At 38.9% G+C, this 281,603-nt stretch overlaps 1 protein-coding gene and 1 pseudogene across 1 annotated transcript; both read left to right on the top strand.

Moving 5' to 3' along the window:
• Positions 1-95,309: 95,309 nt before the first annotated feature.
• On the top strand, positions 95,310-269,042 carry DGKK (diacylglycerol kinase kappa). Its single transcript, XM_042974625.1, has 28 exons — positions 95,310-95,948; positions 160,352-160,462; positions 162,170-162,250; positions 164,200-164,304; positions 197,800-197,935; positions 198,409-198,515; positions 198,841-198,963; positions 218,416-218,518; positions 226,232-226,415; positions 227,138-227,246; positions 228,021-228,160; positions 229,069-229,150; positions 231,318-231,409; positions 232,241-232,340; positions 248,216-248,435; positions 250,080-250,184; positions 250,623-250,719; positions 252,249-252,356; positions 256,934-257,030; positions 257,307-257,414; positions 258,052-258,165; positions 258,506-258,640; positions 259,794-259,954; positions 260,499-260,640; positions 262,571-262,657; positions 266,229-266,339; positions 267,708-267,832; positions 268,937-269,042. Exons 1-28 carry the CDS (start codon positions 95,310-95,312, stop codon positions 269,010-269,012), a joined length of 3,798 nt encoding a protein of 1,265 aa, XP_042830559.1. The 3' UTR covers positions 269,013-269,042.
• LOC102971722 lies at positions 122,842-123,302 on the top strand (annotated as a pseudogene).
• Positions 269,043-281,603: the final 12,561 nt, after the last annotated feature.

Raw genomic sequence — 281,603 nt, 5'->3', positions numbered from 1 at the left:
GTGTTCAACTCATGCAGTAACCTCTTTGACATCAGCGATAGCAACTTTTTTCTTTTCTTTTTTTTTTTTGGTGATTTATTTATTTATTTTTTAAATATATGAAATTTATTGTCAAATTGGTTTCCATACAACACCCAGTGCTCATCCCAAAAGATGCCCTCTTCAATACCCATCACCCACCCTCCCCTCCCTCCCACCCCCCATCAGCCGCAACTTTTTTCTAGATATGTCTCCTGAGCAAGGGAAACAAAAGCAAAATTATTGGGTCTACATAAAAATGAAAAGCTTCTTCACAGCAAAGGAAACAATCAACAAAACTAAAAGGTGGGGCACCTGGGTGGCTCCATCAGTTAAGCATCCGACTCTTGCTTTTTGCTCAGGTCATGATCTCACAGTTTGTGAGTTCAAGACCCATGTTGGGCTCTGAGCTGACAGCTCAGAGCCTGCTTGGGATTCTCTTTCTCCCTCTCTCTGTCGCTCCCTTGCTCACTTGCACACACACACTCTCTCTCTCTCCCTCTCTCTCTCAAAAATACTATTTAAAAAAACCCTAAAAGGCAACCTACAGAATGGGAAAATATATTTCCAAGTGACATATGCACTAAAGGGCTAGTATCCAAAATATATAAAGAATGTATAAAATTCAACATCCAGAAAAATTAATAATCCAATTAAAATGGGCAGAAGACATAAATAGATATTTTTCCAAAGAAGATATCCAGATGGCCAACAGACACATGAAAATATGCTCAACATCACTGATTATCAGGGAAATACAAATCAAACACAATGAAATATCACTTCACAACTGTAAGAATGGCTAAAATCAACAATACAAGAAACGAGGTGCTGGTGAGGATGTGGAGAAAGGGGAACCCAGTTGCACTGTTGGTGGGAATGCAAACTGATGCAGCCACTCTGGAAAACAATATGGAGGTTCCTCAAAAGTTAAAAATACAACTACCCTATGATCCAGCAATTGCACCAGTAGGTATTTACCCAAATATAAAAACACTAATTCAAAGGGATACATGCATCCCTATGTTTATAGCAGCATTATTTACAATGCCAAGATATTGAAGTATCCCAAGTATCCATTGATTGAAGAATGGATAAAGAAGTGATATATATATATATATATATACACTTTATGATATATATATGGTATACATATATAATGGATTATATACATATTATATATATAATTGTATGTATGTGTATATATATATATGTATATATATATATGTATATATATAAAATGGATTACTCAGCCATAAAAAAGAATGAAATCTTTCCATTTTCAATGATGAAGATGGAGCTAGAGTATATTATGCTAAGTGAAATAAGTCTGTCAGAGAAAGACAAATACAGTATGATTTTACTCATATGTGGAATTTAAAAAACAAAACAAGTGAGCCAAGGGGGGAAAAAAAGATAGCAGGAGGCAAACCAAAAACAGACTTTTTTATTTTAGAGAGGAAAAGAGAACACAAGTGGGGGAGAAGAGTAGAAGGAGAGAGAAAGAGGGGGGTGGGAGAATCTAAAGCAGGCTCCATGCTCAGCACAGAGCCTGATGCAGAGCTCGATCCCATGACCCTGTGATCATGACCTGAGCTGAAATCAAGAGTCAGATGCTCAATTGACTGAGCCATCCTGGTGCCCCTTAACAGATTCTTAACTATAGAGAACAAGCTGATGGTTATCAGAGAGGAAGTGGGTGGGGGTAGGAAAAATAGATGAGGAGGATTAAGGAGTGCACTCGCTGGGATGAGTACTAGGTGTTGTATGCAAGTGTTGAATCACTATACTGTACACCTGAAACTAATATAACACTGTATGTTAACTAACTATAATTATAATAAAAACTTTTTAAAAAGATAAAGCTTAGCATGAAAATAAAAAACAGGCATTAAAAAAAACCCACATGTACACAAATGCTCAAAGTGTCCTGTATATTAATGGAATTTAAATAAAAATTTAAAAAAATACAACTACCTTACAATCCAGTAACCACTGGATTGCGCTACCAAGCATTTACCCAAAGAATACAAGAACTAATTCAAAAGGATACATGCACCCCTATGTTTATAGAAGCATTAGCTACAATAGCCAAATTATGGAAGCAGCCCAATGTCCATTGACTAATGAATGGATAAAGAAGATGAGGTATATGTATATACAATGTATATACAATATGTATATACAATCCATAAAAAGGAATGAAATCTTGCCATTTGAAATGACATGGAAGGAACTAGAGAGTATAATGCTAAGCAAAATAAATCCATCAGCGAAAGATAAATACCATGTGACTTCATTCATATTTGGAATTTAAGAAACAAAACAAATGAGCCAAGGGAAAAAAGAGAGAGAGACAAATCAAGAAACATACTCTTAGAGGGGCGCCTGGGTGGCGCAGTCGGTTAAGCGTCCGGCTTCAGCCAGGTCACGATCTCACGGTCCGTGAGTTTGAGCCCCGCGTCGGGCTCTGGGCTGATGGCTCGGAGCCTGGAGCCTGTTTCCGATTCTGTGTCTCCCTCTCTCTCTGTGCCTCCCCCGTTCATGCTCTGTCTCTCTCTGTCCCAAAAATAAAATAAATGTTAAAAAAAAAAAAATTTTAATAAAAAAAAAAAAAAAAAGAAACATACTCTTAGAAAAAACTGAGGGTTACCAGTGGGGAGATGAGTGGGAGGATGGGTGAAATAGGTGATGGGGATTAAGGAGTGCACTTGTTGTGATGAGCACCGGGTGATGTATGGAAGGGTTGAATCACTATATTGTACACATGAAACTAATATAACACTGTATGTTAACTAACTGGAATTAACAATAAAAACTTTTTTAAAAAGATAAAGCTTAGTATGAAAAAAAAACAGGCATTAAAAAAAAACCCACATGTATACAAATGCTCAAACAGCATTTGGCTCATAAGAGCCAAAAAGTGGAAACAACCTAAATTTCCATCAACTGAGGAATGGATAAACTTTTGTCTAGCCATAAAGCAGAATGTTATTCAGCCATAAAAAGGGATGAATTACTGATGCTGCAACAGGGATAACCCCTGAAAACATGTTAAGTGAAGTAAGTCACCAAAGACCACATGTTGTATGATTCCACTGATATGAAGTGTCTAAAATTGGCAAATGTATAAAGACAGAAAGCAGGTTAATGGTTGCCAAGGGCTCAAGAGCTGGGGTGAATCAGCCGCGATTGCTAATGGGCATACAGTTTCTTTGGGGGATGATAAAAATATTCTAAAATTAGATTGTCATCACAATTGCCCAACTCTGTGAATGTACCATAAACCATTGACTTGTATACTTTAAATTGCTGAGCTGTATGATATATGGTTTCTCAGTAAAGGTGTTAAAAAAAAACCCTTTGTTTATTTTTCAGTCTCATTCCTCTTGACAAAGTCTGAACTGATGGTAAGCATGTAGTTCGTGCCTGAGTCCAAAGGGTACAATATTCACATCATTTGAATTTTGGGAGGGAGCCTGTCATAACTTTATTCCCCTTTCAGATCTGGCCGACCAAGCAAGACAATGAGTAAGAGTAGTCTCAACTCTGTCTCCTGACTTCAGCATGAATAATAGGGACAGGCCCTGTTGGGGAATAGGGACAATCTTTCTAGGCATGTAGTATGGTAGAGTGGTTAAGGACTTCAGTTCTTTAGGCAAATAAACCAGGTTTTAAATCTTGACTCCACCAACTTACTATGTCACCTTTATAAATTACTTGACCCTCTCAATCTTTGCTGTAAAAGGGACTAAAAAAGTACCACCTAAATTGTTATGAAGATTCAATGAGATAATCCATGTGAAACACTTAAAATAATGCCTTCCATAAAGTAGTCAATAAACATTAGCTGCTAGATTTATTATATGTATTGAGGTGAGATTAAAGCAAAATAATATAAGGAAAACTAAAGCACCCTCAACTTTGGAGCCAGATAGCTCTCTTAATATGACCTTGGGAAGTCACTTTATTTTAATTTTGTTTTTTAATGTTATTTATTTTTGAGAGAGAGAGAGAGAGTGTGTGTGAATGGGAAAGGGGTAGAGAAGGAGGGAGACACAGAATGCGAAGCAGTTTCCAGGCTCTACACTGACAGCAGAGACCCCAACACAGGGCTCAAACCCACACACCATGAGATCATGACCTGAGCTGATGTCAGACGCTTAATCGACTGAGCCACACAGGTGCCTCTGGAAAGTCACTTGATTTATCAAACCTTAGCTCCTATGTAATAATAAAGCTAATAATTATCCTCTAGGGAGGCAGGTTAAAACCTGCACTCTGGAATCCACACCACCTGGATTTGAATACTGGCCCCACCAATTACAAGTTGTGTGGCTTAGAGCATATTTCACTTCTGTGTGCCTTTGGTATCCTTTTCTGTCAATTGGAGGTGGCAAAAATACTTCCCTGGGTTGGTGTGAGGAATTATTGAGTTAATCCGTGTAAAGTACCTACATAGAGTAAGTACTCAATGAGTATTAACTATTATTATAAAGCCAAAATAGGAAACAAATGAGATCCTTAGTAAAGCTGGATATGTGGTAGGTTCTCAGTAAATGGTGATTCCCCTCATTGCCCATCCGTTCTGTGCACCAAGTCAAGATTTTGGGGGGCCTGCAGAGAAAATGTTTTAGAACAATGTCATCTACTAGTTGCCAGCAAGATGACCACCTATAGTTCCAAGAACAGTAGGGAAAGAACTATTTCACCTGTATATTACTTGGGCTTGAATTTGAGGGTGGTTTAAAGAAATCCTCTACTTTTCTCAAACCTCTTTAGATTTGGGGTCAAATTAAGTGTTATTGAATTCCTTACTTTTCACATAGCTTTACTTCCACTATTGGTAAAGTCTAAATATACAATTTTTAAAGTTCATTCATTCATTCATTTTTAGAGAGAGAAAGAGACAGAGCACACACACACACACACACACACACACACAAACACACAGGTAAGGGGCAGAGAGAGAGGGATAGAGAATCCCAAGCAGGCTCCACTCTGTCAGCACAGAGCTCAACATGGGGCTCAATCCCACGAACCAGGAGACCATGACCTGAGCCTAGATCACGAGTCAGCTTCTTACCCGTCTGACCCACCCAGGTGCCCCTAAATACACAACTTTTTAAACAAAAATTCTAATGTAATCTTTACAACAGCTCTGTGACTTTATGTAACAGCATTTTTCCTGTTTGTAAATTAAACAAAAGGGATATAAGTGTGTAATGTCATCCATTCATTTATTCAACTAATATTTCAGGTATTTTTTTTTTGCTCAGGGGATTCAGAAGTAATCAAAATAGGCAAAGTGCCCCACTTTCATGGGGCTTTTGTCCTAATGAAAGAGATTTAAACAATGACATAATATTTTATGTATAAAAATACACACACATATATAATCATTTTTTACCCTAGTACATCACAGCAAAACAGATTTTTCCTTGATTCCACAGCTATTAGCAAGAGGCTAAGTTTGTTATTGCAATAATTAAAATATTTTACATTAATTTTCAGCAGAGATATTCTGATTTTCTCACTAAATGGAATTTGTAATGGGATTTTTTTAATGTGTAGCAAAGTGATGGCAATCCCTTGTCACTGAAGAAGTTGGATTTAAAAATAACTTAAACAGAAAGGTTGAATTCCACTCTTGATAATGACAACCAACTTATATCACGTGGAAATCTTTCCTATTTTGTGCATGGTTCAAACATGGCCACAGGCTAAAGAGCTATGGCAAAAATTTCTCTCCAACTGGGCAATGTAAACCTTCAGAGACCACGCTCTATTTGTCAACTGTTTAAGTTTCTTAAATATGGCCCTTCATCCAGGAATTGCTCACTGCTGTTAACTGAGTAAAACCATATGGTTTTGAATTCCCATTTTCCTCCCAGCTACTGATTTTGTATCTAAACAAGAATAATTAATGGAATTCACTTCCTCAGGTGCTGAGTTGGTTGTGGTTTTTTTGCAGGGGAAATAATTTGAGAAAAGGTCATAAGTGAAAAATCTTTCCAACTTGAAAATGCATTAGGTTAAATGTGAATAAGTTAAAGTGCCTAAAAAATAACAATTTGTACCCTGATTTGTCCACATTTTTTAGTTCGATAAAAGCATAATAGCAGACCAAACCCATTAGTAGATGCATCAAATGATAACTTCTAATTGACAGAAAACTCCTATTTTGGCTAAGCTTAAACAGCTCCTGTTTAGAAGTTTCATAAATTACTATGTATTTAAATGCCTTTTTACAAATTGGAAAGCTTTAGTTTTCTCTTAGAAAAGTAGTGGTAAGAGTAAGGAGAAGCAGATAGAGGAGAATAAAGAAACTGGATAAATTAGGTAATGCTATGCATTTAGACTACAATTTTGGTCACTTTCCCAGACCCTGGTAGCTAATAAGTAAGCCTGTTGTGAGAATCACACAGTTACTAAAACCTTCTGTAAACAAATCCAGTTTTGACCAAACATAGCTTAAAAAATCTGAAAATGAAGAAAATCATGTGTCTTCTGGACCTTGCTGGAATGGCACTCAACACACATGCCTAGAACCATCTCTGCCCTCACTCTGAGACCTAGTGTCTCAATTGTATGAAGGGGATGCTTATGTGGTTATTAAAATGAAGAAGTAATATCCTTCTTGGCTCCAGGCTCTGAGCATAGCGTGCACATAACAACCCTCTCCAAACTTGGCCCCCAAATGGCGTCCAAGGCTAACTTCTTCTAATTGGCCTCGCTGCCCACAGGATAAAGCCCTGACTCCTTGCATACAAGACACTTTGTGATCTATCTCCTGTATACTCCTCCAGCTATGACTCTTGACACCTCCTCATACTCATCCTTAGCTCCAGCCAGTTCTCCAAATAATACCACACAGTCTCATCCCTCTGCTTTCACAGACATAAGTTCTTCTGCCTGAAAATCACTGCCCCAACTTCCCCCATTTAAGTAATTCCAGCTTGTGCTTTGGTGTCAACTAAGTCTTCACCTCCTTCAGAAATATCTTTTTATTATACTGATAACAGCATATGATATTTGGGTAAGATAAGTGTTTATGTTTTCTGTCTCTTTAGGCTATGGGTTTCTTGAGGGCAGAAACTAATTTACACCACTAGCACTTAGCCTAGTGGCTCATTGTAAACATTTCAGAAATATAGGGCAGTAATATTTTATGAGAGACATGCATTCATGACGCCTTTGCCGTGGGCTTCATATTCTGGATATACTTTATGCTAACTTTTCCTTCTTGACGCAATTGTTAAATGTTGGAATATCTTTTAAGATACCACAGGTGCCTGGCCTCACCCCACATAAAGCTGACTTTCAAATTTATATTTATAGTTTAGATCTTCTCTTAGTTTCCAAAGCTTTATAGCTATTTGGATGGCTCAATGACACTTAAACCCCGTGTGTCCAAAATGCAACATGTGATCTTTCCCTCCTGAACCTAATTCTTTCCAGTGTTCTTTATATTTCAGTGAATGATACCTCTACCCGGGCAGGTAGGAAAGCCAGGCATCTTAGAGTGATTCTACACATCCTCCTCTCTCACACTCCTCCCATATAGAATCCATCACCAAGTGCTATCAATTCTATTTCCTAAATATGTCTTAAATCTATTCACTTCTCTTTCCACAATTATTACCTTCTAAACTACAGCATTCACTATTTTCCCTATATCATCTCTTGCCCTCTATTGTCTATTCTTCATGCTGTAGCCAGGGTGAACTTGCCAAAATCTAAATATGACTATGTCACCCCTTTTCATGCTTAAATAATTTTAATAATTTCCAAAACCCTTTCCAATACTTATGAGGCTCTTAATGCTCCTATGTCTAAGGATGCATCGCTTCAGCGTCAGCCTCATTATCTGGCCTAATCTGCTTTATAGGCTCAGCTATGGCTTTCATTCCCCGCCCCCCCACAACCAAGTTATCAAGATATAATGGACATATAGCATTATGTAAGCTTAAGGTGTACAATGTGATGATTTGATACATTTATATATTGTGAAATGCTTACCACAATAAAGTAAGTCAACACATTCTTCACGTTACACATTTACCATTTTGTTGTTGCTATTGTTATGCTGAAAACATTAAAGCTCTGTTCTCATAGTAACTTTCAAGTATACAAAATAGTACTATCAACTAAAATCAATATGCTCTGCCTTGGATATCTGTAACTTGTTCATTTTACAACAGAATGTTTGTACCCTTTGAACAACATCTCCCCATTTCTTCAGCTTCCCATCCCTTGGCAGCTACCATTCCACTCTCTATTTCTATGAGTTTGATGGTTTTAGATTCCGCATATAAGTGGGATCGTACAGAATTTGTCTTTCTCTGACTTTCTTCATGTAGCATAATATCCTCAAGATCCATCCATTTTATTGCAAATGGAAATATTTTTCTTCTTTTTTTTTGGCTTAATAAGATTCATATCTTATCTACAGATATAACTCTATCATATTTTCTTTATCCATTGTATCCATAGTATCCATCAATGGACATTAGTTTGTTTCCATGTCTTGGCTATTGTAAATAATACTGTGGTGAACATGGGGGTGCATATATCATTTCAAGATGGTGTTTTCATTTCCGTTGGATATATACCTAGAAGTAGGATTGCTGGATCATATGGTAGTTCTACTTTTCATTTTTTGAAGATTCTCCATACTGCTTTTCATAATGGCCGCATCAATTTACATTCCCACCAACAATGCACTAAAGTTCCCTTTTCTCCACATCCTTGCCAACGTTTGTTATCTCCTGTCTTTTGGATAATAGCCTCTCTAACAGGTGTGAGATCATATCTCACTGTGGTCTTGATTTGCATTTCCCTCATGATTAGTGACATTGAGCACTTTTATTTATTTTTTTTTTTTAATTTTTTTTTCATCGTTTTTTATTTATTTTTGGGACAGAGAGAGACAGAGCATGAACGGGGGAGGGGCAGAGAGAGAGGGAGACACAGAATCGGAAACAGGCTCCAGGCTCCGAGCCATCAGCCCAGAGCCTGATGCGGGGCTCGAACTCACGGACCGCGAGATCGTGACCTGGCTGAAGTCGGACGCTTAACCGACTGCGCCATCCAGGCGCCCCGACATTGAGCACTTTTAAATGTACTTGCTGGACATTTGTATGTTATCTTTGGAGAACTGTCTATTCAAGCCCTCTGTCCATTTTTTAATCAGATTGTTTTTGGGCTATTGAGTGGTATGAGTTCCTTATATGTTTTGAATATTAATCCATTATCAGATATATGGTTTGCAGATATTTTCTCTCCCATTCCATAGGCTGCTTTTTCATTGTATTGATTATTTCTTGTGCTGTGCAGAAGATTTTAGTTTGCTACAGTCCCATTTGTTATTTTTTGCTTTTGTTGCCTTTGGTTTTGGTGTCAAATCTAAAAATATCACTGCCAAGACTGATGTCAAAGAGCTGACTGCCTGTGTTTTCTTCTACAAGCTTTATGGCTTTAGGCCTTATGTTTTAGTTCTTAAATCATTTCAAGTTAATTTTTATAAATGGTATAATATAGGGGTCCAATTTAATTTTTCTGCATGTGAATATCCAATTTTCCCAGCACTGTTTATGATTATTGATTATTCTGGGCTGCTGTGTCAAATATTAGTTGATCATATATCCATGGGATTATTTCTGGTCTCTTGATTCTGTTTCATTGGTCTATGTGTCTGTTTTTATGCCAATACCATACTATTTTGATATAGTAAGCTTTGTAATATAGTTTGAAATTAGGAAGTGTGATGGCTCCTCTAGCTTTGTTCTTTCTCAAGACTGCTTTGGCTATTTGGTCTCTTTTGTGACTCCATATGAATTCTAGGATTTTTTTTCTCTTTATGTGAAAAATGCCATTGGAATTTTGATAGGGGTTGCATTGAACCTATAGATCACTTTGAATAGTATGCATATTTTAACAATACTAAGTACACTGATCTGTGAACATGGAATGTCATTCCATCTATTTGCATCCCCTTCAATTTCTTTCATCAATGTCTTCAAGTTTTAGCATTTCCTGTAAGGCCTGTCTAGTGTGACAAACTGTAAGCTTTTGTTTTTTGAGAAAGTCTATCTTGCCTTCATTTCTGAAGGACAGCATTGCTGGCTAAATTACTGTTGGTTGGCAGTTTTTTCTTTCAGCACTTAATTTTTGCAAATGTTTATTATTTTGAGAGAGAAAGAGACAGAACAAGTGGAGAATTGGCAGAAAGAGAGGGAGAGGAAGAATCCCAAGCAGGCTCTGCACTGTCAGCAGAGCCCAATGTAGGGCTTGAATTCATGAACTGTGAGATCATGACCTGAACTGAAATCAAGAGTTGGACTCTTAACTGACTGAGCCACCCAGGCACCTCTCTTTCAGAATTTTAAATAGATCATATCACTTTCTCCCGGCTTGGAAAGTTTCTGCTGAGATAGTGTTATGGGGGTTCCCTTGTATGAGATTTTTTTCTCTTGCTGATTTTAAAATCTCTTATGTATTTAATTTTAGATAATTTTATTATAATATGTCTTAGAGAAGATTGATTTAGATTTAAATTATGGGGTGACCCATTAGCTTCATGAACTTGGATGCCCAAATGTTTCTTCGGGTTTGGGAAATTCTCAGCAATTATTTCTTTAAATAAACATTTTTCTTCTCTTCTTCTCAGACTCCAGTGATGCATAGATTATTTCCTTTAATGGTGTCCCAAAAGTCCTAGAGGCTTTTTTCATTCCTTTTCATCCTTTCTTATTTTTGCTCCTCTGACTGGATAATTTCAAATTATCTGCTTTCAAGCTCATTGATTCTTTCTTCTGATTGTTCCAGTCTGATGATGAAGCTCTCTATTAAATTCTTCAGTTCAGTCATTATATTATCAGCTTCAAATTTTCTGTTTGGTTCTTCCTTATGTTTTCTCTTATTGTTGTACTTCACATTTTGTTCTTGTATTGCTTCCTGATTTCATTGAATTGTTTACCTATGTTCTCTTGTACTCTCTGAGAATCTTAGAAAAATTATTTTGAATTCTTTGTCAGGCAATTCAAATATCTTCATTAAGCTGTTCTTTCTTCCCTTTTGGTGTGGTTATTCTCAGGTTTTTTGTTCCACTGTGTTGCTGACGTTTCTTAAGTGGACTTAGGTGGTCTCTCAGAGCTGTTTTTGTCCATGGACTGCTAGGTAATTTATTGATCTTTGTGGAAGGACAGAGGCTGGAGTCTCCTACTTCATTGTCTTGGTGACATCATTCCTGAGCTTTGGCTTTGATATTTATTTTTTTAAGATGAAATTTATTGTCAAATTGGTTTCCATACAACACCCAGTGCTCATCCCAACAGGTGCCCTCCTCAATGCCCACCACCCACTTTCCCCTCCCTCCCATCCCCCATCAACCCTCAGTTTATTCTCAGTCCTTTAGAGTCTCTTATGGTTTGGCTCCCTCCCTCTCTAACTTTTTTTTCCTTACCCTCCCCCATGGTCTTCTGTTAAGTTTCTCAGGATCCACATAAGAGTGAAAACATATGGTATCTGTCTTTCTCTGTATGACTTATTTCACTTAGCATAACCCTCTCCAGTTCCATCCACATTGCTACAAAAGGCCATATTTCATTCTTTCTCATTGCCAAGTAGTATTCCATTGTGTATATACCACAATTTCTTTATCCATTCATCAGTTGATGGACATTTAGGCTCTTTCCATAATTTGGCTATTGTTGAGAGTGCTGCTGTAAACATTAGGGTACAAGTACCCCTATGCATCAGCACTCCTGTATCCCTTGGGCAAATTCCTAACAGTGCTATTGCTGGGTCATAAGGTAGATCTATTTTTAATTTTTTGAGGAACCTCCACACTGTTTTCCAGAGTTGCTGCACCAGTTTGCATTCCCACCAACAGTGCAAGAGGGTGGCTTTGATATTTAAAGGCTGAATAGCCAAATATCATCTTCAACTTTGAATTACTTAGCTTTTGTTGCAGAAACAAATAACTCCTAGATTTCATTTTGTTACAACAAACATTTCCTGTTCATCTTATATGAGGGCTAATTGCTACATACAGCTTTGCTGAACTTGGTTGGGATCAGGTGGCTTCATGAATCTTTTCATTTAAGGACCCTAGCTAAAGTAACTGCCACTCTCTTGGGCACACTCTTTTCTTGTTGGAAAGTTAAAGCTCAAGGGATACAGAACCAAACCGTGAAATGATATTTAAAACACCTGCTTTGATGTTGGGGTATATTATGTCTACTATATTAGGTATATATTGCTATCTAACAAATTACCAAAAACAGTGCCTTACAACAACACATATTTATCATCTCACATTTGATATGATTAATGTCAAAGAGGTTACAGCCTGTGTTCTCTTCTAGGATTTTTATGGTTTCAGGTCTAACATTTATGTCTTTAATCCACTTTTAATTAATTTTTTGTTTGGTGTAAGAAAGTGGTCCAGTTGATTCTTAGCATAGCAATGACAATGATATGGACAAAGGAAGTCATTTGGATTTATTGTTAACATCTTAATATTCACATCAAATGTAGATAAGCATTCTAGAGGTAACATGCAAAGAGAATATCATCATATGCTATATGTGTTTTAATTCTATCAATCAGTTGAAGGATAAATGTGTATCTAGTATTGCTAAATAAAAACACATCAAAAATTAATGGTAATTATAAGAACTATTAATTTTATCTCCATGAAACTTAAAAGTATTAAAAACAGTTAAATAATAAAGTATATTGGTAGCTAATATAAATTTTGAGAGAAATTCTCACTAGATAACCTTAGGAAGAATACTATATCAATTTTGAGCCAGTATGTCTTTAATTTTCATAAACAAAGATCCAAGCATATTATAATTCTAAACTGTAGACTTACTTGAGATATTAATATTTATAACACTAAACAAAATAACCTTTAAATCTATATTTAACTTTTAGTTATTAATTTCATTATTCTTTAAAAAAAACTTATGTGGGAATTTTTCACATCTTATGACGATGGCTTAAAACCTGTAAGCCAACTTTGCCACCTCAAATTTTTCACGGAGAAAAATACACAAAATGGAGGTTAATGAAAGATTTCCAAGGGAAGTGATGATTCAGTTAAGACCCAAAGGAGTTGTCCAGGCAGAAGTGGAGTAAAGAACGTGGAGGAAGATCCCAGGTAGAAGGAGTGGCATATAAAAGAATGGGAAGGTGGAATACGTATCAGAGGAACTGAAGTGTTGCAAGGAAGGTGAATTAGCTTACAATGCTACCACAACTTAATAGTTAAAACAACACTCATTATCTCACAGTTTCTATGTGTCAAGAGTCAAGGCAAAGTTTGGGTGAGTTTTCTGTAAGGTTGCAATCAAGGTCATAATCATAACTGGGCTCTAATCTAAAGGGTCAACTAGGGAAGGATCCATTTCCACGCTCACTCAAGTTGTCAGAGTTCCTTTTCTTGTGGCTTTAGGAACCATGGCAGGTTGCTTCCTCCAGACCAGCAATGAAAAGAGAGAGAGACTCTAAAATAAGTTGGCTAGCAAGATGGAGTCTCACATAACATAATGTATTCACAGGAGTGACATCCCATCATCTTTGTCATCTTCTATTGGTTAGAAGCAAGCCACAGCTCCTGTTCATATTCAAGTGAAGGGGATTATACAGAGGTGTGAATACCAGGAGATGGGGATCGTAAGGGTCCACCTCAAAATCTGTCCATCACAGAGAGACATGGTCAAGCCAGGTCAGTGGTAGAGGTCCACCTAATCCACAATATGGCCAAATGCTGCTTCGACAGGTATCAAAATCAATATTCAGCCAAAGCTAAGACCAAATCCAAAAATCTTCATTATATATTAAAATTCTGGTATACAAAGATAAATTGGAAATTATATAAAAATATTAATCATAATAAAATTATTAAAATGTTAGTAATTTTTAAGTTTATCATTATAACCTGGGAACAAAATTTCCAAGCACTGTCACACTGCCTACCACACTATTGACCTTTTCTTCATAGCACTTTTACAGCTGCAATTTTACATTTATTTGTATGACTAGTTGATTAATGTTTGAGTCTTATGCTAGACTCTAATCTCCAGAAAAGCAAGAGCCTATGTCCAGTTTTGCTCATAGTAGTACATTCGGTGGAATAGTACTCTTAGTTCCTACATTCCCCTTGTACCCACTTACCCTCATCCCTCATGAGAAGGGAGACCGTTAACATCCTAAAAATGTATCAAAATTATTCTATCAAAGGTGATTAGTAAATAGCAAGAGAAGGGTTTATTAACAAAGAAATTCACTTTACAGTTTTTAAATAATAATTGTGCAAATTTGGAAGCAACCTAAATGTCCAACAGTAGGGGAATTGTTAATAATACCATGGTAAATCTAATCCACGCAGGAATAATGGATACCATTTCTTCCTCTACTACATAATTACCCTTCTCAGAGACACAGAATACAAAACAGACTGCTGACCAAGCAGTACAACCTGAATTTCCTAATAATAGTGTAGCAAAAACTTAATGCATTTTGGAGTTAAATAGATCTAGGTTCAAACTCTAATTTTACTAATCTTGGATGGTCAAATTGGGGTCTGCCTATCCTGAATGAGGTTTGTCTAAAGCAGTTTTCAAATTGTACTCCTTGAAGCAACAACAGCGGCATTCCCTGGGAACATGTTAGAAATGCAAGTTTTTGAGTTTTAACCCAGACTTACTGAATCAGGATCAATGGGGATTGGGTCCAACACTGTGTTTTACCAAGCCCTCTAGGTGATTCTGACGCACTCTCAAATATGAGACCCCAAATTCAAATAACATCTGTTTTACCCAAGTCCCATCTTGGTTATTTTGGTTTCCAACCACAAGGTGGCAACCTTTGCTTAAGTCCTCTGAGTTGACCAATGGTTACAATAAGTATATCTGGTCTAGTGACCTAAATGCAAGAAGTAGTAGGTAGTAATGTGATATAGGGATGTGAGAGAGAAGTGGGAAATGGGAGAGGAAGAAAAGAGATGGAATGAGAAATACGGCTGGAGGGGGCTTTATCGCTGCTTCGAACATAGCAAGTTTGCTAGGGTAAGGGAGTCGGAGTAGTGGTTCTGGGGGTACTGGTATCAGGTAGTTTACCATCTAACAATTCAGCTCATTCTGGGTACAAAACAATGTACACCAATGTTGGAGAGTTTATGGGCAACCAATCTCATCTATGATAATCCCTTATAATCCCCAGACACCACCCAAAGGCAAGCACCTCCCTGCATCATCACCTATCCTCTTCCTACCCTCCAATTCTAATCATGATTCCTTATTCAATTCTCTTCCTATTATTGACTTTCCAATTTTAAAACTTTTTCACAGTTCTCCCTGAAACCTTATTGCACAGTAAAGCAAGCTCAGCCCATGGATATATATAGAAATAGTGTTGTTGCTCCTCTTTATTGATCATTCCTTAACAGGGACCTGGTATTCCCCTGAAGATTCTCCTTTCCTTACTTCTCCCTCTAGGAAATTTGTTTATTTTTTATTATCCATAAATTATGAGAATTGGCAAAGAGTGTGGAGCATGGGAAAACCCAAAAACAGACGTCTCAAGAGAAGATAAAATGTTTCATCTCTGGCAGTGGGATCCATGCAGACATGTCATGAATCAGCACCTTAGCTTCTCAGTTCTGTTGAGTGTCCCAATTCTATTTCACTCCAGCCACTGTTACCCATGAAGACACAGTGGATATTTTCAACACCTAGAGGAAGTCCACATTGGAAATCTTTTTCGACCCATTTATCTTGTCTTCTTTCGTGCTTTCTATAGGATAGATGGAATTTTCTTCCTTTGGTTTAAAAGTTGCACATTATATCTTCTCCAATTCTGTCGGTTGCCTTTTAGTTTTGCTGATTGTTTCCTTCGCTGTGCAGAAGCTTTTTCTTTTGATGAGGTCCTAGTAGTTCATTTTTGCTTTTGTTTCCCTTGCCTCTGGAGACGTGTTGAGTAAGAAGTTGCTGTGGCCAAGATCAAAGAGGTTTTTGCCTGCTTTCTCCTCGAGGATTTTGATGGCTTCCTGTCTTACATTGAGGTCTTTCATCCATTTTGAGTTTATTTTTGGATATGGTGTAAGAAAGTGGTCCAGGTTCATTCTTCTGCATGTCGCTGTCCAGTTTTCCCAGCACCACTTGCTGAAGAGACTGTCTTTATTCCATTGGATATTGTTTCCTGCTTTGTCAAAGATTAGTTGGCCACATGTTTGTGGGTCCATTTCTGGGTTCTCTATTCTGTTCCATTGATCTGAGTGTGCATTCTTGTGCCAGTACCATACTGTCTTGATGATTACAACTTTGTAGTATAGCTTGAAGTCTGGGATTGTGAGGCCTCCTGCTTTGGTTTTCTTTTTCAATATTGCTTTGGATATTCGGGGTCTTTTATGGTTCCATACAAATTTTAGGATTGTTTGTTATAGCTCTGTGAATAATGCTGGTGTTACTATGATAGGGATTGCATTGAATATGTAGATTGCTTTGGGTAGTATCAACATTTTAACAATATTTGTTCTTCCTATCAAGGAGCATGGAATCTTTTTCCATTTTTTTGTGTCTTCTTCAATTTCTTTCATGAGCTTTCTATAGTTTTCAGTGTATAGATTTTTCACCTCTTTGGTTAGATTTATTCCTAGGTATTTTATGGTTTTTTTGTGCAGCTGTAAATGGGATCGATTCCTTGATTTCTCTTTCTGTTGCTTCATTGTTGGTATAAAGGAATGCAACCTATTTCTGTGCATTGATTTTATATCCTGCAACTTTGCTGAATTCATGAATCAGTTCTAGCAGTTTTTTGGTGGAATCTTTTGGGTCTTCCATATAGAGTATCATGTCATCTGCAAAGAGTGAAAGTTTGACCTTGTCCTGGCTGATTTGGATACCTTTTATTTCTTTGTGTTGTCTGAGTGCAGATTCTAAGACTTCCAATACTATGTTGAATAACAGTGGCGAGAGTGTACATCCCTGTCTCATTCCTGACCTTAGGGGAAAGCTCTCAGTTTTTCCCCATTGAGGTTGATATTAGCATTGGGTCTTTCATATATGGCTTTTATGATCCCCAGGTGTGATCCTTCTATCCCTACTTTCTTCAGGGTTTTTATCAAAAAAAGGAGGCTGTGTTTTGTCAAATGCTTTCTCTGCATCTATTGAGAGGATCATATGGTTCTTGTCCTTTCTTTTATTGATGTGATGAATCACGTTAGTTGTTTTGCGGATATTGAACCAGCCCTGCATACCAGGTATACATCCCACTTGGTCATGGTAAGTGACATATCAGATAAAGGGTTAGTATCCAAAATCTATAAAGAACTTATCAAACTCAAAACCCAAAAAACAAATAATCCAGTGAAGAAATGGGTGAAAGACATGAATAGACACTTCTCCAAGGAAAACATCCAGATGGCCAACCGACATATGAAAAAATGCTCAACATCACTCATCATCAGGGAAATACAAATCAAAACCACAATGAGATACCACCTTACACCTGTCATAATGGCTAACATTAACAACTCAGGCAACAACAGATGTTGGTGAGGATGCGGAGAAAGAGGATCTCTTTTGCATTGTTGGTGGGAATTCAAGCTGGTTCAGCCACTCTGGAAAACACTATGGAGGTTCCTCAAACAACTAAAAGTAGAACAACCCTACGATCCAGCAATTGCACTACTAGGCATTTATCCATGGGATACAGGTGTGCTGTTTCGAAGGGACACATGCACTCCCATGTTTATAGCAGCACTATCAACAATAGCCACAGTATGGAAAGAGCCCAAATGTCCATCGATGGATGAATGGATAAAGAAGATATGGTATATATATATAATGGAGTATTATTCGGCAATCAAAAAGAATGAAATCTTGCCATTTGCTACTATATGGATGGAAGTGGAGGGTATTATGCTAAGTGAAATTAGTCAGTCAAAGAAAGACAAACATCATATGACTTCACTCATATGAGGACTTTAAGAGACAAAACAGATGAACATAAGGGAAGGGAAACAAAAATAATATAAAAACAGAGAGGGGGACAAAAGAGACCCATAAATATGGAGAACAAACTGAGGGTTGCTGGAGGGGTTGTGGGAGGGGGGATGGGCTAAATGAGTAAGGGGCATTAAGGAATCTACTCCTGAAATCATTGTTTCACTATATGCTAACCAATTTGGATGTAAATTTTATTTTATTTTTTTTCAATATCTGAAGTTTATTGTCAAATTGGTTTCTATACAACAACCCAGTGCTCATCCCAAAAGGTGCCCTCCCCAATACCCATCAACCACCCCCACCTCCCTCCCACCCCCGATCAACCCTGAGTTTGTTCTCAGTTTTTAAGAGTCTCTTATGTTTTGGCTCTCTCCCTCTCTAACCTCTTTTTTTGGTCCCCTCCCCCATTGACTTCTGTTAAGTTTCTCAGGATCCACATAAGAGTGAAAACATATGGTATCTGTCTTTCTCTGTATGACTTATTTCACTAACATAACACTCCTTAACCTGCTCTTTTTTTTGATTTCCTGTTGTCCTCTTTATTTTTTTTAATATGAAAAGTATTGTCAAATTGGTTTCTATACAACACCCAGTGCTCATCTCAACAGGTACCCTCCTCAATACCACTCACCCACCCTCCCTTCCCTCCCACCCCCCATCAAACCTCAGTTTGTTCTGAGTTGTTAAGAGTCTCTTATGTTTTGGGTCCCACTCTCTCTAACCTCTTTTTTCTTTTTCTTTTCCTTCCCCTCCCCCATGGTCTTCTGTTAAGCTTCTCAGGATCCACATAGGAGTGAAAACATATGGTACCTGTCTTTCTCTCCCTATTTCACTTAGCATAACACTCTCCAGTTTCATCCACGTTTCTACAAAAGGCCATATTTCATTCTTTCTCATTGCCAAGTAGTATTCCATTGTATATATAAACCACAATTTCTTTATCCATTCGTCAATTGATGGACATTTAGGCTCTTTCCATAATTTGGCTATTGTTGAAAGTGCTGCTATAAACATTGGGGTAAAAGTGCCCCTATGCGTCAGCACTCCCTTGTATCCCTTGGGTAAATTCCTAGCAGTGCTATTGCTGGGTCATAGGGTAGATCTATTTTTCATTTTTTGAAGGACCTCCACACTGTTTTCCAGAGTGGCTGCACCAGTTTGCATTCCCACCAGCAGTGCAAGAGTCCAAATGGAGATTTAGCATCATCAGGATTGATATTTTTCAATATTTCTGTGGCATTGGATACCCCCATTTTTTAAATGAAATGTTTACGTGTGTGGCAAGGCAATACTCTACTCAATGTCCTGCTACCTTGCTCTTTATCTTTTCAGTAACCCTCCCCAGAACTAAAACCCTAAGCCCTGAAAACCACTAAACTATTCCCAATTTCTATGATACATGATTTCTATGACACACTTCAAACATTTTAAATAACTGGAATCATACAGTATGTAACTTGGGTGAATTGGCTTTTTTTTCATTCAACATGATTACCTGCTGGCTTTTTTTCTATTAATATATTTTTAAGTTTTATTTAGACTCTTTTTATAACTCTTATTTTTTTGCTGAGATTTTCTATTTTTGTCTTTTGTTTCTATCATGTTCATAATTGCTCACTGAAGCATTTTTATAATGGCTCCTTTAAAATCTTTGTCAGATAATTCCAACATGATTCATCTCAGTGTTGGCGTCATTTGATTGTCTTTTCTTCATTCGAGTTATTTTCCTGGTTCTTGGTATGACAGGTGATTTTTTAATGTATCCTGAATATTTTGGCTATTGTGTTAGGAAACTTTAGTTCTATATAAATCCTTTATTTTAGCAGGCAATCTCCTTGTTTAGGTTTAGCACATAGATCCTGGCCTACTTTTATGTGTTGTGGTTTCATCAACATTTTAATTTTTAGAGCCTTTGCTCTGCTTTGATCTGCTTAGGCTATCTGGTGCTTCTGGGGCTCCCACTGGTCTGTGCTGGTGGGCTGTGAAGGCAGAAGGTGTTTCCTCAGGCGAGGTTGCGTGGTGCCTCTAGGTGGGGAAAGGGAGTCTCCATGAGAGAACACGTTCTGCACTTGGTCACTTGTTGTGGCAGAATCCCTCCTCCCAGGGCAGCCTGGCCATTCTTGGGAGGAGGGGGAGAGAAGGGATTACTACACCATTGAACACAAAGAAACTTCCAGGATGGGTCATTTGTTCTGGAGGGATCCTACTTGCAGGACATTCCCTGGCTACCCAATGTCTCTCAGTGGAGAACAGGGAGTCTCAAGGACCACAGGAATAACGAGTTTCATTTCCATGATTTATAGTTGTACCTAGTAAGTAGGAGTAGGGAGAATGACTCTATTCCATCTTATTTGGACCAGAAGACCTCTATATTCCCTTTTATGTTACTTAAGATGTCTAAACATTGAACAAATCTCATGACTCTCCTAAATTGTATATAACATTTTAGAAAATACTGTTCTAGCTTTCCAATTAAGAAACTTAATATTATCTCCCAATTCTATAGCCAGCTGGATTATTCACCAATAAGTTAACTGAGAGACACTGAGGTTTTGCTCAATATTACCATTTAAAAAAAGAAAAAAAATTTTCTTGAGGTATAACACACAGAAAAGTGAAAGAATCTTAACACACCAGGAAATCATCACAAAATGAACATACTCAGATAGTATTTTGTTTGCTTAAAAAATTTGTCAGTGGGCAAGTTACCAAACCTTTCTGAGATTTAGTTTTTTCATCTGTCAAGTGGGAAAATTAATAGTACTACTTTCTATACATCTGTAAATCTATTCCACAAAAGTGTGAATATACTTAATGGTAGTGAACTGTACACTTAGAATGGTTAAGAAAGTAAATTTTATGTTATGTTTTTACCAAATTAAAAAAAAAACATATGGGAGGAGACAAAACAACTAAATTATAAAAAATACCAACAATGCCTCCAGACTCACAGTCTAGCAGAAATCACTAGAGCAAATTCCTAGCATATAGACCCTATGTCTTTAGCTCCTTTTTCCTCCCACATATTTGGGAAAATAGTTCTTCATGGTTTTTTACCTATAAAGAAAAAAAAAAGAAACGTGACACCCATTGCATCTTAAGTGTTGTGGAAAAAGCAAAGCATGGCTGCTCTAGTTGAACTCAAGGTAGCGTAGCAGCCCTGCCGTTTTCACTTGACTTTTCATCACACAGTCATCCTGTCATCAGGACTGTTGTGCAAATTAAGTGAAAATAAAATAGGTAAAAGTTCTGCTACATGGCAGATGTTCTTTAAAAGTTTGTTGATTTTGGGATGAGCGCTGGGTGTTGTATGGAAACCAATTTGACAGTAAACTTCATATATTTAAAAAAAAGGGAAAAAAAAAGTTTGTTGAATGTGGAGACAGAATGAGAGTAATACAGACCAGTTCATATTATAAACACATGCTGTTCTCTAAAGAGGAACCCAGGAAAGAACAAAGACCAGGACTTACTTTGTGTGCCAAGCACCATGAAAAGTGATTTATAAATGAGATATAACAGCTATTTATGAAAATCCCACAGCTAATATCATCCTCAATGGGGAAAAACTGAGAGCTTTCTCCCCTGAGATCAGGAACATGACAGGGATGTCCACTCTCACTGCTATTGTTTCACATAGTGTTGGAAGTGCCAGCATAAACAATCAGACAACAAAAGGAAATCAAAGGCATCAAAATTGGCAAAGATGAAGTCAAGCTTTCACTTTTTGCAGATGACATGATATTATACATGGAAAACCCGATAGACTCCACCAAAAGTCTGCTAGAACTGATACATGAATTCAGCAAAGTCGCAGGATACAAAATCATTGTACAGAAATCAGTTGCATTCTTATACACTAATAGTGAAGCAACAGAAAGACAAAGAAGACGATCCCATTCACAATTGCATCAAGAAGCATAAAATACCTACGAATAAACCTAACCAAAGATGTAAAAGATCTGTATGCTGAAAACTATAGAAAGCTTATGAAGGAAATTGAAAAAGATATAAAGAAATGGAAAAACATTCCGTGATCATGGATTGGAAGAATAAATATTGTTAACATGTCAATACTACTCAAAACAATCTACACATTCAATGCAATCCCAATCAAAATTGTACCAGCATTCTTCTCGAAGCTAGAACAAGCAATCCTAAAATTCATATGGACCCACAAAAGGCCCCGAATAGCCAAAGTAATTTTGAAGAAGAAGACCAAAGCAGGAGGCATCACAATCCCAGACTTTAGCCTCTATTACAAAGCTGTAATCCTCAAGACAGCATAGTATTGGCACAAAAAAACAGACACATAGACCAATGGAATAGAATAGAGGCTCATATAGCCAACTAATCTTTGACAAAGCAGAAAAGAGTATCCAATGGAAAAAAGACAGTGTCTTTAACAAATGGTGCTGGGAGAACTGGACAGCAACATGCAGAAGAATGAAACTAGACCACTTTCTTACACCATTCACAAAAATAAACTCAAAATGGATAAAGGACCTGAATGTGAGACAGGAAACCATCAAAATCCTAGAGGAGAAAGCAAGGGAAAACCTGTCTGACCTCAGCTGCAGCAGTCTATTACTTGACACATCCCCAAAGGCAAGAGAATTAAAAGCAAAAATGAACTATTGGGACCTCATGAAGATAAAAGCCTTCTGCACTGCAAAGGAAACAACAAATCTAAAAGGCAATTAATGGAATGGGAAAAGGTATTTAAAAGTGACATATCAGACAAAGGACTAGTATCCAAAATCTATAAAGAACTCACCAAACTCCACACCTGGAAAACAAATAATCCAGTGAAGAAATGGGCAGAAAACATGAATAGACACTCCTCTAAAGAAGACATCCAAATGGCAAACAGGCACATGAAAAGATGCTCAAAGTCGCTCCTCATCAGGGAAATACAAATCAAAACCACACTCAGATATCACCTCATGCCAGTCAGAGTGGCTAAAATGAACAAATCAGGAGACTATAGATGCTGGAGAGGATGTGGAGAAATGGAAACCCTCTTGCACTGTTGGTGGGAATGCAAACTGGTGCAGCCACTCTGGAAAACAGTGTGGAGGTTTCTCAAAAAATGAAAAATATATCTACCTTATGACCCAGCAATAGCACTGCTAGGAATTTACCCAAGGGATACAGGAGTGTTGATGCATAGGGGTACTTGTACCCTAATGTTTACAGCAGCACTCTCAACAATAGCCAAATTATGGAAAGAGCCTAAATGTCCATCAACTGATGAATGGATAAAGAAATTGTGGTTTATGTACACAATGGAATACTACTTGGCAATGAGAAAGAATGAAATATGGCCTTTTGTAGCAACGTGGATGGAACTGGAGAGTGTGATGCTAAGTGAAATAAGTCATATGGAGAAAGACTGATAACCATATGCTTTCACTCTTATGTGGATCCTGAGAAACTTAACAGAAGACCATGGGGGAGGGTAAGGAAAAAAAAGTTAGAGAGGGAAGTAGCCAAACCATAAGAGATTCTTAATACCTGAGAATAAACTGAGGGTTGATGGGGGGGTGGGATGGAGGGGAGGGTGGGCATTGAGGAGGGCACCTGTTGGGATGAGCACTGGGTGTTGTATGGAAAACAATTTGACAATAAATTTCATTTTAAAATAGATAGATAGATAGATATCACTTAACCTTCTACAGTTAATGCTAAGAAAGTAGTACTAGTAATTTTCCCACTTGACAGATGAAAAAACTAAAGCTCAGAAAGGTTAGGTAACTTGCCCACTGACACATAGCATAAGAAAGAAAGAAAAAGGAAGAAAGAAAGAAAGAAAGAAAGAAAGAAAGAAAGAAAGAAAGAAAGAAGCTGAACTAGGATTTGAGCGTCTAACTTCTACCTCCCTCAACCAACTATTAGACATTTATACCCTACTGTTTCTCACATCTATGCTTTGTTCCTAGTGTCAATTTGGCCCCCTCTTCCTCTCCCATTTACATGGCTAAGTCACCTCTTTTTGGAAATCTTCTCTGTCCATGTCTCCATAATCTGTGCACCCTTATAACTCCTACTTATTCCCTGTGCTTATTTATATTGAATTGTCAGTGTATATTTACTTTTATGTGAACTCTTTGAAGGCAAGAACCATTTCTCATTCATCTATATTGTGACTAACATGATTCCTGGTACATACTTGTTATCCAGAAAATGCTTGTTGAGTGAATAAATGATTGAGTGAATGAATGAATGATGCTAAGCAGTGTTTTTTCCTCTCCAACCATTCACCTCTCCTGTTCTGAATTTTAGAGACCTATTTTTGTGCCAATTGCCTTCACTGATTATTTGATTAATATTTTTCTTTGACTCAAGTCACTTGCAATATTTTAAATCAATTTAGTCTTGTTCTAAGCAATATTTGTGAAATTATGGCTTGTATGTATTGGAGATATACACATATATATACACATATTATATATGTGTAACATATAATAATATATGTATACATATATACGTACATATATATGTATGTATATAATAAATATACATACATATATATGTACATATGTATGAATATAATACTATATATTATGTATACAATGTATACATAATATATATAATGTATACAATAATATATATGTATGTATACATACATATGTACGTATATATGTATATAATAATATATGTATTAAGATAAATACATAACTATTGAAATAAAAACATTCATCTGTTTACCACCTAAATAGCCTTGTGAACCTCCAGTGGTATATATACCATACGTAAGGAAATAATTATCTAATGATACTGATGCTGTTGCATGAAGCCTGGATCTGATGGGCAGAGGAAGCAGGGAAGGGTGAATGGCAGTGGGATATCTTTGCGACAATTGCCACTAGGGTAGGTATTTGACTGAGACAGGAAGTCCCTAAACAGCAGCAGTTTCTCATGGTACTGCATGACCAGTCTCTGGAATATGGCATCCCAGACTTGAGCTCAGGATGCCTATGTGGTACAAGAGGCTCATCCCAAGCCACACCTGGCCCTATCACAATGCACCTGTTCTTTTAAAATTGAGTTTAACTCCAAGTCCAGAGTGCAAGCCTTTTCCTTGTGGTGCCCAGTGTGTGGTACTGAATGCAGGGCAGTGTAGCCTAGTGCTGGTTCTTAACTGGGTGACCTGGTGCATATTTTCTGAACTTAATTGTTCTCATCTGTAAAATGTTTTTTATATATACCTTTCATACAGTGGTTCTCAACCCTGGTTATACATTATGATTATTTGTGGATATTAAAAAAAAACTTCTGCTAGAAATTCTGATTTAATTGGTACAGTGAAGTCTACACACTGATATTGTTTTTCAAGTTCCCCGATGTGTAGCTAAGTTTGAGAATTACTGAGTTCATTGGAGAATTAAATGAAAGCATGTATAAAGCACCTGGTACACAATAAATACACAAGAAATGTAAGCTATTATTAATATTATCATCATTACTATTAGACTTATTCATTGGTTACCTTTTCTAGTTGCCATTCTGGTAACCTATCCACAACCTCTTACTCTCACAAGCCCACGCATCTCTGGCCCCAAAGACCAGGCCAGCTGTCTGAATCATGTTTGCTGATGATGGTTTTGAACATCATCCTTTACCCTCTTAGCAGAACCTCTGTGAAGAGTCCCTGACACTGGGACCACACATATTCCATACACCCTGGGTTGAAACCACTCATGGTCAGGTTTGTGGGTGATTGCGAATAAGCCCCCATGCCCTGTTTCCCTCTGTGGAATCTGAGATGCAGCGGGTGGCCATGGCAATCACAGGTTGCCTCTCTCCCCCTCCTTCTTATCCAGGGACATCAGGTTACAAGAGAACAAGCTGTTCTTGTCTTAGTAATGGGCTGGGGGAAGGGGAAGAGACCAGCTGTATGCATATGAGTTGCATATGAGCTGCATATGAACCTCAGGTGAGTTTGTTATTATGGAGGGTGTTTTGCTTTTTATTTATACCATCAGCTACTAAAGCTGGTTTTGAGCCCTTAGGCCTTCCTTAGAAGGCTGTTAATTTGGCTACTTGCTAATGATCGCTCTAAAAACACTAGCTAATATTTATTGAATGTAATGTACTGTCTTAAAGCACTTATATATGGGTGATCTTGTTTAATTTCCAAAGCAACCTTTGGAGACAGGGTCTATTTTTATTATCTTCATTTTTAAGGTAAGAAAACAAAGAGTCTGAGAAAGATAAAGTAACTTTTCTCAAAGTAGTAGGTAAAGGATCCTAAGAAATCTGGCTCCAGAGACTGCTTTATACCCAGATCTCTAGACTTTGTCATAGAGATGCAAAAGACCTGAGAAACCATCCATTCCAACCCTCTTATGTTATCAATGGGGGAAACTAAGACCCAGCTAAGGAAAGAAACACTTTTCTGAACCATGGGCATCTTTTAAGAAAATTCATTTAACAAATATTTATTGAGCACCTACTAATGCCAGGCCCTGTGCTAGGTGCTAGAAATATATAGTTAAAAAAAAAAACAACAAAAATTCTTACCCTAATCAATCTTATTTTGTAGGGAAGAGATGGATTATAAACAAATTAATAAAATAAACAGAGTATACTAAACGTCAATAAGTACTATAAGAAAAATAAAATAGATAAGAGAAAAAAAAGAGTATGGGGTAGCTGCAACATTAAATAGAGAAGTCAGGGAAGATCTCACTGAAAGGGCATTATTTTTACTAATATATGAATGTGAAGGAGTTAATTATTTAAGTACTTGGGGGAAGATTTTTTCCAGGTAGAGAAAACAGCTGGTACAGAGCCCCTGTGGCAGGGGCAAGTTTGGTATGTCCAAGGACAATCAAGGAAGCCAAGATGGCTAGAACAGAGTGAGTGCGAGGCAAAGTGAGTGAGTGTGACTCAATGTTATAGAGCAAAAGATAATGCAGGGGTTTGTAAGCCCCTATAAGGTCTTTGATTTTTACTCTGAATGAGATAGTAAGTCATTGGAGGATTTTGAGCAGGGTGATATAATCTGACTTGAGAAATAAAAACATTCCTCTGACTACTGTAAGAAAAACAGATGGTAGAGGGGCAATGGTAGAAAGAGGGGTATGAATACAGAGGCTATAATGAGTGAACAGTAGCTTAGAACAAAGTGGTAATAGTGAAAAGGCTAAAAAAGTGATCAATTTATGAGAAAATTTGGAGGTAGAAAATTACGCAGTTGTAAGGGAAGCACAGTTGTGAGGTATGAGAGAGAGAGGAGTCAAGAATGTCTGGTTCACACTCCTCTAGCACACTCTCTGTTGGGCCCAAGAATTGTTTTGACCAAGCAACCGCCATTAATTTTCATCCTCTCTTATTGTCCCAGTTTTAATTCAATTCCATGGATCCTCTAGGGAGATTACTACCCTCTAGGAAATCATGGGAAAGAGCTAAAGCCAGTAGAATCAAGTCACTATACTGAAGGTGAGGCAACTTGGCCTCGTGTGGCCTATCCTAACCTGCATTACCTGCCCCAGGACCACTGCAAGAAAGGAGAATATCCTGAAATTGGCAGCCAAACATGCTCATTTGCCTCCTGGGTCAGGCAGCCATTATGGCCTGGGCAGGAAATAGTGTGGCTCTCCTGGAATCTCTTGCAGATGGTTATCAGAGACCTACCTGAGAGTTACAGACAAAATCTCAGAGGAAAGAATTCACCCTACTTCAGTTATAGATCATCTTTAGGAAGTCCCTCAGATCCCTGTGGCAGACATTTAGAACCTAGAAAAGAGAAAATCTTTTGGTTTTCTATTTTAGGTGACAGCTGTACATTAAGATATTTGGAGACATGTGAAAAGTAAAAGGTTTTTCTTCTCCTCTCCCTGAGTTTTGGTCCTGACTACTAGGATTTACAGTTTCAAGATTCTTGAGAATAGGAGCTAATCCTAGTCATGTTTTCAATTGTGAACCTCTAACAATTGCATTTCCAAGAAGATATCAGGCAGATTAACAATTTCCTTAGCAAATCCAAAAACTAAAATGACATTTCATTAGAGAGGAAAGGAGGTGTACTAGCAAATGGGGAGAAGCCAGAGTCCTAGCAAGATGCCCAGACCATGTGTTTCACAATTATTCACTGCTATCTTCCCAGAACTGGACTGATATTGATAAAAGAGACTAAACAATGAAGACATCTCCAGAGTCTAGCAGTGACCAATGGACCAATATCAATAAGAGAGTTAAGATATAGCCTCCTTCCCTTCTATCTGTCCTCATCCCAATGGTAGCACCCCAAAGGGATCACTACCTCTTAGGAATGGTGAGCACACATGTGGAAAAATTACCCTAACTCAAGCCAACTGAAAATCACCAGCAACCCAAGGCTATAGAATTCCCAATTGTCCACAAGCTGTGAGGAGAAGAAATTATTATTTTTTTTATTTTTTTTATTTTTGAAAGAGAGAGCATGAGTGGGGGAGCAACCTGTTCCTCAAAGCAACCTTACAGAATGGCACTGACATACCCATTGGAAAGGTTAGGAAATGGAGGCCACCACTGATTTTGTCCTATGTCACACCTAGAAAACTTATCTGAGGATTAACACAACAATCTGCACAACCTGAACCACAGAATTCAGCAGGTATGTGGAGTGGAGAGGTGAACTTGGGGAGAGAGAAGCTGCGGAGGGCAGGGAGCCACTTTTGTGGGAAGAGAGAAGATGGATATGGGGGACGGAAAACGCGAAAAGCACCCCTCCCCAAAAGCAGCTAGAGAGAACATGGAAAGTTGGAAACAGCTGCAGGGACTAAACTAAAAAGGGAGAAAGGAGAAAGGAGAGGGTTTAAATTCCATTAAGACTGTAAACAAGGGGAGTGCAGAGTCTGCAACTCTGAAGCTCGATACCTGGCAGTGCTCTGGTGGGAAGGGCAAATCTCCATGAGCAGAGTGGGGCCTGGGAGGTTCTCAGACCACACAGGGAAAAGCCGTTCCACTGCTGGAAGGACATTTGGTAGAGATTGTTAAAGCCACCTGGTCCCAGCAGACCCCAGAGAACGACCACATTTGCTGGTGCTGGAACAAAGTCATTAAGGGTGAAGCCAGGTGCCAGATGCATGTTGTGATTTTCCATAATCCCTGAAACGCTGCTGCTACACTGTCTGGAGAACTTATTCTGGGGTGGGCTGGCACCTGGCTGCAGTCTCAGAGCTCTGGCAGCAGCAGGGTGCAGCAAGCATTTCTCGGTGCACCCAAAATTCGGCCATTGTTCGGCCATTGCTCGGTGAGACCCTCCCACAGAGGGGCAGAATGGGTCAAAGCCACAGTCCTTTGGAAGTAATGGGCTGGGAATAACAGCCACATCTGATACAAAACTTGGGAGAGAGGTACTGCCAGGGGCCTGGTCATGGAGAGTGAAAAAGCGGGGAGTGGACTAGATCTGAAGACAGAGGACGGGTGCGCAATTGCTGATCCAGAACAGACTGGGTAGCTAGGTGGCACCATTTTCACCATCCCGCGCATGTACATACGCACCTACGAGCACCACAACAATCCACCCTAGTAGGCTAGCAGCACCATCTAGTGGAGAGCGGAGCTGTTACACTGAGCCCCGCCCAACAGGGCCAACTTCACTCTTCAAGAACACAGGTCTCACTGCCGGCTTGCTTTATGGACTATAAAGAGAAACATAGACTGACTTCTAGGGGAAAACGAAGCAATTTCAGTCCTACTTCAATCTGTTAGCAGATTCAACTATTCAATTTACTTTCTTTCTTTTTTCTTTTTCCTATTTCTCTTTTACAATTCTTTTCTTTTTCTTGAATACAGAAAGAGAAAAAAATTTATTTTTATTTTCAATTTTTATTAAAAATATCTGTTTTTAATTTTTATTACTATATTTTTTACTTTTGTGTAAATTTTTTCAAATTCTACTTTACTTCCAAGATTTTATTTTAGTCCTTCAGTGTACTCACCTTTTCAAATTTTCAAACAATTTCCTTTTTTTCTTTCTTTTTCTTTTTTTCGTTTCTTTTCTTTTTCTTGAATGCAGAAAGAGAAAAACTTCATTTTTACTTTCAATTTCTATTAAAAATATTTTAATTTACTTTTTATTACTATATTTTTTGTTTTATGTAATTTTTTCAAATTATATTCTACTTCCATCATTTTATTTTAGTCTACTACAGTGTATTCACTTTTTCAAATTTTCAAACGATTTCTTTTTTTTCTTCTTTTCATTTCTTTTTCTTTTTTAAATCTTTTTTCTCTTTTTTGTTTCTTTTCTTTTTTCCTAAATACAGAAAATGAAAAAATTCATATTTATTTTTAATTTTTTATTATATTTTTCTTTAATTTTTTTCTACTATATTCTTTACTTTTGCATATATTTTCTCAAATTCTATTTTGCCCCATTATCTCATTTTAGTCTACCTCAGTATATTCATTTTTTCAAATTCTCAAACGATTTCCTTTTTTTTCTCACTCCCCTTTTTTTTTTCTCTAATCTGTAAAGCCACTTTCAACACCCAGACCAAAACACACCTAGGATCTAGCATCATCTATTCGATTTGTGTGTATGTGTGTGTGTGTGTGTGTGTGTTGAATTTTTAATTTTAATATTTTATTAGTTTCAATTTTTCTACCTCATTAATTCCTTTTCTCCCTTCAAAATTTCAAAACGAAGGAATTCACCCCAAAAGAAAGAGCAGGAAGAAATGACAGCCAGGGATTTAACCAACACAGATACAAGCAAGATGTCTGAACCAGAATTTAGAATCACGATAATAAGAATACTAGCTGAAGTCAAAATTAGATTAGAATCCCTTTCTGTGGAGATAAAAGAAGTAAAAACTAGTCAGGATGAAATTTTAAAAAATGCTATAATTGAGCTGCAATCACAGATGGATGCCACGGCAGCTAGGATGGATGAAGCAGAACAGAGAATCAGTGATATAGAGGACAAATTATTGAGAATAATGAAGCAGAAAAAAGAGGGAGATTAAGGCAAAAGAGCATGATTTAAGAATTAGAGAAATAAGTGACTCATTAAAAAGGAACAACATCAGAATTATAGGGGTCCCAGAAGAGGAAGAGAGAGAAATATGGGTAGAAGGGTTATGTGAGCAAATCATAGCGGAAAACATTCCTAACCTGGGGAAAGACACAGACATCAACATCCAGGAAGCACAGGGGACTCCCATTAGATTCAACAAAAACTGACCATCAACAAGGCATATCATAGTCAAATTCACAAAATACTCGGGCAAGGAGAGAATCATGAAAGAGGCATGGGAAAAGAAGCCCCTAACCTACAAGGGAAAACAGATCAGGTTTGCAGCAGACTCATCCACATAAACTTGGCAGACCAGAAAGGAGTAGCAAGATATATTCAGTGTGCTGAATAAGAAAAATATACCACCAAGAATTCTTTATCCAGCAAGGCTGTCATTCAAAACAGAAGGACAGATAAAAAAGTTTCCCAGACTAACAAAAATTAAAGGAGTTTGTGACCACTAAACCAGCCCTGCGAGAAACTTTAAGGAGGACTCTCTGAGGGGAGAAAAGATAATAAATAAATAAATAAATAAATAAATAAATAAATAAATACCAGAAGCAACAAAGATTAGAAAGGACCAGAGAACACCACCAGAAACTCCAACTCTACAAGCAACATAATGGCAATAAATTCATATCTTTCAGTAGCCACTCTAAATGTCAATGGACTCAATGCTCCAATCAAAAGACATAGGGTAACAGAATGGGTAAGAAAACAAGATCGATCTGTATGCTGTTTACAATAGACCCACTTTAGACCTAAAGACACCTTCAGATTGAAAGTAAGGGGATGGAGAACCATCTATCATGCTAATGGTCACCAAAAGAAAGCCAGAGTAGCCATACTTATATCAGACAATCTAGACTTTAACATAAAGACTGTAACAAGAGATGAAGAAGGGCATTATATCATAATCAAGGGGTCTCTCCACCAAGAAGACCTAACAATTGTAAACATTTATGCACCAAATGTGGAAACACCTAAATATATAAACCATTTAATCACAAATGTAAAGAAACTCATCAATAGTAATACCATAATAGTAGAGATTTCAACAACCCACTCACAGCAATGGACAGATCATCTAATCAAAAAATCAACAAGGAAACAATGGCTTTGAATGGCACACTGGACCAGGTAGACTTAACAGATATATTCAGAACATTTCATCCTAAAGCACCAGAATATACATTGTTCTCCAGTGCACATGGAACATTCTCCAGAATAGATCACATACTGGGACACAAATCATCCCTCAACAAGTACAAACAGATTGAGACCATACCAGGCATATTTTCAGACCACAACCCTGTAAAACTCAAAATCAACCACAAGAAACAAGTTGGAAAGATAACAAATACTTGCAGACTAAAGACCATCCTACTAAAGAATGAATGGGCTAACCAAGAAGTTAAAGAGGAAATTAAAAACTACATGAAAGCCAATGAAAATGATAACACCACAGCCCAAAACCTCTGGGATGCAGCAAAGGCAGTCACAAGAGGGAAGTATATACCAATCCAGACCTTCGTAAAGAAGGAAGAAAGGTTTCAGATACACAACTTAACCTTATGCCCTAAAGAGCTGAAAAAAGAACAGCAAATAAAACCCCAAACCAGCAGAAGCAGGAAATAATAAAGATTAGAGCAGAAATCAATGCTATTGAAACAAAACAAAACAAAAAAAAAAAAACAGTAGAACAGATCAATGAAACCAGAAGCTGGTTCTTTGAAAGAATTAACAAAATTGATAAACCACTAGCCAGTTTGATCAAAAAGAAAAAGGAAAGGACCCAAATAAATAAAATCAAGAATGAGAGGAGAGATCACAACCAACACAGCAGAAATAAAAACAATAATAAGAGAATGTTGTGAGCAATTTTATGCCAATTAAATGGGTAATCTGGAAGAAATGGACAAATTCCTAGAAACATATACACTACCAAAACTGAAACAGGAAGAAATAGAAAATTTGAACAGACCCATAACCAGTAAGGAAATCGAATTAGTAATCAAAAATGTCCCCAAAAAACAAGAGTCCAGGGCCAGATGGATTTCCAGGGGATTCTACCTAACATTTAAGGAAGAGTTAACACCTATTCTCTTGAAGATGTTCCAAAAAATAGAAACGGAAGGAAAACTTCCAAACTCTTTCTATGAGGCCAGCATTACCTGGATTCCAAAACCAGACACAGACCCCACTAAAAAGGAGAACTATAGACCAATTTCCCTGATGAACATGGATGCAAAAATCCTCAACAAGATATTAGCCAACCGGATCCAACAATACGTTAAAAAATATTATTCACCACGACCAAGAGGGATTTATACCTGGGATGCAGGGCTGGTTCAGTATCTGCAAAACAATTAACATGATTCTCCACATCAATAAAAGAAAAGACAAGAACGATATGATCCTCTCAATAGATGCAGAGAAAGCATTTGACAAAATACAGCATCCTTTCTTGAAAAAAACCCTCAAGAAAGTAGGGGTAGAAGGAGCATACCTCGAGTTCATAAAAGCCATATATGAATGACCCAACACTAATATCATCCTCAATGGGGAAAAACTGAGAGCTTTGCCCCTAAGGTCAGGAACAAGACATGGATGTCCACTCTTGCCACTGTTATTCCCCTTCATTTTTAAAAGATAGTTTTACTGTATATAATATTCTTGCTTGACAGTTTTTTTTTCTCCAGTCTAAAGATGCCATACCACTGCTTCCTACCTTCCATTGTTTCTGATGAGAAGCCACCTGTTAAATCTATTGTGTCCCCCTTGTACATAATATGATTTTTCACTTTCTGACTTCATGATTTTCACTTTGTCTTTCAACATTTTGATATGTCTGTGTGTGGCTCTCCTTGAATTTATTCTTGGAGTTCATTGAGTATCTTGGATGTGTAGATTAATAGTTTTCATCAATTCAGGAAATTTCAGTCCGTATTTCTTTAAATACTTTTATGCTCATTTCTATCTCTCCTCTCTTTCTGGTATTCCTGCGATACATATGTTGGTATACTTAATTATGTGCCGTATTTATCTGAATCCCTATCCCTATATTTTATTTTTTCCTTTCTGTTCAGATTGCCTAATCTTTATTAATCTCTCTTCAAATTCATTATTTTTTTTGCCATATCAAGCCTAGTTTTGAGTCCTTGTAGTAACTTTTTTCCATTTTGTTTACTGTACTTCTTATCTCCAGCAATTATATTTGGTTCTTTTTATAATTGTTCTCTCTTTATTGATTATTTAATAAGATATTGTGATCATAGCTTATGTTAATTCTTTAAGCAAAGTTTCCATTACTTATTTGAACATATTTGTAATAGCTGCTTTGAAGTCTTTGTCTACTAAGTTAGGATCTGTGCTCCCTTAAAGCAGTTTCTATTGTATTTTTTTCTGTATATGGGTCATAATTTTATGTTTCTTTTTACTTGTCTCAATTTTTTTGTTGTTGTTGAAATGGACGTTTTAGATAATATATTAAGACAACTCTGGTTACAGATTCTCCCTCTTTCTTCTAGGATTTTATTGGTTGGTTGGATGCTTGCTTGCTTGCTTATTTTGTGATTTGGCTGGACTATTTCAGTGAAGTCTATTTCCCCCTTGATGTAGAGTTTCTGTTGCTCCCCAGAGGATACAACCTTAGGCATGCACACAGTTTTCCTGATCATCATGCATGACCCTGGTTTTAGCCTGTCTCTCTTTGTGTCTTTCCTTGATGTACTTGTTAAAATTCTGTCTGGTATGCTTCTATTAGTATTATACCTAGCTGTTAGTCTCTATTAATTGTTAGCTGATTGCTCTTTTATTTTCAACCTTGCTCTGAAGCATAAATTGCTCCACAGTCTGATCCAATTGTGGTTGGGTTCTTCGACAGGGACACAGTATTACCAGTCTTTTATGCTTTCTCAGATCTGTCCTTAAGAAGAACCTCTGAGTTATAAATCAGGAGCTGGAGGTTAGGGTAGGAATGGGAAATGTAAAACCCATTATTCACTAGATGTCCTATCTAGATCTCTTTGTAGCAAGTGATGTGTGTATGCACATTTGCATGTACAGGAGGCATTGATACCACTCCCAGCTTCTGCCACTACTTACTATGGATCTTCTGCAGCTCATCAGTGGGAAGGATGGGATCTACAATGTTTTCTGGCTACTGATTCTCCCTGGAGTAGGTCTTATACTTTGGAAATTTTGGCAAGATGGAAGCTGCCACTAGACTGTAAAGTGCTTTGGAGCATTTCTCTCATAACACAATCACTGGACTGTTTTGTTCACCAGATGCCCTGCCTGGATCCTGCCTACATAGTGAGAGTTGAGGGGTGGAGAACAGGCACCTCCTGGCTACTGTCACCTACTCTATATAGGCCTTCTACATAACAGAGCTGTGGAAAACAGGACCTGATGATGTTTATCAACTGCCAAAAGCATACAAAATAGCTTTTCCATCCCAGGGGTCTGGGCAAATGGGATTTGCCACTTGACAGCTGAGCCTGATGAAATAGTTCTTCTGCATGGAAGAGCTGTCAGGGATGGCTGCAGTCTATAGCTCAAAGGCCATGTCTTCCTACTGTTTTTATTGAATCTCTAAACATTTTAAAAATAAATGTATCTCAACTTTATTAAGCCTGTTAATCAACTTCCAGAGATTTTGTTAATTTTGATCAGCTTACTAGATGTTTTTCTGTGAGAGTTTTCTTGAGCTTCTTACTTACCATTCTTGGAATTGGAACATCCTCCTTTTCCCTTTTATAGCCACTTTTGAATAATGAGTTATTTACACTCATTACTCATTACACTCATAGTCTCTCTACTCCTTCCTTTTATTCCTTTCTCAACCTATTGAAGTTTGGCTCCTGTCCCTACTATTCCCATGAGGTAAAACTCCTAATGACCTCTTATCTGCCAGTTCTAATTTTGTGAGAAACTCTGCAGAATTTGACATTGTGGACCAATCCCCTTTTGAAACTCTCAGTCTTGCTTTTCATGATGCCATTCTCTCCTGAGTGCCCTCCTACTTCTCAGACTATGCTTTGATATTCTATCTTTTAGACTCTTCTTTATCTACCTGCCTCTAAAATATTGGGTATTCTCAGACCTCCCTCTTTGTTGTTTCTTCCTCTATGAACTCTCCCTAGGTAATCAAATTCACCCTCTTGTTGAAGTGATATAAATATTAAAATGTCTTCCAAATTTACATCTAAGTAACTTTGCCTAGAACTTGATATTTGTGTATCCAAAAGCCTGCTGAAAATCTTCACACAGCTGTTTCTTGGGCTTTTCAAATTTACTATCTACAAACCAGGTCTTATCATCTATACCCCCTCAATCCTGTTCCTTCTTTCGTATTCTCATTTTCAATAGATTATGACAATTTCCACCTAACCCCCCAAAAGAGTAGCCTGTAAGTCATCCGTAGTTGCTCTCCCTTATTACCCTCCCAATTCAATCGGGTCACCAAGTCCTATTGATTTTATTCCCCGGCTATCTCTCAAATTCAACTTTTTATCTCTAGTCTTATTGCCCGTGCATTAATGTAGCAACCACCATGTCTGGCCTTGACCTAATGGTCTTCATGTTCTAGTCTAGATCCATCCCCTCCCCATCCTTTACATAGCACCCAGGATGATGTATTTATAACACACAAATGATGTTGTCATTACCTCTGTATAAACTTTATGACAGTTCCTCATCAGTAACAGAATATTATTCAAATTTCTTGTCTTGAAGGCCCTTCATGACCTGGTCCCTGACCACTTTTCTGTTTGCATTTTACCAATTTCTACCCTCCACCATATTTTCCCTCGTGTATTCAAAGCTACCCAGTACTGTTTTATTTTTTTTCAATATATGAAGTTTATTGTCAAATTGGTTTCCATACAACACCCAGTGCTCATCCCAAAAGGTGCCCTCCTCAATACCACTCACCCACCCTCCCCTCCCTCCCACCCCCCATCAACCCTCAGTTTGTTCTCAGTTTTTAAGAGTCTCTTATGCTTTGGCTCTCTCCCACTCTAACCTCTTTTTTTTTTTCCTTCCCCTCCCCCATGGGTTTCTGTTAAGTTTCTCAGGATCCACATAAGAGTGAAACCATATGGTATCTGTCTTTCTCTGTATGGCTTATTTCACTTAGCATCAAACTCTCCAGTTCCATCCATGTTGCTACAAAGGGCCATATTTCTTTCTTTCTCATTGCCATGTAGTACTCCATTGTGTATATAAACCACAATTTTTTTTATCCATTCATCAGTTGATGGACATTTAGGCTGTTTCCATAATTTGGCTATTGTTGAGAGTGCTGCTATAAACATTGGGGTACAAGTGCCCCTATGCATCAGTACTCCTGTATCCCTTGGGTAAATTCCTAGCAGTGCTATTGCTGGGTCATAGTGTAGGTCTATTTTTAATTTTCTGAGGAACCTCCACACTGCTCTCCAGAGCAGCTGCACCAATTTGCATTCCCACCAACAGGGCAAGAGGGTTCCCGTTTCTCCACATCCTCTCCAGCATCTATAGTCTCCTGATTTGTTCATTTTGGCCACTCTGACTGGCGTGAGGTGATATCTGAGTGTGGTTTTGATTTGTATTTCCCTGATGAGGAGCGACGTTGAGCATCTTTTCATGTGCCTGTTGGCCATCCGGATGTCTTCTTTAGAGAAGTGTCTATTCAAGTTTTCTGCCCATTTCTTCACTGGGTTATTTGTTTTTTGGGTGTGGAGTTTGGTGAGCTCTTTATAGATTTTGGATACTAGCCCTTTGTCCGATATGTCATTTGCAAATATCTTTTCCCATTCCGTTGGTTGCCTTTTAGTTTTGTTGGTTGTTTCCTTTGCTGTGCAGAAGCTTTTTATCTTCATAAGGTCCCAGTAATTCATTTTTGCTTTTAATTCCCTTGCCTTTGGGGATGTGTCGAGTAAGAGATTGCTACGGCTGAGGTCAGAGAGGTCTTTTCCTGCTTTCTCCTCTAGGGTTTTGATGGTTTCCTGTCTCACATTCAGGTCCTTTATCCATTTTGAGTTTATTTTTGTGAATGGTGTGAGAAAGTGGTCCAGTTTCAATCTTCTGCATGTTGCTGTCCAGTTCTCCCAGCACCATTTGTTAAAGAGACTGTCTTTTTTCCATTGGATATCTTTCCTGCTTTGTCAAAGATGAGTTGGCCATACGTGTGTGGGTCTAGTTCTGGGGTTTCTATTCTATTCCATTGGTCTATGTATCTGTTTTTGTGCCAATACCATGCTGTCTTGATGATGACAGCTTTGTACTAGAGGCTAAAGTCTGGGATTGTGATGCCTCCTGCTTTGGTCTTCTTCTTCAAAATTACTTTGGCTATTCGGGGCCTTTTGTGGGTCCATATGAATTTTAGGATTGCTTGTTCTAGTTTCGAGAAGAATGCTGGTGCAATTTGGATTGGGATTGCATTGCATATGTAGATAGCTTTGGGTGGTATTGACATTTTGACAATATTCTTCCAATCCATGAGCACAGAATGTTTTTCCATTTCTTTATATCTTCTTCAATTTCCTTCAAAAGCTTTCTATAGTTTTCAGCATACAGATCTTTTACATCTTTGGTTAGATTTATCCCTGGGTATTTTATGCTTCTTGGTGCAATTGTGAATGGGATCAGTTTCTTTATTTGTCTTTCTGTTGCTTCATTATTAGTGTATAAGAATGCAACTGATTTCTGTACATTGATTTTGTATCCTGCGACTTTGGTAAATGCATGTATCAGTTCTAGCAGACTTCTGGTGGAGTCTGTCGGATTTTCCATGTATAATATCATGTCATCTGCAAAAAGTGAAAGCTTGACTTCATCTTTGCCAATTTGGATGCCTTTGATTTCCTTTTGTTGTCTGATTGCTGATACTAGCACTTCCAACACTACGTTAAACAACAGCGGTGAGAGTGGACATCCCTGGCGTGTTTCTGATCTCAGGGAAAAAGCTCTCAGTTTTTCCCCATTGAGGATGATGTTAGCTGTGGGCTTTTCATAAATGGCTTTGATGATGTTTAAGTATGTTCCTTCTATTCCGAGTTTCTCGAGAGTTTTTATTAAGAAAGTTGCTGAATTTTGTCAAACGCCTTTTCTGCATTGATTGACAGGATCATATGGTTCTTATCTTTTCTTTTATTAATGTGATGTATCACATTGATTGATTTGCGAATGTTGAACCAGCCCTGCATCCCAGGAATGAATCCCACTTGATCATGGTGAATAATTCTTTTTATATGCTGTTGAATTTGATTTGCTAGTATCTTATTGAGAATTTTTGCATCCATATTCATCAGGGATATTGGCCTGTAGTTCTCTTTTTTTACTGGGTCTCTGTCTGGTTTAGGAATCAAAGTAATGCTGGCTTCATAGAATGAGTCTGGAAGTTTTCCTTCCCTTTCTATTTTTTGGAATAGCTTGAGAAGGATAGGTATTATCTCTGCTTTAAACGTCTGGTAGAACTCCCCTGGGAAGCCATCTGGTCCTGGACTCTTATTGTTGGGAGATTTTTGATGACTGATTCAATTTCTTCGCTGGTTATGGGTCTAATGTTTAAGCTTTCTATTTCTTATGATTGAGTTTTGGAAGCGTGTGGGTGTTTAGGAATTTGTCCATTTCTTCCAGGTTGTCCAATTTGTTGGCATATAATTTTTCATAGAATTCCCTGATAATTGCTTGTATCTCTGAGGGTTGGTTGTAATAATTCCATTTTCATTCATGATTTTATCTGTTTGGGTCATCTTCCTTTTCTTTTTGAGAAGCCTGGCTAGAGGTTTATCAATTTTATTTATTTTTTCAAAAAACCAACTCTTGGTTTTGTTGATCTGCTCTACCGTTTTTTTTAGATTCTATATTATTTACTTCTGCTCTGATCTTTATTATTTCTCTTCTTCTGCTGGGTTTAGGCTGTCTTTGTTCTGCTTGTATTTCCTTTAGGTGTGCTGTTAGATTTTGTATTTGGGATTTTTCTTGTTTCTTGAGATAGGTCTGGATTGCAATGTATTTTCCTCTCAGGACTGCCTTTGCTGCGTCCCAAAGCGTTTGGATTGTTGTATTTTCATTTTCATTTGTTTCCATATATTTTTTAATTTCTTCTCTAATTGCCTGGTTGACCCACTCATTCTTTAGTAGGGTGTTCTTTAACCTCCATGCTTTTGGAGGTTTTCCAGACTTTTTTCTGTGGTTGATTTCAAGGTTCATAGCATTGTGGTCTGAAAGTATGCATGGTATGATTTCAATTCTTGTATACTTATGAAGGGCTGTTTTGTGACCCAGTATGTGATCTATCTAGGAGAATGTTCCATGTGCACTCGAGAAGAAAGTATACTGTGTTGCTTTGGGATGCAGAGTTCTAAATAGATCTGTCAAGTCCATCTGATCCAATGTATCATTCAGGGCCCTTGTTTCTTTATTGACTGTGTGTCTAGATGATCTATCCATTTCTGTAAGTGGGGTGATAAAGTCCCCTGCAATGACCACATTCTTATCAATAAGGTTGCTTATGTTTATGAGTAATTGTTTTATATATCTGGGGGCTCCGGTATTCGGCGCATAGACATTTATAATTGTTAGCTCTTCCTGATGGATAGACCCTGTGATTATTATATAATGCCCTTCTTCATCTCTTGTTACAGCCTTTAATTGAAAGTCTAGTTTGTCTGATATAAGTATGGCTACTCCAGCTTTCTTTTGACTTCCAGTGGCATGATAAATAGTTCTCCATCCCCTCACTCTCAATATAAAGGTGTCCTCAGGTCTAAAATGAGTCTCTTGTAGACAGCAAATAGATGGGTCTTGTTTTTTTTATCCATTCTGATACCCTATGTCTTTTGGTTGGCGCATTTAGTCCATTTACATTCAGTGTTATTATAGAAAGATATGCGTTAGGTGTTTGCAGGGTGCAAGCAAGTTCCCTGGTAGGAACTGGCTCCCTTTGGGATTTTGGCTGGGGGATGGGCGAGGGAGATGACGCTGGCACGTGCCTTTGTTCCCCGTCAAGCTGAGATCTGTCATCCGGGGCTCAACAACTCTCCCTCCTGTTGTCCTCCAGCCCTCCCATTCTTGGAGCAGAGCTGTTAGCTTATAACCTTCCAGATGTCAAGTCCCTCTTACTGTCGGAACACACTCCTTCCGGCCCCTCCGCCTTTGCCAGCCAGACTCGTGGGCTCTGCTTGGCCAGCGGGCCGCCCCTCCGCCCCGGCTCCCTCCTGCCAGTCCATGGAGCCCGCACTGCCTCTCCGCCCTTCCTACCCTCTTCCGTGGGCCTCTCATCTGTGCTTGGCTCCAGAGACTCTGTTCTGCTAGTCTTCTGGTGGTTTTCTGGGTTATTTAGGCAGGTGTAGGTGGAATCTAAGTGATCAGCAGGACGCGCATTGAGCCCAGCATCCTCCTACGCCGCCATCTTCCCAGGATTTCCATGTCTTATTTATCTTTATAGTTCCAGTGTGCCTAGTAGCATAGTGCTTGGCAAGGAATAGGTATCATAAATATCTATATAATAAGAATCAGCTTCCAACTTAATCCACAATTTCATCTTGAAAATCAAACAGAAACAGACATGAATCATGTTTATGGATGAAACCTGGCAAGGTAGTGTGGCTTGATCATCAATTCCATTAGTCATTAGTGGCAGGGTGATGTCTGCATATTCTGGAACCTGAGATAAGCTTCTTTTTGTCTTTCTGTCTTTCTTTCATCACTCATTCATTCAACAAGCTATAATAGACGTAAAAGCATGCATACAGCGCTGAGGGAGCATAGAGAAAAGAACTAACTAGGGGGAGGGGTGGGCAGAGGGAGGGTGTTGGGGAAGGTTTCTCAGAGAAGGTGGCATAGCCCCATTCAGCAGCCACTGTAGTACCATTTCAATTAGTGGATGCATAATAAATGGCAATAATAATACCATTACCTAAATAAATAATGGAAATGGAATAGAGTTGGCAGAGATCACTTGATTTTAGAATTCTTAGTGAAAGCAAGTTAGAGAAAGGATCTTGAGGCTTAAGGGCATGGGATTTGCCAGGGCTTAAAGCATAGGTTCTTAGTAGGTAAAAGATGGGGGAATAAAAAAAGATTCCCCAGGTATTAAATGCCTCTTAGGTACCAGATGTTTGATATGTATTATTTCATTTAGTCCTCAAGTTATCATGTGAAAATGAGGTTTTCCTCCCAGTTTATGGTAACAATTCTGAGGACAGGAAGGTGAAGTGACTTATAAATGGTTAAGATCAGTTGCACTTGTTTTAGTGTTCTTTCATGAATATTGGTAACAAACTCTCATATAGAGTTTATTAATTACAAAACATGTTTTTTTAATTTTTAATGTGTATTTATTTCTGAGAGAGAGAGAGAGAGAGAGAGAACAGGGGAGGGACAGAGAGAGAGGGAGACACAGAATCTGAAGCAGACTCCAGGCTCTGAGCTGTCAGCACAGAGCCCAACACCGGGCTCCAACCCACAAAACTGTGAGATCATGACCTGGACTGAAGTTGGACGCTTAACCGACTAAGCCAATCAGGTGCCCCACAAAGCATGTTTCTTAGGATATTACGTTTATTAAATTATTTAATTCTCTCAATACTCCCAATGAGGTAGCCATTAATATTATCATATTATTTTACAGATAATGACGAGACACAAGGAAATTAAGCAATTTTCCCTAGATCATATAACAAAGAAAATGATGGAGCTAGAATTCAAACACAAGTCATCTATCTCTTAAACTATGTACATTAGACTGCTTCCATTATGTTAGGCCTGGTTAGCTAGAATGAGGTATTTGCCTTCCCAATTCTACCAGGCCATTAGCACAAATTCTTCCTGTGAAGGTGACTGATTAGGGGAGGTGTGATAGAAAGTAAGAAAAGAGATTTGGTGTCAACAGAAGAAATCAGCATTTCTTTCTATCTCTTTTCTTCCTCTGCTTTACCCCAAAGTCAGAGAGGTGGGTGTGTGGCAGCCTAGGGGCATAGAGGTCACAAACCACTTCCTCACCCCTGTCCCTGAGTCTAAAAGATCGGCAGAGTCAATCTTTTCAGAGATTCCCTATGACTAAACTTCTTCAACCTCATTTTACAGAATTCACAATGATTGGTGTTAGGGCATTAAATTTCTTCTCAGTTTACCCTGTTTACCACCCAGGATAAGTACCATGCCAAAGACAAATGCCACAGCTAACTCATGATGGGGGTGTCCCCTTTAAGGAAGTCTGAACTTAGTTAGATTCCTATTTCCTCTTTCTTAGGGGATAGAACACAGTCCAGGGGAGAGGAGGCATGACATTTTCTAGCTTTGAACTGCAGGGATCCAAAGTAAGGAGTGTAAGAATATTCTAGACCTGAGCAAGCCCCATGAGAACTTGCTGTCCTTCCAGCAACAAACTTGTTGATTTGTCCTGATATGGGCTGTCAAAATAAATGTTTCCTTTTACCCCTTACTGTCCAACTTACCTTTCACTTCACTTACTTTTTGTTGCCTTGTTTTTTGACAAAGTAGGTGACTATTATGTCAGCAACATTTGTCATGTCACTTTGGTGAATGAGTTTTAATAGTGTTGGTTTTAATGGATGGCCAAATAGAGCAGACAAGAATCTGGCCCAGACTCTGTCTCCTAAAGGCACTTCTATCTGACATGCCAATACCTCACTGCATGCCACCCAAAGACATTCAACTTAAGTTCCCCACATATTTGGAACTGAGTTTATCATGCCAGAGCCCCCTCTGAGCTGGCTGTGATACCTCTGCTTACATAAAGGCATATACTAATTGAATTGGGCACCCCCCCAGTCCTATCATGAATAAGAAATGAAGCGTATACTTGATCCCCCCCCCCCGCCCCAGTTTCCAATCTGCAAGACAGTACAGAGAGTGGTTTGTAACAAGCCAGAGAATTACCATTCTAAGTGTTTTCTGCAGCTTGACTTTATTACACCTTTAATTAAGTCAATGTTTTGGCACCCACCCCCAGTAGAGATGATAAAGGGTAGTTAGCTCAGAGGATGTCTGAGGGAATAAAGGGCTTCTCCAAACAGTAGACAGAGAAAAGTATTGGCTGAAACCAAGCCTGCAGCAACTGTTGTGGGAAAGAAAATAGGGAAAAGGGAGAGGTAGAGGAAGGGAAATAAGAGGCACATAGGGAAGTATGAGAGTGAGTGGAATACTGGATAGCCAAGACCAGAGAGAAGGTGAAGGATGCAACAGCTGATGATCTAGCCCCATAGTACAGAGCTGAGATATTTTGAAAGTTTTTTTTTCCTCTGGGAAATAACCAGATCAGTGAGCATATTAAGAACCTCATTGAGCATAACTGTGGCTACAGCTGCTGGACCTATGGAGTGGGGGAGGGCAAGAGACAAGCTTCTGGATGTGGGAATGACTTCAAGGGGTTGGGGAAGAAGGAGGATAGAGGATGGAAGGGAAAAAATGCAACAATATGTAGGAGAATAGGAAAAACATATTAAAGGTGGGACTCAAATTTTGACATTCTCTGTGCTGTTTAGTGTCAGAGTCTCATGGGAGAAGAAAGAATTGCACAATACTCAAGGTGAAAGGAAGACACGTGCAGAATCACTGAGGGGAAGAGAAAACATCAGTAAACCATTCAAATGATTTGTTGTCAGGATTAGATACCCAGTGATATAAGTAAATATTCACACAGAGACTGTGTGGTGGAAACATTAATAATTCATACATTGGGATGCTTCCTGAGGATGTATTTGCTCCTATTCAAATCTGAGGCGTGACAGAATTTGATGTAAGTTGGAGGCCCCAGGGACAGCTGCATATTGTGGGATTAGAAATAAAGCTTACAAAGGAGAGAATCAGATAAATTTTAGAACTAAGGAATCAGCTAACTGAATCCTCCCTTTGACAGATAAAACACTGTCGCACAGAAAGGAGAGGAATTTGCCCAGTGAATTACTATGGGATCTGGGCTTTTAGGCCAGGAACCTGTGCTCATCTCCATACAATTGGTCACTAGTGCCATCTGTATGAATCCAGAATTGAGGAGAATTGGGACAAAGAGACAATGGAACTAAATGCAATCCCTCACCCCACCCCCATCTCCAGGATTCACAAAGTAAATATATATTAAAATGGGTAATAAGAGAGAAAAATGCCTGTAAGAAAGGCTGGGCCATCATAGCAATAAAGAAATTGGCTCTTCATCTCATTATCTGAATTAATTAAATGGAAACAGCATCAAATAACTTGCAGCTAAAATGATGTTCTAGCATCATCTATAAGTTGAAAAGTACATTTTGAGATGCTTCTATGTATTCCATAGTATGTGAGGCTGTGAGAGATTAGTGAGGATTGATTCCTAATTTTATTTCTCAAAGGAGACTTCCATTTGGGTGGAGAAAACAGCTCTAGCAAATGAATTTGGCTACCAAAAGCCCCGAATTTTTCAGGTCAGTTCTCATTTAAAATATTCAGCTCCATGATTCCCTTTGTATATTCATAGTTGTAAATCAACATCTTAAACTACTTGGTTTAGAAATTTTGGTCACTCATTCATTTAACATACTTATTGGGTATCTACTGTGTGGCAAGCACTGCACAAGGTGCTAGTGATCCACTTATGAACAAAACACAGTTGTTGGCTTCATGGAGCTCACAGACTGTTGAGAGACACAGACAACTAACTACAGTTACGGTCATGGGATAGGGTTATTATGGAGTGAAACATACAGTACTATAGGAACATAGAGGAGGCGACAATATTATGCCTCCTGGAGACCGAAAAGACTTCTGAGAGGAGGTGATGGCTAGGGTAAGGATTGAAGGGCAAATAGGAATTAACAAAGCAAAAAGAGACAGTGAGGAAGGGGACAGAAAGATATTCCTGTCAAAGGAAATAGCATGTGCAAGGTCCCCAAAGCAAGAAAACAAAATATGGAAGTTATTTAATATCAACTATGTGTTAAATTGTGGGTTGCAAATATTAAGTATATTACAAGGTAAGAAAGGGAGGAAATTAAAGGCTTTTGTGGGGAATGATGAGAGGGAACAAAGTCTGGAAGAAAATCCAAATACTTAAAGTATGCAAATAAATTTTGACTTTAAAAAAAATGGAGAAAGAAGGATTCTGCAAAACTATTAGTCAGTGCATTTGATGTTAATCCAGCTCCACATTTCAAAATGTATTGTTAAAGGACTGGTTTAAAAACACATTGTTTTAAAAAAAGAAGGAAAAAACATAGCAGAACTCACCAAGTATTAGCGATGGCAGGCTATTTTTTTTTCCTATTTATGGGATTACTAACTCAGGGAAATGCTATAAGCAGGGCATGTCTGAGTGCCAGGCAGTCTCTCCTGATATTTTTTCCACAACTGAAGAAATGAGGCTGGATGATCGTAGAATTTGATGGATTTCCAACGGGGTGAATTACCATCCCCATGCATGCAAATGATAGGATATCAAATATGATGGAAAACAAATTAAGGAGCTACAAAAATCTTTTTTCTCAACCAGGTCATAAATGCTGTCTAACAAGAATGACCACATAATTTATCCAAATTGGGACACTTTGAAGTGACAGGGGTCATTTTTAACAATTATGTCAACAAACTATGCAAAATCAGGACTGTCCTGGGCAGACTAGGGTTTATGGTCCCTGATCTATATGTATTGAATGAATGAAATGAATGAGTGTACAGATGAATCTCCTCTAAGAACACCACTTCTCCTTAAATCCTTTTGAAGTGTGCCATAGTCACGTAACAGTATGACTGCAACAGCATAGTCATACAACAGTATCTCTAATTCTCCACTGTAGCTTTCAAAGAATTATTCCTCATGTAAAAATCCTCCTCTTCTGAGGTTCATATCTTCAGCACGTGGTCAGTACCATGTAAAAACCTCTTGGTCATTCTTTCACATTCATTTGAAGACTTCAGAATCCTAACCTCTCCTTTTCTCACATAAGCCTCCCTGTCACCCTTGGAGAGCTTCAGTAGTCACTAAAGCATTCAACCTTGTGCTCTCACAGTTTCTTTCTCTCTTTAATTCTGGTTAATTTCTCTTTTCTCCTTCAACTATAACCACACCTTGGACTTTTTTAGCACTTAGAACTACTCCATTTCTGAAACTTTGAACTCAAATATCCTACTGTCTAATTATACCTTCCTATCCTTCTAAGTCTCTCACTCCCTTACTCCTAGGACATCATTTTTTAAATCTAATTGAGATATTAAGTTACTTTCTTTAACCAGCATAGACCCCCCCCCCAAGCAATAACTTCACCTCTTCACTATCCTGTCTCTGCACTCCCTTTCCATCTTGTCCTTCCACTGCACTCTAATAACCAAACTCTTATGTGGGTCACCTGCCCTTTTTTCACCTATCTTAGGCAAAGTATGACTAGAAAAAAAAATCACACAAGCATGTGTATAACTACCAGTATAATATCTTGATGTCCAACTTTAACTTGATCTTCAAACAGTCAGATAATCCTCCTATGTGACCCTAATCAAGTTCCTTTCCCAATACACTCAGTGGCTATTTGAAATTTTCACCAAGCATCTCAAGTCCTCTACCCACCGTATTTCCCAACACATACAGTAGATGAGCTTGCCTCTTATTTCATTAAGAAAGCAGAGGTCATCAGGACACAAACTCTCCCAACTTTTTATTCCTGTACCGAGAAACTTCACTGGCAACTACCCTAACCTGATCCCGCATTCCTCAGAGGAAGAGGTGTCTCCTAATAAAGGTTTATTTCTCCATCTGTGCTCTTAATCTCACACTCTTCTTCCTCAAAAACCTTGATCCATTATCTTCTCTCTCTTTCTGTACCTTTTACATCTCCCTCTCTATTAAAATGGTCCTTTTGAAGGTCTCCAATGATTACTTGGACACAGTCATTTTTTTTTCAAAAGTGGTTTGACTTATTTTGAAACACTTTAATTCACAGTAAATGGCAAAGATATTTCAGGAGGGACCCCATGTATCCTTCACCCAGTTCCCCCCCAGTGGTTACAGTTTACTTAATACCAAATTAGAAAATTGACATTGGTACAGCATGTGTGAACAGTTTATTTATTTTAATTTTTTAATTTAATTTAATTTAATTTAATTTAATTTAAATTTTATTTATTTTTAATTTACATCCAAATTAGTTAGCTTATAGTGCAACAATGATTTCAGGAGTAGATTCCTTAATGCCCCTTACCCATTTAGCCCATCCCTCGTCCCACAACCCCTCCAGTAACCCTCTGTTTGTTCTCCATATTTAAGAGTCTCTTATGTTTTGTCCCCCTCTCTGTTTTTATATTATTTTTGTTTATATTATTTTGTTTCCCTCCCCTTATGTTCATCTGTTTTGTCTCTTAAAGTCCTCATATGAGTGAAGTCATATGATTTTTGTTTTTCTCTGACTGACTAATTTCGCTTAGCATAATACCTTCCAGTTCCATCCATATAGTTGCAAATGGCAAGTTTTCATTCTTTTTGATTGCCGAGTAATATTCCATTGTATATATATACCACATCTTTATCCATTCTTCTATTGATGGAAATTTGGGCTCTTTCCATACTTTGGCTATTGTTGATAGTGCTGCTATACACTTAGGGGTGCATATGTTCCTATGAAACTGCACACCTGTATCCCTTGGATAAATACCTAGTAGTGCAATTGCTGGTCATAGGGTACTTCTATTTTTAATTTTTTGAGGAAACTCTATAGTGTTTTCCACAATGACCGCACCAGTTTGCATTCCCACCAGCAGTGCAAAAGAGGCCCTCTTTCTCTGCATCCTTGCCAACATCTGTTGTTGCCTGAGTTGTTAATGTTAGCCATTCTGACAGGTGTGAGGTGATATCTCATTGTGGTCTTGATTTGTATTTCCCTGATGAGTGATGTTGAGCATTTTTTCATGTGTCAGTTGGTCATCTGGATGTCTTCTTTGGAGGTGTCTATTCATGTCTTTTGCCCATTTCTTCACTGGATTATTTGTTCTTTGGGTATTGATTTTGATAACTTCTTTATAGATTTTGGATACTAACCCTTTATCTGATATGTCATTTGCAAATATCTTCTCCCATTCTGTTGGTTGCCTTTTAGTTTTGCTGATTGTTTCCTTCACTGTGCAGAAGTTTTTTTATTTTGATGAGGTCCCAGTAGTTCATTTTTGCTTTTGTTTCCCTTGCCTCCAGAGACGTGTTGAGTAAGAAGTTGCTGTGGCCAAGATCAAAGAGGTTTTTGCCTGCTTTCTCCTCGAGGATTTTGATGGTTTCCTGTCTTATATTCAGGGCTTTCATCCATTTTGAGTTTATTTTTGTGTACAGCATAAAAAAGTGGTCCCGGTTCATTCCACTGCATGTCACTGTCCAGTTTTCCCAGCACCACTTGCTGAAGAGACTGTCTTTATTCCATTGGATATTCTTTCCTGCTTTGTCAAAGATTAGTTGGCCATACGTTTGTGGGTCCATTTCTGGGTTCTCTATTCTGTTCCATTGATCTGAATGTTCTTGTGCCAGTACCATACTGTCTTGATGATTACAGCTTTGTGGTATAGCTTGATGTCTGGGATTGTGATGCCTCCTGCTTTGGTTTTCTTTTTCAAGATCGCTTTGGCTATTCAGGGTCTTTTCTGGTTCCATACAAGTTTTATGATTTTTTGTTCTAGCTCTGTGAAGAATGCTGTTGTTATTTTGATAGGGACTGCATTGAATATGTAGATTGCATTGGGTAGTATCAACATTTTAACAATATTTGTTCTTCCTATCCAGGAGCAATGGAATATTTTTCCATTTTTTTGTGTCTTCTTCAATTTCTTTCATGAGCTTTCTATAGTTTTCAGTGTATAGATTTTTCATCTCTTTGGTTAGATTTATTCCTAGGTATTTTATTATTTTGGTGCAATTGTAAATGAGATCACTTCCTTGATTTCTCTTTCTGTTGCTTCATTGTTGGCGAATAAGAATGCTACCAATTTCTGTGCACTGATTTTATATCCTGCAACTTTGCTGAATTCATGAATCGGTTCTAGCAGTTTTCTGGTGGAATCGTTAGGGTTTTCCATATAGAGTATCATGTCATCTGCGAAGAGTAAAAGTTTGACCTCCTCCTGGCCGATTTGGATGCCTTTTATTTCTTTGTGTTGTCTGATTGCAGAGGCTGAGACTTCAAATACTATATTGAATAACAGAGGCAAGAGTGGACATCCTTGTCTTGTTCCTGACCTTAGGGGAAAAGCTCTCAGTTTTTCCCCATTGAGGATATTAGCATTGGGTTGTTCATATATGGCTTTTATGAACTCGGGTATGCTCCTTCTATCCCTACTTTCTTGAGGATTTTTATCAAGAAAGGATACTGTAATTTGTCAAATGCTTTCTCTACATCTATTGAGAGGATTATATGGTTCTTGTCCTTTCTTTTATTGATGTAATGGGTCATGTTAATTGTTTTGCAGATATTGAACCAGCCCTGCATCCCGGGTATAAATCCCACTTGTTTGTGGTGAATAATTTTTTTTAATGTATTGTTGGATCCAGTTGGCTAATATCTTGTTGAGGATTTTTGCATCCATGTTCATCAGGGAAATTGGTTTATAGTTCTCCTTTTTAGTGGGGTCTTTGTCTGGTTTTGGAATCCAGGTAATGCTGGCCTCATAGAAAGAGTTTGGAAGTTTTCCTTCCGTTTCTATTTTTTGGAACAGCTTTAAGAGAATAGAATGTTAACTCTTCCTTAAATGTTTGGTAGAATTCCCCTGGAAAGCCATCTGGCCCTGGACTCTTGTTTTTTGGGAGATTTTTGATTTTTAATTCGATTTCTTTACTGGTTATGAGATGTATGGACAGTTTATTGTGACTTAATCATATGTGTGGATTCCTGCCATAACCACTAGAATCAAGATATTGAACTATACAATCACCATAAGAATCTCATGCTACCCCTTTATAGTCCAACCTTCCCTCCTTATCCTCATTATCCCTAATTCCTGGTAAACACTGATTTGTTTTCCATCTATATAATTTTGTGATTTTGAGAATGTTATATAAATGGAATCATACAGTATGTGACTTTTTGAGATTGACTTTTTTCACTCAACATAATTCCTTTTAGATCCATCCAAATTGTTTTATGTATCAATAGCTCATTCATTTTTATTGCTAAATATTATTTCATCATATGAATATACCACAGTTTATCCACTCACTTGCGTATGACATTTTGGTTGTTTCCAGTTTGGGGCCATGAAAAACAAAGATTTTTTTTTATTAAATATAATTTATTGTCAAATTGGTTTCCATACAATACCCAGTGTTCATCCCAACAGATGCCCTCCTCAATGCCCATCACCCACTTTCCCCTCTCCCCCCCACCCCCTATCAATCCTCAGTTTGTTCTCAGTATTTAAGAATCTCCTATGGTTTGCCTCCCTCCCTCCCTGTAACTTTTTTCCCCTTCCCTTCCCCCAGGTCTTCTGTTAAGTTTCTCAGTATCCACATAAGAGTGAAAACATATGGTATCTGTCTTTCTCTGCCTGACTTATTTCACTTAGCATAATACCCTCCAGTTCCACCCACGTTGCTACAGATGGCCAGATTTCATTCTTTCTCATTGCCCAGTAGTATTGCATTGTATAAAGATAAAAACAAAGATTTTGAAAAACTATTCTCGAGCCTGTGCATTTCCATATATATTTTATAAAAAATATGTCTAATATCTAAAATCTTGCTGGGATTTTGTGGGTTTTTTTGTTTTGTTTTATTTTTTATTTATTTTTTCATTTATTTTTTAATGTATGAAATTTACTGTCAAATTGGTTTCCATACAACACCCAGTGCTCATCCCAAAAGGTGCCCTCCTCAATACCCATCACCCACCCTGCCCTCCCTCCCACCCCCCATCAACTCTCAGTTTGTTCTCAGTTTTTAACAGTCTCTTATGCTTTGGCTCTCTCCCACTCTAACCTCTTTTTTTTTCCTTCCCCTCCCCAATGGGTTTCTGTTACGTTTCTCAGGATCCACATAAGAGTGAAACCATATGGTATCTGTCTTTCTCTGTATGGTTTACTTCACTTAGCATCACACTCTCCAGTTCCATCCAGGTTGCTACAAAAGGCCATATTTCATTTTTTCTCATTGCCACATAGTATTCCATTGTGTATATAAACCACAATTTCTTTACCCATTCATCAGTTGATGGACATTTAGGCTCTTTCCATAATTTGGCTATTGTTGAGAGTGCTGCTATAAACATTGGGGTACAAGTGCCCCTATGCATCAGTACTCCTGTATCCCTTGGATAAATTCCTAGCAGTGCTATTGCTGGGTCATAGGGTAGGTCTATTTTTAATTTTCTGAGGAACCTCCACACTGCTTCCCACAGCGGCTGCACCAATTTGCATTCCCACCAACAGTGCAAGAGGGTTCCCGTTTCTCCACATCCTCTCCAGCATCTATAGTCTCCTGATTTCTTCATTTTGGCCACTCTGACTGGCGTGAGGTGATATCTGAGTGTGGTTTTGATTTGTATTTCCCTGATGAGGAGCGACATTGAACATCTTTTCATGTGCCTTTTGGCCATCCGGATGTCTTCTTTAGAGAAGTGTCTATTCATGTTTTCTGCCCATTTCTTCACTGGGTTATTTGTTTTTCGGGTGTGGAGTTTGGTGAGTTCTTTCTAGATTTTGGATACTAGCCCTTTGTCCGATATGTCATTTGCAAATATCTTTTCCCATTCCGTTGGTTGCCTTTTAGTTTTGTTGGTTCTTTCCTTTGGTGTGCAGAAGCTTTTTATCTTCATAAGGTCCCAGTAATTCACTTTTCCTTTTAATTCCCTTGCCTTTGGGGATGTGCTGAGTAAGAGATTGCTATGGCTGAGGTCAGAGAGGTCTTTTCCTGCTTTCTCCTCTAAGGTTTTGATGGTTTCCTGTCTCACATTCAGGTCCTTTATCCATTTTGAGTTTATTTTTGTGAATGGTGTGAGAAAGTGGTCTAGTTTCAACCTTCTGCATGTTGCTGTCCAGTTCTCCCAGCACCATTTGTTAAAGAGACTGTCTTTTTTCCATTGGATGTTCTTTCCTGCTTTGTCAAAGATGAGTTGGCCATACGTTTGTGGGTCTAGTTCTGGGGTTTCTATTCTATTCCATTGGTCTATGTGTCTGTTTTTATGCCAATACCATGCTGTCTTGATGATGACAGCTTTGTAGTAGAGGCTAAAGTCTGGGATTGTGATGCCTCCTGCTTTGGTCTTCTTCTTCAAAATTACTTTGGCTATTCGGGGCCTTTTGTGGTTCCATATGAATTTTAGGATGGCTTGTTCTAGTTTCGAGAAGAATGCTGGTGCAATTTTGATTGGGATTGCATTGAATGTGTAGACAGCTTTGGGTAGTATTGACATTTTGACAATATTTATTCTTCCAATCCATGAGCAGGGAATGTCTTTCCATTTCTTTATATCTTCTTCAATTACCTTCAAAAGCTTTCTATAGTTTTTAGCATACAGATCTTGTACCTCTTTGGTTAGATTTATCCCTAGGTATTTTATGCTTCTTGGTGCAATTGTGAATGGGATCAGTTTCTTTATTTGTCTTTCTGTTGCTTCATTGTTAGTGTATAAGAATGCAACTGATTTCTGTACATTGATTTTGTATCCTGCAACTTTGCTGAATTCATGTATGAGTTCTAGCAGACTTTTGGTGGAGTCTATCGGATTTTCCATGTATAATATCATGTCATCCGCAAAAAGCGAAAGCTTGACTTCATCTTTGCCAATTTGGATGCCTTTGATTTCCTTTTGTTGTCTGATTACTGATGCTAGCACTTCCAGCACTATGTTAAACAACAGCGGTGAGTGTGGGCATCCCTGTCGTGTTCCTGATCTCAGGGAAAAAGCTCTCAGTTTTTCCCCGTTGAGGATGATGTTAGCTGTGGGCTTTTCATAAATGCCTTTTATGATGTTTAAGTATGTTCCTTCTATCCCGACTTTCTCAAGGGTTTTTATTAAGAAAGGGTGCTGGATTTTGTCAAAGGCCTTTTCTGCATCGATTGACAGGATCATATGGTTCTTCTCTCTTTTTTTGTTAATGTGATGTATCACGTTGATCGATTTGCGAATGTTGAACCAGCCCGGCATCCCAGGAATGAATCCCACTTGACCATGGTGAATAATTCTTTTTATATGCTGTTGAATTCGATTTGCTAGTATCTTATTGAGAATTTTTGCATCCATATTCATCAGGGATATTGGCCTGTAGTTCTCTTTTTTTACTGGGTCTCTGTTTGGTTTAGGAATCAAAGTAATACGGGCTTCATAGAATGAGTCTGGAAGTTTTCCTTCCCTTTCTGTTTCTTGGAATAGCTTGAGAAGGATAGGTATTATCTCTGCTTTAAACGTCTGGTAGAACTCCCCTGGGAAGCCATCTGGTCCTGGACTCTTATTTGTTGGGAGATTTTTGATAACCGATTCGATTTCTTCGCTGGTTATGGGTCTGTTCAAGCTTTCTATTTCCTCCTGATTGAGTTTTGGAAGAGTGTGGGTGTTTAGGAATTTGTCCATTTCTTCCAGGTTGTCCAATTTGTTGGCATATAATTTTTCATAGTATTCCCTGATAATTGTTTGTATCTCTGAGGGATTGGTTGTAATAATTCCATTTTCATTCATGATTTTATCGATTTGGGTCATCTCCCTTTTCTTTTTGAGAAGCCTGGCTAGAGGTTTGTCAATTTTGTTTATTTTTTCAAAAAAACCAACTCTTGGTTTCGTTGATCTGCTCTACCGTTTTTTTAGATTCTATATGTTTATTTCTGCTCTGATCTTTATTATTTCTCTTCTTCTGCTGGGTTTAGGCTGCCTTTGCTGTTCTGCTTCTATTTCCTTTAGGTGTGCTGTTAGATTTTGTATTTGGGATTTTTCTTGTTTCTTGAGATAGGCCTGGATTGCAATGTATTTTCCTCTCAGGACTGCCTTCGCTGCGTCCCAAAGCGTTTGGATTGTTGTATTTTCATTTTCATTTGTTTCCATATATTTTTTAATTTCTTCTCTAATTGCCTGGTTGTCCCACTCATTCGTTAGTAGGGTGTTCTTTAACCTCCATGCTTTTGGAGGTTTTCCAGACTTTTTTCTGTGGTTGATTTCAAGCTTCATAGCATTGTGGTCTGAAAGTATGCATGGTATAATTTCAATTCTTGTAAACTTATGAAGGGCTGTTTTGTGACCCAGTATATGATCTATCTTGGAGAATGTTCCATGTGCACTCGAGAAGAAAGTATATTCTGTTGCTTTGGGATGCAGAGTTCTAAATAGATCTGTCAAGTCCATCTGATCCAATGTATCATTCAGGGCCCTTGTTTCTTTATTGACTGTGTGTCTAGATGATCTATCCATTTCTGTAAGTGGGGTGACAAAATCCCCTGCAATGACCACATTCTTATCAATAAGGTTGCTTATGTTTATGAGTAATTGTTTTATATATCTGGGGGCTCCGGTATTCGGCACATAGACATTTATAATTGTTAGCTCTTCCTGATGGAGAGACCCTGTAATTATTATATAATGCCCTTCTTCATCTCTTGTTACAGCCTTTAATTTAAAGTCTAGTTTGTCTGATATAAGTATGGCTACTCCAGCTTTCCTTTGGCTTCCAGTAGCATGATAAATAGTTCTCCATCCCCTCACTCTCAATCTAAAGGTGTCCTCAGATCTAAAATGAGTCTCTTGTAGACAGCAAATAGATGGGTCTTGTTTTTTTATCCATTCTGATACCCTATGTCTTTTGGTTGGCGCATTTAATCCATTTACATTCAGTGATATTATAGAAAGATACGGGTTTAGAGTCATTGTGATGTCTGTATGTTTTATGCTTGTAGCGATGTCTCTGGTACTTTGTCTCACAGGATCCCCCTTAGGATCTCTTGTAGGGCTGGTTTAGTGGTGACAAATTCCTTCAGTTTTTGTTTGTTTGGGAAGACCTTTATCTCTCCTTCTATTCTAAATGACAGACTTGCTGGATAAAGGATTCTCGGCTGCATATTTTTTCTGTTTAGCACACTGAAGATCTTGTGCCAAGCCTTTCTGGCCTGCCAAGTTTCAAAAGAGAGATCAGTCACGAGTCTTATAGGTCTCTCTTTATATGTGTGGGCACGTTTATCCCTTGCTGCTTTCAGAATTTTGTCTTTATCCTTGTATTTTGCCAGTTTCACTATGATATGTCGTGCAGAAGATCGATTCAAGTTACGTCTGAAGGGAGTTCTCTGTGCCTCTTGGATTTCAACGCCTTTTTCCTTCCCCAGTTCAGGGAAGTTCTCAGCTATAATTTCTTCAAGTACCCCTTCAGCACCTTTCCCTCTCTCTTCCTCCTCTGGGATACCAATTATGCATATATTATTTCTTTTTAGTGTATCACTTAGTTCTCTAATTTTCCCCTCATACTCCTGGATTTTTTTATCTCTCTTTCTCTCAGCTTCCTCTTTTTCCATAACTTTATCTTCTAGTTCACCTATTCTCTCCTCTGCCTCTTCAATCCGAGCCGTCGTCGTTTCCATTTTGTTTTGCATTTTGTTTAAAGCGTTTTTCAGCTCCTCGTGACTGTTCCTTAGTCCCTTGATCTCTGTGGCAAGAGATTCTCTGCTGTCCTCTATATTGTTTTCAAGCCCAGCGATTAATTTTATGAGTATTATTCTAAATTCACTTTCTGTTATATTATTTAAATCCTTTTTGAACAGTTCATTAGCTGTTGTTATTTCCTGGAGATTCTTCTGAGGGGAATTCTTCCGTTTGGTCATTTTGGATAGTCCCTGGAGTGGTAAGGACCTGCAGGGCACTTCCCCTGTGCTGTGGTGTGTAACTGGAGTTGGTGGATGGGGCCGCAGTCCGACCTGATGTCTGCCCCCAGCCCACCGCTGGGGCCACAGTCAGACTGGTGTGTGCCTTCTCTTCCCCTCTCCTAGGGGCAGGATTCCCTGTGGGGTGGCATGGCCCGTCTGGGCTACTTGCACACTACCAGGCTTGTGGTGCTGGGGATCTGGCGTATTAGCTGGGGTGGGTAGGCAAGGTGCACGGGGGCGGGAGGGGCAGGCTTAGCTCGCTTCTCCTTAGGTGATCCACTTCAGGAGGGGCCCTGTGGCCGCGGGCAGGAGTCAGATCCGCTGCCGGAGGTTTGGCTCCGCAGAAGCACAGAGTTGGGTGTTTGCAGGGAGCGAGCAAGTTCCCTGGCAGGAACTGGTTCTCTTTGGGATTTTGGCTGGGGGATGGGCAGGGGAGATGGCGCTGGCGAGTGCCTTTGTTCCCCGCCAAGCTGAGCTCTGCCGTCCGTCCGGGGGCTCAGCAGCTCTCCCTCCCTTTGTCCTCCAGCCTTCCCGCTTTCTGAGCAGAGCTGTTAACTTATGACCTCCCAGACGCTAAGTCGCGCTTGCTGTCGGAACATACTCTGTCCGGCCCCTCCGCTTTTGCCAGCCAGACTCGGGGGCTCTGCTTGGCTGGCGAGCCGCCCCTCCGCCCCGGCTCCCTCCTGCCAGTCCGTGGTGCGCGCACCGCCTCGGACCCTTCCTACCCTCTTCCATGGGCCTCTCGTCTGCGCTTGGCTCTGGAGACTCCGTTCTGCTAATCCTCTGGCGGTTTTCTGGGTTATTTAGGCAGGTGTAGGTGGAATCTAAGTGATCAGCTGGACGCGCGGCGAGCCCAGCGTCCTCCTACGCCGCCATCTTCCCTCCCAGTTCGTCTTGCTGGGATTTTGATAGGGACTGCATTAAAATTTTATAACCCTTTGGGGAGAATTGTCATTTTTACCATGTTGAATCTTCCAATCCATGAATGGCATATATATTTCCATTTATTTAAATCTTTTTAAAATTGTTTCATTGGCAGTCTGTAAATTCAACAAACAAATCTTGTACGTGCTATGTTAGATATAAACATAAGTATTCAATTTTCATTTTTGAGTGATTTTAAAAATGGTATTGTATTTTCAATTTTAGTTTCTACATGCTCATTTGCTGATATATGTAAATACAATTGATTTTTGTATTTAATATCATATCCTGTGTCTTCTCTGTACTTATTCATTAGTTCCATGAGTTTTTGCAGCTTTCTTGGGATTTTATACATAGACAATCATGTCCTCTGTAAATGGAGACAGTATTATTTCTTCTTTATCTATCTGTGTGTCTTTTTTTTCCTTATTGAACTGGCTAGAACTCCCAGTAATGTGTTGAATAGTCATGGTGAGAACAGATATCCTTGCCTTGTTTTAGATCTTAGGGTAACATTCAGCCATTATTTGTTAAGTATGGTGTGAGCTGTAGGTTTTTTGTATATGTTCTTTATCAATTTGAGAATGTCTTCTTCTATTCTTAGTTTCCTGAGAGTTGTTATCACTAATTAATGTTGAATTTTGTCAAATGCACTTTAGCATCACTTGATACAATCATGTGATATTTGTTACATAAGCCACTTAATGTGGTGGATGACATTGATTGATTTTCGAATATTAAGGCAACTTTGTACCCCTGAAATAAACACCATTTGTCTTTCTGTTAGTGATTTCTAGTTTGATTCTATTTCAATCATAGAACACATTTTGCACAATTTCACTTCTTTTAAATTTGTTGAGGTTTGCTGTATAGCCCAGGCTATGGGCTGTCTTGGTATATGTTCTTTGAGCCCTTGAAAAGAATGTGTTTTGGGGTGAAGTGCTCTATAAATATCAATTAGATTCTGTTGATTGATGGTGTGTTCAATTCTTCTATAGTCTTACTGATGTTCTGACAAGTTGTTCTTTTGATTGCTAAGACAGGAGTATTGAAGTTTCCAACTTTAATTCTGGATTTGTCTATTTCTCCTTTCAGTTTTATCAATTTTTGATTCACATTCTCGTTTCAGTTCTATCAATTTTTGCTTTCTTTTTGGTTTTTTAATGAATATTTAGGATTCTTACGTCTTCTTCGTGGATTGATGTTTTTATCATTATGTAATATTCCTTTTTCTCTGGTGATTTTCTTTGCTCTGAAATTTACTTTATCTAAAATTAGCCACTCCTGCTTTTTTTTAAATTATTGTTTGCATGGTATATCTTTTTCCATACTTTTACTTTCATTTTATATATATCATTTTATTTTAAACAAGTTTCTTACAGACACCATTAATTTTGGTCATTTTTAAAAATTTACTCTGCCGGGGCACCTGAGTGGTTCAGTCAGTTAAGCATCTGACTTCAGCTCAGGTCATGATCTCATGGCTCATGGGTGCGAGCCCTGCATCAGGTTCTTGTGTTGACAGCTCAGAGCCAGGAGCCTGCTTTGGATTCTGTGTCTTTCTCTCTCTGCTCCTCCCCTACTCACACTGTCTCTCTCTGTCTCTCAAAAAATGAATGCTTTAAAAAATTTAAAATTTACTCTGCCAATCTGTCTCTGAATTGATGTATTTAGACAGTTTGCATTTAATACAGAGAGGGAGGCAAACCATAAGAGACTCATAAATACAGAGAACAAACTGAGGGTTAATCGAGTGGTGTTGGGTGGGGGAATGGGCTAAGTGGGTGATGGAAATTAAGGAAGGCACTTGTTGGGATGAGCACTGGGTGTTATATGTAAGTGATGAATCACTAAATTCTACTCCTGAAACCATTTTTAAAAATTGCATTAATATAATTATTGGTATGTTAGGATTTAAGCCTATGATTTTATTTTTAACAAATCTGTTTTTCTATTGTACTGGGTTGGGGGGGTGGTTTTGGGTTTTGGGTTTTTTGGGTTTTTTGTGGTTTTTTGGTTTTTGGTTTTTGGTTTTTTGATTTGTTTGTTTTTGGTTTTGGTTTTTTGGTGTTTTTTTGTTTTGTTTTGTTTTGTTTTGTTTTGTTTTTTGTTTTCTGTTTTTCCCCTAGCATCCCTCTAGGTTACTTAAACAGTTTTAGTTTAGTTTCATTTTTAATTTTGATCTTTTTGTATAGCATCTTAGTGACTGATCTTAGTACTCCACTATACATGCATAACTTAACACATTTTACTAGTGTTAACATTTTTCCAGTTACAGTTAAGTATAGAAATCTTACTTCCCATTATGTTCTTTTGTTGTCTTCTATTTACAATATAATTGTCTTAAATATTTTCTCTATATACATTGAGAACAACATCAGTGTTGTTATCATTTTTCTTTAACCACCAAACATAATGTATAAATTCATAAGAAGAAAAGCATGTTACTAGGGCTGCAATAACAAAATAACACACTTTTTTTTTTTTTTTTAGTTTATCTCTTTGGGTATATTGTCCTTAAAAATAATCAAAATGACAAACATTACAAACAACTCTATCCCTTCTTGCCTCTTAAAAGGATATTAAATCTCTAGGGGCTCTGTGTTCAAGTGTAAGATGAGCTGCAAAGTCATCCGTGACATGATTAGGATCGCCTCCAGGTAATGCTGCACATATTGGACAAATCACTTCTGTTGATGTTTCTGCATGCTCAGAAGTAACATGTTCTTGGAGAGATGTCTCCGTATAGCCCATTTTTCCACAATAGGGACAAGTAAAAGACTGTGGCTGCTCTACAGAGAAAGCTTCCCCACCATAGTACAAATCAAAATCTACCCTTGTTAATATGCACTGCATTGGGTGGTCAGTTGTATGCCTTGTGGTTGTTGCACCACTTTCATAACAAGATGCACAAGATGCACAAAGGTGGTTTTAACAGAAATTTATACTTTCATAATCCTGGAGGCTAAAAGTCTAAATTCACATTTTTAGGTTTGAGATCTTCTGAGACCTCTTTGCTTGACTTGCAGATGAACATTTTCTCACTGTGGCTTCACATGGTTTTTCATTTGTGTGCATGCATATCTGTGTCTTAATCTCTTCTTGTAAGGACACTAGTCATATTGGATCAGTGTCCACGCATATGAGCTCATTTTACCTTAATTATCTCCTTGAAGTCTTTATCTTTAAATACAATCACATTCTTAGGACCTGGGGGTTAGGAGTTCAACATATGAATGGGGGGGGGGGTGGACATAATTCAGTCCATAGCAGAAAGTGTATTGTATTTCCTCATATTTTTGCTCTTTCTGCTGTTCTTTCTGATGTTCCAAGATCCCTTATTTTATAAATTCCTTTCTGTTTTGAGAAATTCTTTTGCCATTCTTTTAAGGTAAATAGGTCTACTAGCCACAAATTTTCTTAGTTTCTTTCCTCTGATTTCCTCTTGATTTCTCCATCATATCTAAAGGATATTTTCAGTAGCTATGGAATTCTGATACAACAGCTGTTTTCTTTCAGCTCTTAAATCTTGTGCCATTTCCTTCCAGCCTCCATGGTTTTTGTTTTGTTTTGTTTTGTTTTGTTTTGAGAATTTCACTGTCATTCTAATTGGTTTTTTTTTCCCCTTTAGGAAATGCATCATTTTTCTATGGCTGCTTTCAAGATTGTTTTTATTTGTCTTTAGTTTTCAGAAGTTTTATTATGATGTGTCTTGGCATGCATTTCTTTTATTATGTGCTATGTTCACTTAGCATCTTGAATCTATAGGTTTATAGCTTATGCCAAATTAGGGGAAATTTCACCCTTTTTGTTTCTCCAAATACTTTTCCAGTCTCACCCTTTTTTCCCTCTCTCCTTCTGGAACTCCAATGGCATGGAAATTAGTGAGGCTCTCTTTATTTCTTTTTAGTCTATTATTCACAGTGGGAATTTTCTGTTGTTCTATTTTCAAGTCGACAGATTCTTTTCTCTTCTTTTTGATTCTGATATGGAGCCCATCCACTGAATCTTTTAATTTAGTTATTGTATTTTTCAGTTCTAAAGTCTCCATTTGGTGTTTCTTTATATCTTGCATTTCTTTGCTGAGAATTTCCATTTGTTTGCTGATATTTTCTATTTTTTTATTTCTTTCAAACGTGTTTGTAATTGTTCATTGAAACACTATTATGATAGCTACTTAAAAATTTTTGATAGTTATAACATTGGTGTCATCTTGTTAGTGTTTGCTGATAGTCTTTTTTCATTCAAATTGACATTATCCAGGTTCTTGATATGATAAGTCACTTTTTATTGAAACCTGGACATTTGGGAATTTTGTTATGAGACTGATTCTTATTTAAATATTTTGTTTTGCAGGTCTCCTCTAATACTACTCTGGTGTGGAAGAGTGGATGCTACCTCATTACTGACATGCTGGAATTAAAGTCCAAGTTCTCCATAGTCCTCTATTGATAATCAGGAGGAGCACTGTTGAAAGTTTCAATTGTCCACAAGACATTCTCTGACACTACTCCCCCAAGTACAGGGTAGTATCCCTCAGTACCACGAGGTGGAAATGAAAGTCTAAGCTCTCCTTGTGATTTTCACTGACACCATGGATGAAGGTTCTTGTTACCTATTGGTGAGGATGAAAATCCCAGATCCCCACTCAGCATTCTCTGACACCTCCTTGGCAGGCAGTGGTTAAGGGTTTGATGCCTTGTTACCAGATATAAGTCTGGACTTCCTATTTGGTCTTTGCTGACAGCGATAAGGGTGGGGCCACAGATTTTTCTGTGGTGTTTAGTTGGAGTTTTCTCTTGCTACTTTTTCCCTTTCTCAGTCTTTTGTCTGAAGACAGCAGGCTTTCTTAGGTTTTTTTAGGGAGGAGGGGGACACTCTGTGTCCATTGTTGCTGGCTTATCCAAAATCCAATCTGAGATATATGAAGAGTAAACCCAGAGGCCTCACCCTGTATCATTCATTGGGGTCCAAGGTCTCTAAGGTCTTCTTTTCACCTTGTAGAGTCTTATTTTTGTTCTATACATAATTTACTGGGGGAAATAAGGAAAAGTATGTCTACTGCATCTTACTGGAAGCAGAAGTTCCATAATCCCAAATAATCATTTTATATCTTTGATTTATTTGATCTTCTTGCAGCATTTGACTCTGTTGACTTTACCTTTCCTCTTGAAATTATCTTTATTTGACTGTTATCTCACTCTGTGCATTTCTTCCTAATTGTTTTGCTGTTTATTCTTAGTCAACACTGTGAGCTCCTTTTCCCCTGCCTACCTGATAGATTTTGGGGTTTCCCAGGTTTCACTATCAGATTTATAATTTTTCACTCTATATCCTATCATGATTGACTATCAAATTTAAATATCAAGCTCATTTCTTTTTGTCACTCCCCATCCATATATCCAATTACCTACAGGACATGAGCATCGAATACCTTACAAATATCACAAACTTAACATGTCAAAAATTAAGCTTACCATTTTCACCTGAAACCTGACTTTTTGCCTGTATTCTCATAGAGGTGGTATGATGTAGTGGTTAAGCATGCACACTCTGGAGCCTAGATTTAAATCCAAGCACAGTTTATTACTAGCTACATGACTATGGGCAAAGTAATTTAATTTTTCATTGCATTAACTTCATCATCTGTAAAGTGGGATACAACTACCTCATAAGTTGAAATGTAGATTATTATGACTTAAAATTCCTCAAAGGCTTTTCCTCTTTTTTAAGATCCATTCCAATCCCATTACCATGGCAAACAAGGCTTAGTCCCATGTTTTGACACCCTCCCTGTCACAACCTCCCCTATCATTGGTAATATGCTGTCTATACTCTCCTTGTGAATGTTGTATTCTTCAAAATGTACCATGTTCTTCCTATTCCTACTGCCTGGAAGATTTTATCTTGCCCCTTTAAAACAACTTCTCATCTTATAAGAAGTTGCTCAAATGTTCAAGCTTATGCTGCTGCTGATCTTTCCTTGATTTATTTAACACTAACATAACCCCTATCATGCCCAAGAAAGTATGCTAAAAGCTCCATATGCATTAACATTTTTCCCTACAATTCAATTGGTGGATAATATTATTATTTCCATTTTATTGATAGAATAAGGCACAGTGGTATCACAGAACTAATAAGAGGCTAAGTGAATCTATGACTCTAGGATCATCCCTCCCAAACCCAAGCTCAGACTGGGTACCCTTTTTATGTGTTTCTACATAACCATAAACACACTTCTAACTTAGCATTTATCTTTCAGTCATTTTATTCTCTATTCCTTTCACAATATATGAAGGTCAGACACTGTCTGTATGATAGCATCCAGCACAAGACCTGTACACTAAATTTTTTTCTGAGTGAATGAACAGAACGATGAGTCAAATGAAACAAAATGAAATTTACCAGGAATGAATGTAAGGGACTGCCTTTGAGTTCCAAGAACCAGCTGTACAGTGCAGTATTGGCATCTTTGTCTTCACACCAGCCAGTGTAAGAATTATATAGATGTGTGGTTTGACAATAACCCCTATTCCAGCCAACAATGAGATGTAGGTGTCAAAAATATAAAGGGATAGCAATCCTCATTAGTTCAACCCCTCACAGCTAGAGTCACTGCAGCTTAGCCCTGTCCTCATCATGAGCCATCTTGACTTAGGCAAGGCATGTAGTGCATTTCTAGTCTAAAATGGCATCAAATGGAAGTAACATCTAAATTTCAAAAACATCAAAATGAAAAATGGCTGAGGGCCATTGTAAGATGCCATTGATTGTAAGATCCATCTTGTTTACAAATAAAGGAATAGTGTGCATCTTAAAGTTGATTAAACATGAGTATCTGAAGCTTTAGCCCACCACTTGGTGGGACTTAACCTCACTAGCAACCCATTGGCAATGCTAGGGCTAAACACAAAGCTTTTGTATAACCTCTGACTTGCAGTACTTCTTTATAATTGTATTCTCCTTTTCCCACTCCCTCTTACTTCTCTGTGTTAGTACAAGCATTACAACAGGGTGCCTGTCTGTCTGTCTCCATTTCCTTCTTAAATTCTATTCTATAGCCTCATTCTAAAGGTCTTACTCCAAATCTTAGTCCATGTGGATGAGGCTGAACCCAGATCTCTGGACCTTCCAGTCCCCAAATTGAATCTACAGTTAATAAGTTAATTTTCCAGAAACCCTGGCTTTGAGGACCCCTTTACCCTTTTGGTTTCTGATTTTCAATCCACTTTTTCTGATAGCCTGAGGCTTGCCCCACCCTTTAAACACTATGCATTAGACCCACTGGGGGCCCCTCAAAGGCTGGCCTCTGCAGATCAGTTAGTGTCTGCAGTACTGCTCTTCTCTGTTATGAAAAGCAGCCTCACAGCTGCGACAAGAACAGCTCCAAAAAACACTTAATCATGGCTTGAAGCCTGCTGTAGTGTTTAAAGCACATTCACCACTTTATTATCAGCCTGTGGATCATTTATTTTGTGAATTATCTGTGGTCTTTTAGCCTTAGTTTGCCCCTCCTCCCAACTGCAGAGGCTGAATCCAGGCACCTCCACTCCCAACCACCAGGCTCCCCTCTCCCTTTGCCAACAATTCGTGTGTGCTCAGGAAATGCAAACTCATTCTAATATCAGTCCAAGAAAAATAGAATTAGGAACAGAGGTAACTATAAAACAAATTCTTAAATACATCTCTAAACCAAAAGGAGAGAATTCAGAGCTTATCAGGACCAATGATAACTTCAAGTAGTGTGTATAATTAAGAGTAGGCTTGATTCTCTGAAGGCAACTCTGAGGTACATGGAAACATGTAACCTGATGAAATCCATGCAGTGAAAATAGACACTATATATATTTTAGCTGTCCAGACATAGATCACATTTGATATCTGGCTGAGAATAGGCTAGAAATCAAAGAACTAGATAAAACCCCAGAGAAAAGAATATAATGGCCTGAAAGCTCATTGCCAGTGGAAAATAAAAGATTTATAGATGCTAAAGTGGTGGGGGTGGAGAGATAAAGAACTAACAAACATGGTAGAGAGGAAGAGGGGAAGAAGAAAAAGGGATTGGAGAGGGACTTATAGACACCCTGGGAATGTTTGATAGTAACAATGATTAAATGGAGAAGAAATTAGCAGTGTTGACTTTCTGCCTGCTGCAGGACCACGGCCATGAAGGGGATTCCAAGGTAGAACACAGTCGGGGCAACTGTAGCAGGCAAGGGGCAGCTCAGAGACATCTACAGAGATGAGCTGTAGATATTTGCATTCATTTTTCGACAGTCTCAAAGTAAAAAGGACAAGCAAGAGGTGGGAAAAATGGTAAAAAGAAGTGATGAAGAAAAGATGAAGGAAAGAAAAACCAGAAAAAGGAGGCCTGAAGAGGCTGGGACCAGTAAAAAGAGAAGCATGTGGTGAAAATTCAAGCTAGAAAGTACTCAGGGTACAGCTATTTTAAGAGGTGCCTGATGTGGAGAACCAAATGGACACAGCCTTAGTCATCATTGTGCCTTCCATGCCTAGTGCCTGGCATATTGTGAGTGTTCACAAATGTTTTATATGATTCAAAATATGTATGTGTGTACACGTGCACATGCATATACATGAATACTCCTAAAGAAAGTTGAGAGTGAGCTAAAAAATAAAATTCTCTTCAGAGATATGATGAAACTAGCAGAATTTATTTTTACCTCTGTCTCTACTAACACTTGGTACTCCAGATCACATCAAGCCTTAATAATGCCCTGCTTCTTAGGACCCCAACTGCCCTGTTTATGGCATCTATCTTGCTCTGGGAGTCTGATTATATAGATTGTGGCCTGTTCTGTGCACTCATTGAGGGTAAAGAGCAATTTCCCATAGCACTGCCTGGAATAGGGCTAGACACATAGCAGGTGCTAAAAAAAAAAAAAAAAAAAAAAAAAACAGTGGAAAATCCCACTATTCTTCAGATAAATAGCAAATTGATCTTTTTCTCCAAGGAACAGCCTTAAGGTAGAAAGGGGGAGTGGCAACCTCCCAGAAATGGTGACTGAAGGTTGCTTATATGCTGAGAGAACATGGTGGATGGGACAGCTTGCTTATTCCCTCCACCTTTTCCTTCCAGAGAGCATCCTGAGATCACGGGTAATATTGGAAATCAGAATACTCTGTATCTTGCAAACAATCTGCCTTGCTGGAAAAACCCCTTGATATACTTCTACTGCACAAAGTCAGTTCTGTTGCATGTAAAGTGTGACCTCACATTTTAGGACAAAGCCAATTTTAAGCATTCTTATTTTTTTTCAAACAGATAAATATCTGCATATTATGTTAAAGAGTTTATATGCATCTTACAGGGCTGAATTTCCTCTTACACATAATAAAAAGGGTCACTCCAAATTCATATTTCCAATGGCTTTACTGGGTGGGGTTAGCCAGTTGTTTACTTTAAAATAATGTGTTAAGTTGCACATCTATGTTTCATGCATTTTTATGTATGTGTGTTATATTCCACAAAAAAAATTCTTAAAAATTTCTGTTGTTTCCAATTGACACAGTGAAACGTACTTGTGGAAATTATTTGAAAACTTAGAATGTAATAAATGATTATGAGACAGTGCTTTTGAAATTTGTAAAAGTAATGGTTGTCCTTGTTATCTCTGGAACAACATATCATATGTGATAAGACCTCCATTAACTCTGAAAGCCTCATTAAAGGGTTAACTTTGCCCCTACCAAATGAAAGCAATCACCTCTAGAAGATACACAAGAATTAGTTTGGGGTTAAAATCACTGAAAAAAAAATTGTATGTGTGTGTAGTTGTCCTGTAGCATCCTGTTGACATTATCTGAAGCTAAATGACTAGATAAAATGCTGCCATGGGAGAAACAAGCACCTAAGAATGGTCATCTTACACCTCTTTCCCAACCTACCCAAGACTAGTTGGAAATAAAAGAATGGTGGTAGAGTTACTTCATTGTTTGCTATTGGATATTTCTTTGTCTTAACCAAAGATGATTCACTAAGGGTTGCTAAGTGGAAAAGAACCTGATTGCTAAGGAGCAGCTATACAAAATCTCTTGTTGCAGATTCAAATGATGGCTTACCCAATAAAATAGCAGGAAATTATTATTTTCATCCAGCCTATTCTCTCTGTCTCACTCCTTCCCTCCTTATGCATACTTCAAAGCCTTACCACATGCTGCTTCCTCTGCCTAGAACACAGTCCTCCATTCCTACCCCAGCTCTGACTCAGCTAATCTGTACTCTTCTCTCTCAGCTTACATGACACCTCCAAGAAGCCCATCCAACGTTACCCAAGGCTAGAATTGATGCCATTCCTCTGTACTCCTCTTCTCATAGCCCTGATCACACTCAATCATAATGGCTTATTTATAGTCTTGCTCGTCATGGTAGTCCCAGCATCTATCACAGTTTCTGCCACATAGTGAAAGCTCAGTGAAGGCTGTTGAATGAATAAATGAAAGAAAATTCATTTCTCTGAAGCCTTTCCCACCTCTCCCAGTCAGAACAAATTGCTCTTTCCATGTTTCAGAACACGTTTTACAGACCTCTATTCTAGGCTGTCTCATGTTATAACTAGCTGTGTACTGGATGTCTTCCCTCACAATGTTTCATGCTTCCAGGGGCAGGGAATTAACCTTACTTATCTTTGTATTTTCCTTAGGACCTACCTTCTTCCTTATTTGTACAAAGTAGACCTCAATAAATGTTTGTTGAATTGAATTGAATTTCTCTGCCCTCTAGCCCCACTGCCACACAATTAATGATTAGTAAGGATTGGTTCATTATCTGTAAACAAAACTTTAACTGCACTAGAGAAATTGCTATTTAAAACAACAGGTTAGAGAATGTTTGGGGAAAGGAAAAAAAGGAACGTGTAATGTGAATAATTATCTCCTAATTATCTGGTTAGTAAATCCAAGATTTCATAAACAGGGTTTTGGGGTTTTGTTCCTGAAAACATAAACATACTCTTGTTATTACTTTAAATTTTCAATTTTACTGTTTTTACTCCTTGGAATATATATTTATATATTAGGTAGAGCCAGAATTAATTTTAGGGAACTAGATGAGAAGATACTGACATCACACACACACACACACACACACACACACACACAGAAAAGGGGTTGTAAATCAGAGAGATCTTTTTGGTCTCAGCTCTAACCTGAGAGGGTCCCAGTTAGATAAGAGGCAGCATAATGAATATAGCATGACACTTTTGCGAGCCACTAATTTAAACTCAGGGCATGCAAATTGAGTCTTTTTACTTTGTTGCTTATACTGCATACTTGTCTGGTAACAACTTTAAAAAAATTAAATGGAACATTGCCAGCTCTATTCCACTGATCTCCCAGAATCTACTTTTTCCCTTGCACAGTCCATTTTGTACAAAGCTTACCAGAGTGTTCTCATGAAAACATAAATTATATCATGTATGTGCACTGCTTACAACTCTCTAAAGACTTCTCATGAGAACAAAAATCCACACTTTCTACCTACCAGGCCCTGGATGACTCAATCCATACCTACCACTCTTAACTAATTCTCTACCTTGCTCTGATTTTCTTTCAGTTTCTTGAACAAGCCAAACTATTCCCAGCTTAGAGACTGCAAATACTCTTCCCCATGCCTGGAATGTTCTTCCCATACATCTTTTCAGGACCAGTGCCTTCTCATCTTTCTGGTCTCAAGTCAAATATCATTCCCTGACCATTCTATTTAGTAACCCTCCATTCTGGCACCCGAGTGGCTCAGTCGGTTAAGCGTCTGACTTTGGCTCAGGTCATGATCTCACAGTTCGGGAGTTTGAGCCCTGCATCGGGGTCTGTGCTGGCAGCTCGGAGCCTGGAGCCTGCTTCGGATTCTGTATCTCCCTCTCCCTCTGCCCTTTCCCTCTCGTGCTCTGTCTCTCTCTCAAAAATAAACAAACATTAAAACAAGTTAAAAAAGTTCCTATAAAGTAACTCACCATTCCAACATTGGTCACTTCGTAAATCATTACTTTCATAGCACTTATCACCATCTAATATCATATCTTATTTATATATTTACTTATTTTGTGTCTTCCTCTTTAAGAAAGTCAGTTCTAATAAAGCAAAGACCTTATACAGTGCTGTGTCCTCAGCAGCTAGAATAGTGCCTCACACAGAGGATGTGCTTAATAAATATTCATGAAATAAATTATTGTGAAAATCAGTTGGGATCCTTTTCAGTACTGAGTTAGTTCTGTTTTTTGCCCAGGGCTGAGAAATTCAGATTCGATTTAATTTTGTTCAACAAGCATTTATTTGTTTCACTCACCTCTGATTTTCCAGAATGTAGGAAACACCTGGCACATTGTAGATGCTCAACTAATAAGGATAAAATGAAGGAAAGGGCTGTGCACCTACTGTGTGCAATATTAAGATAGGGAGAGCCACTGGGAAGAAAGGCCACAATAATGAGGAAAGCAGCCTAAGAGCCATTTGTTGACTGCCAACAGGCCATAGGCAGAGGCTGGGCCTGGTCTCCATGGTAACCTTTGAATAGAAAGCATAGGAAGGAATCTATCTTGTATCTTCCCACCAGACCAAATAGAAGTTATAAGGAAGATGAAAAAAAGAAGAGGTGTTTTTTTTTTTTTTTTCCTGAGGCCCACATCACCTTTCTTTTCCATTAACAGGGTGTGGATCTCTAAACTGCTTTCAGGGTAGGCTTGGGGGAGAGGCTTCTTCATCAATCTTGTTCCCACTGAAGCTCACTTATGGGAGGAGTGCAGCACAGCGCCAGCTTCCCAGTAAGGTGATCCCTTGGGGCCTACCTGAATCACTGCGGGGGAGGAGTTTCCATGGAGAGGGCTGATTCCTTTAGCTCCATTAGGCCTAGGTGAAAGGTAGGGATGGCAAGGGGGAAGGGGCCTAGCCTGAATTAAAGCTGCAATTTGTTAAGCATGAGATAGGCTCTGTGCCACCTCAGGGGCTCTTCCTATAGCTGCAGCTCTCTCCTGCTGCCCTAGTTACACTATTGGTGGCATCTTTATGGAAAAGCACCATCTATACTACAGATTCTACAGAAAGTTCTTTCTAAAAGCATCAGTTCAGCAGGGCTGAGCTGGACTACCTATTAAGAATTGGTCCAAGATATATGACCTCTATTCCTCTAAATTTTCCAAATTAAGATAATACTAGCCCCATTTTGCAAATGAGAAAACTGAGACTCAAGTTAAGTACAAGTTTAAAAGCTCAGACTCTGGAGCCAGACTACTTGAGCTGAGTTCCATCACTGTGAGATCTGACAACTCACTTAACCTTTCAGAGCCTCAGCTTCCTTGTCTCTAAAGTGAGGGTAAAAATAATATATATAACTCCATAGGGATTATAAACACACACACACACACACACACACACACACACACACACGTCTGTTGAAAATGCTTAGCACATTATCTGGTAAATAGTACATCATTGCTCAATAAATATTAGCTGTTGTCATTATCCAAGGTTACCTAGGTAGTATAGAGATCAGATTCAATCCCAGGTCTCTCAGGCACAAATTTCTTCCATTATATCAGGGGTTCTCAGGCCATAGCAGGCATCAGTACAACCTGGAGCACTTGTTAAAACAGGTTACTAGGCTACACCCTTAGAGTTTTAGGTCTGGGTAGATCCTGAGAATTTATATTTCTTACGACTTCCTGTGTGATGCTGATGCTGCTGGTCTATGGGACCATACTAAGGATCACTGCACAAAAATCCTAAAGTAGAGCTTCACTCTCAAAGACCATCTAAAAGCAGCTCAAGAGATTTTAGATGATAATAAGGTATGAACAATTCCAGAGCAACTGCATTTTAAATGGGGGATTATGGTAGCTAACAGACTGCAGCTCTGCCTATGGAAAAGCACAAAGTAGGGTTGCTTTTTTGGAACAAGAAACTTGCCCCTCCAATTATAAAAAGTTGTAAGACAGTTCTTCATCCAGAGATTATATAGCTACTATATGCAACATGAGAAGGCCCTAGGGGAGAATCTCCTCTTCAAAGTTCATCAGAGCCACAATGGCAAACAGCCAACCCTGGGGGGTGTTTTCAGTTGTTTTAATCATGTCCAAACCACACTGTTGGCACTAGTTCATGCCCAAGCTCACATCTTGGGTATTTGGGAACTAACGGGAGACATGGAGCCTATAGGTCTGTTTTAACAGTGAGTCCACTTGGCTGGGATGGACTTTTCCTTCCAGTGAAATGACTACAGAATATTGCCTCACCAAGAATTCATTCCAAAAAAGGATGGAACTTGGATACAGGGACCTTCTCAGTTCTCCCACTAACTAAAGTCTATGCTAAGAAATTCTGCACCCTGGAACATCCATATTGACATTCTTAAACTCCTATCTCTAGTAGCTACCATCAGAAGTAACAATGCACCACACAGGGCTTATGTGAAGTCCCTCTCCCCACTGTTTGTTAAGGCCCTCTTCTCTATGCTTAATGCACATAGCAGGCATCTATTTCCACGGTAGACTCTCATTTAGTTTCCCCCACACCATCACAGGCATCCAAAAACAAGATTTCAATCTCATGATAGGCAATCATTCCTTAAATTTTCCCATAAACATTAGTTTGAAATACAGTTCTTTGGCATAGGCTTCTCAAAATGCAAATATCCCTGGCAGAATAACACTTTAAAGCATAATAAGTCTTAATAATTGAATGTCAGTGGTTCTGGGAGTCCTTTCCCAGCAAGTTAGGAGAAGATGCATAAACCTCAAGCTCCTTGAGGAGGGCTAGGCCTATGACTGACACATCTGTATATTCAGCCCCCAAGAAGGCCCTGCTTTTATTATGCTCTGTTTTGTTTCATATTTTGCTATTTCTTTGGGAAAGGCAGTTGAATGTCTATATGCATTAGCTGCTAGTCTTTCAAAACACATCTGCACACTGAAAATGTAGAAATTTTACATTAATGTCCCAGGCCCCTGATTTTGAATTTTGTAAACAATAGATAGCTTCTTTTGCAGAGTGAAAGATATCTCCTCTCTCTCTCTCTCTCTCTCTCTCTCTGTCTCTAACACTCTCTCCCTCCTTCCCTCCCTCTATCTCTCATCTTGTCATGTATTGTTACAACTGGAAAGTCCTTAACAATCATCTATTCCCCATGTTTCTCTATTGGAGGTATGTGTTAGAATCAGCTAGGTCACTGTTTAAAACTTCAAATACCTGGCTCTACTCTATATCTATTGAGGCTGGGTCTCAATACAGGGGGACATAGGAATCCAGATTTTGCTTACAATGCACAAACCTAACTGATCTCATTCAACCTCTTCATTTTTAAAATGTAGAACCTGAAGTCCAGGAAGGGAAGGCACTCATCCAAGGTTAAACAGCCAATTAGTGGCAGGACTGACTCCCCAGTCCAATCTTGAAATAGCCAATTAATTGTCTTAACTCACAACTTTGCCCAGAACTGCTCTTTCTCTGGGTACCTTACAAACTTAAATGTACACAACAAAACTATTTTTAAAAATGACACAAAGAGAAGGGATAATGGAAAAACAGAGAGAGGGAAAAAGAAAGCACAGTAGAATGTCAAACTACTCAAGGGCTTAGATGGGGATAAGAACCTGTGAAGGTCTGAAGTTTCCAATGCTTACTAGCTGGACAAAATCTGCACAGAAATTATTTGAGAGTCACACTGCAAACACTATTGGGAATTTTATGATCCCTGAGCTCAGCAGCTGTCATCTTTCTATTGCTATTAATCACCCAGGCTTGGTCTTCCATTCCCGAGTATAATCTTTCCAATTGTCCCTATCCCTAGGCTGTGCTATGTGATACTTCCACCCCACATTGAGTCCTACCCAATTCTCTGTCTCTTTGTAGGTCAGACAGGCTCCCATCCATCCTTTCTGTATTAAAGCCACTTATGGAGTGGCAGAGACAATGTCTCCATGGACCTGATTTACATTATTTTGTTTTATTTTCAGATTTATTTGGGGAAGGGGCAACCTGGAAGCCCCCAAATCTTTTTCTACCAATGCACCAATGACATCCCAATCTAGAGGAGGGATTTTTGGCTGTCACAATTTTCCATTTGAAATAGGATCCTGAAACAAAATTAAGCTATTGTAAATTCAACATTAAGAAAGTGGCTAGGGGGTTTGTTAGCACCAATTTTTCAACCACCTTAAACTTCTGCCAATGCACAAGTAACCCCTGTCTTCTGCATTTGTGATTTCTGTTATTCTAAGCCTTGAAAAAGAGGTTATAAACTGATGCTGAAGTCACTTTATACACAGCTTTTAGCTCCCTGTCGCATTCACCATAGTATCTGTTATACACCTTCTCTGCTCATACAAGCCCCCTCTACTCAGTCTTACCTGCCACCTTACTGAAACCAAAGTTACTCTAAGTGAGCTCCCTAGAAATCCATTCTCCCTACATTTATACCCAACATTCTATTTCCTTCTTTGTATCACTTATCTTCTCTGCAACAACTGCCTATTTCCATCTACTTTCCCTTTCCTTAACCTCCAGCACTCTGGCTTCTATCCCCACCACTCTTCTATACTCCTCTACTTTCATCAGTAAACCCATGAAATGAAATAATATTGGTAGAGCAGATGGCACAGTTATTGACACAGAATAAGTACTCAATAACATTGTACGTCTTCCTAAACATAAGCAAGCATACATGTGCACCCATGCATCTGCACACGCACACACATACACAGGGTCAATTCCAATGGCTTTTCCTCTTTCATTCTTTACTTCATTGTGGCGTTTGACACTGTTGACCATTCTCCTTCCATTCTTTTTTTTTTAAGTTTATTTATTTTGAGAGAGAGTGTGTGTACACATGAGTGGGGGAGGGGCAGAGAGAGGGAGAGAAAGAATCCCAAGCAGGCTCCACACAGGCAATGCAGAGTCTCACACTGGGCTCAAACTCATGAACCATGAGATCATAACCTGAGCCAAAACCAAGATTTGGATGCTTAACCAACTGAGCCACCCAGGCGCCCCTACTCTCCTTCCATTCTTGAAAGTTTCTGACACTTGACTCCAGGGACACTATGCCTTAGTGTAGTGTCTTATTACTTCGTTCTCTTTTCTCCCTATCTCCTTCAAATGTGGTCACATCCAATGACTCACAACTGAAATCCCTTATCTCTCTAGATTTTCTTTCATAGATCACATAGATCATAATCTCTTTCACAGATCAAACTATAGTCGTTGTACCAATACCCATCAGCACTAGTTACTGGTCCACAATGAGATAAGAAGCTTATCCAGAATGCAAATCACTCACATCACTAAGCACATAGATTAGTTCACTGGCATTTTTTGGTAACAAAGCTTTCTTGATGAAGGAAGCAGTGCATTGATTTACATTCTGCCACAGATGTCTCCTCTTGTCATGGCCTAGTGCTTCAAGGTTCTTTAGACCGTTATGACTTCAGTATTCATCTTTATTCAAATAAAGTTCATTCAAGTCAACATCTCTAATCCCTGCTTCTTCCCAGGACTCCAAACATGTATCTTAGCTGCCTGCCAGACCCCAACCACTACTACCAGCCTGGATATTCCATTAGCTCTTTAAGCTCAACAAGTTAAAAACTAAACTCAAACCCGAAATTCTTTTTTAGACACAAATATACAAATAAACAAACCTACTCCAAATATGTCTTTTTTAATATAATTTATTGTCAAATTGGTTTCCATACAACACCCAGTGTTCATTCCAACAAGTGACCTCCTTCCTGTCCATCACACACTTTCCCTTCTCCCCCACCCCCGATCTGCCCTTAGTTTGTTCTCAGTCCTTAAGAGTCTCTTATGGTTTGCCTCCCTCCCTCTCTGTAACTTTTTTTCCCCTTGCCCTCCCCCATGGTCTTCTGTTAAGTTTCTCAAGATCCACATATGTGTGAAAACATATGGTAGCTGTATTTCTCTGCCTGGCTTATTTCACTTAGCATAACACCCTCCAATTCCATCCATGTTGCTGAAAATGGCCTGATTTCATTCTTTCTCATTGCCAAGTAGTATTCCATTGTATATATAAACCACATCTTCTTTATCCATTTGTCAGTTGATGGACATTTAGGCTCTTTCCATATGTCTTTTTTATATACATTGTAATCATACACATAATACATGAATTCATTTTCCTTGTAAACATTTTTAAAGTTAAAAATAAAGTCAATTTTTTATACCATCAACAATCAAGGTCTACTCCTCTCCTCCTCAGGAATGACTGTTGTTGATAGTTTGGGTTTTGGTATCATTCTATATCCTTTTCTACACATTTGCATACATATACAAAATATGAACTTATAGAAAACATAGGGCATAGTTTAGTTCTTTTTTAAAAATCTCAGTGTTAAATCATAATGTATCATTCTCAAATTGTTCTTTTCAATAACAAAATATTCAGTAGATCTTTCCATGTCAGTCCACATAGATACATCTCATTCTTTTTTTTAAGTGCTGAATAGTATTCCATAGAAAAGACATCCATAGTTTACTTACCCATTTCCTATTAATAATGGACCTTGTGTTAGAGACACTGGTGTGTTCAGCAAACCACTCTATTATCTCCTGGGCACACAAAGTCACAGGTGGGCAACATGACTAGTCCTGGCCAATGGAATATGGATGGAAAGAACACATCCTATTTCTAAGCCTGGCACTAAAATCTATAACAAATTCCTCTGCTCTCTCTCCTTTCTATCATGACCATGGGGACAATATGTGGAAGATGCTGGTACTACATGATGGGAGAAATTGGATCTCTAAATGACTGCAAGGATAATCCCTCTCCTCAGTGACCACATTATAATGCCATGTGAACAAGCAATGTATCCTTATGGTGTTAGGTCACTAAGATTTTAGGATCGTTTATGACATCTCTCATTGTTTATCTTGACTAATACAGACTTTTACGTTGTTTCCAAGTTTTTGCTATTTCAAACAGTGCCACCGTGAATGACTTCTGTATGTGTGCAACTGTTTTCCTATGATAAATTCCTTTCTTACAACTTATCATTTTCTCTGACTCAAACCTCATGGTCACTGTTAACTACTCCCATTTTTTTGCCCTCCTTCCCACCCAATTAGTTGCAAAGTTATTAATTTTTACTTGGTAACATCTCTTGCATTTCTCCCTTTCTCACTTGTTATAATATCAACCCAGGCCAGGGCCTCAACCTCTTATCTGATCCCATGGCATCAATCCTCTGCCCATTCTAATTTATCCTCATAACAACAGCTGATCCAAGTTTCATAAGCCTCCACTTTGATCATACCACTATTATTGCTCAAGAAAAGATCATGAATTCCTCGTTCCATATCAGATAAAATATAAACTCCTTGACCTGGCACTTAAGGTCACAATTGAGCCCCATTCTACCTTTATAACTTTACCATCAGTTACTTCCCCAAAGAGACTCCATTTCAGTTGGAAGTACCTTCTCTTAAATCTGAATTTGCTGCCTATATTCACAATACTGCTTTTGTTTAGGCCCCTTCTGTATTTATTTGAGTACTAATCATCCTTTAAGACCAAGATTATACCCTCATTCTTCTGTGAAACCATCTGTGATCATTTGACCTCACTGGAATCTCCACAAATTCTGTCAGCACTTTACTTCCTCATTTGGGTCGTGGATACTCTCTCTTTAGCCTTTAGAACAGTTTTATCATGCACATCAAGACCTCTCTGTAGAATAATAAAGCTTCCCTGCCTTAGTACGCCATATTCTCTGATACTTATCATACGTCTTTTTCCTTTCCACTTAGAAGTACTGTGCTCCCTCCTTTTTGTCTCTCTTCTACCTCTCATATTTCTTCTTCTGGGATTTTTAAAATAAACATTCTCATAACCTCAACTTCAGTTACTCTTTCTCTTCTAGCTCATTTAGCCTTTTTCAGTGACCCAGAAAGACTCCCTCATCTTCTCTTGCTTAAATTAGGGTCAAAATGGGTACAGGTGGGAAGTTACAAGTACAATTGTTGCTACTTCAAGAAAAGTGGGAGCAGCAAAGATCTTGTCATGTTGGGCAGCTCTTGGAAATTTCACAAAAGATATCAGAGGCTAGGTATCAAAATGGGTAGAAGTCACCCCAGAAGTGATGAAAGGAGATGAATGGAGAAATGAAAGGAGAGAATAAGGCAGTGGGAAAAAATGGGAGGGGGGAAAAACTGAAGGCAGAAACTGGGGCAGATATGCAACTAGGTCCTTGGATTGAGAAAATAGGCTGGCTGGAAACTAGGGGCCAAATGTTTAAAAGGTGAAAAGTTTACCACTCTTAGGTAGCCAAGAATCTAAGGTGGCCTGAACATTTTATTCTTTGTTCCATTTGTGTTTCAACCAAAAGCTCTAATTATGGTTGATGAATGTTAAGAGCAGTGCTGATGCAACCAAATTAAAGAACGAAGAGCCATATGCTTTAAAGTGAAACTAGACATGATAAAAAAAAAAGACCTGTGCAACATCCTCTAAAGTCCTTGAAAGTGCCAAAAGTCCTATTCAGAATCTCTACTAAAGCCTTCATCTTACTTTATCCCACTCCTAATTAAACTAGCTTCTCTTAAAGTACCAGCATTAAAACTCATTCAATTTTATAGTTTATTTTATTTAATTATTAGTACATTATTTGTCATATAAATTTTCATAACAAATATACAGAGTTTCAGCTATGCTATGGAACAAATTGGATTTATGGATGCATCTATAAAAGCACCCATCTTTAGCAAGTTTCTGATATAAAATGCACTCCAAGTTCCAAGCAACTGCCTTACAACTCAGCTTTAAAGGCGCCACCTATTATTTACTTTTCCATGTGTTTATTTCTTTCCTCATCAAACAGCCCATAAGCAACTCAAGAGTTAGGGAACCTACCATTTTCATCTCTTACCCTCTCCGGTGTTTCCCCAATACTAGGTGAGGAACACAGCCTATATCTTCTTCAAGAATGGGTTCAGATAAGAATTCAGTTGAATGGCAAATTAAACTTGCATTATCCATGCCTGTTCCTTTCACTTTCTCCCTTCTTTCACTACCACACTTCTTAAGACAGTCATCTGTCAGGGCAAGTTACTCAACTTCTCTTAGTTTCCACACCTGTATCTTGGGTACATAATAATTTACTTAACTGATGTAAAATGTTAAGAACAGTGGTTATTTAACAAAAGTGGCCCATCATTATTTTACTCCTTGGCTCACTATCAATGAATAACTGTTACTAATAATGAAAGTCAGAACACACCCACTGGGTGTGCTACAGTGAAAAAAGGATTGACTACCACTGCCTGAGATGGTGCCTCCATGGATTTCAAAATTTAGTCTTCATAACTGCCTTGAGGATCTCTGATAGACTCAGGAGCACTCCCCAGGCTTGATTTGCAGAGATGTCTTTATGCTCAGTAAAAGTACACAGAAAGACGAGTGTTTCCAGCATGTGTAAATTCAGATGTTTCCAGGAGAGCTTCATGCACTGCACAATAACATTCCCCCTGGGCTAAGGATTGGGCTGCTTTGAGGCTGATAGGAGCTTTTCTAGAACCAAAAGTGTCAGTAGGTCTGTGGGCCTTACTCTCCGAAAGGGATATCTAAAACTATAATCGATTGCTTATCTTATCAGAAACAAAAGATACCCTCATATATATATGTATACATATATATATATGTATATATATATACATATACATATACGTATACATATATATATATATATAGTATAAAACAGTAAATATACAAAAAGAAATACTAAATATTACATACAAGTCAAAAGGCATCTGTTCCTAGCCATTCTGGCTCAGTGTACAACAGACCCTCAGGCAAGATTCATTGTTATTGGAATGTTTATGAGTTTGTATTTCAAAGTAAAAAGGGGGGACAATCTGTACTCTTAGTCTCTACTTCCTTCCCTGCAATTTGTGTCTCAGCCCACTTGGCTTGGGTTTCTTCTGGCACCATTCTACTGAATATGTTCTCATTAAGGTCACCAATACCTCAAATACAGAAACAAGTGGGCCCTGCTCCTGTTATCATTTTTTTTTTTTACTTCTGTGCAGTATTTGACACTGTGGACCAGACCTTCCATCTCTCCAGGTTTTCCTCCTATCTTTCTGATTATTCATTCTGCTCTTTCAACAATGTTTCTTTCTGTGCCTATCCCTTAAAGGCTGCTGTTTCTAGAGGTCCCATTCATAATGCTCTTTTCATATTTCACAAACTCTTCTAGGGAAATCTTCACTCCCTTAGCTTCAGCTATCACATTGATGATACATACATTTTTTATCTCCAGCCTACACATCTCTCCCCTACTCTAGACCCATTTATTCAACTATCTACTGAATCTCTTCAACTAATCTCTATTAATGGCACCATCATCCACAAAGTCATCTAAACTAGAAATCTGGGAGTCACAAGAAAGTTTTCCTTCTCCCTATTCCCCACATTCAATTGTCCACGAATACTATTATAACATTATTTGGAACTGCCTCTTAATCATATTCCATCCTCATTATTTCCATTGTCACTGACTTTGTTCTGACCCTTATCACTTCTCACTTGGATTTTTGCAATAGTCTTCTAATTGGTCTCCCAGTACCCATTCTTGCCTCCTTCCAAATTGCCCTCCACGTAGCTGTTGTAGTGAACTTTGTAAATTGCCAGTAATATATCATGTCCCTGCCCCCCAAATATTCAATGCTAAATCCAAATGCTTTAGCATGGCATAGGGAGGTCCTTCCTAATTCACTCTAATTTCCTTTTTCTAGCAAGATCATCTGACATTGCTTCAATCAAACTGAACTTCCTGCAAGACCCTCACCACTCTATGCCCCTTTATATTTCTGTGTCTGTGCAAATGCTGTTCCTCATGCCTACAAGAACTCTTCCCTTCCTCTCCATATTTGAAACATAACTCAAATGTCACCTCCTTTATGAACACTTCCCCAGTTTCCCTGGAGCAAAGAGAAACTATCCATCTTCTGAGTTAGTATTTTGTCCAGGCATCTAGTCATCACACTTATTATTCTGTATTTCAATGATTTGTGTGTGCCTTTGTCTTGAAGAAAGATCTGTGTGTAGAGCTATAAATGAAACAAAGGCAAGAAATTGTATCTTATGTATCTTCATACCTTCAATACTACTACAGTGCCTGGCATATGGAAGATGATTAATAGCAGTTTGGTGAAAGGATAAGTGTGGTTGGCTGCCTAGAAAGGCACTAAACCAATAAAATCGTAATTTAAAAAAATCTCCACAGAGTTGCATGCATGCATTGAGACCCATGGATAACTCGGATCCCAAATATCTGGGTTCATGGTTAATGACTATATGAACTCTATTCTAAAGGTGTCTAGAGCAATAATGAAAGACTTTATAGCAGCAACCAGAACTACAATAACCAAGAAACTAAGTTACTTAGTTATTTATGGCACTGTGATATCCCTTTCTATTCTTTAGTACATTCATTCTTGACACTGAAGAAGAAAAACACTAACCCTTAGGCTAGTGATGGAGGTGGGAGTGGAGGGGGCAGTGAGGATTAGCTGACTTCTTCAGTCTCATTCACACGTTTTGGTTTCCATGGGAGAGAGAGAGGGCACATGTGTGATGTCAAGACTACAAAATCTTCCCTCCTCACTCTTGTCTCCAAAGAAGTCAAACCTCTTTTAAGAGCTCTATCCTCTGACTTATGCTCACCCACCTTCACTTGTCACAAAAAAAGAACCTTTATCAAGAGAGGGAAGTCTATGATATTTCAGTATGTAGTCAATCTAGTCACCTCTTTTATCATCATACCAGAGGGTGTCTTGATGAAGCTTAATATACCACAGAAGAAAGAGATTTACAGAACAGTAGTGAAAATCCAACCCGAACTCAGCAGAAAGAAAGTAATTAAAGGCAAAGAGTGAGTCAGCTCTACAGACACTGCCATAGCTGATGGTACCAAGGAAAACATGGATATTCATACAAATCTCATCGAGGTTTGCTGACTGACGCTGTTGTTAATGCCCTATGTTCTCACCATATTAATTAATACCACAGAGAAAGTTTACTGAGGACCTGGCAATGCAGTTTGATTCTCTGCTGTGGACTGATTTGTATGTCACCAAAATTCATATGTTGAAGCCCTAACCCCCAATGTGATGTTATTTGGAAGTGGGCCTCTGAGAGATCATTAGGTTTAGATGAAGTCATGAAGGTAGGGGCCTGTGATGGGATTAGTGACCATAAGAGAAGAGACACCAGAAAGCTTGTTATTTCACTCTCTTCATCATATGAAGACACAGTAAGAAGACAGCCATCTGCAAGTCAGGAAGAGTGCTCTCACCAGAACCCAACCAATCTAATCTCAGATTTTCAGCCTCCAGAACTATGAGAAATAAATTTACAATGTTTAAGCCACCCAGTCTATGGCATTTTGTTATGGCAACCCAAGCTGACTAAGACATCCTCCTAGGATTCTCCCTAAACTTAGCACCCCCAAGTGATTAGTGGTAAGTTACTTTAGTGTATACTATCTGCTCCCAGTACCTTCAACTCTTCCATTCCTCAAAAAAGGCTCTAGAAAATTTTCAAATTGCATAAAATAACTTCTCTTCACTCCGCTTGTTTGTTCTCATCAAGGCTATGTCCAGGTGAACAATTCTAGACATTTCCATCCTTATGCCTTTTGTTTATGAGACTTCAAAGAAGCTTGCAGATTGGGCAAAGTTCTCAACTCCACTCCAAGTTTCCATTTCTCCTATGAAAAATTTCTGGAGTAGAATAAAGCTGCAGTTGGAAGAAAAGTCAGTATTCTTGGGAAAGAATGCAAGTGCAAGAGAGCATTTTGAAAGGAAATAATATTCTCAGGCAATAATGAGAGGAAGTGGTTAATGGGAGGGGAAGATAGTATTGATAAAAAGCAGATGCCTCCTACCACAGGTTTGGAGTGGACAGAAAACGAGTAGGAATGGCAATGGCTAATGTAATATGCCTTTCTATCACTTCTAGAGACCCTGACAAAATTTGTAGTGAAACTATCCTTCCCAGAACTTGATTGATTTGGAAAGCATTCACTTGTAGGATTCAATGGTGTGAAGTACAGATGAGTATCTACCTCACAAGGCTATTGGGTAAATTAAATGAATTAATATATGAAAAGTGTTTAGCATGGACCCTGGTTTATGGTAATCAATCCATAAATGGAAGCTGTTATAGTTGCTGTTATTGCTGTTGGTGGTGGTTAAATTAGGGTTTCCTTATCATGGTAACTGTGTTCCTGTCAATGTTAGGTTTTCTCTAAGTTAGTTTTGTCATAACAGCAATTGTAGTGAGGGGAGACAAGAAGCTGATAGCAGTCCTGGAAATAACCTGAGAAACCATGAATCAAGAGATAGATGAAATGCACCATCCATCCCACTACATGAACTTAAGAGTCATCAATGACATCTGTCTCTCTCTCTCTCTCTCTCTCTCTCTCTCTCTTTCCCCCTCACTCTCAATCTACCACCAAGCTCTATTTATTTCTTCTCTCAAATATCTGTTGACTGGCTGCCTAATTGTTCTCCCAACTTTTCTTATTGCTCCCTGATAGTCTATTCTTCACAAAAAGGTCAGTGTAATCATCTTAACATGCAAATTATGACATCCTACTGACCAGAACAATTTGAAGACACACATTTACCTCCATTCTTTTGGCAAATCTCACTAAAATGATGGTAATTTCAGGAGAGATGATGATCACAATACAATTTTTGAAGCTAGAAAATAGAAGTACAAGGGTAACTGACTTAGCAGACCTGAGGAAATTGAATCCAAGACTGATATTGGGAAAAGTTGATAAGCAACATAATTCATAACAAAAAATTTCCAAAGGTTCAGCAATTGGTGGTACCAGTATTTCTGGAAGTGGGGGATGAAATTGAGGCTGAAAAGGATAATATTGCTTAAAATTTTATTAAGTGGTTAGATCCCAAGATCCTGTCTACAACTTCACACAATTGGCTGATTGTCTTTGCCCTTCTCCCCATCAAATATGTGAGATTTATTGTCTGGAGACAGTAAAAAGAAAGGTCTCTGGACTGGGGAAACATTGAGCACAGTTGAGGCAGAGGTACTCTATGAAAAACAAACAGGAAAATTAAGAAGTTTACATATTGATTGTTGAGACTCTTAGCCCCTTACCCCACTTGGTGCTCAGAATTCTGGCAACCAGACTTACAACCTCCAGGCAGGGTATTGAAATATTCTTCTTTGGGAGTATAAAAAAAATGATAAAAAGGTCTAAAGATGCTTGTAGAAGTGGTTACCCAATGAAAAACCCAACCAGATCATCTTGTAGTAAATCCCATTATAGTAGACTAAAGTGATCCATCCTCCTGGTGTTCATGCCTTTGTGTAATTATCTCCCCTGGAATGTTGTTGAGACCTGTGACTTGCTTCTAACCAACAGAATATGGAAAAGGTAATAGTATTTACTCCCACTATTAAGTTACATTATATAAGGTTCTGCCCTAGCAGACTGTAGTCAGGGTGTCTTCTTTTGGGCTTGATGAAATAAGAAGCCATGATGAAGAATCCCACATGGCAAGGAGCTGCCAGTAGCTTTAAGGAACAGTGGGTGGCCTGTAGCCAACAACTAGCAAAAAGCCAGGGCCTTCAGTAATATGGCCACAAAAAAATAAATTCTGCCAAAATCCTGAATGCGCTTGGAAGCAAATCATTCCCCAGTTAAATCTACAGATGGGAATGCATCCTAAACAACACCGTTATTCATCCTGTGAGACCCTGAGCATCCTATGCTGGGCTTAACTCCTGATACATAAAAACTATGAAATAATCAATATGTGTTGTTTTAAATCATAAACTTTGTGGTAATTTGTTACACAACAAAATAAAACTTGCACTCATAGTCTATAAGTCTCACTAAGCACTCTGATTTTCTAATCAACTTTTTAGGAACCTACTTAGAAATATGAGCAGAGGGGTGCCTGGGTGGCTCAGTTAAGCATCCAACTCTAATTTCAGCTCAGGTCTCATGGGTTCATGAGATGGAGTCCCATGTTAGGCTCTGTGATGACAGTGTGGAGTCTGCTTGGGATTTTCTCTCCCTTTCTCTTTCTCTCTCTCTGTGCCTCTCCCCAACTCATGCACTTGTTTGCTCTCTCTCTCTCTCTTTCTGTCTCTCAAAATAAATAAATAAACATGAATAAAATAAAAATAAATAAATATGGGAAGATAACCAAGGGTGATGAGTTATCTGAGGAATGCTTCCAATATCAAAGATAGAGATATAAACCAACAAATAAACCAAAAACTAAAAAGAAACAGATGAAAAATAACCACTATTAACATTAAAAAGATTAAAGAAGATATTGCATCCACCAAACAAGAACAAGATGATATTTTTAAAATAGGATGCTGAGAGAAGACAATTTTAGTCTTAAAAATTCCTTGAATTTCTTATAAAGAGTTGTGTAATAAGGAATTTGTCTAGCCTTCATCACAGGTTCCTGGAAGGGAGCTTCTAAACCCCGAGAATTTCTTGAGTTATAGGACTGTCTTTGAGGTTCATGTTAGGCCTCTGGGACCATGTTTGAATTTATGCTCACGAGGTGACTCAAGGTGGGCACCTAGATACTTTCAGGATGGGGGCTGGCCATGCTGGAAAGACCAATCATGCAACCAGGGCTTTGAGCCAGATGGTATCAGCTCAATTTGATTTCTGAGGAGAAGAAGGGGGTTGGAGATTGAGTTCAATTACATGGTCAATTAATTAATCAATTATGTCTAATAATAAAGCCCCACACACATAAAATATCTCTGGACACCAAGTTTCAGGTGAGCTTCCTGGTTGGTGAGTACATTGATGTGGCAGGAAAGTGCATCCTGACTCCATTTGTGGGGGGGGGGGGGTGTGCAGGTAGGGCATGAAGCTCAACTTTAGGTACCCTCCCAGAATTAACTCTACAGGTCTCTTCATTTGGCTAGTCTTGATTTGCATCCATTGTAATGAAAATATAATCATAGCACTTTCCTGAGTTCTATGATTTGTTCTAGAGAATAATCAAACCTGAGTCATGGGAACACCTAAATTTGTAGCCAGCAGGGAAGAAATGTGAATGTCCCGATGACCCCTGAATTTGTGACCAGCATCTAAAATGTGGGCAATCTTTTTGGGAACTACTCACTTAACCAGTGAAGTTTATGCTAACTCTGGGTAGTTAGTGTCAGAAATGCACTGTAGTATTGCAAAAGGGTTGGAGAATATAAAACTGAAGAAATATCCCAGAAATAGAGCAAACAGACAAAGAGAAGGGAAATAGAAGATAAAATATAAGCAAGTTACAGGATCAGTCCAGAAAGTCCAACGTAAGAATGAGTTCCAGAAAAACAGGTTAGAAGAACTGAAGAGAATAACATGAAAAAAAAATAATGCAAGAAAACATCTCAGGATTAAAAGATAGTTCTAAGAGTTAAAGGGCCCACAGAATTCCCAGTGCAATGGAAGAAAATAGACACATGTATGCCATGTGACGTTGCACACATAAGGGCAAAACAAAGAACCTAACAACTTATAGAGAAGAAAAATTAAAAAGATAACTTACACGAGATCAGGAAGCAAAATAACTAGTCTTCTCAAAAGTTAGGAGTCTTCAAAATTATTCAAAATTATTAGAGATATGGCAGGGTGGGAGCAGTGCCACAAATCTAAAGAACAATTAGGCCATACTGAGGCAATTCAGAAGGATGTCTCCCAGAAGATGAAATTGATAGAAGAGCCAATGCTTTCAGTACTGTCCATCTTCACACATTGGGAGAAGAGTTAGTCAGTTGGGGAATAGGTTATAGATAAAGTAATTTTAAATATATAGAAAAATAATAAATTGAATAAACAAGACAATTATCAGCTCCATAAAAACACAGATGTACAATAAAGAAAAGTCATCATAGTATGCTACATAGCTCATCTGTGAATAGGATTTCCATGTTCATAAAAATATAAACTCTGAATATTGATGTAATCAAAATTGCAACGTAACTGTACTGACAGAGTGGTGGAATGGGAAGTGTGTGCATGGGGGCTAATGGTAATAATGAGCTAAACTTTTCTTTTCCATAGAATATTTAACCTGAAAATTATAAATTAGCTTTATAACAATGTTATTTAGCTAAAGGAGTTCAGAGTAAGTTGCTTCTGGCGAATTGATAATGGGGGAGGGGGATGACAGCTGTTATAAATAACTATTTGTTTCTTTAAATTGCATACAAAATAAAAAATAATTAGAAAATAAAAACTGCTTTTAAAAGAAAATTTAAATCAAATCATGTCACCAAATTGCTTAAAACACCTAGTGGCTTACCACTGCACTTAGAATCAAATCCTAAGTCTTCCACGACTTATATAGCTCATCATGATTTAAATCCTGCCTATTTTGCTCCATCTCATACCATTCCCCCCACCATCTCTAGGCTGCAGCCACTCTGGTCTACTTTTTCTTCCTCAAACATAATGAGCTTGTCCCAGTCTCACAGCCCTTGTGCTTGTTATTCTCTCTGTCTGGAATCACTCTCCCCAGGTCTTCTCATAGCTGAATCCTTCTTTTCATTCAGGACTCAGCTGAAAGTTTATTATTTGGAGATGTCTTCCACAATCAGACAAACCCAAATTGGGGGACAGTTCTGAAAGTAACTTACCTATACACTTCAAAAATGTCAATTTCAAGAAAAACAAAAGCTGGGGACTATTTTAATTTTATAAATGTTTATTTAATTTTAAGAGAGAGAGAGAAAGCATGAGCAGGGGAGGACCAGAGAGAGAGGGAGACACAGAATCTGAAGCAGGCTTCAGGCTCTGAGCTGTCAGCATACAGCCTGATGCAAGGCTTGAACACACTAACCACAAGATCATGACCTGAGCTGAAGTCAGATGCTTACCTGACACTTAATTGACTGAGCCACCCAGGCACTCCAAAGCTGGGAACGATTTTAGATGAAAGGAGACTAAAGAGATAAGAACAATTAAACACAATCTATGATTTAATCCTCTATATTTAAAAAAAATTATACAGAGCATTATTGGGACAATTGGAGAAATTTTGATAATGTGTTATATATTAGATAATATTAATGCATCATTGTTAAACTTCCTGAGTATGGTAATCATATTGTGTATGTACAAGAATGGTTTTGTTCTTATGAGATGGATGCTGAAGTGCTTATGGGTGGAGTGTCATGATGTCTGCAACTAACTTTCAAATAGTTCAGCCAGAGAGATAGATAGAAAGACAGAGAGAGAGAGAGAGAGAGAGAGAGAGAGAAGAGTTATAGGTATCATGCAAATGTAACAAAATGATAACAATTGGTTAATATTAATGAAGAACATATATGTTCACTGTATTATTCTTGCAAGTTTTCTGAATGTTCGAAAACTTTCCAAATCAAAAGTTGGTGGGAAAATAAATATTGAACTTTAGTAGGTTTATCAATAGCAATACTGATGAAGTAATTGCAAACTATTTTGGATATGTCATAGGATTAAGTAGATGAGTAAATATATTGACCAAAGTAGTCCTCTAGACAGTTTCTATCATATCATCCTATTTTGTTTCCTTCACCGCATTTCTCATTGTCTAAAACATTATTTTGTTTATGGACTCATTTGTCTGTTTAATGTCTATATTTCTCCCACCTCCTATCCAATAAGTGCTATTTGAGTAGAGATGGCATGCATTTATTGGTAAATTTGCAGCATGCAAACAAGTGTCCAGCACATAGTAATTGTCTAATAATTACTTGAGGAATGAATTAATGAATGAATGAAGCAATCCCAAGAAACCTTGGGTATAAACCATGGTCAAGCAGCTCAAATTTTGCCCCTAAGGTCAAGACTCTGAAGCCCAGTTGGGAAAGGGCCTTGTTATTGCAGAGACCTGTGAAGCTGATAGAGGAAAAGTAGAGGGAAGTCAGCCTCATTCTGGCATATGGAGTGTGGTTAAAGGGAATAAGACGTATCGGAAATGGCAGTGACCCCAAAGGTTACAACTAGAGGATAGGGACTTAAAACTAAAAGGTGAATGATGATGGAGAGGTCCTGGAAAGGACTGTTTAATGCTTTAATCTTCGTCCAAGAAAACCGAGTCATATGACACCTTGCCCTTGCAAGTCACTTCAGTTGTGTAGAGACTCTTCCCTGAAATTCCCTGTTATCACAGAGCCAATGAATTGTGCATTTTGAGCTAAATCTTGGTAAGGGAGAAATAGGGGAAGAGGAAAAGGGGTATCTGAGAACACAGTAGGTGAGTCTTTGGAGGAAAGGAAAGCTGCCTTTATCCCCAACTCTTTTTATCACAACAGTTCTGCCCGTCAACCTCTTTTTTAAAAATTTCTTTTCCCTGCCTGTTTCTCCCTCCTCTACCATTCCCCTTCTCCTGACCCCACCATGGGTTGGCGCCAGAGAGAAGTGTTGGTGGAGACTGGTGGGGTAGTAATTTGTGCAGGGACAATTCTTATTAAAATAACCCTTTTGTCTTTCTGGATAAGGAAACACACACATTCCAATAATGAGAATGAATATTTCAGTTGTCTGCCTGCCTCCATTATTGACATCACACCATGAGGGTTCTAAGACAGGATTTTTTCCAGTCTTTCTAAACACCATCACCTCAGGAATCCTATAAGCTCTACACACTCTCTCACCCCCACCCTAGCACCCCCCCCACACACACACACACCTGTGAACTGTCACACCACATTCTATCACTTCTTTCTCTGTGGCCTTAAAGCAAACTGTTTTCTCCTATTAATCCAAATTCAGTTTAGATCCTTGGAAGTTCAGAACTTGATGGCTGCTTCTCATCAGCTTTCTCCCATATCTAAGCCATAGTAAGTCAAAGATTCTGCAAAGATCCATTTTCTTATCCTCCTTCAAATTGTCCTAGATCTCTTAATCTGCTTTCAGGTCCACAACCATCCCACTGCTGCCTGCCTAAGAAGACCTTCATCATCAGTTAGATGATGTTCATTCATCATCAGTTAGAATTTGAAATTAGGAATTCCATCAGCATGTTGAGTCCATGGAAGCCAAATAAGCCATTATGGCCTGAATCCAAATGTATAGGCAGGTGGTTAAGCAGGTCAGGCCAGCAGCCTTGGCAATGCAGACCCAAAACTAGAGTTTGCAGCAAAAATCAGGAAAGAATCATGATTTCACAAATGACCCTGGATTAACTGGATACCAGCTCAAGGGGGACAACATAGATTTGTAGGTGCTTCTAGAACCAAGTATACCATCAAGGATAATTTTTCTCACCAGTTGGTTCTACTATATCACCCCCATATTCAAGCAGTCTTCATTGGCTCCTAATTACCTTTAAAATCAAATCTTCAAACCTTTCAGTCTGGCATCCAAGGCGTTTTACATCTCCCCTTCTTCCCACCACTCACTCTGCTCTCACCTTATCTCTCATCAATTCTTGGTATGATCTGTCTACCTCAATCAGCCTGGCATATTCTCACTATCAAGTTTCAATTCTTGCTCCTCTCCTTGCTTGTAATGTCTTTCATTTTCTATTCCCAGACCCACATTAATTGTATCATTCAAGACCCACTTCAAGATATACTCCCTTCTAAGAAGATTTCCCTAATTCACTCACAGTAATTAAAGCTAAAACAGACTTTAAAGCTCGCTGATCAAATTCAACTTTACCACTTCCCCCCAATTTTTTAGATGAGAAAACTTGAGACCCAACAATATTAAGTGATCTGTATAAGGTCATGCTGTGAGTTTAGTGGTAGAAACTTAATCTGAAGCCAGATTTCCTGACTCCTTGTCCACTTTCCTTTCCACACTGTCATACTTTGTCCCCACTGTCCCATCTCACACTTACAAGTACAAAGTGTGGTGTCATGATCACAAACTAAGATCTGTGTTTGGATGGCTTATTCACCTGTATTTGGTTTATCTCAACCACCAAGTTCTAATAATTCTTGAGGGAAGGGATTGTGTATAATATTTCTGCCCCCTCTTTTCTTTCTCCATGGCACGTAAAAGGGTTGTATATACCTCAGACTAGTGGTAAATGCATCTTAACTGTGGAGTGCTTCACTTCAAAAAAATATATAAAAACAGAACCAATAAAATGAGTACACTCAGGGTGGATTATTATATCACATCCATATTCAAAAAGGTTCCTCTAAACAGGAACCTCCTATAGTGAGCTTGGTTACATATCATTAACTACCATCCAGAGAGAGAGAGAGAATGAGAGCTGAGAAACCTGGAGGTAAAAATGCAAGAATACTGCTCCTCTCACAGGCTTGAGCAATAGACAGGCGTTAAGGCAGACTTCCCACTTTGCGATAGAGAGGATTTACACAGCCCCTGTCTTCCAACCCCCAACTCAGCACTAGCTCTGGTCTCCCTTGGCTGGGAGTTGAGTGACACAAGTTCTAAAAGTCTGTTCCACCATTAATTATCTCTGTGACCTAAGACATAGCACTTAATCTCACTGGACTTGTGTTTTCTCATCTGTAAAAGGTTAGGGGGTGGGAGTGTCGGATGGAAGTCCAGACTTGCTTTGCCTCACACATTTGCTGTGAGGCTGAAGTGAGATAATATATGTGAAAGTGCTTTAAAAATCAAAAGGCATTATATGAATGCAAGGTATTAACTTTTTAATTCCCAATCATGTATCAATTAAATCCTAGGAGACTAGAGCAAACAAAGGATAACAGGTTTGCATGTTAATCCCATCTAAATTAATTGTCTGAATCCTCTACCTTCTCTGTAAATGCTGTTCCTCATCCCATCTCTTTATTTTATTTGGTAGAATATTATAAAGGTTGCTATTTTGGCTTTGCACATTGCCGAGGTGGCAGGAATGGAGGAGGTTGGCAGCTGCTAAGACTCAGGGGAGGCACCTATTTTTTTTACTAAATTGTTCTAAAGGGGGAGTGGTAGGGAAATTGAAGCTGTTGGTCAAGGAAAAAAGGGCTTCCACTCTAGCTCCGTAGTGTCATTCTCTCATTCAAAAATGAAATGAAAAGGGAAAAAAAGGATAAATAAGAGCTTTAATTTTGCCACATTTCTCAGGTTTTCTTTCCTTTACCTCTCCAGAACTCCCAGTATGCCTGAAATCAAAGGATCTCTGTGCTGGCTTGGATGAGCTTTATTTTGGGTATAATTAGGATAAATGCTGGGCATGAGGATGAGGTAGCACATTACATATTCAAAGATTTGAGGGGCACCTGGGTGGCTCAGTCAGTTAAGCATCAGACTTTAGCTCAGGTCATGATCTCACAGTTCATGAGTTCGAGCCCCATGTGCTGACAGTTCAGAGCCTGGAACCTGCTTCAGATTCTGTGCCTCCCTCTCTCTTTGCACCTTCCCTGCTTGCACTCTGTCTCTGTCTCTGTCTCTATCTCTCTCTCTCAAAAATAAATAAACATTAAAAATTTGAAAAATAAGATTTGAGCTCACTGTACTGATCCATCCTTCATCCATCCCAGTTGAGTAACTTATATAATATGTGCCAGAGTCCTATGTTAAGGACCATGTCTGCCCTGGGACATCCAGAACCATGTCCACTCAAGCCTCTATGGAAATGGTCATCATTCTTATTCTTATGCAGCTCTTGGGCTTTATATCAGTATTGTTCAATTAGAAAAAAGCCTCTTAAGAGATCATCAATCATTTGAAATATCAAATACTACTAACAAGCCATGCAGGGAGAAAAAAACACACCCTAACCGGTAACCTGCAATGAATCATCCACTTAACAGACATTTCCTGGATCCTTACTATGGCCTCAGCCCCAGGTTAGGTTTTGAGGAAAATCCACAAGCATCTCAGTAAAGCTTTCTTTGTTAAGTGACTGGCAGACTATGGTGGAGAGGAAGGTATACATAAGAAATAGCAAAGTTGCCTCCCCAAATCAGGCACCAGTAAACTCTAACCTTCCTCCACAGTGGTCCTATATAAGCATTGTATTCAATTTTGGGCTGAGGAGAGACTAGAAAACAAAACAAAACCTTGCAATAACATAAAGCAATAAGGCGGTTTGTGATGTACTAAAAATGTCTTTAAATTAATCATACTATAATCCAGGCAGTATATAACCCACCCTAATGGAGCAAAAGCCATACACAAACAACTATTTCAGCATTTACCTTCAAACTGACCTTGTAGCAAGAGTTTACATCATAAATTTTGGATTCCTTGTGATTGAGTATAGAATTATAGACAAGAGTATCAATGAACATATATAAAACAATAGCTCCAAGTTGTCCCCTGGTGGTGTCCTGCTTGATGACACCTGGTCTATGCCAAACCCCACCCTGTCACTCTAACCCAAGAGGCCATCCTGCTCAGTGACTTCTCTGCCTTCAGCCCTTCTAATTATGTGCCAGGGTTTGGTTAAAATAAGATTTAAATGTGAGATACTGGTCCCTTCCAAGGACAGAGATTTCACCAAAGTCTGAAAGCCTGAGAAGTGAGTTCCAAGCATAGGTGCAATGGCTGGTCAGATCTGACATCTGTATGCTTCAGTCCTGAACTCTTAAGGGTTAAAAGCAGCTTGGCTGCTTAAGTGTGGAATAGAAGAGAGGAGAAAAAGCCCAAGGAGGGTGAAGAAGATGAGCCCCTTGTGTGAATTAACTGGAAGGAGGCCTGCCATCAGTGAGGGTCTTGACAGACAGTGCTCACCTCCCCAGGGTTTCCCCAGCCCCAGAGGTTAGGGATGGTCCTGGCACTAGCTTACTAGCTGCCTAGGAATGTAACCCTTCTCCAGAAGGGTGGGCTTAGGCTGTGATGCTGCAGTGAGAATCTGGGAAATGCAGATCCGATCAGAGATTCTGGTCTTTGGAGGGGGCTAGGTGAGACTGTCTTTTGTCCTATTATTTACTGCTGGTACGTGATGTAGGAAACAGAAAAATGCTGCAGGTTCTAGAAAATTCCAGGTGGGTCAGTGTCATTTGGCAAAAGAAGAGGGATTAGTGGAAGATATGGTCTAGGAGGAGACGATGAAAGGAGGGGCTGCAGAAGGAGAGCTGCCATCCACAACTGCAGTATTATGTGTGTCAGAGATAAATTCACTTGTCATATTTCAAATTAGGTTTATAGGTACTTTCCCCATCCCCCCCACAGCAGTGGCTTAACGGGTGGTGTTCTCAATTTTTAATTGCAGTTTTGCAGTATATTGGCGTCTGAAGTCTAGGTCTGACTGAGATGATGGTTTGTATGTGTGTGTACGTGACTAACAGTCTAGGGATGTTCTAAAGTCTCCCGGTGTAGTGGGAAGGATGCTGCGGCAAGGACTGGCCTGACTCTTCTCAAGAGAATTTTACATCTCTAACGTCAGAGTGCTATCAGGAGGTGCAAAAGGTGTGGGTGGTGCAGTGAATTTCCCCCAGCCCAAGACACACACACACACACACACACACACACACACACACACACAAGGTGTGGGTGGTGCAGTGAATTTCCCCCAGCCCAAGACACACACACACACACACACACACACACACACACACAGTAACCAGTTCAGTAAAAAGTCCTGCTAATGCCTGGGAAGTCCACCTAACAGCAAAGGGCGGTCTCCCATGGCCAGGGCGAGCCAGGCGGACTCCCAAATCACCGCGGAGACCAGGGCAACCTTGGCTCCGGAGCGCGCAGCCCAGGCGCCGCTTCCCTGGGAACTCTTGCCTTGTTCTAGACGCTACATCTGCAGGCTGCTGAAAGCCGGGGCTCCAGCCGTCTCTCATCACACACCTTTCCCGAAGCACCCCAAACCCTGTACCCAACAACAACCCCCTGCGATCTGGCAAAAGCTCAAAAATGCAAAAAACTGAGGCGGAGTGCAAATTGTACTTCCAAGGACTGAACACACACACACACACACACACACACACACACACATCAACTCTGTGCCGCTTAAATTTCTTCCCCGGGTTAGAAAGGACGATTACTTGCCCACTGAGGCTTGGAGATGGGGGACAGGAGGTTGGTCCAAGGCTAGGCTCACCTGCTGCTGAGGTGAGGGAGCAGACACAGGGTGCAAGCTGTTAAGAGCAGCAGCTCACAGCTGAGTGGCTGGGGGAGGGGGTTCCAAAGACCCTCAAGTTCGCCTCCGGCTTCTTTTTTTTTTTTTTTTTTTTTTTTTTGCATTCACGTCACCAAAGGGTTAAACTGCTGGGCTCCAACCCCCCCCCCCCCCGGGCCGCTCCACTCCCCCCTCCCCTTTTTTGTCTCTCCCCCCCCCTCCCCTCCAGCACATCGCTAGGAGGTCATCAAGCGCTCTGTCCAGTCCCCATTCGCAAGCCCCTCTGCTTCCCGCCCATCGGACCCGTGGCTGCTTACGAAGAGGTGTGCGCTCACCGAGGGGCGTGTTCCAGCACTGGGAGACGCCGAGCGCCCCTAGGTTAGACCTCAGAGCGGAGCCAGCAATGGAGCAGGGCGGGGGAAAGTTTGGCATCCTGCAAGGGGTCGTCGAACTGGAGTGGGCGGGGCGCCCGAGGGTACTTTAGCCCTCTGAGCTCCCGGGTGCTAGCTGCCCAGACCTGAGGAGGTGTGCGGCCATGGACAGCGGAGCTGCCGCGGCCCAGGGCACTGACCCGCCTCAGGATGGAGAGCAGCCCGCGGAGTCTCCAGAGCCGCCGCCGCCGTGGCCGCCGCCGCCGCCGCAGCAGCCGCCGCCGCCGCAGCCGCCGCCGCCGCCGCGGGCTCCTCCGCTGCTCCACGCGCCTTCGCCGGAACCGGTACTGGAGTTCTGTCCAGAGCCTGTTCCGGAGCCCTGTCCGAGAGCGACCCCAGAACCAGCCCCAGAACTCGACACTGAAACGGTCCCAGAACCAGATACAGAACCGGCCCCCAAGCCAGCTCCAGAACCAGCCTCAGAACTCGATACGGAACTGATCTTAGAACCAGCCACGGAACCGGCCCCCGAGCGGGCTCCGGAACCAGCCCCAGAACCAGCCACAGAACCAGCCACAGAACCGGCCTCTGAGCTGGCCCCAGTACCAGCTACAGAACCGGCCCCTGAGCCGGCCCCAGAACCAGCCACAGAACCAGCCACAGAGTCCTGCCTTGAGCCGGCTCCAGAGTCCCGTCCGGAGCCGAGCCCAGCACCACGTCTATTGCAGTGTCCGGTGGTAGCTCCAGAGAGGTGTCCAAAGACATCATCGCCCCGAACGCCAGTGCTGTTCTCCAGTATCAAGGTAAGAAAAAGAACCCCTGGGACGGGGGGAAAAGAAGTAAAATGAGGCCGAAAGGCTACCGAGCTTGTGGGACTCTGTACCCGAAGCATCCCATTTGGCTGCTGCCACTGACTGGCAAAGATGCGCGAAGAGATGAAGAGGTGGGGGATCGAGGGGCAGTGGGAAATGGTTGGGAGGCGGGAAGCAACAGGTGGAAGTGAGAGTGGGCTCTCTGGGGCTAAAAACTGGGGTGACTGCACGGATTGGGAGTCGGAGCAGTTTTCCCCATGGGGAGAAGTGGCAGTGCAGTGAGCACCTATATCTTGAAAAAGAGGAGGAAGACGTCCCCAGGGAGCGCAAGAGACCTAGAGAAGTATTTCGGACTGGCCCTGGGTACACAACGATGGGACTGAGTGGTGGGGATGGCGGAGGGGGGCGGACACACCTCTTAGCCGCGGTCACTACCGCAGAGGCCCAAGCTGCGGAGCCGCAGTCGTCAGCTTGGCCCCCTCCCTGACACTGGGGAGGGGGTCATTAGTGGGGGCGCAACTGGCGGCGCTCCAAGGAGGTGCCCTGCGCCTCTGTTGGCTGCTGGGAGCTTGTACTCCGGGTGGGGATGAGGGGATGGGCGGCGCCCACGCGCACTGCAGGGGAAGGGCAGGGTTCACTGGGGAGGAGGGGGAGAGCATGCGTGTGTCGAAGCCACCATTCCATCTGTCTGCAGGATTTCCAGGCAGGTAGGTGATATGGTGATGGGCCGCGTCACAAGCGGGCGACTGGCATCCCGCACTGGGGCCAGTTGAAATGGTACAGGAGTCCCGGCTTAGAGACACCAAAATAGGACTTGGTATTTGAGAGCGTGTGAATGGAAATCCTCATCTCTTCCAGTCTTCAGAGATGCCTTCCTAAACGTTGCACTTAGCCTGGAGAAGACGAGTGGAGGATCCTCGCGCACCCGCGGTGGTGGGGGGAGGAGGAAGGTTTTCTGTGTTCTCCTTGGACCCCCGAAACCCCGTTGGCTCTTTGGCAGGAATCTGTTTGTCTTTCTTGCTTTCTCTGTACTCCCCCTACTCTTCCTTTCCCCTAAACTTCGTTCCATGAGACTGTGAATATCATGATAACGTATAGATACACATTGATTTAGCTTCCACTGCAGGAAAAAAAAAAAAAACACGAAACAAAATGCAGAAACAAATAACATACCACACCAACAATACCCGTCCATCCTGCTGCCTAGCAGGTCGTAGGGACACGACTCTGGAATCCTTCTGCTGTGGAGCGCACACTTGTAGAATGTAGGGGAAGGGGGCAGAACTTGGCATCGCGAAATGGAAATGGGAGCGCTGGTTGCTTCCTGAATTATGAGTAGGAAGGCTTGAGTTTGCAAAATAACTGCAATGATAAATGATTGAATAAGAGGAAGCCTAAAGCGAAAAGTTTCACAGGGTGAAAAAAAGTGCAGAGGCTAAAAAATAGATAAAATAGGACTGTAGGAGACTAAGACAAGTTGTTGGTTTTTTTTAAAATTTTTTTAACATTTATTTATTTTTGAGACAGAGAGAGACAGCATGAACGGGGGAGGGTCAGAGAGAGAGGGAGACACAGAATCTGAAACAGGCTCTGGGTTCTGAGCAGTCAGCACAGAGCCCGACGCGGGGCTCGAACCCACGGACAGTGAGATCGTGACCTGAGCCGAAGTCGGACGCTTAACCGACTGAGCCACCCAGGCGCCCCAGTTTTTTTTTTTAAATCCAACAACCCGGCTCTCTCCAGGGGGGTGGCTCTCCTCCTCCCTGCAGCAATCTCAGGAAAGGAAATGGCAGTGTAGCAAGACACCAGAGATCACCCTAAACTGGGACTTGCTCCTGTCATTTTGGGAGACTTTGCAATGAAGCCGATGGGAGGGAGACCAGCAGGGACCACCTAACCTATGGCCTTCTTAAGTGAGATTTGGGGAACCTGGCTCTGAAACCAACACCTGGGGACTTAATTACCGGGATGTCCAGCAAATATATGGCCTCTTTGGCCTCTGGTAGACTGACTAGAGGCCAGGAGCTCTAGGGATGAGCCCCGTGACAGGGGGAAAACATGTCCCACGAGCTTAACAGGAAAAATGTCTGTTGCCAGACAGATAAGGAGGATCAAGGTAAGGGGAATCAGGTTAGCTTCCTCTACACAGTGCCCTCTCAGATGTGCTGGGTGACTGACCCATAGGCATTTGGCAGCCCTGGCAGGGGACCAGGACCTTCCTCCCCCCACCAAGGTTTGACTTTGTCCTCCGTAGAGTTAGTCATTTGTCCAGTCATTTATCTTTTAGGATTGGGTTAAGAACCCTGACTATCCGCTAAGAGGGCCATGTAGATGAACCTATCAGTGGCTCTAGATGATTTTGAAGGATGCAAAGGATCTGGGTATATGTTCAGATCCCTGGGAGCCAAAGCCTCTTCAACCCCCTAGGTGTTGCTATGCAATTGCTCTCTGGCTGGGAACATCTGATCTTCAGTGATAGGACCGTTCTCTGCTGCATCCTCCTCAGGCAAATAGCACCCACAACCAGCTGACTTGCATCTTAACTTTCAAGGCAAACAGGTTGCCATCTTACCTGAGGAGGTGTTGTTCTCAGACACTGCCTCCTTGAGGCAAACTTGGGGAAACACACACACACACACACACACACACACACACTCAGAGATCATAACAAAATACAGCTCTTATCATACAACGAGATCCTACCTGGCAAGGCACAGTCAGTACCAGTAGCATGGAACTAACCTGATAAGTCAAAGGATGAAATGAGCAAAACAAAGTGTTTGAATGTGACTGCAAGTTTCTCCCAGATAATTTTGCTGACTGGTATTGCAGAAGGAAAGAAAGAAAGAAAGAAAGAAAGAAAGAAAGAAAGAAAGAAAGAAAGAAAGAAAGAAAAAAGGAAGGAAGGAAGGAAGGAAGGAAGAAAAGTCAACATCTTCCAGTTTGGAGTCTGCTCTTTTCAGGTTTCAGAACCTGTTGGTTGCAAATCCATGCCAATCATGAGGGTAGAGACTGAGAAAAGGAGGCTCATGTGTCTTTCCAAATAGATACCAGGATAACATAATCTTATGAACCAAACCTATTTCCTTCCTTTCTAAAATGTTTTGATTTCTAGGAAATGAGCTGTAGTCTCCCACCTGGTGGCAGTAAGTGTAAGTAAGGATGTGTGAATTGGTTCTTTAACAATGCCATGACTCCTTGGGGGGGAGTGGGGCTTAAATGAAGGGTACTGTATTTGTTTCTCTCCCCTCAGTTGTGGTTGAAGAAAGATAGCTTATGTTTTTATTAATTGGGTGTAACTAGCTATGGAATTATAACCACATCATACAGGTGATCAATGAAAATCTGAAAATAAATACAGTTTTGTGGCCTTTATTTTTTGGGGGGGAGGGGTATGTGCTAATAGATCAATTACCAGTTACCATTACACCCCAAACCATAACAGAGCAGTTTCCTGGTATTTCTTTGCACACACTTTCTTCCAAAGTAGCAAGCATTTGTTTATAGGATATCTGGTAATTCTTACCTAAATACTTTATCATTTTACTTATTTCTGAGCTTCTCAAAGGTAGATACTCTTTCCCTCTCAGTGCCTAGTACAATTCAGCCCTCCCTATTTTTGCTCAGTAAACATTTACTGAAGCTTGAAACCTATAAATTCCATTTCCAGCGAGATGTAGAGACTGTTGCTGTGAATGAATAAAAATGCATTCTCATTGATTTCAGAGTAAGAAGTAAATGATTATTTAAATAGCCTGGAATATAAAATAAATAAATAAATAAATAAATAAATAGCCTGGAATATATAGCCTTTAAAGAAATGCAGTCAGTCTTTCCTTTTTCAGAATGGATGTTAGAGCCATAATTAACAAGCAAATTACCAACAATTAAAAAAAATGTTTGGAAAGTGTCCTTATCCCTTGCAGTCCCAGCAGCAGCAGACTAATGATGATGTTGTGGGTTTCAGGGGTAATATATTTTTTCCTAAGTGAATAGAATACCTGCAATGACTATAAACAGCTTTGGGATTGTAGGATCGAATGTTTAACCTGTTGAAGGTCAAGATGAAATTATTTTCTTTCCTTTTAGGCTCTTTCCCCCCTCTTTGCCAGGTTTTGATGAAACTATCTGATTTATTTGGTATATTCTGAGAGCTCCTGAGCATTTGCGGCAGTATGTTCTAAAAAAGATAATGAGATATTTGGTCAGTGGTCTTTCCTGAGAATACAATTCTTATGCGTTTATTAAAAATCTCTGACTGGGGCTTCTGCACATCTGCAGCCCAAAAGGAAAGACTGATCCATTTCCCAAAGTGCTCCCAAGGAAAAGAGGAAAATCCATAGAGGCCAGGAAGCCATTCAGGGATATTATAATAAGGATTAGATAATCCTGCTAGTATGGCCCTTTACAGTTTGCAGAATGCTTTCCTCTGCATTGTTAACTCTTATTTCCCTGAAGAAGGCAGCAGGGTGGGAGAACGAAAAATAAAACTTGACACCTAATATAATTATTAATTTATCTAATGTGGATTTTTGAAAGTATCCAAAATAGGGCTTTCTGTGACACATAAGAGCCTCATTTGTCTAAGAAGAATCTTTAAGCTGACATTCCATCAGCCTGGAATTTGTTCAAAGCAGCAATTGCTGTTCCCAGTCTGATGCTCCCAGCGGGGGCCACCCTAGAACAGGAGCCTGAGAAGGAAGGATAAGAGGCACAAAACCCTGAACCTATTATTCCCAAAGAAGACCTTTTTCTGGAAAGAAAATAAATAGAAATTCTGCTAGGGATAGGGTGCCCAACCTTTCCAAAGACTGCTGACTGTAATTCCCTCTACGAAAAAAAAAATATTTCAAAGATTAAAAAAAGAAAGCATCCATTCCTAAAGGGAGATGCCCCACCCTCAACAAAGCAAATAAACCTTATTCTCAAAATAGAAAAACAAATGTACGAATTAAAAAAGAAGAAGAAGAAAGGAACAGTGACCCCAGATAATGAAACTTATCCCTCCCTTAAAAACTATTTTAAGAAAAAAAAAAATTCTAAAGGGAGGTGTTCCTCACTCTCATCAAAACCCATGAAACTTATGTCCCCAAGAGGAAAATTAAAGAGAAAAAGAGAGAAATCACCTCAAGGTAAACAGTATTTCTAACCTTTAAAAAAAAATCATGAAATTTATAAACTTTATTTCCACCTCACGTCTCATGCTGAACCCCTTGCAAAAGTTATGGGGGCAAAAATAAATCTCCCAAATGGGAGGTATACCAGTCTCACCAAATCTCCCTAACGTTATTTCTTCCAATTACATGAAATGTCCAGAATAGGCAAATTCTTAGAGACTGAAAGTAGATTAGTGGTAGCCTGCGGGTTGGGGTAAGAGGAAGAGGGGAAGTGTGGGTAATGGCTAAAGGGTACAGGGTTTCTTTGGAAGGATGATAAAAATCTTCTGAAATTAGATAGCAGTGATGATTGCATGACTGTGAATATGCTAAAAAACACTCACTCTGTACACTTGAAAATGGTGAATTGTGTGATATGTGAATTATATATCAATTTTAAAAAATAAGTAAAAGGAAGGTCACTCCTCCAGCTGCAACATACTGGACCTACTATCTTCCCACAAATAAACAAAGGAATAAATGAATACATAAGCAAAAAAAGACATTTATCAAAAAGGACTAAAAGGAAGATCCTCTTAAAGGCAAGGCCTCCAACCTCAACAAGGAAAAGAACCTTTATTCACCCCCCAATTTTTTCTCTTTGGGAAAAACAAACAAAAAGGAAGTCTTTTTAAGTGTTGATACTTTCAAAATCATCAAAGTCATAGATGAAACTTAACCAATCCTTCCATCCCAGAAACACACAAACATTTTAACAAAAGAAATATTAAAGGACAGAGTCCCTGATCATACCAAACATCCTGAATTTTTAATTTCCAGAAAAGGAAAAAAAAGAAAAGAAATAAATCCTTCCCCTGCCAAGGGGAGAAGCCCCATCATCACCAAAGCACATGAACCTATCCTCCAAATACAATTTTAAGATTTAAAAGAATAATCAATAATGGAAAGGCATGTATGTTGGGGGGGGGGAGATAATATTAATGAAATGAAAACGTAATCCTCTTAAAGAGAAGTACTCCATCTACACAAAGACACATGAACTTTTTTGTCAAGATACAGCAAAAAAAAAAAATGCAAATTTTTTAAGAAGAAAAATTAAAAGGAAATCCTTCTAGTGGGAGATGATCTGAATTTATTCAAACTCCAAAACTTGATTGTTAATATAGGAAATTTAAAAATTGGAAATATAAATATTTTCAAAAAGAAACCTCCGTTTTAGAGAATAAAAATGCCTCAAAACCCACCAAAGTCCCTGAACATTTTTCTCCAAAAAAATTAAATAAGTAAAAAATAAAAAAAAAAAGAGAGCAAAAGAGAGACCAAAGGGGAGGTGGAAGGAGAGGGAGCAAGGGGGAGGAAAGGAAGAGGTAAAGAGGGAGGGAATGAGATGCAGAAGAAAATAAATTAAGGGATAATTTTTAAAAGAAAGAAATTTTCCTCAGGAAAGGTGCACCAGTTCTTTATTGTCCATAAAGTGTATTATTCCTGATGATCAACCCACTCTACCTCCCACAAAAAGGAGAAAAAAAGAAAACCTCACAAAATCTCTTTCTAAAGCTTATTCAAGGGGAGATGCCCCCAACCCCACCCAAACCCAGGGACCTTATTTATATTCCAGCTTTCAAGTATTTTTTAATGAAATAAAAGAAAAAGGAAGTATTTTACAGAAAGATGCTCCCAATCTTATTTCTTCCAAATAAATTGTTCATTTTACAGAAAATGAAAGAAAGGAAACCCCCTTGAGGAGGGCTTCCAACCTCACTAAAACCAGTGGCCCTTATAGTTTCTCCCTACAAAACTTAGATTTATAAAAATGGAAATCTTCCAAACCTAAAGATGTGTGCTCCCACAACCCAACCAAAAGCAAGGGACTTTTTTACCCAGAGATTTTTTAAAAGGAAAATCCGCCCATCATAAAAGAAGCTTTCAACTTCACTAAAATCAATAGACCTTATTCCTCTCCACATCCACAAGGAAAAAAAAAAACAGAAAAGAACTGTAAGAGAAAAAGAAATTCTCCTAACCTTAGGCAAATTGGCCATAATCTCACCAACATCGTTAAACTTTATTCCCCTAAAGAGAAAGAGGGGAGAGAAAAGCCTGTCTTTTAGGAAAAAGTGCTCTCCACACCTACCCCACTCTAAAGACTAGGAAAGTTATATAAAGAAAGGGTAATATCATTCTAGAACCATGCCAATGAACCTTAAATTGAGAACCTGAAGATGAAAGGTAGTAAATGCTTAATTCCCAGCTGGTTTCCCTCTGCTCCAACTCCAGCCCATTTCTGGTTACCTTCCCCATCAGCCAGTCAGGCTGTGCACTCCAGAAAGGCAAACTCTGCCCATGGAAAATAGAATTAGGAGGGAGGCAAACCATAAGAGACTCTTAAATATAGAGAAAAAACTGAGGGTTGATGGGAAGGGGCGGGGGAGAGAGGAAATTGGGTGATGGGCATTGAGGAGGGCACTTGTTGGGATGAGCACTGGGTGTTGTATGTAAGCAATGAATCATGGGGATCCACTCCCAAAGTCAAGAACACACTGTATACACTGTATGTTAGCTAACGACAATAATTTATATATATATATATATATATATATATATATATATATATATATATATCAGGTTCTGTGCTGACAGGGTGGAGCTTGCTTAAGATTCTCACTCTCTCTCTCTCTCTCTCTCTCTCTCTCCTCTTTCTCTCTCTCCCTTGCCCTCTCCCTTTCTCCCTCTCTCTGCTTCTCCCTGCTTGTGTTCTCTCTCTCAAAAATAAATAAATAAACTTAAAAATTTAAAAAAACTTCCAAAATGTAAATAAAAATTACGCAGCACCCCACCACTCAAGATGAAGTATCAAGAGATAATTAATATTTTGTTGTTTTCCATTTATTTTGTCTGAATATATGCTTATATATCTTATAGTCTACAGTAGTAAGACTTTAGGGAAATGTACAATAGTGTCTCAGGCTCTCCTCCTCCCCCTACACGTTACCTCCCTGACTTAATTATTAGATCATGTGCTACGTTGTTCTACATTGTATTTAGGAAACAATTGTTAATTTTAGCTTAAAGTTTATCTAGTCGAACACCTGTATGATCTGATTGATAAACACAAGCTGAAAACATAACTGTTCAGAGACGTGATTGCAATGTAAAGCAATGAAAGTACACACTTTATGTAGACAAAACTTGTGTCTACACTAACGAATGTTGCATATACAATTAGCAGTGTGATCTCACATTTACTTACTGCACTTTCTATGACATCCAGATTTCATTTGTCCTGATAGCTTTTGTGATTTGGACTTGAAGAAGGAGACCCTAAGCAAAATCCACCCTCTTCCCACTGTTAAATTCCCAAAAAGAAAATCTAAATTTAAATTTCTGAGACTCAGTTGGGTCACTTTTCACCATATGCAAAAATGTACTAATGGCTTTGTCTCTTTAACACACAGTTACCAACCATGCTCTTTCAGGTTGCTCTTACCCAGAAGGGAAATACTTTCCTGTGAGGACATTACCAACAATTATGAGGGGATAGAATATTCATTCAGCTTTCATTAGCCAACTGTGGTAGAAAATTGAGCGAGTTAATAAACCATATACAATCCAACCAAGGTTGAATCAGTAATTTAACAGGCAAGTATAATGTGGTATTGAGTAAGATCAGAGTCTTCAGCCTCTTCTGTAGCACTTAGAGATTTTCATCTTCCAAAGCATTTCAGGCATTTGTTGGTTAAGCCTTTTTCCTTAAAGAGCCTTATAAAAGAGATTTCCGACCCTGAGGACAGTGATTCCCACCCTCTTGTTTTCCTCCTAGCACAGGGCATGGCACATGTTACCAGGGGATTCTGAAAGATAAGCGTGATGCTCCAACCCAGAGTTTTGCTGAATTCTTCTGAAACAAGAGGCAGTGGGCATGAGGAATGAGCCTGCCCCTGCCTCCAGGAGTAGGAGGGCGATGGAAGCACTGCTTGCAGGCTCAACTAAGAAATTCAAGAATCCTGGATGTTCATTCATTTGCCCTCTCCTGCAGCTAATGTCTCTACCTGGGATTTTGCAGTTTGAGACAGGAAATGAAAGGTACCCACTGAGTACAAACAAAATTGTTAATCTCCTTGGCTATGAGTAGAGACACTTGAAACCAGGAGAGTTTTTATTAACTTGGGCTCTGTCAATTGAGTCCCCCACTCTCCTGAATCCAGCTCCAGCATCACAGCACCATCCTCTGAACCCCACCTATAACAGTAGTCCCTGCTTACTTTAATTGTTAATTTTCCTTCAATAAGTGTCATTTGCATTTGTTATGTACCTTGAACATACTATTTCATGGCTTATTTACATCACCACGTGTGTCCCTTCCAGTATAAAAGAAAAATGTGATGTAGCTTTATTAAAACAGCTAAACATAAACAGCAAAGAGGAAAGTAAATCAAGCTACAAAACAAGATTATTGATTTCAGAAAATTAACAAGTTTGTGCCTTCTCACTAACCTCAATTAATGCTTACTGTGACTGTTTCCGTCCTGCCAGGCTTCAGTGGAACATAACTTTTCTCTTACTCAGAATTTGGATTTTGCTGTCCCTTTCTCACTCCTTCACCTTACTCCGCTTGACTGTCAAGACAATTAAAATGATAATTTTGGCATTGCCATGGTCTCTTTTGCTTTAATTTACTCAACTTGCTGACTAGACCTCCAGGGCATTTAAAAAAAATTTTTTTTTGGTTTCACACGGAATCAAAGCACCCATTTAGTGGCTCACTTGATGGTTTTGTTAGTATATTGCTTTTCACTGGTGAGTTGTCTTTCTACAAATTCCTGGAAAAACCTTTTGTTGCCTTTCCATCGTCCCTCATCAGCACTAAATTTTTTGATTCTATGGAATCTATGGAATTCTAATGGAAAAAAAAAAACATAGACACTCCCAGGCAGCTTGAAAGTTTGCTTGCTTTTGTTTGTTTGTTTGTTTTTTGTTTGTTTTGTATCCAGTACAGTAAGGCATCATTGTGAACTACACATAGACATATCTGTCAGTTAGCTCACTAAATGTTCAATAATCACGTAATTGGTATATGAAATGCTTTATAAGAGGCATCTGGGTGTGGCTCAGTCTGTTGAGCATCCTACTCTTGATTTCCACTGAGGTTGTGATCTTGCAGTTCGTGGGTTGGAGACTGCCCCATATGGGTCTCTACGCTGACAGGGTGGAGCCTGCTTGTGATTCTCTCTCTCCTATCTCTTTCAAAATAAATAAGTAAATTTTAAAAAAAATTTAAAAATATTTTACAATATGATACATATTTGGAGGATTGTTACATGGGAATTTTAGAGTACTTTACTGATATTTGGGGAAATTAGTTGAGGGTTCCAAGATGAAATGGGAATGCATTATTATTTTTTCAATGTAGAATAATGAAATAAATTTTCCCTATTCAAAATTCACTATCCAATAAGTTTTCAGGGGTGGATTAGATTCATATATGAGGGACTACATGATAGAAAATTCATTTTTGGGATATACAGGAAGATGGCAGCATAGGAGGACGCTGGGCTCACCGCGCATCCTGCTGATCACTTAGATTCCACCTACACCTGCCTAAAGAACCCAGAAAACCGCCAGAGGATTGGCAGAATGGAGTCTCCGGAGCCAAGCGCAGACGAGAGGTCCACGAAGAGGGTAGGAAGGGCGGCGAGGCGGTGCGCGCTCCACAGCCTGGCGGGAGGGAGCCGGGGCGGAGGGGCAACCTGCCGGCCAAGCAGAGCCCCCCAGTCTGACTGGCAAAAGCGGAGGGGCCAGATGGAGTGTGTTCCGACAGCAGGCTCGACTTAGCGTCTGGGAGGTCATAAGTTAAGGGCTCTGCTCTGAAAGCGGGAAGGCTGGAGGACAAAGGGAGGGAGAGCTGCTGAGCCCCCGGATGACAGAGCTCAGATTGGTGGGGAACAAAGGCGCTCTCCAGCGCCATCTCCCCTGCCCATCCCCCAGCCAAAATCCCAAAGGGAACCAGTTCCTGTCAGGGAACTTGCTCGCTCCGCACAAACACCCAACTCTGTGCTTCTGCAGAGCCAAACCTCCGGCAGCCGGTAGCGGATCTGACTCCCTCCCGCTGCCACAGGGCCCCTCCTGAAGTGGATCACCTAAGGAGAAACGAACTAAGCCTGCCCCTCCCGCCCCCATGCACCTTGCCTACCCACCCCAGCTAATATGCCAGATCCCCAACACCACAAGCCTGGCAGTATGCAAGTAGCCCAGATGGGCCATGCCACCCCACAGTGAATCCCACCCCTAGGAGAGGGGAAGAGAAGGCACACACCAGTCTGACTGTGGCCCCAGCGGTGGGCTGGGGGCAGACATCAGGTCAGACTACGGCCCCATCCACCAACTCCAGTTACACACCACAGCACAGGGGAAGTGCCCTGCAGGTCCTTACCACTCCAGGGACTATCCAAAATGACCAAACGGAAGAATTCCCCTCAGAAGAATCTCCAGGAAATAACAACAGCTAATGAACTGATCAAAAAGGATTTAAATAATATAACAGAAAGTGAATTTAGAATAATAGTCATAAAATTAATCGCTGGGCTTGAAAACAATATAGAGGACAGCAGAGAATCTCTTGCTCCAGAGATCAAGGGACTAAGCAACAGTCACGAGGAGCTGAAAAACGCTTTAAACGAAATGCAAAACAAAATGGAAACAACAACGGCTAGGATGGAAGAGGCAGAGGAGAGAATAGGTGAACTAGAAGATAAAGTTATGGAAAAAGAGGAAGCTGAGAGAAAGAGAGATAAAAAAATCCAGGAGTATGAGGGGAAAATTAGAGAACTAAGTGATACACTAAAAAGAAATAATATACGCATAATTGGTATCCCAGAGGAGGAAGAGAGAGGGAAAGGTGCTGAAGGTATACTTGAAGAAATAATAGCTGAGACCTTCCCTGATATGGGGAAGGAAAAAGGCATTGAAATCCAAGAGGCACAGAGAACTCCCTTCAGACGTAACTTGAATCGATCTTCTGCACAACATATCATAGTCAAACTGGCAAAATACAAGGATAAAGAGAAAATTCTGAAAGCAGCAAGGGATACACTTGCCCTCACATATAAAGGGAGACCTATAAGACTTGTGACTGATCTCTCTTTTGAAACTTGGCAGGCCAGAAAGGATTGGCACAAGATCTTCAGTGTGCTAAACAGAAAAAATATGCAGCCAAGAATCCTTTATCCAGCAAGTCTGTCATTTAGAATAGAAGGAGAGATAAAGGTCTTCCCAAACAAACAAAAACTGAAGGAATTTGTCACCACTAAACCAGCCCTACAAGAGATCCTAAGGGGGATCCTGTGAGACAAAGTACCAGAGACATCACTACAAGCATAAAACATACAGACATCACAATGACTCTAAACCCGTATGTTTCTATAATAACACTGAAGGTAAATGGATTAAATGTGCCAACCAAAAGACATAGGGTATCAGAATGGATAAAAAAACAAGACCCATCTATTTGCTGTCTACAAGAGACTCATTTTAGATCTGAGGACACCTTTAGATTGAGAGTGAGGGGATGGAGAACTATTTATCATGCTCCTGGAAGCCAAAAGAAAGCTGGAGTAGCCGTACTTATATCAGACAAACTAGACTTTAAATTAAAGGCTGTAACAAGAGATGAAGAAGGGCATTATATAATAATTACAGGGTCTCTCCATCAGGAAGAGCTAACAATTATAAATGTCTATGTGCCGAATACCGGAGTCCCCAAATATATAAAACAATTACTCATAAATATAAGCAACCTTATTGATAAGAATGTGGTCATTGCAGGGGACTTTAACACCCCACTTACAGAAATGGATAGATCATCTAGACACACGGTCAATAAAGAAACAAGGGCCCTGAATGATACATTGGATCAGATGGACTTGACAGATATATTTAGAACTCTGCATCCCAAAGCAACAGAATATACTTTCTTCTCGAGTGCACATGGAACATTCTCCAAGATAGATCATATACTGGGTGACAAAACAGCCCTTCATAAGTATACAAGAATTGAAATCATACCATGCATACTTTCAGACCACAATGCTATGAACCTTGAAATCAACCACAGGAAAAAGTCTGGAAAACCTCCAAAAGCATGGAGGTTAAAGAACACCCTACTAAAGAATGAGTGGGTCAACCAGGCAATTAGAGAAGAAATTAAAAAATATATGGAAACAAACGAAAATGAAAATACAACAATCCAGACGCTTTGGGATGCAGCGAAGGCAGTCCTGAGAGGAAAATACATTGCAATCCAGGCCTATCTCAAGAAACAAGAAAAATCCCAAATACAAAATCTAACAGGACACCTAAAGGAAATAGAAGCAGAACAGCAAAGGCAGCCTAAACCCAGCAGAAGAAGAGAAATAATAAAGATCAGAGCAGAAATAAACAATATAGAATCTAAAAAAACGGTAGAGCAGATCAACGAAACCAAGAGTTGGTTTTTTGAAAAAATAAACAAAATTGACAAACCTCTAGCCAGGCTTCTCAAAAATAAAAGGGAGATGACCCAAATCGATAAAATCATGAATGAAAATGGAATTATTACAACCAATCCCTCAGAGATACAAACAATTATCAGGGAATACTATGAAAAATTATATGCCAACAAATTGGACAACCTGGAAGAAATGGACAAATTCCTAAACACCCACACGCTTCCAAAACTCAATCAGGAGGAAATAGAAAGCTTGAACAGACCCATAACCAGCGAAGAAATTGAATCGGTTATCAAAAATCTCCCAACAAATAAGAGTCCAGGACCAGATGGCTTCCCAGGGGAGTTCTACCAGACGCTTAAAGCAGAGATAATACCTATCCTTTTCAAGCTATTCCAAGAAATAGAAAGGGAAGGAAAACTTCCAGACTCATTCTATGAAGCCAGTATTACTTTGATTCCTAAACCAGACAGAGACCCAGTAAAAAAAAGAGAACTACAGGCCAATATCCCTGATGGATATGGATGCAAAAATTCTCAATAAGATACTAGCAAATCGAATTCAACAGCATATAAAAAGAATTATTCACCATGATCAAGTGGGATTCATTCCTGGGATGCAGCGCTGGTTCAACATTCGCAAATCAATCAACGTGATACATCACATTAATAAAAAAAAAAAGAGAAGAACCATATGATCCTGTCAATCGATGCAGAAAAGGCCTTTGACAAAATCCAGCACCCTTTCTTAATAAAAACCCTCGAGAAAGTCGGGATAGAAGGAACATACTTAAACATCATCAAAGCCATTTATGAAAAGCCCACAGCTAACATCATCCTCAATGGGGAAAAACTGAGAGCTTTTTCCCTGAGATCAGGAACACAACAGGGATGCCCACACTCACCGCTGTTGTTTAACATAGTGCTGGAAGTGCTAGCATCAGCAATCAGACAACAAAAGGAAATCAAAGGCATCCAAATTGGCAAAGATGAAATCAAGCTTTTGCTTTTTGCAGATGACATGATATTATACATGGAAAATCCGATAGACTCCAACAAAAGTCTGCTAGAACTGATACATGAATTCAGCAAAGTTGCAGGATACAAAATCAATGTACAGAAATCAGTTGCATTCTTATACACTAAAAATGAAGCAACAGAAAGACAAATAAAGAAACTGATCCCAATCACAATTGCACCAAGAAGCATAAAATACCTAGGAATAAATCTAACCAAAGATGTACAAGATCTGTATGCTGAAAACTATAGAAAGCTTATGAAGGTAATTGAAGAAGATATAAAGAAATGGAAAGACATTCCCTGCACATGGATTGGAAGAATAAATATTGTCAAAATGTCAATACTACCCAAAGCTGTCTACACATTCAATGCAATCCCAATCAAAATTGCACCAGCATTCTTCTCGAAACTAGAACAAGCCATCCTAAAATTCATATGGAACCACAAAAGGCCCCGAATAGCCAAAGTAATTTTGAAGAAGACCAAAGCAGGAGGCATCACAATCCCAGACTTTACCCTCTACTACAAAGCTGTCATCATCAAGACAGCATGGTATTGGCACAAAACCAGAGACATAGACCAATGGAATAAAATAGAAACCCCAGAACTAGACCCACAAACGTATGGCCAACTCATCTTTGACAAAGCAGGAAAGATATCCAATGGAAAAAAGACAGTCTCTTTAACAAATGGTGCTGGGAGAACTGGACAGCAACATGCAGAAGGTTGAAACTAGACCACTTTCTCACACCATTCACAAAAATAAACTCAAAATGGATAAAGGACCTGAATGTGAGACAGGAAACCATCAAAACCCTAGAGGAGAAATCAGGAAAAGACCTCTCTGACCTCAGCCGTAGCAATCTCTTACTCGACACATCCCCAAAGGCAAGGGAATTAAAAGCAAAAATGAATTACTGGGACCTTATGAAGATAAAAAGCTTCTGCACAGCAAAGGAAACAACCAACAAAACTAAAAGGCAACCAACGGAATGGGAAAAGATATTTGCAAATGACATATCGGACAAAGGGCTAGTATCCAAAATCTATAAAGAGCTCACCAAACTCCACACCCGAAAAACAAATAACCCAGTGAAGAAATGGGCAGAAAACATGAATAGACACTTCTCTAAAGAAGACATCCGAATGGCCAACAGGCACATGAAAAGATGTTCATCGTCGCTCCTTATCAGGGAAATACAAATCAAAACCACACTCAGATATCACCTCACGCCAGTCAGAGTGGCCAAAATGAACAAATCAGGAGACTATAGATGCTGGAGAGGATGTGGAGAAACGGGAACCCTCTTGCACTGTTGGTGGGAATGCAAATTGGTGCAGCCGCTGTGGGAAGCAGTGTGGAGGTTCCTCAGAAAATTAAAAATAGACCTACCCTATGACCCAGCAGTAGCACTGCTAGGAATTTATCCAAGGGATACAAGAGTACTGATGCATAGGGGCACTTGTACACCAATGTTTATAGCAGCACTCTCAATAATAGCCAAATTATGGAAAGAGCCTAAATGTCCATCAACTGATGAATGGATAAAGAAATTGTGGTTTATGTACACAATGGAATACTACGTGGCAATGAGAAAGAATGAAATATGGCCTTTTGTAGCAACGTGGATGGAACTGGAGAGTGTGATGCTAAGTGAAACAAGCCATACAGAGAAAGACAGATACCATATGGTTTCACTCTTATGTGGATCCTGAGAAACTTAACAGAAACCCATGGGGGAGGGGAAGGAAAAAAAAAAGAGGTTAGAGTGGGAGAGAGCCAAAGCATAAGAGACTGTTAAAAACTGAGAACAAACTGAGGGTTGATGGGGGGTGGGAGGGAGGGTAGGGTGGTGATGGGTATTGAGGAGGGCACCTTTTGGGATGAGCACTGGGTGTTGTATGGAAACCAATTTGACAATAAACTTCATATATTAAAAAAAAAAGAAAATTCATTTTTATTGAAGAAATTTAGGGGAAAAAATAAAGCTGTTTGAGGTAACTGGGAACAATATATCCTCCTCAAGCCTAGAGAAAATCAGAATTAAATTAAGTAGTGACAGTATCAAGTAGAAGTGAGGTTATCTTTAAATTGGGCAGGTGAGGCCAAGGTCTACAGGCAGAAGAATGAGGCCCTGTACAGTATCTGGAGTTGGAAAAAATGGCCATTCTAATAGAATCATAAAGACTGAAATAATATGGAAAATAAAGTGGATGGCAAAGTCCTATTAGAACTTTGAAGGAAACTGACAAAATTGTGTATATTATCCAAATGATGAGATACAACCATTGGAGGGCTGTTGACTAGCAAAATAACATGGCTGAAGCAGATGATTGGCTGATTGGTATATACTTAAAAACTAACTTCCAATTTCTTTGTATGCCAAATTCCAAATTAAACTACTAAAGCTAAAAGTGAAAGAAAAGAATTACATTATCTAGTTCCCTTTTTCTATTGTTTTGGGCTTTCTTTGACCCACACTATACTTTTGTAAGCATCTGGTCGGCTTTCTCTCTGATATTTTTTTTTCTATATCACAGAGTTTGTACAGCAAAAGTAAGAAGCCAGTACGGAAATCCAGTGAAATCTTTTATCTTCAATGTTGTAGACCCATGGAAAGTTCTAAAAAGGGCCTAAGTTGGGGATCAGCTGTCCTAGTATGTTTATTTATTTATTTTTTGGCCTAGTACGTTTAAAACCTCTCTAGCAATAGAATCTTTTTAATGTTTTTTCTCAATAAAATTTTAAATGAAAGCCTAATATTTAATATAAATACAAGAAGTATTTCATTAGTCCTTTCCTTTTATGCTAAAATGGGTTTGTAACTGATGTACCTTTCTAATTATTTATTTTAAGCTAAGAGGAGAGGTGCCTGGGTGGCTCAGTTGGTTAGGCATCCGACTTCAGCCCTGGTCATGATCCCACCCTTCATGGGTTCAAGCCCCGTGTAGGGCTCTGTACTGAGAGCCTGAAGCCTGCTTCCAATTTTGTGTCTCCCTCTCCCTCTGCCCCTCCCCTGCTTGCACTCTCTCTGTCTCCCAAAAATAAATAAATATTTAAAAAATTTTAAGCTAAGAGGAAAGCGATTTTGCATTCCCAGTTTATTATTGGCTTCTTAGCAAAGCGCTGGTGATGTAGGAACACATTGAATATGAAAAAGAAGCAAGTCACAGTTTAAAATTTGGCCTAAAATATTCCAGAAATTAATAATATTCTCCTGGAAACATGGCCATTCTGGAAAGTTCCTCCCTCCCCTGACCCCAGGTAAGTGTTACAATAGGCCTCATTAAGTGGGTTGTCATAATATGCATTGTCTTTGTTTATAGGAACATTTTTATTATGGGGGATTGTGTTCTTGGCCAAGGACACTACACCAAGTAAATTGTAGATATAATTAAAAATATGTAGTAAAAGCTAATATATAACTGTAAGCTTCTGTAATAATTTAAAACAGCAAAATTATTCCAAGTCCTATAAAATAGGCATAAATGTACCATATAGGTTGATTTTGTAAGGGGTCCTAATATACTATAAAGTGTACATGCAGCACATAAAAGATCCAATTCTACATAAATTTAACCTATTGTTATTATTTATTTAATATTTACACTCTGCCTGCATCCAGAAAGGGTATGAAGTAGCCTATAGAATTAAACACATATAAAACAGGACAATTAAGCACAAATAAAAACAGGACAAAACCAATTCAAAGCAGTGGTGAATGAGACTTTAAACTAATATATGCTAGTTATAATAAACCCTAATTATACATTTAATTAGCAGTACTTTTGTTAGCTGCCTTTGTTGGTTGAAGAACTTCGGGGAATGATTTGAGTTACTCAGACCTCTTAAAGTTGGTATCCAAGGAAGTTTGAGCTCATGCCTCATTTTTATGTGATACATCTTCCTGTAGCAAGCTGCAGCAACCACAGAATGAAGAACTAAAAGTTGCCAGGATTGTGTTACAGGTGCTAATTAACTGTCCTAGAAAGCTGCGGTTTGGGTTATTTTGGTGTGCTTGCATTTTTCTAATATCATAGGCAGGTATCTGTAAGGCATGTAAGTATGGAACTTCCTCAAATAAAATAGTATTTCAAATAAAATTTCTCAAATAAATCCAAATGGTACTGTGTAGCCAGGGGTTCACTAGTTTGGACTCTTTCTTAGATTGGGAGTTACTTCGCATTGGTTCTAGTTATAATTCCACTCTGCATAACTGTGCAATATGGGGCAAATTGCTTAATCTTTCCATGGCTTAACTTTTGTGTCTTTTAAATGAAGCCAATAATGTGCTGCTGACTCAGCTCAGCCATCTCCTCTAGCAAGTCTTCACTGGTATCCCATTTAGGTTAGGTGCCCTTTCTCTGTGCTCCCATAGCACCCTACACAAATTTCTGCTTCTCAATTGCCATATAATATTGAGATTAACAGCTTGTGTATCCCATTAGGGTTATAAGGATAAGGCCCTCAGGGCCCAACATACAGCCTGCCACTCAATAAATTGTGGTGGAACTGCTTTATAAAAATATCATAGAGGTTCATGGAGAAATTAGATCTAAAACACATATTTTAAGTTTATTATTTTTTTTGAGAGAGAACGAGCACGCAAGTGGGGGGGGGAGAGAGAGAGAGAGAGAGGGAGAGAGAGAATCCAAAACAGGCCCCATACTGTCAGCATGGAGCCTGACATGGGGCTCAAACTCACGAACCACAGGATCATGACCTGAGCCGAAATAAAATCAAGTCAGATGCTTAAACAACTGAGCCACCCAGGCATCCCTAAAACGTATATTAAAAATAAGAAATGTGCAAATGCTACCTTATTTTAGTATCATTTGTATATGTGCCATGATATTTGCTGCCATCACTTTCTGTATTCAGGTATGCAGAGGAGTTTTGATATAGTCGCCCCTCAATATAATGGACTTAGCTATTCAAGTGCATTACCAGTAGGTGATAGTAGGCAGGGCTGCCTCATATCCTCCCAGAGGATTGTAATTTTTTCTAACTCATACAGAGGTACCCTACTCATTAGGAGCAGCCCTATATTGATCATGTGGTCTTGAATTATTAGTCTTTGGTCATAAACATAGCTAATTCTGGTGAAAATGAGAATGAGTTATTTAGCCAGTCATTTTAAAAATGCAAATTCCTTAAAACACTCAAGTAGAGCAACACTAAAAAATATCATTCTTAAGTATAGTATATGGAGAGAAGGGTTAAACATAGCTAGATACCGTTTGGTACCCTTTTCACTATCTTAACTATTAATCAGAATTTAATCTATGTATGGTATTCTTTTCACATTAATTGAAAAGTTCCTGATTCATTACCTTGGTGTCAAATTTCTCCTGTAGCTGGAACTAGAAATTGGAGCTAGGTGTCAATGTTCCAAGGCTCTCCCTTTCTTGTGAGGACTAAGAAGAAACAACTAAGCTTTGATGTCCCCTTGGCAGTCCAAATTTTCTTCCAAAATAGCTTACAGGAAAATCCTTAACTTGTTTTACCAATACCTGTAATCAGATCAGCACCCTGATCTTGAAAATGATTTGATCAGGAAAGAGAATATGGAGTCTCTACTTAGACACAGGAAACTCTAACAGCTATCTTTTTTTCCAAACAAAAGGAACAACTTTTCCCTTAAATAAGATAGACAACTTCTATCTTTTTTAAGAATAGCAACTGGGAAAGATCAGCACATAAAGTTGTACAGTCTATACAGTATATGAGGCTGCCATCTCTAAGGGGACACGTTTCACAAAGTAAGCCATAAAGATATATATATTTATTGTAACAATTTTCCTGAAGATGGCAGTCAAGTACCTTGTGCTAACAAAATTGGTATGACAATTTTCTGACAAATGGAAGTAAAATACCTTTAGTAAATGGTACATTTTCCTGATGTGCACAATAGTGTGTTATGGGCTGATCCTGCTACTAATTCCTTACATTTAAATAAAATGTCCCTCTTAGCAACTCCCTAGAAGCCTGTACCCTATATGCTCAGAACCAATTTCAAAAAGTACCTATTTTATTCCACATCACATTTAACCTGAACATCATTTTAAAACAGAAATCTGCAACAAGGGTTTGAAAAAGGAATTTACAGGGGTACAGGAATAGGCAGGCATACATCCATAGATGCACACTGGTACATTCACTCCCAGGAACATACCCAAGTATATATATTCCAGTAGCTGAACAGCCTGGTAGGTAGGTGTACACACACACACACACACACGCACACACACAAATACAGATTTAGCTGGACATTAAAGCATAAAAAGGAGGAGACTCTGGCTGCTTGCCCAGTTTTCCTATTTAACATATTTTTAGCCTGTCTCACTCCTACAGGTCATGAGTTCCCTAAAGTTTACATGCTCTTATGAGAGTTCAAGTCATCAAACCTTTCTAAGGATTTGTTAGTGACAAAGAACTGTGCTAAGTAGATACAGCAAGCCACTCAGTCTTGGAAGGTTGTTTGAAGGTGAGATCTGAACTGTGTCTGAAGATTAAGTAGGACTTTGATAGGCAAAAATGAAAAAAAAAAAGACAAAAAGCAGAAGGAATATCCTAAGCATAGGCATGGAAGAGGTAGAAAGGGCAATGCTCTGAGAATCCCACAAAGACTAGATATGATAGAAACTTTTATTGAATCAGGAAGAAAGGCTGAAGGAACTAGGTGGGAACTAAAATGCAGAGGGCCTTGAATGCCAGGTGAATGAATGTGTGTTCTATTCCATAAACAGTGGAGAATCATGGAAGGTTTTTGATTGGGAGTACCATGACTAGGTTTAGATTTAAGAAAACTACCAATATATAGAATGGATTAGATAGGAAGACTCTAGAGAATGGGACATCAGTCTAGGCAAGAGATGTTGAGGACCTAAGGCAATCAGTATGGGAAGAAATAGAAGAGATGCTGATAAGATTTGGTTTGAAATCGGTTGGATGTGGATGATGGGGGAGAGATGAGTAGAAGATGATTCTAAACTTTCGAGTCTGGAGTTGTTAGAATTATAGAGAAGACAGGGACAAAAGCAGGCTTTGATAGTAACTAAAGGAAGATTATGAGTTCAGCTTTGGATAATTTGAGTTAGAGGTATTGGTAAGCCCTGTGCTCAAGACAGTGATTATAGAAAGGCAAGAACTTAAGAGTTAGAGGGCTGTTCCCCTGATCCTGGATTGAAAGCAATGAAATGAAATAAATAGAATCAGATAATGGAAGAGAGACAAATGGGGACAAATACTGTTAGGGAAAATAGGCAGAGAAAAAATATTAATTTAGAAGCTGAAGTATTATAAAAGAAGGGAGAAAGAAGAGAATGTGTATTTTTTTAAAAAAAAGTATTGTTTTTTAAAGCAAAGATTACTTTATTTTTTAAGTTTGTTTATTTATTTATTTTTAAGTAATTTCTCTGCCCAATGTGGCACTTGAACTCATGACCCAAAGATCAAGAGTGGTATCCTCTTCTAACTGAGCCAGCCAGATGTCCCAAATGTGTACTTTTTTTAAAGGAACAATTTTTTTTTAAGTGTTGATCCTGAGTATTTTTTTTCAATAGCTTCTCTATCCTCTCCTGTGGCTATTTTCTCCTTGTTGATGAAAATCCTCTGAATGACCTTGAGAGGAGATGGAATATTGTTAATGTGTTGTCCTCAGACTGAATGCAAGTAGCTCTTCTCTCATTATCCACGTCTTTATTTGTAAGCCTAGGAATATACTGTGTTTGGGGAAACCATTAAGAAAGGTTAGTAGTTACCTAGTTATTAAGAGAGAAGCATGAGAACATTTCTCTTATGTTAATATAAGAAGAATATATTGTCCTCTACATCAAAGATTCTATTTTAAAGCTCTTTTGCACATAGTACTCGCTTAATAGCTTGAAATAACAAGAACCACACGGCAGTCTTATATGTATAATGATATTAAAAGATCTCCAAACACAGTAAACTAAGATATCTTGAGGTACTATAAGATTTGCTCTGAATATGTTGAGGGGAGATAGGGACTTTCTTAAAGAAAACTATTCTTACCAGGTAAACTTTGTTTTTTAAATATAAAGTGTATAATAAGTCCCTTAAAATGGCTCCAGACAGTGAAGGAAGCACAGATAAGGCCAGACAGAATAATCAGAGAAGAAATTGATAAATGTTTGAAAGTGTGAGCTGAAGTCCTAATAGGTCTCCAGCTCTTTGGTAGTTGGTGTGGAAAGAACAAAGGTATATACGAAGTCTGCAATCTTATTTGGAAGAAAAAACATGTACTCTGGAGACAGGTACATAACAATACAAGGAAAGAAATTATTATATTACAGTATGTATAGTACAGAGAATGATGCTGTAGAATTATAAAAGAGGAACAATAAAGGGTGGATTGGTTTGGGAAGGCTTCCTGATACAGGTGAGATCAATTAAATTTAGATCTGGGGGCAACATACCCAGACTTGGAAGCAGCAGGGACTCTATTCAACTGGTATCAAAGAGGTTTTAGAGAAAGGCAGAGGGATTTGGACTCTATTCTGTACAGCAGGACATTATTTAAGATTCTTGAGTAAGAGAGTAATATAATGAAAGAAATTTTTCTAAGATATATATTGTGACAGTGAAAAGGATAGATTGGAGGAGAACAAGATAGAAGGCAGGGAGATTACTTAGGCTGTTGCAAAAATCCAGGTGAAAAATGATGGTGGCCTGATTATTGCAAGCGTTGATGATCATTCATTCATCTAAAATCATTTATTGAATACCTATTCCATGTCAGGCACTGTGCTGATAACTGTAATTTACCTGAAGGAAATTATAGGCAAGCAAAGGAAATAACACCAAGTATACAAATAACTGCAACCCCAAGGAGAAAATGATACTCATTTTAATATAAAAGAAACTCTGAGTTCAAAGGAGTTAAGAATTGATGGGAACCTAGCAGAACGGGGTAGACTTGGGTTCAGAGATGAGTTAAAGTAAATTCCATAATTCTTCTTATTTGGGGAGAAGTACCAGGAGTGATAAGAAAGTAATTGTAGGTAAACAAAACAATGTGAGCAAAGGACCTGAGGTGAGAAAACACTGGGATTTCTTTTGGAGACCCCAGGATTTGAAGCCTCAAGGATATAGACAGAAATGAAGAACTGGGAGAAGATGGGAGTTTGACAACTGAATGAGTGGTAAGGAGGAAGGGAAATTGTTAAGACAGAAGCATAGGATATTAATAATTTCTTATTTTCTCTTACTTTGCAACTCCCCCTTTTCTCAAACTCTGTCTGGATTCTTTCTTGGTGATATCCAAAGGTCCAGGATGCTTTTGTTTGATTTCTGGACTGCCCACTTCCACATACTATCTTTCTCTGACATGAGGCTATAGGGTTCTGACTGATGTTCAGAGATACCCTGGTCTGAGAAGGGAAATGATTCACTCATGAAGTTCATATAGGGCCTGTTTCCACAGTAAGCAGCATCTATATTCAATCTTTGGTATCCAATAGCATCTTCCAGTCTCATTTGCTATCTGTATATGTGTGTTTGTCATGCCTTTGGAAAGGCCTTGTCATGCATGTAAGGAACACCATTCCTAATAAGCTTTCTCTGTATGTTTATAATATTAAATTTTCAGATTGAACTTTCAGAGACCCTTCCTTCCCAATCATTCATGTTATAGTGATAAAAAGTAGGGGTCTTTCGAGACTACCACTTGATTTTTATATTATACTCTACAATATTCTGTGTTTTCTTTTCCTTTTATTTAAATTTTAGTTAACATACAGTGCAATATTGGTTTCAGGAATAGAATTCAGTGGTTCATCACTTACATACAATACCCAGTGCTCATCAAAAGTTCTGTCTTTAATACCCATCACCCATCTAGCCCATCCCCCACCCACCTCCCTTCAACCCTCAGTTTAAGAGTCTTTTGTGGTTTGTTTATCTCTTCCTTTTCCCCCCCTTTACCATATGTCCATCAGTTTTGTTTCTTAAACTCCACATGAGTGAAATCCTATGGTATTTGTCCTTCTCTGATTGACTTATTTTGCTTAGCATAATACATTCTAGCTTCATCCATGTTGTTGAAAATGGCAAGATTTCATTCTTTTTGATAGCTGAATAATATTCCAGTGTGTGTGTGTGTGTGTGTGTGTGTGTGTACGACATCTTCTTTATCCATTCATTAGTCGATGGACATTTGGGCTCTCTCCATAGTTTGGCTATTGTAGATAATGCTGCTGTAAACATTGGGGTACATATACCCCTTCAAATCTGTATTTTTGTATCCTTTGGGTAAATCCCTTATAGTGTTATTGCTGGATCATAGAGTAGTTCTATTTGTAATTTTTTTTGAAGAAACTACTATCTTCCAGAGTGGCTGCATCAGTTTGCATTCCCGCCAACAGCGCAAGAGGGTTCCCCTTTCTCCACACCCTCACCAACATCTGTTGTTTCTTGTGGTCTTAATTTTAGCCATTCTGACAGGTGCGAGGTGGTATCTCACCATGGTTTTGGTTTGTATTTCCATGATGATGAGTGACGTGGAGCATCTTTTCATGTGTCTTTTATCCATCTGGATGTCTTCTTTGGAAAAGTGTCTATATATGTCTTCAGCACGTTTCTTAACTGGGCTATTTGCTTTATTTGGGTGTTAAGTTTGATAAGTTCTTTATAGATTTTGGATACTGACCCTTTATCAGATATGTCGTTTGCAAATATCTTCTCCCATTCCATAGATTGCTTTTAGTTTTGTTGACTGTTTGCTGTGTAGAAGTTTTTTTCATCTTGATGAGGTCCAAATAGTTCATTTTTTATTTTGTTTCCCTTGCCTCCAGTAACATTCTAGTAATAAATTGCTACAGCTGATGTCAAAGAGTATACTCTACAATTTTCTAAAATGCTTCCACATTTCCCATGTCCTGTGTCCTTGGATTCTCACCCCAACCCTCTGTGTGTGATATTGGCTTTATTCCCATTGTGCAGATGAGAAAACTAAGGCTAAAGGATACTTGGCTACTAAGGATTGAAGTCAAGATTCAAGCCCAAGGCTCCTGACTCCAAAACCAATCCCTAATCCATGTCAGGCTAGTTAGTACAAGGTTTCCAAAGCAGCCCTCTTGAGCCCAGAAATGATATAGATTCCTCTAAACAGTGTGGGATAATGGGGGCCAATTACCTTCTTTAAAGCCAACCAAATCCACAGGCTTAAGATGAGACAAGGTTTTAAGGTGGTTGTGATGGTTCTTTTTTAAAAAAAAATGCTTTAGATGCTCATAATGATGATTCATTCATAAATAATTAGGAACTTCCTAAGATCAGAATTATCAAAAGGTTTTTACAATTCTTAAGAGATTAAAAATGCACCAGTCTTGTCATCTGGCCCCAGGATTGGGATTTAAGAGGCTGATTCTATTCCTAGCTGTGCCTTTGTGATTTGAGGTAAATCCTTTAACCTTTCACTTTTTATTTATCCATTTAAAAATAAGTATATTACCCACCATAGAATATCTGGGAATCACTCTAAAATTCTAGGCTCAAAAGTATTTTAAAGCCTTATAAATTCTGTAAATCACTTTGCACAGATTCAAAATGACTGTCACATTGATACAAGGTGGAATTAGTTTATTAAAAACAAGTAAATTGTATGGAGACGGGGTTAAAGCACAGATTTCTGCCTTCCTACTAGGTGCAGCTCAGGTCTGTGTTTTTTAATAGGTGCAGCTCAGGTCTGTGTTCCACTTTCACCTCTGCCACAATGTGGTGCGGCCACAGCTAGTTGGATCATCTTGCATCCCACCTCCTGCAGTGCCATATGTCACTAAGACTAATATCCCTGGGTGGAGATTTTTCTATGGTAGAAGCCTAGTGAAGAAGGGTAATTCTCTAATTTCATTTCCCCCCTTTGAAGCCTGGATTATGTGGAAGGGAAAGTATTTTAGATTCTAGAATAACGTTTCTCTGTTCCATGCCTTAATGTCCCTCTGTATAAAATGGCATTATCAAGATATGCTCCTAGCTGCAAAGGGGATGGTGTGAGACTAACTGTGGAAATTTCAGTATAATATAGTGGGCTTCAGAGTCAGACACATTTGGGTTGAAATCCCAGCTCTGTAATTTCTTAGCTCTGTGGCCTTGGACAAAGACTCTCACTGACCTCTTTGAGTCTTATTTTCTTCATTTTACACGTGAGATTAATAATTCCCACCTACTAGGTTGTTCTAAGGATAAATGACATATCAAGTGTTTAGTTCAGTACCTGGCACCTAGTTGGTTTTTTAAAAAATGGTAAATGTGTTCTTCCTTGCCACTGTCTGCAGAGATGGTAGCCATCTCCTACTTGGCATCATAGCCACCCTCAGAACCATTGTAAAGCCCAAGATTGTTAAAAAGAGGACCAATTAGTTCATCCAGCGCCACTCAGACCAATATGTCAAAATTAAGTGTAACTGGTGGAAACCCAGAGGCATTGAAAATAGGGTGTGCAGAAGATTCAAGGGCCAGATCTTGATGCCCAGCATTGGTTATAGGAACAATAAGAAAACAAAGCACATGCTGCCCAGTGGCTTCCAGAAGTTCCTAGTCCACAACAGTCAAGTGCTGCTGATGTGCAACAAATCTTACTATGCAGAGATTGCTTACAATGTCTCCTCTAAGAATCACAAACCATTGTGAAAAGAGCAGCCCAACTGGCCATCAGAGTCACCAATTCCAATGCCATGCTGCACAGCAAAGAAAATGAATAGACAGCTCGTGTGCACATTGTATTTGTGTTAATAAAACCATTAAACTAGGGGCGCCTGGGTGGCTCCGTCAGTTAAGCGTCCGACTTTGGCTCAGGTCATGATCTCGCGGTCTGTGAGTTCGAGCCCCATGTCGGGCTCTGTGCTGACAGCTCAGAGCCTGGAGCCTGTTTCAGATTCTGTGTCCCCCTCTCTCCCTGACCCTCCCCCGTTCATGCTCTGTCTCTCTCTGTCTCAAAATGTTAAAAAAAATTAAAAAAAAACATTAAACTATTTTTTAAAAAGGTAGCTGCTACCATGTGAAAGACACTGATTTTGTTTCAAGCAACTACTGTGTGTGTGTGTGTGTGTGTGTATAATGCACATATTTGCTCATTGACTGTGCTCCCCTTCTCTTTTAAAAGGGGTGGTTCTCATGCAAAGTAAAGAAAACTGAAAATAACAAGGTTGGCTACCATTGCTTCTTAGTAATGTATCTTAACATCAGAATCATGTACCCCCTTACTGCTGTTTTCTTCTGCTGCTTAGAGGGGCATGTCAATAGAAAGACTTCCAATTCTATTCAACAAGTACTTTTTTGGCTTTAAAATTTTTTTATTGTGGTATAATTGACATATATATGCATATATATATATATATATATTCATTTCAGGTATACAACATAATGATTCCATATTTGTATATATTGCAAAATGGTAACCACAATAAGTCTAGTTAACATCTGTCACCATACACTGTTAGAACATTTTTTTTCTCCAGTATAAGGTTTTTTTGAGCATTTTGTATGCACCTCTCTGACTTCTGTCATAAGTTCTCTCTTCTTGCCATGATTTATTGAGGGGACCAGATAGTTCATTAACATTAATTAATTATAGAATTTCCTAAGTTTTTAGTTAATAATTATTTCAATCCATCCTGATATCTGAGGTGCCAATATTTCTCAGGATTTTTCCCCAGAAAAGCAGCAATTTTAATTTGAAAGCGATTTTATGTGTGAGTGAAGGAGAAGAAAAGAACCCACAAAAAGCTGGAGGGCAGAAGTGATACAGTTGCAGCACTCTCTCCGCAGGCAGCCTGCAGGTTTTACACACACACACACACACACACACACACACATACATATATACATACACATATACCCAGGGTGCATAGAATTGGCACCAATTTAATTTATGTTGGCTTCTAGCAAGAATGTCGATAACACTTGAGTGATCTTCCTTCAATTATCAAGATTGATGATGGGGGCTCCTGGGTAGCTCAGTCAGTTGAGAGTCTGACTTTGGTTTAGGTCATGATCTTGAGGTCAGTGAGTTGGAGCCCCGCGTCGGGCTCTGTGCTGACAGCTCAGAGACTGGAGCCTGTTTCCGATTCTGTGTCTCCCTCTCTCTGACCCTCCCCCATTCATCCTCTGTCTCTGTGTCTCAAAAATAAATAAACGTTAAAAAAATAAAAAAAAATTATCAAGGATGATGATGAACTTTCATGATCAAAGAATGAGAACTTAGTCTACTGTTAACTTTATTCCAACTTTTGAAGAAGTGGCTGCAGAAATTTAAGCCCTGAAAGAGGCTCTTTTCACTTGGAGGCTCTCTAGGGAGATTTTTAAAGCAGATAGTAGAGGTACTAATTCAATATCTACATAGGATTTTTCCCTTAGATGGAGGACTAGATAAATGCCATTAGATTTCAAATCCCCCTTTATCACTCTTTCATTTAGAAAGAGAAAAAAATTAAAAAATAAAAATAAGAAAATGATTTTGTGTTGCCTTTCTCCTCACCCCTTTTGATAAGAACTATTCTGAAGCTGCTAGCAAAGAATATATTTTCATAGTATTGCCTTTGATTTGATGTTGTAGCATAGCAAACATGGCAGACATGATCTCTGCCTCAGGCACATGTCTGATACATATACTTCTATCCGTGAGAAGACATGAAGGAAACAAGGCTATTCTGTTTATGCACTGATACTACAAGAGCATTTGCTACTTAAGAGACTTGAACTCTGACATCAAGTTTGGCTGCTTTGACAAGGTCTCTATATCCGAAGCCTCCTCATAGTAGATGATATCATGTATAACCAACTCTCCATCACAGATTTAGGTATTTAATTTATAGTGCCAGGTAGACAAGATTTCATAGAGGAAGTTCATGGCGGACCATGTCTCTTGGCCTCTGGGAAATTCTTAAACTCAGTAGTTTAAAAATAACCTTTGAATTTCAGAGAAAGTCATTTAGATACTGCCGTGGTTAAATGGTTGTGTTTGCTAAGCACACACCTCAGAAGACAGGCAATTGATTATAAATGGCAGTACAGAGGCAGCAATGCACTTCTGGGAAGCATAAGGCAAATCTAGCTTATGTGTCATCCTGCAACAGGATCAGGTTCTGTGCATAGATGACACTCACTGGGAAGCTGCCACTTAAACCCCACCAGTGGAACAAGGTGGGAAGTATCAAAAAGTCAGGTTAGCAGGATATAACTTTCCATCATACCTCCACTCATCAGCGTTGGCACTATGTGAATTATAAATGAAAGCTAGAACTCAACAACCAGTATACAATGAGGTGAGGTTGCCAGAAGCCTAGAGGACAAAGAGAAGCTTCCAAAACACACTGAAACATAGCATGACTTAGCCTTGGACTTCTAGAACATGAGAATGTATGTTCCTAGTCAGGAACTCTCAGAAGCAGAATCCTTTTTACATTTTAGCCAAATCTAATCTTAGTTACAAATGTATGTAAGAAACCTGGCATGAAGTGGATACTCAGTGGATAAGGCTGGCCTCAAGCATAGGGTTTATGTATAGAGCGTGTTCCCACACTAATTACTTACAGCCATGTGTATACATGAGTAGTCATCACTTGCATCTGTACTACATTCCAGCATGAAGGACAAATACTCCCTGTTTTTCAAGTCCATATCTCAGAAGTCCATATACACATTTTCTATGATTTAGGGAGTGGAGGAAGAAAAAGAAAAGAAAAAACACCACACAAACCTAGTCATTCTTTCTAGGCTAAAGTCAATCCTAGGAACTGACTCTTGGTTGCCAGTGGGGAGACTTATTGGAAAAGTGATAGTAGTGTAGCTGGAGAAGTCAGGCATGAAAGCTTTAACTGCAGAAGCTGTTGACTCATCCTACACTCTGTGTGTGTTGGAACAAGGGCAGGCATCATACCAATAGCATAAATGGTCACACTGGGGTGGTTTTGAGCCAGGTCACATCTTAAGGCCAGAGTGCTTTGTTATTGGTTTTTCTTTCTAGGGAGCCTGGTAACTTGAATATGTGCATGACCCATTGCATTCTGTGCTCAGAGGCAAGGATATCTTTTCTCTGTGTGTGGCTTCTTTTTAACTACAGGGTGGAGGGAGGAAACACAAACAAAGTAGTAGTCAGCCTTCTCTCTCTTCAGTGTCTTTTAGTCCTATCACTGTTGAACTCTGTCTTAGCTGTTTTAATTGCGGCTTCCGCTATAACAGATACTTCCTTTGTGGGATCGCTGTTGGTAGGGCATGTGGGTATTTCATCACCTTTGGGCAGGCCTTTCCCACTTCTGCTTGAGGAGGATAAAAGTGGGAGGGGAGGAAGCTCCAAGTGAGTAAATCTCAGATGCTATTACTTCCTCTGTCTGTCTTCTGACCACTCCCTGGGCTGACATCTTGAGGGGTACATGGTTCTTGGGTTTTGGTATCAGCATGTATTTTAGCATGCTAGTCACACTCCAGAGCTTCGACTTCCTGCCCAGAAGCAGCAGAGTAGTGGTGACCTCAAGAAGGAAGTGGATAATCTTAATGAGAAACCAAGCTACTGTTGGCAGACATTTGAGACTAGGCTGACAACAATGATCTTCACCTTACCCTGCCCCCTATCTAGAAGAAAAGCCTGAAGACTCACTGTAAGTAAAGATACTGCTCAATTAATTCCAATATCCTGACAACTATTTTGCCATGGTGAATACAGAGGCAACTCCCCATTCCTTCCAACTTCACAGGTTCCTGCAGTCCCCCTGGGATAGTGAAGACCATTATTCCTAGGGAATCCTAAAATGGGACTTCCAGGTCAGGGAGCAGGATGGAGCCATTAGCTTTGGTTGGGATACAGCTTGGTTCACTGTTGGGGCACCTTTCATAGTGATTCATAGTAGGTGCCTGATCTTTTGAGTCACCACTATTAAGGGATGCTGGTCATCCAGTGTTCATTATGAGCTCTTGATAGTTATGCAGACTTTACAAACCCTAAGAAGAATAAGAAAATCCATTTTGAATCTCACCATCCCCTACTTTATCCCCTCTGTGTATCAAGTCCATTTGTGGCTCACTGTATACTTAAGCATATTCATATGGATTTACCCCTGCTGACATATGTGTGTTTCTCTTCCTACCAGTGGAGTTAGTGTTTCTGTGTATGAGTCTGGAATTGTGTTTTTTAGTCAAATTCTATAAGGGGCATTCTCAGGAGAAATAATAGAACAATTTGTTTAGAAAACACTTCCCACCTCCAGATGTCCCTAAGCAGACCAGGCTGATTACAAAAAGGACTGATTCAAATCAGAACTCTTTGGGAAGTTCTCAGAAGATCAAATAGTCCAATTTCAGATTAGACAATTGGGATCTAGGGAAAGGTATTGGGGTTAGAGCTTGAAAGATGGAGGTACTGGGGATGGGATGGTAAAAGAGAAGAGAAAGGAGGTTTGGTAAAAGGTTAAAAAGAACAACAAATAAGGACATAGCCCCTACCAGATGCCTAATTTTTCTTTCAATGTTTGCAAATGCCATACAAATAGCTCTTACATTTGAGTTGCCCAGGTGGCTGGAGATCTATTTATTTTGTATTTAACCAAGGATCAAAGGATCTTTGCCAATGTTTTTGCTTAAGGGTTCCAAATAAACTTTCTACCATGTATATTTGGGGGTAGACTGGGGTAGAGGTGGTTTATTCAGTACTTAAGTTATTTTTAGATCACCTTTAAGTCACTCTTTTGGAGGAAAGCAGCATTTATGTCCTGAAGGATTTACAAAAAGAATACAGAAAAGCTGGGTTACTGCCCCCTCATTCTTGACTCTGGGATAATTTCCCACTGGGAATTCAGACAAGTCACTTGGACTCTCTGTTTGCCCTGATCTCAAAAGGTTATTGTGCAAATAAGTGGAATTGGTCAAATAGTGGTACAAACTAAGGCAAGGTATCAGGGATTTAGCCCTACCTGAAGCCAAGTTAAGTTTTCAGGGCTGATAATGACAAGTCAGTGGTTGGCAATGTAAACTCATGGACTCTGTTCTGCTGTGAGTTCCATTTTACTGAATTTCATTCATGTTATCTTACTAAAGGAGATATGTCAGGCATCTGTTGTACAATGGCCTCAAATCTCAATTTCTGTAAAACTATATACTATTTCTCCTAGAAGCTGAAGAATTTTAGATTTTTTGCCTGCATATGACCACATAATTTTCAAGCTATAAAACTCACAGATTTATATAACATTGCATATATACTAGTCATGCTTCCCCATTTTGTCTAAATAGAGGACAGTATAATTTGAAAAAAAAATTGTAATTTTATGAACCATTTTCCCCTGTTTGCATCAGAGATGGTAAGTAAACTCCCCTAGATAATATATTTTGTAGCATTATACTCAGCACTAAGAGCTATGTTTCTATAAATTCCATAGTAGTACATATGCATTAATTCTTCTAGTTAGGTCAGTCAGTGCGTGTGTGTGTGTGTGTGTGTGTGTGCAGACACATAAAAGCATCCAAAAGCATGAAAGATACCAGAAGGAACTTCATGGGGAATGTTTCTCTGAAGGTGTTATATAATAGGTATATGACTATATGGTACCAAAAGCATGATTCATAAAAGTAAAAACTGAAAAACTGGATTTCATTCAAATGTAAAACTTAATTATCGACTGGGAAAAAATATTTTCAAATCACATTTCCAACAAAGGACTTGTTTCTAGAATATGTAAAGAACTCTATAATCTAAATATTTAAAAAACAAAGAATATAATTAGAAAATGGACAAAAAACATAGATATTTCATCCAAGAGAATATACAGATGGCATATAAGTACATGAAAAATGTCCAATATCATTAGCCATTAGGGAAATGCAAATTAATACCACAGTAAGATGTTACTACACACCTATTAGAATGGCTAAAATAAAGTAGTGACACCACCAAGTTCTAGAGAGGATATAAAGAAACTTGATCACTCATATATTGTTGTGGGAATGTAAAATGGTATAGGCACTCTGGAAAATACTTTAGAAATTCCCTTTCAGACTAAAAATAGATTTGCCACATAGCTCAGCAACTGTACTCCTGGGCATAGATTCCAGAGAAGTGAAAAAATATTTTCAGGTAGAACTCTATACGCATATATTCATAGAAGCTTTATTCATACTATCCAAACACTGGAAACTACCCAGATGTCCTTCAATGGATGAACGGTTAAACAAATCATGGTACATGCATACCATGGAATACAGCAATACAACTTTCATGAACTGCAAGGAAATTATCCTGAGTGTAAAAAGTTAATCTCAAAAGGATATATTCGGAATGATTCCATTTATGTAACAATTGTGAAATAACATATTATAGAAACAGAACAGATTTGTGGAGGTCAGTGGTTAGGAATGGGAGGGGGCAGAGGGAATAGATGTGGTTATAAGGAGTAGCATGAGGGAGTCTTGTGATGGTACACTTCAATATCTTGATTTTCCTGATGTTAACCCAAACCTACACCTGTGATAAAATTGCACAGAGCTACACACACACACACACACACACACACACACACACACACTGAGTTTGTGTATAACTGCTGAAATCTGGATAAGCTCTACAGATTGTACCAATGTCAATCTCCTGCTTTTGATATTGTACGATATTTATGCAAAATGGTAAAATGGAGGAAGATGGGTGAAGGATGCACAGGACCTCCTTTTACATATCTTTGAAATTCCCTGTGAATTTACAATTATTTCAAAAAACATTTTAAATGTCTACAAAACACAAGAATAACATTTTTGGATGCTATATATTTTGTTTTCTATGTAGGATATAATTAATTTCTTCATTTTGTGTATTAAAGGTAATCCCTGTGTATTAAAATATAATTTCCTGTCTTTTTGTGCCTAAACATAGCACAATATATTTTTAAAAGTACAGCCTGTAATGTAAAAAGACATTAATTCTCTGGTGTAGGGATGTGATGGTGGAAATGGGAGGTACCTGAACACAGCTGAAAACAGGGTTTTGTGGCCCATTTTTAAGCTGTAGTTGACAAATTTCATAGGGTTGTTTGTTTAGGATAGTGTAATAATCGGTCCTAAGTTGTGACATGACTAATCAAAATACATTTATATTTGCCTTTTAGAGTGTGTTTTATACTTTCACTTAAATATGGTTATATAAGCCTGAGGGAGTCCATATTCCAATCAGAAAATAGATGGCATCACATCTTAGACTCAAGCAAAGTATCTAAGGTAGAAAGGCTGTATTGAGACTTGAAAAATATGTATTTCACATGTATATTAGTTCTTAGTTGCTTTAGGTTGTTTATTATGTGGAGAGATGGTCTTGTGACATTTACCTTGAGAACTTAATTAAGCCTTTTGATTCAAGAAGCCTTTTTTAGGGCTATAGGTTGCCTTAGAATTCAGAACTCAAGAAGAGAATAAAGAGTGTTATCAATAGAATTTTTCAAGATCCTTTGTTAAGTTTTATTAGCGAGACCCTGAAAACATTTTAGCCTAGGAAAATGGTATAATGTTTATTTATTTATATCAACTTACTAAAAGGTTTATATGTAAGCTAATATATACTTACACACATATTCTGGAAAAAAACCATGTAAGTGGCAATAATGTAAAATGAACATGATCTGTAACACACTTTGACATTCTTAGATACCATTGAGAAAATATGACATTTTACCACACCTTAAACTTGGAGAAGGAAAAGCACTGTAACTGTACCTATTGAAACAATGAGTTATGAAGATGATAACCTACATCTTCATTGCCTTTGTAGGATGCTGAAAGGATAAATCAGGCAGAGCATATAGCATATTTTGAGCTTCATGGAAAATATATGCTTGATATTTTTTTCCTCATATAGTAAAAGATTTTACACACTGAATTCTGCCTTCCTGATACCCTTCACTGACATCTTTTCCTATCACTACAAAGAGAAAATCTTTGATTCTCCTATCTGTTCACTCCAGAACCACCTACTTTCATCCAAATATCCATATACCTACTCTCATTTCAAGCCATCAATCAACATGTCCTATTATCTCTGAACATGCATTTTGAAGGACTTGTATATGTGGGGCTCATATAGATAAATTGAGAATAAAGAAATAAGAAATTGAGATAGACCAAAGGGCATCTCAATGCACCTCTAAGGCCTTGAATGAGGAGATGGTATGTGCATATACTTTGCATATTTGGGGGTCAATAAGATTTTCCTCTTTCATACTTACTCAAGGTGTATGAGGTTTTCAGGTTACATTTCCCTTGTTATTTTTCATTATGTAAGGTGCTACTCCTGGGTAAAAACCATGTGATTAAAAAAAATCAGTGAATAATGATCCTGAAAAGAGTCTTACCATGCTTCCAGGTGATAAAGACCTGGAGAAATGTAAAAGTCTATCAGTTGGGAATGTCACGGTGGAAATTCTGCCCATCAGGAAAAGCACAGAGATTATAGGTAGACAAAGTGTTTTCTTATAGATAATTTCTCTGCAATAACCAGACAGAGTTCATTGGCACAGGCAATCTCTGCCTACTCTACACTTACTTCTCTGCATTAAAAGTGCTCTTGGTTTTCTTTCTTTTTTTTAATTTTTTTAACATTTATTCATTTTTGAGAGACACAGAGACAGCGTGTGAATGGGGGAAGGGCAGAGAGAGAGGGAGACCCAGAATCCGAAGCAGGATCCAGGCTCTGAGCTGTCAGCACAGAGCCCGATGTGGGGCTCGAACCCACGAACTGTGAGATCATGACCTGAGCCGAAGGTGGACACTCAACCGACTGAGCCACCCAGGCGCGCCAAAAGTGCTCTTGGTTTTCTACCAGTCTCGTATTGGTAGAGCAAATCTTTAGTTGCTCTTGAAGAATTGAGAGCTAAGTAGAACAAGCATTTCTTTTCTCTGCATCAAGGCTAAAAGGAGGAGGAGAAATTTTTAAGAAAAGTAAGAATAGCCATTTGGAGGGGATATACTTAAGTATATAGTCATGAACAAGGAGATGGATTTGTTGACCATGATATCCATTCTAACCATCTTAAGCTTTTGAAAGGTACACAGCTATGAGAGGGAAGATGGCGGTGTAGGAGGACGCTGGGCTCACCGTGCGTCCTGCTGATCACTTAGATTCCACCTACACCTGCCTAAAGAACCCAGAAAACTGCAAGAGGATTAGCAGAATGGAGTCTCCAGAGCCAAGCGCAGACGAGAGGCCCACGGAAGAGGGTAGGAAGGGTCGCGAGGCGGTGCGCGCGCCACGGACTGGCAGGAGGGAGCCGGGGCGGAGGGGCAGCCTGTCGGCCAAGCAGAGCCCCTGAGTCTGGCTTGCAAAAGCAGAGGGGCCGGACAGAGTGTGTTCCGACAGCAAGCGCAACTTAGCGTCTGGGAGGTCATAAGTTAACAGCTCTGCTCAGAAAGCTGGAAGGCTGGAGGACAAAGGGAGGGAGAGCTGCTGAGCCCTTGGACGACAGAGCTCAGTTTGGTGGGGAACAAAGGCGCTCGCCAGTGCCATCTCCCCCGCCCATCCCCCAGCCAAAATCCCAAAGGGAACCAGTTCTTGCCAGGGAACTCGCTCGCTCCGCACAAACACCCAACTCTGTGCTTCTGTGGAGCCAAACCTCCGGCAGCGGATCTGACTCCCTCCCGCTGCCACAGGGCCCCTTCTGAAGTGGATCATCTAAGGAGAAGCGAGCTAAGCCTGCCCCTCCTGCCCCCGTGCACCTTGCCTACCCACCCCAGCTAATACGCCAGATCCCCAGCACCACAAGCCTAGCAGTGTGCAAGTAGCCCAGACGGGCCATGCCACCCCACAGTGAATCCTGCCCCTAGGAGAGGGGAAGAGAAGGCACACACCAGTCTGACTGTGGCCCCAGCGGTGGGCTGGGGGCAGACATCAGGTCGGACTGCGGCCCCGCCCACCAACTCCAGTTATACACCACAGCACAGGGGAAGTGCCCTGCAGGTCCTCACCACTCCAGGGACTATCCAAAATGACCAAACGGAAGAATTCCCCTCAGAAGAATCTCCAGGAAATAACAACAGCTAATGAACTGATCAAAAAGGATTTAAATAATATAACAGAAAGTGATTTTAGAATAATAGTCATAAAATTAATCGCTGGGCTTGAAAACAATATAGAGGACAGCAGAGAATCTCTTGCTACAGAGATCAAGGGACTAAGGAACAGTCACGAGGAGCTGAAAAGCGCTTTAAACGAAATGCAAAACAAAATGGAAACGACGACAGCTTGGATTGAAGAGGCAGAGGAGAGAATAGGTGAACTAGAAGATAAAATTATGAAAAAAGAGGAAGCTGAGAAAAAGAGAGAAGAAAAAAAAATCCAGGAGTATGAGGGGAGAATTAGAGAACTAAGTGATGCAATCAAATGGAACAATGTACGTATCATAGGAATTCCAGAAGAAGAAGAAGAGAAAGGGGCTGAAGGTGTACTTGAATAAATCATAGCTGAGAACTTCCCTCATCTGGGGAAGGAAACAGGCATTGAAATCCAAGAGGCACAGAGAACTCCCTTCAGACGTAACTTGAATCGATCTTCTGCACGACATATCATAGTGAAACTGGCAAAATACAAGGATAAAGACAAAATTCTGAAAGCAGCAAGGGATAAACTGGCCCTCACATATAAAGGGAGACCTATAAGACTCGTGACTGATCTCTCTTTTGAAACTTGGCAGGCCAGAAAGGATTGGCACGAGATCTTCAGTGTGCTAAACAGAAAAAATATGCAGCCGAGAATCCTTTATCCAGCAAGTCTGTCATTTAGAATAGAAGGAGAGATAAAGGTCTTCCCAAACAAACAAAAACTGAAGGAATTTGTCACCACTAAACCAGCCCTACAAGAGATCCTAAGGGGGATCCTGTGAGACAAAGTACCAGAGACATCACTACCAGCATAAAACATACAGACATCACAATGACTCTAAACCCATATCTTTCTATAATAACACTGAATGTAAATGGATTAAATGCGCCAACCAAAAGACATAGGGTATCCGAATGGATAAAAAAACAAGACCCATCTATTTGCTGTCTATAAGAGACTCATTTTAGATCTGAGGACGCCTTCAGATTGAGAGTGAGGGGATGGAGAACTATTTATCATGCTACTGGAAGCCAAAAGAAAGCTGGAGTAGCCATACTTATATCAGACAAACTAGACTTTAAATTAAAGGCTGTAACAAGAGATGAAGAAGGGCATTATATAATAATTACAGGGTCTCTCCATCAGGAAGAGCTAACAATTATAAATGTCTATGCGCCGAATACCGGAGCCCCCAAATATATAAAACAATTACTCATAAACATAAGCAACATTACTGATAAGAATGTGGTAATTGCAGGGGACTTTAACACCCCACTTACAGAAATGGATAGATCATCTAGACACACGGTCAATAAAGAAACAAGGGCCCTGAATGATACATTGGATCAGATGGACTTGACAGATCTATTTAGAACTCTCCATCCTAAAGCAACAGAATATACTTTCTTCTCGAGTGCACATGGAACATTCTCCAAGATAGATCATATACTGGGTGACAAAACAGCCCTTCATAAGTTTACAAGAATTGAAATTATACCATGCATACTTTCAGACCACAATGCTATGAAGCTTGAAATCAACCACAGGAAAAAGTCTGGAAAACCTCCAAAAGCATGGAGGTTAAAGGACACCCTACTAACGAATGAGTGGGTCAACCAGGCAATTAGAGAAGAAATTAAAAAATATATGGAAACAAATGAAAATGAAAATACAACAATCCAAACGCTTTGGGACGCAGTGAAGGCAGTCCTGAGAGGAAAATACATTGCAATCCAGGCCTATCTCAAGAAACAAGAAAAATCCCAAATACAAAATCTAACAGCACACCTAAAGGAAATAGAAGCAGAACAGCAAAGGCAGCCTAAACCCAGCAGAAGAAGAGAAATCATAAAGATCAGAGCAGAAATAAACAATATAGAATCTAAAAAAACGGTAGAGCAGATCAACGAAACCAAGAGTTGGTTTTTTGAAAAAATAAACAAAATTGACAACCCCCTAGCCAGGCTTCTCAGAAAGAAAAGGGAGATGACCCAAATCGATAAAATCATGAATGAAAATGGAATTATTACAACCAATCCCTCAGAGATACAAACAATTATCAGGGAATACTATGAAAAATTATATGCCAACAAATTGGACAACCTGGAAGAAATGGACAAATTCCTAAACACCCACACGCTTCCAAAACTCAATCAGGAGGAAATAGAAAGCTTGAACAGACCCATAACCAGCGAAGAAATTGAATCGGTTATCAAAAATCTCCCAACAAATAAGAGTCCAGGACCAGATGGCTTCCCAGGGGAGTTCTACCAGACGCTTAAAGCAGAGATAATACCTATCCTTTTCAAGCTATTCCAAGAAATAGAAAGGGAAGGAAAACTTCCAGACTCATTCTATGAAGCCAGTATTACTTTGATTCCTAAACCAGACAGAGACCCAGTAAAAAAAAGAGAACTACAGGCCAATATCCCTGATGGATATGGATGCAAAAATTCTCAATAAGATACTAGCAAATCGAATTCAACAGCATATAAAAAGAATTATTCACCATGATCAAGTGGGATTCATTCCTGGGATGCAGCGCTGGTTCAACATTCGCAAATCAATCAACGTGATACATCACATTAACAAAAAAAAAAAAAAGAGAAGAACCATATGATCCTGTCAATCGATGCAGAAAAGGCCTTTGACAAAATCCAGCACCCTTTCTTAATAAAAACCCTTGAGAAAGTCGGGATAGAAGGAACATACTGAAAGATCATAAAAGCCATTTATGAAAAGCCCACAGCTAACATCATCCTCAATGGGGAAAAACTGAGAGCTTTTTCCCTGAGATCAGGAACACGACAGGGATGCCCACACTCACCGCTGTTGTTTAACATAGTGCTGGAAGTGCTAGCATCAGCAATCAGACAACAAAAGGAAATCAAAGGCATCAAAATTGGCAAAGATGAAGTCAAGCTTTCGCTTTTTGCAGATGACATGATATTATACATGGAAAATCCGATAGACTCCACCAGAAGTCTGCTAGAACTGATACATGAATTCAGCAAAGTTGCAGGATACAAAATCAATGTACAGAAATCAGTTGCATTCTTATACACTAACAATGAAGCAACAGAAAGACAAATAAAGAAACTGATCCCATTCACAATTGCACCAAGAAGCATAAAATACCTAGGAATAAATCTAACCAAAGATGTAAAAGATCTGTATGCTGAAAACTATAGAAAGCTTATGAAGGTAATTGAAGAAGATATAAAGAAATGGAAAGACATTCCCTGCACATGGATTGGAAGAATAAATATTGTCAAAATGTCAATACCACCCAAAGCTATCTACACATTCAATGCAATCCCAATCAAAATTGCACCAGCATTCTTCTCGAAACTAGAACAAGCAATCCTAAAATTCATATGGAACCACAAAAGGCCCCGAATAGCCAAAGTAATTTTGAAGAAGAAGACCAAAGCAGGAGGCATCACAATCCCAGACTTTAGCCTCTACTACAAAGCTGTCATCATCAAGACAGCATGGGATTGGCACAAAAACAGACACATAGACCAATGGAATAGAATAGAAAGCCCAGAACTAGACCCACAAACGTATGGCCAACTCATCTTTGACAAAGCAGGAAAGAACATCCAATGGAAAAAAGACAGTCTCTTTAACAAATGGTGCTGGGAGAACTGGACAGCAACATGCAGAAGGTTGAAACTAGACCACTTTCTCACACCATTCACAAAAATAAACTCAAAATGGATAAAGGACCTGAATGTGAGACAGGAAACCATCAAAACCTTAGAGGAGAAAGCAGGAAAAGACCTCTCTGACCTCAGTCGTAGCAATCTCTTACTCGACACATCCCCAAAGGCAAGGGAATTAAAAGCAAAAATGAACTACTGGGACCTTATGAAGATAAAAAGCTTCTGCACAGCAAAGGAAACAACCAACAAAACTAAAAGGCAACCAACGGAATGGGAAAAGATATTTGCAAATGACATATCGGACAAAGGGCTAGTATCCAAAATCTATAAAGAGCTCACCAAACTCCACACCCGAAAAACAAATAACCCAGTGAAGAAATGGGCAGAAAACATGAATAGACACTTCTCTAAAGAAGACATCCGGATGGCCAATAGGCACATGAAAAGATGTTCAACGTCGCTCCTTATCAGGGAAATACAAATCAAAACCACACTCAGATATCACCTCACGCCAGTCAGAGTGGCCAAAATGAACAAATGAGGAGACTATAGATGCTGGAGAGGATGTGGAGAAACGGGAACCCTCTTGCACTGTTGGTGGGAATGCAAATTGGTGCAGCCGCTCTGGAAAGCAGTGTGGAGTTTCCTCAGAAAATTAAAAGTAGACCTACCCTATGACCCAGCAATAGCACTGCTAGGAATTTATCCAAGGGATACAGGAGTACTGATGCATAGGGGCACTTGTACCCCAATGTTTATAGCAGCACTTTCAACAATAGCCAAATTATGGAAAGAGCCTAAATGTCCATCAACTGATGAATGGATAAAGAAATTGTGGTTTATATACACAATGGAATACTACGTGGCAATGAGAAAGAATGACATATGGCCCTTTGTAGCAACGTGGATGGAACTGGAGAGTGTGATGCTAAGTGAAATAAGCCATACGGAGAAAGACAGATACCATATGGTTTCACTCTTATGTGGATCCTGAGAAACTTAACAGAAACCCATGGGGGAGGGGAAGGAAAAAAAAAAAAGAGGTTAGAGTGGGAGAGAGCCAAAGCATAAGAGACTGTTAAAAACTGAGAACAAACTGAGGGTTGATGGGGGTGGGAGGGAGGGGAGGGTGGGTGATGGGTATTGAGGAGGGCACCTTTCGGGATGAGCACTGGGTGTTGTATGGAAACCAATTTGACAATAAATTTCATATATTAAAAAAAAAGAAAGGTACACAGCTAAAATGAAAAGATGCATTTGCCAGTTTTCATTGTATAACTGTACATTTAGACTTCCCTTGAAAGCCCAAGGCACATGAATGGCAAAGTGTAATAAAAGGGGTTAGAATTTTTGCTTACAAATCTACAGATAGCTGTAGATTTTTGGGTTCTGTCCAGTAAAGCTATAGGCCTTGCTAGTTGGTGTGATGACACTGCTCTTAGTTGTTTGTTTTGTGGGAAATAGTCTTGTGATACGTACTTTATTTCATTTAACTAGTTTTGAGTTTGCAAGGTCAGATCTCTAAAAGCTAGTCATTTCCTCCTACATACATAATTGGCCTAGAATTAGATATGCTATCAGAATAAATTGCCACCAGGTAAATGGTGATGCCTTAGTTATGGCAGATTATAGCAGCTCTTGAAACTGTATTTCCCATAGCTGTGGTTAATAGAATACAACAAAGAAAAGGATGTTTTCAACTCAGTCATCCTTTTGGTCTTTCAAAACTTCCCTTGCTGTTTTAATATAAACATTGGAGAGGATTAGATTTGAAATATCTATGTGCTAAATTTAAAGGATACAAACACTTGGGTTCACTAATCCTAACTGTTCTAACCACTTGTTTTAACACTAGTTTCTCTTCCAGACTTCAGTAGAATATTTCTCTTACCTTAAATATTCATACCTATAATCAAAAGCCCTTATGATCTAGGTTATGTTTTTTGGGGGGCAAAGTTCAAAAGTCCCAGCACTATGACTATCTTTATGGGGACAGAATCACAAATTCCTCTACAGAATAAATTTGATTTTCTATTTATAGTCTTTGTTTCCTTTTCCAGTGATCCCTGCTCCATTACTAATGGGAAGGAGAGTGTGCTCACATGGAGTAATCCATAAAAATCAAAAGCACCCTAACCTCTGGAGTAAAGATCCACTAGTTTTGGATTATTAGTATAGTATTGACAGTATAGTAAACTATGATGTCAAATTTGGGGAAAAACACTGATTTCAAATTGAACCCCCCAGTATCCTGTTGCAATCAAATATATACTTGCACTTAATAAGACTTGTGTTCCAAGTTAGGGGTCAAAAAGTATTGTCACCATATCCACAAAAGGAAAGAAGAAATAAGTATTGAATTTATACTTAGTACTAAGCACTTTCATGTATTCTCTTGGTCTTTATTAAGAGTTGAATGTCATTATATATGTTTTTGCAGATAAAAATGCTGAGGTTTGTAAGTTAAATTACTCGCCCAAGGGCACATACCCAATAAGTGATGGAGCTGAGTTTCAAATCCAGGTTTATCTGACTCCAAAATCTACACTACTTTTTACTATACTTAATTGGCTTTTGCCTAAATATATGTGCTTGGAAATACAAGAATCTTTATCATGTGTTTCCTACAACAGCAAGTGACTTTTAGGAGCCCATCAATAGAAACATTCAAGAATACCCTTTCTCATTATTCTCTCCAAGGGTGTTTTTCCTGTACTCAATTTCATTTTATATACAACCATCAAGTACCTACTATGGGTACATTGTGGCACTCTAGGCACTGTGCTGGTCACACATAACTCAGCCATGACACATAATTGTGATTTACCAAGAATTTTGTCTTTCTGGCCTGCTTGACTTTGAAATAATATTTTAATGTTTACTTATTTATTTTGAGAGAGAAAGAGGGAGAATGTGTGTGTGAGAGAACATGAGCATGGGAGGGGAGAGAGAGAGAGAGAGAGAGAGAGAGAGAGAGAGAGAGAGAGAATCCCAAGCAGGCTCCACACTCCAACGCTGGGCTCAATCTCACGACCTGAGCTGTGAGATCATGACCTGAGCTGAAATCAAGAGTTGGACCTTTAACCGACTGAGCCACCCAGGCACCCCAGTTTTGAAATAATTTCTATTCCTGAGTCCAGGACCTATCCCTGCAGTCTTTAATTTGGTGGGAGGATACTTTATGGCAACAGACTTGAACAATATTAACAGTTTTGTCTCTTATGTCTTGGTCTTCCCTTAATGAAACATATGCCAAATTTTAGCATCTTTATCTGCATTTCCCAGCAAAGAGATGGCAGCGTGGGGAAATGATGTGACTTGCTCACATAGCAGCTTACTGCTGGGTACCAAACTCCATGGAATTCAGGGTCCATTATGCCCACTGTCTCTCCCAGGTGCCATATTGCTGCCCACATTGCTCCCATGTACAAATATTTCTATGAAAACTCCAAAACTGGATCATTCAGACCACCTGTGGTTTTGGAAACTACCCTCTCTCTCACCTCAAATCAATCATACTTTCAGGGAGCCTGGGTAGCTCAATCAGTTAAGCATCTGACTTTGGCTCAGGTCATGATCTCACAGCTTGTGAGTTCAAGCCCTGCATCAGGCTCTGTGCTGATGGCTCGGAGCCTGGAGCCTGCTTCTGATTCCATCTCCCTATCTCTCTGCTCCTCCCCTGTTCATACTCTGTCTCTACCTCTCAGAAATAAATAAATATTTTAAAAATTTTTTAAAATCATACTTTCTAGGAGAGAGAGGCAGTGTGTATAGTATAATAAATCAGACAGATTTGGGTTGACAGTCATCCTCCTTTGTAACTGTGTATGATCTTGGAGAATATGATTGACCATTCTGGGTTTCAGTGCCTTAGCTGTAATATTAAGGTAGTAATACTTACCTGGAAGTATTGTATTAGTAATAATGTATACAATATGACTACAAGGATGCCATAATGGACACTTCAGAAAAGGTGTAGATATTAGAATTGTGCCTATAATAAACTTAACCAAGGAGGTAAAAGACCTGTACACCAAAAACTATAAAACACTGATGAATGTAATGGGAGGTGACACAACCAATTGGAAAGATATTCCATGCTCATGGATTGGGAAAGCAAATATTGTTAAAATATCTATACCACCCAAAGCAATTTACAGATTTAATATATTACTTTTTATCATATGCATGAAAGGATGAAAGGGACAAGAGGGATTATCTGTGTCTTCATATTTCTCTGTTTATCAATTTTGGTGTTTGTATATTGCTATTAGTCTGTTTCACACTGGTCTCTCTCCTCTCTCCCCAGCCACTTCTCCTGCTCCTTCCCTTTCTTAAGCAATCCTGGTTTGTTAAGCTCTGTTTCCAATTAAAGGTTAGTCCCCTCACCCTCCCAGATGACAATTTTTCCTACTGTTTATCTTTTGTGTGATCCAGATCTAGCTGTCCCCCATATCTCAGCTGATAATCCTTCTCTTCCCAGTTTAGTCAATGCTGCATTCTCCCCAGCAACTCTGAGCAGAAAGCTGCACACATTGATTAGGACACAATCTCAGAGTTAATTAAATGGTGGCTGAGAGATGGTTCCAGGACCACTGGGAATCCTATGCATCACTAGTGGTAAAACAAACATCTTTTTTCATTTACAAGTCCGTGAATGATCATTGCCATCCCCAGCTGCTCCTCCGATGTAACATACTCACCTTATTCCTTTTTCTTTTCTATTCCTCTCTTCTTCCCTCTTTCCAGGCCTGTCAGCTTGAGTTATAATACACTTATCTCTCCCTTCCTCTCTCTCTTTCCCTCTCCCTTAGTGCATTTTTACTTTTCTGGATAGGTTATCAAGAGTTGAGCAGCACAAAATTCAGATGGTAACAGTCAGCTTTGCTCTAAGCCCTGGCAGTGGGTGTTAGAATTTGATTATTGTAGTTAGTAGTCATTTAGAATCTGAGCAGTCTTAATCCCTTAAATATAACCTGGATAGAGATGGGGGTGTAGTTTTACCAGATGTTTGCCTGCAGGGAGAAGTTAGAAAGGGATGCAGATCTGGATGGTGTTTCAACAGGGGAAAAAAAGTGAAGGTCCAAAACTATGAAGAGGGTAGCAATAGGTCTTAGGGTAAAGCATCTGAACAGGCTGCGGCAAGTGGCTCCTGGGAGGACGAGGCAGCAGTAACAGCAACACTGTTTTATAGTCTTTTATAGTAATATTCTTAAAGAATGCTTTTGTTCACTAGTTGCATGGCCAAGTTAATCTTTTATTATTACTACTAGAAGCTGTCCATGTCAGAGAAAATTTTCCCTTTGGCATTACCAGCATGGCATTACCCTCATTAACCATGAAGATGTATGCTAATGGCACACTTGATTATGCCATATTTCTTTACCAGAGGTCATGGCAGAGAGTTATACTGCAGGATGGCAGAAAAAGGAGGATAAGGGGAAATTGGACTTTGAAAATACAGACTACTAATTAAAATGTTATCAAACAACACTGGAAACATAAAATGTAGAGAGATATAGTGAAAAGAGCCTTGTACTGGAAGCCAGGAGGTCAGACATAGTTTACCACATAGTGACTTTGGGCAAGTTACTTACTTCACTTTCTTGGGTCACAGTGTTCTTCTCTGGAAAAAGGCCAATAGTATTACCTACCTTGCCTACTCCACAGGGTTGTCCTCAAAGCCAAGTAAGAATCTTCAAGATTTTTATAGTTGATAAAGTGATGTATAAATTAAACAATTATTATTAACTTAATTATTTTAACATTTAATATTAAAAACAAAAACAAAACTGAACCAAATAGCTGTGATTTGCACCACCAATCTCCACCCCCCCTCCTGCCATATCTTGCCTCCTTTTCTCAAATGACATAGGATAGGCTATAACTGGGGCACCTGGATGGCTCAGTCGGTTAACCGTCCAACTTCAGCCCAGGTCATGATCTCCTGGTTCATGACTTTGAGCCCCACAGTGGGCTCGCTGCTATCACCCGGTCAGTGCAGAGCCCACTTTAGATTCTCTGTCCCCCACCACCCATCTATCTCTCTCTTTCTCTCTCTCTCTCTCTCTCTCTCTCTCAAAAATTAAATAAAACGTAAAAAAAAAGAAAATAGGATATAACTTGCAAAATGACCAGTGATTTAAACCTTTTTTTTTCTTTCACTGAGGGAAAAACTGGTTTTTGATGTCCTGTGAAACTCCAAGAAAGATTTTAGCTCTGGTATTTATTAACCTGTTAGGGAAGTTACTAAATCTGTCGAAGCCTCAGTTTCTCCTTCTATAAAATGAGGATTGTTACAGCACCAATATTTTAGGGTTGTTTTTGGGCTCAAATGAGATAACTCATGTAACATGATTTAATACAGTGCTTCCCACATAGTAAATACTCACCAACTGTTAGCAATTCACATTGTTATTACCATTATTACTACTGTTACTACTTTTACTACCACCAATGCTAAGGAAGCTTGTCCCTGGTTGCCTTCTTTGGCACAGCTTTTCAGCTTGGTTACCTGGCCAGTAATTCCTCTGGAACCAAAGCCCACAGCATAATTTCTTCTTTGACAAATTAGTGTCTCCTGCAACCACAGCTCTCCTCTCCCATTTCCCTCCATGTTTGGTGGGCTGTCAAACTACCATTGCCTCCAGGGGAGGCAATTTTGCTTAGTCCTCTGCTCAGAGGCAGCTGAGGTAGCCACAGGTTCAGGGGCTAAGTGAAGTCTCCCATGGATCTGTCTCTCATGCTACCTCCCCCCAGCCAACCCCACCCCTGAGGTCTCATTACCTGAGACCTTGTTCCTGCTCTTACCTATCACTGATGGGGCAAAGCAGAAAAGGCACACACACACACACACACACACACACACACACACACCCAATGCGCACATATGCCTCTCATTTCCCCCCTCACATACAGAAACACTAATTAATTAATTTCATCTTCCCTGGACCACTATTGCTGCAAGAAGCAAGTAGAACCAACTGGTTCTAGTATCAGTTTCCATCTGTCAACTTCATGATTCCTGTCAACACCACTTCATAAAGCTGAAAAAAAATAAAAATGAAAACTCACACATCCCCTTTTTATTATATAACCACTTCATCCCAAGAGGACCTGTTAGTAAATGTATTCTTAGGTCCTGTGCATGCCTTCAGATAGTTTGTCTGCATTCGGCCAGTTTGGCAATAAGGCAGTTTCCCCAACTCCCCAAGTACATGGGTTAGGTGATATGGGCTTGTCACACCCACATTATGAGAGACACTTGAAGCCATGCTTGGAAAGAGGTATTTTATAAAGACCAAAGCACAGAAAACATCAATTGACTCTGCATTGCTGTGCTCTTTGAGTGAATTGGAGCCGAATGAGCTATATAGTTGCATGTTTACAAGGTTCCTATGGCCCTAGGTTGCAAGCATTTAAAAATACCTCTAAAGGCTGAAGTCTCCAGGTTTAAGAGCTTGTAGGCATGGTATAGCATGTGGTTACAAAGTATAAAATTATGGAAAATTTGGCTGTATCCTCTAAAAGAAAAAAAAAAGAAAATTTGGGATTATGACATCTCAGGCACCTCTCCAAAGGACTGTGATTTTTTTTTCCTTCCCATGTGTGAATCATTTGCAGTATATGGTCTACTCCAGCTAAACTAGTAGGAAATCTTCAGACATTACCAGTCCATGGCTTTTTCTATTGGGTGAAATAGTGGCCATTGGGAGAAGAAAGAAGTGGACTGAAGTGATCCCCAGGTTATACCTGACACCCAAGCCAGAACATGGTGACCATCTTGTAGATGCTTGGTATTCAGAGGGGACAGGCAGTAGAGTCAAACAAACCTGGGTTTCAACCCCAGCTCTGCTACTCTCTATGACTTGGAAATAGTCACTTAAACTCTTTAAGCCTCAACTTCTCCATCTCCCTTACAGGATTGTTACTGTGGGCATTAAATGAGATAATGCATGTAAATCAAGGGCTAATAGTGGCATTTGTCAGCCAAAAACAACTCTCTTCTTTTGGAGTGGGATGTTTGAAGAGAAACTTAGAGAAGAATTTGCTTCCCTGGCTGCTTCAATGAGGACATCACTAGAGTCAGAACAGGAGCCAGTGGTCTCATAAGAGGTGGTGAGGATAGCATGTGGCTTGGTGGTGGGATCTCAGAGCTGGAAGCAGTAGGGGGAGTGTCCCCAAGAAGAAATACCCACAGAAGAACCTATCCATCCTTGGTAGCTTATGGTCAGGCAGAAGAGTGGGGAAGGAGGCAGTTGGAAGCAGGCATCCTTTGTCATTCTTTGTAAGTTGGTGGCACTAGATAATTGGTGCCCCAGTCTCTGTGATCTTGGTTAACTTGAAGAACAGTGTCCAAAATTCTGTGATATCTTTCCTTTAGGGACCTTGTATGACCACAGAACTTCCTTTTCTGTTAGCAACTGTGCTTTAGCAACAGGAACCTTCCACTAAGCTCCCACTTACACCATTCCTTTCACTGAATTTTCTGCTTCTAAACTTTTGGTTCTCCCAAGTCTCAAAAACAATTCTCTTTCCTCTATTTGACACCTTTAGCCTTCCCTACATTTGCAGAGGAAGGCCGACCTTCTGTGGGAAGCCTTACCATAAGCCACTTTTCTCTCAAACTTCCAAAGCTCTGACCCAGCCCTTCCTCTTGATTCAATCCATGGAGTCAAACTATATTCCTGCTGGTCTCCTCAAATCCCTTTACATGCTATCCTAGAGCCCCCAAAATTATACACATGTTCCAAGAAGGACTGCCAATACAGAACAAACTCAATGGCTGTGCTTATAGGGAACCTTTACTCCCACTAAAGAGTCAAAGAGGATTCCCCACACCACTAAAACAGAATGGCCTGAAGCCCAGTCCTGGCTAGTCTTACCACTAATTTGCTGTTTGACTTAGGTAAATATAGTCCCTCTTAGGGCCTTATTTTCATGATCTCTAACAGCGTGAGGAGGGAGAAAATTAGTCATTGGTAAGGTCAAGGTTAGCTCTGACAATTAAAAAGCAGTTTTGTTGCACGAGCACAAACTTTGAACTACAAAGACCCCACCTTCATATCCCCACCTTGAGCCAAATTATTAGTGGTAACTTATAGCAGTGAAATAGCGTGTTCAAATCCGCTCAGTTCAACACAGCAAAACCAGTATTCAAATCTGTGTGTAGGTCTGGGAAGACTCAGTTGAGCTCTTCCCCCTTCCTGGCTGCTGCCGGTCCCAGGGCAATTATTGAGAGCCAGGTTACAGTTTTCTGCACTTTGTCAGCCTAGATCCAAATTTCTCACCTCCTATCCAACCCCCAGGCAATTAGTGGTCCTTACCCTTCCTAGGAAACTCCAATAAGAGAAAAAGGAAAGGGAGAGCAGAGAGATCTGAGAAGATATATGTGTTTAGGCTTTATGGTCCCAGTAGACTAGTTTTAAAGTTACCAACCCTTGATATTTATCTTATCAATATATCATACCAGTGCAAAATGACATATATATATGCAGAAAGTCACAGCAGCATTGTTTGTAAGAGAATAAGATTTTAAATCACTGTCCATCAATAGGGGACTGTTTAAATAAATCACATTACATCCATACAGTGGAATGCTATGCAGTGGTAAAAAGAAATGAGGCAGCTCAGTATGTACCAATACTGAAAGGACTCCATGATAAATTAAGCATCAAAAGTAAGAAACAAAACTGTGCATAGAATGCTATGATTTATGTGAAGGCAACATAATATGTGTATATGTTTGTGCATGTGTATAAAATATATTTTGAATTATATGTGAGAAACTGCTTAAAGTTTTTTGCCTATTCAGAAAAAAAGGAGAATTCTCAAATTTATTTTATTTCACTAATAGAGAACAGGGACATGGATGATTGTCTATAATTCTTCCTTAGCACAGGAAGTAGTGGGAGGGATTTGCAGCTATAGTTCTTGTAGACCTGAGCAGTAGAAAACTCTAGCTCCTCAGTGTTAGGGTGACCAACAGATCTCGGTTTTCCCATGACTCTCATGGTTTTAGCACTGAAAGTCCTAGGAAAACTGGGACAATTGGTCACCTTCTCATTCTTCTACTGTAGCCCTTGGTCAGCCAGGCTTGCTAGTGCCAAAGGAGAAGTTCCTAATAGTGGGATGAGTGGAACTGTAGCACAAGCCCCTGCTTCCACAATCCATAAGGGACTCACACTTACAGAGTCACAGGCACATGCTTTGTGAGATATCCTCATCTAACAAGACAAGAAAATTGAGTCTCAGAGAGGTTAAGTGATTTTCCCAAGGTCACACAGCTAGTCAGTGCTGGAGCCAGTCTGTCTGACTCCTGCCATGTCAACAGGACCCTGGGGAATGTAAAGCTTTCAGCAAAACAGCAGGTCTGGCCTTTTTTAAAGCTTGAAGCACCCGGAGTTGCATTTTAACCAAATCAAACACTGTTGCTCTGAATCAACTTTGGCAGGCCATTTTGGGAAATGGCTTTCTTCCCATCACCTCCACTCCCAAAGCAAAGAGAAGAGATGTTCCAGGTTTTTAGACTGAAGGAGCCATAGGCATAAAGCTGGCTTCCCCAGCTGTGCTCATAGTGGGAGTCCAGTTCTCACTTGAAGAGTGATAAGCTATTCATCCCCCAGCTTGATCCACCTCACTCTGAAAAGCAGCATGAGAAAGTAAAACAGAAGAGCAGCCAGCTAATAACAGATATTGGTGCCTGTCATGATGCTTGCCTACTCTTTGATTGGCTGGGGGTGGAATTCAATTTGGCTATGTAATACAGGCTCCTTTTGCTAGGAAAGAGTAAAAAAAAAAAAAAACAAAGCCTCATCCATCAAAAAAACCACTAAACCACAGAAAACATACATAGCAGATAGTTTGGGGGATTTGGGAGGAGCATAGGAAAAGGTCACAGCAGCAGCTGTACTTGCCCTTTCCCAGTTAAGCAGCAGGCAGGTGTTAATTATATATAGGAAATTGGGCTGCTTTTCAGACCCTGTTGAGATATTTTATAGAAGATATTTAATAAATATGGGGCAAGGGAAATGCTTACCCTCACTGCTGGCAATTAATTTGTACATGCTGAGTTGTAGAGCATCAGGGAGAGAGATCATCTGTGCCAGGATGCAAGAGTTTCTGGGAATAACAGAGATTGGCTTATCAAAGAGGACCCAAAAGGAAACTGAAACAGAGCTTTCCAAAGCTCTGACTTTCTCTGAAAATGCTGCCATAGTTTAGGGAAAGACATTTTGTGTGAACCTGAACTACCTATGCCTTGATAAGTCCTGCATTCTTGGATTTGAGTGAAGCTGATCAATCTCTTTGGTAATTGAATTCAACACACAGTCACTCCCACCACAAAAGAGCCAACCTTGAGAGTTTAAGAGTAGACACTGCAGTGTCATTTGGGTTTTAGTGTCAGAACTGGCAGGAAGGACTAGGAGGCTCGCCTGTAGTATGTCCTGGTTTGAGAAGCATTAGGTGGGTCACATGACATTTCAGTATGCGCAAGGATCCTATGACTCTTCCTAACTTCTTTCTAACTGCAGCATAAAAAAAATTGCCACAAAAGTGTGGCAGCTTGGACCAAAAGGATTACAGGTGTGCTCCATTTTATGAAACAACTGTGTGCCTGTAAACGTGGCCACCAAGAACAATTTCCCATTTAGAATCCTGTTCTTCATTGCCTTTCATAATAACATTAGAGATGCATTCTTCTGACAAATATTTTAGCCTCAAGACACTGCAAAATCTCAGAAATGCAAAATAAACATTGGCAATCTTATTTGAGAGGAAAATGTTCAAATATCTTGATAATGTCTTAGAAACAAAAATATATGGACAAGCCACTTAAACTGAAGTTCAGGTGATCTTTAAAAGGGCAGAACTGAGTTAGATGCTTTCACTACCTACTTCAGAGGACTTCTGAAAGGATTCAATAACAAAAGTAGAAGGACTTTATCAACTGAAAATGCTGCATATATATGAATTCTCATTACTCTTCTAGTCAATCCTACGTTTACTTTAAAAAAACAGGAGAACTACCTCTTGCCCCCCATGGATTACCATTTGCCTCTTGAAGGGAAGCTCATTAACAGTTTTAGTACTGAGTATTCAGAGCTATTCTCAGAACAAGTTTTAATTCTTAAATATCTATGGTCTTGTCTTTCAGGATGAAGTTTGGAGGGTAGTATGTTCACTCTGTGATGCACGTACGAATTAATCAGTCTCTCCCAGTTTTCTTGTCATGGACAGAGTAGTGGAAAGAGCATAGAGCCCTCCAGCATTTTGTAATTGTGGATCCTCAAGCAAAGCAACAGAAAATGTCCAAGCCCCGGATTTACTTTCTGGAAATTAGAGATAACACTGCATGGTTGTGGTGAAGGGCAATGAGATGATATTATCTGTAGGCAGCCAGCAACTTGGAAACACTGTGCAAATCCTCTCATGGGATAGACAAGGGCTCTTCTTCCAAAGCTTCCCTTTGCAGGGTGTGTGTGTGTGTGTGTCTTCTAATTTTTGTGTCACATCCTTGTTAGGTTTAGTGGACTTGAGCAGGTAAAGGTTTGTTTGCATGCACATATTTTATTGACTTGAGACTACCCATTGAGCGATTTTTAGCTTCTACTTGTTCAAACTGGCTTCCAGGAGCCACTTATTGAGTTTTTAAATAAAGAGAGGTTTATTTAAAAATAAGGATTGGGTTAGTAGGTAAGTTTCTCCCAAAAAGGAACAGAGTTGAAAAGGAAAGGAACTATAGGAACATTACCTTCTTCTACCCAGATTTGGATATTTGTAGAAGTTCAGAGTTGATGATATAGAGTCTGTGTTTAGAACTTAAACTCTTTTATGACCTTCTAACCTTCCTCCCTATTATACATAAATCACATCAACATTTATCTGCTCCCAACATGGTAATATATATCTCATATGGAGAGAATCCTCATACACAAACTCAGAACCCATAAGTTGCAATCTCCTCTGACACTAGAAATACCCGCCACTTGGGGCACCTGGGTGGCTCTGTCAGTTGAATGTCCAATTTCAGCTCAGGTCATGATCTCATGGTTCATGAGTTCGAACCCTGTATTGGGCTCTGGGCTGACAGCTAAGAGCCTGGAGACTGCTTCAGATCCTGTGTCTCCCTCTCTCTTTGACCCTCCCCGACTCATGCCCTGTCTCTCTCTTTCTCAAAAATAAATAAACATTTTAAAAAATTAAAAAAAAAGAAATACCCACCAATTCATTCACTTTGTCCTCTAGAGAAAGTGACAATAGTTATAGTTCAGAAATTACAAACTGGTTCCTATGAGTAGACTTTGGCCTGCATACATGTTTTGTTCGGCACTCACAATTTTTTTTTAAAAATTTAGTTGCTAGCATTTCAATATTATAAAAATTCACACAAATTATAGCCTGGATGGCCAGCTTGTCTTGAAAAATGTAATAAGCTTGTAACACTGGTCAGCATTCAATCATTAACGATCACTTAGAACTTAGTAGCAACTTATCTTGGTCTCTCCAATTCCCCTGCTAGGTCTTTATGAGCCTTTTGTTACCAACCAACCTCCTATGGGCATTGAGTAGATAGCCGTATACTTAAAGCTAGTGCATTCAAAGTGACCTGTTTAATATTATGGGAAAAAGAGGAGATCATTGTGATTTGGCTGGTGTGCCCAAAGACAGGATATATGAGTAGACAGCCACTGTCTTGGTGGAACACCTCATTTGAACAAGAAGGTAAAAATTTAGAGCAATAAGCATGAAGCCTCCAAGGCTCTTTTAAATAATTCTCTGATCTCACATACCTTTGAGTTTCTCTACATGAAATATCAGTCCCTCCTCCTCCACTCCCACTATCCCCATCTTTGAGATGGGGAATGTGCCTTCAGCTACTGCAAAGAGCCTACCCAAAGGTGGAGTCCATAGAAGGAGCTCATAAAGTATGAATGAAGCATTCTATCCAATGATATATGCACCACAAAGTCTTTTTTTTCCTTTTTCTTGACTATGACAAATGCTAGGTTCATGGAATGAGAATTGAAGGTTTTGATGACTTGCTGTGTCCTCATATTAATAGATTAATTAATTAATTGGTTCACTGTGTCCTTGGATGGATAACAGGATGTCATTAATTAGGAAGGCACAGGTAAGAGAAGAAAAGAGAACATTTCTTAAGTACCAGGAAGTGAAATTAAACAGTGATCATTACTAAGGGTTGATGGAAGGAAGCAGCTGGGGAGAAGAGGATGAATTCTACTTATTTCAGTGTTTCAAATCACCAGGGTCAGAGAATTTTCTGAAGGCCAAAAAGGCCAGAGTTCTGGGAATCTTCTGGAAGATTCCCATTTCTCATTACTACCTCATCCCATCATGCGCCCCCCCCCCTCTTTAAAGGAACAGGAAGAAAAGAGAATTAGGCATGGCAGCAGCAGTAAGAGGAATGTTGATGTTAAGGGTGGCTTTAAAGAAGTTAAGGAAAGCTTTAAACTGAAAATGGAGGGAAGGGAAAAATATCCATCCAAAAACTATAAAATGAGCCATTACAAAGGACACTGTATATGACAAAATAAGAACAGTACAAGGAGCATTTAGTATTCAACAGAGTAGAATAACTTGGGAAATGGGCAGAAATAATGGGCATGGATTCAGTGGTTGAAGCAGTTAAAATTTTGAGCTTAAGTCTTTATTTTTTTTAATATATGAAATTTATTGTCAAATTGGTTTCCATACAACACCCAGTGCTCATCCCAAAAGGTGCCCTCCTCAATACCCATCACCCACCCTCCCCTCCCTCCCATCCCCCATCAACCCTCAGTTTGTTCTCAGTTTTTAACAGTCTCTTATGCTTTGGCTCTCTCCCACTCTAACCTCTTTTTTTTCACCTTCCCCTCCCCCATGGGTTTCTGTTAAGTTTCTCAGGATCCACATAAGAGTGAAACCATATGGTATCTGTCTTTCTCTGTAGGGCTTATTTCACTTATCATCACACTCTCCAGTTCCATCCACGTTGCTACAAAAGGCCATATGTCATTCTTTTTCATTGCCACGTAGTATTCCATTGTGTATATAAACCACAATTTCTTTATCCATTCATCAGTTGATGGACATTTAGGCTCTTTCCATAATTTGGCTATTGTTGAAAGTGCTGCTATAAACATTGGGGTACAAGTGCCCCTATGCATCAGTACTCCTGTATCCCTTGGATAAATTCCTAGCAGTGCTATTGCTGGGTCATAGGGTAGGTCTATTTTTAATTTTCTGAGGAAACTCCACACTGCTTCCCACAGCGGCTGCACCAATTTGCATTCCCACCAACAGTGCAAGAGGGTTCCCGTTTCTCCACATCCTCTCCAGCATCTATACTCTCCTGATTTCTTCATTTTGGCCACTCTGACTGGCGTGAGGTGATATCTGAGTGTGGTTTTGATTTGTATTTCCCTGATAAGGAGCGACGATGAACATCTTTTCATGTGCCTATTGGCCATCCGGATGTCTTCTTTAGAGAAGTGTCTATTCATGTTTTCTGCCCATTTCTTCACTGGGTTATTTGTTTTTCGGGTGTGGAGTTTGGTGAGCTCTTTATAGATTTTGGATACTAGCCCTTTGTCCGATATGTCATTTGCAAATATCTTTTCCCATTCCGTTGGTTGCCTTTTAGTTTTGTTGGTTGTTTCCTTTGCTGTGCAGAAGCTTTTTATCTTCATAAGGTCCCAGTAGTTCATTTTTGCTTTTAATTCCCTTGCCTTTGGGGATGTGTCGAGTAAGAGATTGCTACGGCTGAGGTCAGAGAGGTCTTTTCCTGCTTTCTCCTCTAAGGTTTTGATGGTTTCCTGTCTCACATTCAGGTCCTTTATCCATTTTGAGTTTATTTTTGTGAATGGTGTGAGAAAGTGGTCTAGTTTCAACCTTCTGCATGTTGCTGTCCAGTTCTCCCAGCACCATTTGTTAAAGAGACTGTCTTTTTTCCATTGGATGTTCTTTCCTGCTTTGTCAAAGATGAGTTGGCCATACGTTTGTGGGTCTAGTTCTGGGCTTTCTATTCTATTCCATTGGTCTATGTGTCTGTTTTTGTGCCAATCCCATGCTGTCTTGATGATGACAGCTTTGTAGTAGAGGCTAAAGTCTGGGATTGTGATGCCTCCTGCTTTGGTCTTCTTCTTCAAAATTACTTTGGCTATTCGGGGCCTTTTGTGGTTCTATATGAATTTTAGGATTGCTTGTTCTAGTTTCGAGAAGAATGCTGGTGCAATTTTGATTGGGATTGCACTCAATGTGTAGATAGCTTTGGGTAGTATTGACATTTTGACAATATTTATTCTTCCAATCCATGTGCAAGGAATGTCCTTCCATTTCTTTATATCTTCTTCAATTACCTTCATAAGCTTTCTATAGTTTTCAGCATACAGATCTTTTACATCTTTGGTTAGATTTATTCCTAGGTATTTTATGCTTCTTGGTGCAATTGTGAATGGGATCAGTTTCTTTATTTGTCTTTCTGTTGCTTCATTGTTAGTGTATAAGAATGCAACTGATTTCTGTACATTGATTTTGTATCCTGCAACTTTGCTGAATTCATGTATCAGTTCTAGCAGACTTCTGGTGGAGTCTATCGGATTTTCCATGTATAATATCATGTCATCTGCAAAAAGCGAAAGCTTGACTTCATCTTTGCCAATTTTGATGCCTTTGATTTCCTTTTGTTGTCTGATTGCTGATGCTAGCACTTCCAGCACTATGTTAAACAACAGCGGTGAGAGTGGGCATCCCTGTCGTGTTCCTGATCTCAGGGAAAAAGCTCTCAGTTTTTCCCCGTTGAGGATGATGTTAGCTGTGGGCTTTCCATAAATGGCTTTTATGATCTTTCAGTATGTTCCTTCTATCCCGACTTTCTCAAGGGTTTTGATTAAGAAAGGGTGCTGGATTTTGTCAAATGCCTTTTCTGCATCGATTGACAGGATCATATGGTTCTTCTCTTTTTTTTTGTTAATGTGATGTATCACGTTGATTGATTTGCGAATGTTGAACCAGCCCTGCATCCCAGGAATGAATCCCACTTGATCATGGTGAAAAATTCTTTTTATATGCTGTTTAATTCAATTTGCTAGTATCTTATTGAGAATTTTTGCATCCATATTCATCAGGGATATTGGCCTGTAGTTCTCTTTTTTTACTGGGTCTCTGTCTGGTTTAGGAATCAAAGTAATACTGGCTTCATAGAATGAGTCTGGAAGTTTTCTTTCCCTTTCTATTTCTTGGAATAGCGTGAGAAGGATAGGTATTATCTCTGCTTTAAACGTCTGGTAGAACTCCCCTGGGAAGCCATCTGGTCCTGGACTCTTATTTGCTGGGAGATTTTTGATAACCGGTTCAATTTCTTCGCTGGTTATGGGTCTGTTCAAGCTTTCTATTTCCTCCTGATTGAGTTTTGGAAGAGTGTGAGTGTTTAGGAATTTGTCCATTTCTTCCAGGTTGTCCAATTTGTTGGCATATAATTTTTCATAGTATTCCCTGATAACTGTTTTTATCTCTGAGGGCTTGGTTGTAATAATTCCATTTTCATTCATGATTTTATCGATTTGGGTCATCTCCCTTTTCTTTCTGAGAAGCCTGGCTAGGGGTTTGTCAATTTTGTTTATTTTTTCAAAAAACCAACTCTTGGTTTCGTTGATCTGCTCTACAGTTTTTTTTAGATTCTAAATTGTTTATTTCTGCTCTGATCTTTATTATTTCTCCTCTTCTGCTGGGTTTAGGCTGCCTTTGCTGTTCTGCTTCTATTTCCTTTCGGTGTGCTGTTAGATTTTGTATATGGGATTTTTCTTGTTTCTTGAGATAGGCCTGATTGCAATGTATTTTCCTCTCAAGACTGCCTTCACTGCATCCCAAAGCATCTGGATTGTTGTATTTTCATTTTCGTTTGTTTCCATATATTTTTTAATTTCTTCTCTAATTGCCTGGTTGACCCACTCATTCGTTAGTAAGCTGTTCTTTAACCTCCATGCTTTTGGAGGTTTTCCAGACTTTTTCCTGTGGTTGATTTCAAGCTTCATAGCATTGTGGTCTGAAAGTATGCATGGTATGATTTCAATTCTTGTAAACTTATGAAGGGCTGTTTTGTCACCCAGTATATGATCTATCTTGGAGAATGTTCCATGTGCACTCGAGAAGAAAGTATATTCTGTTGCTTTAGGATGCAGAGTTCTAAATAGATCTGTCAAGTCCATCTGATCCAATGTATCATTCAGGGCCCTTGTTTCTTTATTGACCGTGTGTCTAGATGATCTATCCATTTCTGTAAGTGGGGTGTTAAAGTCCCCTGCAATTACCACATTCTTATCAATAAGGTTGCTTATGTTTATGAGTAATTGTTTTATATATTTGGGGGCTCCGGTATTCGGTGCATAGACATTTATAATTGTTAGCTCTTCCTGATGGAGAGACCCTGTAATTATTATATAATGCCCTTCTTCATCTCTTTTTACAGCCTTTAATTTAAAGTCTAGTTTGTCTGATATAAGTATGGCTACTCCAGCTTTCTTTTGGCTTCCAGTCGCATGATAAATAGTTCTCCATCCCCTGACTCTCAATCTGAAGGCGTCCTCAGATCTAAAATGAGTCTCTTATAGACAGCAAATAGATGGGTCTTGTTTTTTTATCCATTCGGATACCCTATATCTTTTGGTTGGCGCATTTAATCCATTTACATTCAGTGTTATTATAGAAAGATACGGGTTTAGAGTCATTGTGATGTCTGTATGTTTTATGCTGGTAGTGATGTCTCTGGTACTTTGTCTCACAGGATCCCCCTTAGGATCTCTTGTAGGGCTGGTTTAGTGGTGACAAATTCCTTCAGTTTTTGTTTGTTTGGGAAGACCTTTATCTCTCCTTCTATTCTAAATGACAGACTTGCTGGATAAAGGATTCTCGGCTGCATATTTTTTCTGTTTAGCACACTGAAGATCTCGTGCCAATCCTTTCTGGCCTGCCAAGTTTTAAAAGAGAGATCAGTCACGAGTCTTATAGGTCTCCCTTTATATGTGAGGGCACGTTTATCCCTTGCTGCTTTCAGAATTATCTCTTTATCCTTGTATTTTGCCAGTTTCACTATGATATGTAGTGCAGAAGATCGATTCAAGTTACATCTGAAGGGAGTTCTCTGTGCCTCTTGGGTTTCGATGCCTTTTTCCTTCCCCAGTTCTGGGAAGTTCTCAGCTATAATTTCTTCAAGTACCCCTTCAGCACCTTTCTCTCTCTCTTCCTCCTCTGGGATACCAATTATGCGTATATTATTTCTTTTTAGTGTATCACTTAGTTCTCTAATTTTCCCCTCATACTCCTGGATTTTTTTATCTCTCTTTCTCTCAGCTTCCTCTTTTTCCATAACTTTATCTTCTAGTTCACCTATTCTCTCCTCTGCCTCTTCAATCCAAGCTGTCGTCGTTTCCATTTTGTTTTGCATTTTGTTTAAAGCGCTTTTCAGCTCCTCGTGACTGTTCCTTAGTCCCTTGATCTCTGTAGCAAGAGATTCTCTGCTGTCCTCTATATTGTTTTCAAGCCCAGTGATTAATTTTATGACTATTATTCTAAATTCACTTTCTGTTATATTATTTAAATCCTTTTTGATCAGTTCATTAGCTGTTGTTATTTCCTGGAGATTCTTCTGAGGGGAATTCTTCCGTTTGGTCATTTTGGATAGTCCCTGGAGTGGTAAGGACCTGCAGGGCACTTCCCCTGTGCTGTGGTGTATAACTGGAGTTGGTGGATGGGGCCACAGTCCGACCTGATGTCTGCCCCCAGCCCACCGCTGGGGCCACAGTCAGACTGGTGTGTGCCTTCTCTTCCCCTCTCCTAGGGGCGGGATTCACTGTGGGGTGGCATGGCCCGTCTGGGCTACTTGCACACTGCTAGGCTTGTGGTGCTGGGGATCTGGCGTATTAGCTGGGGTGGGTAGGCAAGGTGCACGGGGGCAGGAGGGGCAGGCTTAGCTCGCTTCTCCTTAGGTGATCCACTTCAGGAGGGGCCCTGTGGCAGCGGGAAGGAGTCAAATCCGCTGCCGGCTGCCAGAGGTTTGGCTTCGCAGAAGCACAGAGTTGGGTGTTTGTGCGGAGCAAGCAAGTTCCCTGGCAGGAACTGGTTCCCTTTGGGATTTTGGCTGGGGGATGGGCGGGGGAGATGGCGCTGGCGAGCGCCTTTGTCCGCCACCAAACTGAGCTCTGTCGTCCGAGGGCTCAGCAGCTCTCCCTCCCTTTGTCCTCCAGCCTTCCCGCTTTCTGAGCAGAGCTGTTAACTTATGACCTCCCAGACGCTAAGTTGCGCTTGCTGTCAGAACACACTCTGTCCGGCCCCTCCGCTTTTGCAAGCCAGACTCAGGGGCTTGCTTGGCCGACAGGCGGCCCCTCCGCCCCGGCTCCCTCCCGCCAGTCCGTGGAGCACGCACTGCCTCGCCGCCCTTCCTACCCTCTTCTGTGGGCCTCTCATCTGCGCTTGGCTCCGGAGACTCCGTTCTGCTAATCCTCTGGCAGTTTTCTGGGTTATTTAGGCAGGTGTAGGTTGAATCTAAGTGATCAGCAGGACGCGCGGTGAGCCCAGCCTCCTCCTACACCGCCATCTTCCCTCTCTCCCCTGAGCTTAAGTCTTTAATAGAAGGAGACAAATATGACTGCTTAGGTATCATGAAGACTTAGTGTGGAAGAATATATGGCATGGAGGTGAGAAAGTTAGGATAGAAAAAATTAAATACCATCTTTGAGAGTGTATATACCATAGGCCACCAGACCAGAGAAAGGAAAGAATGATGTAATTTCAATGCTTAGAAGAGTTGTGCTCTGTCTTTTTTCTGGAAGATAAATGAACATTAAAAAAAGAGAAGAGTTGTTTTCTCAATTGATGATTCAGTGTCAACAATTTAAATATAATTTCTCCCTCTCCCTGCCACATTTCCCCTTCCCACAACATCTTGTTGTTCTCTTTGTCTTGCCTCCTTGGCACCATTCTTTTGTAAGCATCTCGAAAGTGTTACAATAATCTTGAAACTCTCATAAGTTATCAAGAAGATTCAGGTAAACTTTGCTCATGAACTTATTTTATAATTGACAGAGGTTCTCTCTACTTGTACTATCTTGTAGCTTAAAGAATTGGACAGAGAGTGTAATAGATGTGTGTATATTTGGGATAATAGGAGTAGCAAAGTATTGCTTAGATCAGGGTCCCAAACTCAAATGCCTGCTGGAGTCAGACACCCCAATCTGAAGGGAGCAGCTGCTACTCTGTTCCACCAGATTGTTGCTATGTAAGAATATAGGTCCACTGTTACCAGATGTTCTGGGGTTTTTTAAAAAATAGGAAACCTTAATTTTTATATGAAATATTCTGCGTTTTAAATATTATCAACTGGGGCACCTGGGTGGCTCAGTTGGCTGACCATCCGACTCTTGATTTCAGCTCAGGTCATGATCCCAAGGTTGTGGGATTGAGCCCCACAACCTTGTAGAGTGTTAGACTCTACACTGAACATGGAGCCTGCTTAAGATTTTCTCTCTCCCCCTCTGCCCTTCTCCCCCATCCTCTCTCTCTCAAATAATAAATAAATAAATAAATACATAAATACATAAATAAATACATAAATAAAGTAATTAAAAAACAAACAAAAAAAAAACACTAGGTGGGCCAAAAAAACACACAACCACTCAGTGGTGAATTATAATTTAGATTATGGATGGAGTTCATGGTAGAGCCTTGTTTTGGTGACTTAAACTAAGTCTGGCTCTTTGTCCATTCAGTATGGGTTTGGTTCCAGCTTGGTGGGTGTGAATACTTCTCCCAAATGGCAAACTTGTATGTTGGTTTGTATCCCATAAATGTAACTCTAAACTTTCTTGAGGTAAAAATGGTAAATAGACTCAATGCTTGGTTAGAGTCCATCTGTTAAATAAGGAAGTGAAAAAGCAGTGACCAGACTTGAAGTACATAAAGAAAATAATCAGAAGGTATTTCCTTTTTGGTGCCTTTTTTTCCTCTCTTACCAGATCATGAATCCTTTGAATTCATGATAAATACTTTGGATTTAGTTCTTAAAATTTTAGGAAACTATTGGAGTTTTGTGAGCAGGGAAGGGATATGATCCAGCTTAATATTCTAAAAGAAACGTTCTAAAACTGATAGAACAGTATAGAGTTACAATGTGGAGACTTCCAGAAAATCTGCCTTTTTGCCTATTAATTGTTCTGTTCTAGGAATGTTCTTTTTTTTTATTTTTTTTAAGTTTACTTACTTATTTTTTTAATTTTTAATGTTTATTTATTTTTGAGAGGTAGAGACAGGGCTCAAGTGGGGGACGAGCAGAGAGAGAGGGAGACACAGAATCCAAAGCAAGCTCCAGGCTCTGAGTGGTCAGTACAGAGCTCGATGGGGGGCTGAAACTCACGAACTGTGAGATCATGACCTGAGCTGTGAGATCATGATCTGAGCCGAAGTTGGACACTCAACCAACTGAGCCACCCAGGTGCCCCGAATTATTTATTTTGTGTGTGTGTGTGAGAGAAAGATAGAGAGTAAGTGGAGGGAGGGACAGAGAGAGGGAGGGAGACAGAGAATCCCAAGCAGGCTCCATGCTGTCAGTGCAGAGCCTGACACAGGACTCGAACCTATGAATTCTGAGATCATGACCTGAGCCAAAACCAAGAGTCAGGTACTCAACCGACTGAGCCACCCAGGTGCCCAGGAATGTTGTTCTTATTTTTGTGTTCATGTCACTCATCCTTATCCCTGACCGCCAGTGGAGATGTTCTCCATGGTTCTTGGGCCATATATCTCAAGGAACTTAGAGCCTATGTAATCTTAATGTGATATCCAAAGGTAACCAATTCCTTTTCAGACTGAACTAATTTCCTTGTATTTTTGTCTGTCCCTCAGGCCATTCCTCAGATATGTGACAGAGATAGAGCCTTCCAGATGTCTGATATTCTTAACTGAGAGAACAAATTATATGGTCTTGCAAATTCATCTAACTATTCAACCTTATGCTTCTATTTTTCAGAAAATACTGAAGGAAGGACCTCTGTTGAAGAACTGTAATTCCTTCAAGAGATGGAAGCTTAGATATTTTCTGGTTCGAGGACAAAGACTCTGTTTTGCACACCATCCCGCCGTAAGAGAATATATAGAATATTTATTCTATAGAATATCTATAGAATTTTGTCATTTGGGTTAATGGGTGGGGATTTCAGGAAATGTTTGTATGGAGAAATAGGCTAATAGGTATAGACATGTTGGCAAATATCAAGGTAGAAGTTGAAATCTATTTTTCTTTTAACTTGTTCTTTTGGGCCAAATGGGGGGATACTGTTCTCTCCTTTCCCCTTCCTCTTTCCCTTCCCTTTTACAGATTCCTCAGTTAGCTTCTACACTCAGAAACAACTACATAATTTGTGGTCTTCGTACAAAATGAAAATGCAGGGCCCCTTATTTAAAAATCAAGGAAAAAATGTCATTAAAGATACAAAAATGTAATGCAATGATTTGTCATGGCATCTTTTATTTGTTGTTCAATGTCATTCTAAGTAAAGAAAAAATAAAATGTTAAATTATGAGTATTTTTGCCATTCATCTGCACATTGTACAATGTCAGTTATAAAAACAAATATAAACGCATTTAACTCATATGAAAAACCACAAAAATTATATAAGTTGCATTTAGTAGCTCATATACACACACATATATATTTTGTTCTTAACAGTATACAAAACCAGCTCAACTGTTTTTATTTCACATCTTGATATTTACACATTCTACCAATACCCTGACTAAAAGGAAAAGGAACTATGGGCTACCCTATCTTTCTTTCCTTCAATGTTATCATTTTCAACATAAATTATTGGCTAATACAGGGAAGTGACATAAGCAAGAAAGAACACAATAGAGTTCCTTGGTTGTTCATGTTTCTTAGAACATCATTGCCTTTTTCTGTATTGGAAGCAAGTCCTGGTCTCCACAGAAATTGTGGACTCTCAGGGCTAACAGTTCCCTTACGTACTCAATCATAGGTACAGCATGCTTACCTTATACTTGCTTTGAGTCTTACTGAACTCTTACACATCATGAGTCCACTGGAATTGTATGCTCATGGGCATCATGAATGCAAATGGAGTGACAAGGCATGGGGTGGACATGCAGATTGTGCATATCTCCCCTGCTCATGTCCATGAGCCATTGTCCCACTGGACTTCATTTACAAAATACACACTCAAGGATAAAGTTATTAAAAATGTCAAGATTGCAATAGCAGAACATTAAACCAAGTGCAGGGCACTGCTGAACATGGTGCCCTGTATGAATGCACAAGATGCATACCAGTGAAGCCAGGCCTATCTGTATTCCTAGTGCTGCTATCCTTGCTGCTGGCTGGATGTTACCTATTAGAACCAGTTTATAAGGAGATGCAGGCCTCAAACTGGATAGGACTAGCAACAAAGTCAGAGGTTGCCAGCTGATAAAATAGGAACTAATAACTTCTATCTGCTCCACTAGGCCCTTAGTTAAACCATATCCCTTTATCTTCTCCAGCATAAACCCTTAGTTTTGAATAATTCTGAACCACCTAAGCCTTCCTGTAAATCCACATAAGAGTTTTAGGAAGTGTTGTGTTTTGCTTTAGTTTGGTTTGGTTTTTGTTTGTCACATGATATATCAACAAAAAATCATGATGCTAAATAAATCCCAGCACTGAAGCCAGAGATATGATTGGTTCATGGCTGTTAAAAATGCCTATTTGTGTGTGTGTGTGTTTACCTTTTAGTGTCTGTTGACATTATTAACCAGATGGTTCTTTTCCTTCTCCCTCTTATATCTTCCCAGTTTGCACGTTTTGAAACAGTTGATCTGTCTCAGGTCGCCTTGGCAGAAAGCAGCTGTAGAAATCTTTTCCATAGCTTTTGTGTAAGTAACATTGGAAATGATTCAATGGGTAGAGGTGTGAGCTAGCTGGGAAAAGGGGTTGCCATACCCATGTGTTGCCTCTTTGGAGTTCAGGTTTCCCAAGTCTCCTTTGATCCTAAAGTGTATATGGGAATCCACTTAAAGTAAGCATTGCAAATGAGTGCTAAAAATTATTCATGTAAATATTTTCTACCAGCCCACTGATAGGGGGGAAAAGTGATGTCCCTATTCTCTAACACCAGCCTGGTATAAAGCTGAACTGACTTCTGGGTGGTGGGGAAGTGACTATTATGAAAAAAATCAATTCTCCTGGTGAAGGTGATTTAGAAGAGTATCATTGAGAGGCTTTCAAGAGACCGCTAATATATTGTATAACATATCAGGAAAATCAAACTACATGACACTCTCTCCTTTGATCTGATAGATAATAACCTAAATCCAAAGTGAAAACTACCTTGTGCTGAGATTACCTCAAAGAAAGCAGAGGATTTTCTATGGATGCATTCAAGGGTTTGGAACTGCTGAAATGTCATAAGTCTTTGCTTATTCAAGTGAATCCAGACCAGAAATCTCACTGAAAAATAGCAATCCCATTGGCCCAGGAATTCTCCTACCCACCTCCTCCCAGAACTGTCTTCTTCCAGCCTCAGTGATGGGTTATGGAGACTGGGGTTCCCCTTCAGGAGAGCGGTACTTAGCAGACTAAAGAGCTACAGGCCCAATACCCCTACTTCTATCGCTGGTCCACACTTCATAATCTTTTGAAAGGAAAGCAATAGGCTATAAGAGGGAGACCCTACTATCATTTCTCTTTTATTACATCACACTGACCTAGGGTAAAGTTAAGAGTTCTGTTGGCCCAGTCCCAAAAAGCTCAACCTTTAGGTGATGAGCATACAGGCTGTTTTTCATCTTTATTCTACAAAGAAATCCCAAGGACTAAGATGTCCCTTAACCTAATTAAAACACAGAGGCACTGTTCATCAGCCCCACACAAGAGTGGGTTTGGACAAAATGAGTGGCATTATCACAGTTCCCACTAGATTCTATTCCCATCTATCACAGAATCATGCTGTGCTACATGCAAAAGGAGAAAAACAATTGCTTGTTGGTATTGTGAGCACTAGTTCCAAGATTTGGGAGGCTTGTATTAAAGACAAGTAGGGTTACTGAAGCAATCGCTGATGCTATAGCCATCTGTGTCCCTCCTACCTTCTGGCAAAAAACTAAGTCCTGACTATGGTCTACCTCTGTTAGACCCTCAGCATAGTTTTCTCATTATTCCTGCTGGGGTTCTTACACCAACCAGGATTAAGAGACATAATGGTAAAATTCTCTTCAGGTTGGCTTGACCATAAGCAAGAAAGAAACTGGATTTTTAGATTCCTCACTATTTTTACTCTCTCCTCAAACAGAAAGAGGTACACCCTGCTGAAGCATATACCATTTTTACCATTTTTTAAGTAGATAGAGCATCAGTGAGTAGGATTTTCAGGCAACCTCTCTGGAGTAATAGATGGTCCATGGCTTAGTACTTAAGAGTATATATTCTGGAGCCAAAGAATCTAGATTTTAATTCTAGGTCAGCTTTCTAACTACTAGGTGGCCTTAAGCAAGTCATTAAACTCTCTTTGCCTTAGCTTTCCTGACTATGAAATGAGAAAAATAATAATGCCCATCTCATGGAGTTTTAATGAAGATTGAAATAAATAGTATACATAAAGTGTAATAGAACAGTAATTGGCACATAGTAAGTGCCATTAAAGTGTTATTTATTACTATTACCATTATTATTATTTGGGGTAGGTATCTGAGAATTTGTCTTACATTTAAGAAGTGGCTTGGGTTGTGGTTGATAGTCCTGTCTAGTTCCTTAGAGAGTTCACAGGCTCTGTTTGGGAGCAAACTTGTAGAATGTGAACCAGCTAATAATGTGACTTTTTGTTTAGGTGATCACACCACAACGAAAAGTTACCCTGGCTGCACCCAACCGAAAAGACATGGAAGAATGGATCAATGTCATAAAAACCGTCCAACAGGGAGAAATTCGCAAGGTAAGAAAAATAGTAGAGAACTCACACAACTCTCAGAAGTAAATGTTTAATTGGTTGTATTAGTTAAGCCACCTTTCAAAAAGGGAAATAGAAAATGGAAGTAGAGAGACCATGTGGTCAGGAATTATAGATGGATATCATTAGGAAACCTGTTTAGAACTATTTATAAATAGGAGTAATTCACTTAGACTCAAACCATGGTAAGTATGTGGTTTAGATACCTCTTTTTTTAAAGAATATAATTTATTGTCAAATTGGCTTACATATAACACCCAATGCTCATCTCAACAAGTGTCTTCCTCTTTACACATCCATTTGATATGTAGATGTCACTATATGCCCGATGGATGAGTCATTCAAGATGTATGTGAGAAGCTAACCTCAATGTTCTTATGTTAGCAAAGCTGTAATCAGCAGTTTTGACCTGGGTCTGATGAGTGGCTACAATAACAGCTAATGAAACTCGGGCTCACAGAAGAGAAAAAAATAGACAAAGATCAAATAACTATTCAGTAGAAAAGGCAGGATTTGGACCCAGGCTGTGTGACTCTAAAACCTATGTCCTTAAACCCTATGCTAATGTAGGAGGAAGAGCAAGGAGCAGTCCTCTCCAAAGATTAGCAGAATTCTTATTATTAATACCAAACCTCTGGCCACTGCTCCCTGCAACAAATGGTATACCATTCAAACTCTGGGCTATGCCCTCGTTCCACTCCTCTGAAGACCTACAATAGTTAGAAGTTTCAAAAGGGGAGGGATTTTTGTCATTTGTTTCCTTGTATCAGTGTGTGGCACATAGTAGAGGCTCAATAAATATTTTTTAAATGAATAAATGAATCTGAGGGTAATCTCAGAGCCAGGGTTTAGAAAGAGAACGATACATAGTTCATCCTAAAGCAAAAAAAGCTGATATTTTAATTAACTAGCAAAAGATAGAGGATTGTTATGGGCATTTGGGATGGACCAATGGTAATAATGGGTTTTATAAGTAAAAATAATGCCATGGAAAAAACCATGTGTCCTCATTTCCCTATGACTCCTCTGGCTCTTAAACACTTATTTTCATTGCTACACATGGCTATTAGTACATGATAAGTTGACTGAACTGGGGCCTAGGTATCTCCCCACATATCTGTAAGGCCTCTCCCAGGCTCACATTGTCTATGCATAATTGAGAGATTCTTGATTAGAATCTGATGATGGTCTTTATATTAAATACTCTCATTGTTTTACTTCTTTGTTATTTTCTTCTTCCTTTCCTAATAGAGGATTTCATCCCATTCTTCCCCCTCCACTCCAATTGAGCCCACTATGGCATAGAATTAGTGGTAGCCACAAAAAGTTGTGATTTGCATGCTCCTCTTCCATCATCATCCCTGTGGGATAGTCCCTGGAGTGGTAAGGACTTGCAGGGCACTTCCCCTGTGCTGTGGTGTATAACTGGAGTTGGTGGGCGGAGCCACAGTCAGCCCTGATGTCTGCCCCCAGCCCAACACTGGGGCCACAGTCAGACAGGTGTGTGCCTTCTCTTCCCCTCTCCTAGGGGCGGGATTCACTGTGGGGTGGCATGGCCTGTCTGGGCTACTCGCACACTGCCAGGCTTGTGGTGCTGGGGATCTGGCGTATTAGCTGGGGTGTGTAGGCAAGGTGCACGGGGGCAGGAGGGGCAGGCTTAGCTTGCTTCTCCTTAGGTGATCCACTTTAGGAGGGGCCCTGTGGCAGCGGGAGGGAGTCAGACCCATTGCCGGAGGGTTGGCTCTGCAGAAGCACAGAGTTGGGTGTTTGCTCTGATCAAGCAAGTTCCCTGGCAGGAACTGGTTCCCTTTGGGATTTTGGCTGGGGGATGGGCGAGGGAGATGGCGCTGGTGAGCTCCTTTGTTCCCCAACAAACTGAGCTCTGTAGTCCGGGGGCTCAGCAACTCTCCCTCCCTTTGTCCTCCAGCCTTCCCGCTTTCTGAGCAGAGCTGTTAACTTATGACTTCCCAGATGCTAAGTCGCGCTTGCTGTCGGAACACACTCTGTCCGGACCCTCCGCTTTTGCAAGCCAGACTTGGGGGCTCTGCTTGGCCGGCAGGCTGCCCCTTCTCCCCGGCTCCCTCCTGCCAGTCCGTGGAGCACGCACCGTCTCGCCGCCCTTCCTACCCTCTTCTGTGGGCCTCTTGACTCCGCTTGGCTCCGGAGACTCCGTTCTGCTAGTCTTCTGGTGGTTTTCTTGGTTAGTTAGGCAGGTGTAGGTGGAATCTAAGTGATCAGCAGGACGTGCAATGAGCCCAGCGTCCTCCTACGCTGCCATCTTCCACTCAAAGCATCTTTAGATCAAGTCATGCAGCCTTTATTTGAATGCTTCCAAAGATGGAGAACTAAGATTCTTACAAAAGAGTCCATTCAGTTGTTAAAGTTCTAAATGTTAGACCGTTTTTCTAGTCTTTGGCCTAGTAGAATAACTTTCTAACATTTCAGTTTGTGCTACAAGAATGGCATCTTCTGCCCCTTGTGGTAGAAACCTTCCTGTTACTAGAAGCATTTAAAGCAAACTATTTAAGGAACTGCTTCTGAGAATGTTGTATAAAAAATTAATTTTTCATAGTGACATCAGAAAGATTGTGGATTAGGAGGTCCCAATGCTCATCCTCTCTCCCACAAAAACATCCAGAACAACAAATAAAGAGGTACATCCTAGCTAGAATAGCTCTGAAAGAGCTCCAGAATACAATAAAGAAGCTGTAGAAACTCTATGGAGCACAGAGACAGAATGGCCATGTAGAAAAGCATAGCTAGTTATTTACATGCATTGCCCCAGCCTCCAGTCTGGCGGGAGCTTGGGGCCAAAAAGAATCCCCTTAGTCTGACTTCCCTCCATAAGGGAAAAGGAGAGCAGGAGGATTCCAACAGTCCTCATCAATGCTGTGGACACATGCAACTTCCACCATGGAGATGCTCTACAGAGTTTATTGATGCTAAAACAATCAGTTACCTGGAGCCCATGCTGCTGTGATGCTCCCCAAGAGAGCTATTGCATTAATGTCCCTGAAAAAGCTGCTACCACTGTGCCTACACTGGGGAAGTGCCACTGCATGCACCCCACTAAGCTGTCAACACTGCATCTTGATCCTCCCTACAACCAGAATCACAGCCTCCACTCCTGCAACCGTACACACATCCTGGACTCCAGCTCCATGGCTGCTCAGCACACACCCATGCCACACACACCAGGGCATCATGATAAATACACCTGTGCCCCAGTCCATAATACCAGTTTTTATGGATGACCCTGAACTCCAACCCCAGTGCCATGGCCACTCTGCAGGTGCCCACAGCCCAGACATCAACACCATTGCCACTGCAAATGTGTTTGTGACCCTGATTCAGGCACCTACAGACACGTGTGTGCCCACACACTGAACTCAACAATAATAGGGATCTTCTTGGCAATGACTTCCTTTGTAGAGAAAAAGGAGAACAGGATAACCAAGGAGCCTTCACCACCAAGGAGCACAACAGCTCTTACCACCATTGTGGAATCCCACAGCCTTGACCAACACTGGCCTCAGCTGATGGAGCTCCACTGAAACTTTGCTGCTGTGCCCTTCCTAAAGCAGGAACTGCTGCTGCACACCTTGAAACCAGAGCCGCCATATCCAACCCAAATTGATATCCTCACAACCACCTATAGATAAGTCTTTATCCCCAAAGAGAACCTGTAAAGTCTGAAAGAGGTGACTGCTCCATCAAGTGTGCAGACATCAATGCAATGGTACCAAAAATACAAAAAAAAATCAAAAAAACAGAACACAACCAAAGAATTAACAATAGTTTTCTGGTAATTGACATCAAAGAAATAAAGATCTATGAATTTCCTGAAAGAGAAGTCAAAGTAATTGTTTTAAGGAAGTTCAGTGAGCTCCAAGAGAGCACAGATGGATCATTCAGTGAAACCAGGAAAATAATACATGAACAAAATGAGAACCTCAACAAAAGAAATCATTAAAAAAGAGCCAAATTTTTGAGCTGAATAATACAATAAATGAAATGAAAAATGCAGCAGGGAGCTTTAACAGCAGACTTGATCAAGCAAAAGAAAGAATCTGCAAACAGGTCATTTGAAATCAGTCAGAAGAGAAAAAAATAATGAAAAAGCATGGATAAAAGCAAACAAATATATGCATTATGGGAATCCAAGAAAAAAAGAGAAAGGGGCAGAAAGCTATTTAAAGAAATAATGGTTGAAAACTCCCCAAATCTTGGGAGAAAGTTGGAAATACAAGTTCATGAAGCTCAAAAGACTTCATACAAGATCTCTTCACAAAGAAGACTACACCAAGACATAATCAAATTGTTAAAAGTCAAGAACAAAGAGAATTTTGAAGGCAGCAAGAGAAAAGTAACCTATTACATATAAGGGAGCCCTAATAGGACTATAAGCAGTTTTTTTCAATATATATCTTCCCCACCAGGAAAGAGTGAGATGATGTAATCAAAGTGCTGAAAGAAAAAAAAACTTACATACAAGAATACTATACCTGGTAAAATTATCCTTTCAAATGAAGGAGAGGTAAAGTCTTTCCCAAACAAAAACTGAGGGAGTTTGTCACCACTAGACCTGCCTTAAAGATGGGTACAAGAAATGCTTAGAGGAGTTCTTCAAATTGAAATAAAAACACGCTAAACAATATGAATGCTTATGAAAGCATAAAGCTCACAAGTCAATGTAAATATATATCTGTAGAAGGATCAATATAACAATGGCAATTTATGTGTTAATTTATGTAGTGAATAAATTCCTTATAACCTTAAAATAAAAGTTAGTAGGTAAAAATTTGTTAATGGATACATACGTAACATAAAAATAAGCAAACTCTGTGTATAAGAACACAAAGTATATGCATTTGGTGGGGTGAGTAACAGTGTAATATTTTTGTGTGCTATTGAAGCTAAATTGTTAGCAACTTAAAATAGAATGTTATAACTATGAGATATTTTATACAAGTCTTGAGCTGCCTCCCCCCGGAAAAACACCTATGATAGATACATAAAAGATAGAGAAGAAAACCAAAACAAATCTCTGCAAAAAAAAATAATCATCAAACAATAAAAAAAAAGACAAGAAAAGAAAACAGAGTCAAAACAACTGAAATACATATGGAAAACAAATATCAGAGTGGTAATAGTCTTCACCAACAATCACTTTAAATGTAAATAGATTAAAGTCATCAATCAAAAGATATGGACTGTAATACTCTCTAGCTCCACCATGTCATTGCAAATGGCAAGATTTCATTTTTTTCTATGGCTGAGTAATATTCCATTATGTGTGTGTGTATATATGTATATCCATTCATTAGTTGACATACACTCGGGCTGTTTTAAAATTTTGGCTATTGTAGATAATGCTACTATAAACATGGGGTGCATGTACCCCTTTGAATCTGTAATTTTTGTATCCTTTAGGTAAATACCTAGGAGTGCAATCGCTAGATCATAGGGTAGTTCTATTTTTAAGCTTTCAAGCAACCGCCATACTGGTTTCCAGAGTGGCTGCACCAGTTTTCATTCCCATCAACAGTGCAGTTTTCCCCATAGGTCAGTCAAAGAAAGAAAAATACCATATGATCTCACTTATATGTAGAATTTAAGAAACAAAACAAATGAGCATAGGGGAAAAAGAGAGAGAGAGAAACTAAGAAACACATTCCTAACTAAAGAGAACAAACTAATCATTACCAGAGGGGAGGTGGATGGGGGTGATGGGCTAAATAGGTGATGAGGATTAAGGAGTGCACTTGTGATGAGACCTGAATGCTGTATGGAAGTGTGGAATTACTGACCTGTACTTCTTAAACTAATATTAGTCTGTATATTAACTAACTGGAATTTAAATTAAAACTTAGAAAAGACATGGAGTACCTGAATGCAAAAAAAAGTAAGATCCAGAAATAACACTGTATACAAGGCTCACTTTAGAATTGAAGAAATTATGGGCTAAAAGGGAACAGACTAAAAAATATAGTCTGTTTTGATTGCAAATGGCAATCAAAAGAAAGCAGAGGTACTTATATCATATGCCTATATGATATACTTATATGCTTATATCAGACAAATTATACTTTAAGTCTAAAACTGTTTCTAGAGACAAAGAAGGGCATTATATAATGATAAAAGGGTCAATTCAACAGAAAAATACAGTTATAAAAATATATGTACCCAGCATCAGAGTACCTAAATAGATGAAGCAAATAATGACAGATCTGAAAGCAGAAATTGACATCAATACAATAATTATAGGGAACTTCAATAGTGTACTTACAATAATGTATAAAACCTGAAGACAGAAAATTAATAAACAGTTGACTTGTATAACACTATTGACCCAATGGACCTAACTGACATATACAGAAATTTCCACTCAACAGCTGCAAGACACATTTTTCTTGAGGGTGCATGGAACATTCTCCAGGATAGTAACAAATTATGTCACAAAACAAGTCTTGACAAGTTTAAGAAAATAGAAATCAGGGGCATCTGGGTGGCTGTTGGTTAAATGACTCTTGATTTCAGCTTAGGTCATCATCTTACAGTTGTGAGATTGAGCCCCACGTAGGGCTCCATGCTGGGTGTGGAAACTGCTTAAGATTCTTCTCTCTCTCTCTCTGTCTCTCTCTCTCTCTCTCCCTCCCTCCCTCTGCCCCTCTCCCACTCACTTCCACACACTCTATCTCTCAATTAAAAAAAAAAAAGAAAATAGAAATCACTCTAAGTATCTCTTCTGACCATAATGGAATGAGATAAATAACAGCAATAAAATGGGCAAATTCATGTATATATGGAAACTAGACAGTACACTTTTTTATTTTTTATTTTCCCCCAAATTTTTACTTAAATTCTAGTTAGTTAACATATAGTGTAATATTGATTTCAGGAAAAGAATTAGTGATTCATCACTTACATATAACACCCAGTGTTCATCATAATGAGTGCCCACCTTAATTCCCATCACCTATTTAGCCCATTCCCCCCCTCACCTCCCTCAATCAACTCTCAATTTGTTCTCTGTAGTTAAAAGTCTCTTAGGATTTATTTCCCTCTCTCCTTTTTTTTCCCTTCCCACATGCTCATCTGCATTGTTTCCTAAATTCTACACGAGTGAAATCATATAGTATTTGTCTTTCTTTAATTAGCTTATTTTGGTTAGCATAATACCCTCTAGCTCCATCCACATCATTGAAAATAGCAAGATTTCATTATCTTTGATGGCTAAATAATATTCCATTATACATATATATATAATACATATGTATTATATATTATATATTATATATTATATATTATATATTATATCATCACTCTATGGACACTTGCACACTTTCAATAGTTTGGCTACTGTTGATAATGCTGCTATAAATATCAGGGGGCATGTACCCTCTTTGAATCTGTATTTTTGTAGTCTTTGGGTAAATACCTATTAGTGCAATTGCTGGGATGTAAGGTAGTTCTATTTTTAACATTTTGAGGAACCTTCATACTGTTCTCCAGAGTGGCTGCACCAGTTTGCATTCCTACCAACAGTGCAAAAGTGTTCCTCTTTCTCAGCATCCTCACCAACACCTGTTGTTACTTGTGTTGTTGATTTTAGCCATTCTGACAGGTGTGTGGTGGTATCTCATCATGGTTTTGATTTGTATTTCCCTTATGATGAGTGACGTGGAGCATCTTTTCATGTGTCTGTTGGCAATCTGGGTGTCTTCTTTGGAAAAGTGTCTATGTCTTCTGCCCATTTCTTAACTGGGTTATTTGTTTTTTGAGTGTTGAGTTTGATAAGTTCTTACATATTTTGTATATTAATCCTTTTCAGATATGTCATTTGCAAATATCTTCTCCCATTCCATAGGTTGCCTTTTAGTTTTGTTGATTATTTCCTTCACTGTGCAGCTTTTTATTTTGATGAAGTTCCAATAGTTTCTTTTTGGTTTTGTTTCTCTTGCTTAGTAAGAACTTGCTCTAACCAAGGTCAAAGAGTTGCTGCCTGTGCTCTTCTCTTGGATTTTGGTGGTTTCCTATCTCACATTTAGGTATTTAATCCATTTTGAATTTATTTTTGGTATGGTGTAAGAAAGTAGTCCAGTTTCATTCTTTTGCATGTTCCTGTCCAGTTTTCCCAACATCATTTGTTGAAAAGAATGTCATTTTTTTTCATTGGATATTCTTTCCCACTTTGTGGAAAATTAGTTGACCATATACTTAAGGGTCCATTTCTGGCTTTTCTATTCTGTTCCATTGATCTATGTGTCTGTGTTTGTGCCCATACCATACTGTCTTGATGACTACAGCTTTATAATATAGCCTGAAGTCTGGAATCATGATGCCTCCCACTTTGCTTTTCTTTTTCAGGATTTCTGTGGCTATTCGGGGTCTTTTGTGGTTCCATACAAATTTTAGATTGTTTTTTCTAGTTTTGTGAAAAATGCTGGTGGTATTTTGATAGGGATTGCATTAAATGTGTAGATTGCTTTAGGAAGTATAGACATTTTAACAATGTTTGTTCTTCCAATCCATGAGCATGGAATATTTTCCCATTTCTTTGTATCCTCTTCAATTTCTTTCATAACTGTTCTATAGTTTTTAGAGTACAGATCTTTTACCTCTTTGGTTAAGGTTATTCCTAGGTATCTTATGGTTTTTGGTGTAAGTGTAAATGGGATCAATTCCTTGAATTCTTTTTTTTTTTTCCGCTTCATTATTGGGGTATAGAAATGCAACAGACTTCTATATGTTGATTTTATATCCTGAAACTTTGCTAAATTCAAGTATTAGTTCTAGCAAATTTTTGATGGAGTCTTTCAGGTTTCCTTTTCTTTAAAAAAAATCATTTATTATTTCTTTTGAGAAAGAGAGAGAGCATGAGTGGAGAGAGGGGCTAGAGAGAGGAGAGAGAACCCCAAGTAGGCTCCACACTGTCAGCACTGAACCCAGTTCAGGGCTGGATCTTACAAACTGTGAGATCATGACCTGAGTCAAAACGAAGAGCTGGACACTTAACTGATGGAGCCACCAGGTGCCCCCTTTCAGGTTTTCTACATGGAGTATCATATCGTCTACAAATAGTGAAAATTTGACTTCTTCCTTGCCTAATTGGATGCCTTTTATTTCTTTTTTTGTCTGATTGCTGAAGCTAAGACTTCCACTACAATGTTAAATAGTAATGATAAAAGTGAACATCCCTGTCTTGTTCTTGACCATAGAGGAAAAGCTGTCAGTTTTTCCTATTGAGTATGGTATTAGTTATAGGTCTTTTGTATATGGCTTTTATGATGTTGAGGTATGTTGCATCTATACCTACTTTGTTGAGAGGTTTTTTTTTTTATCAATAATGAATGCTGTACTTTGTCACATGCTTTTAATGCATCTATTGAGAGGATCATATGGTTGTTATCCTTTCTTTTATTAATGTGGTGTATCATGTTGATTTATTTGCAAATATTGAACCACCCCTGCATTTCAGGAATAAATCCCACTTGATCATGGTGAATCATTCTTTTAATGTACTGTTGGATTTGATTTGCTAGTATCTTATTGAGAATTTTTGCATCTACGTTCATCAGGGATATTGGCCTGTAATTCCCCTTTTTAGTGAGGTCTTTGTCTGGAATCAAGGTCTTGGAATCAAGGTAATGCTAACCTTATAGAATGAGCTTGGAAGTTTCCTTCAATTTCTATTTTTTGGAACAGTTTGAGAAGAACGTATTAACTTTTTTAAAAAATATAATTTATTGTCAAATTGGTTTCCATAAAACACCCAGTGCTTATCCCAACAAGTGCCATCATCCTTGCCCATCACCCACTTTCCCCTCTCCCCCACCCCCCATCTACACTTAGTTTGCTCTCAGTCCTTAAGAGTCCCTTGTGGTTTGCCTCCCTCCCTCTCTGTAACATTTTCCCCCCTTCCCCTCCCCCATGGCCTTCTGTTAAGTTTCTGAAGATCCACATATGAGTGAAAACATATGGTATCTATCTTTCTCTGCCTGGCTTGTTTCACTTAGCATAATACTGTCCGGTTCCATCCATGTTGCTGCAAATGGCCAGATTTCATTCTTTCTCATTGCCAAGTAGTATTCCTGGTAAAATTCCCCTGGGAAGCCATCGGGCCCGGGACTTTTGTTTGTTGGGAGATTTTTTTTTTTTTATTAATGATTCAATTTCTTTGCTGGACAGGGGTCTGCTCATATTTTCTATATCTTTCTGTTTCTGTTTTGATAGTTTGTATGTTTCTAGGAATTTTTTCATTTCTTCCAGATTGCCCAAATTGTTGGCATATAATTTTCCCTAATATTCTCTTTTAATTGTTTGTATTTCTGTGATGTTAGCTTTGATCTCTCCTCTTTCATTCATGATTTTGTGTCATTTATCTTTTTCCTTTTGATAATTCTGGCTAGGGAGTTATCAATTTTGTTAATTCTTTCAACGAACCAGATCTTAGTTTCATTGATCTGTTCTACTGTGTATTTTTTTTTCTATATGGTTTATTTCTACTCTAATCTTTATTATTTCCCTTCTTCTACTGACTTTTGGCTTTATTTGCTGTTCCTTTTGTAGCTCATTAAAGTGTAAGGTTACATTGTATATTTGGGACTTTTCTTGCTTCTTGAGGTAGGCCTGTACTTTAATATACTTCCCTTTTAGGACTGCCTTTGCTGCATCCCAAAGGTTTTGGACTGTCATGTTTTCATTTTCATTTGCTTCCATGTACTTTTTTTATTTCTTCTGTGATTTCCTGGTTAACCCATTAAATCTTTAGTAGGATATTCTTTAATTTCTATGTATTTGTGGTCTTTCCAATTTTTTTCTAGTGGATGACTTCAATATTAATAGCATTGTGGTCTGAAAACATGTATGGTATGATCTCAATGGTTTTATACTTGTTGCAGTCTGGTTTGTGACCCAGTAAGTGATGTAATCTTGAGAATAGTCCATGTGTACTCAAAAAGAGTATGTATTCTGCTGCTTTAAGATGAAATGTTCTGACTATATCTGTTAAGTCTATCTGGTCCAGTGTGTCATTTAAAACTATTGTTTCTTTGTTGATTTTCTTTTTTTTTTTAAATTTTTTAAATGGTTATTCATTTACTTATTTACTTAACATAATTTATTGTCAAGTTAAGTAACATACATTGTATGCAGTGTGCTCTTGCTTTTGGGGGTAGATTCCCATGATTCATTGCTTACATACAACAGTCAGTGCTCATCCCAAAAAGTGCCCTACTAAATGCCCATCACCCATTTTCCCCATCCCCTGCTCACTCCCATCAACCCTGTTTGTTCTCTGTATTCAAGAGTCTCTTATGGTTTGCCTCCCTCTCTGTTTGAAATTATTTTTCCCTTTTTCTTCCCCCATGGTCTTTGTTAACTTTCTCAAGTTTCATATATGAGTGAAAACATGATATATTTCTCTGACTGACTTATTTTAATTAGCATAGTACCCTCCAGTTCCCACCATATTGTTGCAAATGGCAGGACTTCATTCTTTCTTACTGCCAAGTAGTATTCCATTATAAATATAAACCACATTGTCTTTATCCATTCATCAGTTGATGGACATTTGGGCTCATTCCATAATTTGGCTGTTGTTGAAAGCATTGCTATAAACATTGGAGTACAAGTTCCCGTATGAATCAGAACTCCTGTATCCTTTGGATATATTCCTAGTAGTGCCATTTCTGGGTCTTAGGGTAGCTCTATTTTTAATTTTCTGAGGAACCTCCACACTGTTTTCCAGAGCAGCTGTACCAGTTTGTATTCCCACCAACAGTGCAAGAGGGTTCCCATTTCTCCACATCCTCACCAACATCTGTTGTTTCCTGAGTTGTTAATGTTAGCCTTTCTGACAGGTGTGAGGTGGTATCTCAATGTGGTTTTGATTTTTATTTCCCTGATGATGAATGATGGTGGGCATCTTTTCAGATGTCTATTGGGCATCTGGATGTCTTCTTTGGAAAAGTGTCTATTCATGTCTTCTGCCCATTTCTTCACTGGATTATTTGGTTTTTGGATGTTGAGTTTGGTAAATTCTTTATAGATTTTGGACACTAGCCTTTAATCTGATATGTCATTTGCAAATATCTTTTCCCATTCCGTCGGTTGCCTTTTAGTTTCGCTGATTGTTTCCTTTGCAGTGCAGCAGCTTTTTATCTTGATGAGGTCCCAATACTTCATTTTTCCTTTTATTTCCCTTGCCTTCAGAGACGTGTTGAGAAAGAAATTGCTGCGACTGAGGTCAAAGAGGTTGTTGCCTGTTTTCTCCTCTAAAGTTTTAATTGTTTCCTGTCTCACAATTAGGTCTTTCATCCATTTTGAGTTTATTTTTGTGTATGATGTAAGAATGTGGTCCAGTTTTATTCTTCTGCATGTTGCTGTCCAATTCTCCCAGCACGATTTGCTAAAGACACTATCTTTTTTCCACTGGATGCTGTTTCCTGCTTTGGCAAAGATTAGTTGGCCATACATTTGTGGGTCCAATTCTGGGTTCTCTATTCTATTCCATTGGTCTGTGTGTCTGTTTTTGTACCAATGCCATACTGTCTTGTTGATTACAGCTTTGTAGTAGAGGCTAAAGTCTGGGATTGTAATGCCTCCAGCTTTGGTTTTCTTCTTCAATATTACTTTGGCTCTTCGGGGTCTTTTGTGGTTCCAAACACATTTTACAATTGTTTGTTTTAGCTTTGAGAAAAATGCTGGTGCGATTTTGATTGGGATTGCTTTGAATGTGTAGATTCCTTTGGGTAGTATTGACATTTTAAAAATATTTGTCCACCAATACAGGAGCATGGAATATTTTTCCATTTCTTTGTGTCTCCATAAATTTCCTTCATAAGTTTTCTTTACTTTTCACTATGCAGATCTTTTACATCTGTGCTTGGGTTTATTCCTAAGTATTTTATGGTTCTTGGTGCAATTGTATACTGGATCAATTTCTTGATATTCTGTTGCTTCATTATTGGTGTATAGAAATGCAATTGATTTCTGTACATTGATTTTTTATTCTGCGACATTGCTGAATTCATATATCAGTTCTAGCAGCTTTTTGGTGGAGTCTTTCAGGTTTTCCATATAGACTATCATGTCATCTGCAAAAAGTGGAAGTTTGACTTCTTTGCCAATTTGGATGCATTTTATTTCATTTTTTTGTCTGATTGTTTATGCTAGGACTTCCAGCAATATGTTAAACACCACTGGTGAGAGTGGACATCCCTGCTGTGTTCCTGATCTCAAGGGAAAGCTCTCAGTTTTTCCTAATTGAGGATGGTATTAGCTGTGGGCTTCTCATATATGATTTTTTTGATGTTAAGGTATGTTCCTTCTATCCCGACTTTCTTGAGGGTTTTTATTAAGAAAGGATGCTGTATTTTGTCAAATGCTTTTTCTGCATCTATTGACAGGGTTATATGGTTCTTATCTTTTATTTTATTAATGTGGTGTATCCCATTGATTGATTTTCAAATATTGAACCAGCTCTGCAGCCCAGGAATGAATCCCACTTGATCATGGTGAGTAATTATTTTGATATACTGTTGAATTTGATTTGCTAGTACCTTGTTGAGAGTTTTTGCATCCATGTTCATCAGGAATATTGGCCTGTAATTCTCCTTTTTAGTGGGGTTTCTCTCTGGTTTGGAATGAAGGTAATATGGGCTTCATAGAATGAGTCCAGAAGCTTTCCTTCCACTTCTATTTTTTGGAACAGCTTCAGAAGGATAGGTATTAACTCTATTCAAGTGTCTGGTAGAATTTCCCTGGGAAGTCATCTTCTCCAAGATTTTTATATGTTGGGAGATTTTTTATAACTAATTCAATTTCTTCGCTGGTTATGGGTCTCTTGAAATTTTATATTTCTTCCCATTTGAGTTTTGGTAGTGTGTGGGTGTCTGGGAATTTGTCCATTTCCTCCAGGTTGTCCAGTTTGTTGGCATAAAATTTTCATAGTATTCTCTGATAATTTTTTGCATTTCTGTGATGTTGGTTGTGATCTGTCCTCTTTCATTCATGATTTTATCTATTTGGGTCCTCTCTCTTTTCTTTTTGAGTAGTCTGGCTAGGAGTTTATCAACTTTGCTTATTTTTTTTTTAAAAACCAGCTCTTAGATTCATTGATCTGTTCTGGGTTTTTTTATTCTATATTGTTTATTTCTTCTCTAACCTTTATTATTTCTCTTCTTCTGCTGCCTTTGGGGTTTCTTTGATGTTTTTCTTCTAGTTCCTTTAGGTGTGTTGTTAGATTCTGTATTTGGGATTTTTCTTGTTTCTAGAGATAGGGATGAATTGCAATGTATTGTCTTCTTAGGACTGCCTTTGCTGCATCCCAAAGGGTTTGGACTGTCATGTCTTCATTTTCATTTGTTTCCATATATTTTAAAATTTCTTCTTTAATTGCCTGGTTGACCCAGTTCATTATTTAGTAGGATGTTCTTTAACACCCATGCATTTGGATGCTTTCCAAATTTTTTCTTGTGGTTGATTTCAAGTTTAATATTGTTGTGATCAGAAAATATGCATGGTATGATCTCAGTTCTTTTATATTTATTGAGGGCTGTTTTGTGACCAAATATGTGGTCTATCATGGGGAATGTTCCATGTACACTCAAAAGAATGTGTATTCTGCTGCTTTTGGATGAAAAGTTCTGAGTATATCTGTCAAGTCCGTCTGGTTCGGTGTATCATTCAAGGCCATTGTTTCTTTATTGAATTTTTGCCTAGATGATCTGTCCATTGTTGTAAGTGGAGTATTAATGTCCCCTGCAATTACAGTATTCCTCTCAATAAGATTCTTATGTTTATGATTAATTGATTAATGTATTTGGGTGTGCCAAATTGGGGGCATAAACATTTACAATTGTAGCTCTTCTTAATGGATACACCCCATAATTATTATATAATGCTCTTCTTCAGCTCTTGTTACAGCCTTTAGTTTAAAATATAGTTTGTGTGATATAAGTATGGCTACTCCAGCTTTCTTTTGACTTCCAGTAGCATGAAAGATAGTTCTCCATCCCCTTACTTTCAATCTGAAGGTGTCCTCAGGTACAAAATGGGTCTCTTGTAGACAGCATATAGATGGATCTCATTTTTTTTATCCATTCTGATACCCTATGTCTTTTGATCAGAGCATTTATTCCATTTACATTCAGAGTTATTATTGAAAGATATGGATTAATGTCATTGTGTTATCTGTAGGTTTCATGCTTATGGTGATGTTTCTGGTCATTTCTAGTGTTTGTAGTGTTCCACTCATAGTCTCCAGGACTGGTTTAGTGGTCATGAACTTCAGCTTTTGTTTGTCTGGGGAAGCCTTTATCTCTCCTTCTATTCTGAATGACAGCCTTGCTGGATAAAGGATTCTTGGCTGCATATTTTTTTTCCTATTCAGCACATTGACTATTTCCTGCCACTCCATTATGGCCTGCCAATTTCAATGTTTATTTATTTTTAAGAGAGAGAGAAAGAGAGTAAGTGAGCGAGCATGAGTGGGGGAGGGAAAGGGAGAGAGGGAGACACAGTATATGAAATAGGCTCCAGGCTCTGATCTCTCAGCACAGAGCCTAACGTGGGACTTGAACTCACAAACTGTGAGATCATGACCTGAGCCAAAGTTGGATGCTTAATTGACTGAGCCACCCAGGCGCCCCTCCTTGTTGATTTTCTGTTTAAATTATCTGTCCATCGCTGTAAGTGAGGTGTTAAAGTCCCCTGCTATTATTGTATTATTGTAAATGAGTTTCTTTATGTTTGTTATTAATTGATTTATATATTTGGGTGCTTCATGTTAGGGGCATAAATACTTAAAATTGTTAAATCTTCTGGATGGATAGACCCTTTAATTATGATATAATGCCCTTCTTTGTCTCTTCCATTTAAAATGTAATTTGTCTGATATAAGTATGACTACTCCAGCTTTCTTTTGGTGTCCATTAGCATGATAGATGACTCTCTATTTCCTTACCTTCCACCTGCAGATGTCTTTAGGTCTAAAATGAGTCTCTTGTGGAAGCATATAGATGAGTCTTGTTTTTTCATCCATTCTGATACCCTATGTCTTTTGATTGGAGAATTTATCTATTTCCATTCAGAGTGATTAATGAAAGATAACAGTTTAGTGCCATTGTGTTACCTGTAAAGTTTGTGTTTCTGGTCGTGCTCTCTGTTCTTTTCTAGTCTTTGTTGGTTTTGGTATTTCCCCCCCAATGTGTCCCCTTTAATATTTCTTAAAGTGCTGGTTTAGTATTACTGAATTCCTTTAGTTTTTGTTTGGGAAATTCTTCATCTCTTCTTCTATTCTTAATTACAGCTTTACTGGATAAAGTATTAGTGGCTGCATATTTTTCCCATTCAGCATGTTGAATATATCACACCACTCCCTTCTGGCTTGCCAAGCTTCTGGGGCAGATCTGCTGTGAACCTGACCTGTCTTCCCTTGTGGGTTAAGGACTTTTTTACCCTTGTTGCGTTCAGGGTTCTCTCCTTGTCTGTGTATTTTGTGAATTTGACTATGATGTGTTTTGGTGAAGGAGGGCTTTTGTTGAATTTAATGGGAGTTCTCTGTGCTTCTTAGATTTCGATGTCTTTTTCTGTCCCCAGATTGGGAACTTTTCAGCTTTACTTTGCTCAAATGAACCTTCTGCTCCCTTTTCTTTCTTATTCCTCTGGGACTCCTATGATACAAATGTTATTATGCTTTAAGTAGTGGCTGAGTTCCCTGATTCTATATTTGTGATCCAATACTTTTCTTTCCCTCTTTTTGTCAGGTTTATTATTTTCCATAAGTTTATTTTGTATATCACTGATTCACTCCTCTGCTCCATCCATCTCATTGTCATGGCATTTTTAAATTTTTGCCTGACTAGTTTTTTAGTTCTTTTATCTCTGCAATAAAGGAGCCTCTAGTGTCTTTTGTGTTTTTCTCACATACAGCTAGTATCCTTATGATTATTGTTTTAAATCCTGTTCAGCCATATTATTTGTATCTGTAACGATTAAATCCCTGGTCATGGCTTTTTCCGGTTCTTTCTTTTGGGGTGAACTTCTCCATCTTGTCATTTTGTCTGGGTCACTGGTTTTGTGTGTGTGTGATTGTTATGAAAGCCTGTTGTATTCTTTCTCCTTTCATGATGTGGCCATTTTTTCTATCTCTAGTTGTGCAGTTTTGCTCTCTTAGCTCTCAGATTGATTTCTTCAATGTTCAAAATGATTTGATATTTATCTAGCTATATGCAAGGGACAAGACAATCTTAGGGTCCCCCTATGCCTCCACAATCTTAACTCCTCCTAGTACACTTTTTTGGACAAGTTTTTATTTATTCACTTAAGTAATCTCTACACCCATTGTGGGGCTCAAACTCACAACCCCCAAATCAAGAGTTGCATGCTCTTCCAACTGAGCTAGCCGGGTGCCCCTAAACACTTTTGAACAATTGGGTCAAAGAGGAAATCCAAAGGGAATTTTGAAATATATTTAGAAAAACACAAATGACGATAAACTATACCAAAACTTAGGCGTGTAACAAAAGCATGTGTAAGAAGGAAGTTTATAGTAAATACCTCCATTAGAAAAAAAGGAGCTCAAATAAACAACCTAACTTTACACCTCAAGGAACTAGAAAAACAAGAAACTAAGCCCAAATTTAGTAGCAGTGAAGAAATAATAAAGATTAGAGAAGAACTAAATCAAATGAACAAAAATTATAAAAGTTAACAAAACAAAGTGGTGATCTTTTTGCAAGGGTGAACAGAATTTAACTAAGAAAATAAGGTTCAAAAAAAGTCAGAAATGAAAGAATAGACATTAAAATAGATACCTCCAAAATAAAAAGGATCACAAGAAACTACTATGACAAATTAGATATCCTAAAATAAACAGATAAATTCCTAGAAACATACAAACTATTAAAAATAAATCAGGAAGAAATATAAAACATGAATAGACCAGTAACAAATAAGGAGACTGAATCAGTAATCACCAGCCTTCCAAGAAAGAAAGGTCCAGGACCTGATGGCTTTACTGATACCATGGGTGAATGCTACCAAACATTCAAAGAAAATTAATATCAGTCCTCTCTAAATTCTTCCAAAGTTTAGATACCAAACCAGACAAAACCAGGCAAAGATACTACAAGAAAAGAAAAGCACAGGCCAGTATTCCTGACAAACATGAATGCAAAAATCCCTAGTAAAATACTAGCAAACTCAATTCAGTAGTACATTAAAAAGATCATATATCATAACCAAGAAGTATTTACCCCAGAAATGCAAGAGTGGTTCAACATAGATAAATTGATCATTCTGATACAACACATTAACAAAGTGAAAGGAAAAACATGATCATCTCAATAGATTCAGAAAAAGTATTTCATAATGTTCAACAATAACCAATCATCAAAACTTTTAACAAAATAGGAACATAAGGGTCTTACCGTAAGACAATAAAGGCCATATGAAAAGTCCATAGCTAACATCATAATTAATGGCAAAAACTGAAAGTTTGCTTTCTAAAAGCTGGTACAAGGTAAAGATCCCTACTCTCACCACTTATTTTCTTTTTTTTTAATTTTTTTAATGTTTATTTATTTTTGAGAAAGAGAGAGACAGAGCATGAACGGGGGAGGGTCAGAGAGAGGGAGACACAGAATCTGAAACAGGCTCCAGGCTCTGAGCTGTCAGCACAGGGCCCGACGCGGGGCTCGAACTCACGGACCGCGAGATCATGACCTGAGCCGAAGTTGGCCCCTTAACCGACTGAGCCACCCAGGCGCCCCTCACCACTTATTTTCAACATAATACTGGAAATCCTAGCCAAAGTAATTAGGCAAGAAAAAGAAATAAAAAGCATCCAAATTAGAAAGAAAAAAAAGTAAAATTTTCTCTGCAGATGACATAATCATATACATAGAAAACCCTAAAGCCTCAACAAGTTTTTCTAATTTTTTTAATTTTAATTGCAGTGTAGCCAAAATATGGTGTTATATTAGTTTTAGGTGTAGAGTGTAGTGATTCAACAATTACATGCATCATCTGGTGCTTATCATGACAAGTTCACTCCTTAACCCATCCCCACCCGCCTCCCCAATACTAACCATGAGTTTGTTCTCTATAATTAAGAGTCTGTTTCTTGGTTTTTTTCTCTCTTTTTTCCTTGCCCATGTTTTGTTTCTTAAATTCCACATATGAGTGAAATCATAAGGTACTTATCTTTCTCTGACTGACTTATTTGGCTTAGTATTATACTGTCCAGCTCCATCCGTGTTGTTGCAAATGGCAACATTTCGTTCCTTTTCATGGCTGAAAAATATTCCATTGTGTGTATATACCTACACATCTTTATCCATTCATCTATATATGGACACTTGAAGCCTCAGCAAAATTGTTAGAACTACTAAGTGAATTCTGTAAAGCTGTAGGATGTAAAATCAACATACAACAACCAGTTGGGTTTCTATACATAAACAATGAACTATTTGTAAGAGAAATTAAGAAAAAAAAACCCATTCACAATAGCAACAACAAGAATAAAATATGTGGGAATAAGCTTAACCAAAGAGGTGAAATACTTGTACAATAAATATTATGAAACATTAATGAAGGAAATTAAATAAGACATAGATAAATTGATAGATCTCCCAAGTTCATGGATTATAACAGTTAATATTATCAAATTAATATTATCAAAGCCATCTACAGTTTCAATGTAATCCTGATCAAAATACCAGTGTGATTCCTTACAGAAATAGAAAAAAAAAATTCTAAAATTCATATGGAACCACAAAAGATCCTAAATAGCTAAAGCAATCTAGAGCAATAAGAAAAAAGCTAGAGACATCATATTTCCTGTATCCAAATATATTACAATGTTATAGTACTAAAAACAGTACTATAGGGACGCCTGGGTGGCTCAGTCAGTTGGGCGTCCGACTTCGGCCCAGGTCATGATCTCACGGTTTGTGGGTTTGAGCCCCGCATCAGGCTCTGTGCTGACAGCTCGGAACTGGGAGCCTGCTTTGGATTCTGTGTCTCCCTCTCCCTCTGCCCCCATACCCACCCCCGCTCATGTCTGTGTCTGTCTGCCTCTCTCTCTCAAAAAAAATAACAAAAAAATAAATAAAAATAAAAACAGTACTGTACTGGCATAAAAAAGGCATATAGGTCAATGGAGCAAAATAGCACATAAATAAATCCATGCTTCTACCCCCATTTGATCTTTGGCAAGTGTGCCAAGAACACCAAATAGGAGGATAGTCTCTTCAATCAATGGCGCTGGGAAAATTGGATATCTGTAAGCTTAAAAGTGAATTTGGACCCTTACACCATATACAAAAATCAACTGAAACTGAATTAAAAACTTAAACATGAGACCTGAAAGTATAAAACTACTAGACAAAAACAGAGAAAAATTTCTGGACATTGTTTGGGGCAATAATTTCTTAGATATGACACCAAAAACACAAACAAATAAGCAAAAATAAATATTGGGATTACATCAAACTAAAAAGCTTCTGCACAGCAAAGAAAACAGTCAACAGTGAAAAGGTAACCTAGGGAATGAGAGAAAATATTGCCAAACCATATATCTGATAAGGAGTTAATATCCAAAATATATAAGTAACACCTACAACTCAATACCGAAAAAAACAAACTTTGATTTTAAAATGTGGAAAGGTACTGTATAGACATTTTTCCAAAGAAGATATAAAAATGGCTAACAAGTACATGAAAAGCTGCTCAACATAACTGATCATTAGGAAAATGCAAATCAAAAGTACAATGATATTTTACCTATTTTACCCATTATTCCCTATGATGAGGATTAAGGATTGCACTTGTCATGGGGCGCCTGGGTGGCTCAGCTGGTTAAGCGTCCTACCCTTGATTTTGGCTCAGGTCATGATTTTACGGTTCATGAGATTGAGCCCCACATTGGGATCCATGCTTTTAGTGTGGAGGCTGCTTGGGATTTCCTCTCTCTCTCTCTCTCTCTCTCTCTGTGTGTCCCTTCCCTGCTCATTCTTCTCTCTCTCTGTCAAAAAAAAAATAAAATAAACTTTAAAAAAACGATTACACTTGTCATGATGAACACCACGTGATGTATGGAATTTTTAAATCACTATATTGTACACCTAAGACTACTATAATACTATATGTTAACTATACTGGAATTTAAAATAAAAAGCACAATGATATATTATCTCAACCCAGTTAGAATGCCTATTATCAAAAAGACAAAAGATAAATTCTGGTGAGGATAGGGAGAAAAGGGAACCCTTGTTCACTGTTGGTGAGAATGTAAATTGGTGCACTGACTATGGAAAACAGTATGGATATTCTTCAAAAAAATTTTTCCCCAAGTTGTTTGCTTGCTTGTTTATTTATTTTTTAATTTTAATTTACATCCATGTTAGTTAGCATATAGTGCAATAATGATTTCAGGAGTAGAATCCAGTGATTCATCCCCTGTATATAACATTCAGTGCTCATCCCAACAGGTGTCCTCCTTAATGATCCTTGCCCATTTAGCCCATCCCCCCACCGAAAATGCCTCCAGCAACCCTCAGATTGTTGTTTATATTTAAGAGTCTCTTATATTTTGTCCCTCTCCATATTTTTATATTATTTTTCTTCACTTCCCTTATGTTCATATGTTTTGTATCTTAAATTATACATATGAGTGAAGTCATATTATATTTGTCTTTCATGTGACTAATTTCACTTAGCATAATACACTTTAGTTCCATCCACATTGCTGCAAATGGCAAGATTTTATTCTTTTTTGATTGCCAAGTAATACTCCATTGTACATATATACCACATCTTCTTTATCCATTCATCTGTCGATGGACATTGGGCTTTTTCCATACTTTGGCTATTGTTGAAAACACTGCTATAAACATTGGGATGCATATGCCCCTTTGAAACAGCACACCTCTATCCTTTGGATAAATACCTAGTAGTGCAATTGCTGGTCATATGGTAGTTCTATTTTTTATTTTTTGAGGAACCTCCATACTGTTTTCCAGAGTGGCGGCACCAGTTTGCATTCCCACAAGCAATGCAAAAGCGTTCCTCTTTCTCTGCATCCTCTCCAGTATCTGTCACTGCTTGAGTTGTTAATATTATCCACTCTGACTGTTGTGAAGTGGTATCTCATTGTGGTTTTGATTTATATTTCTCTGATGATAAGTGATGTTGAGCAATTTTTTATGTGTCTCTTAGCCATCTGGATGTCTTCTTTAGAAAAGTATCTATTCATGTCTTTTGCACATTCCTTCACTGGATTATTTGTTTTTTGGGTGTTGAGTTTGATAAGTTCTTTATATATTTTGGATACTAGCTCTTTATCTGATATGTCCTTTGCAAATATCTTCTCCCATTCTGTCAGTTGCCTTTTAGTTTTGCTGATTGTTCCTTTGCCGTGCAGATTTTATCTTGATGAGGTCCCAATAATTCATTTTTGCTTTTGTTTCCCTTGCCTGTGGAGACATGTTGAGTAAGAAGTTGCTGCAGACAAGATCAAAGAGGTTTTTGCCTGCTTTCTCCTCTAGGATTCTGATGGCTTCCTGTCTTACATTGAGGTCTTTCATCCATTTTGAGTTTATTTTTGCATATGGTATAAGTGGTCCAGGTTCAATCTTCTGCATGTCGCTGTCCAGTTCTCCCAACACCATTTGCTGAAGAGACTGTCTTTATTCCATTGAATATTCTTTCCTCCTTTGTGAAAGATTAGTTGGCCATATGTTTGTGGGTCCATTTCTGGGTTCTCTATTCTGTTCCTTTGCTCAAGATGTCTGTTTTTGTGTCAGTACCATACTGTCTTGATCATTACAGCTTTGTAGTACATCTTGAAGTCTGGAATTGTGATTCCTCCAGCTTTGGTTTTCTTTTCCAGGATTTTTTTTTTTTTTTTGTTACTCAGGGTCTTTTCTGGTTCCATACAAATTTTAGGATTGTTTGTTCTAGCTCTGTGAAGAATGCTGATGTTATTTTCATAGGGATTGCCTTGAATATGTAGATTCCTTTGGGTAGTGTCAACATTTTAACAATATTTGTTCTTCCAATTCATAAGCGTGGAATATTTTTCCATTTTTTTGTGCCTTCTTCAATTTCTTTCATAAGCTTTCTATAGTTTTCAGTGTATAGGTTTTTCACCTCTTTGGTTAGGTTTATTCCTAGGTATTGTATGGTTTTTGATGCAATTGTAGATGGGATAGATTCCTTGATTTCCTTTTCTACTGTTTCATTATTGGTGTATAGGAATGCAACAGATTTCCGTACATTTATTTTATATCCTGAGACTTTGCTGAATTCATGGATCAGTTCCAGCAGTTTTTTGTTGGAATCTTTTGGGTTTTCCATACAGAGTATTATGTCATCTGTGAAGAGTGAAGGTTTGATTTCCTCCTTGGTGATTTAGATGCCTTTTATTTCTTTGTGTTGTGTGATTACTGAGGCTAGAATTTCCAATACTATGTTGAATAACAGTGGTGAGAATGGATATCCCTGTCATGTTCCTCACCTTAGAGGGAAATTTCTGTTTTTCCCCAATGAAGATGATAGTGGTGGGTCTTTGGTATATGGCTTTTATGATCTTGAGGTATGATCCTTCTATCCATACTTTTTGAGGGTTGTTATCAAGAAAGAATGCTGAATTTTGTTAAATGCTTCCCCTGTGTCCGTTGAGAGGATCATGTGGTTCTTGTCCTTTCTTTTATTAATGTGATATATCACATTGATTGAACCAGCCCTACGTGCCAGGTATAAATCCCAAGAGATCATGATGAATAATTCTTTTAATGTATTGTTGGATGCAGTTGGCTAGTATCTTGTTGAGAATTTTTGCATCCATGTTTATCAGGGGATTTGGTCTGTTCTTTGTCTTTAAGTGAGGTCTTTGTCTGATTCTGGAATCAAGGTAGTGCTGGCCTCAAAAAATGACTTTGGAAGTTTTCCTTTCATTTCTATTTTTTGGAACAACTTCAAAAGAACAGATGTTAACTACTCTTTAAATATTTGATAGAATTACCCTGAAAGCCATCCAGCACTGGAGTCTTGTTTTTTGGGAGATTTTTGATTATTAATCCAGTTTCTTTACTGATTATCGTTCTGTTCAAATTTTCTATTTCTTCCTGTTTCAGTTTTGGTAGTTTATATGTTTCTAGGAATTAGTCAATTTCTTCCAGATTGCCCAACTCATTGGCATATAATTTCTCAGAATATACTGTTATCATTATTTGTATTTCTGTGGTGTTGGTTGTGATCTCTCCTCTTTCATTCTTGATTTTATTTATTTGGGTCCTTTCCTTTTTCTTTTTGATCCAACTGGCTGGGGGTTTATCAATTTTGTTAATTCTTTCAAAGAACCAGCTCCTGGTTTCATTGATCTGTTCTACGGTTTTTTTGTTTGTTGTTTTTTTCTTTTGTTTTGGATTGGTTTTGTTTTGTTTGTTGTTTTTGTTGTTTTGTTTTGGGTTTGGGTTTGGCTCTGGTTTCCATAGCATTGATTTCTGCTCTAATCTTTATTTCCCATCTTCTTCTGGTTTGGGGTTTTATTTGATGTTCTTTCTATAACTCTTTTTTTTTAACATTTATTCATTTTTGAGAGAGAGAGACAGACAGACCATGAGTGGGCGAGGAGCAGAGAGAGAGGGAGACAGAATCCAAAGCAGGCTCTAGGCTCTGATGCAGGGCTCGAACCCACTGACTGTGAGATCATGACTTGAGCTGAAGTCGGATGCTCAACCGACGGAGCTACCCAGGCGCCCCTCTTTTTCTAGCTCTTTAAGATGTAAGGTTAGGTTGTGTATCTGAGACCTTTTTTCCTTTTTTAGGAAGGCCTGATTTGCTATATACTTCCTTCTTATGATCGCCTTTGCTCATCCCAGAAGTTTTGGGCTGTGGTGTTATCATTTTCATTGGCTTCCATGTAGTTTTTAATTTTCTCTTTAACTTCTTGGTTAACCCATTCATTCTTTAGTAGGATATTCTTTCATCTCCAAGTATTTATTGTCTTTCTAAATTTTTTCTTGTGGTTGATTTCAAGTTCATAATGTTGTGGTGTGAAAATATGCATGGTATTATCTCAATTTTTTGTACTTTTTGAGACGTGACTTGTGTTCCAGTATGTGATCTATTCTGGAGAAAGTCCCATGTACACTCGAGAAAAATGTGTATTCTGGTGCTTTAGGATGAAATGTTCTGAACATATCTGTTAAGTCCATCTGGTCCAGTGTGTTATTCAAAGCCATTGTTTCCTTGTTGATTTTCTGCTTAGGTGATCTGTCCATTGCTATAAATGGGATGTGGAAGTCCCCTACTATTATGGTATTTTTGTCAGTGAGTTTCTTTACATTCGTGATTAATTGTTTGCTATATTTTGGTGACACACGTTGGGGCATAAATGTTTATAATTGTTAGATCTTGGTGGATAGACACCTTAATTATGATATAATGCCCTTCTTCATCTCTTATTATGGTCTATTTTGCAATACAGATTGTCAGCTATAAGTATGGTTACTCTGGCTTTCTTTTCATGACCATTAGCATGATAGATGTTTCTCCATCCCCTTACTTTGATCTAAAGGTGTCCTTAGATCTAAAACGCGTCTCTCGTAAACAGCCAATAGATGGATCTTGCTTTCTTATCCATTCTATGGATAAGATTGGAGTCTTTAGTCCATTGACATTTAGAGTGAGTACTGAAAGATATGTATTTATTACCACTGTATTTCCTGTGGAATTGGAGTTTCTGGTGATGTTTTCTGGGCCTTTCTAGTCTTTGTTGGTTTTGGTATTTTTTGTTTTGTTTCATCTTTTCTCCCCTCAGAGAGTCCCCCTTAAAATTTCTTGCAAAGCTGGTTTAGTGGCCATGAACTCCTGTAGTTTTTGTTTCTCTGGGAAACTCTTTATCTCTCCTATTTTGAATGACAGCCTTGCTGGATAAAGAATTCTTGGCTGCATATTTTTCTGATTCAGCATGCTGAATATATCCTGCCACTCCTTTCTGGCCTGCCAAGTTTCTGTGGACAGGTCTGCTCTGGACCTGATCTGTCTTCCCTTATAGGTTAAGGACTTTTTTTACCTTGCTGTTTTCATAATTCTTTCCTTGTCTGTGTATTTTGTGAATTTGAGTATGCTATGCATTGGTGATTGTCATTTTTTGTTGAATCTAATGGGAGTTCTCTACACTTCTTGGACTTTCATGTCTGTGTCTTTCCCCAGGTTAGGAAAGTTTCCACTATAATTTGCTTGCATAAACCTTCTGACCCTTGTTCTCTCTCTTCATCTTCTGGGACTCCTATGATTTGGATGTTATTCCTTTTTAATGAGTCGCTGAGTTCTCTGATTCTTAAATCGTGCTCTTTTGCCTTAGTCTCCCTCTTTTTTTCTGTTTTATTATTCTTCATAAGTTTGTCTTCTATATTGCTGATTCACTGCTCTGCCTCACTCATCCTTGCTGCCATGGCATTCGTTCAAGACTGCATCTCAGTTATAGCATTTTTAATTTTGTCCTGAGTAGATTTTCCTTCTTTTATTTCTGCAGAAAGGGATTCTATGCTTTTTTCAACCCCAGCTTGTATTCTTAATTTCGTGATTCTAAATTTTAGTTCAGACATCTTGCTTATATCTCTTTTGGTTAAGTCCCCGGCTGTCATTTCTTCCTGTTCTGTCTTTTGGGTTGAATTCCTTCTTTTCATCATTTTAGATGAAGAAAAAGAATGAATAAAATTTTAAAAAAGAAAATTAAAAAGATTAAAAAGAACACAAAAAAAGTCAAATAATGGAAGCTAGATCCTAGGTATGTTTTGTTCTGGTTGTTGAAAGAAGCTTGATAGAATAGAGAAAAAGGAAAGGAAACGAAAAGAAAAGAAAAGAAAAAGAAAAAAAGAAAATGTTTAAAAATTAAGGAAATGTATACAATAAAATAGAATAAAATAATTAATATAGATAAAATAGAGATAAAAGTTCCAAAAAATAAAGTAAAAAACTAGAACAAATTTTTATATAGAAACATAAACTAAAAATAAATTTTTATCTTTCCATATTCATGAAAAAAGAAAAGAAAAAAAGGAAAAGAAAATACAAAACTAACAAAAAAACCTCAAATAGATGGACCAGTATACAGAATGAAATTTGAATAAAATTACATCCCGTTTTCCCTAGAAGTCATATATGAAGCACTTTATAGTCTGTACACTAATCAGGCAGAGAGACTTGTGGTTGTCCTCTGGGGCTTGGTTGGTGCAGTTGGACAGGGCTTGGTGTAATGGCTCCATTTTCCACTAGGTGGCACTGCTTAGCGTAATGGGGTGGATTGCTGTGGCACGCATGCATTTGTGTGTGTGTGTCCGTGCACACGCACACACTCATGCACAGAAGTAAAAATGGCATCGCCCAGCTTCCCAGGCTCTACCTTCTACCTTCAGAATTCTGTGCTTTCACCAACTGGCCATTACACACCCCTCCTTTGTCTCCAGCTTCCTTCCACTCCCTGCTTCTACACTGCCTGAGTCCAAGATGTCAGCCTGCCAAGTGGCAACCCCCTCCCTAATTTTATCTCAGATGAGGTTGTGTTTCCAAACCCCTCACTTCTGAGGGCACTGCGGCTTGGATCCACTCATACCCTTTGGGGGAGGGCCTCTCCAAGCAGTGGCCAGATGCTGGCTTGCCCCCTGGGAATGTTCACGTGACCATGCTGTGGCAGAGGTTCAAAGGTTGTGACTGGATGCTGGCTTGCCCCAGAATAAGTTCGTGCAATCTCATAGCTGCAGCGTTTCAGGGATTATGGTAAATCACAGCACACAACCCACATAAGGTTTCAGCATACCCTGCCATCTTTGTTCTAGTACCAGCAATTGTGTTCTCTGGGGTCCACTGGGACCTATGCCTGTGGGGAGGCCTACCAAATGTCTTCCTAGCAGGGTAGCAGGGGAACCACTTCTCCTTGTGTGACCTGCAGACCCCTCAGACCTCACTGCCAGCTCCTGGGGATTTGCCCTTTCCACCAGAGCACTGCCAGGTATTGGACTGCAGAATTTCCAAAGCTGCTCTGCCCTGTTTACATGATATTGAAACCCTCTCCTTTCTCCCTTTCTTGTTCAGGCAATTGTAGTGCCTCCACTCTTTGTTTTTCTCTCCAGCCACTTTTGGGGGGAGTGCTTTTCCTGTACTCTCCCCACTTTCTGTGTCCTGTCTTCACAAATACTGCTCCCTACCCTCCATGGCTTCTCTCTCTCCCAGTTAACCTCTCCATGCCATGTAACTGCCGAGTTCTGTGACTCAAGTTATGCAGATTGTTGTGTTGATTCTCAGACAAATTTTCTAGGTGTGCAAAAATGGTTTGATGCTGATCTAGCTGCGTTTCAGGGACAAAAGAAGCAGAGAACTTCCATGTTACTCAGCCATCTTGGCCCCTCCTCCCTCCTCCCTGTTTTTAAATTATTTTTGCTTCCCTTACCTTATGCTCATCAGTTTTTAAAATAGAACTATTTTATGTTCCACCATTCTCACTTTTGCATATATATCCAATGGAAATGAAATCCAGATCTCAAAGAGATATCAACACTCCCATGTTTATTTCAGCATAATTTACAATAACCAAGATATGAAAACAACCTAAATGCCCCTCAATGGATGAATGGACAAAGAAAATGTGATACACACACACACACACACACACATACATAATGGAATATTGTTCAGCCTTTAAACAGAAGGAAATTTTTCCAGTTGAAACAACATGGATGAACCTAGAGGACACTATATTAAATTTAAAAAGAAGACACAGAAAGACAAATACTGCATGACCTCACTTATATGTGGAATCTAAAATAGTCAAATTTAGAGAAGCAGAGAGTAAATGGTAGTTATCAAGTGCTAGGAGAAAGAGAAATGAGATGTTGGTTAAGGGGTACAAAGTTTCAGTTACGCAGGAAGAATAAGTTCTGGAGATCTAATGTACAACAATGTGTTTAAGTAACAATCATTCATTGTATACTAAAATTTGCTAAGAGGGAAGATCTTAAGTGTTCCCAACACACACAGAAACATAGAAGGAAAGAAAGTGGTAACTATCTGAGGTGATAGATATGTTAATTAGTTTGACTTTGGGTGTGTGTGTGTGTGTTTGTATCAGATCATCAAATTAAATTAAAATATATAATTTTTAATTGTCAAATACACCTCAATTTTTTAAATTCAGTTTAAAGCAAAAATTAGTCTTTTTTCTGATAGGCAGACTAGATGAATTCTAACATTCATTTCAATTTCAAAACCTTATGATTCTAAGATTTAATTAAGCAGATGAGAAAACTGAACTTCGGAGTTCAGTTGTCTTGCCTAAAGTCACAGTTTACTGTTGAAGAATTGAGATTTCAGATCTCCTAACTCTTAATCCATGCTCTTGGAAGGACATCTTAAATTCTGGCTAATTAATTATCTTCATTCTCTCTCCTAGTCCCCACCACTTGTGATTATGGGGTAGTCTGATAGACACCTTAGTGGCACTAAGCCAGACAACTAGACTGTGTAGATCAACAAATAGATTCAAGTTGACTAAATGATTGTCTAGCTCATGCATACTCAGGATGAACACAGTTTACACTTATTACCCCAGCATAATTACTAATAGCCTTCCCTTTTACTGTTAAAGTGTCCTGATTTGGATGATATGGTTATGCTACCAATGGCTAACCTGGAAGCCCTAACATTTTGTAGTTACTAATCCTTGAAATAACAAAGCAATTGAGTTCAAGTTACAGCACAAATCACAGATTCCGTTATATCTAAACATAGCCTTTCATCATATAAGACATCCCAAACAAGATTCCTTTAAGAAAATACATCTTTAGAAGATTTTGTGTTTTATGGGATATTTCATTTGAGATTATTAAACACTTTTCAGATAAGTAATGTTATTAAGTCCTCACATTTGGATAGTGCTGTAGAGTTTACAAAAAGCCTGGAACTTCTTTAATAGAAAAATAATTACTGTGCCTATCTGGGTTCTGGATTACGCTGAGAGAGATTCAGTAGATGGAGGAAATAGCCTTAGCTGCCCTAAAAGAGCAAAGAATATGATTGGAGTGATGGTCTCTGCACAAATGTAATTCACCTAAATATTTTAGAGGGGATAAAAAAAATCAAGCACAAAATCCAACACCCATGCACTGAAAGCCTTAAGTTAAACTGTCCTCCTTAACATCCAGAGATCAGTTATTTGTATACATGCCAGTTTTTCATCTGTCTTCAAAATGGATTTTTAATCTGTGTCAACTACTGGAGAAGCCTGTAATGATATACTATATTAGTTTCTTAAGACTGCCATAACAAATCACCATAAACTGAGTGAATTAAAAAAACAGAAACTTATTCTTTCACAGTTCTGGAGTCTAGAAATCCAAAACCAAGGTGTCAGCAGAACCATGCTCTCTCTGAAGTCTCTAGGGGATGATCCTTCTTTGTCTCTTCTTAGCTTCTGGTTATTGCAGACATTCCTTGGATTGTTAAACATATTACTCCAATCTCTGCTTCCATCATCACATGGTTTTACCCCCTGAGTCTACATGCTCTGTATCTTCACGTGGTACTTTTTTCTATGTGCGTAGTTGTGTCCAAATTTTCCTCTTCTTATAAGGACACCAGTCATTGGATTAGGGCTATGTGTGGTCTAATCCAGTATGGCCTCTTTAAATTAACTATATCTGCAAAGACCCTATTTCCAAATAAGGTCACATTCACAGGCACTGAGAAATAGGACTTGACATATTTTGGGGGAAATACAATTCAACCATAAGAGTTTGTCCTCTGCCCTCATCCCCCCAAAACTTATATCCTTCCTATATTCAAAATACATCCACCCCCTCCTGGCATCCCCCAAAGTCTTAACCCATTCCAGCATTAACTCTTAACTCTAAACCTTACCTTCTACATAATCTAAATCACGTATGAATGAGACTTTTGGTATGGCCCAATTGGGGAAAATTTCCTCTCTATTTGTGGACTTGTAAAACCTAGAAAACAAGTTATTTCTCTCCAAAATACAATGCTAAGACAGGCATAGAATAGACATTCCCATTATGAAAGAGAGGAAATGGAAGAAATAAAAGGGTTGCTGGTCTAGAGCAAACTGACAACCCAGCAGAGCAAATTCCGTTAGGTTTCCAGGCCTCAGAATAATTCTCTGGTGACTTGATATTCTCTCCTCTGGCCCCATTCTCTCAATCCCACAGGAGTGGCAGCCACCCTTTCTAACCAAGGAAGTGGCCCAACTCTCTGGGTCCAGAGGACAGTGGCCTACTTCCAGGCCAGCCCTCTCTGGATCTATGGTGGTAGGGGCAGCACCTCTGGCCTCTGAGCCACTCTCAACATCCCTGCTTACCTCTGAGCCCACGTGGAGTCTTTCTTACATTTTCTTGAAGAATAACACATATTCACAGCCAAATAACTCTATCAGCCTATATTCTGCCTGTAGAATCCCCAAAGTCTGACAGCCTTTCTTCATTTGGTCCCATATCTGATCCTTCAGTCCAAGCTGGCAATGTTTCTGCTGAGATAGTTTATTGGATCCATGTGTCACACATCTGATCCCTCCAGCAAAAGTTTGTCCAGCCACACTCTTTGTGTTCTCTCCAGAGCACAGTTTCTTATGGTTTGCAATAAACATAGGGTAATAATTTTCCAAATCTTCAAATTCTGGTGACATTTTACTTAATAATTCTTAAATGGACTAAGCCTTGCACATTCTAGGAGAGCTCACTTGTCACTCTGTAATGAAATGATCTGTTTAGGAAGTTGTTTGCTCCACTAGACTATGAGCTCCTTGGAGGCAAGAAGTTTAGATCATTTATCCCTGTGTCTCCAGTGTCCAGCTTCATAGATGACACAAATTTGGCTTTTAGTAATTATTGGAGGAGGGAAAGATATTGGAAGGAAGGAACATACTGGTAGAGTTATAATTTCGTGGGAAGTAGAAAGGTGCTGGGAGCTCAGACTTCCAAAGCCAAGACTATGTCACTTCCTCAGGACTCTTAGCCATCTACTCTGATCTTCTTAGAGCCTTGTCAGGATCTAAGCATGCAAGAAACATTGCGACCACAAAGTGATCCCAGGCCAGGTAAGCCTTTAGCTCATCAAAGTAGCTTTTCCTTCCAGAAGCTTCCTGGTCAATCCAACAACAGCTTAGCACATATCCAGCATACCAGAAGGGGTAAGGAGGGATCATAGAGTGCCATGTGTAGGCTATGGTTTAGATGGTTAATTCCTGTAAACTGATCAAGGCTGAATATTTAATGTGCTAAAACCCTCAATAGCGCTCTCTCTCTCTCTCTCTCATTCTCTGTGTGTGTGTGTCTCTAATGGACCTCTATAAGCTGGGATAAGGGAGAGTATATATCCCTTTTTGCAGTCTTGTTATGCCTTTACACACCAACCCATTATATTATATAAATATAGTCCATTACTTATTGTCAAGAATAAAAAGCTAAATGTGTACACCTATGTCTACACTCAACAGGAGTGCAGAAAAGGAACAAATCAGACATTCAGAGGAGTGAGAAAAGTGGAAGAGTCCCATGGAATGCACACCCAGAACAAATGAGAGTGTTTGGTGCCGACCACTTCCTTTCTCCTTTTAACCCCCAAACTACCCTCTGCCTTCCCCATAGTCATGAGAGTCAGGCTGTGATAAACAAATGCAGCATTTATAGACTGGTTAACAGCAAACGTCAAATTTAATACCATAAGAGAGGACCCCAAACAGAATATAATTTCATGAGGGCAAGGTTTTTGTCTTGTTCTTATAGCTCCAATGCCTAGAAAGGTGCTAAGCACATAATAGTTACTCAGTAAATATTTGTTTAATGAATTTTGAATGAATTAAACTGATTAAACAGGAAACTGCTATAGGTAGTCAGAGTGTGGCATTCAGAAAAAAAAAAAAAGTCTTGGGCAAGAAACCCCTGAGATGAAACTATTGTCCAGGTAATGCAGTACTCTGCTTACTTGGCAGCAGCAAGGCCAGGAAGGAGAATGTATGTCTCCAGGAGGTAAAGCATTCCTTAGCCCAGAGTCACAGAGCCCTGCCATCTCCCTTTCTTGCTTGGCCAGATGACTTGGATTATCACTGTATTTCCAAGTAACTACCTCCTTTTCCTGATTACTCAAAGAGAACCACGGCCAAGGCTAACAGAACTAATTTTGCTTAGACTAAACCAATACAGTGGTTTAGATATCATTGTTCCTGTATCCAGCTCCAATTGCAGGATCTACCCCCCTATTCTTTTTCCCTTTCCAAAACTACTGCTGGAAAAAATTGGAGGTGGGATATTTGTTAGGTATTGGCTCCAATATTTGGTTTTCCTCTTTACACGGTCTGACACCTACGTGGCCCTTTCAGCCTTAGGAGCAGATTTTCTGGCCTTCCCTAACATGTCTTCCTTAACTCTATTCTCTCTTCTCTTTGACTTATTTTAGATACCTGCAGCAGAAAACAACCCTTTCCTTGTTGGAATGCACTACTGGTACTCCAGCCACAGCCACCGGACCCAGCACTGCAACATCTGTCGGGAGAGCATTCCTGCCTTATCTAGAAATGTTATAATCTGCGAAGGTACCTTTTCTGATTACTTTAGGAAATGGAGCCCAGTGGGTAGAGATAGGGGTAAAGGAATTCATGCGGCTTTAGTGTCACTGACTCACACTAAGTCACTGACTCTAATGTAAGGTTAATTCTGACACTTAACAGACTAAAGAAAAGAGATGGAAAGAAGCTGGCAAAGGGGGGAATTCTCATGAACTAAAATGGAGGGTTGGATCTGACAGGATTGGACAACATAGTCACAAGAATTGGAAAAACAGAAATCACCTCATTCTTGCCATCAATTTCCATTCAAATCAGATAAGTGGAAAGTTTAGTCCATAAGAATAAAAAGGAACTAGATCATATGAGAATCAGGCCTTTGGAGGTTGGTCAGAACTATTTAGATTCACCTAGGTTCTAACTTTCAGAGAGATTAGGGAAGGGCTTTAGAATCTTCATTGTCACCAGATTCACATCCATCTTTTCTCCTCCTTTTATCATAGTGTGCAAAGTGAAGTCTCACAAATTATGTGCTTTGAGAGCAATCAAAGACTGTAAATGGAATACTTTGTCTATCACTGATGACCTCCTCATGCCCGCAGATGAAGTGGTAAGTACCAGCCATCTTCTCTTACAGCCACTCTTTCCCATCTCCCCTTTAGCCAGGACACACAGGGGAACGAAGACTTCTCGTTACATACAACCCAAGTAGACTTCCTCCTTAGGCTTACAATCCAGCCAATCTAGAAGAATGAAAGCCCCCACATCCAGCTGTTATCATTTGCTAGCATTGGAGTGGGGAGGGCAAGACCATGAAGAACCTTGTTGGGGTCACTTAATGTCCCTCATGGGGTAGCATAGTTACTCCAACTGGCCCTTTCTCTCTTTTATATCTCTAACTTCTATCTCTTATCTTTTTATTTACCTTTCAGAAGACTATGCCTCATCAGTGGGTAGAAGGAAATATATCTGTCAGTTCTCAGTGTGCAGTATGTCATGAGAACTGTGGCAGTTACCAAAGACTTCAAGACTTCCGATGTCTCTGGTGTAATTCTACGGTAAGACTCTTCTTGTCTCCTTGAGAACTTGACTTCTAGAGAGGGGGTGGAGTTAAGCTATGTGCCTACACATAGAAATCTAAGAGACCCTTACCCCAAATATATTATGCAGATTACATAGTATAGAGCTCAGTAGTTAGCCTTTCCAGATCTGGCTACAGAGTCTTGAAGAGAAAGACTTGCTAGTGAGGTCTACTAGTAAATGGGAAAATCTTAACTCTGTTATGACAGGACAGGCAACTAAAAAAAAAAAAATAAGTTCTGAGTCTATCCTTAAGAAACCTCCTTTCTTCATTCACCATTTTCTGGGAACTTGTAATCTTTGTTAATTAATAATGGTTAATAATATTAACATACTACTATTGCCACTATTTACTGAGTGTTTTGTGTACATGATCTCATTTAATCCCTACAACAACCCTAAACAGGGCCTCATTGTCCCCATTTACAGATGAGGAAAGTGAGGTTCAGAAAAATGAAGTGATTTGCTCAAGGTCATGCAGCCAGTAAGCAAAAAGAGTCTTGATTCATATATAATTCTGCAAAACCATATTCTTAACTACAACACTACCCTTCCTCTATACCAATTGTTCTTAACTGGGGGTGATTTTGTCCCACTTACAGGAGACATTTGACAATGTCTGCAGGCATTTTTTATTGTTACAACTTGGGGAGTTGCTAAACCTCCCATAATGCACAAGGCAACACAAAAAATCTATCTGACCCAAAATATCAATAGTGCCAATGTTGAGAAACACTTATCTAGACCATTTAGATTTTTAGATGCTCCTGTGAAACTGGTTATTCTAGGCCAGAAGAAACTAATGCCTGAGCTTCTTTTTAGAAGACTCTGGATCCCTCTACCTTGCTCCAGGTCATAAGTTTCTCCTGGAAAGGAGCTTGTATCCCCATCAGGCACCCCAAGTTTTTCAGCTGTCCCCAGGGGACAACTCTAGATCACGTGGATCTGGTGACCAGTGAGTATAGGTCCCAAGAACTCTAACTAATGGAGAAAGAGTTCTTACCCAGCTACCACACCCAGGATAGAGCAAGAAGCAACAATCTGAGGATCCCAGTGTTACTGTAGAAGAGGACTCTTACCATATCTTCATAATTATGGCCTGAGTAGCAGGCTTCTAATTGAACACATATCTAAGAGTGTACTGTATACATTTTAGAGACCTAGGAGGATAAGCACCACATTGGCGCTCTCTCTCTGCCACACTCCAGAGTACCAGTATCTCCCAGGGGGGAACTTTTACATGAATCTGGTATGTTGGCTTTTCACAGCTGCTGCCCAGGTGATCCCCTTTATTTCCTGGTTCTGCTGGCCAGCAGGACTTGCATTACTGGGTCCTATAAGACTGTGACAAATGGAGAGAGGGTTCCTGGCCCACTACCATAAACAGGGCACAGCACAGACAACAGACTGAAAAGAGGTCTGTTTGTCCAGCTTCAGCCTAAAGGGCAGGCTTCTGGTCTGGCACACATCTAGGGGCCTACTAAGGTGTTATCTCAGGATGAAATCCAGTGGATGCTATCTTTGTGCTTTCCCTCTGACTTGCTCCAGGTTGCCACTATCACCCAAAAAGGAGCTTGTACACTTGTCTGGCACACCAATATTTTCAACTGCCATACAGGAAGCACCTCTAGGTCTCCCAGCTCTGGTGGCCATGGGCCTTATGCCTGCAGTCCCACAGGATTATATATAGTTGCATACTTTAAAAGCTGCTATTTAAGGGTCTGGCTTCCAATCACTCGAACTAGGTACTGATTAAAATCCCCCCCTTTGGGACAGTGACATGTTTTGGCACACTCTCAACTACTAAGAGCCACTAGACAACCAAAAGGTAGGCAGGGCTGAATAATAAGTTTCATCCCCTACACAAGGCCACACTCTCAAGACCAAGAGGTGGCTGTTTAATCTAATTGATATAAACCAACCCAGAGAATGAAGGAAAATAAAGAAACAGAAGAATATATATTCTAAATAAAAGAACAAGACAACACATCAGAAAAAAAGTCCTTCATGAAATGTAGAAGAGTTGCTTACCTGATAAAGTGTTCAAAATAATGACCATAAATGCTCACGAACCTCAGGAGAATGGATGAACATAGTGAGAACTTCAACAAAGAGAGAAAATATAAAAATTAAGAAGAGACAAATGAATGGAAAAATATTCTGTGCTCATGGACTGGAAGAATTAATATTGTTAAAATGTTCATAGATTGCCCAAAGCAATCTAAAGGCCTAATGCAATCTTCGTCAACATTCCAATGGCATTTTTCACAGAAATAGAACAAGCAATCTCAAAATTTGTATGGAGCCACAAAAGACCACAGGTAGCCAAAACAATCTTGAGAAAGGAAGAAGTGGGAGACATCATGCTCCCTGATTTTAAATTCTATTACAAAGCTATGGTAATCAAGAGTATGGTACTGGTAGAAAAACAGACACATAGATCAATGGAACAGAATACAGAACCAGAAATACACCCATGCATATATGGTCAATTAATTTATGACAAAGGAGCCAAGAATATACAACAGGGAAAGGACAGTCTTTTCAATAGTGCTGGAAAACTGATCAACAACGTGTAAAAGAATAAAACCAGACCACTATTTTACATTATTCACAAAAAAATTAACTCAAAATAGATTAAAGACTTGAACATAAGACGTGGAACCATAAAATTCCTAGAAGATAACATAAGCAATAAGATATTTGTCTTGGTGATGATTTTTTGTATTTAATACCAAAAGCAAAGGAAACAAAAGTAAAAACAAAAAAGTGTGATTACACTTCTGGGTATTTACCCAAAGACAATTAAAACACTAACTTGAAAAAAAATCTGTGCACCAACATGTTCATTGCAGCATTATTTACAATAGTCAAGATGTGGAAACAACTGAAGTATTCACTAACAGATGAATGAATAAAGAAAATGTGATATACACAATAATGGAATATTATTCAGCAATAAAAAATAAAATCTCACCATTTGCCACAACACTGATTTTGAGGGCATTTTGCTAAGTGAAATAAGTCAGGGAAAGACAAATATTATATGATCTCATGTATATGCAAAATCTAAAAAAAAAACCCGCCAAGCTCATAGATACAAAGACAAAAAAAGGTCGTTACATAATGATAAAGGGACAATCCAACAAAAGGAGATAACATTTGTAAATATTTATGCACCCAACATAGGTGAACCTAAGGGAGAAAAGCACAGCAATATGATATTAGAGGATTTAAATAATAGATTTGTAGTTGCCAAAGTGAGGGTTGGGTGAAATGGGTGAAGAGGAGGATTATAATATACTTCCAGTTCTGAAATAAATAAGTCATGAGATGTAATGTACAATGTGATGACTATAGTTAGTAATAATACTACATTGCATATTGGAAAGTTACTAGAGAGTGGATCTTAAAATTTCTCATCACATGGAAAAGATTCTGTAACTATGTATAGTGACAGATGTTAACTAGACTTATGGTGATGATTATATCACCATGCATTTAAATATCAAATTATTGTGCTGTACACCCAAAACTAATATAATGTTGTATGCTTATATCTCAATAACAAAAGACAGAAAATATAAGAAAATAGCAAATAAAAGTCACAGAACTTTAGAATACAATAACTGAACTGGAAAAGCACATGAGAGAGGTTCAACACAGACTAGACAAAACAGAAGAAAAGATGAGTGAATTCGAATACAGGGGAGTGGATCACACCCAATCTGAGAAGCAAAAAGAAAAAAAAATATGAACAAACCTGAAGATAGCAAAAGAGATCATGAGACTTCAAGTGGACCAACATTCTCATTATAGGGTTACAGAAGGAGAAGAGAGAGAGAAAGAGAAGGGTTATAAAACTTATTTGAAGAAATAATGGCTGAAAACTTTCCTAACTTGGAGAAGGAAACAGACCTACAGATACAAGAAGTCAAGAGAGTTGCAAATAAGGTGAACCAAAGAGACCCATAAAGACCAAAGAGACACATTATAATTGAAATATCAAAAGTTAAAGACAAGAAAAGAATATTAAAAGCAAGAAGACAAAAACTTGTCATGTACAAGTGAACCCCCATAAGACTATAGCAGATTTTTCAGCAGAAAATTTGCAAGCCAGAAGGGATTGGGACAATATATTCAAAATGCTGGGGGAAAAAACTTCCAAGCAAGAATACTCAACACAGCAGTGTCAATCAGAATTAAAGGAGAGAGAGTTTTTCAAACAAAAGCTAAATGAGTTCATTACCACTATACTGGCCATATAAAAAAATGTTAAAGGGACTTCTTTAAGCTGAAATTAAAGGGCACTAATTAGTAAGAGGAAAACATATGAAAAATATAAATCTCACTGGTAAGGGTAAATATATTGTAAAATTCAGAATAATCTAACAGTGTAAAGGTGGTGAATTAATGATTTATAAAGCTAGTATGAAAGATAAAAATAGTAAAAGTAACCATAACCATAATTTTATAAGGGATACACGACATAAAAAGATTGTAAGTGGTGGAGCGCCTGGGTGGCTCAGTTGGTTGGGCGTCCGACTTCAGCTCAGGTCATGATCTCACAGTCTGTGAGTTCGAGCCCCGCATTGGGCTCTGTGCTGACAGCTCAGAGCCTGAAGTCTGCTTCGGATTCTGTGTCTCCCTCTCTCTCTGCCCCTCCCCCATTCATGCTCTGTCTCTGTCTCAGAAATAAACATTAAAAAAAATTTTAAGATTCTAAATAGTAATATCAAAAACACAAAAGGTTTGGAGGAAGTAAAATATAGAGTTTTAGAATGCATTCAAACTTAAATTGTTATCAACTTAAAACAGACTGTTACACCTCCCCCTGCTCATGCTCTGCCTCTCTCATCTTTCAAATATAAATAAGTTTTAATTTTTAAAAAATGGGGGGGGTACCTGGGTGACTCTGTCGGTTGAGCCTCCAACTTCAGCTCAGGTCATGGTCTCGCAGTTCATGAGTTCGAGATCCACTTTGGGCTCTGTGCTAACAAACAGATCAGATCCTGGAGGCTTCTTCAGATTCTGTGTCTCCCTCTCTCTCTCCCCCTCCCCTGCCCATGCTCTACCTCTCTCTCTCAAAAATAAAAAAATGTTAAAATTTTTTTTAATAAAAAGAAACCAGACTGTTACAAAAGCTGTTATATGCAAGCCTCATGGTAACCACAAAGCAATAATCTTAGTAGATACACAAAATATAAAGAGAAAGGAATATAAGTATACCACTACAGAAAATCTTCAAATCACAAAGGAAGAGAGTAAGAGAAGAAAAGAGCAGAGGATCTACAAAACAACCAAAAAACAATGAGCAAAATGTCAATAAGTACATACCTATCAGTAATTATCTTAAATAATATACATGAACTAAATTCTCAAAACAAAAGACATAGAGTGATTGGATGGATTTTAAAAAGACCCATTTATATCCTGCCTATAAGATATTCACTTCAGATATAATGACACACAAAAACTGAAAATGAAGGGATGGAAAAATACATTCCATGCAAATGGAAATCGAAAGAAAGCAGGGGTAGTTATATTAGACAAAATAGGCTTTAAAACAAAGACAGTAATTAGAGACAAAGAAGGTCATTACATAATGATAAAGAGGACAATCCAACAAGAAGATATAACATTTGTAAATATTTATGCACCTAACATAGAAGTACCTAAGGGAGAAATGCATAGCAATACAATATTAGGGAAATTAAATACTCCACTGTCATCAATAGAAAGAGTATCCAGACAGAAAATTAATACAGAAACATTGGCATTAAATGACACATTACCACAGATGGATTTAATAGATATATACTGAACATTTCATCCAAAAGCCACAGAATATACATTCTTGTCAAATGCAAATAGAACATTCTCCAGGAGAGATCATATGTTAGACAACAAAACTAGTCTTAATAAATTTTAAAAGATTGACATCATATAAAGCATCTTTTCTGACCACAGTGGTATGACACTACTAATCAATTACAGGAAGAAAACTGGAAAATCCACAAATATGTTTATATTAAACATGCTACTGTACAAAAATGGGCCAAAGAAGAAATCAACAGAGAAATAAAAAGATAACTTGAGACAAATGAAAATGGAAAAAAACATACCAAAACTTATGTGATGCAGAGTAGTAAGATCCTGAGCTCACCTCATTCCACAGAGACACTGAGATAGTAGTCACATCAATGTAACTAATTCAGAAAATGACCCAAAGACTGGCAGAAGAGATCTTCCACAGTTAATTGTAGTAAGGAGGCCACAATAAAAAGGGTAAGAGGGGCAGAGATACAACTGGGAACCAAACCCTTAGTGAGACACAATTGGGAAAGAAACCACAAATGGAAGAGACACCACAGGTACAGAGAAGTAAGAGAATCAGACCCTACCAACAGACACCTCAGGCACAGGGAACCTGAACTGGGAAGATGAGTTCCCATAACATTTGGATTTGAAAAACAGTGGGCCTTAACTTCATGAGTTTTTACAATCAGCAGGGCTTAATTCTGAGTACTTTAAAAACCAGTGAGCTTAGGTCCAGGAGAACCAGAGGGTGATAGGAAGCTAGGTCCTTGTTAAATAGACAACATAACAACCCAGCCAAGATAGAGCATAGAAGCAGCAGTTTGAGCACCTGAGGTATAAGTGAAGATTTATTAATCCCAGAACATATGCTGGAAGAGACCTGTAGGAGACTTCTCCAAGAACAAAAGAGCTATTGGGTGCCATTTCTCTCCCATCCTTCCCAGCCTAAATAGCTGCACATCTACAGGAACCAGCGAGAACACTCTCCACCCAACTTACTAACACTGTGTGCCCTACCCCCATTCTCCTATTCTCCTGAAGATCTGCCCCATTCAACCCACAGATAGTCCCTTCAAAGCAGCTCCTGGTAAACTGCATCCTGCAAGCAACCCCAGCAGGGAAAAACACTACTCCAAAGTTGACCTCTACCTTGGAAGGAGTAGAAGATAACCACACACACCAGTGCACCACAGTCCTAGCATCCAAACCTTATAGTTGGCTGTGCAGAGAGGGTATCCTGCTGATCAGTGTAACTACAGCCCTGGCAGATGGATGTATGGCAGGGTGCAGGCATCTGATCTTACTGCAGGCCTTGCCGACCAACAAAAGCCTCTCAGGAGACAATGCAGGGAGAGTGTCCTGCAGGTCAGTGTGACTGCAGCCCTGGTAAGTGAGCTTAGGACAGACATTTGGTTTGATTGCCAACACTGCCCAACTATAAGCCTACAGCCCCACACAGGTTTCTTGGCACAGGGATTAAACTGTACCTACTATGCCACAAAAGTCAAAGTGGACCATTGCAGCCAACTGTACTCAAGGCAGACAAGGTGCAGCCACAACAGAAGGGCACAAACAACCCACATAGGAGGCACTACTGAAGTACCTGGTTCTGGTGAATAAGGGACATGATGCTACAGGGAACTACAAGATATCTTCTTCATAGGGCCACTATTTTCAAGATCAGAAGACATAACTGACTTATCTAATACACAGGAATAAACACAAAGACTTAGACAAAATGAGGAGACAGGAATATTTCAAAGAACAGGACAAAACCACAGCAAAAGAGCTAAATGAAATAAAACTAAGCAATATACCTGATAAAGAATACAAAGTAACGTTCATAAAGTTACTTACTGGACTTAAGAAAAGAGCAGAGGATCTCATTGAGAACTTCAGCAAAGAGATAGAAAATATTAAAAAAGAACCAACCACGAATGAAGAACTCAATAACTGAAATTAAAAATACACTACAGGGTCACAGACAACATGATAATCTACATGGAAAACCTGGAAGACTCCACCAAAATGCTGCTAGAACTGATCCATGAATTCAGCAAAGTCTCGATACAAAATCAATGTACAGAAATCGGTTGCATTTCTATACACCAATAATGAAGCAACAGAAAGAGAAATCAATAAATTGATCCCATTTACAATTGCACCAAGAACAATAAAATACCTAGAATAAACCTAACCAAAGATATAAAACATCTGTATGTTGAAAACTATAGAATACTTATGAAGGAAATTGAAGAAGACAAAAAAAATGGAAAAATATTCCATGCTCATGGATTGGAAGAATAAATATTGTTAAAATGCCAATACTACCCAAAGCAATTTACACATTCAGTGCATTCTCAATCAAAATTGCACTGGCATTCTTCTCAAAGCTAGAACAAACAATTCTAAAATTTGTATGGAACCACAAAAGACCCTGAATAGCCAAAGTAATATTGAAAAAAAAAGCAGAAGGCATCACAATCCCAGACTTTAGTCTCTACTACAAAGCTATAATCATCAAGACAATATGGCATTGGCACAGAAACAGACACAGAGACCAATGGAATAGAATAGAGAACCCAGAATTGGACCCACAAATGTATGACCAACTAATCTTTGCCAAAGCAGGAAAAATGGAAAAAAGACAGTCTCTTTAGCAAATGGTGCTGGGAGAACTGGATGGCAACATGCAGGAGAATGAAACTAGACAACTTCTTACACCATACACAAAAATAAACTCAAAATGGATGAAAGAACTAAATGTGAGACAGGAAACCATCCAAACCCTAGAGGAGAAAACAGGCAATAACCTCTTTGACCTCAGCCACAGCAATTTCTTAACACATCTCCAAAGACAAGAAAATTAAAAGCAAAAATGAACTACAGGTACCTCATCAAAATAAAAAGCTTCTGCACTGCAAAGGAAACAATCAACAAAACTAAAAGACAACCGATGGAATGGGAAAAGATATTTTCAAATTACATATCAGATAAAGGGCTAGTATCCAAAATCTATAAAGCACTTACCAAACTCAACAACCGAAAAACCAATAATCCAGTGAAGAAATGGGCAGAAGACATGAATAGACACTTCTCCAAAGAAGACATCCAAATGGCCAACAGACACATGAAAAGATGCTCAACGTCACTCATCATCAGGGAAATACAAATCAAAACCACACTGAGATATCACATCACACCGGTCAGAGTGGCTAAAATGAGCAACTCAGGAAACATCAGATGCTGGTGAGGATGTGGAGAAAAGGGAACGAACCCTCTTGCACTGTTGGTGGGAATGCAAACTGGTGCAGCCACTCTGGAAAACAGTGTGGAGGTTCCTCAAAAAATTAAAAATATAACTACCCTATGACCCAGCAATAGCACTGCTAGGAATTTACCCAAGGGATACAGGAGTGCTGATGCATAGGGGCATTTGTACCCCAATGTTTATAGCTGTGCTTTCTTTTTTTTTTCAATATATGAAATTTATTGTCAAATTGGTTTCCATACAACACCCAGTGCTCATCCCAAAAGGTGCCCTCCTCAATACCCATCACCCACCCTCCCCTCCCTCCCACCCCCCATCAACCCTCAGTTTGTTCTCAGTTTTTAACAGTCTCCTATTCTTTGTATAGCCGTGCTTTCAACATAGCCAAATTATGGAAAGAGCCTAAATGTCCATCAACTGATGAATGGATAAAGAAGATGTAGTTTATATATACAATGGAATACTACTTGGCAATGAGAAAGAATGAAATCATGCCATTTGCAAAAACGTGGATGGAACTGGATGGTATTATTCTGAATAAAATAAGTCATACAGAGAAAGACAGATATCATATGTTTTCACCCATATGTGGATCTTGAGAAACTTAACAGAAGACCATGGGGGAAGGGGAGGGGAAAAAATAGTTACAAACAGGGAGGGAGGGATGCAAACCATAAGAGACTCTTAAATACAGAGAACAATCTGAGGGTTGATGAGGAGGTGGGGGAAAGAGGAAAATAGATGATGGGCATTGAGGAAGGCACTTGTTGAATGAACATTGGGTGTTGTATGTAAGTGATGAAACACGGGTATCTACCCCAAAAACCAAGAGCACACTTTATACACTGTATATTAGCCAATTTGACAATAAATTATATTAAAAATACACTATAGGGAATCAATAGTAGATTAGAGGAGACAAAGGAACATGTCAGCAACCTGGAAGACAGGGTAATTGAAAGCAACCAAGCTGAAGATCAAAAAAAATACAAACGAATATTTTAAAAATGGGAATAGGCTAAGGGAACTCAGCAACATCATCAAGCATAACATTCCAATTACAGGGATCCCAGAAGGAAAAGTGATAGAGAGGGCAGAAAATTTATTTGAAGTAATAATAGTTGAAAACATCCCTAATTTGAGGAAGGAAACAGAGATCCATTTCCAGGCAGCACAGGCAGCCCCCAACAAAATCAGCCCAAAGAGGTCCACACTGAGACACATAATAATTTAAATGGCAAAGCCTAGTGATAAAGATGGAATTTAAAAAGCAACAAAAGCAAACTGTTACATACCAGGGGAACCCCCTAAGTCTATCAGCTGATTTTTCAGAAGAAAGTTTTCAGGCCACAAGGGACTGGCATAATATATTCAAACTACTGAAAGGAAAAAACCTGAAACTTGGAATACTCTACCCAGAAGGGCTATCATTTAGAACAGAAGGAGAGATAAATAGTTTCCCAGACCAAAAAAAAAAAAAAAAAAGCTAAAAGAGTTCCTCACCATTAAACCAATCTTACAAGAAATGTTAAACAAAATTCTTTGAGTGAAAAGAAAAGGCCATAATCATGAGTAAGAAAATTATGAAAAGAAAAAACTTCACAGGTAAATGGAAGCATATAATAAAAGTATAAGATTAATCACTTAGAAAACCAGTATGGAGGTTAAAGCATAAAAACAGTAAAATCAATTATACCTATAGAAATCAGTCAAAGGATTCACAAAATAAAAGGACATAAAATATGACATCCATAAAATATGTGAAGGGAGGAGTAAAAATGTAGTGCTTTTAATGAGTTCAAACTTAAGTGACTATCAATTTAATATAGACTGCTATATGCATAAGATGTTATATACAAACCTAATGGTAACCACAAATCAAAAATCTATAGTAGATACACAAGAAATAAAGACAAAGAATCCATCCAAGCATATCACTAAACAAAGCCATAACAACACAAGGGAAGAGAGTAAGGGAAAAAAGGAACAGAGAAGAACTACAAAAATAACCATACAATAAGTAACAAATGGCAATAAGTACATACCTAGTGATAATTACTTTCAATGTAAATGAAATAAATGCTTTATTTAAAAGACATAGAGTGACTGAATGGATAAGAAAGCAAGACCCATCTGTATGTTGCCTACAAGAGACTCACTTCAGACCTAACAACACATGCAAATTAAAAGTGAAGGGATTGGAAAACATTTATCATGCAAATGGAAGCAAAAAGAAAGCTGGGGTAGCAATACTTATATCAGACAAAATAGACATTAAAACAAAGACTGTAACAAGAGACAAAGAAGGACACTACATAATGAGAAAAGGAACAAACCTACAGGAGGATATCACAATTATAAATATTTATGCACCCAATTTGAGAGCACCTAAATACATAGTGTTAACTATTAACAGACATAAAGGGAGAAATTGACAGTGATACAATAATAGTAGGGGACTTTAACACCCACTTACATTGATGGATACATCATTCAGACAGAAAATCAACAAAGAAATGGTGGCTTTGAATGACACATTGGACCAGATGGATCTAACAGATATATTTAGAACATTCGATCCAAAAACAGCAGAATATAAATTCTTTTCAAGTGCACATGGAACATTCTCCAGAATAGATCACATGTTAGGTCACAAAACAAATCTCAATAAATTCAAAAAGATTGAAACCTTATTATGCATGTTTTCCCACCACAACAATATGAAACTAGAAATCGATCATGAGAAAAAATGTGGAAAGAACACAAATACATGGATGCTAAATAATATGTTACTAAACAAAAAACGGTCAATGAAGAAATTAAAAAGGAAAACACAAGTACATGGACAGAAATAAAAATGAAAGCAAAATGGTCCAAAATCTTTGGGATGCAGCAAAAGCTGTTCCAAGAAGGAAGATTATAGCACTGCAGACCTTCCTCGAAAAGAAAAAAACCCTCAAATAAACAATGTAACTTTACATCTAAAGAGCTAGAAAACAAAAAACAAGCAAATCCCCGAACCAGTAGAATGAAGGACATAATAAAGATTAGGGAAGAAATAAATGAAATAAAGACTAAAAAAAAAACAATGGAAGAGATCAATGAAACCGGCAGCTGTTTTTTTTAATAAACAAAAATGACAACCCAATTATTATTATTTTTAATAATCAAAAATGAGACTCATTAAGAAAAAAAAGAGGTTTCAAATAAATACAATCAGAGATGAAGGAGGAGAAATAACAAACAACACCACAGAAATACAAAAGATTTTAAGAGAATATTATGAAGAATTATATGCAACAAAATTGGACAACCTAAAATAAATGCATAAATTCCTACAAACATATAACCTTCTAAAACTGAATCAGGAAGAAATAGAAAATTTGAACAGACTGATTACTAGCAATGAAATTGAATCTCAACAAACAAAAGTCTAGGACCAGCTGGCTTCACAGGTGAATTCTACCAAACATTTACAGAAAAGTTAAAACCTATTCTTCTCAAACTGTTCTAAATAACAGAAAAGGATGGAGAGCTTCCAAATTCATTCTATGAGGACAGAATTACCCTGATACCAAAGCTACATAAAGATACTTTTAAAAAAAACTTACAAGTCAATATCTCTGAAGAAAATCCTCCACAAAATATTAGCAAACCAAATATAAGAACTATAAAAAATCATTTGCCACAATCAAGTGGTATTTATTCAAGGAATGCAAGAGTGGCTCAATGTTTGCAAATCAATCAACATGATACATCACATTAACGAGAGAAAGGATTTTTAAAAATGATCATTAGCAGAGATGCAGAAAAGCATTTGACAAAGTAAAACATCCATTCATGGTAAAAGCTCTCAACAAAGTAACCTTAGAGAGAACATACCTCAATATAATAAAGCCCATATATGAAAAACACACACCTAACATCATGCTCAAGGGTGAAAAACTAAGATTTCCCGATAAGATCAAGAACAGGACAAGGAAGTCTACTTCCAACTTTTAGTCAACAAGTACTGGAAGTCCTAGCCACATCAGTCAGACAAGAAAAAGAAATAAAATGTATCCAAATTGGTAAGGAAGAAGTAAAACTTTCATTATTTGCAAATGACATGATACTATGGATAGAAAACGCTAAGGACTCCACCAAAAAACTACTAGGACTGATAGCTGAATTCAGTAAAGTCACAGGATACAAAGTTAATAAACAAAAATCTGTTGCACTGTATACACTAATAATGAAAAAGCAGAAAGAGAAAATAAGAAAACAATCCCATTTACAATTGCAACAACAATAAAAATTAAAATACCTAGGAATAAACTTAACCAGAGTAGTGAAAGATCTGTATTCTGAAAACTACAAAATATTGAAAGGAAGGAAATTTATAATACAAACAAATGGAAAGATATCCCATACTCATGGATTGGAAGAACCAATATTGTTCAAATGTACATTCTACCCAAAGTAATTTACAGATTTAACACATCCTAAAGAACCAACAACATTTTACACAGAATCCTAAAATTTGTATGGGACCACAAAAGACCCCAAGTAGTCAAAGCAGTCTTGAGAAAAAAGAGCAAAGCTGGAGGTATCATGCTTTCTGAGTTCAAACTATACTACAAAGCTATAGCAATCAAAACAGTATGGTACTGGCAGAAAAATGACAGAGATCAATGGAACAGAATAGAGAGCTCAGAAGTAAATCCACACTTATATGACCATTTTTTCTATGACAAAGGAGTCAAGAATATATGATGGGGAAAAGACAGTCTATTCAACAAATAGTGCTGGAAAAAATGGACAGTGACATGCAAAAGAACGAAAGTGTACCACTTTCTTGCACCATAAACAAAAATAAAGTCAAAATGGATTAATGACCTAAATGTGATACCTGAAACCATAAAACTCTTAGAACAAAAAATAGACAGTAATTCCTTTGACATCAAACATTTTGCTAGATATGTCACCTCAGGAAAAGAAAACAAAAGTAAACTAAACTATTGTGACTACACCAAAATAAAAAGCTTTTGCACAGCAAAGGAAACCATTGACAAAACAAAACTCCACTTACTGAATGGGACAAGATATTTGCAAATGATATATCGGATAAAGAGTTAATAGTCCAAAATATATAGAGAATTTATACAACTCAACATTAAAAAAATAATAATAATCCACTTAAAAATGGGTAGAGGACCTGAATAGACATTTTTCCAAAGAAGACATACAAATGGCCAAAAGACACATGGAAAGATGCTCAGTAACACTAATCATCAGGGACATGCAAAACAAAACCACAATGAGCTCTCTATCATCTCACACCTGTCAGAATTGCTAGTATCTAAAAGGCAAAAAATAACAAGCATTTGTGAAGATGTGGAGAAAAATAAACCCTCGTGCAAAGGTGCAAGTTGGCAGGAATGCAAACTGGTGCAGCCACTGTGGAAATCTCTATAGAGGCACCTCAAAAAATTAAAAATAGAATTACCACATGATCCAGTAATTCCACTACTGAATATTTACCCACAGAATATGAAAACACTATTTTGAAAAGATATATGCACCCCTATGTTTATTGCAGAATTATTTAAAATAGCCAATATATGGAAGAAACCCAAGTGTCCATCCATAGATGAATGGATAAAGAAGTGATAAACGAATATATATATATATATATATATATATATATATATATATATATAATAAAAAGAATGAAATCTTGCCATTTGCAACAACATGGAATGATCTAGAGGGTATAATGCTAAATAAAATAAGTCAGAGAAAGACAAATATCATGTGATTTCACTCATGTGTGGAATTTAAGAAAGAAAGCAAATGAACAACAAAAAAAGTGACAAATAAGACTCTTAAATACAGAGAACAAACTGTTCTCTGGTTGCCAAAGCAGAGGTGGGTGGGGGTATGGGTGAAATAGGTGAAAGGGATTAAGAGTACACTTTTCCTAATGAGCACTGAATAATGTATAGAACTGCTGAATCATTATATTTTATACCTGAAACTAATATAACGCTATGTTAATTGTAATTTAATTTTTAAAAAGAAAAAAAAAACTTATGGGATGCAGCAAAAGCAGTTCTAGGAGAGAGGTTCATAGTGATAAAAACCTGAAGAAAAAAAATCTCAAATGAACAACCTAACTTTACACTTTAATGAAGTAAATAAAAAGAACAAACAAAACCCAAAGTTAGTACAAGTAAGGGAATAACTAAGATCAGAGCAGCAATAAATGAAATTGAGACTAAAAGGACAATAGAATCCATTAATTTATAAGGTGATTCTTTTAAAAGATAAAGAAAACTGACAAACCTTCAGCTAGACTCACCCTGAAAACAAAGAGAAGGCTCAAATAAATAAAATCAGAAATGAACAAGGAGATGTTACAACTGATACCACAGAAACACAAAGAATAATAAGGGACTACTATGGACAATTATACACCAAAAAATTGGAAATATAGAAGAAATGGATAAATTACTAGAAACATAAAAGCACAAAGACTGAATCATAAAGAAATAGAAAATCTGAACAGATTATTAGTAGGGAGACTGAATCAGTAATCAAAAACCTCCCAAAAAACAAGTGTCTGGGACCAGACACATACACTGGTAAATTCTATCCAACATTTTTAAAACAGAATTCATACCAATCCTTCTCAAAATCTTCAAAAAAATATAAGAGGAAGGAACACTTCCAAACTCCTTCTATAAAGCCAGCATTACCCTGCCACCAAGACCAGATAAGGATGTCACAAGAAAAAAAATTACAGGTCAATATCTCTGATGAACACAGATGCAAAAATCCTCAACAAAATATTAGCAAGCCAAATTCAACAGTACATTAAGGATCATACACTATAATCAAGTACGATTCATTCCAGGGGTGCAAGTCTGGCTCAACAAGCAGAAACCAATCGACGCAGTACACTACATTAACAAAATGAAGAATAAAAATTATATGATCATTTCAATAGATGCAGAAAATCATTTGGCAAAATTCAACATCCATTTATGATAAAAACTCTTGACAACGTCGGTATAAAGGAAACATAATTCAACATAATAAAGGCCATATATGGCAAACCCACAGCTAACATCATACTCAATGGTGAAAACATTTCATCTTTTCCTCTAAGATCAGGAGCAAGACAAGAATGCCCATTCTCCCTGCTTTTATTCAGCATTGTATTAGAAGTCCTAGGCAAGAAAAAGAAATAGAAGTTATCCAGTTATAAAATAAATAAGTCACGGAGTTGAAAAGTACAGCAGAGGGAATAGAGTCAAATAATGTAGTAACGTTGTATGTTGACTACACTAATTATGGTGAGCACTGAGTAATGTATAGAATTGTTGGAGCAATATGTTGTACACCTAAAACTAATATAACATTGTATGTCAATGATACTCCAATAATAAATTTTTAAGCATCCAAATCATAGAGATAGAAGTAAAACTGTCACTATTTGTGGATGACATATTATATATAGAAAACCCTAAAGAGGGTTGCCTGGGTGACTCAGTCAGTTAAGCATCCAACTCTCAATTTTGGCTCAGGTCAAGCCCCATGTTGGGCTCTGTGCTGATAGCGTGGAGCCTGCTTGGTATTCTGTCTCTCCCTCTTTCTCCAGTCTCTCACTCTCTCTCTCTTTCTCAAAGTAAAAAAATAAACTTTTAAAAAGAAAAGAAAACGCTAAAGAGTTTACAAAAAAAAACCTGTTAGAACTAATAAATTCCATAAAATTGCAGGATTCAAAATTAATATACAAAAATCTGTTGCATTTCTATATACTAATAAACTATCAGAAATTAAGAAAACCATCTCATTTATAACTGCAACAAAAATAATAAAATACCTAGGAATAAACTTAACCAAGGTGATGAAAGACCTGTACTCTGAAAACTACAAGATATTGATGAAAGAAATTTAATAATATACAAATAAATGGAAAAATATTCTGTGCTCATGGATTGGAAGAATTAATATTGTTAAAACATCTATATTCCCCAATGCAATCTACAGATTCAACGCAGTCCCTATCAAAATTCCAATGGGATTTTTCACAGAAGTAGAACAATTCCAAAATTTTTATGGAACCACAATAGTCCCCAAACAACCAATGCAACCTTGAGAAAGAAGAACAAAGCAGGAGACATCATGCTCCGTGATTTAAAACTACATTAAAAAACCATAGTAATCAAAGCAGTATGGTATTGGCATAAAGACAGACACATAGATCAATGGAACAAAATATCCCAGAGATAAACTCATGCACATATGGTCAATTAATTTATGGTAAAGGAGTCAAGGATATACAATAGGGAAAGGATAGTCTCTTCAATAAATGGTGCTGGGAACCTGCAAAAAGAATGAAACTGGACCGCTATCTTATACCACTCACAAAAATGAATTCAAATGGATTCAAGACTTGAATGTAAGACTTGAAACCATAAAACTCCTAGAAGAAAACATAGCTGGTAAACTCCTTGAGATCAGACTTGTCATGGATTTTTGGATTTGACACCAAAAGTAAAGGCAACAAAAGAAAAAATAAACAGATGAGACTACTAAACAGCTTCTGCACAGCAAAGGAGCCATCAACAAAAGGAAAAAGGCAATCAACTAAATGAGAGAAAATATTTTTAAATCATATATCTGATAAGAAGTAAATATCCAAAATATATAAAGAAGTCATACAACTCCACAGCACAAAGCAAGCAACAATCCAATTAAAAAATGGACAGAGGATCTACATAGATATTTTTCTAAAGACATATAGGTGGCAAACAGATTTATGAAAAGGTATTCAATATCACTAATCATCAGGCAAATGCAAATCAAAATGTCAATGAGATACCACCTCACACCTGTCAGAATAGCTGTTACCGAAAAGACAAGAAATAAACGTTGACAAGGATATGGAGAAAAGAGAACCCTTGTGTACTGTTGGTATAAATGTGAATTGGTGCAGCCACTGTGGAAAACAGTAAAGAGTTTCCTTTAAAAATTAAAAATATAACTACCATATGACCTAGCAACTTCACTTCTGAAGAGAATGAAAACACTAACTCAAAAAGATATAGGCACTCTCATGTTCACAGCAACATTATTTATGATAGTCAAGATATGGTAAGAACCTAAGTGTCTAGTGATGGATGCATGGATAAAGAAAATGTGGTAGATGTATATGCAATGGAATATTATTCAGTCCTAAAAGTGAAGGAAATCATGGCATTTGCAGCAACATGGATGGACCTCAGGGCATTATGCTATATAAAATGGGTCAGAGAATAAGAAATACTATATGATCTCACTTACATGTAGAATCTAAAAATAAAAATGAGCTCACAGATATGGGGATGGGGGTTAGGATATGGGCAAAATACGTGAAGGTGGTCAAAAGGTACAAACTTCCAGTTCTAAAATAAATGAGACATCAGGATATAACGGACAGCATGGTGACTGTAGTTAATAATACTGTTTTGCTTACTTGTAATTTGCTAAGAGTGTAGACCTTAAAAGTTATCATCACAAGAAAAGAAATGTAATTATATATGGTGACACATGTTAACTACACTTACTGTGGTGATCATTTTGGAATATATACAAATATCAAATCATTAGGTTGTACCCCTGGAGCTGATATAATGTTATATGTCAATTATATCTCAATAAAAAAAAAGAAAACTCTGGTTGTCCTTTGGCTTTCTTTTTAATTGCTCTTGCGTAATCAGGCCAGATTCATGTCCACTAGGAACTATGTCATTGTCCAGGAAGTGGTACTTAAAAATATCAGAAATTTGGGAAATATGACCTCTTGCGGAGAAGGCAGCAGAATCTCAGCTCTGCCAATTCCCAGGTATTTGACCATGAGCAAGACTTTTCACCTCTCTGACCTTTGGTATCCTCATTTCTAAAATGAACCTAATAATGTATTCCCTACTATACATGATTGATGTAAGGATTGGAGTATAATAGTATATTATCAGGATTAGCATTCTTAAATTGCAAGTAAGCTCCCTATTGTGTAGGCCACTAAGATTGTGCCCTAGGACTTGTGTCTTCTTAATGCCTGTGATGGGTGTCTTCTAAAAGCTACCTTTGAAAGGAACAGAGCTCAGAGGCCATCTTCAGGGATGGTTCAAGCTCTGAGTGGAAAGTGAGTGTCCAGGTTAAGTCAGGGGAAAGTGTATGGCACCAAATCTCAGAAAGGGAGATTTTTAATACTGGGGACTGAAACCTTGGAATTTGACCTCAAGACTGATCAATTGTATCTTTTTCTCTCCCCCTTCCTTTTTTTCTCTCTGTTCTCTTGTCGTTTCAGGTGCACGATGACTGCCGTAGACGGTTTTCCAAGGAATGCTGGTTTGGAAGTCATCGAACATCAGTCATTCCTCCCACTGCCCTCAGCGACCCTAAAGGAGATGGTGAGTACCTAAACTTTAATCTCAGAATGTATTTCATTGGGACAGGAGGGAAGGTGCTAACACTGGGGAAATTTTTTTAAATATGAAATTTATTGTCAAATTGGTTTCCATACAACACCCAGTGCTCATCCCAACAGCTGCCCTCCTCAATGCCCATCATCCACCCTCCCCTCCCTCCCACCCCCCATCAACCCTCAGTTTATTCTCAGTTTTTAAAAGTCTCTTATGGTTTGGCTCTCTCCCTCTCTAACTTTTTTTTTCCTTCCCCTCCCCCGTGGTCTTCTGTTAAGTTTCTCAGGATCCACATAAGAGTGAAAACATATGGTATCTGTCTTTCTCTGTATGGCTTATTTCACTTAGCATCACACTCTCCAGTTCCATCCACGTTGCTACAAAGGGCCATATGTCATTCTTTCTCATTGCCACGTAGTACTCCATTGTGTATATAAACCACAATTTCTTTATCCATTCATCAGTTGATGGACATTTAGGCTGGAAATGTTTTAATTAAATTATTATTCTCAACCAGTCAAATATTTTTGGGGAGTAGGAATGTGCATATATGTAAAGACAGCTCATGTTTCTTTTTAGACCTTTGGGATAATGAATGTTGGTATTTATGGTGTATATGTATGTGGGCATATTCTCTGTAGGCTCTTTCCCGGTTGCTTATAAATTATCAGAATTGATTTCAGGTTTTTCATGATTTTCAGCCACTAGATAATCCATAAAAGAAGTTTGCTTGCATGCAGGTGGGCAAGGAAGAACTACATGAAGGCCCAGGTTATGTTACTCTTAGAATGGACACTAATACCAAGGTTGTCTCCAAATCTGAAATTAGCATGATTATTGTCCCAGCATGCTCTGCTCATGCTTTGTCAATTCCTAAACACTAGTGATTTATTGAGATTCTATTCATAAGGTGTTGGAAGGCTACAAAGAGATCCAAGATAATAGCATATCTAGAGTTTATGGTTATTGTCGACCCAGGATATGGATATAATATGACAATTGATATGACATATGGATATAATATGACAAAAGGTAGCATATGCTAAGCTCCAAAGGAGTGACACTTGGAGGCACTTGGAGATCAGAAAATGTTACCACTGTCAACTAATTATAGGAGGTTGCACAGAATGGAGTTACTAATGAAATCAAAGCAGCAAGACTAAACTTTCTATAGGGTCTCCTATCAGAGGGTTGGAGATGTTAGAACAGATAAAACAGGGTCCAAGGGGAGGGACGTTTTGTTTAGTTTTGTGTTTGCTTTTTAAAGTATGATATGACATAGAAGCAACAAGGTATAAAGGATAAAATAAAGGCCAGGCAACCATGAGTTTTAGTTACTTACTAGCTAGGTGACCTTGGGTAAGTCACTTACATTCTCTGAGCTTCACTTTCCACATCTGTAAATGGAATGATACTGTATATTGTGAGGATAAGTAATAATATGTTAAGGGCCTGAACATGAAGAAACATAGCCCAAAGGACAACGAAATTAAATCACTAGTCTTGTAGCCTAATGAAAAATGTAGACTCCCACAGGAATACTTCACTTTTTAGCAATTGCTAACAATGAATGCTTTTTTGAGTATACCTCTACTTCCCCACTTTTTCTTTGCTTTTGAGAGACTCTCCTTTGTGCCATTGAGTTGTTCATTTGCTTCTCCCATTATTCATTACTAAATAATGGGAGCTGTCAATATCAAAATCACATATCACAGCTAAAAAGAGCTGACCTATTTTACTAGCACTAAGGAATTTAGAAATCTAATATATTTACCAACTGACACACTACTGTTTCACTAAACCAGCAAAGAGATACACTACCCATCAATTTCAGTTTGTGTATGGTTAACTTCACTCTATATATGGTCAATTTCACTTACTGGAGGGGAAAGTTCGAATCCTTCATGAAATGTTTTCATTTATATTTCACTAATATGCTAATTTATCCAACTCTAACATGTGGTGGTCCACTCACCCAGGAGTGGTTAGTGAACCAGAATTTCATTGACTTAAAAATTATCCCCATATCGATGCTTGCTGCACATTTTGTTGCCAAGGAAGAGCCAACATTAGCTGACAGCAAATAAAAGAAAGAAAAGTATATAGGTTCCTTAGTCAGAGAACAGAAGTGGGCAAGGATTCTGCAGCCAGTACAGCAGAGTTCTAGAACTGGACATAGCACATGTGCACATGTGTACATACACATCTACACACACTCAGAGCCACTCTAGTCTTTTCCAGTAATTTTCTAACCCTAACACAGATACATCCAGATAGACATTGGTACAGGGAATGAGCCATTCACACAGGTTTCTTCAGGTTTCTGTCGTGTTTCCTTAATGACATGCACAGACACAAAGCTAACTTCACTCAGGGATGCATACATATATTATTCTCAAATCTACTCAAATATTTACACACATAAAGTCACCTACCAGATAGTTAACTAGAGAGGTGATGAGGTGGATGACTTGGTAAATTAAAGATGCTTGACTGGACAGGGAAAGGAAGGGAGTAGGAGGAAAATAGGATTGATAGAAGAGAAAAAGTAACAAACTAGTCAACCAAGCAAACTCAAGCTGCCATGAAAGTCAATTTAGTCTCGAATCTGAGATTTTGCTCACCCCAACAGGGGGACCTGGGGAAGATGTCTAAGCAGACTGAAGGATGCCCTCCTCAGCATCCCTCCAATCACCCTAAATAGGTATTAAGGGGCTGCAACCTATTTATAATTAGCCCAACAGGTTCTATGCTTCCTGTCCTAGGGAAGTTGGAATTTCTTAGTTTGTTTTTTCCTATCCTATCACTTCTTACTCTTGTTATAGACAATCAACTAATGGCATTGCTTCTTTCTTTTGTTTTCCACCAATGACGTAGTATTATTGCTTAGAAGAACCTGAGCTAAGCCATTCTTTTTGTGTAGTATTTCATCTAATGCCCCATGAGCTAGGTTTTAGCCTTTCCTTTTACTCATCTACAATCTTGATCCAATTGAATCTCACTCTTGAGAAGGTTTCTTTAAATAACAGTTATACTCAGGTGCATTGTGAGGGCTAGATGAACTAACATCTGTTAGAGATCATTTTAAAATATAGGAAGGGGATAAGTAAGCTGTCTTTATGCTAATTTAACATCCTTCTGTGGTACAAACTGAACAAATTTGAGAGGGATTATAGGCTTCCTGGTTTGGAGAACTGTGGTTGTATTAAGGCAGCTCAAAGAAGCATGAGCTTTTATTTGTTTGTTTTTTGAAAGGCTCTTTCAGGCTGTTGAGTCATCTAAATTCAACTAAATTCTCTAAGCCCTTTTCACACTTGATCCTGCCAAACCAAGTTCCTATTGTCCGATTCTGGTACAATTTATGTCCTCGGGTGTAAAATCCAAGCTTCACATTTATCCCTTTTTCATCTTGTTGACTTTGACCTATCTGCCCATTAGGTCACTTTTCAATCTAGATTCTGTCATCCAATAGCTTTCCCTCCAGCTTTGAGTACTTCAAATTTGAGAAGCCAGCCTTCTATGTTTTCATTTGAATTGTTGATTAAAATTGATGAACAGTAAAGGACACTCCATTACAATTAACATCAGCTTATTCAAAAGCAGCCTTGTGGGCACAATTACTTACCTGGTTATGAATCTGCCTAACATTGCTATATTCCAGTCCACGATGCCACACAATTTTGTCACCTTGTTCACAGATTCTCTTGACAAACTTGGCCTTGCTCAAATTCAGATGTTCTCTGACTCTAGGAGAAATGCTAGATGGGTCTGCCCTTGTCTTTTCCAAAGAATAGCTTTCTGCCAACACTGCTTCCCTTTGTCTTCCCATCTGTAACCAAATTAGGTTTGGCACTGAAGTGTGGGTTGCCTTAATTATAGAATTTTCTCCTTATCTCACAGTTTTCCATCCCCATCCTGGATTATTTTTATTAATCATTGCAACATGATGCTATTGTACATATGGAGAAATGAATACCCAGAGAAGTTAAGATGTTTGCTCTAGTTTAGTGAATAAATCTAGAGGGCAACCAGCTGTGGCACACAGCTGCATTATGTTGTAGAAGTACATTGCAGAAGGCAACCCATGATCCAAGCTGCCAAATGTATCTACAAATGATTTCAGCTACACCCTCGTGGCTATTTAACTTATTGATAACATTAGCATAATTCTTTCTTCCTATTTCTTAATTTAATCCTTAAATAGTTGATATATTCACATGCTTAAAGTTTTTCTAAAAAATAGAAACACACATATGCACATATTTAGTTTAAAAATATTACTATCCTTTCTCTCAATCTTCTCAATCTCCTGTAGTCCCATCCCATGACCACTCACAAAAAGTTGACTACTGCCATTGGTTTATTCAATAGCTTCGAGTATGTCTTCCAGTATATACTAGTAAATATAAACATATATTCTTATCCCTCCCCTTTTTAACACTGTGCACATTGCTCTAAACCTTGCTTTTATTTTATCCTTCATAGTATATTTAGGAGGTCTTTTGTATCAATAAAATATTGCCTCCTAGTTCTTTTTTACAGCTATAAGATAACCCATTATATGGATATACCATAATTTACTTAACTAGTTCTCTATTGGTGGATAACTTGGTGGTTTTCACTCTTTTGCTATTACAACAATGTTGCAATGAACAATCTCATACAGGTCATTTTACATATACATCTATAGGAAAAATTCCCCGAAATGTAATTACTGGGTCATAATGAATAGGCCTTTGTAATTTTCATAGATGCTGTCAAATTACCCTCCATAAGGCTTGTTGTCACTTTGCACTTCCACCCTCAGTGATAGTGCATATTTTTCCATGTCTTCCTCAATCAACTGTATTACCTATTTTTTTTTTATTTTTGCCAATCTTCTGGATAAGAAAAAAAAATGGTACCATGGCCAGTTTCAACTAGTCTCTTACTATAGCGAGTTTGTTCATCTTTCACATTTAAGAAACAATTCATATTTCTTTTTCTCCTCAATGTAATACCTAGTTTATTTTCATCTCAACACTGGGAAACAAGTTAGTTTTTGGAATGGCCCACTTTGCAGATAAGGAAACTGAGGCCCAAATAGTTCATAGCCGTTGGTATCAGTGCCACTGCTGTCTCATCTTTAAAAAGGGACTAACCCATTGGACCTTTGGCACTGTTAAAAATCATTGAGCATAGAAAGATCTATTCCATAACCTCTGGCAGAGGGAGTCCTTGCTTCTAAGCATAGCTCACAGTTCCACTAGATGTTGGCAGGAGGCTGTTTCCATAAATCCTTTCATTGAAGTGCATACTCAAAGTCATATGCTCACCTAAAGGGCGTTGGCGAGAGGTTGCTGAATAAAAGGAACCACAGAGCAAAATCAGATTCTCAAAGGAGAGGTAAGCCTGAAACCAGGTGGTGAGTTGGGGCCTGATTGATGTTTGGTAAAGGAGCAAGCGCATAAAAAGATACTACCTTTTTTTTTTAATTTTCTTCATGTATCTTATGACTTGACCCTAATGTTTCATACCATACTAGCCACACCCTTATTTTAACTGCGTCCTCTAACATCTTGTTATCATTTTATATGGTCCCTGTCATCTCTCTGACCTCATTTCTGCCACTCCCCTCCTCACTCACTCCACAACAGTCATGCCTTTCTGTTTACTGGTCTTCAGACACCCCAGACAGTCTCCCTTCTCTGGGTCCTAGCACTTACTCTTTCTTCTGCCCCAGAAATTTTTCCCCCTAATATCTGCATTGCTCAGTTCTTTATTTCATTTAAGTCTCATCTCACATGTCACCTCCCCAGAGAAGCTGTCTCTGACTACCTTGTCTAAAATTACACCCCCTTCAGTCACCATCCCCTTACCCTGACTTCTTTTTCTTCAAATTATATTATTTTCTATTTTTAATAATGTTTATTTATTTTTGAGAGAGAGAGAGAGAGAGAGTCAGAGAAGGGCAGAGAGAGAGGGAGACACAGAATCCGAATCAGGGTCCAAGCTGAACTATCAGCACAGAGTTTGATGACAGGCTCAAACCCACGAACTGGGAGATCATGACCTGAACTGAAGTTGGACACTCAACCAGGCGACCTGATATTATTTTCTATATTTCTTTGTTATGGTGTGGCTCCCACCATTAGAATATAAGTTCCACAAGAACAGAGACTATTTCTATCTTGTCCACCATTTATTCTCAGAACACAAGGACAATCACAGAGAATGCCCTCAATACATATTTGTTGAATGAATGTCTTAACTACCATTGTGTCAACATATTACCTTTCCTAAAACAAATGTTGAAAAGGGCACTATTTTTGGATAATGTGTTCAGGGAGAGCAACTACTTCTAAGCTATGCTACTGAAGGGATATAGCAGACTCCCCTTATAGCTGTGAGTCCTAGCAAGCCCTGAAAATTTGGTGCATGACTGGCTAGCTGGATTAGGATCCCTTTGAGTTCTACTGGCCATTGAGTAGGAATTGGCCCATAGAGGAAGCCTGCTTTAGCTTTTCCAGGAAGCAAAGGAGCAAAAGAAGCAAAGGAAGCCTTTGCTTTTCCAGGCAAAACAGCCATGAAATCTGCTCAAGTCAGCAGAATTCCTCCAGGCTCCCTTTCACCCAGGTTACAACAAATGGGATATCTCACCTCCCTCCCCATGTCCCACACCATTCAGGAGTGAGCCACATACCTTTTTCACTTTGCATTTATTTTTGCTGGGGTATCCCTGGCAAGTCATAAGCTCAGAGGTTTGGGGGCTCACGATTTGTCTACCATCTCCTAGGGGGCCATTGCTCACTACCTGTCTCCCTGCCCACAGGCTCTAAGACAGCACAAGCTGGTAGGCTTTGGCAATTTAGACTGCTATAACTCCACTTCACTGTAGGGAACTTCAGAGTTAGGGATTATTAAAAGCATCTCTCTTATTCAGACAATTTCCCTATAGTCTTGTTTCCCCTGGAAGTTGGTGTGATAACTTGGATTGCTCTGCCAGAGCCTTAAAGGAGTGATTAAAGCTCCCTGCTTCATCCCACTTTGATATGTTCTGTAATTAGCTCCTAGCTAAAAGACAGCCTTTCCTCCCCCTCTCTCCTTACCTGGTACTTTCTCACTGTGAGAACTGAGCTATCCCAGAGAGAGGACTAGTTGGTATGCTGATCCTCCTCCTGGGCTCCCAACACTCTCCTTCAGATTCCCCACAGTGTTTTATTAACCCTTCATTATGGCACCAATTTCCTTAATCTTTGTGTTTGAACATATTATTGTGTATGAGTCTGTTCCTCTAGCTTGAGGGCAGTATCCCTAGCAGATCCCTAGCAGTATCTATCATGATGATTGGCATGTAGTAGTTGCTTAACAAATGTTTGCCTGGCAACAGCTGGGCAAACATTAAATAAAAGCCCCTTTGGGCTGTGTTCTGAATTCCCCTCTAGTTCTCATTCTCAGGGGTCTGGGCATAAAGAAAATCTGAGAGGCGTTGGATATGTGTTTGGCCTTGTTTGTGGTGATTGTATCATGGGTGTTTAGATATATCTAAACTCATTAAATTGCACACATTAAATATGTACAATTATTTGTATATCAATTATACCTCAATAAAGCTGTTTTTAAAAAGTCTTTCCAAAATGTGATGTTAAGTCATGTCTTGTTTCCATCTCAATGGCCCTGTTCTTTGTTCTCCTTTTTCTTTTTGTTGTGTGCATATATCAGGCCAATTAGTAGTATCTTCAGACTTCTGGAACCTTGATTGGTCATCAGCCTGTTCATGTCCCCTTCTCATCTTCATCAACTCCAAAAGTGGCGATCACCAAGGGATCATCTTCCTCCGAAAATTCAAGCAATACCTTAATCCTTCTCAAGTTTTTGACCTGTCGAAGGGTGGACCTGAAGCCGGGTAAGCATGGGGTAAGGGATATAGTTGGGTATATATATGGAACTTTTCACTCTATACATTCTAGACTAGGATAGGTTTCCTGAAATCAGTTCTAGTACCTGGGTAGGAAAGATATATTTTCTCAAGTCAGGACACAAACATATAACTTCAGAACATTTCAGGTTGGGTAGTTGGAGAACTTTTAGCCCTCTCCCAGAAATCCCTTCAGGACCATGTCCTGGTCTCAGATTTGCTTCACTTTTCCTGGTTGGAAGAAGTCTAACTATATCTCCTGACCTCAGAGGAGAAGACAAATGAATATTACTGCTCACCTTTCCTGTCCCTCATTCCTTCCGGGGACCAAATAGATATATCTCTACTATAGGCCTGTTTTATTTAGGGACCATCTGACTGTTCAGCTCTGGTTTTTGTGAGGCCCCTGGCCAATGTGCAAGGCATTCTTCTTGGGCTCAACAAGGAGTTTAGCTATGTTATTGCAGCTTCTAAAGTATGATTAGGCATCGAAGATGGTAGGCTGAAGCAAGGCCTCATCTCCAGGATTGCCTATGGGAGCATTGCCTGTGATGTTAGGAATACAGAGAGATAGGAGCTAAGTGAAAGAAGGAAGGTAGCCTGTTAGCAGGATGCAGAAGCAGCAGTCCTTAGCTCTTGGCACAGTATAGAAAAGAGTTGTGAACCCTAACCATTCATGAAATTACTCTTTTTCTCCCTCTTTCTTTTAGGCTGTCCATGTTCAAGAATTTTGCTCGTTTTCGCATTGTGGTTTGTGGTGGAGATGGCAGTGTGAGTTGGGTCTTATCTCTGATTGATGCCTTTGGATTACATGAAAGGGTGAGTTCCTGGCTGACTCAGTTTAGCCATTGCTAGAGAGATTGGGAGTATGGAGCTGCTCATCCCAAAAAGTCCCTGGTCTTCATGCTCCTTATGTATATAACATGTTTTCCACTGGTTTCATAGCCAACCCGGCTGACAGATTCCCAATCTAAGCTTCATCACTTAAACCATTTTCTGGTTATCTATCTGTGAGAAGGAGAAATGAGGGAGTTATCAGAAAGAATGAGCAATGCTATATTCTCCAGGCCACAAAGTGAAGAATCAAAGGGGAGGAGAGCAAACAGAAAAGAAGTGGCTTCAGGCAACATTCAGCCCCCAATTTTCTTACCCTCCTGAGGCCACTGATTTTCTTCCCCAAGTCTCAAGAGTAGCAGAAACTTTCCTCTAACTTTCCCTTCTCTCCCTAGATAGCTCCATGCCCTTCTGAATCTTATAACTTTGTCTCCCAAGTCACCTTATCTCCTTGGCCAACCCTTGATAGAAATTTATGGCTATACTTCTCTTTCATAAGCATGGCTATAAATACTGGCATATTCTAGCAATGTTTTCTTTCACTGAGTAGGTTCTATATTGCCAAGAGCGGGGCCCAACCCCTTAGGAAAAAGTTCACTCAACATCAGACATCTTCCTATTACACTTCCTAAAATCAGAAGTCTCCTATTGCCACTGGTTTTGAGACCACAATCTTTCCCAAGGAGCACCTTCTGGGTTTGTTTATGGGTGGATCTTGGTAGGATTGTCTGAAAGGGGTGCCTGTTTTTGTTCTTGCAGTGTCAGTTGGCAGTCATACCACTTGGAACCGGCAATGATCTGGCCCGTGTTCTAGGCTGGGGCGCATTCTGGAACAAAAACAAGTCGCCTGTCAACATCCTCAACAGAGTGGAGCAGGCTAGTGTGAGAATTCTAGACAGGTGAGTGGCTGAAAGATCAGGTCATTGTGCCTATTCCAGTCCCACATCAGTTATTCTGTTACATCATCTCAACCATGAATGTTGTAACCTCCCTCATAGTGCCTCATTTCCTGTCTAGCTTCAATGCAGGGCAGTTTGTGTGGGGCAGCACTTATCTATTAGGAAGTCAGGGTCTACTATGTATCCTTTAGACATCACTAAAGCCCTTCTCCAAACTCAAAAGATCCTAAATCAGGAGCCCCATGGGTAAATTTTAAGGTTCTGTCAACCTCCTTCAAGTTGCATAGCTAATAATCTATGTAAGCATATTTTTCCTTGGGAGCATTTCTATCTTTCTGTTCTATTCTAGAATAGTATAGAAACTATTCTATAGCTCCATCAGTTTTTCAAAGAAACTCATAGAAATGAGGGTTCAGAAACAAATGGCCTAGATTGTCTCTGCTCTAGAGAGGAATGAGTATTGCCGTCCTAAGTCCTGAGAAGAAAGACTTTCAATGCTGTGTCATAGTATTTGATTTCTGGCTGCCCATAAGGATATTCTGAGAAGCTTTTTCAAGATACCAAGCTAAGCCTACCACAAAGACTCTTATTCAGTAGGTCTTGGGTAGGGCCCTGGTATATGTATTTTACAAAATCACCTTAGGTGATCTTGATAGTTACCTCTCTATCTGTTCTCTGAGAACCCTATGATGGACTACTTTCCATCACATTGGCCTTAAGAAGTCCTGAGGCAGAGGCTCTACTTGTGGTATATCTTGACATCAGGTGACCTGGAATAATGCGGGCATCCCTACAACTTATCTTCACCTATCACATTAACATTTTGACCTTTTTATTGATATGTGAAGCATTGATGCCAGCTTTTGATGAAACAGAGTCTAAATATCTTTCTTTGACCTTCATTTCAGATGGAGTGTGATGATCCGCGAGACTCCTAGACAAACTCCATTGCTAAGAGGACAGGTTGAAATGGATGTATCCCGATTTGAGGTAACTACTGCCCAGCTGTAATTCAGGCCAACACCTTTGTTACACAGTGAAATAATAGGCAAAACCCAGAGAGAAGCTTTTGTATTATCCATGGGCTCAATGTGGATGAGATCATTGAGGATTGGAGACATATCAATCAGCAGCTTTTCTAAGAACTGTGTTAGGCACTAGGAATATAACTCATTCAGCCATTTACTTATTCATTCACTCAAAGTATCTATGGAAAATTTTATGGATTACCTACTATGTGTGAGATACTGTTCTAGGAGCTGTTCTCATGTGCTAGTGGGTAAAAAAGAATGAAACAGTTCATGCTTTCATGGAGTTCAGAGCCCAGTTGAAGTGATAGAAGCAATACTTTTAAAAAGTAGTATGAGTGTTAGTATGTAAGGAAGTAGAGAGGGGTGGGAACACCCAGCAGGTGTACCAAACCCAGTCTGGGGGAAATCAAGGAAAGCTTCTCAGAAATGACATTTCAGAAGAGATCAAAGGACCAGAGGGAGTTAACCAGGATACTAAGAAAGAGGTGGCCTGTTTCAGAAAGATGGAATAGTGTATCTTGTTCCAATGGCAAGAAAGAGCATAGAATATTCACTGAACGGAACAGAATATTCACATACATTTGTAATGGCTAAGGCATAGGGGACAGGGAGGAGATATGCTGGGAGAATGACTAAAGATGAGACTAGAGAAGCAATCAAGGGCCAGGCCAGGAAGAACCTAGTAATCCATGGTATAAAATTTGGGCTCTTATCTTAATAAGAATTATAGAAGTGGGTTATTTCTTCTTATTTTATTATGAGAATTTTCAAACATACTAGCTTCTTGAGGTAAATAGTAGAACTAGTTACAACTCTAGCCTACAGGATATAACTCTCAAAGACATCAAAATGCTGATTTCAATATCACAGTACATATCATTAGGCATTATATTAAAGTTTGAGACATATAATGCCAATAAATATACAGAATCCTAACATAGAAACTATCAAAACTTTGTGTGTGTTTATCATAAATTTAAAAAATAAAAATAAAATAAAATGGTAGTGGGGCGCCTGGGTGGCTCAGTCGGTTAAGCGTCCAACTTCGGCTCAGTTCATGATCTCACGGTTCGTGAATTCGAGCCCCGCATTGGGCTCTGTGCTGACAGCTCAGAGCCTGGAGCCTGTTTCAGATTCTGTGTCTCCCTCTCTCTCTCTGACCCTCCCCCATTCATGCTCTGTCTCTCTCTGTCTCAAAAGTAAATAAACGTTAAAAAATTTTTTTTAAAAAATGGTAGAGTCTACCATTAACATTTCATTATACTTGCCTTATCACATATCTGTCCATCTATCCATTCTGCTATCTAATAGAAAGGTTTTATGCAGAAGTGCTCCATGGTACGTGGAGAAACATTTGAAGGAATAAAGACTAGAGGCAAAGCGAAAAGATAGGAGATGCTGCAATTGTCTAGGCAAAAGATGATTGTGATTTGGACTGGTGAAGTTGTAACAGGGGTAAGGAGAAGTGACAGATTTAAGACATATGAGGAAGATAGAATCATCAGGACCTGGTAGCTTTTTGAATGTAGGGGATAACAGAGAGGGTGAAGTAGAAGCAGTAGTTGAGAATACAGACTCAAGAGCCAGACTACTTAGAATCAAATCCAGGCTCCACTACTTATCAGCTTCCCATTTCCTGTGCCTCAGTTTGCTGTTCTGTGAAATGGAGTTGTTATAAGGATAAGAAAATATTTATGTATACTTTAGAACAGAGTCTGGTACAGAGTAAATATAAGTGAATACTTTTATTATTACTAATATTATTATAGAAGAGCTGCACTCTGGCACTGGGAAGATGTGGGTTCAAATCCCAGATCTATTATTTACTAGCTATGCAATATGAGATTCGTTGTTCATTTGAAACATGGAACAAAAATTACCTCCATGAGTTTTTGAGAATTATTTAAATGAGAGCAAACAATATATGTCTCTTATTTTTAGAATGACCACAGAGCTAAGATTATATGTGGGGATCTTCAACAAGAATCCTTTGATTATGATTATTTTCAGAGAGGCAGTTGAGTTGTTGGCAAACAGTCAGTAGAAAATAATGAGGGGATAAGGATGGGCAGCAGACTATGTCCCAGTGCTAAGATTCCAGGGCTGAACACTCCTTTTCCCCCTAGGCTTCTGCCATCCAACATCTAGAATCTGCAACCACTGAGTTGAACAAAATCCTGAAGGCCAAGTACCCCACAGAGATAATTATCGCAACCAGGTCAGTCTTCCTTTCGCTCTCAAACTGGGGTGTATTTTTGCCCTCATGGGCTGTTCCTCAGTCAGACAAGGAGCTCATTTTGATAGCTTTGGGCCTAGGAAAGTATCAAATTACTGCCAACTGAAACCTGCTGATTGGAAAGTTTAGGAAAAAAATAGATGAGATTAGGGTGAGTGCTCCTGCTATTCCAAAAAGACAAAATTGCAAGCCATAGATTTAGAAGAAGGGTTACAGAAGGGAAACACAACATTCCATACCATTCAAGAGCATAACCTAACTCCTACAGCAGGGACACAATGATTTCCATCTGACAATGGAAGAAGTCTCTGTAGAACCTACAGAGTTGCTTTCTCATAGCCTGAGCAACACATTCTCCCCTTCCAAGTAGGTGGGTCATTCATTCCTCCTGGGATTCTTTGGAGGTTTCCTGCCAAGTCTGCCACATTCTCCTTTGATAAACACTCCACACCCAGGAACAGTCCTCCCAAAGTCATTATCTTTGTATTAAATTATATGGGCTCTTCAACCATAGCTCATTTGACCCAGGATGAAAACCTTACCTAAGTTGGATCAATTTAATTTTCTTTTCTGAAAATTCTGAATTTATGCTAGGAAATTCCAGTTAAATTCTCATAGGTACTCACACATATGACCATATGTACATGAAAAAATGGGGAAACAAAGGGAGAGGAGAGAGGAAGGACAGGGAGAGAAGGGAGATCAGGAAACAGAGACAGAAAGAATGAGAAGGAGGAAGATGTACTTTATAATAAAAAAGGGCTCTGGATATTATGGTCCATGTCACATTGCCCATCTATCTTATCTTTGCAGATTCCTGTGCTCAGCAGTGGAAGATTTTGTGGTGGATATTGTAAAGGCCTGGAGTCAGATAAAACAGAACAATACAGCAATAGAATCTGTGATTTTGAAAGTAAGTTTCCATTCCTTTTATCTAGTACTTTTAGTGGAGCCAGGGCCTTTTGATTTGTTATCTTTTAATTTATTATTTTAAGTCCAGTATAATTAATGTACACCATTATATTAGTTTCAGATGTACAATATAGTGAATAAACTACTCTATACATTACTCAGTGCTCATCATGATAAGTTTACTCTTAATCCCCTTCATCTATTACACCCACCCTCGCATCCACCTCCCCTCTGGTAACCATCAGTTTGATCTCTATATTCAGGAGTATGTTTTTTTGTTTGTTTCTTTTTTCTTTGCTCATTTCTTTCGTTTCTTAAATTCCACATATAAGTGATCACATGCTATTTGGCTTTTTCTGACTGACTTATTTTGCTTAGCATAATGCTCTCTAGCTCCATCCATGTTGTTGCAAATGGCAAGATTTCATTCTGTATTATGACTAATATTCCATTGAATATATATACCATTTTTTTTCAATTCTAATTATTTTTATTTTTTTAAATATACTTTATTGTCAGACTGGCTTTCATACAACACCCAGTGCTCATCCCAACAAGTGCCCTACTAAATGCCCATCACCCATTTTCCCTCTCCCCCACCCCCCATCCACCCTCAGTTTATTCTCTGTATTTAAGAGTCTCTTGTGGTTTGCCTCCCTCCCTCTCTGTTTGTAACTATTTTCCCCCTTCCCTTCCTCCATGATCTTCTGTTAAGTTTTTAAAGATCCACATATGAGTGAAAACATATCTGTCTTTCCCTGACTGACTTATTTCACTAGGCATAATACCTTCCACTTCCATTCACATAGCTGCAAATGGCAAGATTTCATTCTTTCTCATTGCCAAGCAGTATTCGATTGTATATATAAACTATATCTTCTTTATCCATTGATCTGTTGATGGACATTTAGATTCTTTCCATAATTTGGCTATTGTTGAAAGTGCTGCTATAAACATTTGGGTACATGTGCCCCTACACATCAGCACTCCCGTATCCCTTGGGTAAATTCCTAGCAGTGCTATTGCTGGGTCATAGGGTAGTTCTATTTTTAATTTTTTGAGGAACCTCCATACTGTTTTCCAGAGCAACTGCACCAGTTTACATTCCCACCAACAGTGCAACAGAGTTCCCGTTTCTCCACATCCTCACCAGTATCTGTAGTTTCCTGATTTGTTCATTTTAGCCACCCTGACAAGTGTGGGATAATATCTCAGTGTGGTTTTGATTTGTATTTTTCTAATAATGAGTGATGTTGGGCATCTTTTCATGTGTCTGTTGGCCATCTGAATGTCTTCTTTGGAGAAGTGTCTATTCATGTCTTCTGCCCATTTCTTCACTGGATTATTTGTTTTTCAGGTGCTGAGTTTGGTACGTGCTTTATAGATTTTGGATACTAACCCTTTATCCAATATGTCATTTGAAAATATCTTTTCCCATTCCATCAGTTGTCTTTTAGTTTTGTTGATTGTTTCCTTTGCAGTGCAGAAGCTTTTTATCTTCATGAGGTCCCAATAGTTCATTTTCGCTTTTAATTCCCTTGCCTTTGGAGATGTGTCAAGCAAGAAATTGTAGCAGCTGAGGTGAAAGAGGTCATTGCCTGCTTTCTCCTCTAGAGTTTTGATGGTTTCCTGTCTCACATTTACATCTTTCATCCATTTTGACTTTATTTCTGTGAATGGTGTAAGAAATTGGTCTAGTTTCATTCTTCTGCATGTTGCTGTCCAGTTCTCCCAGCACCATTTGCTAAAGAGACTGTCTTTCTTCCATTGGATGCTCTTTCCTGCTTTGGCAAAGATTAGTTGGCCATACATTGGTGGGTCCAATGCTGGGTTATGTATTCTATTCCATTGGTCTCTGTGTCTGTTTTTGTGCCAATACCATGCTGTCTTGATGATTACAGCTTTGTAGTAGAGGCTAAAGTCTGGGATTGTGATGCCTCCCACTTTGGTTTTCTTCTTCAATATTACTTTGGCTATTCGGGGTCTTTTGTGATTCCATACAAATTTTAGGATTGTTTTTTTTAGCTTTGAAAAGTATGCCAGTGCAATTTTGATTGGGATTGCATTGAATGTGTAGATTCCTTTGGGTAGTATTTTCATTTTAAAAATATTTATTCTTCCAACCCATGAGCATGGAATATTTTTTCCATTTCTTTGCATCTCCATAAATTCCCTTTATAAGTTTACTTTTCAGTATGCAGATATTTTACATCTGTGGTTGGGTTTATTACTAGGTATTTTATGGCTCTTGGTGCAATTGAAAATGGAATCAGTTTCTTTACTACTCTTTCTGTTGCTTCATTATTGGTGTATAAAAATACAACCGATTTCTGTACATTGATTTGTATCGGAGACTTTGCTGAACTCATGGATCTGTTCTAACAGCCTATTGGTGGAATCTTTCAGGTTTTCCATGTAGAGTCTCATGTTGTCTGCTAAAAGTGGAAGTTTGACTTCTTCTTTGCCAATTCGGATGCCTTTTATTTCATTTCATTGTCTGGTCGCTGATGCTAGGACTTCCAACACTATGTTAAACAACAATGGTGAGAGTGAACATCACTGTCGTGTTCCTGATCTCAGGGGGAAAGTTCTCAGTTTTTCCCCATTGAGGATGATATTAGCTGTGGGCTTTTCATATATGGCTTTTATATTGTTTAAGTATGTTCCTTCTATCCTGACTTTCTTGAGGGTTTTTATTTAAGAAAGGATGCCAAATTTTGTCAAATGCTTTTTCTGCATTAATTGACAGGATCATATGGTTCTTTTCTTTTCTTTTATTAATGTGATATATCACGTTGATTGATTTGCAACTATTGAGCCAGCCCTACAGTTCAGGAATGAATCCCACTTGATCATGGTGAGTAATTCTTTTTATGTGCTGTTGAATTCGATTTGCTAGTATCTTGTTGAGAATTTTCGTATCCATGCTCATCAGGGATATTGGCCTGTAATTCTCCTTTTTTGTGGGGTATCTGTCTGGTTTAGGAATCAAGGTAATGCTGGCATCATAGAATGAGTCTGGAAGCTTTCCTTCCACTTCTATTTTTTGGAAAAACTTGAGAAGGATAGGTATTAACTCTACTTTAAATGACTGCTAGAATTCCCCAGGGAAGCCATCTGGTCCTGGACTCTTATTTTTGGGGAGATTTTTGATAACTGATTCAATTTCTTCACTAGTTATGGGTCTGTTCAAATTTTCTATTTCTTCCTGTTTGAGTTTTGGTAGTGTATAGGTGTCTAAGAATATAGGTGTCCTTTTCTTCCAGATTATACAGTTTTTTGGCATATAATTTTTCATACTATTCTCTTTTAATTGTATCTCTGTGATGTTGGTTGTGATCTCTCCTCTTTCATTTGTGATTTTATCTGTTTGGGTCCTTTTTCTCTTCTTTTTGAGAAGCCTGGCTAGAGGTTTATCAATTTTATTTATTTTTCAAAAAACCTACTCTTAGTTTCATTGACCTGTTCTACTGTTTTTTTTAATTCTATATTGTTTATTTCTGCTGTGATCTTTATTATTTATTTTCTTCTGTTGATTTGGGGTTTCTTTGTTGTTCTGCCTCTAGTTCCTTTAGGTGTGCTGTTAGATTTTGTATTTGAGATTTTTCTTGTTTCTTGAGATAGGCCTGGATGGCAATGTATTTTCCTCTTAGGACTTCCTTTGCTGTATCCCAAAGGGTTTGGATTGTTATGTTTCATTTCCATTTGTTTCCATATATTTTTTAATTTCTTCTCTAATTGCCTGGTTGACCCATTCATTCTTTAGTAGGATGTTCTTTAACCTCCATGCATTTGGAGGTTTTCCAAACTTTCTCCTGTGGTTGATTTCACGTTTCATAGCATTATGATCTGAAAATGCGCATGGTATGATCTCAATTCTTTTACATTTATTGAAGGCTGTTTTGTGACCCAGTATGTGATCCGTCTTGGAGAATGTTCCATGTGAACTCGAGGAGAATGTGTATTCTGCTGCTTTAGGACACAAAGTTCTGAATATATATGTCAAGTCCATCTAGGCCAGTTTATTAATTATTGTTTATTGGCCACTGTTTATTGATTTTATTGTTTATTAGCTCTTCTTGATAGATAGACCCCATAATTATGAAATAATGTCCTTCTTCATCTCTTGTTACAGCCTTTAGTTTAAAATCTAGTTTGTCTGATAGAAGTATGGCTACTCCAGCTTTCTTTTGGCTTCTAGTAGTATGATAGATGGTTCTCCATCCCCTCATTTTCAATTTGAAGGTGTCTTCAGGTCTAAAATAAGTCTCTTGTAGACAGAAAATACATGGGTCTTGGTTTTTTTATCCATTCTGATACCCTATGTCTTTTGATTGGAGCATTTAGTCCATTCATATTCAGTGTTATTATTGAAAAATATGGGTTTAGAGTCATTGGGTTATCTGTAGGTTTCATGCTTGTAGTGATGTCTCTGGTACTTTGTGGTCTTTGCAACATTCCACTCACAGAGTTCCCATTAGGATCTCTTGTAGGGCTGGTTTAGTGGTGATGAATTCCTTCAATTTTTTGTTTGTTTGGGAAAACCTTTATCTCTCCTTCTATTCTTAATGACAGGATTGCTGGATAAAGGATTCTTGGCTGCATATTTTTCCCTATTCAGCATATTGAAAATTTCTTGCCACTCCTTTATGGCCTGCCACGTTTCAGTAGGTAGGTCTGTTACTACACTTACATATCTACCCTTGTAGGTTAAGGCCCGTTTATACCTAGCTGCTTTCAGAATTCTCTCTTTATCTTTGTATTTTGCCAGTCTCACTATGATATGTTGTGCAGAAGATCGATTCAAGTTACGTCTGAAGGGAGTTCTCTGCGCCTCCTTGATTTCAATGTCTGTTTTCATTCCCCAGATTGGGGAAGTTTTCAGCTATGATTTGTTCAAGTACATCTTCAGCCCCTTTCTCTCTATCTTCTTCTTCTGGAACTCGTATGATACAAATATTGTTCCATTTCATTGAATCACTTAGTTCTCTAATTCTCCCCTCGTGGTCCAGAATTTTTTTCTCTCTTTTTCTCAGCTTCATCTTTTTCCATAATTTTATCTTCTATTTCACTTAATCTCCCCTCTGCCTCTTCAATACTCGCTGTCACCACCTCTAGTTTATTTTGCACCTCATTGACAGCATTTTTGAATTCATCATGACTATTTTTTAGTTCCTTGACCTCTGCAGCAATAGATTCTCTGCTAACTTCTATGCTTTTTTTCAAGCCCAGCAATTAATCTTATGACTATTATTCTAAATTCTTGTTCAGTTATATCGTTTATATCTGTTTTGATCAATTCTTTAGCTGTCATTTCTTCCTGGTATTTCTTTTGGGGAGAATTCTTCCATTTCATCATCTTGGCTAGTTTTCTGTCCCTTCTGCATTTTAAAGACTTGTTATGTGCCCTGTGAGCACTACTATATTAAAGAAGGATCACACACTGTCCAAGGCCTGGTCCTCCAGGAGGTGTTTTTTTGGAGAGTGTTACTTGCTCTCTGTTGATGTGACTTTGGTTACTTTATCTCCCTCCTCATAGTGATGTTTTGGACCCTCCACCAGGTGTGCTTTGATTTGTTCATTGAAATAGACCTGGAAAGGAAAGCAAGCAAACAAACAAACAAAAAGCAAAGACACAAAACAAACACACACACACACACATACACACACACACAAACAAACCAAAAAACCCCACAAACAACCAGAAACACCAGCTACAAGTAAACAACAGGGTGGAGGCAGTGCTGATGGAAGAGGACTTATCCCATACAAAGAGAGAAATGATGGGGAAAAATAAAAAATAAACATTGACCAGACAGAGAAGCTGTATGGCTTAATCCAGAGGGAGTGAAAGGAAAATAAAGGAGGTGGGGAAAAAGAAAAGAAAAGAAAATTGACCAAAGAAACTCTACAGCTTAATTCAGAGAGAGTAAGGAAAGTAAAGAAGGAGGCAGGGAAAAAGAAAAGAAAATAAAATTGACCAGACAGAGAAACTATTCAGCTTAATAGAGAGAGAGAAAAGAAAATAAAGAAGGTGTAGAACATGTATCAAGAGAATAGATTAAATATTTCTGCTTAAACAAACCAACAACCAAAGTAACCAGACTAGAGGAGGGAGGAGATAAGAAGGAAAAAAAGAAGGAAGAATATATCTATATAATAAGAATTGTCCAAGAGTTACATCAGACAATGCAATAGCGCTGGTCTGGAGGAGGGGATGTCTGGTTTGTCAGTGTCAATCCCACTCTAGTAGATATGCAGTTAACAGGCGAGGAGGAATGTGGTTTGGTGAGGTGGGTCCCGCCTCCACTGTGGGCCCGCTGTCCATTCTCTGAAGCCCCACTTATGGTCCATCAGGTTGTCTTGGTGGGTCCCTGGACACAACTGTTTCCTGCCTCCCAGATTCTTGGAGTTCAAAGTCCTTTGGATTCAACACTGCTTTGTTTGAGAGAGGAGGGAACTTTGGATCCCCCTACTTCTGCCCCTCCTTCCAACTCCTCACTTCTGAGGTACTTCAGCTTTGACCCGCTCAGATCCTTTGGGGGTGGTCGTGCTGAGCAATGGCCAGGTGCTGGCCCACCCCCAGGAACATGCACAAGACTGCATTGCTGCCGATGCCCAGAGACTGTGGTTAGGTGCCAGCCCTCCCCAGGAAAAGTTCACATGATCTTGTAGCAGCAGCACTTCAGGGATTATGAAAAATCATAACACACATCTAGTGCCAGGATTCCCCCTTAACATTCTTGTTCCAACACCAGTGAATGTGGTTGTTCTCCAGGGTCCGCTGGGACCTTTGCCTGTGGGGTGACTGCACAGCCTCTACCAACCAAATGTCCCAGCAGGGGAACCGCTGCTCCCCATATGGCCTGAGGACCCCTCGGACCTCACTCTCTGCTCCCAGGGATTCGCCCTTCCCACCAGAGCACCGCCAGGTACCAGGCTGTGGAATTTCAGACTCTGCGCTCCCCTATTTGTAGAGTCCTAATGGAATTTAAACCCTCTCCTTTCTCCTTTCTCCCTTTTTTGTTCAGTACCTGCGGCTATTTCCACTTTTCCCCTTTCTCTCCAGCTTATTTTTGTGGGGGTTGGTTTTCCCATACTCTCCCCCCATCTCTGTCCTCTCTCTGCAAGCAAAAACAGCTCCCTGCCCTCCACAGCTTCTCTCTCCCCTCCTTCACCTCTCTGCACTGTGTACCTGCCAAGTTCTGTAGTTCAGGTTGTGTAGATTGTTGTGTTAATCCTCAAATCAGTTTTCTTCATGTGTAGGATAGTTTAGTGTTGATCTGGCTGCATTTCAGGGACAAAAGATACAAAAAACTTCCATGCTGTTCCGCCATTTTGGCCCCTCCTATACCACTTCTTTATCCATTCATCAGTCGATGGACACTTGGGCTGCTTCCATAGCTTGGCTATTGTAAATAATGCTACAATAAATATACGGTTACATGTATCTTTTTGAATTAGTGTTTTCATTTTCTTTGGGTAAATAGCCAGTAATGGAATTACTGGATCTCATGGTAATTCTATTTTAATGTTTTGAGGTGTTTCCATACTGTTTCAATTGCTCCACCAGTTTGCATTCTCACCAACAGTGAACGATGGTTCCATTTTCTCCACGTCCTTGCCAACACTTTTTTCTTGTGTTTCTGATGTTTGCCATTCTGACAGTTGTGAGGTGATATCTCATTAACGTTTTGATTTCCATTTCCCTGATGCTTAGTGATGTTGAGCATCTTTTCATGTGTCTGTCGGCCATCTAGATGTCTTCTTTGGAGAAATGTCTGTCCATGCTTTCTGCCCATTTTTTAATTGGGTTGTTTTTTGGGTGTTGAGTTTGATAAGTTCTTTATATATTTTGGATACTAACTTTTTATTGGATATGTCATTTGCAAATATTTTCTCCCATTCCATAGGTTGCCTTTTAGTTTTGTTGATTATTTCCTTCTCTGTGCAGAAGATTTTTATTTTGATATAGTCAGAATATTTTATTTTTGTTTTTTTTCCCTTGCCTAAGGGAACCTATCTAGAAAAAGTTGCTATGGTTGATGTCAGAGAAGTTACTGCCTGTGCTCTCTTCTAGGATTTTTATGGTTTCATGTCTCACATTTAGGTCTTTAATCCATTTTGAGTTTTTGTGTGTGTGTGTGTGTGTATGGTGTAAGAAAGTGATCCAGTTTCTTTCTTTTGCATGTTGCTGTCCAGTTTTCCTAACACTATTTGTTTAAGGAACTGTCTTTTCCCCAGTGGATATTCTTTCCTGCTTTGTCGAAGACTAATTGACCATATAATTATGGATTTATTTCTAGGTTTTCTATTCTGTTCTATTAATCTCTGTGCCTATTTTTTGTGCCAGTACCATACTGTTTTGATCACTACAGCTTTGTAATATAACTTGAAGTCTGGAATTTTGATGCGTCCAGCTTCACTTTTCTTTTTCAAGATTGCTTTGTCTATTCAGGGTCTTTTGTGGTTCCATATAAATTTTAGGATTGTTTCTTCTAGTTTTGTGAAAAATGCTGGTGGTATTTTGATAGGGATTGTATTAAATGTGTAGATTGCTTTGGGTAGTATAGACATTTTAATAATATTTGTTCTTCCATACCATGAGCATGGAATGTCTTTCCATTTCTTTGTGTCATCTTCAGTTTCTTTCATCAGTGTTTTACAGTTTTCAGAGTACAGGTCTTTTACCTCCTTGGCTGGATTTATTCCTAGGTATCTTAATATTTTGGTTGCAATTGTAAGTGGGAATGTTTTCTTAATTTCTTTTTCTGCTACTTCATTATTGGTGCATAGAAATGCAACAAATTTCTATACATTGATTTTGTATCCTGAGACTTTACTGAGTTCATTTACCAGTTCTAGCAATTTTTTGGTGGAGACTTTCTGGGTTTCTATGTACATGTAGTATCATGTCATCTGCAAAAAAAGTGAAAGTTTGACTTCCTCCTTGCTGATTTGGATGCCTTTTCTTTTTGTTGTTTGTTTGCTGTGGCTAGGACTTCCAGTACTGTGTTGAATAAAAGTGGTGAGATGGGACATCCGTGTCATGTTCCCAACCATAGAGGAAAAGCTCTCAGTTTTTCTCCATAAGGATGATATTAGCTATGGGTTTTTCACCAATGGCCTTTATTATGTTGAGCTATGTTTGTAAGTTTATTTCTGGGCTCTCTATTCTGTTGATCTATGTGCCTATTTTTGTGCCAGTACCTTACATCTTGAAGTACATCTTTGTAGTACATCTTGAAATCTGGGACTGTAATACCTCCTATTTTGTTCTTCTTTCTCAAGATTGCTTTGACTATTTGGGGTCTTTTGTGGTTCCATGCAAATTTAAGGATTATTTGTTCTAGTTCTGTAAAAGATGCTGTTGATAATATGATAGGTATTGCATTAAATGTGTATTGCTTTGGGTAGTATGGACATTTTAACAAAAAAATTTTTTTCCCAGTCCATGAACATGGAATATCATTCCATTTGTTTGTGTCATCTTTAATTTCTTTCATCAGTGTTTTCTGGTATTCAGGGTACAGATCTTTCACCACCTTGGTTAAATTTATTCTGAGATATTTTATTATTTTTGGTGCAATTGTAAAAGGGATTGTTTTCTTAATTTCTCTTTATGCTACTTCATTATCAGTGTATAGGTTTCTGTATATAAATTCTGTATCCTGTGACTTTACTGAATTCATTTATCAGCTGCAGTAGTGTTTGTGTGTGTGTGTGTGTGTGTGTGTGTGTGTGTGTGGAGTCTTTAGGGTTTTCTATATACAGTATGATGTCATCTGCAAATAGTGAAAGTTTACTGCTTCCTTACCAATTTGGATGCTTTTTATTTTTGTTATCTGATTGCTGTTGCTAGGATTTCCACTACAATGTTGAATAAAAGTGGTAACAGTTGGCATCCTTGTCTTGTTCCTGATCTTAGGGGAAAAGCTCTCAGTTTTTCACCATTTACTATGATGTTCACTGTGGGCTTTCATATGTGATCTTTATTATATTGAGGCATGTTCCCTCTAAACATACTTTACTGAGGATTTTTATCATAAATGGACGTTTTACTTTGTCAGATGCTATTTCTACATCTGTAGAAATAATCACATGGTCTTTATCCTTTCTCTGGTTGATGTGATGTATCACACTGATAAATTTGCAAATACTGAACCACCTTGCATCCCAGGAATTAATCCCACTTGATCATGGTTAATGATTTTTTTAATGTATTGTTGGATTTGATTTGCTAGTGTTTTCTTGAGGATATTTGCATCTATGTTAATTAGAGATATTGGCCTATAGTTTTCTTTTTTTTTTTTTTGTATTGTTTTTATCTGGTTTTGTTATCATGGTAATGCTGGCCTAATATAATGAATTTGGAAGCTTTCCTTGCTCTTTTGTTTTTTTGGAATAGTTTCAGAAGAATGGGTTTTACCTCTTCTGTAAATATTTGGTAGAATTCACCTGTGAATCCAGATGGTTCTGGACTTTTGTTCATTCAGAGTTTTTTTGATTGCTGATTCAATTTCATTGCTGGTAATCAGTCTGTTCAAATTTTCTATTTCTTCCTAATTCAGTTAAGGGAAGTGACTTGTTGCTAAAAATTTATCCATTTCTTCTAGGTTGTCCAATTTGTTGGCATATAATTTTCATAATATTCTTTCATAATCTTTTACCATTCTGTGTTATCATTTTTTATTTCTCTTCTTTCATTTCTGATTTTGTTTATTTGAGTCCTCTTTTTTTTCTATTGTTTTGGGGTTTTGTTCTTTTCTTTTTCTATCTCCTTTAGGTGTAAGGTTAGGTTGTTTATTTGAAAATTTTCTTGCTTCTTGAGGTAGACCTGTATTACTATTAATTTCCCTCTTAGAACAACTTTCCTGCATTACAAACATTTTGGACTTTGTGTGTTCATTTTCATTTGTCTGCATATATTTTTTGGTTTCCCTTTTATTTTTGGTTGACCTATTCATGTTTAGTAGCATGCTATTTAACCTCCATGTATTTGTTTTCTTTCCTGATTTTGTCTGGTGGTTGATTTCTAGTTTCATTGTATCAGAAAAGATGCATGATATGACTTCAGTCTTTTTTAATTTGTTGAGACTATTTTATGGCCAAACATGTGATCTAACCAGAGAATATTCCATGTGCACTTGAAGAGAGTGTGTATTCCACAGTTTTAGGATAGAATATTCTCAATATATCTATTAGATCCATCTGGTCAACAGTATCATTTAAAGCCACAGTTTCCTTATTGATTTTCTGTTGGATGTTGATTTTCTGTTGATTTTCTAACCCATTGATTTTCTAACCCATTGATGTAAGTGATGTGTTAAAATCCCCTGATATTATTGTATTACTATCAGTTACTTCCTGTATTTTTTTTTAATAGCTGCTTTATGTATTTGGATGTATCCATGTTGGGTGCATAAATATTTATAATTATATCTTCCCGTTGGATTGGTCCCTTTATGATTATATAGTGTCTTTCTTTGGCACTTGTTAGGGTCTTTGTTTTAAAGTCTATTTTGTCTGATATAAGAATTGCTACCCTAGATTTCTTTTCACTTCTATTGGCATGATAAATGTTTTTTCTATCCCTTAACTTTCAATCTGCATGTGTCTATAGGTCTGAAATGAGTCTCTTGTATGCAACATATAGATGGTCTTTTTTCTGTATAAATTTTTAAGTTTATTTGAGAGAGAGCATGAGTGTGGTAGGGACAGAGAGAGAGGGGAGAGAAAGAATCCAAGAAGCCTCTGCACTGTCAGCACAGAGCTCAATGCGGGATTCAAACTCATGAACCATGAGATCTTGACCTGAACCAAAAGCAGTAGTCGGATGCTTAACCAACTGAGCCACCCAGGCACCCCAGTGTATAGATGGGTGTTACTTTTTTAGCCATTATATCACCCTATGACTTTTGAGTCCATTTACATTCAAAGTAATTATTGAAAAGTATGTACATATTACTATTTTGTTATTTGTTTCATGATTGTTTTTGTAGTTCTTCTGTGTTCCTTACTTCTCTTGCTCTCTTCTCTCATGGCTTGCTGGCTTTCTTTAGTGACATACTTGAATTCCCTTTTCTTTATTTTTTTGGATATCCACTACTAGTTTTATTTGTGGTTACCATTAGGTTTGGATATAACATCTTCTGCATATAGCAGTCTATATTAAGTTGATGGCCATTTAAGTTTGAACCCATTCTAAAAGCACTAAATTTTTACCTCTTTCCAACTCCACGTTTTAGGTATATGGTGTCATTGTTTTATTTTGTGACTCCCTTAACTGATTTTATAGATATACTTAATTTTACTGCTTTTGTGCTTCCTACTTGTCTTACTTCTGCCTATGGTTTTTCTTTCCACTCAAAGAATCTCCTTTAACATTTATTGTAAGGTTGGTTTAGTAGTGATGAATTCCTTTAACTTTTGTTTGGGAAGCAATCTTTCCTTCTATTCTGAACTATAGCCTTGCTGGATCGAGTATTCTTGGCTGCAAGTTTTTTTTCTTTCAGCACTTTGAATATATTATGCCACCCCTTCTGGCCTGCAAAGTTTCTGCTGAAAAATCAGCTGATAGCCTTTTGTGGTTTTTCTTGTAAGGAGCTATCTCTTTTTCTCCTGCTGCTTTTAAAATTCTCTCTTTATCACTATTTTTTGCCATTTTAATTACCATGTGTCTTGGTATGGACCTCCTTGGGTTGATTTTGTCAGGGAATCTCTGCGCTTCCTGGATTTGGATATTTCTTTCCTTAGATTAGGGAATATTTTCAGCTATTATTTCTTCAAATAAATATTCTGCAATCTTTTCTCTCTCTTCTCCCTCTAGGATCCCCACAATGTGGATGGTGTTATGCTCGATGGTGTCACTGAGCTCCCTTAATCTATTCTCATTTTTTATTATTCTGTTTTCTTTCTCTTGTTCACCCTGCTTGATTTTCATTACTCTGTCCTCCAGGTCACTCATCTGTTCTTCGGCTTCTGTATATTTAATTTCAATTTTTGAGTTTTTCATCTCTGATTGGTTCTATTTATGTGTTCTGTTTCTTTGTTGAGGGTCTCACTAAGGTCCTCCACTCTTTTCTCAAATTCAGTGACTATATTTATGGCCATTACTTTAAATTCTCTAGCAAGCATATTAGTTATATCCATTTTGTTTAGCTCTCTTGCTGTGATTTTGCCCTGTTCTTTAATTTGGGACACATTCCTCTGTGTCATTTTTTTATAACTCTTTATACTTGTTTCTATGTGTTAGAAAAGTCAGCTATGCCTCCTGTTCTTGAAAGCAGTAGCCTTATTTAAAAAAAAAAAAAAGAGGCCCTGCAGTGCAGTGTCCTCTGCTTACCAGAACCTAGCACTTCAAGAGTGTCTCCTGTGTGTTGTGTGTACCCTGGTCTTGTGGCTGAGCTGTTTTTGTCTTAAGTCGAGTCATCTGAAATGGTTCTCTTTGCCTGTTGTGGGTAGTGTTTCATCTTTGTGTGGTTAATGGGCCAGTTTGGAGCCACATTAGGCTTGAGGTGGGTCAGACCAGGCATTTGTCAGATCTGCCGAGACCAAACTGCAGGATGCTCTCCTTGTGTTGCCCCCTGAGAGGCTTTTGTTGGTAGGCAGGGCACTCTCCCTGTGTTGTACCCTGAGAAGCTTTCATTGGTGGTTGAGGCCTGCAGTCAGACCATATGTCTGCCCCCAGCCCACGGCTTGAGCTGCAGTAGAACTGATGTGTGTGGTTATCTTCCCCTCTCCCCAGAGCAGGAGTCACTTTGGAGTGGTGCTCGCCCTTGTCCTGGCTGCTTGCACAATGCCATGCTTGTGTCCTCACTTTGGATGGACTCCTGCCAAGGGCATGTTTGATGGGGTGGGTCCACAGAATTCAGGGAGTGGGGTGCCCGGTATTAGCAAGGTGTGTGCCGGTCTCTGTGGGAGGGGACGTGTAGCTCCTTTGGAGAACTGCTGAGGATGGGTTGAAGGGGGCAGGTCCACAGAAGTGCACAGGGGTGGGGTGTGCTGTTAGCAAGCTAGGTGGAAAGTGTTCCTCTTGGTTCCCACAGGTGTCTGTGTTTCTAGGCTGGGAGCGGGGGAAGGAAATGGCACCTGCCAGCTCTTTTATTCTTGGAGAAGTCTCCTAAGGATCCCTGTCCTTCCAGCATACATTCTGAGATTAGTAAATAAGTCTCCTTCCCATATTCCCCCAAGTGTTTATCAAACTGCTGCTTCTATGTTGTATCTCAGTGGGGTTGTTTTGTTGTGTCTTTAAGGGTAGAAACTCAGTTTCCTCTCACCTTCCAGCTCTCCCATAACTGAGCCCACTGATTTTTAAAGTTCCTGGTGTTGAGCCCCACTGATTATAGGAACTCACAAAGCCCCTCTGGTTTTCAAAGCCAAATGTTATGGGGGTTTGTCTTCTCAGTGTGTGTCCCCTGTACCTGGGGTGCCTTGTGTGGTGTCTTCTCTCCCTTCTCTGTACCTTTGGTGTCCTTCCACCCTGTGTACAGTCTCACAGGTCATTTTGGTTCCCAACCATGTCTCTGCCCTTTCTCCAACTGTCAATGTGGCCTCTTCTCTGTGATTAGCTGTGGATAATCTGTTCTGCTGGTCTTTGGGTCATCTTCTGCATTATTTACACTGATGTGGCTGTTATGTAGGTGTATCCATGGGATGAGGTGATCTTAGGATCCTCCTACTCTGCCATCTCCCTGGAAGTCCCAGGGCCCCCTTTTTAATTAAAAGCAAATGTGAGGGCACCTGAGTGGCTCAGTCAATTAAGTGTCCAACTCTAGATTTCAGCTCAAGTCATGAGCTCACAGGTTTGTGAGTTCAAGCCCCGTATGGTGCTCTGAGTGTGGAGTCTGCTTGGGATCCTCTCCCTCTCTCTCTCCTCTCCCTTGTGCTCTCTCTCTCAAAATAAATAAATAAACTTAAGAAAAGGAAATGTGCCTTTCACTGGGTATTGTAAAAGCAAGGGAACGAGAAGAGGCTGGTATGCCTCCATTATGGGAGAAGTCTGACCTCATCAAACTTCCATCTCACCAAATGAAGAGTGGCATTATGCATGCTAATACATGTACCATGTACCTAAGCATATGCCAAGCATCTGCTTACACATAGACACAAGTGTACACCAAGCATGTATGCACATGGTTGTATACTAGAACATACATGAAAATATGTACAAATACATGCTAGAAATACACCCACATTAACCTCTATAATAACCTCTATATAATAACCTCTGTATAACAGCCTCTCTATAATAACAACAGCACCAATAGTTAACTTATATAACACTTACACTATGCCAGGAAATGTTTAAGGATTTTTAATGCATTAATTTATGTAATCTTCACAACTGCCCTAGAATATAAAAGCACATAGAGGTTAAGTAACTTGCCTCAGGTCACAAACTATTAAGGGATGGAGCTGGAAATCAAGCCATAATCACTGAATGCAGTCCCCAAACATATGCATATACCAAGGAAGACACTAGGCACCCATGCAGAGGTACACCCACATCCATAGGAGCATGCCCATAGAAACGCCAATCCAGTAATTTTTCTCTTTCCTCAAGTTTGCCACATTACATATCATTTTACAGGCCAATCTGACATGAGAAAAACTTGGCAATATACATTGATGCCTGTAACTGCTCAGAAGCAAACGATATCTGTTTGATACCCTAGCACCCTTTGGCTATCTCATCACATCTACCAAGTACTTCTTTCCCCAAACTTTTCTCTCCTCACATTCAACTTTCTATGCTCAGAGTTCCTGGCCAACTACTACCTCTCCCCACCTCTCACATACCACCCAGTTCCTTATTCTGTCCTTTCAAGCACTAACCTCTCATAACAATGCCCTGTCCCCTTCATTGTTACACAGAGCGACATAATGTATGACAAGCTCAGTGTCCTGATTGATGTCCTGGCTGAGGAAGCAGCAGTTGAGAGAAGTGCTACAGTATGCGCAGACAGTGGAAAGGCAGATGGAAAGACCTTCATCCCTCAAATAGACCACATAGCCAAGTGCAAGTTGGAGCTGGCCACAAAGGCCCAGAATCTCCAGAAATCCTTGAAGCTCATCATATTCCAAGTTGAACAAGGTAAGGGTCCCAGAGTTGTGGCAATTGAGGTAAAGGAAAAAGAAGGTTCCAGTGGATGGTTTACTGGTTTCCCTCACTCTGGGCACTCTGGGACTGCTATTTGACTCCACTGCCAAAACTTGACTAGATCCTGTATTCATATAGTATTCAAAGTCAGTCTTCAGACTGATAATTTGAAAAACCTCAGTCCTAATAAGCTGTCTCTTTGGCTCCTCCTACCTCCCAGACACTCAATCCTTGCAACACATTTATTTTTGGAACTAACACTCATCCTAAACAATTACAGTTCCCAAGAGGTATGGCTCAAAGCTCTGTCAGCTTCCACCACCAGCCATGGAGTTTTTTCCCACCTATTCCTGTTTCCTTCCAACCCACAAGCCTGTGACTATTTTAAAAAGAAAATAATGTTCATCTCTGCATGTCTTATATAGTATTAATCAGGCACAAGGGCCCTGAGAGTGGTCCTGGGATCTCTGGCATTGACTGCCATTTCCCACAACTCATGACATCTGTAAGCTTCCAACTCAGTATGAAAACTCTTTAAACTCCTCCAACTTCTTCCTCCAAAATTTAACATTTTGGCTCCCACTTCTACCCACAATGCTTCCTTGAAAAACATATCATAAAATGGTATAAGACCATGTGTTCTTGAACTGGTGGAGTTGAGAAGTCCACGTAGCAAGGAAGTCCCTTGGATGGCCTCTGACTTTTAGCCATGGCACTTTCTCCTGCCTTGGTTCCTTTAGTTACAGCCTCAGCAAGTTTCCAAAAAAGAAGGAAAATATCCATTATGCACTGGGAATGCAGTAAACAGCTTGTTTGCCTCTATTTCTGTAATTAAGTTTCCAAGTGGGGATGTACCCATAATCTTATCACAACTAACTCTCAGTCTCCTCCATGAACGTATAAGTCAGATTTAGAGGTGCAGCTTGTGGCCATGGGACAGAGAAAGGCACATCTAGTAGAATAGGGATTGAACCTATGAGGTTTGGCACAGGCTGAGCATCTGAGCCATACAACATATACGCTGGTGAAAGGAAGGAGGCTTCTCAAATATTCTTGGAATGGGCGAAACACTTGGATGAAAGAATGGCATGGTCCTAGAGGCTCAAGTCTGGAAAACAGTCCTGTGAGTAAATGTATTAACAAAGATGATAATGGAGGTAGAAGAGCAGAGGGTTTTCCACCTTTCTCCCTCTGCCCCTGGCTCTGAGCTTCTACTCACACCACATTTACTGAGTGACAGAAAAAAGAGTAACCAGTAAAATAGAGAAAGCTCAAGTATGGCTATGAAGAGACATGGGGGCAACACTGTAAGAAAGCTAAGACTACAAACAGCATTATGGAGGTAAGGAGATGGTCAGATGGGGGTCTCTTCTGGCATTAACTAAACGAAAGAGATGCTTAAGAAAAGTTCAACAAATGTGACCAATCCTCCTTCCTTTATTTCTTCCTCCTTCCTTCCCTCCTTCTCTCCTTCTCTCCCTCCCTCGTTCTCTCCTTTTCTCTTTCCCTCCTTTCCTACCTTGTTCTCTCCCTCCCTTCCTACCTTGTTCTCTCCCTCCCTCCCTCTCATCTTTCCTTCCTACCTTGCTTCCTCCTTCTCTCCTTCCTTCCTTTTCTCCTTCCACATTTTCTCTGTAGTTCTTGATGAGCAAAGCCGTCAGACAATATCGGTTAAGAACTTTACTTCAACTTTCTTCCTGGAAGATGACTTAAAAGACATTAGCCAGATGAGCCCAAGACACCGTAAGGATCTTTTTCTCCTTCTCTTATTCTATCCTTTATCACTGTTTTCTAGTTCCCATGGAATTAAGATGTGTTTTCATGCATCTTTCTTTAGCCATAATCCTACTCTGCAGTAGATATCTCTCCCTATGTCCTAGAAACTTCACAGTATAAGATCCCATGTCAATGTCCAGAAGTAATGACCTCATTAGGTACTTTGAAAAGGCTGGCCTGATGAAACCCAAGATTTGAAGCAAGCAACCCAACCTTACTGTTCTCTCAGAGGAAGTCCCTGTCCATCTAAGATGATCCCTCTTTGGAATGAGAACCTTGATTATAATCTAAGAGAAAGTCATTGAGTTTGACCATGGTTCCACAGAGAAAATAGGGTGAAATGCAAGTGGGGGGAAGGGCTTTCTTGTTTGTATCTGACACCAAGGTGACATCTTTTGTGTCTAGGTTCCCATCGTGGCACTTTGTCTTCTATATCTTCTCTCAAAAGTGAAGACCTAGACAACCTTAATTTGGAGCACTTATATTTCACACCTGAAACTATGTAAGTATTTAGCCCTACCACCATTTTATGACTTTTCCTTTCTCTGATTAAGAGTAGCCTAAGGATATTGAGTCAAATCCTGACTCTACTTACTAGTTGTGTGACCTTACACAAGTAATTCAACCAATCTGAACCTCAATTTTCTCATGTATAAGATGAAGATAATTGTAGAACTAGCCACATAAGCTTCTTGTGTTTATTCAGTTTATATACACACAGTACTTGCATTGAACAGTGCTTAGCATCCACAGTTAAGTACTATATGTGTTAACATAATTATTGTTATTCTTATTGTAAATACTTGATAAATATTAGCTGTTGTTATTGCAAAGGACCTGTTTTTCCATTGTTGCCTTTAACAATAAATAATTGGAAACACTAAAAAATAAGTGATCATTTAGGGGACTAGATAGGAAATCTAAAAACATCTGTATCACTAGCCCTACCTCTTTAAAATATTCCCAGGAGCCAAGTTCCACCACATTTACTCATTTTGAGTTTCACTAAGAACAGTTTGGACATCACTTGAAGAAACTCCAATCTCTGGACTGCAGCTGAGAGAGGCAAATCTCATGTGAGAGATGTGGGGTCAGTTTAGTATCAAATAAAAATGTATCTATGAGTAACTAAACTGTATTCATTTTCAGTTGCTCAAAAGAAGGACACAGTTGGCAGTTATTTAACTGCAGCTTCTCATTTATTCCTATCTCCAACCCCCACTCCCCTCTATTTCATTATTGGCTTATGCTCATGTCTGAGGTCTCATGTACCTACCTTATGAGCTTTGATCAGTTGTATGCTGCCAAATGTTTAACTAGCTCTCTGGGGGGAAAATCCTGATTTATTCCTGGTGCAAACCCTCCCACCATGGCCTATTTCAAGCTACTGATATAATTCCATTGAATGCAGAGTTGGGACATAATAGGCATAATCAGCTTATATGAGCTGGTACTAACTGGCTTTAGCACACTACTGGTTTTGATGTTGACACCCAAGGTGGTTGCAGAAGAATCAAGAAACTGGTTGGCTTTGGTTGTATATATATCTACCCTCTTTCATCAGTCTTTTCCCTCAAATGTGTGGTCACTTTGACCTTTGATGTGAAAGTGGTACAAAGGAGTTCAGACATCTCTGAAAACGGTAGTACAGACTTTACTTTCATCATACATTTTTATCTGAGATACTTATTCTTTATGGGAATAAGTCAATGACTATTTCCCTTTATTATATGTGAAGAAAATATTGGCCACTCATATCTAAGGGCCTCCAAGGATGATTTCTTTATTATGAGTTTCAATCCCACTGAATCCTCCCAACTGCTGGGTTCCCTCTCTTAAAGCTAACAAGCTAATTGTTAACATAATAGGGTATTTGTATATGCCTGTCAAGAGCATAAAGTCTTGTGCCCAATGTAAGGGAGGCCTCCCTCAGTGGTTTTCAGTTATATAGATGAAGCCTCCAGCCTAATGATAATGGCACTTCTTTCCTGCACCTATGTCTGTCCTCTTCTTCCCATTGGTGAATTTAAGACGCTTCAAAGAAAGGTGTGTCATGAACAACTATTTTGGAATTGGACTGGATGCTAAAATTTCTCTGGAATTCAACACCAGAAGAGATGAACACCCAGGACAATACAAGTAAGGAAAAGAGACTCCCCTCCCTATATCCAAACACACAATCATAATATACACATATCCTCCTACATCCCCTAACTTCCAGGCAAGAAAGAGAAATAAAGAGGTTCTTTGAAAGTAAAACACATTGGTCCCAACGTTGGCCTAGTGTGATGGCTTGCTCCAAATGTTGACCTGGTTTGTGATGACTCTGCACTGGTATCCTGAACTTGGAGCTGCCTACAGAGTTTAGACCTATAGATTGCTTTGTAACACAGCTCATGGTGTTACTATTATTGAAAACAGATTACATTGACTATTCAGCAAATTTCCTACCTTTGTTCTGTATGTGAGAGCTTGACCAGGTCCTAGGAGTGGCTTAAGTCTGTTTTTGCTTGGCAAGGCTGCAAATTATCAAAGATTTCCCTACTAGTTCTTGGTGTCCCTAATCTGGTCCCCCTGGACCCACTGATTTTACCTTATCTGGTGTTAGCTTACTTGGCACCTTTTGGTACTTTTGTACTACAGACATACCTAAATGCAGCCTCAGAGTTCTTGTAAATTGAAACCTCAAGTAAAAAAAAAAGCATGCCTCCTTCCACCACCCCTGCCATCTGCTACCAGAACCTCTTTCTCAGAGCAGACATGGGCTGAGGAACAAGTACTTTATCAGATACGTGCTTTGCAAATAGTGTTTTCCAGTTGCTTGTCTTTTTTATGACTCATTTTATAGTAAACATTTTTAAATAGGTATGCATAGATGTATATAGGAAAAGATTTATAATTATAAGACAATGTTACCAGTGATTATTTCATAGAGATTCAGTTGCAGGGTAATTTTGATTTCTACTTTATATATTTCTTTTTTAATTATTGAAATATAATTGACATGCAATGTTATATTAGTTTCAGGTGTACAACATATTGAGTCAACAATTCTATACATTTGCTCAATGCTCACCAGGATAAATGTAGTTACCATTTGTCACCACACAATGTTATTAAAATATTACTGACTCTATTCCCTATGTTGTACATTTCATCTCTGTGACTTATTTGTTTTATAACTAGAAGTTTGTACCTCTTAATCCCCTTTATCTGTTTTGCTCATCTTCCCACCCACATCTGCCTCTGTAAACCACCAGTTTATGTTCTGTATTTGTGAACCTTTTTTGGCTTTGTTTTGTTTTTATTTTTTAAATATTTATTTATTTATTTTTGAGAAAGAGAGAAAGCAAAAGCCAGGAAGAGGCAGAGAGAGAAGGAGACACAGAATCTGAAGCAGACTCCAGGCTCTGAGCTGTCAGTGCAGAACCTGATGTAGGGCTTGAACCTACAAACCATGAGATCATTACCCAAGCTGAAGTCAGAAACTTAACCAATGAGCCACCCAAGCACCCCTATTTTGTTTTTATATTCCACATACAAGTGAAATTATACAGTATTTGTCTTTCTCCGTCTGACTTATTTCACTTAGCATAATACCCTCTGAGTCCATCCATGTGGTTGCAAATGGCAAGATTTAATTCTGTTGCTTGTCTTTTTTTGTTGTTTATCTTTTAATTTTCTCAGTAGTATCGTTTGAAATACAAAACTTTACAATTTGATGAGTTCCAACTGATCAAGTTTTTTCTTTTATGGACCACGCTTTTGATGCCACATCTAAAAAAGTTTTGCCTAACCTAAAGTATCAAAAATTTGCTCCTAAGTTTTTTCCAAAATTTTTGTTGTTTTTGCTCTTACATTTAAGTCTATGATCTGCTTTCAGTTAGTTTTTGTGTATGGTGTGAGGTAAGGGTCTAGGTTCATCTTTTTGCACATGAATATCCAATTACCATATCACCAGTTTTGAAGCTATCCTTTCCCCCAAGGAATTGTGTTAGCACATTTGTCAAAAATAAATTGATCATAAATGTAAGGTTTTTTTTCCCCTAAACTCTCACTTCTGTTCCAGTATTCTATATGTCTATTTTCACACTATCTTTATAACTGTAGCTTTATAATAAGTTTTGGAATTGGGAGATGAAAGTCCTCCAACTTTGTTCTTCTTCAGAATTGTTTTGGTCGTTCTAGGTATTTTGAATTTCCATATGACTGAACTCCTATTTTTATAGATGAGAAAACTAGATTGCCCAGAGAACTTATGGTTTCAAACAGAGTCCAAATAATTTTGTGCTAGCTTTCTTGCATTTCAAAACTCATGCTTTGTAGTGACTCATCGTGGCTCTACTTTAAAAGCTCATAGTAGGGCACCTGAGTGGCTCAGTCAATTGAGTGTCCAACTCTTGATTTCAGCTCAGGTCATGATCCCAGGGTCATGGGATCAAGCCCCATGTCAGGCTCTGCACTGAGCATGGAACCTGTTTAAGATTCTCTCTCTCTCTCTCTCTCTCTCTCTCTCTCTCTCCTCTGCCCCTCTCCCTCACTCATGCTCTCTTTCTGTCTCTAAAATTAAAAAAAATAAAAATAAAAGTTCATAGTAAACTCTATCCAACCTTTATAGTGATTTTAAGTCCCCTGCCTGTTTTTATCAGATATCCTATAGTCACTAGAACCCTGTCTTTCCCACCTCCTCCCCAAGTCTCCCAATATCCTTTGGCTGTCCCACATTTTCTCCATTGGCTCCTCCTTTATAATCTGCCTAGTAAGCTTAGCCCTATTCTATAGCACTGAACTAAGGGCTTGATATACAGGTCTTGGAAATCCCTCCATTTTGCCAGAAAGGTTACGCTTCAAATATATGGCAGTATAAGAGTCACATGTTTCTAATGAAATTGATCCCAAGCAGCTGAAATTTTGTGCTCCTGGAATGGCACTTTCCAGGCTAGCTGGTGTGTATAAACCAGTTATGCTCATAGCTTTTTATGAGTATTGCTTTCTGAATATAGCCTATCTCTTCCAAGTCTGAGCTAATATCAACATCAAGGAAAATCAGCAAATTGGGGGGATGCTGGGGCTTCCAGGGTGCCCAGGAACCCGTTTCAGCAGGTGTTTGCATAGGGATAACCTTTATATTATCCTAGCATCCCCTCTTGTGTTCAGTTACCATTTGACAGGACTCCTCTCTATAAGAAGGCACTTGAAGATGGTTCTGGCACAAATATAGACACATAGATCAATGGAACAGAATAGAGAGCCCAGAAATAAACCCACAATTTTATGGTCAATTAATCTACAACCAAGGAGGTGTGAATATGCAATAGGAAAGATTCTTTTCAACAAATTATTCTGGGAAAACTGTACAGCTACATGCAAATGAATGAAACTGGACCATTTTCTTACAGCATACAAAAAAATAAACTAAAAATGGATCAAAGACCTAAATGTGAGACCTGAAACCATAAAAATCCTAAAAGAGAGCACAGGCCAATAATTTCTCTGACATAGTCTATAGCAACATCTTTATAGATATGTCTCCTCTGGCAAGGGCAACAAAAGGAAAAATAAACTATTGGGACTACATCAAAATAAAAGCTTTTGCACAGCAAGGGAAAAAATCAACAAAACAAAAAAGACAACCTACTCAATGGGAGAAGATATTTGCCAATGATATATCCAATAAGGGGTCAGTATCCAAAATACATAAAGAATTTATGCAGCTCAACACAAGAAAAACAAATAATCCAGTTAAAATGAGCAGAAGATGTGAATAGACATTTCTGCAAAGAACACATCCAGATGTCCAACAGACACATGAAAAGACGCTTAATATTATTAATCATCAGGGAAATGCAAATCAAAACATCATCACCACCTGATACCTATCAGAATGGCTAAAATGAACTACACAAGAAACAGGTGTTGGCAAGGAAGTGTAGAGAAAGGAACGCTCTTTCACTGTTGGTGAAATGCAAACTGGTTCAACCACTTGGAAAACAGTATGGAGGTACCTCAAAAAATTAAATAGAATTACCATATGATCCAGTAAGTCCACTACTGTATATTTACCCAAAGAAAATGAAAACACTAATCCAAAAAGATATATACACCCCTATGTTTATTACAGCATTATTTACAATAGCCAAAATATGGAAGCAACCCAAGTGTCCATCCATAGATGAATGGATAGAGAAGATGTGGGGTGTGTGTGTGTGTGTGTGTGTGTGTGTAATGGAATATTAGCTATAAAAAAGAATGAAATCTTGACATTTGCAATAACATGGATGGATCTAGAGAGTATAATACGAAGTGAAATAAGTCAGAGAAAGACAAATACCATATTATTTCACTCATACGTGGAATTTAAGAAATTTAAGTAAACAAATGAACAAAGAAAAAAGAGACAAACCAAAAAACAGATTCTTAGGCATAGAGAACATACTGATGGCTACCAAAGGGGAGGTTGGGGGGTGGGGATGGGTGTAATAGGTGATGGGGATTGAAGATGAGCCCTGAGTAATGTATAGAATTGTTGAATCACTATATTGTACACCTGAAACTAATATAACACTGTATGTTAATTATACTTCAATTTTTAAAAACTTTTTTAAAAAGGAAGGCACTTGAAGAATAAGATGGTGTCTCCTCTTGCTTTTGTTCATTCATTTATCTTTATATTATTCAACCTCTGACTATCTTTCTCTACCTTTATCTCCCCATAGTAGCCGTCTAAAGAACAAGATGTGGTATGGCCTTCTGGGAAGCAAGGAACTTTTGCAGCGCTCTTATAGGAAACTAGAAGAACGAATACACCTGGAGGTGAGTGGAAAAAGAGGTCAATACTTCCTGGACATGGAGAAAGGAAATCTCATTACTTTGGGAACCAACTTTCCCCTATATCTTTTGTTCTTCCCAAGCTTTAACTCTGATCCTCCCTCGCAGCTCAAGGGAGGAAGGCATGAGGATAGATTTCCATTTTATGGATTAGAAAATGACAGCATGAAGAGAAAACAGAGCCCTCTCCCCATATCTGTAAATGTCCCTTCATACTGGTATCTGAAGGGCCAACCAATGAGAACTACTCTTTTCTTCCAGTGTGATGGAGAAGCCATCTCCTTGCCAAACCTTCAAGGCATCGTAGTGCTCAACATTACCAGCTATGCTGGGGGTGTCAACTTTTGGGGCAGCAGCACAGCAACCACAGTGAGTATGGAACAAGGATCAGGGAAGGAAAAGGTTTAACCTCTCTAAGGTCTCTCATAAAGGGTAGCTGCACTGACTGGTGTAGGAAGTAGATACTGGGGAAATAGGAGGTAGACTGGGAACATTTATTAGCCCAGATATATGATCAGGGCCTATGTAAAAGGCAATCACCATTCCAGAATCAACCAAAGACCTCAGGATCAAACCAATTCTTAATTTTGCCCTGACTTCAAATTTTCTACTCCTAGGCCTGCCTGAAAGATCTTTGAAATATTTCTGTCTTTTCCAAGGAGTTCTGTCAATAAAACCTCCTGGGAAATTTGCCATGGCCCCTTTTCTCTGAGCTCACCCAAGAAGGTTATCAGGTCAGTGGGACTGGCCTTTGGGATTTATGATGCTAGATTGGACAGCGAGGAACCAGCTAAGAGTTGTCATCTCAAAAGGGGCTAAAAATTATGATCTCAGTGCCCTTTTCCCAGATTGGCTTCCTGACCTCATCTCTCCCCTTTTAATATGTAGTTTTTCTACTCTTCATGAGCTAGAAAAATTCTCACCAGGATCCTTAAAAGCATATGTGCTTGTGATAGACAAGGGGTCTCTCAAGGGTGGGATATGTGATACAGTTTTTCCTCCTCAGGAATATGAAGCTCCTGCAATAGATGATGGGAAGCTGGAGGTAGTGGCTATCTTTGGCTCAGTACAAATGGCAATGTCCCGTATCATTAACCTGCATCATCATCGTATCGCCCAGGTAGGCAGGGGCTGGGTAGGCATCAGAAAAAGGCTGGGCTTTGTGGCTACAACTTAGAATGTGGAGTACTCCCACGAATTAACTAGGTATAAGAGTGCCAGGGTAGAGGGAAATTATTTGGTGGGTGGGAAGGTGCTGGTTAAGGTTGGAAAGAGTTTGTGGGGATCAAAAGGAGCAAAAATCCCATAGGAAACAGATGTTTTTCCCTGAGATAATCTGATTCACATCCTTGCCAGTCCTGCTTCAGATACACATTAAGGCCATTACTGTGGGATTATCAGATTGGTCTGTAGCAGTTACCTCATTTTTCTGCCCCATTCTCCCTCGTCTTCTCTGGCAGTGCCATGAGGTGATGATAACTATTGATGGTGAAGAAGGTATCCCAGTTCAGGTGGATGGGGAGGCCTGGGTTCAGAGGCCAGGACTTATAAAGATCAGATACAAGAATGCCGCCCAAATGTTGACAAGAGATCGGGTAAGAAAGAAAGTCTCATCTTTCTCCTACATTGTCTCATCTACAGCTATCACTTGAGTATTGAATACTTCCATCAAGCAGAATTCCTCAAAGGGAGGTCTGCATGCCAATTATATCAGAGTCACCTTGGGTGCTTATTAGAAATGCACATTCCTGGGTCCAACACCAGACCCACTGAATCAGAATGGGGGTGGGTAGTTCCTGGGAATTGCATTTGTAAACAAGCTCTCTGAGACATTCTGCTATATACTGACATTTGCAAACCACTGTCCAAAAGAAGAGAGTGAGACAAGGAACTCCCTCCTTTGGTTTTGGACAGTTATTCTGCTCCCTCGACTGCACAGAGTGCTAAAGTCTAAAGTGCTAAAGAAATCTTCAACAAGAGATTCTTCACTGAATATGGTCTTTAGGTTCCTCTAAGTTTCAAAATGCTGCATTCACAAATGTCACCCATTTAAGTCAAAGCATCTAAAGCTAGAAAGAAGACATTAATGATCAGATATTCAGTACTTAGAGGCTTTCTTCCACTCTAACCTGTGAACAGTCCATAGAAACAGTAATAGAGAGGGGAGGGGATGTCTAGTTTACAAACTGCCTATTTTGTGCTAGTCACATGTAGTCTCTCAGGTACTCCCAACAATCTTATGAGGTAGATACTCTTATTTCCATTTTACAGGTGATGAAAATGAAAACCAGAAATGTTAAATAATATGTGCTGAAGGTCACACAACCAGTAAATGATGAAGCATAATTCAAAATTAAACTAGATATGTCTGGCTCTAAAATCCGTCACAACATGTGGCCTAGATTTGGCAAAGAAGGGAGCATGAAAGGTGTTCCACTGTCTTATGATTGTGATGCCCTCATATAAGAGCTTCTGGAAGGTTAACATCTGACTGAAGCATGTTGTCTCAAGATGCAGCACAGTAACAACAACAACAAAATTTAATAGTGCCTAATAGGAAAGAGTAAGTAAAATGAAGTAAAATGAAGGATAGATGTGGATGTGTGTAGATGAATGTATAGCAGAATGGATGGGGTCCTCTTTCTCCTTTACCCACCATACCCACAAATATAAGACTCACAAACAGATCTTCCATGTACTCTCTTAGCTATAGCAATCACCAGGATATGCCACCATCTTCATTTCCAGGACTTTGAGAACTCAATGAAAATGTGGGAGTACAAACATAGTGAAATTCAAGCTGCCTCTCAACCCCAACTGGACTCCCAGGAATCTCAGGATAGCCTCTCTGATGAAGAGTATGCCCAGATGCAGCACTTAGTTCAGCTTGCAGAAAACCTCATCAGCAAGTAAGTAGACTGACCCAAATACAGGGCTGGGAATCCCAAGAACAGATAGGGACACTTGTCTGTGTTGGCTACTAGAGAGCCTGGCCTCAGAAAGGAGTCTTTTCCAGAGCCCTGAAGATTGACAGGGACCCTGACAATCTAGGCAGAAAATAGTCTTTGGCTTAGCAATAAGCCAGCTTGAACCTCTCCCTTTAGCCCCAGAGATGAACTTTGATCTCCTGCTACCCCAGGCCCGATAAGACTAAGAATATTTATCCTTGCCCTTAAATATCAGGAGGGCCCCAGAGTTCGTGGAGTCAGCTACCCTTCTCTAGCCTGGTCTCCCACTCGCCCAAAGCATCCAACATCTAATTCAGGTGAGACAAGGATCAAAAAAGACAAATACCTAGAGAAGAACAGAAACATTTTCTGGCATAGTTGCCTACCCAACTCGAATACCCAGGGCTCTCATTTCTATCCTCAGCTCACCTCTCACCAGCACCCCACATCAGAAGGTTTTTTTTAGAATGTCCAGACCCATTTATCTGTTCTTGCTTTATTACAGACTTACTGACCTGAGCAAGGTCCACCAGCATGTGTCTGTCCTCATGGATTCTGTGAATGCCAGTACTAACATCCTGAATGACATATTTTACAGCCAAGACAGTGGCAATGAGGCAGGTGCAGCTTCCTGCATTCCCAATGAGGTAAGAAAGGAAGGGGCAGATGAAGAAAAGGAGTCAAACCAAATAGGTAAGAAGGTGAAAGTGAAGGAAAGTGAGCCAGAGGCTGGGTGGAGAAACTGGGCAAATGATATGGCAGGAAACTGGTCTATAGAGTGAAAGGGAGGGCAGATATTCCTTGGCTTGTTACAGGTCCAGAATGGCTGGGCGGGGAGGGACAGGAATCCCATAGCAGATTTCATCAGCCTGAGAACTAGCCCTCTTCCTGATAGCTATCAACCACACTGGCCTCAGGGAAGAAATAGCAAATAGATAGAAATTTGGCATTGGCACTTCCTCATCTCTGGTGGATCTCTGTATAACCTGTTAAGGCAATGCCTGTCATTGAAACCTGAGCTCCAGGCTGCCTTGGTTTCCCTCTTGAGGATAAGGTCCAGATTAAGATACTTGGTGTTAAATGTACCATCCCACGACTTTACCCATTGCTGGGATATTTAAGTGATTCTTTTAAAAAGTAACTTTAATGCTAGACAAATAATACAAAAGGGCCATATATAGGATCAGGACCTCTCAAAATGTGGATTACCTATTTATTTTAGGCCATATCTTAGTTGGTGGAGGTCTGGAACTCAAAGCCTGGAGTTTCTTTTATTTATTTTTTCCTAATGAGCAAGTGATTTGTTTGAAAAGTTTATTTGATTTAAGCTACTAGAGAATTCTCCAATTATTCTGATTTTTACTTTATACCACATCTTTCATTTTAAAAAAGCATGATCAGTAAATTTAGGTTTTTTGTTTTGTTTTGGTTTTACATTTCAGTAATTTGGCCACATTAAAATTTAAAGTAGGTTTTATAATTTGTTTTTGAGTGTATCTATTTTCTTAGACATAATGTAAATTCTTGGTAGAGATTTTTCTTATGCTTATTTTAATTTACCACTTCTTTACACTCAAGAAGTCAAAGAATCACTTGTATACAATAAATTTGGACCCTTAAGTGATGCTACTATTAAGCTGAATATTTTTTACACTCATGAAGCTATAATGAATGAATTGGGAAATCTACCACCCTTCTCTTCTGATTTAAAGAATGCTATAAATTATCATTAGTTGATAGGATTTCAAGTGAATCTTCAGGTGCCTATATATTTGAAAAATTAAAACAATTGGTGGAAAACATTAATTAACAAAAATTTAATTGTCAAAAGTAATATGGATTATGTAATATTTCATTACATATTTATATCAGAAGTAAATTTATATTCAGGCAGCTTAATTTAAAATTTTAAAATAATTATGTTATTTTGCATTTATATAATCTACAGGAAGTGATGCATTTATTTTTCAATTCCAAAAGTAAAATAAACCTGAACTTGAAATATTCTAAGTTAATCTCCTTTTGATAGGCTTCTGTATTTTTTTGTAGAAACACAAATGTGGACTTTTCAGACAGCAGAATGTTTTTAGTACCACATTTTATACTATGTGTATAAAGTAATAAATAGCTAGCTTTTGCATATCCTGTGAAGAGAATAAGCCTGGAGTTTCAAAAAGAGATGGTTGAACTCAACCGCACCTACCATGGGGAAGGTGATTGTAGTATATCAGCAACAAGTAGCATCAGATTTACTCTCTGGTTTACATACTTCCTATTTCACTATATCCACAGCACTTGATCAATGGTGCCAAATGCCAAGGTCTGCTGCACCACTTCGTAGGACACACCAATAAAGCTGTACCAGTAGTTGACACCTCTGGTTCTGTCAGTTATGATTGGTTGATGCCCATGCTATACTAGTTGTACTATATTTTGAAAATTACTTTTTCACCTACAGCCACATCCTACTAGCCTTCTCCTACCTTCCTACAGAGAAGCCAGCTGCATGCTTACTAACCAACAACTCCCCTGTCTTTGTCCTTTCCCTTCTGTTCTTTTCCTTTCTCTTCCTCTCAGACTCTAAGCAGAAACGATGCAGTAGATGTTACATTTAGTCTTAAAGGGCTCTACGATGATACCAAAGCTTTCCTGGATGAAAACTTGGTGAGTGGAGGGGGTTGGAATAAGGGAGGGCAATCCCATCTGAAGATGGTCATGTTCTACGCTTGGTTCCAGAGTATTGGAAGACATGTAGGAACATTTTGGCCAGATGCTTACCCTGGAAGTCCCTGATGTGTCATCCTCACCCAGGATTGTCATTGATTGTATCAATTCACAGGTTATGCTAAACCATAGGGACTACCATATCCTTGAAAAAAAAGTCTCTCCTTCTCTGACAAATGTCTCCTGGGTCCAGACCAAGCCAATCAAAAGTAGGGTGTTCTCATCATACATAACACAGCTTCAGTAGAAAAGGATGAGCTCTTTTGAGTTGCTTTAAATCTTCGAAGTTTCCAAATACATTTGTCACCATGTGGGAAACTCAAGGTTCAAATCCAAAATCTGCCACTTACTAACTGTATTAGTTTCCTAAGGCTGATGTACCAAAGTACTGAAACCTGGGTAACTTAAAACAACAGAAATTTATTGTCTAATAGTTTTGGAGACAATCAAGGTGTCAGCAGGGCCATACTCCCTCTGAAAACCGTAGGCAAATCCTTCCTTGCCCTTTCCTAGCTTCTGGTGACTGGCTGGCAATCTTTGATGTTCCTTGGCTTGTAGATGCATTACAATCCTTCATCTTTATATGGTATTCTCCCTGTGTCTCTGTCTTCACATGACCATCTTCTTATAAGGACACCAGTCACACTGGATCAGGGCCTACCCCACTCCAGTATGACCTCTCTGCAATGACCCTATTTCCAAACAAGGTCATATTCTGAGGTACTGGGGGCTAGGATTTCAACATATCTTTCTTGGGGGGAGGGAGACACAGTTGAATACATAACACTAGCTGTATGAAGTAACATCACATCTCTGGGTCTCAGTTTCCCTATCTATAAAATAGTAATTGTAATCTCTACCTCTCCAGGTTGTGAAAATTAAATTACCTGTTGTATATTAAGTACATAGCTAGCCTGGAACCTAGTACCAGCCTGATAGATGGTACATTTTTATTAGTGTTAGGAAAAATGGACTGACACTCAGTTTTTGAGCTATAAGAATAGTTGAATGTTTCTTATAATGCAAAGCCCATAGGCACACTTCACGAGTGTGCTCTGACGAGTCAACTGATCGTGACCACCCCATTTTTGGGTTGGCTGCTAAAGCCCTGAGGCAGGTGCTGTTCTTGCCTCTTATCTAAGGTTTATTTGAAGAGGAGCTTCTGAGTTGATATTGAAAGAAGTGCATCCACTTCCCCTTTTCCATTTGCACATCTAATTGGCACACTGCACAGGTGGCAGAGTGGCTAAGGCAATCAGGCCAGGCTGTCCTAGCATCTGAGCCCAAGCTAGAATCTTTCAGCCTTAAGCAACAGCAACAGAAGTACGTTCTATACATAGGCAGAACTCAATGGCCTTTCCAGTCTGAGCAGCAGGAAATATGAGAGCTTGGCCTCTCATTGCCACTCAGGCTTTCTTGAAGCTCATGGCATGAAAATTGGTTTGTGCCAGCCAATAACCCAAATTGAGAATATACCACACTTAACACAGGTTAAAGGCCTGATAATGACCACACACACATTACACACATCTAAATGAGACCAGGGGACAGGCAGCAGCTAAGAATGTCCACATATCTCCAGAAAGACTATGTCAGAGGTGGCATGGAAATAAAGCTTTTCATTTTGGTGTTGTTATTCTTCCCCTTGAAGAAAGAAGGCAGTAAGGAGCTCAGTGTTGGCAGAGTGATGTAGACTTATGATGAAGTAAATCCCACCCAGTAACTCCCACTTTCTTTATTTGGCAACCTCACTTATGCTATGTATGGCCATTGATGTGTTAGAATAGGAACTAAGAAATAAGCAACAAAGTCCTCTGAGTCACTTTGCACATTTACCTCAGAGAAGATTCCTGGACAATGTCTCCAATACAGCCAGAAGGATAGGATAATAGAGCATGAGATTCAGTCCCACCAACCTACAATATTTTGAGCCTGAGTCTCTGGATGCCAAATAGGAAGTCATTAGGAAGCCATTTTATTATTCTCCTGTTAAGATTAGAAATCATTTTCCAAGGTCCCAAATCCCTATTTCTTCTCTGTGGCTTTGGGTTGACCACCAAACCCCTTTTGAGCATTGCTGGTAAGTATGCCCCTATGGACTCCCTGCCCCTTCTCCCTTACCTTGAAGTGATAGCCATTTCTACCTGACACCTCCTATCCCCCATCCCACTGCCATCTGCATACACATGTCCCATGCATCTGGGCTACTCTGTACTGTCCTAAATCATTACTTGTAAAGCAAACACAAAAGATTATTTGTCATCACTGACTTATTTCTCTCTCATATCCCATCCTGATGGACCATAATCTCCAACCCCATCCCCCACCTATTCACCTGCCATTTGTGACAGTGGGCAAGGCTCTGTTTGTGGCTGGAGGATCAAGTGGCCCATGCACAGCTAGAAGCCACATAAATGCCAGATTGAAAGTAAAGTATATGACAGGGAGGAGAGGTGAGGCCCAGTTAGGTGGGCTGGAAAGCATGTCCGGGCTGATGATAGCAACATGCATCTATTCTCCGAGCTCACTATTTAAGGGAAATTAACTATTTCAACTATGTTGCTAGTCTATGACTTGGTTCTTCTAAGTTGGAGATGGTCCCAGAAGAATTCGTTTTAACTCTCCATAGACTCTAAAGTGTTCATCCAGTGGGTTCTGTGGGTTATTAGTGAATGCTTAAGCTTTGTTTGCTGAACCTATGGGAAAAGCCATCTGGATCTCATTTCTTAATTACAAACAGTGACTAGCTGGGAGCAAAAGCACAACTTGTGGAGGCAGACCTTCTCCACCAGAAAGGGAAAATTTGAGCCAGTCTCTCTCTAGCCTTCTCCTTGCTTCACAAAGTAGCCTTTAAATTGTGGTGACTGTGTAATAAAGATTCCCCTCAGCATCTGACCACCCCACATATCCTTTCTGGGAAGTGTGGTGTATAGGGTGGGCTACAGAGTTAAACATATCTGAGTTTCTGTCTAGCTATGTGATCTTGATCACCAAACTTCTTTGAGTCTGTTTTCTTGCCTATAAAATAAGAATAGTACCTTGTAAGGTATTATAAAGTTATTGGAAAGATAGAATATCATGTAGGCATAATGCCTGACATACAGCATGTGTTAGAAATTGGTAGCTGTTATTTAGGGGGGACACTTTTATGTCTCCAGGGATTTGAGGGTCAGGGATAAGACCTTTGTTCTGGATCTTAAGCTGTAGGAGTATAACTCAAGTGTTCATTGGTATTGATCAAAGGACCTCTCTGCTTGCCAGACTGTGAGCATGCCCAGACCCAAAGAAATCACCACAATGTGGTTGTTTCCTGGATTTCCCTATTAAGAAAGTAAAGAACTAGCTACACTTTCTATTGACCCCATGGCCAAAGGATATACAAGTGCTACCCAAAGAAATACCCTGTGGTCTCATGGCCACTAGCAGGGACTGGGAGTGTGGGAGACAGCCAGAGTTTATGAAGACAGGGTGTTAGGAGTTGGACACCCACTCATTTTCCTGTCTTTGCCAGCTGAGAAGTGCTGAGGATGAAACCACACTGCAAACTACCCTGGATACCATGAATAAGGAGTTTGAAAAGCTATCTGAGATCAACTGGATGAATTCAATCCTTGTTTCAGAGGTGTGTTAACTGGGGATTAGGAAATAATGAGGAAGAGGGATTCTTCCTTGGTTCCCTCCTTTCCAGTGTGGACCAGGAGGAAACAGTGACTGATGTAGCAAAAGGCGTCCAAGTAGTGGCTTTCAGCCTGAGCTTAAAGGAGCCTCCTCCACCCATCTCCTCATCATAAGCAGACAGGACATGGTAGAAAGCACACTGAAAACTAGATGACCCTGTGTAAATAATCAAAAAGAAGAACTATTCTGTGGCAGGGGGTTATTGGGAAAGAATAAGCAAGATTGGTTTTTTCTATGCTGTTCTCTGGTCATAATTCCCCCTCCCTGCCCAATACCTGCTACTAGGAATTAGATTTCATCTGGCACATACAATTATGGCCAATACCAGTTGTGTGCATCCAACATTTGTTCCAAGTGGTTGGTGCCCAGGCTATATGGTGGTTAAAACACCTCTCTCTGCTACTTCCTGTCCCTCCCACTCAGGGAGCATAGCAGGCTCTCTCAGTGCCTTCCCTTAGCAGGTGTATGGCTTGAAAGAAAATCAAGCATGGCAGCAGTGGCTACAATATAGCTGTGAGATCAGGAAAAAGAGGAAGATAGGTTTATACTCTTCTTCTAATGGAGAGGATTGGAGGTATAAATATCTTGAGAAGAAAATCCCAAAGTTTCTTGGAATGTGTTTTGCTGAACTTTCTGGCAACAAAGTTAACCTGGGAATTATGCTTTATTACAACTAGTAGTAAAATAAGTACACTTTAGCAGGAGTGAGAGGACTAGGAGGCTAGGCTGGAATTAAAGATGATCTGTACAGCAGAGAATCCACATTCATAATTAAGAGCTACGTGTGGAGAACACTCTTCACATTCCAGACAAGGAAGCAGGTGGCCTGTGAGGCAGGTTCTTCCATACATGAAGGTATTTGGTCAAGAAGTATGTTGCAGCTCACCAAACCATATGTATGGAAGAAGGGGTGTCTTTTTCTAATTCATGCAGAGGTGCCATATGAGCTAGCAGTTCTCCTAGCAAGCTCACCCTTCCAATCCCTATCCAAATGACCTCAGGCAAAATATTTTACCTCTCTGAGCCATTGCTTCCTCATTTCTAAAATAGTGATGAAAATATCCACCTTGAAGGTTGTTTGGGGACTTAGAGTATTTATTAAAGCACTTAGCAAGGCACCTGGCATAGAGTAGGATCTTAGTAAAGATCATTTGCCTTCTTAGGGGATGGGACTAGTTTCCAATGCCTGGATAGATAGCAAATCCGTCTGCTTTCTGCAGCCATCCTTGTTCAGCAACTTGCCAGGTCTCTAGGAATTGTTTCTGAATGTTAGGCAACTAATGTTGACCTTCCTCTTGCTGTGGTTTCCCAGGAAAAATCTTCAGACACTGACAGCAGAAGCATCAAGTTGAAAGTTAAGTTCCCCAAATTGGGGAAGAAGGTAGAAGAGGAAGACAAGCCTAAATCAGGCCAAGGAGCCCAGGGTTTTATTGGTAAGTGCCCCCCACAGGCATAGGGGTCATGAAGACTTTCCCAGAAGCTTGGGAACCTCCCAGGGACCTAAATCTCCCATTAGAAATATTCACGGGTATGGTGGTAATGGAGGAGGAGACGGACTGGGAGCCAACCTTAGGCAATGCCAAGCAGCCTCTTAGACAAAGTGTGAGTTAAAAAGTGATATTGACACTGGCAGTGGGACAACCTGAGAAGTAACCATGCTGTGTGGTCTCTGTGATACAGACAGCTGAAGAGAAAGATGGGAACAGGCAGTTACTTTTCTCCTTGACCCATTCCTGTGCTTGGTCAATAAAGTATGGCAAAATAGTCATACTTAGATCACTCTCACAGTCAAATACAGCTACAAGCTTTTGGTTGTGCTCCAAAAAGCAGTATTGTTTGATATGGTTTGGGGGTGTCAGTGCTGGGCACCTACAAGGTGAAGAGTAGTTTCTGTGACTAATCTAAACCTATTCATCTGTAAATCCCTGGAAATGCAAGTTTACTATATTTTATCATTTGAATTTTGGTGTCATCCCTTCTTCAGAGTTGGACTTAAGTGTTATTGATATGTCAGTGGGTCTCAAAAGAAGGTTCTAGAGTTGTCAGTTATGCCAATTGTGATGTCAGTGGTCTTTCCTAAATTTGGAGCCTAGACAACCTGAAAGCTTGAAAGATATACCAATAGTGGACATGAAAGGGTGGCTGTTTGTTTGTTTGTTTTTGAGGAAATGAGAGTCTGCACAGATGCCAAGAGAGAATTTCTTGGATCAAGCTATGTTTTCTCAGGTTTGGTCTAACTGGGTTGATTTCCTAAGAATCTGCCAGTTGGAGACCATGGTGTTTGAGAGTCTTTCTAAAAACTCTGAAGGGGTCAATAGCAGTTCCATGGATTATCAGGTTCTGAGAACGCATCCCATTTGTGTTTGCCACACATGGTTTCGGCTAGTATTTTTAGATGGTTCAGAGCCAGTTGGTACAATAGGAACAAATCAGTCTGTCTCCTAACAGACTCTTGTTGGGCCTCTTTAGGGTCCACACATTTGGGTATCTGGTAATGTGCTAACCTCATTATTTCTATACTTGTTTTTTCTCTAAAGGAAGTTTGTGGCATCGCAGAAATCATGAAGATGAAGCAAAAGATGATGATCCTCCAACATCATCAAGATTTCAACTGTAGTCCTTAAAAGCTGGAAGGAGAACTCACAATGTTTAGAATTCTACTACAAAACTCTCAAAACCTCAATACAGGCTAGACTAAATTATTTCAGAACAAACATGAGCACCACCAAGAAAGATTCTCCAGTTCTTTACACTAATATGCTTTTCCTGGACTCAATCAGGTCTCCTTAGAGGTTTACATTTTCTCATTGGCCAAAGATTCTTGTTCCGAGTTGTCTTGTTCAGTTCTCCTCTGTGCATCTTGAGCAACTACAGTATTTAATTGGGATAAGCTCATTATGAATGGCCTGGGATCTACAAAGGATTCAATAAAGTTCACTTGTTCAGGGAATTTGGGAATGGTCTTCTCTGATGAGCAGAGAAACTGTTGATACTAGGGAATGACTGAAAGAAAGAAATACTCTCAGGGAGATAAGGAGAGGGGTGAGGCCAGCCAGGCTTGGTTGTTTCTCCCCCAATCCCTGCCAGTTGCAACTTGTAACTTCAGGAGGCTTCTTCTAGTTGGCTTATTAAGATGAGAACTAGGTCCTGGGGGCTTGTCCACTTGCCTGTTACAATTACCATGTGAAATCTTTTCTTGTAGACATGGTGACTGCTTTCTATGAAAACTCTTTGTGTTTTTCCATGTGTGCATGTACATCTTTGCACATGTCCAGGTGGTGCTCTGGTGGCTGGGTGGGCCCACTGGTTGGAACTCACCTCAATGGCAACCATACAGGATCCCCTGCTACTGCCTTGATCCTAGCCTGCATGCCTCCATGGAGTGTTTGCCTGCATTCTTGCTGGGTTTTTTAACTAAATGTTTTGCCGCTGTGCTGCAGTATAGATTATGTACAGAGACATAAAGATGTGTGTGTGTATATATATATATATATATACATATATATAATATATATATATATATATATATATATATTTTTAAAGAACTGAAAGTACAACTCGACCTCTAAGTGACCCTATACTTTATTGTGCTAACCCAGAAATCCTTCCCCACCTTGATCCCACCCGAATTCCCATAACCATACACCCATATACATGCCTCTACCAACTGCCCTAGTTCTTGGTGGGGCTTCTAATATTTTGGTGCATTTTCAGCGTCTTAGAAGTGGCTGGGATCTATAGTCCAGCTGATTCTGATGACCCCCTTCCATAAAATTCTGAGCCAGGCCACGGAAGGGGGAACAAAAACATCAATGCCCTAGAGAAGGGGCTAAGCTGGCATGCTGCCTTTTTTGCTCTATTTGTCCTGGACTCTACATCAGCAACTGCCCCAAACTGTACTGTCCCCTTCCCCAGTAAAGACTATATGGAGCAACCAGGCCTTGAGCTCTGTGACTTAGATGCCTAAGCTAGGGACTGCCTGACAAGTCACAGCCTAGGCCTTCCCCACAAGCTCCATCTTGGCCTGAGTCTTCTGGACAGGTTGTTGGGTCAGTCCCCAAATCACCTTCAAATCTCCCATCTTGCTCCTTTCCCTTGAGTACAAAAGGACATTCAGAGTGATCAGAAACAACACGGGCCTGGGAAAATGGAGGCTAAAAGCCTCTGCTTCTCCCATGGTTCCTCCAAATTTCTCATGGGAACAAACTAGGCAAAAGTTGCTCCAAATCCCAATTAGCATTTTTTGAATGCCTGCACCTGGTCAGGCAAATCTAATCAAACTCATTGTCCAGAGAGGTTCTCTCTGGTCTGCCTTGTATTCCCATCCCCATCCCCTTCAACTCATACCTTTGGTAAGTGTCCCTTCCCACTTATAAAGAGAAAGCCAGAAAACTGGCCTTTCCCCACTTCTCAAACAGCGTGCTCAATTACCTGACTCAGTCCATTGGCTGGTTCATCAAGGTGCACAATCCAGACTCCAAGCACTGGTTCTCAACTCTGGAACTCCACCAGCCTAGCCCACTTAAACCAGGCACCTGTGTTCCACCTCTACAGGGGTGAGGAGAAAAATACTAACAAGGGGATAGTCCCCAGACGTCTGATTGCTGTGCCAAACAAAAAAAGTCCTAGCTCTACAACTGGAGAAGAAAGTTAATGGAAAAAATGAGAAAACATTTAAAACTTATTTGAGCATCAGAATAGGTTAACTTACTGTATGTATTTGAGTGGGGACTGTGCTGTTGCTGTGTTTTTGGCTTTCTCTGCATCACTATTTCTTCTCAGAAGGAGGCATTAGATCAAACCAACAAGGTCACCATTGCAGCCCGACTTGGCTTCTCTGTGGCTTACACAGTCTTGCATACACACTCACAGAGTTGGGTACCAAGTTACATTTTTTTTTTCTCAGAAGAGCCTTTTTCAAAATGGAAAATTTCCAAATGAGCAAATTTTGGGAATCAGAAGTAAGTCCTAGGAGAGGCTAGCCTTATCTTGGCAGTGCCTAAGCAGGGCTGTGTCTTGTAATTCTTTTCATCACCGATGATAGTAAACTGTAATAGGGCTCCATCTTTTGTGCCTACTTTGCTGACTTACTATATGTCTTTGTACACTGTAAGGCTACTGTTGCTCTATGGTACCATTTGGATTCCCTTTCACCCATCCTGTCCTCCCACAGAGTCAAAACGATATTGAATGAAACCACTAGGATTTAAGGTTGAAGTCAACTCATAGAGCAGAATCAATAGCTGATGAGACCCAGGAGCAGGTGTGGCTTGCTAAATCATTTGCTTACCTCCTAAATTGCCTAGTTACCAGTTGATTCCCATAAAGGAAGACAGCTTGCTGAGCACCTGTTCTTGCATGTCCTGTCTTGGAAGCAAAGCAAGAAGTGGTGATCTCTTTCTCAAGGGGAGCTGGCTAAGCCTCTAGAAGAATAAGCTCCTTTCAGAATTTCATTGTTAACTACTTGCAGTAATACAGTCGCTCGGGTGGTGGAATCAGACACCAAATATCCATCTTAATTATGTTCAGAGATGCCATTAAGAGCTAACGTTCTGGGGTTTGGTTGCATTTTTGGTAGTACTTTCTGAGGGATTGATTCAGTGGGCAATTCTTGGCCGGAAGAATAGTGGGGAAAGAGAATATCAAGAGCTTTGGACTGCCATCAACTGCCTCTGGTGTCAATACTACAGAAGGTCAGCAGCTTTCAGTCCCCACTCCAAAAAGGGCCTATGCTGTGTCCAAATGTGCAAGGAAAGAATAAGGAAGACATTTTCAACTTAAAAACTTAGGTTTCAGGTTCATAAGAAGAAACAGTTTGGGTCAACATCATCTTCCGTCAGAACAGAGGTAGAAGAACTGTAGCTTCATAAGAGGTAGAAACTAATACCAAAACAACCAAACCCATGAGCACCATTCCATCCTGTAAAGAACATTGACTGGCTATATGGTTTATGGAATTGGATTTGTCTATATTTCTGCTAATCTGTAAACCACGTTTTTTCCTGTTTTGTGTTTTTTGCTTCCTCAGAGGTCCCTGCAAATAAGCAGCAGGGCCAGGGTCTGGTTGGGGGAGGAAACTAGGGTAATTAGGGATAGTAGCAAAAAGCAGAAAGAAAAGGTCCAAAAAGCGTGCCTATTCCTCCTCCCCCCCCCAAATGTAACACCAGTCCTCAAAGTTAATAAAGTTTTGCTTCTTAAAATATTTTAATAAATGGATAAATGTAATCAACACCAGTGTCTCATCATTTACCTTGGCATGGGGGGAGTTGGGCAGTAATGGAAATGGAGGGTGAGCTTGGGTAGTCATCCAAATTCTAAACAAGCCACATTGTGAGGGGATGGCAGGTGAGGAGGACATAGGGATGGCAGGTGAGGAGGACAGCAGCAGCACAAGGCAAGAATCTCCATCAGGATGATCGTAACACTAAAAGGGCTGCCACAAAAAGTTCTAAAACCTAGCTACAACTCAGGATAATCCTGTGGGGAAATACCTGCCACTGTAATTATTCTAGAGGCCAATTCTCCTCAGGATCCAGATTTCAATGAAATGAATTAGTTACCAGAGAGGTAAAATGAGGTAGAATAGTACAGCCCAGACTGTTAAATAGATGCATAAATGCAAAAAGCACCTTGAAAACTTTTGATAATACAATCTGCCCCCCTAAGACATACATCATGTAACTCCTCTCCCTTCCACAAAGGTTTTCAGTGAGGAGGAGTGTGTTTTGTTCAGATGACAAAATTCGTTAAGTCCAAGATCAAAAATGGTTCAATTTCTGTCCTAACAATGACCGGGGGTGGGCAGTTATTAGTCACATTTCATAGATAGGCCGTTGAGGCTTATGTAATAGACCAGATTCCACAAAATGCGACACCTGAGTGAGAACTCAGATCTAAATCTTTGACTTTCCAATATTAAAAACTGTCTCTTACTCAAAGACAAAAAAGTTGTGACTTTCAGGACCATATTTCAGTCTACCCACATAAAAACTACATTCTTGGGCTTTATGAGGGAAAAAGCCCTGTTGCTGAAGAACTACCACCAGAATGAGCCCTGTAATTCATGTTAAGAAGTTTAAGACTAATCCTGTAGGCTAGTGAATTACCATCAGAATTCAATTTGTCTCAGTTTTTAAAAAATTATTATACAATAAAATTGTTTTTCTTTTGGTGTATAATTCAGTGAATTTTAACACATGTAGACATTCGTGTCTACCACTATCAGGATATAGAACAGTTTCCACTGTCCCAATAAATCTCTTGTATGATTCTTGATTTAAAGACTTATTTCTGGGGTGCCTGGGTCACTCACTTGGTTAAGGCCTCGACTCTTGATTTTGACTCAGGTCAGTCATGATCTCACAGTTTGTGGGATCAAGCCCCATGTTGGGCTCTTTGCTGAGCATGGAGCCTGAATGGGATTCTCTCCCTTTCTCTCTCTGCCCCTCCCCCACTTATGCTCATCTCTCAAAATAAATAAACATTTAAAAAAGTGAACATCCTTGCCTTGTTCCCAGTTTTAGGGGGAACATATTCATAGTCTTTCACCATTAAATACATTACCTGTAGATTTTTGGAGACAATCTTTATCAGGCTGAGAGAGTTTCCATCTATTCTTTGTTGATCATTTTTATCACGGATGTTAAATTTTGTCAAATATCTTTTCCATATCAATTGATATGTGATTTTTCTTATTTTTCTTTTGTCTTTATCTTTTTAATGAATATAATTTATTGTCAGATTGGCTTACATACAACACCTAGAGCTAATCCCAACAAGTGCCCTCCTCAATTCCCATCACCCATTTTCCCCCCTTCCTCACCCCCCCATCCACCCTCAGTTTGTTCTCTGTATTTAAAAGTTTCTTGTGGTTTGCCTCCCTCCCTCTCTGTAATTAATTTTTACCCTTCCCTTTCCCCATGGCCTTCTGTTAAGTTTCTCAAGATCCACATATGAGTGAAAACATGACATCTGTCCTTCTCTGACTTATTTCACTCAGCATAATAACCTTCCAGTTCCATCCACATTGTTGCAAATGGCATGATGTCATTCTTTCTCACTGCCAAGTAGTATTCCATTGTATATATAAATCATATCTTCTTTATCCATTCATCCGTTGATGGACATTTAGGTTCTTTCCATAATTTGGCTACTGTTGAGAGCGCTGCTGTAAACATTGGGGTACATGTGCCCCTATTCATCAGCAGTCCTGTATCCCTTGGGTATCCTAGTAATGCTATTGCTGGGTCATAGGGTAGTTCTATTTTTAAATTTTTGAGGAATCTCCACACTGTTTTCCAGAGCAGCTTCACCAGTTTGCATTCCCACCAACAGTGCAACAGAGTTTCCATTTCTCCACATCCTCGCCATCATCTGTAGTTTCCCTATTTGTTCATTTTAACCACTCTTATTGTTTTGAGGAGGTATCTCAGAGGGACTTTGATTTGTATTTCCCTGATGATGAGTGACATTGAGCATCTTTTCATGTGTCTGTTGGCCATCTAAATGTCTTCTTTGGAGAAGTGTCTATTCATGTCTTCTGCCCATTTCTTCACTGGATTATTGGTTTTTTGGGTGTTGAGTTTGGTAAGTTCTTTATAGGTTTTGGATACCAGCCCTTTATCCAATATATCATTTGAAAATATATTTTCCCATTCCATCGGTTGCCTTTTAGTTTTGTTGATTGTTTCCTTTGCAGTGCAGAAGCTTTTTATCTTAATGAGGTCCCAATAGTTCGTTTTTGCTTTTAATTCCCTTGCCTTTGGAGATGTGTCAAGCAAGAAATTGCTGTGGCTAAGGTCAAAGTGGTTATTGCCTGCTTTCTCCTCTAGGGCTTGGTTTCCTGTCTCCCATTTAGGTCCTTCATCCATTTTGACTTTATTTTTGTGTATGCTGTAAGCAGGTGGTCTAGTTTCATTCTTCTGCATGTTGCTGTCCAGTTCTCCCAGCACCATTTGCTAAAAAGACTGTCTTTCTTCCATTGGATGCTCTTTCCTGCTTTGGCAAAGATTAGTTGGCCATACATTGGTGGGTTCAATTCTGGGTTCTCTATTCTATTCCATTGTCTCTGTGCCTGGTTTTGTGCCAATACCATACTGTCTTGATGATTACAGCTTTGTAGTAGAGGCTAAAGTCTGGGATTGTGATGCCTCCCACTTTGGTTTTCTTCTTCAATATTACTTTGGCTATTTGTGGTCTTTTGTGGTTCCATAAAAATTTTTAGATTGTATGGAAAAACATTCCATGCTCATGGAGTGGAAGAATAAATACTGTTAAAATGTCAATACTACCCAAAACAATCCACACATTCAATGCAATCCCAATCAAAATTGCACCAGCATTCTTCTGATTTTTCTTCTTTAAACCCTTAATATGGTTGATTACACTGTTTGATTTTCAAATATTAAAACAGCCTTATATTCCCAGAATGAACATCACTTGTTTGTGGTATATTATTTCTGGGTTGGATTTGTTAAAGATCTTTGAGTCTATGCTTATGAGGGATATTTGTCTGTAATTTTCATTTTTTATACTGCTTTTGGTTTTGGTATCAGGGTAGAGTTAGCCTCATAAAATGAGTTGAAAGTATTCCCTCTTCTATATTCTGTAAGAGATTGCGTAGAATGTATACGTTAATTCTTCTCTAAATGTTTGGTAGAATTTCCCAATGAAAACACTTGGTAATGGAGATTTCTTTCAGAGGTTTTTAACTATGAATTCAATTTCTACATTAGCTATAGAACTACTTAGATTATCTATTTTATCTTGGATGATATTGGTAGTTTGTGCTTTTCAGGAAATCGGTTCATTTCATCTAAGTTGTCAATTTATGTTCATAATAGTTGTTTTTAGTATTCCTTTAACAGCCTTTTAATGAAGGTAAGGTTTACAGTGATTTCCCCTATTTCATTCTTGATACTGGAAATTTGAATCTTCTCTCATTTTGCTTTATTTAGCCTAACTTATTCCTTTTACTGATCTTTTAAAAGAACCAGTTTTGGGGGTGCCTGGGTATCTCAGTAGGTTAAGCATCCAACTCTCGATTTCAGCTCAGGTCATGATTTCACGATTGTGAGATCAAGCCCTGTGTCAGTCTCTGTACAGAGCATGGAAACTGCTTGAGATTCTCTCCCTCTCTCTCTGCCCCTCCCCCAACTTCAAAATAAAAACAAACATTAAAAAATAAAAAATAAATAAATAAACAGTTTTGGGTTTCATTGATTTCCTCCATCTTTTTTAATTTTCAATTTCATTGATTGTTATTCTTTCTGTATGATTTAGTTTGTTATTTTTCTAGTTTAATATGAAAGTTTAAGTTATTGATGTCAGATCTTTCTTGTTTTATAATATGACCATTTAGTGTTATACATTTCCCTCAAGTCACTTTCTTACTGTATTCAACTAATTTTGATATATACTATATTTTAATTTTCATTGTGTAAAAACTATTTCTAATTACTCTCAGGACATCTCTTTGACTCATGAATTATTTAGAACTGTATTATTTAATTTCAAATCATTTGAAGACTTTACTATTATTTTTTTGTTACTGATTTCTAGTTTAATTTCACTGTGGTTAGATAACACACTTTGTATGATTTCCATTATTTTTAATTGCATAAGGCCTCTTTTCCAGATGCAAGAGACCAGAGAACTCCCATCAAAATCATCAAAAGCAGAACCATACAAAGACATATTAAAATTATATTTGCACAATATAGTGATTAAAAAAAATCTTGGGAAAGGAGGGTTAAGATGGCAGAAAGTAGTGTGACCCTAAGCTTACCTTTTCCCCTGAACAGCTAGATAGATAGCAGATCATTCTGAATACCCAGTAAATTGATCAGAGGTCTTAGAGAACAAACATGTCTGCATGTCTACATGCAGAAACAGAAAAAGTGACCTGTGGAAGGTAGGAACTGTGGAGAGTTGATTTGTGGGAGAAAAGAGCCATGGGCAGTGCGGTGGGGAGGGATCCTTGAATGTGGAGAGGTGAACTAAGAAGAAAAAAGAGTTAAAACACACACAGGGGACTGCACAAGAAAACCTTTTCCCAAAACCATTGACAAGGAAAAAGGAGAGGACTTCAAGAGTGCCAGGTTTTTTTTATAAACAGTGGAGTAGAGTCTGAAGTTTTGGAGGTCAGCACCTGGTGGTGCTCTGGTGAGGAGGTAAGGCAGAGCCCTGGGAGTGGACAGCTCAGTCTGAGGATCCCACAGATAACACAGGGAAAAGCAGTTCTCCTGCTTGAAGTGCATTTGGTAGAGGTGATAAGGCCTCTCTGGGGGCAAAAGACCCAACACATGCCATAGGGCTGCCCCTGTCACCAGTGTAGGAACAAAGACACCAGCAAACCCTGGTGCTGGTGGTGTGTTGTGATTTACCATAAACCCAAGTTGCTGCCACTGTGCAGTTCACCCAACTACTTTCTGGGACAAGCAGGTACCAGCTGCACTGCAGCAAGACCCTCCCCCAGAGGATCAGCACAGGTCCAAACTGTGGGGGTCTCTGAAGCATGGGGTTTTTAAATACAATTATGTCTGTGATAAAACCCAGGAAAGCAGCATGGCCTGGTAGGTGGAAAGCTCAGATACAGATAGGGTGAAGGCAGGGATCTGACAGGAGCCAGAGACACAGGAGGGATGAGTGACTGCACACCTGTGAGGGGGGAACTTCCTGCTCCAGAGACTAGAGAACAAGGTGAAGCCATTTTCACCCCTAGCCCACCAGTACTGATCAACCTCAGTGAGCTAAACAGTGTCACTAAATGAAGCCATTACACAAAGCCCTGTCCCACTCCAAGCACATCTCCACTAGGGCAAGTCATTCTAAGAATCAGAGCAGCACTGCCCTCCCCTAGAAGACTAACACAAACCCATTCTGTGCACTAAGTCTACCGCTCATAGAGTGTGGCAAGGCTTCAGCTCTAAGGGAAACAGGATCTAGCTTTCTTTGGGCTTTACTTGTTTGTTTTTGTTTCTTAGATACAGAAAGAGCAAATGTTTTATTTATTTTATTTTTTAATTAAACTTTTTAAATATTTTTGAGAGAGAGAGAGCAAGCATGCGAGTGGGGAAGGGCAGAGAGAGGGAGACACAGAATGCAAAGCAGGATCCAGGCTCTGAGCTGTCAGAACAGAGCCTAATGCAGGGTTCAAACTCATGGACCTGAGCCAAAGTCAGATAGTTAACTGAGCTACCCAGGTGCTACTATTTTTTTTATTTTTAATTTTTTTCTTTTTTTTCTATCATGCTTCTCTTAACAAGCAGACCAAAATACACCCTAGGATCTAGCTTCCTTTATTACATTTTTTAAATTTGTAAATTTTTATTTTTTTTGCCTCCAAAATGACAAGATGGAGGAATTCACCCAAAAAGAAAGAAAAGGAAGAAATGACAGTCATGGATTTAAACAATACAGATATAAATAAGATGTCTGAACTACAACTTTTGTCAAGTTTATTTATTTTGGGGGGGGGAAGAGAACCAGTGGGGGAGGGGCAGGGAGAGAGAGGCGGGGACAGAGGATCTGAAGCAGTCTCTGTGCTGACAGTAGAGAACCTGATGCAGGGCTCAAACTCACCAACCATGAGACCAAGACCTGAGCCTATATCAGACGCTTAACCAACTGAGCCACCCAGGTGCCCCTGAACTACAATTTAAAACAACAATTATAAAGATTCTATCAGGGCTAGAAAAAAGCATGGAATATTCTACAGAATCCCTTATGCAGAGATAAAAGAGCTAAAATCTAGTCACACTGAAATTAAAAATGTTATAACCGAGATGCAAACTCGAATGGATTCCATAATAGCAAGGATGGACAAATCAGCAGAATGAATTAGTGATACAGAAGCCAAAATTATGGAAAATAATGAAGCTGAAAAGAAGAGAGAAACAAAGGTAATGGATTATTAAGGTAGACTTAGGGAACTCAGCAAATTATTAAAGTAAAATAAAATTCTGGGGTGCTTCAGAGGATCAGTCAGTTGAGCATCTGATGTCAGCTCAGGTCATGATCTCATGTTTCATGAGTTTGTGCTCCACATAGAGCTCTGTGCTGACAGCTCAGTCTGGAGCCTGCTTCAGATTCTCTGTCTCCCTCTCTCTGCCCCTCTTCCCCACTTGTGTGTTCTCTCTCTCTCCCTCCCTCCCTCAAAAATAAAGCATTAAAAAAATTTAAGTACAAAATTCATATCATAGGAATCCCAGAAGATGAGGAGAGAGAAAAAGAAGAAAGTTTATTTGAGCAAATTATATCTGAAAACTTCCCTAACCTGGGGAAGGACACAGATATCAAATTCCAATAAACACAGAGAACTCCAATTAAATTTAACAAAAGCCAGCCATTGCCAAGGCATTTGTAGTCAAATTCACAAAACATACAGACAAGAAGGAAAGAATCATGAAAGCAGCAAGGGAAAAAGAATCCTTAACCTACAAGAGAAGACAGATCTGGTTATCAGCAGATCTGTCCACAGAAAGTTGGCAGGCCAGAAGGGAATGGCAGGATATATTCAATGTGCTGAATGGGAAAAATATGCAGCCAAAATATGCAGTCTTGCTTTATCCAGCAAGACTGTCATTTACAATAGAAGGAGAGATAAAGAGGTTTACAGACAAAAACAACAACAACAACAAAAAAAAAAACTAAAGGAGTTTGTGACCATTAAACCACCCCTGCAAGAAATATTAAGAGGGAACTTAATATTTGAGTGGGGAAAAAAAGACCAAAAGCAGCAAAGACTAGGAAGCAACAGAGAATATTACCAGAAACACCAACTTTACAGGTAACATAATGGCACTAAACTCATACCTTTAAATAACCACCCTGAATGTAAACGGACTGAATGCTCCACTCAAAAGACATAGCATATCCAAATGGATAAAAAACCAAGACTTATCTATGTGCTGCCCACAAGAAACTAATTTTACACCTAAAGACACCTGCATATGGAAAGTGAGGGCATGTAGAACCATCTATCATGCTAATGGATGTCAAGTGAAACCCAGAGTAGCCATATTCATGTGAGACAAACAGGATTTTAAAACAAAGACTGTTAAGTAGAGATGAAGAAGGGCATTATATCACAATGAAGAGGTCTATCTACCAAGAATATCTAACAATTATAAATATTTATGCACCCAACTTGAGCACCCAAATATATAAATCAATTATAACAAATATAAAAAACTCATTGATAATAAGGCAATAATAGTAGGGGACTGTAACACGCCACTTGCAGCAATGGACAGATCATCTAAGCAGAAAATCAACAAGGAAACAATGGCTTTGAATGACACACTGGACCGGATGGACTTAACAGATATAGTTAGAGCATTCCATCCTAAAGCAGCAGAATACACATTCTTTTCAAGTGCACATGGAACATTCTCCAGAATAGATCACATACTGGGTCACAAACCAGCCCTCAACAAGTACAAAAAAACTGAGATCATACCATGCATATTTTCAGACCACAGTGCTATTAATCTTGAAGTCAACTACAGTAAAAAAAAAAAAAAAAAAAAAAAAAAAAAAAAAACTGGAAACACCACAAATACTTGGAGGTTAAAGAACACCCTACTAAGGAAAGAATGGATCAACCAAGAAATTAAAGAATAAATAAAAAAATACATGGAAGTAAATTAAAATGAAAACATGATAGTACAAAACCTTTGGGATGCAGCAAAGGTCATCCTAAGAGGGAAGTAAATTACAATACAGGCCTACTTCAAGAAGCAAGAAAGATCTCAAGTATACAACCTAAACGTACACCTAAAGGAGCTCAAGAAGGAACAGCAAATAAAGCCTAAAGCTAGCAGAAGAAGGGAAATGATAAAGATTACAGCAGAAATAAATGATATAGAAACAAAAAAAAAAAAAAATCCCAATAGATCAGATCAACAAAACTAAGAGCTGGTTGTTCAAAAGAATTAACAAAATTGATAAACTCCTAACAAGAGTTATCAAAAAGAGAAAGGACCCAAATAAATAAAATCACAAATGAAAGAGGAAAGATCACAACCAACACCACAGAAATACAAACAATTATAAGATAAAATTATATGTCAACAAACTGGGTAATCTGGAAGAAATAAATTTCTAGAAACTTGCAAACTATCAAGACTGAAACAGAAAGAAATAGAAAATTTGAACAGACCCATAACCAGAAAAGAAATTGAAACAGTAATAAAAAATCTCCAAA

The sequence above is a fragment of the Panthera tigris genome, chromosome X, assembly GCF_018350195.1.
Source record: "Panthera tigris isolate Pti1 chromosome X, P.tigris_Pti1_mat1.1, whole genome shotgun sequence".
Taxonomy (NCBI): Eukaryota; Metazoa; Chordata; class Mammalia; order Carnivora; family Felidae; genus Panthera; species Panthera tigris.
This window is presented reverse-complemented; position numbering and strand designations above follow the sequence as displayed.

Excerpts from the sequence above, each read along its gene's own strand:
- DGKK (XM_042974625.1), top strand. The coding sequence starts at position 95,310 with ATGGACAGCGGAGCTGCCGCGGCCCAGGGCACTGACCCGCCTCAGGAT. Across the intron at positions 226,416-227,137 it reads AAGGGTGGACCTGAAGCCGG|GCTGTCCATGTTCAAGAATT; the intron begins GTAAGCATGGGG and ends TCTTTCTTTTAG. Across the intron at positions 250,185-250,622 it reads CCAGATGAGCCCAAGACACC|GTTCCCATCGTGGCACTTTG; the intron begins GTAAGGATCTTT and ends TTTTGTGTCTAG.